General features: G+C 39.6%; 11 protein-coding genes across 11 annotated transcripts in view; 9 read left to right on the top strand and 2 right to left on the bottom strand.

Annotated features, from left to right (window-relative positions):
- Positions 1–71049, top strand: part of LOC129109628 (mannosyl-oligosaccharide 1,2-alpha-mannosidase IA) — a 173071-nt gene extending 102022 nt beyond the window's left edge. Inside the window, 9 exon segments of the mRNA XM_054621734.1 lie at positions 12948–13028; positions 52354–52448; positions 57017–57140; positions 57258–57351; positions 59114–59229; positions 61951–62170; positions 65934–66106; positions 67561–67676; positions 69509–71049. Coding sequence (XP_054477709.1) covers positions 12948–13028; positions 52354–52448; positions 57017–57140; positions 57258–57351; positions 59114–59229; positions 61951–62170; positions 65934–66106; positions 67561–67676; positions 69509–69650 — 1161 coding nt within the window. The 3' untranslated portion in view covers positions 69651–71049.
- Positions 71050–138651: 67602 nt separating this feature from the next.
- myom3 (myomesin 3) lies at positions 138652–189587 on the top strand. Its single transcript, XM_054621237.1, is given in 37 exon segments — positions 138652–138758; positions 143198–143302; positions 148410–148557; positions 149280–149437; positions 150422–150514; positions 151102–151190; positions 154214–154258; positions 157741–157881; positions 157965–158126; positions 160398–160555; positions 161831–162014; positions 164268–164321; positions 166339–166466; positions 169598–169781; positions 170634–170808; positions 170972–171093; positions 172202–172267; positions 172270–172388; positions 176008–176134; positions 177998–178179; positions 178411–178525; positions 179456–179612; positions 180636–180742; positions 181099–181143; positions 181366–181502; positions 183315–183459; positions 185039–185098; positions 185671–185738; positions 186225–186335; positions 186648–186735; positions 186984–187022; positions 187284–187389; positions 188477–188640; positions 188757–188793; positions 188974–188996; positions 189106–189161; positions 189307–189587. Coding segments are annotated over 37 exon segments (4278 nt in total). The 3' UTR covers positions 189580–189587.
- A 1014-nt stretch (positions 189588–190601) lies between these two features.
- fabp10a (fatty acid binding protein 10a, liver basic) lies at positions 190602–191603 on the top strand. The gene is made up of 4 exons (XM_054621913.1): positions 190602–190725; positions 190919–191091; positions 191284–191373; positions 191501–191603. The coding sequence occupies exons 1-4, from the start codon at positions 190659–190661 to the stop codon at positions 191549–191551; spliced, it is 381 nt and encodes a 126-aa protein (XP_054477888.1). The 5' UTR covers positions 190602–190658; the 3' UTR covers positions 191552–191603.
- Positions 191604–192793: 1190 nt separating this feature from the next.
- On the top strand, positions 192794–197672 carry srsf10a (serine and arginine rich splicing factor 10a). Its single transcript, XM_054621474.1, has 6 exons — positions 192794–192969; positions 195107–195211; positions 195976–196079; positions 196207–196375; positions 196585–196635; positions 196740–197672. Exons 1-6 carry the CDS (start codon positions 192905–192907, stop codon positions 197011–197013), a joined length of 768 nt encoding a protein of 255 aa, XP_054477449.1. The 5' UTR covers positions 192794–192904; the 3' UTR covers positions 197014–197672.
- A 748-nt stretch (positions 197673–198420) lies between these two features.
- On the bottom strand, positions 198421–202052 carry pnrc2 (proline-rich nuclear receptor coactivator 2). The gene is made up of 3 exons (XM_054621505.1): positions 201849–202052; positions 201249–201461; positions 198421–200651 (listed from the first exon to the last, which is right to left on the bottom strand). Exon 3 carries the CDS (start codon positions 200626–200628, stop codon positions 200155–200157), a length of 474 nt encoding a protein of 157 aa, XP_054477480.1. The 5' UTR covers positions 200629–200651; positions 201249–201461; positions 201849–202052; the 3' UTR covers positions 198421–200154.
- Positions 202053–206854: 4802 nt separating this feature from the next.
- cnr2 (cannabinoid receptor 2) lies at positions 206855–211803 on the top strand. The gene is made up of 4 exons (XM_054621857.1): positions 206855–206946; positions 209201–209235; positions 209546–209640; positions 209824–211803. Exons 3-4 carry the CDS (start codon positions 209571–209573, stop codon positions 210888–210890), a joined length of 1137 nt encoding a protein of 378 aa, XP_054477832.1. The 5' UTR covers positions 206855–206946; positions 209201–209235; positions 209546–209570; the 3' UTR covers positions 210891–211803.
- Positions 211804–213685: 1882 nt separating this feature from the next.
- akirin1 (akirin 1) lies at positions 213686–224078 on the top strand. The gene is given in 6 exon segments (XM_054621130.1): positions 213686–214062; positions 214065–214103; positions 220714–220860; positions 222538–222666; positions 223797–223868; positions 223990–224078. Coding segments are annotated over 6 exon segments (561 nt in total). The 5' UTR covers positions 213686–213899; the 3' UTR covers positions 224001–224078.
- A 3476-nt stretch (positions 224079–227554) lies between these two features.
- On the top strand, positions 227555–233975 carry rhbdl2 (rhomboid, veinlet-like 2 (Drosophila)). Its single transcript, XM_054622065.1, has 7 exons — positions 227555–227790; positions 229984–230132; positions 231159–231271; positions 231445–231545; positions 231894–231954; positions 232054–232115; positions 232711–233975. The coding sequence occupies exons 1-7, from the start codon at positions 227560–227562 to the stop codon at positions 232888–232890; spliced, it is 897 nt and encodes a 298-aa protein (XP_054478040.1). The 5' UTR covers positions 227555–227559; the 3' UTR covers positions 232891–233975.
- Positions 233976–235417: 1442 nt separating this feature from the next.
- Positions 235418–237538, top strand: gja9a (gap junction protein alpha 9a). Its single transcript, XM_054620995.1, has 2 exons — positions 235418–235470; positions 236020–237538. Exons 1-2 carry the CDS (start codon positions 235418–235420, stop codon positions 237536–237538), a joined length of 1572 nt encoding a protein of 523 aa, XP_054476970.1.
- An 884-nt stretch (positions 237539–238422) lies between these two features.
- LOC129109064 (c-Myc-binding protein-like) lies at positions 238423–240666 on the bottom strand. Its single transcript, XM_054620996.1, has 5 exons — positions 240462–240666; positions 240200–240272; positions 239339–239387; positions 239024–239153; positions 238423–238934 (listed from the first exon to the last, which is right to left on the bottom strand). Exons 1-5 carry the CDS (start codon positions 240474–240476, stop codon positions 238893–238895), a joined length of 309 nt encoding a protein of 102 aa, XP_054476971.1. The 5' UTR covers positions 240477–240666; the 3' UTR covers positions 238423–238892.
- Positions 240667–241014: 348 nt separating this feature from the next.
- Positions 241015–253541, top strand: rragca (Ras-related GTP binding Ca). Its single transcript, XM_054621492.1, has 7 exons — positions 241015–241580; positions 244367–244570; positions 245490–245689; positions 248433–248547; positions 249858–250000; positions 250288–250436; positions 251492–253541. The coding sequence occupies exons 1-7, from the start codon at positions 241395–241397 to the stop codon at positions 251644–251646; spliced, it is 1152 nt and encodes a 383-aa protein (XP_054477467.1). The 5' UTR covers positions 241015–241394; the 3' UTR covers positions 251647–253541.
- Positions 253542–288358: the final 34817 nt, after the last annotated feature.

The following is a 288358-nucleotide window of genomic DNA, read 5'->3' as shown; positions in this document are numbered from 1 at the left end:
AATCAAATTATGACATTTCTGAGCATTAGCAAAGGCTTCTCTGAAAATACATCAGCCAGTCTTATAGTAATTAAAGCATATTTATTCACATTTATGAATTTGATATGGCAGTTTTTTGGCCAACATGGTGAATGAAGTTGAGATTGATCTATGTAAAATTGGGAGAGACGGAGAGATGTCAGGCTTTTGTTATACACACACTCGTTGTACTCTTGAAGAATATTTGTGTCACAGGATATCATCATTTTGATCCGGAACTATCTCGTACAATTTGGACATCTACACGCCTGCCTCAGAAAAAACAAACATTACTCACTGGCTCAATATTCACACTGTCAGATGCACTTGGTTCACCAAGCTTGCCAAGAGCCTTAGGATATTTTCTGATGTCCTAATTTTATAGCAATACCACAGTATAAGAGCAGCTGCTAGGAAAATGTAGCACTTGTAGTCAATGGTATTCTTATTTATAAACCCACATTGATGGCATTTCTGCTTATTTTTAATTAAAAAAAGATGGGATTTTGACTTGTGACTGTGTCAAGGTCAAACTACGAAAAAAATACTGAATTAAATGTTTTCCAATTTACTAGGGTAACTTACTGATACAATTTGTTGGACCAGAGAAACCTTTTTGTGATTTTTCGTGGCATGCTAGAAAAAACATATTTGATTATATTGGTCCGTTATTTTGTAATAAATCTGGTGTTTGTGCCACAGGTCTTGTCCAAGAAAGGCACTGTTGGTGTGTTAATTGGTAGAGATGGACAAGGACAGACAGACAAACAGCATTACAGAAGTACAAATATGACAGCAAGTCTCAGTCTCACCATAACGTTCAGTTTTCACAGAACTCATTCTTTCGCAAATGCTGAATTCTCCACTTTTATTCAGATTTCAATGGCTTCACTAAAGCAACAGATTCTTAAAACTCTGTGCCAAATTGAACAAATGACATTCTTTGAAATGAGTCTTAAACATATGAGTTTAAAAACAAACACCAGCCTCCTGATGCAGATCCTGACGAGCTGCTCGGCAGACGGACCCGTCCGTTCAGGCGGCAGAGCCAATTACCGAGACAAAGGAAGCTCCAGAATGTTCAGTGATGGCTTTTGGCATATTTTTCCACAAGCTGTTGATTCATAAAAGCTTGAAGAAGTGTTTGGCATCGTCACAGCCAGTTAGCATTATGGGGGTTCTTCAGTGTGACATGCTATACAGTATGTTGCTGTATTATGAGGATCTTCTGTCAGCAGATTGGTCAGTGCTGTGTGACTTTTGAGTTATGGTCTAGTTACTTTTGAGTTATGGTCTAGTTATTTCTCTCCTGACCTTATCAGACCTTATCTCATTTAAGAAAGAGTAATGAAGAGGGTTTAATGAGGACTTTAATATAGGACTGTATTTCCCAAATCGGATTACTCCTCGAGACCCCCCTCCTCCTCTTCTTCTTCTACTCTTTCTCGCTGTTACTTCAACACTCTTTATATTAGTTATTGTCTGGCTCAGCATTTCATCATCAGGAAATTTATTAGATATGGTTGGGATAAAACGACACAATGGGAATAGATCACGCTGATCATTTTACTCAAACCATCTTCTAAGGCTTTCATCTGCTTTCTTTCATTCTTTTGTAGTTTGGAAACACACGTATAGACATACGGATCTCCTACCACAGTGTTTTGATTGGTTTGTTGATGGATTTGGGTTCTGCAAAGAGGAGTTTATATTTTCAATATTCATTATTTGTTCTCTACATTCGTGCTATGGGGGTTTTATAGGATTTGAAGAAGGAAAAATCGGTTTAAAGTAATAGTAGACAGTGGAAAAAAACATCCACTGTGGAGGGGGACAAAACACACATTACCTGAATTGATACAGGTCATGGACCTTTGATAAGACTCACTCAGGGGTCCATGGAGGACTGAATCCAGCGACACGCTGTACGGAGGAGAAGAAAAACAGGAAATAACAACACATAGGTACAAATAATACCAATCAGACAAATACTTTATTTCTTCCACAACACTACAAACTCCTGCTATGGGCTGGTACTCTCAAGCCTGTCATTTACTCATAGATGCAAGATGCAACTGACAGTCAGAAAGTCCACCAGCCTTATTGGTTAATCATAAGAAACATTTTAAGGAAGATCTGAAAGATTTTGATCCTTATAACAATATTGTCAGGGTCTGTTTTGTTTTGAAGTACTAAACCCACATGGGGTGTGATTATTAAATCGTTTGTTATGGTTTTTGTACTGAAACGATTAGTCAATAATCTATTAGACCAATTAGAATTGGCAGCTATTTTAATGAACAGTGGAACTGTCATCTTATAAGCAATGCCAAAAAATCTGACAAAACAACTTGAACTTTGAAATTGGATATTTGATATTTGATTTTAAATATTGAATATTTTTTAAAACAAATGTTTGATTGTTAAATCAAGAATTTAATTAACTGTCAGTTTCAGCCTTTACCAGTTTTGTATGAATATGGATTTAGAAGCTTTGTTGTTGTTTTATTTTCAGTAAGCAAAATCTTAGCATGAATTCTATTCATGTGTTAGTCTGCCATGTGTTATTACCCTGCAGGCTGACTTTTGGCTGTCGCTGCTGCCAACAGAACATTAAGGGACATTAATAGTATTTCAGGTAACTTAGTTGTATCCTCAGTGGTAACATGTATTTACTGTCACACTGAACTGCTTCAGAAGCTAAAGTGTGCACATCTTCCTCAGCAAAATTTGTTAATTTGTTGCTGTTTATAGATTAAACAGTCCACCTGCATGCTTGCTGATGATTCCCATGAAGCATCTTTAGAGTTAGTAGCAACATGCACTGGCAATAACTCCTGATACACCACTGTGAAAATCTCCTGAGCCAAACCGGGGTGGCACAGTGTCTGGGTAATTAGCACTATCAGGCCCATAATTCCACGTCTCAGGCGAGACTCAAGTGAGTAAAAAGTCTCATGGGTGTCACTGGGAGAGACTGAAAAAAAGGAGCCTCGTTTTTTCTGACATGGTTGTGCTGCATTTTTCTACCTGTGACCAATGCAGTAGTGTGGATCTGTAAGCAATCACTAAATTACAAAAAAAGACAGTTTGTTGGTTTTGATTGTGCAGAAATGTGATACAGACATTCATATACCCCTCTTTAGTGATCCCTTATTGTCCATATATTCTTTCCATCATCAGCAAAACTATTTACATCCCTTCATCTTCAGCCATACCTTTTATTATTAGCACTAAGACGGCAAAATTAGCACGCTTACATGCTACACGAAGCTGAAGAACATGGTCAACATTTTATGTGCTTAACATAGGCATGTTACCATTGTCAATATGACCATGTGCACAGCTAAGCCTTAGTACAGCCTCACAGAGCTGCTAGCATGGCTGTTTGTTTTGGGTTATTTATTTTCCGCCTGCAGTCATTTGGTGTTTCGGTTACTTGCTGTGAGCTTGACAGTGCTGAAATGTGAAGAGAAGCACAGCAGGGGCTGTGTTGGTAGTGGAATGAAGCAGAATATCGTAGTGTTTTCTTGAAACTTTGGTGGAAGTTGTTCACCTCTCTGTATCTCCCTGCAATATCCCAGAGTAGAAAAAAAAAAAACAATCCCACAAATCTTCCCAGTACAGCACATCTGTCAGCTTCAAGGAGTCTGTATGCAGAACAAAATGCCTACATTAGCCAGAAGGTCTCAATTTCATTACAATCAAATCAACTTTGCAACAAGATAAAGCATGTAGATGGGGAAAATAGCTCAAAACGTATTTATATCTGTCCTGTTATAATCCAGATGTAATTGACTTTTTGGTAGAATGATCGCGGATACATTGCTCATTCTTGTTGCTGTTAATCTGTTCAACCTCAGTAGGATGCTGAGCCCAGAGGCCAGACAGAGCTTTACAGACTTCCACACAAGACACACTCCTTTCACAGAGGAGATAAAGTTTGGTGAGAGAGCAGACTTGTGAGGGAGAAAAACTTCATCAAATCGTCTCAGAGATTGCCTTCAGCATCGCACCAACTATAAATAATACGCTGTGTGTACTGAACCGCAACACACATGCATAACACTGCTTGAAATGGAGATATTTCTAGAATAATTGTTGACTGAGTTTAACTTTGCACAAGCCTCAGGCAAATATCAAGTGCATGTGTTAGATTATTATCCTAAAATATTATGAGAAACCAAATATATTCCGATTTTTCCATCATATTCAAGCCATTCTCATTCATATTTTGTATCTCAAATCTTGTAAATCATTGCATGCATTGTTTACCTAAATGTACGCTCACGTTTGAGGACTGTATGGAAGTGGCGTCAGTTGGTAACAAGAGGACCGGGGGCAAGGTTGTTGATTACCTCCACGGAGCTGTTTCGTGACCCCTAATGACCTCCTGTCTGCGTTAAACGAGACCCAACTTGCTCCCAGTCATGCAGGCGTCTGAGGAAAGACTGTGTCATTTTTACTGTGCTGGGAGATGCTTCAGTGAAAATGCTGTGCCCCGGAGCCGAGGTCAAGCTGGGCTGACATTCTGTCTCAGGATGTAGAGGGCAGAGGACTTTTTTGCATGGGTGGTTCGTCCTTACGGGGATTTAACAGCACGTTTGTATATCATTCTGGCATTTCTTCCCAGTGTAACAAAGAAAAGCATCATCAGACATGCAAATATTGCTACTAGGATGAGGACAGAATTTGCAGATTGAAAAATATCAATGAGTGACTTCAAATGGGAAAATGCCTCAAGTCAAGAGTGTTGTTTGTTGACCTTGAGAAATAACTTTTTATGAAAGTGTTTTGTGGAAGTTGTCCTGTAGGGATGAATCTGCAGATTGTTATTACCTGAATCACCTCGGGCTCTGGGAAATAAGTTACGGGCATGTTTTTACTACTTTCTTTTTTGGACTAAAGTATGAAAAACGACTATTGGGGGAAAAAAACCCAACAGATTTATGCAACTCTAACACAGTTCCATAAAAACAGAACACAATAGGAACTTCCTAGATTCACCACAGAAACATCATGTTAAGAAAATTATGTGATTTGATTCTGGAGGAACTTTCTGCAAAAATCTGCAGATTAATGTTACATTTTCTTACCATTGAAGTTATATGGAGTACATTGCAACAGAAATGTTTATAATTGATGCATTAATTAGCTCCGTTAATGACCTTGATTACATAACAGAGCATTTAATACATCAACCTGAACACAGTGGGGCATCAGGCGGCTCAAGTGCCTCTCTTTTCTCGTCGGCAGTTTGGGAGCAAGCAGCTCAGACAAAGTGAAGGATGAGGCTCAGTCAGCGAGGCCAGATACAGTGGGAGGGCGTGTGATGAGAGACGGAGGCACAGAGTTACACTCAGAGTCAGGAAGAGGGAAGACGGGCTGCAGCGGGCTGAATAATAATGGCAGAGTGAGAGCGCAGCAAAGTCCCCCGAGAGCTGAGCATTATCATCATAGAGGACTCGGTGGGGAGCTGCTGCACACCCCCCCCCCCCCCCCCAGGAGAGCGCAAACAGAATGCTACCATCCTGATTTTGCATGTGTGTTTATTTGTGGATGCATGTGGAGAGAACATCAAAAGGAACGAATCTCTGAAAATAGACAGATGCAGATCGACACATTTTCTGGGTTGCGGAGGATGTGAAGGGAAAAGATGGAGGGGGTGATGGGCCGGGTTGTAATTCAGCTATAATTTATCACTCCTGCATATTTGATTAATTATTCACCAGGCTGTTAATCTACAATTTAATGCATTTAGTGAAGATGTTTACATTCTCTCCTTGGCGTGTACGTTATCTATTTGATGACGTTTAAGGAGACGTAGGCCTCTGATTAATTACCAGATTTTAAAAGACAAGTGTTATAAAAGAAATAAAATGTGAATCGTTACCTGATGAGATTCGAACCATTAGCCAGTGGTTTATCTTAATGCCTCTCTGCTCGGACCATTTATTACGGGTTTATTGGTCTGGGATGGGAATAGGTGTTCACTGAAGCGTTCACCCCCAGCTTGCAAAGATGCATCTTGGGAATGTAACAAGAGCGGCGCAGTCAACTAAAAGAGAAAGAATCTTGATGTATCGCGACTGATCACCATTAGCATTTAATGTCTGTCAGTTAAAATGCTATTTGAAAAATCAGAAACAATCACGTTGCATTTCAAATTACCGCCATGAATGAAGGCTTCAGAAAAAAGAGACATGACTCACTGATATTTTGATTGTTAAATTAAAGGGAGCTTCTCACTGACGGCAAAAGAAGCTCTTTTTGATTTCTTCAGTAATTTATTTTATTTGCCATTAGGGTGAAATGGAAACATCAGTCGCTTGGATAATGCTAATATACTGTCGTTACGAAACAAAATGAAAAAAACAAAACAATGTTAACTCTTTTGGATAAGCCTCTTTTAACAACTGTATACGTTTTTTTAAAGCAATCCTAAAAATGCAAATATCAATGAACACAATTATGTAATTAGTCATTACACTCTGTAGCTTTGTAGTCCTGTGTATTTGAACTCTGATCAAACAATAATATCTAATCACTCACTCTTTACACTGAGTTTAAATATTAAGCTGTGTGGGCTCATCATTTGTGAGGTTGCCCTTTTTTTTTTTTTTTTTTTTTTTTTTTATACATGCATGAAGTTATAAGCTCTCTTCTCCATCAGAGAAGGCTGTTCAACATGCTCCAGAGGTTAGTGGTCATTAACGCTAATGTCGGAGACTGCTCTCACGGCTTGGACGCTGATCAAGACCGTAATTAATGTACTAGGGGAAAAAAAGAAAAGAAAAGAAAAAACAGCCACAACATTCCGTCTTGGAAGTAGTTGGGCGGAGACGAGCTGCCTTTGGGAAACTCCTTTTGAGCGGATGCGGCAGCTTGGAGTGTGCTGCATGCTAGACTGACAGAGATTAGAGTGGCAGGATCTAATTGGTCCCTTTCATGATTTTTCCATGTTTAATTAGAGATGCTAAGTTAAATCACAGCCTTAAGTGTGAATCACCAGCTCTGGTCAGAGAGGCAATCATCTGCTTAATTTTATCAGTGGCTCATCGGATGATTTTTTTATTCTGTCACATCAGGCTAATTTGGCTTTTGAAATGCTGGAGCCATTTATAACCTGGACCGAGTCGTCTGCCCAGTGACAATGATGCCTCTTTATTAGCCATAAATCATTACATTAGCGTCCGAGTAGGACACACCACTGGGCAACGGTCCTCTCAGCTCCTTGGCACACAGCGGTACGACAGCCATGCCAATCAGGCTCACGTCCCAGGCAAATCTGGGCCGAGTCCGATGACAATCTTTGCCATGGCCGTCGATGGCTGTTGAATACTCATCAGCAGTGAAACAAGCATCAAACAGTGTCAGAAACATCACGTGGTGCTGATGAAGCAGAACACCTACAAGGTACGACGGCGATGTACCCAACGAGTCATTACACTCATTAATTAACTTTTCTTTTCTGCCGTGGCTCCTCCTGCACAGCAATTACATTATGTCGTACAATTAAAATGCTAATTCTTCTCCTAGTATCATATTTAAAATACACGAAGCCTTGTTAAACGCGGTATCCTGTTGCATGCTTAGTTTGAGACTATTTTCGTTCAGTTGAAAAGTTTTAACAGAGCTTTAATTATACATGGTTGTATGTTAGTTCTGGGTTAAGGTAACACAGATTTAACTGTTTTTGACTGTCTGAATATCATGTTTACTAAATGATTTACATAAATATACTGATTATTTATCACTTCCTGAACAGTCGAACAGAAAATGCATTTATCGTTAGCTTAGTCTGCTTGGATACTCTATGCTGCTATAATCCTGTACATTTCCCTGCTGTGGGACTAATAAAGGATTATCTTATCTTATCTTATCTTATCTTGGAAGTGATCTCAGTTGAATTGGTTGGTCTGCAGTGGACCAGGATTTGACAGCTTTAACACCACACTAAATAAACCGTACTTACTTGACAAACTCACCAAGGTCCGTTTAACCAAAATATACAGGTTAGGTGTAAAAGTGGCCACAATATATACAAGGCGACACGGGAGATATGCATTCAAATCTCTTACAAGTATTAAGAGTACACTTGTTTTCTATGGCGTCAGAGAGCTTCATTACTCACATATTTGTGCAAGTAAGAGGTTGTTTGTGCTCTTAAGGCTGCAAACTGCAATGCAGGTTTTGTCCTCGCTGTTAAGTAATCATCCTTCAGAAAAAGTCACATTTTCCTCTTAGTGGCAGAGGTGGTACAGCGCGCTTGTGTTTACTCTGACAACCTTGTGTTGCCTCCTAATTAGGTCCTCAGCTTGAGCGCGGTGAAGAGAGACAAGAAAAAAAAAAAGAGTAAAAAAACAGGTGTTATTCACTTTACCTGACTTCTTTGTCATGCTTGCTGCACCATGCTTAAACGTGCCTCGAGGACTCTTAGCACAGTCAGATTGAACTCTGTGCTGCAGCATATAGTGTCCTAGTGGGAGAGGATAACTTTCACTATTGCTTTTTGTGTATATAAGTGGTTTAAGGGAACCTCGTATGATTTCCTTCTGATTCCTTTTAAAAAATTAAATTAGAAGAAATCTGAAATTAGAAATCTGCATCAAACTGAGATGACACCAACAGTCACATTAAGACTTGAACTGGAGAAATGGCCAGTCGATAGCACAATGAATGAAACTGAATTATTCATGTTGACATTTCCCATAATTGTCTTTGATCTGCTCTATATTGATTTTTATTTATTTTTTCAGCATGAATATCCCTTTGTGCTTTCAGCTGGATAAAAACATACATTTGACCATGAATATTGACAAACTTAATTAATCATTGAAACTGAAATCAAATAATGCATTTTGGTTTTCGCCCTTTTTGTCATAACACTGTTGGAATTATGAATAGAAAATCATGTATTACCATATTCCAGTTATTCAAATGCGCCAGATGGGTTTTTCCAATTACCAGCTCAAGTGCACAGACCTAATAGCTTTGAAAAGTTGTATTTTGTAAATTAAACTTGGACAATGAAAAGAAACAAAGGAAAGTACTTTTGTTTTTGACAAATACACATTTCAAGCTGGATAACAACATACAACTCTAACCAGTTCTACAGTGAGCCTTAGTCAGAGCCAAATCCAATCTGCTGTGTAATTATTCAACCTCACTTTCTGTGCCGTTAAATGCACAATTTGTAAACAGCCTCGTGGAGAACTCTGACATTGTTTTTAATCTTCTGTCTTGCTATCTTGCTTGTGATGTGATGATTGAATCAATTTACGTCAGTGAGAGTTAGCGTTGTGTTGTTTTTGTGTGCCCCGGGGCTCGCTTTTTTAGTTGATTTAATGGCGATGCAAATCTGAAACAATGTGTTAGTTGTTCCTGAAAAAAATGAATCAGATTCAAAAATGCAAAAATCAACCAAACCGTTTATACAAAGTGTGCCTGATGTCCTGTTTTTATCTAAACGCACTTTGTGGGATCTTCAGTGCGTTGGTATGTCTTTAAAACAAAGCTTGCTGGGTGATTGATTGGGCCTGTATAGGGAAGTAAAAGTATGATTAGCAAAACCTTTGTCAGCATTACTTGTCCTCCCTCACTGTATCTCCTGCCTGTCTTGCTGAGTGCCACTGTCCCCGGGTGATAAATAGACACTCCATTCCTAATCACTGACATCGTATGGCCATTACTGAATGGGCCACTCATTTCAGGGTTGGCAAGACAGCTCAGCTCAGCCGGCCTGCCAGAAGCATCAGTGCTTTGTCTCGAGAAGTGTCACCAGTGTGCTGACTTCAGGGAAGGAGCCAGCACCTTGGTTGTAAAACACTCCTGCTGTTAGGGCCTGATTTATAAAGTTCCATAACACATAACAAGGACAATGCACATTAAAGGAACAGTTTGACATTTTGGGTGGAAAAAATATGCTTATTCTCATATTTTTCAAGAGTTACATGAGAAAATTGATACCACTGTCATGTCTGTACAATAGATATGGAGCTGGAGCCAGCAGGCGGTTAGCTTAGCTTAGCATAAAGACTGGAAAGAGGAGGAAACAGCTAGCCTGACTCTGTGCAAAGATAACAAAATCAACCTCTAAAGCTCACTAATTTCATATTTAATATCACAATAAACAAAGTGTTAATGTGATTGACTTATGCTCAGCTAACAGCTTTTTATTTACCAAACAGACATGAGAGAGGTATTGGTCCTCCCATCTAACTCCCAGCAACAAAGCGAATACATTTATTTTTAAAACTTTGGTGAAAAGTTGGTGAGATGTTGAGAAAACTTTTGCAGTAAAATGTAACTGACGTAAATTGGAATTAGATTAAAAGACAAACACATTTGATGATTTGTTGATGCCCAGTAATATATAAATATATATACAGACCCTGTAACTCCCCGTCTGTATGCTATTTTTCAGCGTGCAGCTAATTGCCCTCTCTGCCACCCAATTACAATTTCCTTATCATCCACACTTGAGATAGCAATTTCCTTCTCAATGGCTCCCCAAGAGTTCCAGACAGCTTCAACCTTGAGCTACCGTAAGAGGCAATAATCATGGTGATATTTTCAAACACATTCAGTGTTGCCTCTTATTTCATATTTCATGGAGAAAAGAAATAGACCAAATGTTGGCAACTTACTCAAGACAACTTTCATCCAAATGCAGCGCAAATTTTAACTGGCTTTTCATAAAATCAGGTGCCATTCAACCCCAAAAGAAGAGGGCGTAATATATATATCAACATACTTGAAAGAGCGGCAATCAAACCTCAAACTAACCAAAATATTTGGAAAACGTGATGGAAATTTGACTGTCTCATTTAGTATTTATTTATGCAACAACTTTCCCACCTCAGCCAAGCGTATAAACTGTTTCGACTTGAAAATATTAGTAACACAGGCGGCAGAAAATACACCTATGCTCACCAATATACTGCTTTGAGTTGCTCTTTTTATGTCAGTCATTTCCAATCACTTTTACTTCTACGCTATCCACAGTAAAGCACTTCAAACTCCTATCCAAAGAGAAAATAAAGGTGCTAGCCATTGTTTGAGAATTTAAGAAATAAGTAATCCGAAAATAATTTCTCTGTATTAATGACTATTATAATATTGCTGTTATTCAATTTGAAACTGTTTGTATCAAGAGAAGACAAGACAAAGACATAAAGACATTTCAAAAATGTACAACAAAGAGGTTGAAACTTGGAATACTTTTCTACTTGAGCCAGTAAACTTACTCTCCATTAATCAATATTGCCCTGCAGTTGTGAAGAGACACATCAGACAAAAGAGAGTTTTGAGGAAACAAACCACCAGGGAACACGATTACATGGCTTCGATTTTCTGACCTGACTTTTTGAGACTTGCCTGGCTCCTTGTTGTTGAATTCTTTGGAGAGGGAATCTCAATGATGGCTGGTGTACAGAGAGAGAGGAGGTTCACATTTTTCTGGCCATCCCTCTGGACTAAACTGTATTTTGTGGTTGGGATCTGGCACTGAAGATTGTGTTAATACATTGATATTGAACCTTTGTTGTTGGCAATTAATGTTGATTCTGAACTTGCACTACTTTATTGGCTTGCCATCATTATTGTATTATACTGTCACAGACTTAGGAATACACCACGATTTCCTAACGAGGGATAATGAGGTTAATCAATTAGTCAATCAGTGGAGGCTTTTGTTTTTTTTTCTGTCACATCATCTCCTAGCAACCACCTCTGCTGTTGTCATGGGGATTCACTGCAGGATTGCCTTTCTCAAAAAAAAAAAAACCATATTGTTTATGGCAACGATTTCAAAGATTGCACAATAAGAGATCTCTTTTTTAAAATGTGTAACTTTAGTGCGAAGAGTTGTTTGATGGGCTTGTTTTTTTCTTCCCAAATGTTTAACACATTAACTTAGTTAGAGGATAAGTATGGTGATATTCTTTATTTCTCTCATTAAACAAGGAGTCGCTGTAAATACTCATTAAAAAAGTACCAAACTTGTGACTTAAGTCCTTAACAAGTTATCACTAGTTACATTTTCCAGTTATGTTTGCTGATAACTATAATGCCCAGCTGTTAAAGGCAAAAAGAGTTTTGCCAACTGTATCCTTTAAATACTGCAAGCATACAGTACAAAAAGAAGAGAATTTAAATAGTTTGTAATGCAAAAGTCTATTGAGTCGTCATCTGAGGATGTTTCCTTCACAAAGTGTAGGTTGATGTTTCTCAGTTTAAGTACATGTTGAGTGGTTTGCATTCTGTGACATTTCTACTCATTACTAACACCAGTTTAAAAAAAACAAACACATTGTATGATAGTATAAAAGCTGCCATCATCCAAAGTGGTTGAAAACAATCAGTTGTGATTGACTATCAGTATCCAGTTGGCTGATCAATTTGACATCATTACACACCTCTGAGTCACCACCCTCCTCTCACAAGTCTGGTGTTGCCCTTTGAATGAACTTTTCCAATCAGCACCTTTTGTAGGTGGGACTGAGGTTACCAACCTTTTCCAGACTTTTCCAGAGTAGCTGTTGAGCCTTGTGTAAATCAGATGTCTTAAGTATAACAGCCCTTTAATCAGAACTACACCATGCAAAGGTTTTTCTTATGAGAAAGGGTTTTTTTTTCTTCTGTTCTCTCAGCAGATGTAATCAAATGTGTAATCTATCACTTGGCACCTCTGGTTCTTGTAGAAATAAGTATGAAATGAATGCCTAATATTTTTCATCAGCTATCCCTGTTATTTAAAACATTTATTCAAAAAAACACCTCACATTTCAGGTATCACAACTGTTTATGCAGAGTAATTAGTAAATAGTTATATCATTTCCATAGACACCACTGTGCTGCTTTTCCGCTGACTGAGGCCTTTGCCAAAAATGACATTTCACAATTTGATCTCTCTCTTGGTTCAACAGAACGGCGAGGCGTCCCTCTTTGAGGTGAACATCCGTTACGTTGGCGGCTTGCTGTCGGCGTACTACCTGACAGGAGAGGAGGTAAGATTAATAGATGTCTGTTATCCCTCTACTCTGGTGAGATCTGCTGCTTCCTTTATCCCCAACCAGCCCTGCAGATTGAATGATGAACAGCCTGCCTCGAAATGCATGTTCATTTTGTATAATTTTTCGTAAGCCAGTTTCCGGCTGCCTTCATTTTTTTCCAGGTAGAATTAAAATGAAACAAAAAAAGTAACACATCATTGCTAAGATAAATTATGTTACGTACTCGGCGGATGGAAGCAAAATATTACACTGTTGCGAAAATGGAGAATATAAGCAGCTCTTTAAAACAATTTTGTTTTGTTCCTAGGTTTATTTTAGCCGCGATTTGTCCCCATCTGCCAAAAAGAGGCTGTTGAAATACTCTACTGCTCTGATTCTGGTCTCTAAGAGGCTTCCTCTCCATAGCAACGGCGGCCGTGTCTCATTGGTAGTTAAATTATCCAGGAAGTTTATCGTGTTTCTATGTTAAGTAACATTGACAAAATTATTTAGAGCAAATAATTAGAAATGTGTATAAAGAATTGGGGAAAAACACTTTATTACTCTATTTATGTATAAAATGGGTGGGGGAGAAGAAGTGTCAGTAAATAGAAAATGGATGGCATATAAGTAATTTAAAGTATTAAAGCAAGGGTTTGCTAACTGTATTAAATTAACAGGGCTGTTACAGGACTATCCCGTGGGTTATTATTCTAAATCAACTTAAAACGTTCAAACTGAAAATGCTCCTAATAATCAGCCCTAAATTAACATTGCTTCAAATCTTCTTTCATTGGATTACCGTCGAATTATCAATCGAATTATGTGATAATACTCAGAGGCCAGCGAAGACAGCCCAGAACCGGAAGGTCATTGGGTTGAATCCTTTCTGAATACAAATGTGAATGAGAGTGGCTCTTCTCAGTTTGAAGAACCACCACCATTGTGTCCTTGAAGAAGCCTCAGCGGCTCAGGTGAAGCTGCTCTGCGGCCGAGTGTAAAAGCCTGTGGTTACAATTGACAGCGAGCAGGTGTGAAGCTGTGAAACTCTTATGAGCGTGAAGCTCGGCCTTGCCGGGAGAGAAGTATGAATACCCTGTAAACCTTGGCTGGATAAATAGAGGTTTAAAAAAAAACAATTGCCTGTGACAACCATGCAGCACAAAATAGTCCAGTTCATTATAAGAGCATTGTGGAGGTCGACGTGTCACCGTAATGAGCATCCGCCTGTAGCAGCCTCCCGGAGCGTACGCTCACCGTACACTGCAGCTGTAATGTATTGAACGGCCCTCAGTCCAAGAGGCTAAAATCTGTGCAGAAGCTGAATTAATGGCGAGAGGATCCAGTGACATATAAACACTCAAGTCGCTTTAATGGACATTGATTTGCAAGCCGAGCGAGTTGAGGAGGGAGAACAGCATTAAATTATCCGACAATGCTGTATGAGGGAAATGTGAATACATTGCTGGAGCAGAATATATTGTTGAATCCATTTTCCCACATTGGCTCGCCATTAATGCCATGCAGAAAATGTTCTTCTATTTTATTCACTTGTCCATGGAAGTTTCTATATATGGGGCCGATAATGACATTCTCTAATATGAATGTGTGTGTGTGTGCCAAGAAACAGTTTGCTCTAATCTAGCTGTCACACAGGGACATTTGTGCCATATAGTCTGTGTGAGGACAATCTGTTGAAAAGAAATCGCAGCTACCTTTTAACACCTTCACTTCTTTTAGCATGCTTTCTAACCTGTAGTTTTTTGTAGGAGTGGGAAGAATGGGCAGAAATGATGTTGCCTTTTAGTTTTGGTTCAGTTTATGTGCGTACCAAATTATTGCCAACAAATAAAAGAGTAATCATGAAGCCTTATAAACTAACAGGAAAAAGACAGAACATTTAATTACATAAGGTCTTTTTGTGTATATTAGCTTCTTTGGTTTCCACAAAGAGCTCACAAAGAAAAAGAACTGATTTAGAGCGTTGTTGGTTCTGACTGGAGCTGTTTTTTTGATGTCATAAATGGTGACAAACAGGTAGAAGGACGAAGGAAGACGGTTTTGTAAAGTAATATTACAGGGATTGTTCCGTGATTGCTGCTTCTCATTAAATATGTATTGGGGAAGAGCTAAAATATACAGAGTAGGACACAAGCTCATTACACCGCTATTTAAACTCACTTTGTGATGAATTAGGGAATCCCTGCACCTGATGACACACATGTTTACATAGTTACCAAATTAGCTCGTATAATATAAACATATATTTAGAGTTGGAGCCTAAAAAGATCAAACCAAACACGCAAACAGGGAAATGCACCAAATGGGTAAAAGCAGCCTCCATCATTCATTCTACCTCTCACAACACTGGAGACGTTATTGTGTTTGTTATTAGGGTTTCCATCATCTCTGCTTCTCACCAAGTCTGGGCTCAGACGACCGTAGTCCTCATCTTTGCGTTTGGACTTTCTTACCATTTACAGTACATTTCGCTCCATCTTCCTTATGACACGGAGCACAGCGTCTCAGCTTTGTGACGGATGTATCGATACCCTTTACCCCGGCTCAGTTATCCATCACAAGGCTCAGCTGTGTGATTTCTGCGAAGGGTCCCTGAGAGACAGATTTATAGCAACCTGACCCCCCCCCCCCTCCTCTCTCCCCTACGACTCCCCAATTAGGATCTTTTCCATGGGAGTCTGCTGCTCCATCCGAATGATAAAACCGACAGATTGAAGGTCTGTCGCTGCTGCAGAGACTTAAATCAACCGAGATACAGTGTTGGGAGACTATTACGAGATTGCGGATCCAGTTTGACCAGAGGACATTGGGCAGCTGGTGCCGCTGTAAATGATTACTGAGGAGCGAGTATGGCTCCTCGCGGGATGCAGTTTTACTGGTGGAGTGCTTGGAGCAGAACTGGAGCAACACCTGACCATTAATAACCTCCAGTTGTTTTGACCGTGTATGTGTGTGTGTGTGTGTGTGTGTGTACTATTTATATGTGTGTTTTCTTGGGACCCCAGGAGGATCATGGTTAGTCTTTATGTCCCCCAAGTTAAACGTCTTGTTCAATCGAGTCTGGCCGCCGCTCCTTTTGACGCTCTATCATCATTCACCGTCACAGACTCCTGGCCGGGCCAAATGGCCCTAACAGAAGAGGCAATAACAGCAGTGCAGGTGTTAGATGTGAGTGTCCTTCTGCGATGAGCCCACCTGTATGGCCATTTGTCGCTACCTGAGGGCTTCTTCACCGATTTCTCTGTTAATTGTCTTTTGATTAATTGTTTAATAGTTTAAAAAGGTCAGGAAATTTTGAAAAACGCTTATCAGACCCAACGGGACTATTCTGGCATATATACATATATTTACTTTTTTTCAGTGAAATGGACATTTCAGTACAGTTACAAGAGAGATTTAAATCAAACTCTTTTCATGCGATTGGACCCCAACAAATGGGCAGGCTTAGAGATGAGAGTAGTACTGAGCTACAGAGGACAGGAGGAGGTGAGATTAGTTGGAGGACAACGGAGAGAAGAAAGGGAAACTTTGCCGATATTCTGTGCACCCGTAGCTCCCCGCTCACCCGCCAGCAAAAGTCATCAGCATGTTCTGCCCACGCTGCTGTGACAAAAAGGCAGTTGAAAACCGACCAAGTTTCGGATTGAACACAAAGTTTTTGCCCACTGATATCCAAACACACATCTCTTCCCATCTCCCTACACACACATCTCTTCATATTGCTCTCTTAGCTAACACGTCTACAAACTATGTGCAGTTCTTTATGAGCGCTGTGTCTAGCCAGAGTCTCATTTGTTGAGATGGGTTTTTTTTGCAAAATCCCCTGAGTGCAGGATGAGCTATCAAACATCTAAAATCCGTTTTGCCAGAACAAAAAATATTGAATTTTGATATTAAAAATAATACATTTATTTTACTTTTATTTGTCATATAACGACAGACAGGTGCCCCGTCTTCGGATGCTGTGTGTTTATCATGGAAGCCTCTCTTCTATTTGAAATACTTTATGTGCATTTCTGTATTGGTCTCCATGTGCACATCAGCATGAGTGTGTCTTTTCAGGTGCTTTTGCAAATTCAATGAGCCCCTCTCTCTTCACCTCCACCAACATGCATGTTTGTACATGCATGTTTGTACAATATGTCAACTCGACCTAAATTCCTCAACTGCATGACTACGTGCAGTCCTGTGTGTGTGTGCGTGTGTTTCATTTGTAAGTGACCATTTATATGCATATAAATGTGTGTGGTGGTGAGACCTTCTTGTGTCATCTCCATCCCTAAGCAAGAACAGAGAACAGTGAAAGGGAGAAAGAAAAAAGGGAGTGGGGTGGGGGGGGTGAATTCAATCAGCCTTGTGTGAAAATTGCCCCGTGGGCTGAGCTGAAGCAGCAGAGAGAGAGAGAGAGAGAGAGAGAGAGCAGCCGGCGGAGGAGGAGAAGAAAGACGTGTGTTCGTAAGCTCATCAGCGAGAGGAAAGAGGAGATGAAGAGACACAGAGGTTGGGGGAGGGAGGGAGTGAGGAAGACGTGTGTTCATATGCTCATCAGCCGAATGTGAGAGTGCATGACGAGGTGATGGAGAGAAGGGGAATAGAGACAGAGTTAGAGAGTATAAAAGAGAGAAAGAAGTGGAAGATACCATAAGTAGTATTCCTGGAGGGGGGACAAAGGGTTCAAAGAAAACTAATTTATCTCCCTTTACACTGTGCTATTCACTCACAGCAGTATGACAATCCAGGGCTACTTTTCTGGAGACGGAGATGTTGAAAGTTTTATAGCACAGACAGAAGTAATTACTGTAGACTTTTCTATTAAATTAAGATATAATTATCTCTAATAAACAGCATTTTCCATTAGATTTATATTTGATTTCCACTGTAAAAGACACAAAATGATGCCCAATAAGAGGCTCATTGATTTTTTTTTTAAATAATGTTCTGTTGTCAAAAGTTCTGGTTAAAAACTTGCAAAAAGTTGACCTAATAAACTCTGCTGGCTGCTCGTAACAGTGTGGCTTTGTAGTTCTTATAAAACAAGGAATTCTCCCGGTGCTGCAGAGAATCCTTTAACCGGTCGGGACTGTATTTATGAGATATAATAACCCAACGTGCAGGTTTTGTCTTTGGATATTTTGGGGTCAGAGCCTCTTTCTGCCCCCCCCCCAAAGAATCATGTGTCATTGCCTGGGCTTTAACGCATGGTTTGCATTGTTAACATGATAATACTGTTTGATTGTTCCTCAGTTTTCCTGATAATGCTTCTGTTAGCTGTTTGGGTGCATGAAGAGGATTAATGGAAGTGTTGGTATTGAACTTTCAGAGTAGTGTAGACGGTTAACTGATATATATTGTCAGACACAAGTATGACGATACTTAAATATAGCCAAATGGAAATCAAACAAACTTGGTCACAAAGTACTGCAGGAATAAACTAATGCAACTATAGTTGGGCACCATCTCCCCAATCCATTCTGCTTAATATTTCTGTAGAAACAACTTTTTGTCAAACGCTGCAGTTTTTTGTTGATTGCATAGTACAAATATGGCATCTAAAGTACCAGCATGCACGGCATTGAAATTGATATTTAGCCAACAACTTGAATAATACGGGGCAGCTGTGGCTCAGCAGGTAGAGCGGATCGTCCATTAATCGCAAGATTGATGGTTAGATCCACGGCTTCTCGTGTCCATGTGTCAAAGCGTCCTTGGGCCAGACTCTAAACCTCGAATTGATGTGGAAGAGGAAGGTAAAAACAGAAAATACAGGGGGGGGGAACTCTGGATTTATAACATACTTTGTCAAAATTTGTGATTGGTCTTTTAAGGGTTTCCAGGTTCTGACTGCTGGTTGTTTTTATATATATTTTTTCTTCTCCCATCTCATGGAGTTTGGAAATGCAGTTCACCTGTTGTTTAGAGAAGAAGGATCCCACAGCAGGTGATGATAGACAGCTGTCCAACCCTCTGTATATAACAGACATGTTTTATTCATACATATAAACAGCCTGAGACTGACTCCATCTCAGGACATTTACAGAATATGGAGCAAGAGTTTGTTTTCGCATTATTTACTGTGGGATAACAGTGAGATTGTACATAAACAGGCTTCATTAACCTGTTAAAGCAAACAGCACAGAGCAGAAAAGCAAGAAACTCTAACGTTTTGGAATATGTTTCTTAAAAAAAACCATTTTTTTCTTGGGAAGGGCCCTTAAACTCCCCTTCTAATTCATCGTCTCCCATGTGTGACAGACTGTTTCTACCCATGAAAGATGCAGAGAGGCAGAGAAAAGGAACGACAGACAGATGGGGAGGAGAGTCAGGAGGAGCGAGTAGGGAGGCAAAGAGGCTGAGAGGGAAAGCATGCAAAGACAAAGCAAGGATAAAAAAGAGGAATGCAAAGCCAGAGAGGGAGACGAGGGGGAGAGAAATGAGAGAGGTAACATGAACGAGAGGGAGGAGAGAGGAAAAGGAGAAAGAGCTGTAGATGGATAGCAGGTATATTTATTATATATATCATTGGTAGCAGCCACATTATGAACCTCCTTTTTACCCTGCGAAATCTTGTCAAGCCAACAAAGAAAGGTCAAAGCGCTCATTCTAAAAATAAACTTCACACAGCTACGCAAAACAAGCCATATGTTATCTGAGAATTTAAATTCCGCTCTCGTTCTTTGGGAGGAAACAAACACACTTGTTACCTGCTCATTTATATTCTGGTTCGATCACATTCATGCTTATAACTGGTTGGTGGTCTTCAGTGAGGGACAAACTGTTTGTGAATGTTGGAAGAAAAAAACACAATCATGAGTCAAACCCTTCTACTAAGCTGTAAAGTAATGTGACATTCCAGGTTTGTTTGTTATTCTCTACTTAAGTTCATGAAGTTTAATCTTTGTTTATGTCCCGGTGGCGTCGTGAAAATACCATCATTTTAACGTTTCTTTGTGAGGGAATGTGGAGGGTGAGGGGTAGAGTGTTTTGCACTAGTCAATGTTGTTTTCCTTCTAATTTGGATGACCCATTTCCGTCTCCAAATATGGTTTTATTTTGGGTCATAACACAGGAGAGCGCTAACACACAGACGATATGAATATCACACATATCACATTGCAGTAAATTGTAGATGTTTTTTCTCTCTGTCACAGCATCATTAAGTGCCAAGGCAGATTCAGTTGTCATTGTTAGTTTGCAGTGTTTACTGCATAAATTATCCCTGGGACATATTTGTCCTTTAGTCTGAATGATTTGACCTTTACTCTGGTGCTTAAAACGACTGTGCAGAATAATTTGATATTCATAAAGCAGCTAATGTTGATCAGTATGTCTCAATCACAACATGATTTGCAGGAATAATAAAAAAAAAAAAAAACTTTCTCTCTGCGTCTCTCATTCCTGCAGCACCTCCAGAAAAATATCCAAGTCACCTGACCTTTTTTTGCAGTGATGCAGCTAAATTCAAAATGGGTTATATAGAGATTTATTTGTGTTATCTTTTATAATATATATTTATATTATGATAAATGCAACATGTTTTAAACATTTTTTCAATTTTATGAAATTGATATATTGAAATTTCAAATATATATTCGACCCTCCGGGCTGTATTTTCATTAAGGTGTATGGTGAGGCCTGTGTGGCAGGGAAGTTGCATTTTTGTTGGGTGCACCCAAGCTTCTTTTTCTTGCCCTTACTTGTTTGAAATTTTCTAACTTGCTAAAGACGGTAAGCTTGACTAGACTGAAGCAGGAGGAGTGGCACTGAGAGACTGCACTTCTGTTTTGGTGATAAGAATCAGTAGGATGTCTGTTTGTGCTGCAAACCTGCCGTGGTACAATCATCAATATTGATAGATCAAACAAACAGTGTGCCGTTGAGGATGTGTTGGACAATGACTTGGAGACAAGATCCTCATTAGACCCACCATTGTGGAGTTGTCACCTCTTCTATGGATGTTTAAGATGGACATCAGGTGATATTGGTTTTCAATTGTTCTTAGTTTAGACACAGGTGGTCATTTCAGTTGGTCCCCAATACAATGTATGTTTGACAAATTTGAATGTGAATGATATTTTATGGTTATAATTATGGATATAGTCTAAAAACTTAATTTACAAAACATTATAAAAATCAAATGATATATAATAAGAAACCAAAACATCACTAAACAATGGGCTATGTCTGAGCCTTTTCTTACAATACATTTCACTTTGTGCCAGAACAACATCACCTTAAAGCTAATTTCATTTATGTAACTCAATAGGGATTCTGCACCTCTGGCTCAGGGACATCAGAGTGCTGTGACATGATGCACTCAGCTTTAAAAATATATATATAATTTTGCTTAGTCATGACTGATGCCAGGTCCTGCCACACCTTCTGGTAATGTTCCATCCTAATTTGACCTCATTTCCAACTGCGCTGAAGTCACACTATTCGCCCCTGGCCTCAATATTAACCAAATGTCAGCTGCCAGGGCCATGTTATGCACCTGCGCCATCCTACATTGACTGTGTGCTTTGTGCTGTGTCCAGATGATTCACAAACATTATGTGATCTGAATAAATTATTTGCAGAAGCACCTGGGTGCAATTACCTCTTTTTCATCTGTTGTTATCAGCATGGTGGTACTGGATTTTTTTGGTTTGTGCCTCTTCTTTCGTGCAGATTTGTATCTTGGCCAAGTTGAAAGGCATTGTTTACTTTAATGGCGTCTCACATTATCCCCACCTCAATTTTGTCTCTGATTTCTGTAACAGGTCCTCAAAAGTGTTTCAGTTCTGGCATGCTCTGGTATCTCTTTAACATCCTCTTTAAAATAAAACATTGTTCAAAATCAATGGCCCTATTATGCTTTTCCACTTTTCCCCTCTCCTTTAGTCTGTTATATATTTTTTTGTCCATGTAAAATTTCCGTAGAGTGTAAAACCTGAAGTCCACGCCTAAAAGGAGTTACCCTCCCCCTCAGAAGCTCCTGAGCTGCCTGAAACGGCTCCATTGAATTCTCTCCTTCACTTCCGTAACTTTATGAGGTCATAATGTTACAGAAGTGACGTAAAACTCCTTCCGGCTAGTTTGGCCCTCAAACAACAAAAGTAAGGAGAAAGAGTTTTTTGAAATGTGAAACGTTTCACAAAAGAGCGGGCTGGCTGACCAATCAGAGAAGACTTTGCTTTCTGGAGGGAGGAGCAAGCACTACAACCGAGCGTTTCAGAGAGAGGGTGAGAAGAGGTGCTGCAGGACAGCCAGGATGAGAAAAACAAGGAGGATTATGAGCATTAACGCATGTAAAGATGTTGTAACTGTAACTTGAGATAAAAATATGCACCTGGAAAAAAAGCATAATAGGGCCTGTTTAAAAGTATTTAATACAGTTCAGCATTCATTCTGCACAGGTCTGATTATGGTTAACTTCCCCTGTGTTTGAGCTTCAGCAGCCAATGAAAGCCCACTGTGTCTTATCCGCTTCAACTCATCTCTCTCCTATCACCCACTGCAGCAGAGAAATGATATCCTCCCCGCTGTGACCGTGTGTCCCAGTGGACAGGGCTGTGTTATAGTGGAGATAAATTTATGCCAGGTGATTTATTCTTTTTCCCACAGTACAGTCAGTTACTATATGTGGTAAGCCAATTGAATAAATCTGAGCCTCAGTGGTCCAGCGGTGCGTTGATATTCATCAGAGTGGGAGAGGAGAGGATCGCTTTAATGACTGGGGTATATTCTCCTGCCAGTTGAAGGGTACACTGCCTTTTTCTAAATCCCCGTCCCCCATCACACTGGGCTGCCTCTTATATAAGCTGTGCTGAGAGGCAAAGAAAAATCAAAAAATAAAGTCTGTTTGAAATGGGAGTTATGTGGTAAAGCCGGTGCAGGTGGGGAAAGTTGTAGATGGAGATGATTTATTTTCTAGATGATGCATGAACATATAGTAGCTTACTTTGAATATGATAAAAAATAAGGATGGTTATACCTGCTAATCATTGTAGCGCTGTCTTTGGGAGCATGTTAGCATGCTGACATTAGCAGTTAGCTCCACCGAACGCTGTGCTAAAGTACAACTTAATTAAGCCTTTATTAGTCCCACAATGGGGAAATTATTTCTCTGCATTTAACCCATCCCAGAGGAGCAGTGGGCTGCAATGAAGCGCCCGGGGAGCAACTTGGGGTTAGGTGTCTTGCTCAAGGACACCTCGGCATGTTGCCGGTAGAGGGGTTTGAACCACCAACGGGACAACCGCTCTACCTCATGTGCCACAGCCGCCCCACTTCATAACACGGATGCACTGTAGACTGTTGGTCTTGTTTTATCTTGGTTCAGAGCTGGTTGCAACTGATCTAAAACACCTAAAATAAAAGAGTAGAAGGTGCAATATCCGATCTAGCTGTTGATGCACTATCAATTGAGTTATTTTGGTGTTATCAGGATCAGGCATTTCCTTTTAATTTCACTTCACGCTCATGTCAAATTCACTGATGTTTCTTTTAATACCACGAGGTTTGCCTTCTGCAAGTGTTAGCTAATTAAGAATTTTTTGCTTCGCAAAATGAAAACAGGAATCCATTTACACAAAGCCTGGTATTTCACACTGAATTACAATAGCTTTAACAGTGGAGTCGGGGAAAATAAATTAGTACAGTAAGTATAAATAAGCCTGAACTCGGATCTGTGTGCTTGTATCACCTTCATGTATGTGTGTTCTGCTGCCTGTGTGTGAGCAGCAGCTGCCTTTGCATTGTATCTGTTTGTTGTCCTTTTGCTGAAAAGCAGAAATAAAAAATTGTCTTGGAAGAAATTTCATTTCCTCAGATCAAACTGGATCATCATAATCGCAGGGTAACCTGCCTGTGTAGTCCCAGCCGCAGGCTTAACCGTGAAAGGAAAGCTCCCTATCCCAAACCCTCATTCTGCTCTGTGTACAAACACATAATCCCATTTGTGCAGAGTTAGAATAACTGTACTCCGCTCCACTCTTACACGTTTCGGTTTTATTATGGAATTAAAAGGCACCGGCTAAGAACAACATCTCGTACCCAGCAGCTCACACATCTTGCTTTATAGCTTGTTCAAATGTTGCACCAGAGCCATCCCGCCTATTTAATACTTCTATCTTGTACAGTCTTGTAATAATAACTCATTCACTGAGTAAATCTGTCACTCTAAAATAAACCAGCAGCTTCTTTGCCAGGACTGCAGCCACGCCGAGCTTCGTAGGATACGTTTCTGTGACTGCCTGGATTATTACATGATTAAGAAGAACATGAATAGTGTTTTTATGCTGCAAGAAAAACACAAAGCCTTTACTTTTCTGCATACTGATGCGTCCCCGCTTTCTCTCAATCAGTCCATTAGTTTTGTCCATGTATAAGCCCTTAAATTGGTCTTTATTTTTTAGCGGTATATAACATTCTTGCTGGAGTAATTGGACTCCGCCTGGAGGAGCTTTGGCACAGGCCCAAATGAGCCCAAACCTCAATAGAAGCCATGCAGAGAAACTGATGAAATTTGTGTCCTTTTTTCTTTCCACAAGTCACGCCAGTCAGTAAGGAGCAGGCCAAACAATCCAAATCCAGGGGATCATTAGTCTGTTCTTAATGATGTCAGCCTGGTGGCATCCAGGCCTTTTCATTTAGACTTTGCATAGCTCACAGTCCCAAGGCCTTATTTGTAAGCTTCACTGCTCCTCTCCATTTGCAATTAAAGGAGAGAAAGAGCCTTTTTTTTGTGCCTCTAAGAATGAATTGAAGACATTTGAACAAAATCCAAGAATTCAATATATTCTTTTGATTGACAGCTGACTCAAGAAATGTAGAGAAAAAAATAGTTTTTCAGCTTAGAAAATGTTTCTCTTTCACCCGAGGTAAGCATTGCTTTTGGATTTTTTTCCAGCCTCAAAAACACAAGAATTTGATTTCGTAAAAGGGGCCCCATTAGTGCATCAGTACACTTTACAGCATTTTTAAGGGGTCAACGAGCTGGCTTTTAACAGTGAGAGTATCGATCCCGGTGACTTTGCCTAAAATCAATGCCTTCCTGGAAATGGAGAGTCTGTGTGTGTGGTGGGACTGGTGGCTGACCTGTTAATGGAGTGGTTGAAAGACTTAGTGATGCATGCAGATCATGTAGTTTAAATACATATTTTGTAAAATATATAGAAAAAATAAGAAACTTTCTTGTTAGCAATGGCGAACGTAAAGGCTGCAGCATCTGAATGTGTTGAACCCTACACTGCTCGTCTCCTTTGATTTGTATAAGAAATGATTCGGTACCATTTTTTCCGATTCCAGTTTGTTAAAAAAATATATCTAGTTATTATTATTTCATAGCAGCTGTGTATTACTAACCCAGTATTGATGTAATATTGATGCTGTCATTGTTGTACGGTCTGGCTCAGGTTAAAGCCTTTGTAAAGCATGAACAAACACAGAAAACTAATACTTTAAAACTTCCTTTATTATCTAGTTTGACCGATTTTCCAATGTAAAACATTCCCATATTGCTGATATTTTGCTAGCTCTGGCTAAAGTTACGTTCCTCGCTAGCGCCTGCCCGATCGGGTCACTTATTGGCTACGTCATGCATCAATTTCATACGCAGTCCTTGTTTTTTCCTGTGCAGATCCTGTGTAGCGTAAAGCGGCTGATAATTAGTATGATTACTTGATGTCAGGTCGGTGCTTCAACTCAAGTACTCGCCGATGCCGGATCCAGCATTTTAGGCTGTATCTGAGGCATTTCCGATACCGGCATGAGTATCCTAACAACTTATATTTATATTGTATTGTATTTTCTGATATGTGTGTTCATATATTCATAATTCAGAGTGAATTGATGAGTTGTGCAGAAGCCAGCATAATATCAAGTGTGAAATTAGGATAGCACACATTGGATTAAAGTTTTTTTGCCAGGAGTCTTTCCTATTATTTTGTCGAAGCTGAATGGAAATCGAGAGACATGGCAATTTGAAATGATAGCGCTTGTTTTGCAAGCCTAAACAAACACCATAGTTCATGCTGCCAAGAGGGTATTTTGAATTCAGACAATGTTGGCCATAACAGCTTTTTATTCAAAACAACATCCCGTGGAATTGGTTTGGGTGGCGCCCTCTCTAAACATGAGCTGGAAAGATAAATGTGTGTGCCAGTGTGAGTTTGCACATCTTTGCGTGTGCACATGTATTGTTTGTATACAAAGACTCTTCACCAAATATGAAAGAAGCAGCACATTGAATATGATGTCCCACACCCCAAAAACATCGACACAGTGTCACAAAGAAGAGTCTGAACAGGAGACGGCACATTTCGCAGCCTCAGAACAATCTGGGGCTGATTGTTGACAGCCAAGTTGATTCAAAGTGGATTTTTCGGTCAAGAGGAAAACTTGAGCTGCAATATTGCCACAGATGCAGCATGTCAACAATATGAAAAATTGTCCAATTTTGTCTAGAGGACTAAGTCTGTCTTATTGAATTCCATTTGGGCTGAATAATGTCTCCGTGTCAACCCCAGCGCAGCAAATACGGCACAAACTGCCGCAGCTTTTTCAATTCCAGATGGAATTGAGTGTGTGTTTTTCATGAAGCTGCAGTGGCCATTAATTAAGCACGTAAAAAGCAGCACATTAATTGTGGGACAGGTTAGAAAGCCTACTTGCAGTAATCAATTAGATGATAAATAATGAATGAAATCTCCCCATTTGCAGCCTGGGGAAATTCAATTATTTATCATCCTCACTTGTTCCCCGGAGGAACCTCGTACGTCTGTGTAACAGCTCAGGTAAATTATTGGCTTAACATCTTCAACAAAAGACGACTGCAGGATTGTGTGTGGCGCATCGAACCACCACCGCCCACAATGCACACATCATCACATACACAGGTACATATAGAGAAACACCCATGCACACGCACAAACATTAAAACATCATCCTGATCCCGGGCGGAGGCGGAAATTGATCTGTTTCTTCATATTTAGTTTAACACAACTGGCTAACGCGCCGGGCCTCTTAGCAGTCATGCAAGCAGTGATTTGGAAGCACTCCCCTCGGAGCTGATGATTTGGGAGGATGAACGGCTGTCAGGGCCGAGGCCGACTGCTCCTCGCTCCTTCTCACCAACAAATAGCCCCTTCCCCCGACTTAAATGTATCATTACGGCAGCAGTGCATGTCCTTTTGCACGCTGTGCGAGTAATGGAGCCCGGTCTCGACGCTGCCGAGATGTCCTTCAGCCGTCAATCAGAAGGACGTGTCCTGATGCAATGATGATCTACTGTCTAGTGTAAAAAATGAGTTTGTTCCAAAGTTGCGGTCATGACTTGCAACATTAAGCCGTCTTTGCTCAAAGTCTATTTTCTCCCCCCTTAACTTTACATTACATTACAGTCATTTTAGCAGACGCTTTTATCCAAAGCGACTTACAATCAGTAGTATATTACATATCATTCACCCATTCACACACTGATGACAGGCTACCATGCAAGGTGCCACCATCAGACTCTAACTAACATTCATTCACATCCAGTCCACACCGATGGCAAGCCTTCAGGAGCAACTTGGGGTTAAGTGTCTTGCCCAAGGACACATCGACTGCCGAAGCCGGGTATCAAACCACTGACCCTCTGATTGGAAAACTACCTTGCTCTCCACTACGCCACAGCCGCCCGCTCTTCTCCCTTTTCATTTCTGACCATTTTCTCTCCTCGGCTTTATCTTCTTTTTTCTCGGGTTGTAGCATCACTCCATGTCTCTGCCAGTTGAATGCATGGCTTCTCTCTTTCTTCCCCTCCCTTTGTGTTCTCCTGGAGTGGTACAACTCTTAAGCTGCACAGAAAGTGAGGTTGCCCTGGGATAAAGGAGTCGGCTCACAAACTCCACCTGAGGTATTTACGCTTCACTGTGCGTCTGAGGAAAGAAGGGGGGGGGACGCAAACAGAGTGTCCCTTGGGGCCTGAGGGAGAGTCTGTGTTCACATGCTGTTAATATGTCTTAGTGTTTGGGTGACAGAGTTTTTTTCTTTTCTCCACCTCTGCAATAGAAGATCACATACTGTACACAACTAATCAAGACACGATGTCCAATGAACGGAGAAGGACAAACGTGTGTCCTCCACTTCAGTCTTGACAATGAGCCTTTTTGTTGGAAGTATTTCTTGAATCTGAGTTCACGGTCCCTCATGGCTGCATGAGTCAGAACCATTCACACAGATACTCTCCGGGGCTTTTTTTTCTTCAAAAGAAAGCTTCCATCTGTACGTTGACGATAAATTATAATCCTGTTTCCAGTATCCAAATGAAATATTGTTCCTCCCCAACTCTTTCTTTATCTGCGTCTATGAATCTCATTGGTATTTTCTCTTTCACCTCCGTTATCTGCTGCGGTGCTGCAGTCCATCGGGATGAAGGGATGAGATTAGAGAATAGTCTTTTCTATTGCCATTTCCCATGATTGATTGCTCTCAGGCACTTGGAAGTTGGAGTTATGGCTCCTACTGTGAATTCATTTATTTGATGTGATTCTCTGCTTTTAATACTCACAATCCCATGGTGCAGTTCGTGTCTTAGTGAGGCCGAGTTTGGCCATCGGTTGACTGATGGCTCGCTGCTGCTGCTGTTGACATGCAGCTCGTGTCATACGGCTCATGAGCGGCGGTGTTACTGCTCTACGGTCGGTATCGTCACTTGGTGGTCTGATTGAAGCCAGAGAACACACTTACTTCTTGCCAGCACAGATCACACTTTAATGATTGCAAAACAGCCCTCCCTAGGAAAAGCAAACGCTCAAGAAAATCAATCCTGAGTGTTTTACTACCGTAACCCTGCAACTGCCAGCGCTGGGGTTGTGAAAGCCATTCGCCTATCAGTCACAACCCACGGTCCGGGCTTACAGTCTGCCTGCCTAGTCATGCAGGAAATACAATATCTGTATGTTCACGCTGTGCTTTATAATTCCAGGGAAGGGCTGTAGTGGACCGTACATGTGTTCTTTTAAGGCAATTTGCAGCTTCACATTTACAGTTACACATACTCACACAAGCTGAGGCTCGTGGTATTACACATGCTGCACATACGGGTGTGAATAAGATAAAAATAACACCAGCAGAGTTATTATCAGTATAAAAAGTATGTATACATATGAGCCATACTGTCCTGCAATTGGGAGGATCTAGTTTGTATTGTTCTGACACTGTGTTGCAGTGTATTAAGGTAGAGCTAATACAATTGATTCATAATTTTTTATACAAAGTTTTTTGTGTTCATCTGTTTAAGTGTGACAATTTGCTACTTTTGTGATAATAACCTGAACATGTTTCAGTGTTTTTTATTATTATATAGACCAATTACATCAATTCATCAAGGAAATAATTGGCAGGTTAATAAATAACAAAAATAATCTTAAATTCAAGCCTAGTTTGAGCTATGTGCTGTGTTTCTGCTGTTAGTCCATGAAGGAGAAGGGTGTATGCAAATTACAACAAAATGCAAACTAACACAATTCAACCTACAGCCTCTATATCAACACCTCTCTGACACAATTTCAACCAAAATCAAACAATGCAACCCTTACTTAGATATGATTTATTGCTAGGCTGTCATATTTTAATGCTTTACATTTTTCCATTCAGTCATTATTCATAGTTTGTGTTTTCTTTTATATGAATCATCGTGCATTAAATGCTTTTTTTGGTCAATTCTACTGCGACTGCTGCCGTTTGCATACCTTATTGATGCACTAATACAAACATTAATCACGCTCAGCTCTTATATGTCAACAGTATTTAGTGCTCATGTGTAAATCGCTTGTTTAATGTTTATACAGCCCTCATTTGTCCTTTTCTTGTTTTCATTTGCAGAGTCTTTATTATTTGCTTCACAGCTGTCTTAATTCCCCCATGAAGGTCATTTGTTTAATCGTTTTCCCCTGGGAAGCCTTCCAGTATAACCTGCCTTTTTTCCATCTGGGAGTTATACACCTTGTACAAAAAATATTAGTGGTAGCTGCACAGGTAAAAATGTGCATCAGTCATTTACTTTCCATGTTCAGACTATTTTAAACCAGGCTAAAAAAACCTTCCTCCTCATACATTTAGAAAAAGTGCTGCTGTATTGCATGACATTCACATCAGGCTACATTCTGCTTCCTTCTGTCCGCGGTAATGTACAGGTGAAGATGAATGCTGACTTTACAAAAAAGGATTTTGTATTCATGCTCTCCGGTGGCTCGGGCACAGTGAACCCATCACTCTGAGTAGGTTAGAAATAGGATTATACTGCATTCTGACTGTCGGGGGTGAAAAGGAGTTTGATATATTGGTTAATATGCATGCAGGCTTAAGCTAACAGTTCTGGGCCTGTTCCCAAGTGGAGAGGTGTGTAGATCAGGTATTAACTCTGCTGAAATACCAGAACTGGTCTTTTCTGGAAAGTAGGACACACTTTTTTTAGCAGGAAAGTATTTTATCACCAGGTGACAGTATCCAGGTGGTAGACGTCACGCTTTGTGGGTACAAATGTGACACAAAAGAATTCAACCTGAATGTGTGAGGGCTCAGATTTATGCACATAGACTTTATAGACTAAATACACACTGGCAGAAATACACAAAGCATTCACACACACACCCATAAGCCAATAAAAAGACCATACGGGTGGGAAGAAAGACGAAAGTGAAAAATCCATTATTTGTGTCTCACCCGAAGCTGCTTCAGGACTCTGTGCATTCACACTTCTGCCTCAATTTAAGAGACAGGATACTGTTAAGAAACATGCCTTTGCTGTTCTGCTTATTCATTCTTAAAAGTTTTTACACATAACAAAAGGCCTTGTACCTTGCTGGTTTTGCATGTGTTAATGCATACATGAGGTGTTGATTATATGCTTAAAATGGTGCCCACAGCTTCACAATGAAATTGGATTACTTTGCAACAAACACAGTAAAGAAACGTGTGGATGTTTGTCCAAGCTGCGACTGAATGTCATCATGTACACCTCTTCTTTTACTCAGCTATGTTATTCTTTCGATTTTGTCCGTGCAAAACAGATCTGGTGTAAATAATACCAAAAAAAAGAAGAAAGAACGAAGGAAAAGTGCTTAAGATGTTTATTTCTTTAGATGTAGCCTTATTTTTAATCACTATTCTGTCATTAATGTGAAACTTTGGCGACAGGAAGTTGTAGATTTTTCACAAACAAATTCTTTAAGTGTGTTCAGACGGAAAGCAAAGTCGATTTTTTTATTTGACACGGAGGATGTCATAGCAAATTTGGGGGGAAGACAAGTTTCAAATATTTCTCAAATAAAAAGGAGAATAACGTAAGGTGAAAATTAACTTTACATTGTGTCGGTACACGTATATAGTAACAGAACTCAACAGCGCGTTGATTATGTGTCAGAGCAGAAAGTATTTTTGTTTACTTCCAGTTTAATATGGCTGCCTTGAATGGGTGGCAATTCTAAGGGTTTTGGCAGAGATACATAAGGAAACTGTAGAATCATAAAATATCTGGGATGCTGTTTATAGGTACCCAATCCTGCTGAAAATAAAGTTAGGTTTTGCCTTCAACTTATATTTTCTTCCCCCAATGATGTGCAAAATAATGTAACCAGGAATGAATAAGAATCAAAATCGATAAGCAGAATAGGAATTGATAAAATCTTAAGCAATAACTCTTATCGGTCTCTTCCTCCTCGTTTCTGTTGTGGAGCAGCGTCAGGCCGTTGGGCAGATTGCATGTGGTTTTGGTTTCCAGCCGGTCTGGGTCTGATTAACACGGGGAGATGGGCCATGGTATCGCTCCATCAGGGCCAGACAGAGGGGCAGCTGATCGTGGCCACTTTATTGTGGAGATGCAGTTGATTGGTCTGGCAGAAGCTTCGACCATCCTGCAGTCTTTCTTTCTCTCTCTCTCTCTCCTTCACAGACACACACACACACACATACAGAGCTAGAGCTAATGGTTGTTTTCAATTTATATATAGTTTTTATCATTTAATCTATACAATGTTACAAATAGTAAAAATTCCCCATCTCAATTTCCAATAACCCAAGATGATTTGTCCAACCAACAGCACAAAGCCCAAAAGATACCAAGTTTAAAAGGAGGAGAAAAGCAATAAATACAAAAACTTACATTTAAGAAACTGCAACCAGCAAACATTGTTCATTATTGGGGAACAAAAACCGTAATTGACTTTAAAACATGTTTTTTTTATATATTTTATGTTATTTAGCCTTATTCAACAATGTAAGTCCCATTGAGATTGTTTTTGCAAAGTGGACCCGAACAAGAGTGTAAAATAAAATAAAAAATCAAGGAATGGATAAAGAAAATACTAAAACAATATTTAACAATCCTAAAATAAAATAAAAGATTAGTTTGAGATGAAATGAAGTCAATGCTATTATGATGTGCGATTATCTTAATGGGAATTTTAGATTAAGATAAAAAAAATACAAAACTCTCAGGCTCCAGTTTCATTCATTTGCTGCTTTTCTTTGTCTCGTGTGACAATTTTCTTAAAACAGTTGGTATAATTTAAGTATTAAACAAAACAGGCAATCTGGTATCATCATCCTCTGCGTTGAAACATTTGTGATGGCCATTTTATAAACATATTTTCTTACATTTAATGACATAAAAGTAATCATTAGTTGCAGCACTACAAGTAACAGCACTTAAATTAAGATGAAGTACGCTAAGAACAGAGACAACTAACAATGTTATTTACCAAAAATCTACAATGAGGTCTTGAACTGTCCTTTTGCACACTTTTCCACGTGGCCGAAGCGGAACACATGAAGGTTTTCTTTCCTATCTTCTTCTGTATGTCAGGGACAGACAGGAAATACGTGTCTTCTGCTCTGAGATAATGGCTATTATAATAAATCATTCTAATTATTAACTTTGTTTGGTAAACTTTTCGACTAATGACCTACATAACCCAGACACAAAGTTTGTATTCTTTTCCATCACTCATTCGCCATCTTTCTCTGCCTCTTATAGACCTTCTGACACACACACACACACACACACACACACGCTGATGAACACTGTGGTGTTTTCTGACATGAGCCTGCGATGTGAGCTGGCAGGTGTCAGTCAAATGTTCCCATTAAGATGGAAATGATGGATTCACTAAACAGGAAGACGTGTTTGACAGGGCAGAAGCTGGATCTACTGCTAAACTCCGTCTCACACTGACATTTTCAATCAGTAAACAGCCTGCATCGTCCCACAGCATACAGCCAGACTCATCTTCTAGTTTGAGATGTAGTGCTACTGCAGTGAGAAGGATTCATTTCTGTACTTCATCTGCTTTGAAGCCGTAATTGGACAATTTGTTTTTGCAGCTGCAGTAAAAACAATAATTGCGAGTGTAGCCATTGTGACAGTCTACATTTCCATAATTACTGCAATAAAAGAGTGATTTCGGCCAAGAATTATCATAATGGTCGCTGCTATTCCCAAAACAACGGTACTTGTCTTTGAAATTTGAATCAGCTGATGATCAAAGTGACAAAAAAAGATCAGTGAAAGTGAGTTCACAGTCCTCTTGGTCTACCTGTATCCATGGCAACCTGAAGGCAGAACATTATACAAGATTAAGAGGAAGTGGATGACAATAGTCGGAGCATATATGTTTTGATGTCTTCACATTGCATAAAAACAAGGTGGCAGCCATTGAGTGTGTCTACCCATAATGCTCTTGGACACCTATCTGCCAGCGGCCGCTTCACTTTCCCTTTTTTCTTTTTTTTTTTTAGTGACATTTTTCAAAAACCATCTGACATCCCAAAGGAAAAAGCATCCACTTCATCCTTCATACCCTCCACTCAAGATCAAACTCTTCAAGCTTTTTGATGTCATGCTTTGTTTTGTTTTTTATTCCCTTGAAATATGAAACTTGCCAGCTTTTTTAAAAGATGTGTGTGACCTTAGTTCTCTGTGACAGTTACAGTCAGCAGAATCTCACTGTGATGGGTACAAAATTGTCTTGAAACAATAGTTTGTCTGAAGAAATGATTTAGACGATCTCACCTTTTGTTGAGCTGTGGTGGACATACTGTTTGTAATGTAGACGGCTTCATTTTAAGATCTCATGAGGTTAATAATAGTTGTGAAACTCTGGTCTTCTAAAGTGGTTCCAACCTTTTTGTCCTGCAACCCCTTAAACTGAAGCAAAAGTTTACTCGTAAACTCTTCATCAAAGATGGATATATGGCCGTTATACAGTTGTATTTCATCCAAATACTTTTTTCCGTCTACGTTTTTTTTTTTTTTTTTTTTAGAGGCCTGAGGAATTTAAAGCATCCACTATTTCACAAAAAAAAGCACCTGCACCCAATAATCCTTTATACTGTTAATCATGATAAATTCATAAACTTTGGTTCACGTAGAGTAGGGCTGTAAATAATGATTTCTCTATTGATTACTCAGCAGATTATTTTCTAGATTAATATATCAAATTGCATCACACCATCACAATCGTGGCCATCACAATGTCCCTGAACACAAGCTGATGTTGAAATAGTTGTGTTGTCCAACCAGCAGTCCAGAATCTAATTTGGTTTACTATCATTGAAAACAATCAATCTTCATTTTAGGAATTTGGACACATTTACGTCATTTTAGCTTGAAAAATGACTCAGCAATTAATCGGGTATCAAGATTGGGGCCATGTTATATTCAGTCAATCATTTAATCAACTAATCTTTTCAGCCCTGGTTCAGATCGGAATATTCAAATCTATTTATGTGATTTTATGGAGATCTTTGTTGAAGCTGTAAAAAAAAAAAAAAAAAAAAAAAAAAAGGCAAAGTTTTCCGTAACAGTTTTATCCCTTCTGATAATTTGTGTCCTATCAATTTCTCTTGAGACCCACTGTGGTGTCCTCAGGTCCAGGCTGTGAACCACTCATACAGCGTCTGTTCAAATTAAAGCTGAGATGTATGAGCATCCCCTCAGACATGATCTTTCCATTACCCTGTAATTACATCCCACGAGCCAACGGGAAAACATCGCCGCCGTTCTGCCCGGCTCCACCTGCTTCCTCCGCATCATTTACTCAGAGAATCAAGAACATGTCAATCCTCCGCTACCAATTCCACCACTGTTTCTGCTCCCCTTGAGCTCATTTGCCACCAATTCCTCTCCCATCATCCAAACTGTTTTTTGGAGGCCGAGATTGGACCTATTCCTTCCAGCACGACATTTCATTACATCCAAGAAATGAACACATGGTGACCTCGGCTCAGCTCCCAGAGCCCATATCAGGTCAAGGCTTCCTCTCTATTACTGAGGAAAATATATATTTTTTATTTCTCTAACAGCCAACTGACGGAGCTGTGGCTGCACAATCACCGCTCTCATAATGATATCAATCAGAGCCAATCAGGGCGCTTTCCTTTGAAGTTGCATGCTAATTTTGGGCCTTAATGAACCCCATCTTAGTATGATTTAGTCGCCAGCCCTGTGATTGCATTGATCAAGTTAACCTGCGTTGTAGCTCAGTGGGGGAAATATGTCTTGATTTGCCTGTCAGACGCTCATGGGTAGAAAATGTCCTCGCAGTGGAGAAGCTGGCTTCAACCGGCAAAGGCTAGCAGTGACTGGGCAGAGCGCCATCGTAGTGAGGCTGGGAAGTGCTTTCTTTTTGTGCCAAGCCATGTTTTGGCAACATCCATATCCTCACATTTGGCCCATGGAGCACGGACAGTCTGGGTCTGGCACTCACTCCAGGTATTGCACTGAATGAAGTAAAAAAAAAAATATTGACTCTCTCTCATGCTTCTTAAAATTTTGACCCCTCCCCTCAGTACTTCTCTAGCTTTCTCTATTGTGTTAGAGGAAGTGTTCAGATCATTTTTCAAGTAAAAGTAGCAGTTCAGCAATATAAAAATACAACAACAAAAGTCAGAATTGTTTAATGTACAGGTACACATATAAGGAATGGCCTCTTTCAGAGTGTTTCATTGTTATATGTGTTATACTATTGGATTAATACGCATCAACATGAAGGCGTTTTAATGTTTGAGCTTGTTGAGGTCAAGCCAATTTGAACTACATTATATACTGGAGGGTATTTCAGTCCACAATAATGTACTATAGCCAAGCGACTGAATCTCCATGGCAACTAAGCAAACTCCATTCATTGTTGAGGACTATAAAATGAGATTATACATTTCACTAGCTAATAAATGGGCCTTAAATTTAGATTATTGTTTTAAACCAATTTACTTGTTTCAAGAAATTTCACTAATTTACTGTCTTTATTTCAAAGGATAAAACAAGGCAGGTTACATAAGTAAAATAAAAATAAAAATATGAATATAAATGTGTAAACTCCACTGATGGATTATTTCATTCTTGTTTTAAGAGAATAAGACTTTTAAGTTTGAATGAACAAAAATGTATTGATAAGAAGACAGTTATATACAGTGTGTACACATTACAGTAAGACAATAATTAGTAACTATACATGTCACCTACTACACCAAAACATATTATATCATGGAAATACCATGATAACAAAGTCGAAGTACCTCAAAATTGCTGTCCGTATTTTCGAAAATGTACTTCGTTACTTTCTTACTCACATCCAGTTGTCAGGTTTTGTTATTTATACGATAACTAATTGAATTTAAAAGTGCTCTAATAGTTCCCAGGGGAATAGTTAACGTAAACTGATCTCGCTGTAAGAAGTAAAAAATTGAATAGTGGAAAAAACATCATGCAATGTGTATTGAACTGTTTACAACTACCTATTAACAATTTGTGAGAAAAGTGTGTAATATTCAGGACAGAGAGAGAGAGTGAGATGATATAACTAAGAAGACGAGAAAAAGCATACATTTTTATCTAATTAAGCTGTAGTTGTGGAGCTGTGCTCTCCGGTACAGCTACTGTCAGACACTCAGGCCACGTTAATTGCCTCCGCAGGTGAAAACAGATTCTCCTCTCTGCACACTCAACTGAATCCAAACCTCAAATGGCCTCTCCATTTTTTTAAGTTTGAGCGAGCAGTTAAGTTGTTTCGGTGTCCGTGTGCTAATTGGGATGTTTGAGACGAAGGCAAATTGGTGGATTTGTGGTCTAAGAAGTCTCACTGAGAGGGAAAAAAACCATAAAAGAGAAAAAGAGAATGTGGGTGACAAATAGAGCCGCGGTGAGACGGTTCGTAGCTGCCAAGCAGGTAGCTGCCCGCGCAATATGACACATCTGCCACCTCAAACTGGGAGCTCATGGGAGCCGCCAGCTCCCATTGCTACTTTTTCTTCTCTCACACATACTCCCACATAGACAGGTGAGCTCTTCGCACATGCCACTGCTGTTTGAAATAAGCCATAGCAGTGCCAGGTGCTGCTGGAAAGAAAGAAAGAAAAAAAAAAAAAAAAAAAAATGTTCAGCCTCCTGTGTGGACATTTCTGTGGCAGGAGTGACAGCATTTCTTCCCATGAGACACCTTGGCTCTGCTATTGTCACGACTGTGGACACGGGCAAGTCCCCGCAGCCCTCTGAAATTAATAGAAGCTGACCAGCAGCCTGCTCTCAGCGCCTCGGTGGGGACGGCAGGCTTATTCATGGCGACAGAACCTGTGACTTCTCCCAGCAAAGCCTGGGCGTCCCGACCGGAGCGGACCGGACCGGACCGGGCACATTAACCAACGCTACTCTGCATGAAGCGCTCTCTTGACTACTGCCGACTTTGGCTGAGATAAGCAAAATAACCACACAGAGGTGACTTTCACAAAGCTCCTACTTGTCTTTTTCTCAAAGAATATAAGCACATCTATTGACGAACGAACACTTTATTTATTCCCGGACACTTTTTAACAGCAGCTGCCCGCATTCAGAACTCGTCTGTGCAGGATTTTCTCTGTTGTAACCGAATAGCAAATAATTGTTAATGTAGCGCTGCGTTAAGCTGATTGTTTTCTACGCATCAGTAAATAACATTTAAACAACTCGACTCCCAAAGCAGGGACAACCACTGATCCACGTAACAGCACTCACTCAGTTGTGACAAATCCAACCGAAACACACACACACACACACTTTTATGAGGGCTAAAGTCAGACCCTTTTTGCAGCTCAGTGTTGTTCTCCTGGCTCATGGATTGAGGGCCTCCTGATGCGATCAACAGCTGTCTCTCAGCCGAGTGGCGAGCTGATGGCAGCCTGGTTGCCCGTCGTTCCCCATTACGATCCCTCTTTGTGTGCACATTTCTTCACTGCACTAAGTAACAGTAATGCTCCTCACAGACAGCGGGGCTGCCTGTGAATGGTGGTGTTAGCCTGTTAGCTCTGAGTCCATGGCCAAAAGACTCCAGTTCACACAGATTTTAAAAACGTTTTCGCTGTGTGATCAGGCTGCTCACCTTCTGGAAGAATAGGCGGTGTTGTTTATTTTATCTGACCTGGCTGACAAATGTGTTCTGCTCCGGAGAGAATATTGATTTAGTGCATCACGCTCAAATCTGGCTTTCTGAGCAATTTGGTATTCTTGCATTTGTTGTGCGGAACCATCCATCCACCTTTACGTCCCCCTCTTTCTTATAAAACCTAATGCAAAAAACTGCCTAGAATCACAACTAAAACTCTGAGTCGATTCATGATTAATCTCATAGTTAAGGCTGCTTTTGCACAGTCAAAAAACACAACACAAAGACATTAATTGGAATCCACAGTCTTTAAAAGACATTTACAAAGCTTTTTTAAACTCCCAAATATCATCATACTAACAAATCCAATATTGATTAGGCTTTACATTCTTATTTTTCAGTCCTTCTACTTTCTCCACTACTTGTTAGACCTGCCAGTGAAAATAAAAGCAAAGAAGAAGTGCAAGTGATTCTGCCACAACCGGAAGATTCTCCAACCATTTTCAGAATAGCTGTCCTTATGCACGGCTGTTACTACTTATATTTGTACTTCTTTTATCATTATTAAAGAGAGAAATATGATCTGTGATTTAGTTTCTGGAGACGATATCAAAGCGGACTTTCACAAAGTGCTTCACAATAGAGTATCAAATTAAAAGGTCATTGATACTCGGAAATAAAGTAAAAACATCTGGAAAATTGGCTGAATAGAGATTCCATTTCTCAATTTATTTTTTATTTATTAATCTCCACCCTCACATGTCACCTGCTGCAGTTTACTGTTATTGTTTGAAACGGTGTATCCATGTTTTTTATGCGTTCCATAGTTTCTACATGTGACCTTTTCTCTTCCTATCATGCAAACGTTTCTCGTTACATTTCCCGTTCCCCTCCATCTTCACCCTCCTCTCCTTCTTCTCCTCCTGCACTTCCTCTCTATCTTGGCGCTTGGAGAGCAGTAACATTTAATTAGCATCAAAAGACAGAGGCCCATGCAATATCTATGAGCTGTGACATTTGTGGCAGGACAGGGATCCCTCAGATGACCCCGGGGCCTCGCACATCAAGGGGTCTGGAGAATATCAGACACCATTACCACCATCTCTTAAGAATCTTCAGCCTGGCGTCCTGAGCCCAAAGATACCCCTGTTCTTGCGATAGGTCAAAACTCCAAGCAGTCCTCTCACAGAGAAGAGTGTCAGAATGACTCATGTTTATTTATGTTGTTGGTCATGCCTGTAGCTGTCTTTTTTTTTCCGGCCGGTGCACTGCAATTTATTTTTCTAGTTAGCGGTCCGACTGTATTTCTCTTGGGTTGTCCAACATGTGAATTCCAATGTGACACAAGTTACGTTTGTGCGAAATCAACAACACCCCGAGGGAAAACTTGACCGAACATCATTGGCTTGTTCCAGGAGGAATGGCGAAGGGCCAGTGAGCACAGTATTACGGCTGCTAATCTCAGGTGGAAAAGCTACAAGCCAGATTCCCTCAAGCATGGCTCTGCTCTGGTGTTGCCTCAGTGGGCACACAGTCAATACTGAGCCATTGTTACCAGGACTGTCCATGTCAAACCTGCTATTTTCTGATACAGTCAAACCTGAATTGTTCAGGCACTACATGTCCAGACTTTCGAATTTTACAGATAAAAATAATGTAGAAAGTACGAGGTGATGGAAAAATACAGAGGATACAAGAATACTGGAGTATGGAATGTGCAGCAGTAGTTTGATTATGAAATTTGAACCAGTTTAACATTTTGCTCATATGAGTGACCTCTTTTCTCTCTGGGCTTAGAATAGCTCCACAGTATTCATTTGTTTTTCTCACTCGCGGTGCCTGAATCCTGCACCTGGGTCTTTTGGCAGAAGCGAAGCAAGTCTGTTCAGCTTTCCTAACATTATTTTCCCTTCAGATTGATGAAGCATGTCCAACCGCCAAACAACAATCCTCTTTACTGTCGAGCAGTGTGTCTGAACTTGAGTCTGGAATTGTGTTGATGTGTGCCAGTGCGGAGACAGAGGAGTGGCAGCAGGATGGATGCCACCCCCCCCTGGTGAGAAAATGAGTGGAATCACGGCGTTTTCCATCGTGCTGACACCCAAGACAGATGGAGCTAGCGAAAACTGCAGCGCAGCTCCAGCCAAAACCATGGCAACAGCATGTACGCGGCAACAGGAAGCCTGCCAGGCCAATCAGAAAGGAGAATGCATTGCCATCTAAGTAGGTCCCCGAGGTAGACTCAGAAAGGATGATAGCCTAACCGTTGGAGGTTGGTGCTGAAGGAATCAAGAGGATACATCATAAATGCTCGTGGAGGATCGCAAGGAATATAATGCCATATGCCTCATATCCTAAGGGTATGATTTGATATCGGCAACAACAACTAGCATTTTAGATCACTGGCAAAATGGCATGTCATCCCTAATGCCTCTATGTAGTGCTGTTAAGCAGAAGCTGACAAAAGCCTGGAGGCATGTCTATGGTTGATGTGTTTTTAGAGAGTTTACGTACACAGTGTTTTTTTTTTATTTCTGGACTGTAGCCTGCAGGGATTTGGCATTTTGCTCCTCAGAGCAGAAGATCGGCCGCACAACAGCAACCTCACAGCTGATAGAGATTCATTGTCCCACTCAAGGACACTTGAGTACGCTTGACCTCAGCAGAATGACAGTCTTGAGTTTGCTGCACTCAGTAAATCACCTTGTTGACCAAGAGGCTTGTTGTGAAAATGTGATTTTTACAATAATTCATACGTCTGAATTCCCTAAAAGATGTACCCGCAGGCTTGTAGCAGGTGGACATGCAATTTCCTCTGCTGTGGTGGGAAAAAAAAACCCGCAGCGTTATCTCACCATCTACGTCAGATGTGAAAGCACGAGGTGTAATGTGGGAGGCCAAGGTAAATGTCATAAAACATGTTCTCATTGCACAGGCAGGGGAGAATGGGGGGAAACAAGGTCGCAATGATTGGACATCAAAACTGCTCTTTTATTAATGGAATTTGTGTTTGGTGCCTGTTTTTATATTAGTTTCGAGGTCAGATTGCTTGATATTTATGCCGAATGTGGCCCCCTTTCTTTTTTAACAGTTCTCAGATCAGTCCTCTTCTACCGTATTTTCTGACACTCATGTCGTCTCTGCAAGAGTGCAGGCAGAGCTTAATTTATGTGTGCCCAAAAAAAACACCATCGAACTCGAGATGAGCTCTGCAGCACTCTGACACCTTTGTTACGATTCCCACTCTCATATATGAGACAGATCAAACATGCAATGACAAAAGTACAGTATAATTGTATATATTACCATCTCATATAGTTCTTTTACTGAGGTAAGGCCTTTACCATATCCCCATTTTTAATTGAGAAGAATCCAGTTTGACCTTGTTCCCTTATCAAATAATTTCCTTCTTTTAACATATATTACATAACATGTCTATCATTGACATGTCTATCATTTTAACAAGTGAGCTGCTGCCTTTGCTCTCAACCCCCTTTTTGCAGAACTTATGAAATTGAGTTTTATTTCGGAGTGTCTTACTTGTTTCAATTTTCTAGGAAAAGCAGTGAAATTCGGTGGGTCTGAATGGCGGTTATCTACGCTACCCAGACTCTGCTCTGTGTTAAGCTGAATTGCCTTTTTCTTCCCACACTCTATGGAGGTTTGATGATTATGGAGGCTTTTTTAAGGAAGATAGATTACACAGAGTTTTTGTCATTCACGGCAGCAACTTTCCTCCAAAGACAGTGGAGTTAAATGACAGCATGTGCTGCTTTAGCTGACATATCTGACAGCACGTCTGCAGACTCCCAAGTGTACTCTGCTCACACCGCTGTAACCATAGACTATAAGTTATGGACATGGTTGAACAGAGGTTTCTGCAGAGCCGTTGTGAAGCTCTGAGTGGGTGGGTTCAGCCGTCGCCATCATAACAGCGAAGACGCAGCTTAACTTCCACCTAATCCAAGAAGGAGGTGGGCCTGGTCGACACAGCGGAGGAGACAGCACCCACCTGTCACTCAAACCCACCAGGCCTTTAATGATGCATAAGTTTAAGCCTTATTATAATTATAACCAGTGAGTTATATAAAGATTCACCCCCCGTACAGTTGTCATGAACTTACAGTTTGTTCAAGGGAAATTAGCTGTAGAAATAAAAAATAAAAATATTTGGCCCAGGTTGTATGTTTAGTTCTGCTGTAAAGTTGGCCATTTTAACATGAAGGTCTGTTGAGGTTGACTAGCTTTTGGATCCGTGTTGGCTTCGTTTTTTCAGCACCGTTTGACTTGGGTTGGTTGAGCCTCTTCTCCACCTTCCTCTTAGCCGCTGACGACACAAAAACCCTCCATTGAAGGATTCCTGCCATTAACATTATTCTCTGAAAGCATGTTATAAGGCGTCCTAATCTACAGATGAAGAGGACATAAACACATTCTCCGGCAAACATCTGTCTCTCCCTCTTCCACACAAACTCACTGTCGCTCCCCCGCTTGCATGGCGGCCATATCCTCCACTGAGTCTTTGATGAAGCAGGCGATGCTTTGAAGCCCAGCTCTGCCATCAGGAGCTTTTAAAGAAGAAGCCCCACTTCTCTCTCTCTCTCTCTCTCTCTCTCTCTCTCTCTCTCTCTCTCTCTCTCTCTCTCTCCTGCTCTTTCACTCCACAAACAACTTGCTCATATCGCACACTGAACCACAGATACATGCTAGGCCACACAGATAACCCAAATCTGATCTTCCCCATCTTTGCCTTGCCTCCTCTCATCCAAGTCAAAGATTCAGACATAAACCACCCTCTCTCTCTCTTTCTCTCCCCCTCCCCACAGCATTGTGTTCCTCCAATCTCATTACCAACAATCTGCTTGCCCTTTTCTCGCAGATCATGTTTATCTCTTATGGATAATGAACAACAGGTATTTGCAATTATGTTTATTGTCCAGCATTGGTGTGGACCTTTTCGTACGGATTAATTCAGAGAAATTCCTTTTCTGTACACTTGTTTGCACCTTGGTAACTAAGGATGGCTTTGTTCTTTGTAATCTCAGCCTCAGAATGATTATCTCGGGTGGCTGTCGTGAGTCCAGAGCAACATCTTGACATCTTAATTTCAAGCTCTACGAAAGGCAATGTTTGTCTTTGTTCGGTCCACCACTTTGGTCCGGACTAGAATAATTCTCTAAATATTGGATAAATCAAGTAGTCAAATAGTCTCAAGAGGATGAACCCTCCTGACTTTGACAATCATCTGACTTTTCTCTAGCGCCACTAGTTCCAGTTTTTTCACTTATTCTGTGAAATATTTCAACATCTACTTGATGGATTGGCACAAAATGTTCTACAGACTGACACTGTTCACTGTGAAAACATTGGGTTTAACTTCAACTTCAACTTCAACCATGACCTGCAAAATGAATGTAGCTCCAACAACCAGACACATTTACCATACAGTTTACCAACTTTTCCCAGCTTAAACATTGCAATGAGCTTTCCTCTTCGTCCAAATGTCTGTTTTGCACAGAAGATATCTCAACCATATGTGGATTTTCCATGGAATTTGCTGTTTACCATCATGTCCTCAAGCTGGTCAAACATATAGAGTTTAGTGACCTCATGTCCTGCCCTCTAGCACCTCCCTAAGGACAAACTTTTAATCCACTTCTTCTTTGCTCAGTTTCTGTTTTGAGGAGTATAATGAACAGTGGAGCATCTGGGTGAATCTAGCATAGGCTTCAAAGTTTTAGGTTTTGTTTATGATTGCAAGTTCCTGACAGGATATGAAAAAAGTATGTGTGAAAACTTAAATCCATCTCCCACACTGTCTTGCAATGTCTCAGCCATTTGCATGTAACAGACAGTCTCAGACTTTAACAAGATCTCTCAGATTTCCTCCAGTTTCTCGGGTAGTATTGTCTGCCTGTGCCCACACGGAAAGGAACCTCTTAGTCGTTCCGTCTGGCTGAGTGGGCCGCGAGGTGCCTGTTGTCCTCCTACACCGGGCCTGGGAGACTCTGTCATGGCACTAATGAGAACTGCACCTGACATCCAACCAATGCTCCACTTCTTCCCGTTCTCCGTCCCCAGTAATGATGGCGGAGAGGTTATGGCAGCAGGCAAATTGTAAGTTGAATTATTAATGGGTCACTAGGTCCGTCTGGTCTGTTGCTACGGAGATGGCTGATCTTGTATGACATCCATCAATGCAAACAAGTATAAGAGTGTAGTTATGTGACAGGAAATCTCTTTTATTTTGTCCTGTGTGGAGCGCTGAGAGTGTGTGGCTCAGGGAAAGCTGATGGGGTCCAGTGTGCCAACATTATTATCTCTCAAGGTGTGCAGAAAGACAATGGCTCACCGTGATTTGCTGTGACAGGCAGCTCAGAGATGGCTCCACAAATCCGACACGATTTTTGATTTAATAGAGTGTCCCTGTATTTTTCTAAACAGTCGAACATGGGTAGGATTAACTCTTCCCTCTGGATCCTCTCCCCCCCCCTATCTTACTTTAATTTTCATGCAGGCATGGTATTGCAATAACATTGCACATAACAACCAGCTTTGGATGAAAAAAAAAGCCTCTCCTGATTTCCCACAGAAAAAAATAAAATAAAAGAAGCATACAGTGCCACTCGGTGGCTACCCTGTAATATGGAAAGATTATATCGGAGTTGAAACATCCCAATAATGGCCAGTTATGTTTACGACAGCCAATCAACCGCATCTTCACAAGCATCCATAATCCTGTGCAGCAGGAAATGGGTTTTTTTCCGGGCGTTCACACACAAACACAGATCTAATGGTGTGTTTTCATACTCAGTAATTAGGCTCTGGGTAAGAAAGAGAGCTGGAGCACAAGGCACAGAGTATATATGCACTGTAATTGCATCATTGCATGGGAAGGAATAACAGCAACTGTGACTGCTGTATTATACAGTAGCAGCAGTCAGCAAACTGTGAAATGATTTGTATAAGCCCAGTTTAGTGGGTCAAAGGGAGGGGTAGAGAGAGAAAGTGGGGGGTCATGTGCTTGAGAGAAGAACGCTTAAGCTGATGAACATTGCTTAACAATATAGCTGTAATGTGGACTAATTTAGAGCTGCTCCTTTCCAGCGGGTGGGGGGGCTGGATTGAGCAGCCGCCACTTCTAATTTGGGCTTTGGTGGATACTCGCATTTTTACTGCTGCGTTTGTTTTCCCGAGAAGTCCTCATGTCTAATTTACTGGATCTGCTTTAGCACGTTCGCCTACTCGCTCTCAGGCAATGCCATGCTGCATAAATTATGCAGAGTACTTTTCGTCTCCGAGATCAGGCTGATGTGGGACTGCGTGCTGCAAGTTAGCTGACAGTGTTCAAGGCATCTATGTCACTCTGCAGGCTTTGCCGATTGAGATGTTGAAACATGTGTTGCAGGCACAGAATGACAGCTTAGTGGAATAAAATAGAATAAAATTCAGATCAGCAAAGAAATCAGTGACATGGATGGATTTTGGTTATAGTAATGGTGCGAGGAAAACCTGCTATCCTGACCTTGTTAATTTTGAATATTTAACATGAATTTAACACATCACTGATGCTGCTCAATACAGCAACAATCTGTAGCTGTAACATTCTGGGCGCAGGATAAAGCTTGCTCAAAGGCAAGTGTTGTTCATAGACTTGTTGAACCATAGTGGAGAAAGGGTGCGTCGACCTGTGGACTCCTGCTTCACAGTCAGCTCGCACCAGTAGCTTGTGAAATGAAGAACGAAATCAATGTGCAGGAAAAGGTTTCCTCCTGTCAGTCTTGTCACATCCTGCTGAAAGGGTAGAAACATCGGGGAGGATGATTGAAGCCGAGACTTGTAATATTCCTTCCAACCTCCGATGACTACACCCAGTAGTTTGAGTCACCAGAAGTGTATCTGTTTCTTTTATGAATATTCCCTTTCGTTCCCCCGGCAGGCTACAGAGAAAAGAATCCTAATAACAGTCAATGCCGCTGGGAGAGAAACTAAACAGACCAGCTGCAGCCGCTGCTTATGAGGAATCGACTTTTCGTTCCAGGTGCACTGAGAAAATGTCCTATTATGGCCTCAGCAGAATTAAACATCAGGTATCTTTCAGTCAGCAGCAGCCGTTAAACCGTGTTTGAGCATGAATGTGTGTGTTCGTGGGTGTGGGCACAGTTTAAACTCTTAACCACTGAAATCATGTTTTTCAGAAATAACAATGCACAAAACAAACACCCACAGAGTGCAGACATGCTCCCACAGGTGGACAGTTTAAGTTATGATGAGTGAAACACAAAGTTTTCTAAGCGCTTTCCTTTGAGAGCCTCTTTGGGTATGAGTTTGTGTTCACTGTAGCTGCATCTGTTACTTAAAGGGATAGTTTGGTTGTTATGAAGTAGGGGTTGTATGAGGTTCTTATCCATAGTCAGTGTATTCAATACAGTAAATGCCTGTCGGCGTACACGCAGTAAGGAAGACGTAGCAACACAGAAGGAAAGCCATGTACTGCTGTGGAAGTAGGAAGCAAAAAAGATTCAAAATCCGTGTAATTGTACGCTAAATTCCCCAAAAATTCCCTGCTTTACTTTGTCGTCTGACAGCCTTTTCTGAGAGGAGAATTAGTAAATAAGTAAAAGAATAAGTAAGCAATAAGTTAAGTAAAGGATAATTTATCTCCAACTCTTTGATTATTGATTCGTAGTTTAAGTCGTTTCCCAGCTGCTAAATTTCGAGGACGGTTGGTTTTTCTTTATCTTATGTGAAAGTAAACTGAATATTTTTAGGATTGATTGATGGACAGGAGAACACATTTGAAGACGTCACCTTTAGGAAGTTGTGATTGATATTTTGCCCTCGCCCACAGAATGATGGCACAAATATCAACAACGCACAAAAAGAGAGAGATAATCAGTCTTCTTAGTCTTTTTCTGTGTCTCATCCAGAGGTGATGGCTGTCGTCACAATCTTTCTATGGGTCTATTGTTTCTTCCTTTGTGGACTGAACCGCCAGACTCTGCTGCCTTTTAGCTGCTTTACAGATTGTTCAAGCTGTCCTAACTCTAAGGACAAAGGGAAAACGAGGATTAGCAAATTACTGTGGACTTGCATGTTGTTTTGAGATAATGATGGAGGCAGAAGAGCTGCCAAATAGGAATTATTTATCTGTGGTCTAAAGGAAAAAAAGCCTTTTTTTCTCAGCCAGGCGACATCAGAAGATTCTCAAAATGTCACCCGTTGAGTTTTTTAGATTTAGTCGTTATTTTTGGCGCACAGGAACCTGAAGTGATTTCAAATAAACTCTTTTCAGAGAGGCAACTGGTTGCTGCGACGGACTTGTAAAAAGAAGGCATTATGCATGCACTCTTCATTTGCTTTGGTCTCAGAAATAGAAACCACAAGCAGTCCCCAGAAGCTGAGATAAAATTTGTCTTAGAACTGGAGATACGTTTTCCACGACACTGCTGCTTACCATCCACGTCTCAGCTTCAGTAGATCAGCTTTTCAGCTTTCTTTTTCTCCTACATACATCTCAGCAACGTGAACAAAGAGGAGGTGATGGATGGAAGATAAGGCTTTGTTCTTGCATTTAATGCCCACGTTTTTACCTCAAATCAGTGACACAGTGAGTGAGAGATCTGTGCAGCTGATGAAACCCTACGCTGGCTGCTACAACACATCAGCAGCCAGTCGCACAGTTAACAATTTTAATGCCACATTATATATTCAACATGTCCGTCACCTGTCTAATCAGACTCGAGGATGTTTCCTTAATGTGAGGAAGAAAGGAAAGACTGGTGAGACATAGCAGATTGGTTGTCAAGACAAGAATCATGAGGAAAAGTCAAACAAAACCTTTGAGAGCAAGACGCTTTTTTTAAAGGGAGGTGACAGTGTATATGTTTCTAATTGACAAAAAACAACAATGGATCAATCAGTATTATTTAAGTATTGCCTGTGAAGCCAAAGCCTGATATATATTAATCTTATTCTGTGCCATAGACCTCTATTGTTGTCCAAAAACATATCACAACACATCAGCTACAGCAGTTTATTTTGTGTTGACCCCACATACACCATGCAGCTAACGTAAATACTCATTAGAACACTAGCTCTTAATAAACACAGTATTTATGCCCGTCTGAGGAATGTTGAGAGGTGTGTCTTTATACTGGTTTTTAATACTTACATTGAAACATCCTGGAGGTAAAAACACAGCAGACACTTTCTGTTTCAACTCAAATATTTCTATTTTTCAAAGTAAGGTGGTGTTAGTTTAAATATTTGGGGGAAGACGCACTGGGATATTTTTATGAATATTTAGAGCCGCCTGTCCTAAAGGAGTGGGATTCAAGCAGGGTGGTGGGCACACAGTCACTTGTTAATTCTGGTAGAATAATACAGAGCCGCCTCATCCTAGTGTGTGTGTGTGTGTGTGTGTGTGTGTGTGTGTGTGTGTGCGTCGTGCGTGTGTGTGTGTGCGTGCGTGCGTGCGTGCGTGTGTGTGTTCACTCCCTCTCGAGTCCCCTGGCTCTCTATTTTATCAAAAACAGCACTAATGACCTTACGCCTGGTCCCAACTCTCCTCATTGGTCCTTTCTACCACCGCCGCTGCTCAAGCAGACTAGAGGCCCACAGGTGTGCACACACACACACACACACACACACACACACACACACACACACACACACACACACACACACACACACACACACACACACACACACACACACACACACACAAATTCAAAACAAGCATTAAAACTTGCTTTCGCTTGTGCGCTGGGTTTGCATCATTTCAAATTTTGCTGCAGAAATGACCTTAATTTGTGTAATCCTGCACTCTTAAACGAAACAAACACTAAGCATACACACACACACACACGCACACACACACACACACACACACACACACACACACACACACACACACACACACACACACACACACACATTCTTACTCGGATATATAACAGCCAGACACTCCCGTCAAGAAGCAGGGGCAGCAGATTACATTGCAACTAATTTATTCTTGTTTGCTTGTTTATGAATTACTTGATTAATTATAGCAAAAGCCCTTTGGCTGGCATCTGCTCTGTGATTCACTGTACGCAGAGCACAAGCTAAATTAAAGGCCGTGTTCATAAATCTGTCTTCGCTGACACGCCGCTGCTCCACACTGAGAGCCTCCTCCGGAACGTGAGCTTCATTACTGAAGTGCTGCTGTAATTAAACTTTGTGTGTTTGCACCGCCTACCCATCCATCCAACTACACAAAGTTATCAACAACATTCAAGATGGGTTTTATTTATATATATTTATATATATATATATATATATATATATATATATATATTATTATTTTTACTTTGCTGCCTCTGTGATAAGATGCCAGAATGGTGGAACTCAGCAAAGAGAAAACATCGATGGGATGTGACAGCAGACAGGTCGCTTTCTTCCCCTTTCAGTTGAAATTCCCTGTCGGATGTCGTAAAGGAGGCTGGACACAAATGGTCTTTCCATCAGCTCTTAACTGCTGAAGACACGCATCGGGCATGCAGTCATCTCTCCCATGGCAAACATCGTCAGAGGCCAGTGGAGAAACACTCTGAGAAACATTTCTAGGTCTGCCACTTCTGTTTACCAGTAAAACCTCTCAATCCTCGCCTCAAGGAACAAACAAACCAGAGAAAATGGGCCCTATGCACTCTTCCATGTGGGGGATGTACCAAGATCAAAATGTGTTATTCAGGAAGGCACATATAATGTGAGATAATGGGAAACTGATATTTCTTCTGCCCAAACTTAACTATTATTATTCATGGGGGGAAAAAGCCATGATTGACATGTGTGCGTCAGTAGAGGTGGGTACCAAAATAAAACTATTACTTTGAAATTACTTCAAACCTTGGTTTGGATTTTTTTTAAATGATGTGAACTGTTTATACATACTATTATTATAAATACACTCAAAAACACACAAGCACCAACAGACAGGTTGTTTGTTGATGGTGGAAACAGAAAGCGTCTGCTGTGTTTTTACCATCAGGATGTTCCAGCATTAGTATTAAAACCAGTATACAGACGTTCCTCTCAACGTTCCTCACACAGGCATAAATACTGCATTTATTAACCAGTGCTCTAGTGAGTATTTACGGTGGCTGCATGCTGTATGTGGGTGCGACATATAATAAATAAACTGCAGCAGCTGTGTTCATGATGATGAAGGAACATGTCACCCAGTGCAAAGATGTGGCTCACTGATGTGTTTTTATATGTTTTTGGACAACAATGGAGGTTAATGGCACATAATAAGATTAATATATATCAGGCTTTGGCTGCAAAGGCAATAGTTAATTAATAGTGATGGATCAATTATTGTTTTTTGTTTGGAGAGGAACTATAAAGTGGACACATTACCCACTCAAATATATTTAATGCACTATAATGTAAATGGAGTGATTTCAGAAACAGCACATCAAACCCATTTGCCGGGTAAAACTGATTAATAAACACCCGAGATGTCTTTTCCAAACTTTGATTGTTGCTGCTTGAGTTAAGTATTTTCTGCTCTAAGTGAACAGTTTGAATATAATGGAAGATCTTGTTCAATACGTTGCTTTATTTGTCGGGTAGGTACTCGGCCTGTGCAACGGAAAACATCTTCTGACAGCATCTGTGAGAATATCTTATTCACCATCCGGCATGAAACCCCCGGCCCCTGTTTTGAAAAACGCAATTTGGAAACTGCAGTTGTCGATTCCACATCCAGTCTTGTTTGTTCGTTCATTCAATCGTCTGATTTATTTACTTTGAACTATTTTGCAACCTTTGGTCTTGACAGTGAGAGTATTTGATGCAGTGTTTTTTTTGTAAAGCTGTAAAGATCCCACGGGGCTCACTCTCAACGTGTGAAGGTTTCACGCAAAGGCTCATGGGTATGTTTAACGATGTGTTAAGCACAAGAGTGGGAGACTTCTGAATAGCCTACGTGCATGCTGTTTGAAAAGGTTTTGAAACGTCTGCAAATACTAGATATGTTAAGGTATGGAACGTTGAGAAAAAGACAATATTTGGAAACTATCTTCCCAAACTGCAGCAAAAGACACGTCACTATAAATATATATTCTAATGGTTAATGTACAGTTATACTTTACTTCTGGGAAAGAAAGTCTTTCTCTTTCAGACTACAGACTACCTGCACCATGATAAACATCTAAATAGTGAAAGCCAGGTGTTTCTACCTATCTGATTGCAATTTGTGTTTCTCTTCATCTTACTCAATATTTCTGCTGAGTCACTGCTCCGCTCTGCTGCAGCGCTCACAGACTCTCTCTTTCTGGCTGCCCTTTGTCTTGACACTGTTTTCCCTCCGTCTAACATGGCTGTCTCTTCTCAATCACTTTCTCCGCTTTCTCTCGTCTCCAAGGCTTTCTAGTCTCTTCTATGAATCCTCCCTTTTCCTCTCGCCTCTGCTCTCCTACCTTTGTCTCCTCAGACGCCTCTTTCTTTGTCAGGGGTTTCAATATCTTACTCAACTGTCTTCAATTTCTTCTTTTTTTCCTTTTCTTTCAAACATCAGTCCCACTGGCTAATGGAGAGTTGGTGACTGATAATGCAGCTCATAAGATGATACATTATCTTCGCCTCAGCCTCGGCCTCAGGGAGTCTGGCCCGGCTGAGCTAGAGATGGGGAGGAAGAGCGGTTCTAAATGGACTGTTGTAGATTGCATCGATGAGATTGCTTTTAATCCTGCTGGAGTTCTGTTGTAGCAGGCCTTATGTTTCACATTATTAGCTTTGGACGGGAAATGTGTGCAGGCCTGTGACTCCCAGCCTCTGACTGATTGTTTTAAGCTCGGCTGAGAGGACGATATAAATATATTTGTGTATGCACATGTCAAATGTTTGTCGTTTGTATATTAACCAGGTTGCCTTCTTCTGTATTTTCTCTCCAGATGTACAAAAGTAAAGTAATGGAGCTGGGAGAGAAGCTGCTGCCTGCCTTCAACACGCCAACAGGAATCCCCCGAGGAGTCATCAACCTGGGGAGGTGAGTCTCAGCACCAGCCTTCACCTCCAAGAGTCCTCCATCCCTGATAAAAGAGGACATCGGGTTATCACGCCGGCTGGCATTAATCAGCGAACGTGCACTTCATTCATCTTAACAACCAGAGCCAGGGCTTGATTCATAAAACGTGAGCCGCGTTTAAAGTGAGATTTGTTAACGACGACGACATAAGCAAATTTTGTATTCAATCTTTGTCTGAATCGTCAGTGAAGTTACATTCAGCAGCACTGAATTTCAACTTTCAGCTGTTGCAATGCCCCGGGGCATCATGATACATAAAAATAAAGTGTCACGTTCTGTAAGAAGAAAGCAGATTTACATTTCTAGTTTCAAAATGACGCAAAATTTTTCGGTCCTAATTACAAGAAGAAATGAGGAAAAGAAAATGATGAAACAATATGTCTAACAAACAGGCTCTGTTTATTGACAACGGAGCCGCTGCAGGCTGAGCTTTACAATGACGATAACATTTGGATAAGAATCAATCTGTGTTCATAAATACATTTGAGGATCATATGAATAATATTTGGTTGTATTTAAATGAGCTGTGTTCAATTTTTAATCCGTTCCACACCATTACCTTTCTAATCTAAGAATCTTCACTGACACGATCTTGTTAATGACACAGGCACGCAGCACAACATCAAGCTAAAGTCATTTTAGAACAATTTGACCATGAATCTCTCTGTGTTTGGATTTGGGTTTGATCCTTTTCAAACAAGAGTGGCGATGTTCAGCGTGCCTCTTGTTTTTAGATTTAACAGTTTTATAGTGAGACAGAAACACCTGACAAAGTGGCGCTGATAGCAGCACTGTGTCAGGGACTGTGACAGTCAAATTATCATCGCTAGCTGACAAACCCACAGCCTGACTTTACTGACTTTACCTCTGTTTCATACATCAACACCAGCGGAAAAAAGTTTACTTTATGATTCAGATTCATTAAGTGTCCTGTGAGTGGATCTAGACTATTACGCTCATACAGCAGTGTTTGATTTTTGAAAGTTAATTAGTCTGATTTAAACTGCTTTTTTTTGGGTCTGTTTTTAAGATTTTAGTAAATCCTCCAATCCTCTCACTGCCTAATCCTATTTTATAAAACACTTCCTGGCACCTCTGTCATCCACCTGCTACCATTTGCCAGCCAAGCTGGACAGCTGCTGGCAGATTTAATTACCTTCTTCTACAGTTCATTCCTGCTACATCACCATGATGGGCCTGTGGTACAGATGGGCAGGAGGCACCAGGCTGCCCTTACCACGGTCATGTGGGGTGAACGGAGCAACGTGTTGTGTAAATCCACTCTATACACACACGTGCACACACACACGTCCCTTGAATAGAACATATGCAACGTGTACCAGAACACAAGCAGTACGTCTGCACAAAGGGGAGCTCAGTTCTGCTGCACAGCCTGTGCTTTTGACTCCATATGGGAAGTGTTTCCGTATACAAGTGAAGGACTTATGAGTCATTTCCTGCATGTTTGTGTTATTGTGATCCGCAAAACATCTGCAGGTGATAGGTTGGTACACAACATCAGATGGCAACAAGATGAAAGTTCAGATCTCACCTCACACCAGATCTCTTTTTATTAAGTGCTGGGAAGGTTAATTGACTAAGTGATTAGTTAATAGACAGAAAAGCGACATTCTCTAGTTCCTGCTTGTCAATTATGAGGATTTCTGGGTTTATTTGTTTTATTGGACTGTAAACTGATTTTCTTAAATGTGCTTCCAACACCTTGTCAAAGTTTTTTATTTTTTATTTTTTGTGGGGAAAAAATATTAAACAAAATCGGAATCATAGCAGAGTATTTGTACAATTTTTAAAACGTGCCTGGAGGAGAAGTTCAAGGTTTTTGACTGTTGGTTAGAGAACAGCCATTTTGAAATCAAATCACAAGATTTATCAAGAAAATAATCAGCTGCTTAATCATTGATGAAACTATTTATTAGTACTAGCCCTACTTTTTTTTGCTTAAGGTAACAGAAAACTTTTTTGTAGTAGTAGTACTTTTCACAACCAGCTTCTTCATTATACTTCACTCTACCTGCGATGAAACCTTTTCAATGTGCGGTAATACATTAACACTTTATACTTTGGCAACATGTGTGTAGATACTATCATACACACTAAACTAAATTTTAAAAAAGAACAACGTAATGTCAACGTTTTCTAATGCTAAAAAGCCCTTTAAGATGCTGATGATGCTCCTGATAGCACTTTAAACCCTCATATTGAAAGGTCACAGTTGTGATGATGTGTGTTTGTGTTCCTAGTATCATCGAACACTAGAATTATTTCAGCTCTTCTGTAAAGATGCACAAAAATGTAAATTTCCGCAACATATTATGCGTGACATGCAATATTGATTTTTACATTTTTTATTATTTTCTACACCTCATCATATTGCTGATAGCGTTGGCAGAATGTGAGCGTGTGTTTGTTAAAAGGGGTGAAAAGATTAATGAGTCCTTCCATCTCCTCCACCTTTCCAAACACACTTAAACACACCACCCGCTGCCCTGCACCTCCGCCTTGATTCTTAGATTGATTCTTCTTAAAGGAGGAATCAGATGTGACTCGAGCCAGAGCTACTAATGATGTAGCCCCCAAACTTTTAATGGATGCATTCATCAGAGTAGCAAACTCTTTGACTCACACACCACCCACCTCCCACCTTTTTATGTCCCCTCCATCGTATTCCCTTCTTACAAATTCAGTTCAATTCATTACCGGATGTCTCCAGCATCTATTAGAGGATATGTAAAGTCATTCTACTGATACATTCTGCCTCAAGTAATCATAGCCGTGCATTAGTGCACCATTTCAGAGAGCACACATTAACTGAGAAATAGATTTGCAGAGTGATATTACCAACACTGAGTTGAGGTCATTAAACTGAATGGTCTTATGTGTTTCTGACCTTGATGTTCGTAGTTTCTAAGTAACTTTTTAAGCCGTCTTTACTCAGTGACATCAAAGAATTTGGCAAGATTCAAGATCAGGTCAATGCAGGCGGCAACCTCGGGGTCTGAAAAGTGAAGCTGATGCTGAATTGGCTTAAACGTGCATTCTTTCTAATGGCCAACAGGGGTCTATGAGAAAATGACTCTACTTCTCACTTGATTTATTACCTCAGTAAACATTCAATCTCTAGTTTTAAGTCTTCTTTAATACAGCATGATGTTCATTTAGTAAATGATGGTCCAATTTAGAGTAAAATAGACCATAAAGCAGGGTATGCTTTAGGGCGTGGCTACCTTGTGATTGACATGTTGCTACCACGGTGTTATTCGGTCTGGGAGATGTGTTTTGGTCTTACAGCTTTAACCCTTTCATAGTGTGTTTTCAGTTCATGAAAGTTAATTGTTACCTTTTTCTTCATCTAAAACTATTTTATTCAACAGTCGGTTGTACTGCTCCTGTCAAGCTAGCAGCTCTAATGTGCAATTTTTCTTTTTTTTTAGACCATGTGATTTAATGATTGCTGTCAATGTAAAGAGAATTTTAACAAATATGACAAAAAAAGGACTCTAAAATGCATTACACACCCTAGCTTCAATGGTGGGTAATCACTTATTCAATTTACTACTGCATCATACACAGAACATATTCTAAATTTAGAAGCTGGGACCATCAAAAATTGATGTAATTAATTCTGTCAAATGCTAAAGGTTTAATCGAATAATTGTTTCAGCTTTGGTGTTGCACACAGTTGAGAAAGAGTGAGTGTGGGAGGATGATACATGGTCCAACTCTGAAAACCATAAAATGACAACAGCTGAATGCTCAAATGGATCGATAAGCTCTTGGATGGAATGCATTATACACATCTCTGGAGACATGCAGTAGATTAGATTATTGATTTCCATCTGAAAATGGAATAAAAAACGAGAGGCGACTTTCTCTAACTTTGTTCAGTGTGATACTGAGAAAAAACCTTTTATGTTTTATTTTATTTTTTGGATAATATTAGAACATACCAGTATTTTACTACACAAAGCATGAGAGAAGCTTTTTTGTAGTTTTTGGTGTCAGTTCTTTTTGCATATTCCTTAAATTTCAGTTTACTGTTCTTGTCCTCTAGTAGATTTTAACATTTAATATTCTAATGAGTGAACATGGTTGCTTTCAAGAAGTAGCTGTGTTGCATTACTCAGCAGTAAAGAAAACAAAAGTGGTTGTGATCAATCTGTTGAAATAAAGAACTACCTGCTGTTTATGATATTAAATCTGACAAACAGTGAAATAAAGAAGCACACAAAACAAAAGGTCAGCTGTGCTCTTCACTAACAATCTTGTTGATCATCATTATGTAGCCTCAGGTTCCCCTTTCGCCCACCTAAAGAGAAAATAAACATACTTCGGCTTATCGTGTTTTTGACATGAACACAAAGTGTCAGGTGCACCTAAATTAAAACCTGGTGATTACTTTTCCTTAACACACTGCACATATGCAGTAATCTTAAGAAAGTGTTTGTCCTTGAAGACGCTGGTGTGTAACCACCATGAGACTTAGTCTACCTGTTTGGTTATTGTTGCAGTGGCACCAGTTGGAGTTGGGGCTGGGCCTCAGCCGGGAGCAGCATCCTGGCTGAGTTCGGGACTCTTCATCTCGAATTTGTCCATCTGTCGGAGCTCTCCAGGAATCCCATCTACACAGAGAAGGTTTGATATATGCAGTATATTTTCCCAGTTTTACTTTGCAGGACAATTCTACTGAAGTTTGACCATGGATCCGGAGTGTAGTATTCTGATATTCATGGTACCCTGGTGTCTTTGCAGGTGATGAACATCAGAAAACTACTGAACAAGATTGAAAAACCCCACGGCCTGTACCCCAACTTCCTCAGTCCAGTCAGCGGCAACTGGGTCCAACGTAAGTACTGTGTTAGCTGAATACGGAACCTTCATTCTGGATAAACTTCTTTGAGATTATTGTATGGGTACATTTGGGTTGGAGAGTTCAATTTGTAATGAAGGACAAGGTCAATGGCTTTCTTGCATTATTAGAAAAAAAAAACAAGGTTTACATGTGATCTTGGTGACAAATCACTCTCTGAGCTGCCCATGGAAAGGTCATTCTTGTTACCTAGTAAGTATTACAATGATTATGTTATCCCAGTGTTGCATTGAAGTAAAATACTTTGAGTTCATTGAATGTCATTTCTCATTTCTACCTTCCCCATTTCTGACTCTTTCATTTGGCTTTCACAACAGTGACAGACCTTGAGTCACCTCATGTGTCAAAGCTCTTATGGCTGCTCATCTATGTCACCCACCCATCCGTCTATTTCTTTTCATTTTTTAATATCAGGCTCATAGCAATGTCTATATACTCCCATTGCTCTGGGTTATTAAAATGATAATGAATTCAATTACTTCAGGAAATTGGATCTTTCCGATTTACCTGAAAGGAGACGTGGAAAAGAAAGAAATCATGGAATAAGACGACATTGGAAGTGAAACAGTGGTAATCTGTGAGATTACAGAGGCTAATTGTTGTGGGTGAGAGTATAGAGAAGCAAACCTGTATATATTTATTGCAACAAAGGGGGAAAAAATAAATCTTCACTTCTCAGCTCACCCTCTTCTGTCTATGTCAAGGACAATCACAGCAGCACTGTGATAACCTTGCGGGGGAGTCAGCAAACGTGTGTGTGCATTCAAAGAGCATGATGGGTGGATGGGTGAAGACTTGCAGGATGCATGCCTCCCACTGCAATATCATATTCATCTTTATGAGTTTGAACGTGGACTTACAGTTACCACTCACAAGCTTTAAGTGTTTTACATAATTAAAAAAATTCTACTATTAGTGAACAGAGAGCAGATGGGTTCATGAAACATGATCATGCATGCCACGAATTAACCAGAAAAGCCCTAAAAGAATGAGAAAATATAGAAAATGCAGTTTATTTGTGATATTCTAACACTGTGATTCCAGCAAACCAGACATGAGTTAGTCAGTTAGTTAGATGTCATGGTGAGCTTTAAGACTTAGTTTTTTAAATGTAATAACAGGGTTTCTTGTAGGATTTGCAAAGTTATATTTAGGACTTGTTGGGACCCTTTAATACCACATAGGGCCCATTTGAATACCTTTATCCCCATTATACCAGCAGTGTGAAAGTATTATCTCAAACCAAAACAAAAACAGTATGGCCTAGAATTATTTAATATTATATCATATTTAGGAGTGTTTGCCATCATTAAACAATAATTTATAATGGGATGATTCATTGAATTATTTTAACCTGGATGAGTTGCATTAGATGGATAGATGCATTAACCAATGAAAAGGATTTATTCATAGATTTAAGTGTCTGCTAAAATCAACACTTGCCCGTTATGCGGCGATTCACTTACTCATTACAGTAGCTAGCAGTAGTGACGGTATTTGCTACAGGTCTGATGGTGCTGATTTAAAGGATTGAACAACCTCATGTTCTCACAATCCATTGTGACAATAATCCCACTTTTAGTTTAATCCCAACAGCCTGATTGCACACAAAAACATTTGTTCTTTTTGAGGAAACTCAAAGCATATTCAATGCATTTTTAAGTATTTTCATGACCAGCAGATAACCTGAGTACAGACCTGTATGTGACCCTACTGAATATTTTTATTTATTTCCTAGATCACGTTTCCATCGGTGGCCTCGGGGATAGTTTCTACGAGTATCTGATCAAATCATACCTGATGTCAGACAAGACGGACGAAGACGCGAAGAAGATGTACTACGGTGCGATGGAGGTATGGAAATTAAAATCTTACATTTCACGCTTAGGCATGGCTCCATTAGATCAGATGATGATAGTTAGTGATTTGCATAAGCCTGCAATCAAAAAATGTGTACAAAGAGCTTCACACTCAAGACAAAGAGTGTTAGATTAAACAACGAAAACAGACATAAGGTACGTTGCTTAAAGTTATAGAGGAAAATCGAAGACTGAGTTCCTTTATCTGTTAAAGTGATTGTGTTTATTCATTCAGACAAAGATGTCAGTTACTGGAAATTTCTTGGTGCTCACACAGACTGCATTAAAGATGGATTTTTAACCAGTATTTTGCAGTTGAAGCCTTAATTAACGACCATTGTGAGCTCGACTGGAAACTTGATCGATGAGGGTCGCCCCCCCCTTCTCACTGAGTGAATCCCCTAATAAAATGTCTCATCAATTATATCATTTGACATTATTAGAGAGCTGCCTGTTTTATTAAACCTGACACACGCACAACCAATCAGTGGCACAACATTAAGTTGATTTATAGTTCCCGTTTTTTTTTTTCACGTACTGTACGTATAGAGTTCTGCTGATGTTTGCTCATCCATGGAAACGCATTGATGAATATAGATCGTTAATGTTGATCTTGTTCTTTTTTTTATATGACGGCATAAAACTCAGACGTAGTTTTACAACCCATTAACAGTGCTCTCATAGATGTTAAGTAAAAGTGATGTAGCAGATTGGACCTATGTTTTAAATTGCCATTACATCTACATACCAATAATGTGCATGTCTGAAAGTGTCTATACTGCACTTCAGTTAAATGTCCTCTTTTCACTCAAAACCAGAGGGCTTTCTTTTCATAGATGTATAGATGAGTCTCTCTCCTATTGACACTCAGTGGATCCTATTCAGTAGCGGATGTAGGGCTGTAATGGATGCGTTTATTCAAACCACCGTGATTATATACAGCCGGTGTACTTTTGTGACAGAGATGCTCTCAGTGGAACGGTCATAGGGCAAAGGAAGGAAGATGATATCGGAAAGGAAAGCTTCCTGGTACTGCATAATGTGATTAGACGGCCACTGACTCATGTATTTATAAACTGTCATGTAAAATTGGTAGCACTCCCACTGCCTGCAAAAAAAAAAAGTCTGTTCACATGAACCCACTGCACAGTATACAGATCCATAAAATAAAAACATCAGAATCCATCTGTTTTTCATCTTTAATGGAGATAATGTCGGAGTAAAGCACATTCCCTCCGGCAACAATTACTGTATCACAGACAATAACTTAATATTGCCATTGAGATTTCCTCAGTTCTCATTGGAGGGTCAAGCCAGAGGCATAACTGCTAATTACAGACTGTCCTTCTCTCCTGCGACTCGGTATTTAAATGGCCAGGGACCCCCGTGCTATCAGATTAAGTTATATACTGTGTGTTTGTACAGAGATCTAAGGTGAAGGCGCAGGACACCTCATTATCTTTGGCATTCAAATAGAAGTAGATTACTAATTAAAACACAGTGTTGAATGAGAGAACATTTTCCAATTAGTCTATGCCATGATTACTGCTAACAACAGCTAATTAGCAGGAAAATCATCAGCCCTCAAGAAAAAAGCCTTTTTTTTTTCTGAGAACATTGTATTTATAATCTTGCATAGTATACACATTAGAGTGTTTTGTCCGCAGCAGGTTTCATCTTTATCAACCCTCATTTAGCATAAAAGGTTTCTGTTGGACACCAGGGGTAGGAGGTAATCGGTACATGAAGGATACAAAAAAACTACATACCACAGTACTGATTATCACTGTCAACAAGTAAATTGAAATTCAAATATCCAAATCCACAAACCGAACGCCTTCACAAATAAATCTAAGAGATGATGTCTCATTTTGTTTTCCCAAGCAGATCCTAAAAGAGCTGTTACAAAAAAAAGAATGAATGATTGGACCTGAGATTGGAGAGGGAACTTACACTTTTAATTATCAGCACCTTGTCTGGTGTTGCTGCTGAATAACGAAATCCTGTATTCAAATGCAAAATGAGCGTAGAATAGATGAGAAGGAGATGAGAAAGAAAAAAAACACAATCTGTTAAAGACAGAATGATAAATTGTTCAGAAATTATCTTATAAGATTTCCTTCTAACGGTTATAATCTGTTTTATAAAAGATAAAGTGCTGACAGGAAACACGGCTGCAAAAAAAGGCATAAATGCACAAAAACTTTCTTTCTCAGAAAAAGAAAGTTGAGATTCATTTTTTCGATAAAAAAAACCTCCCTTTTGATTTTCTCTTCCTTGTCCATCCGTCTTTTGATCATTTATTGAAGAAAGAGTACTAGACTTCTTCAGGATATCAGATGAAATCCCTCAGAGGTTTGCCTTCCTGTTCACATACATCATTTAACATATAAAAGCAGACGTTTACAGTGTGGCAGCCATGTTGGACTCATCGCCCTGTTCGAAGATCGTCCACATATACAGACATTTATAGAAAACAATGTCTATAGGTACACTTTGCAGGTTGCATCTGTCAGATCAAAAGTGTTAATGGCATCATTGCAGCACAGTTAGGTCTTGGAGGGTGATGTTTTTTTTGTTGGGTTCACTTAGCACAAGCTACAACTGTTGCGTCATTAAAAAAGTACTACATAACGTACTCATACTCAGTAAAATACACGTACTGTAACCTTAAGGTAATGCTGGTTTAAATATTCCTGACCTTGTGTTGCTGCAGGCGATTGAAGCCAACCTGGTGCAAAAGTCCCCCGGTGGTCTCACCTACATGGCCGAGTGGAGGGGAGGGATCCTGGACCATAAGATGGGCCACCTGGCCTGCTTCTCCGGGGGCATGATCGGCATCGGGGCTGACGATGGAGCGCCGGAGAAGAGGCAACACTTCCTGGACCTGGCTGCTGAGATCACGCACACGTGCCACGAGAGCTACACTCGTTCAGGTGAGTGGAAATGTCAGGAACGCTGAAGAGGGATACTTATAGCTCTGAGAGGCCGGACAATAGTTCAGTTCAGGAGGATCAATGTCGTCCATGAGGAGGAATATTGCTGCACATTTTATTGTAGATTTAAATGTACCATGTCAAATAGAAAGATTTTTTTTTTACTCTTAAACATGGCCTGTATCAAAATTCAAAATAGAGTTCTGCACATGCTTAGGATTAAGGATTCAATACTTTATTTCCTGATCATTTAGTTGTGAGTGCTAGAAATTGAACCAAAATAAAATAAAAGACCTGATTCCATCCCGTACCTGCACCTTCCAGACCCAAACTTTTTTTTTCTCTGCAGAGACAAAGTTACATGCTTTCTTTTTAAGGCTTTCTCACTCGCAGAAAATAACTCATCTGACAACAGACCAACACATGTTTAGTGTAAATACAGACATCACAGTCAGCTCCCAACATGCAACATTATAGCATCTCAACATAATGCATTTTCCACCTTTCTGGTTGGTGGATCAACTTTGCATATCTACGTACAAAACATGACAGACATCAACATGGACAATTGGCAGAGTCAGAAAGACAGAGATCTTTTTTTTAAATTAAATTACATTTGAAAATAGTCTAGCCCAAAGCTTTAAGAAAAAAACATCCTGAACCCAACGAGACATGCAACCTGTTGACCTGCTGAATTCCAATGAGAGAGAATCTGGTTGAGTAGTAAATTATTTGTTTATTATTTGTTTAATCACATAAACACAATATACTGTTTATCTTTATTAAAACTTGTCATCTGAAATTTGAACTCATAAGTAATTTTCTACTTGGTGTTCATACTCTTTGGATCGATTTCATTGGCCATTATAAAGATAAAAGCTTAAGTTCGAGCTCGGTTGTGGTGCACGATATCTGTCTCTCTTAAGAGAGGTCATTCAGAGTAAGAAAATGACGGGTCTAGGAGATCTGTATCGTAAATTAAAAAGGCCTCAGGCATTTCAATTTTGCCCTGCCTCATAATGAGAATCTCTGTCGGTGGCTTCACCTCAACAGAGAGACAACAGGCCTAATAAGGAGCAGCAAAGAAGAATTAAAGTCCTTGATTGTTCTCTAACGTCTCACAGCTGTAGGCAGCAACAGCAGACATGGAGGTGTCTCTGAGTGTGTTAGATACTGATAATCACATTCTGTTATAATTCAGGAGAAAGAATGAAAAGAAAAGAAAAGAGACAAGGAGGGAAAAATGGAGATAACGTATTGAAGAGTAATAGAAACTGAGTCCACAGGCGAATCTACTGCGGCTCCAACCTGTAAATGAGGGAGAGGAGAGGAGTAAACACAGATATACCCAGGAGAAAAATGCAATAGAGAATGAAAAGAAGAGGAAGTTGCCAGCAACAAGCCTGCCTCCTTTTTTTGGAAAGGGCTGTTGTTTGATCTCTTCTCCTCCCTGGCATCTGTCTTGGCCCTGACAATAATCTCCTCTGCTAATTTCAAGCTTCTTTTTTTCTTCACCCCCTCCTCTGTTGGGAGGGCTGTAAGGATTCATCCTCAAGCGTTCACTCGCCTTCGCTTCTCCAGTCAGATAATGTGACTCATCACAGAGCAGGTTTGAATACTTTTGATCTGCAGGCCCAAAAGGCTTCCCTTTCATAGTCCTCCACCAGGTTTCTCTTAACTCATTAAATGGGACTGGATGGTGCTTAGCAGCTCTTGGATTAGCTGTCTGCAGAAAAGAAAGAGAGAGAGAGGGAATAGAGAGATTTGCTATTGCATGTGCGTAAAGTGGCTGCAATTTAGCTTTGTCTTAAGTAGGCATACCTTAAAGACTCTCCTCCTGCTGCTGCTCTTGATATCTGCCACCTTCACAGCAGCAGATTGATGCTGGAAAATGGAGGTCTCATGGGAAGCAGCAGGAAGAGGAAAATATTATTGGTTTCAGAGAAAATGGGTAATGGAATTTTTAATGCTTTTTGCTTCGTGCCTTAGATGGAGCAAATTCAAAAGACAGACAGCACATCACATCTTATTCTAACTACTGTTCAAATATAGGACGAAATTCATATTTGATCTGTAATCATTAATGTTCAACAGGGATTAACAGAACACAGTAGACTGGATTTCGCCTGAGGAAATATACTCTTGTACAAAAAGCAGGTGGGGGAGGAAACTGGTTGGTAAAACGATCCAATGATGAACATACATAACAAAATGTATTTTGGTGAAAAAGGTTGCTGTTCAGTTCCCATAGCGGGTCGAACAAATCCTGAGACAAACTTCTAAATTGTGTTTGACACAGGCGATCCATTCATCTGATGAACTTGTGGGGGAAAAAAATCGATTGTGTTTTGTCTGCGCTGTGAGCTACCGATGATCCTCCGTTGAATTAGCGTTAGCATTCCAATCACGAGCATCAACAGCACAGAGAATTACTAAAGTTCAAAAACAGGCTGTCAGGAGGAAGTAAACAGCCCAAAAGTGAAGTGTGATTCGGAAACAGATTTATGTAGTGAAAAGTGTTTCAGTTGGAGAGGAGAGGCTCTGAGCTGTGGAGGGACAGGTGTGGCATACTTATGGTGTTGTGCCGGCTGAGTTGGTGCAGTGAGGGTGTACATTTTGTTAGATTTCATCAAGATAATAGTTAAAGGTACCATGTGAGTTTTTTGACCACTAGTTGTGCTGTGGGCCAGTTTTTCATGAGTAGGACCCTGTTTTGTTTTCTCATGCGTATACACAATGGTGTAAATGTCAGCGTGCCAGCGTTCCTGCCAATGGTTTGCCACTATTCTATTGTTCTACATGTGACAGTAAATATAATGAGCCAAGAATAGTAGCAATGCACCAACAAAGGCAGAGAAGAAGAAAAGATAGGCTAGTAAACATAAATGTAAACAATGAGGGAAACAAATGAGGATGGGAGATTTCACTGTTTCACACTAATTTCTCCCAACTTTACATTTTTATACAGTAATATTTGTACAGTAAAGTCTGTTACAGTAAATATTTGATTGTCATATTTCTCCTCGTCTTGCTTGAACATTCTCATTCATCCACACTATAACAGACTAGTTTACCAGTCAGCTCTGCTGTCTCTCACACTGACCTCTTATTCAGGGTGAATGTCTGGTCCAATCAGATGAAGCTACTGGCAAACCATCGGTGACCTCAAATAACCTGCTTCCTCAAATACGGCCCAATTATTCCAAGCCTCTACACAGCTGTTGGCCAAAGTCACAAATGATAAACCAGAGGAAAAAAAATATATGTCCGAGCAAGAGCCCAGTAGGTAGAAAACAAAATGTCAGACTCGTCTTAAAACACCTTCCACTTCAAACATGTTTCTGAGACGTTTCTATGCCGATGCTCCTGTCCTGACCTTGGCAAGAGTAGATTCCTTTGTGCTGTATCATGAATAGAATCTCTTTGCCATGTGGTATTGAATTGTGATATAAATATATAAATATAATCGAAGAATGGGGAAGAATGAGGAGACAGAGAGAAAAATGAAAAGCCAACAGACCATCTGGACAGCTGCAGAGGTCTTCTTTGTTTAACCTTGAGCCCTCTCTTTGAAAGTAACAATAATTGGATGTTCTGTGTGCACTGTGATGTTTGTTTGTTCATTTGCAGAAAAGAAAGAACATTTTCAGTGTGCTATGATTTTTAGGTTTACAAAACTGATTGCCGATCTGTTAAAAAACATTTTATTTTTACCGAATAAAAATCTCTTCTGTTTTTATTTTATTTTTTTTATCTCCGTCAGCTACCAAACTGGGACCTGAGGCGTTCAGATTTGACGGCGGAGGAGAAGCAACAGCAACCAGGCTGAGCGACAGATATTACATCCTACGACCAGAAGTCATCGAGAGCTACATGTACATGTGGAGACTGACCCACGACCCCAAGTACAGAGAGTGGGGTTGGGAAGCTGTTGAGGTGAGATACTCCAACAGAGCTAAAAAATGCTATTTATAGCAAGATATTTAAAAAATGCATTAACATTTTTTTTTATCATTTGAACACAAACTTTTATCACACTAGAACTGTTGGCAAAGCTGCCCTGAGGTACTCTTAGTCGAAATATAAGAGTCTTCAGAAGACTGTTATCTTTACCTAAGACTTTTTTATTAGGGAAAAGGTTTTTTACAAGAAAACCGAATGTAAACCCCACATTCTTCTTGCTTAGTTATGCCAAATTCTCAATCTTATTTAACATGTCATATACCATCTTGGCTCAAATAAAAAAGTTTTTTTGTCTCTGGTTATTACATTTGATGAAGTGGATGTGATATTTTATTCAAAGACTAGAAATGTGCATACTAACAACATCAGAATAGTTTATATAGTTTAGTTATTTGTGCCTCAGTGCCCTTGGAGCTGTGTCTTCTGATGCAACAACCAGAAAGAAATATTGTCATATATTCAGAACAGTCTGGTAAAAAAAACTAATTTCACCCAATTTGTTAAGTGGGAGATTCAGTACAGTATAATTTGACACCCTAGACTTTTCTGTTTAAGAAGTAGCTTATACTCTGATTTTATAAATTGCACTCACCAACTATGTCAAGCCCCTTTAACACCCTCAATTAGCCTCAACCAGCTTCCTTGATATCGCACTATACATTAGCTTGTAGATCAAGCAGTCCCACTGGCAGGAAGGAGGTGAAGGTTGTGCAGGGAGCACCGTTATTAATGTGGCAATAGACAGGACATTAGTCGTAGTAAACTGTAGAGGACTGGCATGATAGATTTAGCATTCATTTAGTGCGTGCACGGAAGTGGAGAGATCAGGCTGACGACTTTGACGAGCCTTTTAATTATCGGGCACAAAGGTTGGAAGCGGTGCACAACGCTTCTCTTCGTGAACATCAAGTATGAACACAGCGGGGTCTTTGTTAATTAGCACACATAAGCCAGCCCTTTGTAGCAGGGGTGATAATGTGCTAATCCGCTTGGCTAGTTCAGCCACTCACCATTAGCCCTTGTCAGATTTAGCATTGCTTGGGCTTCGATTGTGCAGCCGGCTGAAGGCCTTGACATCTTTCTATCGCTTACTCTGTCTTTATATGTACATTGACCCACTGCTTTGGAGTGTTTTTTTCTTTCTTGATGCCTTATAATATATCAGAGGGACAGTCTTATGCTTGTATGATTGCCTCTCTACAGTCTGTAGAATAGATGTTCCCGCCATAGTGCAGAATAGAAAAGGGCAATTCTGTGAGCGCTGATTGAGTGGGTGAATAAATATCCATGAATAAATGGATGAAGTTGTATTGATTCAGTTTGTACAATCATGCTGGCAACTGCAAGTGGTGGTCTTTACCTTGTCCAGGGAAAAAAAATGTTTTTGTAGATGTTTGCATTTAAACCTGCCCTCTGCCTCCCATCAGGCCCTGGAGCAACACTGCAGAGTGGAGTCAGGCTTCTCCGGGATCCGAGACGTTTACACCATGACAGCCAGCCACGATAACATGCAGCAGAGCTTCTTCCTCTCAGAGACACTCAAGTAAGTCCTGTTTCCTCAACACATCTCCTGAGGCAAAGGGCTTTTTACAACCTGCATGCATAAACCATCACAGATATCGAAAGTATTACTAATGCTGGGGATTCTATCTGTACCTTTTTTATCTGTTCTGTGAATGAGACACTCTGCCTCAGTGTTATGGGAGTCATCCGTGGGGATTTCAATCACATACATTAATCGTAAATAGGCTTTTACTTTTGGTACTTTAAGTTAATTTTAATGCTCATACTTTTTTCTATTTTACTTGTAAACTTTTCTAAATTATTTATGGCAAAGACACCTGGATGGCTTTCCTGTAAGTCTACTTCTAGCAACAAATTAAGTGATTTATTCAGACCATCAGGGGAAAAACAAGAAATATATTCAAATAATTTATCTTGTGATTCATTGCCAGTGCTGCTCAGAGTATTCACAGTCCAAAGTTTACATTAACCAATGGGACCATATTAGAATCAGAGAAAACAGTGCAAGTGTTTCTTTTTTATCAAGCAGCAAAAAGTTGGAGCATGACAGGTTAGAGTTATTTTTCCTGTAAGTCTACTTCTAGCAACAAATTAAGTGATTTATTCAGACCATCAGGGAAAAAACAAGAAATATATTCAAATAATTTATCTTAGCACGTCCTGTGAAGATTTATCCTGCAGCCCTAGACATCACCAATATACAAATAAGCGTTTGGCGTCATCTGGTGACTTTTGGAGCTAGTAAAAGCTACTTTTCATTGGAAAAGAGTTAGAAACACTGCTCAGAACACAGGACAGAATTGCATAGTGAAAGCCAGACTTAGTTTTTTATCAAATGTTACTCAAACAGGCTTAAATTATGTATTTATAAACATTTGGTGCCGTGGTGTATATTTCTGGCATCTTTAAGCTAATGAAGCATCATGTCACCTAGTATATCAGGCTTAAGCTACACAGACAATACTTGTTTGTAGAATCTATTCATTATTGATTTTGTGTTGGAGTTTGGCTGCAAGAAAAATATAGGATGTGTCTACCTTTATTCTTTATCTTTAAAGATACGGACGTAATGGATAAGTAAGATGACTTTGTCTTGAGAATACTTCTAAGTTGAGAAAATACTCTCTTTTGTCTTTTCTACAAGAACACTCCTGTTGAGAAAGGTCGTATTTCAGGGGGCACTATGGTCAGAGTAATCAGGTTACACCAGAAAATGGTCGGCGTAATTACATGCACTGCAGTAACTGTCTGCTGCTGATCCACATATTCATGCAGCAGGACAGTAATTAGGTTTCCCCTCTACCTTAAACCATATGACTCACTTATTTTAACTCTATTAGTGCTGCAAGACACTGCTTCCTATAGTGAGAGGGCAGCTTATTCTCACAGCACTAATCTAATTCTTATTAATATTCAAAATGTTCACTGCCAGAAAACGCCTAATTTATACTTTAAGAGGATCTTAGTGTGAGTTTAATTTTAGTCCAATTTTGGATAAAATGATTTAGAACAGGAGGATGTACAGCTACATTTAGTTATCTCTCCTTTCATCCCACTGCTCTGCTGCCACAGCCATACTCTCTGATAAGAAACGTGGTTTTGAATATACACGGCAAAGACATTTACATGTACTTGACCCACATACTGAAGGTCCTGATTCCAAAAAATAAGGTTGATAAACTTAAAATGATTGATATTATATGATTGAAAGTTTAAATGAGGTATGCAATCCTCTAGAGTGAAGAGGTGTCACTCTGTTGGATTTGTTGGAAGCACAGAAAGCAAAAGTACAGTATTTAACAAGCCTAGTATTTGATTAAATTATAACCTTTGTTTTTCCTGTATTTCTAGGTATCTGTACCTGCTCTTCTCTGATGATGACCTTCTCCCTCTGGAGGACTGGGTCTTTAACACAGAAGCCCATCCGCTGCCCATCATCCGCAAGAGCTGCCAGCAGGACGAAGCGACACAGGACAAGACGGTCTCCGAATGAGACTGAACGCTACCAACAACTGAGACGGACACATTTGCACAGTTCATGTGTACACACAGAGTCACACAAATATGGCAAAACACCAATCCAATGCAGGTTCAGAGTCTTTTCAGGAGCGTGTTGTGGACTCTCGATTCCTTTCCAGTAAAGGACGCCATCGTTTTACGCTGTGATTGTATATCCTTGCGCCGGGGTTACTTCCTGCTGGCAATTCTTTTCTTTTTTTTGTGGACAATCAAGACAAACATGACTTTCATGAAAAGAGCACCTTTTTCTTTCCTTCTTTCCTCTGTGAGGAAACCAGTATAACTTGCAGACCCAAATGTAATGGGAGGAGGGTTGAACTATGGGCCATATTGTTAGAAAGAGAGAGAAACGTACAGAAGACAACTTGAGAGTTTTGCTCTTTGAGTTTGTTGTTTCGTTAATCTTAAGTGATGAATGATTTCCTTATATTGTCATTGCATTTTTTTTTTTCCTTTGTGAGTACACTCTTTGACCAAAGGTTTCTTTGCATTTCCCTCTTTCCAGTAATGTGTTTTTGGTGAGTTTTGACCGAAAGTTAAATTTACAAGGCTTGAATTGTAATGAATATTGATTAATGTACAGACAAACACGAAATGTGATTCTCAAATTCACCTCCAAACTAACGTTGATGTCATGTTTCTTACTGAAACAAGCTTGAATGAATTTCTTAAAAGTTCGGGGGTGTCAGGAACGTGGCAGTGTCTTATGCATCCAGGGACAATTAAAAAAATAATGATGTTGGGATGACTTTCCACTGTATGCTTGGGTTAATTTGTGTAAAGGGCAAAGCTTTCTCAGTCCTCTCAGCCTTTCAAATCAAAGTTACAAACGGAGTCGTGTCAGTTCTGTGGCTGTAATACATGCATAAAGGGAAAAGAACACATTTGCGCCAGCTCCAAATGAGTTTTCCTGTTTCTGTTGTAGTTTTTTCTGCTTCACCCTGCCTTTATATGTGAATCTATACAGCTGCCAATACTGACGTCAAAGGCTGTGAGCCAGAGAGCGGAGAGATTTCATTTTCATCACTGTTCTATTCATCACTGCTGTCCTGCACAGTTATGGAGCGAATGTGCTGTACATACAGATGAAGTGAATGACCCCTGTATGAGCTTGTCTTGATACTTAATTTGTGATCTTTTTTTTTTTTTTTTTTTTTTTTTCTAAACTTCAGTGGTTATTTTTTTTCTGGGTTCTCGTTTGATTTGCTTCCCTCAGGTGTTTCAGTAAAAAAAAAAAAAAACTAAAATGTTCTGACTTTAAGTCTAGTTATCGCTGATATTAATTATTATTACTTATTCTTACTGTTTGATTTAACTTTCATTGTTGGATATTTTCAAATACTGATAAAAAGACCTGTGCAACTTTGTACATTTAAAACAAGCCTGGTTGTTGTGTGTTTTCTTTCTTTTCTTCTTTTAATCAGCCTTATTTGCTTCGTAGATACAAAGTAAAAAAAACAAAAAAACAACAAGGCCCTACTTTCTGTACTATTTGTTTTCCACTAATTTTTGACTATTTTACAGCAGCAAGTTAGAAGAAAACAACATACAGTGACTAACAAAAAGGAAAGAAACTTCTACTCATTTGCTCCTTATATTTGTTAGGGTATTTGGATCCAGGAAGCTCATTACAGATTTAATTGAAGGGGGATGTCTCAGGGTTGTTGAAGGTTCCAGCAATCACGACGAGAAAATGACTAATGGGGTTTTGCCATGGCACCTCTCTCTCATGGTGTCAGGCCAACAAAGCAAAATCTAATACCTCCCTCCCCAAATGATTTGACTCTACCTGCTGTCATCTGAATCCTAATTTCGGTGCGTCGGCTTGAAGTGATTTTTCATTTGCTTTAAATAGAATCAGCATTCATTATCGACAGGATTGACATTTAATAGTCGTTTGAAAAATCGGGACTTAAATGTCATGGATCTAGTTCCATTAATCTTACCATCACCTTAAAAGAAGGACTAATATATAAGTGTTTGGGCTCAGATACTAAGGGCAAATGTTACCGTAATTGAGGCATGCAGCTCTCTGCTACAGGTCAGGATTATTCCTCCCCGTGAGAGAAGGTGTGATAATTAAAAGAAGGGCTAAAGTGAAGGGCACAGTTTGTACACGTGAGCTCGCCTGGAGACATACATGGGAGGATCACAGTCCATTTGAATGCACCTGAGACTGAGAGTGAAGGACAAACACTACAGATAATCCGACCCCCAACCCCCCTCTCCCTCCTTTTCCCTTAGCTGCTGCCACAGTCCCCAACAAGCTGAGCAGGGCGGCAGAAACACAGACGTTTCGGGGAATGCTGTCTGACTTGGCAAGACCTTCCGTCGATGTGTAACGGAGGGGGAAGAGCCCTCGCTATCTCGCCGCCACAGTCGTCCTCCAGCTGTCCCAACCAGGGCAGCAGCTTAACAGGGAATACTTGGCATGTCATGGGGATCTGGTTCAAGTACTACTTCATTTTAAAACACTTTCTACTCCACCCACTTATAATTCTATCTGCCCAGTAATGGAGGACAGAGGAAATACGTTTAAAACATTGTTTTCAAGCCAGTCATAAATACCAGATCTTATTAATAATAGGCATAAGATTTGTATTAAATACTATACTATGACTTTTATATGACATGCTGTTATTTTATTATACTATGATTTTTTTATAGTATGCTGTGACATTTAATGACTTTTGACTCAACATTCTATCATTGATTTTTTTCGACATACTATACTATGACTTATTTTGACATGCTATACTGACTTATTTCCTCAAAGAAAACTATGACTTTTTTAAAAATACTTTACTATGCCTTTTAATGATGTTTTATTAACATGCAATACTATGACTTTTTTTTTACTATACTGTGACTATTATAAACACACTACAATATGACTCTTTATGACTTTTTTTTTTACATCAATCTATACTATGATGTTTCTTGACTTCCTTTACTGTGACTTTTTATGACGGCAGATTGACATTCAATGCTATGACTTTTATTCAACATTCTAAACTATAACTTTTTTTTTGACATACTTTACTATGACATTTTCTCTACAAAATACACTGACTTTTTGTATATGCTAAACTATGTACACTATGAATCTTTGACTGTTTTTCACCATTATTTACTATGACTTTTTGACATGCCATATTATGACTTTTTTTTACAAATTACTACACAATGATTTTTATCCAAATATCATGCTATGACTTTGTATGACTTATTTTCAACATACTAAACCAATAATCTATACATATTATACGATGAGTTTAATTACTTTTTGGTCATACTATTCTTTCACTTTTTTTCGACATGCTATACTATGACTTTTTTCAACGAACTATAGCATGACTTTTTTTTACTATGTACACTATGAATCTTTGACTTTTTTTCACCATTATTAGCCGTGACTTTTTTTCGACATGCTATACTATGACATTTTTTTTTTCATCTTACAACACCAGGACTTTTTTGTATATGCTACACTATGTGCACTATACATCTTTAAACAATTTCCACCATTATTTACTATGACTTTTTGACATGCCATATTATGACTTTTTTCCGACATACTACACTATGACTTTTAAGGCCTTTTGGGTCATACTGTACTGTGACTTTTTCTTTTTGACATACGATACTATGACTTTTTTCAACATACTTTACTATGAGATTTTTTTGACAAACAACACTATGACTCTTTTGTATACTTCACTATGTACACTTTGAATCTTTGAGTTTTTTTACAATGATTTTTATCCAAATACTATACTATTTACAACATACTACACTAAGACTTTAACACATACTATTCTATGGATTTTTGGGACATTATACACTATGAGTTTAATGTTTGTTTTTTTGGTCATACTATACTATGACTTTTTTTCACTTATTATAGAATTACCTTTTTTCACATACTATACTATGATTTTATTTTAGCATACTGCAATGTGATTTTTTTCGACATACAATTATATTTCTATTTTCGAAATACTATACTTTGACTTTTAATTTACTTAAATTTATTTTCGAAATATTACACTGACTTCTTTCGACATACTATGTAATGAACAATATAATAAGTTTATTTATGACATACTGAACAATGAACTTCTATGACATACTATGACTTATCAATCACATACTTTACTATGGCTTATGATCATTCAAAATACTTTGACTTTGTGTATATACAATACCTTGACTTTCTTTAAGATAGTACAGTTTGACCTTTTAATGACAAACCGTACTTCGATTTTGTACAACATGTTATTCTATGATATTTTATGACATATTACATTATGACCTTTTATGCCATATAAACTATGACTTTTTAAAGACATTCTACAGGTATATGTATAAAGCAAATTACTTCACGGACCCCCTGACACTGCACCATGGATTCCTGGGGGTCCCCATAAGCCACAGTGAGAATCACTGCCTTTAGGGCTTTATTTACAATTATAGCAAAAATGCATCCACTCACTTATCAAACCATGCAGATGTTTTTTTATTGTTAAAGGTTTTGACCATTTAGAGTCTCTGCTGTCACCGCAGTACAATTGACAAGAATGGCAGTTCATTCATGAGGCTCAAAGGATCTAACATATATGATTGAAAAAAACAACTGTGCCTTACCAGAAACAATTTTCTCAGAAAATCCACAACCTCACTTTGGTTACTGTCAATTATATTAACCTCCTTACAATAAAGAAAGATATAAAAATGTCAATGTGTAAGATTGGTCAAACCAACAATACAAGTCTTTACTTAAGTTAATGCGGTACCTCAGTGAAAAGGTGAGATGTTTCACATACTGTACAAGTAAAGTAGAGCTCTTAACAATTCCTGGCATCTTCAAAGCTGTAAATTCCTGAGAGAGCAGTAAGTGGTGTGTCACAGACAAGGCAGTGTGACAAATTCATATTTATACATGACAATTAGTATTAGCTTTAATCATGATTCTGGGTTAAATTACTTCACTCATGAGGCTCCTTAATGCCTTTACACATTAAAACACTTAATTGACAAGGAGGATGGGCCACTACAGAACAATCACACTATTGAGACAGCAGATTCAGCATGGGTGCTTTAAAATACAGCTTAAAATACATTTATCACTCAGGAACACAAGTATTGTCAATTGTTATTGTCATAAACATTAAATACTTATTTGACTTCAAATAATAACAGTTTTAGGTAGACCTTTTTATAGACGGCTTTAAAGTACCAAGCCCATTCACATTACAGCATGTAATGTGAAGTGTACCGCTTTGGCAGTTACAAGAAATGATAATATTTTATTGTTTAATACTAACGGGATATGGTTTAAGGTATATTTCCAGAGTTCATACTACATCTTTGGAAAGGCGCTAGCAATTACATGTGACAGTGTGAAACATGTTTCACTTTTCCCAGCTATAAGTTGCTTTCTGTTGCCCTGCCTGTTGTTCATCGACAAACTAGGTTTTGTATGCAACAAAAATTTCAGTGGTAGGGGCCAAAATTTTGAAATAAAATACCAAACTTTACCATCACAAATGTTGTGGTTTTTCCTCTTATATTGCGAACAAACTTCATTTTGTTGCTCAACCCTGTTGAACAATGACAATAAATGAACCTCATACCAATAATGTAGCTCCATCAACTGTCGCTTGCTTTGTGTAAAAAAACCTCAAGCACGAAGCTGCCAAATACAAACCGACATTACAGTATAATGCATTAGTAGATACATGCATGCTTTCTACCTGTCAATTATCAGCTCTCCTACTTCTGACCCACAAGCTGTGTGTGTTATTTTTTGAAGTATTAGCAGCTGTTTATGCAGTTGTGTTGCGTTCTGGGTCCTAACAAGATGTTGGGGCAGCAGATGAGGACGGCTTGGCGAAGTGTTGGCAATGCAGAGTAGCACGGGATGTTCCGTGAAGGCTGAGGCATCTGTTCAGTGCACACATGGGTTCATCTTTGTTCAGAAACACACACACACACACTCCAAGGCTGTGGTTACACTTTTCAATGCAAATTTTGTAAACGGATTCGCCAGTTTGGAACTCAGCCGTGTTTGGAAATGTTGTCCACACTTGATGATCCAATGCAACCTGTCTCATCAGATATAGATCGGATATGTTTTGTGGTCAAAGGAGCAGCTGTAAAAAGGTGGATGAACATGTCATTTCCTATCAATTCTTCACAATTAAAGTCCCCTGTAATTTTTTGCTGTCTGCTCTTCCTCACTGCCGTGTTAGGAGACTTGTTATAGCCTTGTGTTATTGAAGAATATCTCTTAACAAAGTTCTGCTAATTCCGTAGCAGAAAAATCCGGACATGTTGGGTTTTCATCAGGAGTAGCTTAGTAACTGGCTGATCGGATCCCAATGCGAGCAAGTTCAAATCTCGGAGCGTATAGACTTGAGAGTTAATGCACCCTGGCATGATCGGATGACAAAAGTTCTATTGAAAAGACTTGAAAAGTGTAACCACAGCAAAAGACTTGACATAACAGCCAAAATCATTCTGAGGACTTGTTGTTTTCAATGCATGTATAGCAAGAAATTGATCAAAAGGTCCAATAAATGATTGACTGCAAAGATATGCTTCTAGCATCACTACTAGTTATCTTATTGGAATGTATAATTGATATATGAATATTAAATGACAGCATTTCCCTAAATCATAATCTTGTTAAGAATTATAATTATAATAATGAATAGCAGGGAACAAAGCAGCATGGGTTTCCATATTATCTGGATTATCAAATCATTAATCTTTTTGCTAATCAAATGCATTAAACACTACTTTCTCAAACAATCAAAAGAAAGAGAAGAATGTTACAGCTGACTCACTCACTAAAAAAGATATTAATGGAAATACCGTCTGTAAGTCTGTCATGCTGTAAACAGTATCTCTCCACTAACAAACAAATCATCTGTTCTGCTTTTCAGGATTTCTTCCCCCGAAACAATCTGTCCGCATGTAAGAGAGCTACTTAAGGTTGTTCCAAAGCAACCCCAGGCTTAGTCATTATGAAAGCATAAAAATATAATTAATGAGCCTCCGAATATTGAAAATAATTCAATATTCAACACATTATGAATAAATTCGTTCCCATCCCTCTATCCTTGGCCTACTGTGGAGTAAGTTCAATGTAAAGCTGTAGTTTTTGACAGAAGGCTCAAGTGGTGAAATCACAACGGGGGGGATGTAAAAATGATGCAGCTATAAACTCTTCTTACACAGCACAAGAGTCAGGTACTTCACCATCAGTATACAGAGTAACAAGACCTATCCTGCACAATATTCCTTATTGTCTTCCCTTCCTTCCTTTTTACCAGCGACCCTGAGAGAAAATAACTATGGTTAACAAACCATGAAATTGTGCTGACAAGACCCGAGAGGGAGGAAAAGAACAGAAGGAAGGGGGGGAACAGGAGTTTGAATTTAAAGGTTCATTTGAAAGGCCTCATTCCAATAAATGAAACGTTCACTACCTGAAATATTATCAAAATATAACGGCTGGCAAGAGATGTCCAACTCACTGAACAATTGTTTTTTAAAGTTATTCAGTAACTCTATATATTTCCCTTGTCAGAAGGTGACATTTCAGGTGAGATCTGTTCTTATTTGTTTTGAGCATGGCATGAGACGACATTGTTGTCCCAGAATACATCTAAGGGATTTTGAAGCAAGCTCTTTCATTTCATCCAAAGGTGGTGGTAGGTGGTTTTACAATAGAGGACAAGGAGACTGAACCTGTCACTTCGCTGTTTTTGTCACTGGAGAAGACAAAGAAAAGCTGGCTTGTATCTTTATTGTCTGCTATTTGTGCTCTGGCATTTTCCTTTCCTCGTGTCAGGAATATTGTTTGTCAAAGAACATCTATCTTCTTCTTGTTCTACTTAGTTATGTATTGGGTTTATCTGTAGTACCTTTACCTTGAAGTACCAAGAAAATGCTAAATCATAGCATGTTATCAGTGTAATTTAAATAGTTTAAATGAGTTTTTAAACATATTAAATCTTTGGTGGTTTTTAATCAATCTGACAATATAAATATGTTCCTCCTGTTGTGTCACTTTCATGTTCTTCACGTGCATTATCACCTTATCTTGCGTTCAATCTTTTTATCACCTTATGATCTTGTGAACATTACAAAGTTTACTATGTACGGCATTTGTGGCCATTGAGTTGAGCACATACAACTTGTTTTTTTTTGTATAATATATGAATATAAAATGTATATTGTATTTATTACTTTGACCATATTCATGTTGACCTATTTGGAATATGTACTATGTATACAAATTGAAAGAAATATATATCAAATGTTGAATATAAATTGAAAGAAATGTTTTTTAATGTGATGACCAAGTCATGCAACCTTCTGTCAATAGAGAAAAAAACTTTCCAATTTGCCTTGAAAACAAAAGGAAGGGTGGTCTATTGAAAATTGGAAATACTTTCTTCAGAGATGTTGTGAACGAGTAACAATTGAAGGGTATCAGTTGAAATGTTAGCATTGAAAGGAGTTGAAATGTAAGTTGAGATGACATTTCTGAAAACAGTTGTAGTATTTGACGATGGCTCATTTATGAGAAGAAAGTAGCTGAAATGTTATTTAAGAATAATCAAGGACATTTCAGCAGAGCTTTGAAAGTAGTTGAGAATTAAGTTGAATGAAATTTAAAAAAGGGTGTAAATTATCCTTTTAAGAGTTCTGGATAAATGCAGTTGAAATTTCAATTGCTTTGGGTGTGGTGGAAATAGTTGACACTACAGTTTAATTGAAAGCACTGGAGACAGTTGTGGTCACTGTGAGAAAATATATTCAGTATCTGTATCTCTTGTCGCACTCTGGAATTTTCTTTTCCTAATATCAGACATGTTTATAGTCAATTTAGAGAATGTATATTCTATTAAAGGAGGATTAAGCTATATTAGACATTTTGTCTCTACCTCTTCTGTCATCATTAGTAGCCTGTAATTAATGCAAATCATAGTCACATTTACTCAGTTTGCTAAATAATGGAGCCAACAGAGGTGTAGAGTGAAGATGTAATACATCACAGTAGATCTACCACTATGTCGGATTTTCACTATATGATTATCGTGGCCAAAAGAATCTTAAAAAAATCTATATAATAATAATAATAATAATAATAATAATAATAATAATAATAATAATAATAATAATAATAATAATGCTATGTCAAACTCATCTTTAATTTTGTTTATTTTGTTTTGGCTCCTTTTCTGGCTAATTCATTACACTCAAAATAGGATAAACAATATTGTCAGGTATTAAGATAAGATAGAACTTAATTAAGAAGCCGAATAACGTACACAGCATGCAGAAAAATACATAAAACTCTACATCCACATCTGCCTCACTGAACCCCATAACCACAAAAAATAGAATTTCTTCAAAGAATCGCCAAGACTACACTGTTTATCATATCCCGAAGCTGTAAAAATCGGAATTATGGTCAGATTTCCATGTTTCCGACGGTCCTCGAGTACATCATGTGTGGTGAACGCTTCCTTCAGAAAAAGCAACCAAAACTAATCTTGAAATTGGGATAATTCATCAAAAACATTTTATTCTACACATCTCATTTAAAATGTTGCCCAAAATAAACCGTTAACTCTAACCAGATACTGTCAAAAATATTAAATTCTACATTCTTCAGCGCAACTAGGAAGCCATGATTGATTCAACTAAGATTCAACAGTAATGTGACAAAAAATGTTGTCTGAACTGAAGGCTGCTGAACACAGTGCATTGTGGAGAGGGCAGAGGAGGTTGCAACAAGAGGTTGTACAAATGTAATAGCTTAATATATATATATAGCCATTGGAGACTCCTTTTTTTTCCAACATTGGTAACACTTGTGGGCTCTTGGAAAAAATGTCAGATGTATAGATTCAGTTGTGTTCAAATTTTTGTAAAACAAATTATCAAAGAAATTCAACTTTACGTTATTTCCTTTAATGATGTATTGCATTATAACTATGTTATATTGCACAAATACCTTTTTTGAGTCATTTCAACCAGCCATGGCTGTGCTCCTTCCATAGAGGTGCAAGACTCATATATTACAGTGAAAATCAAGGCCACAGAGAGAAAAATGTGAAAGCAGAAAAAACAAATACCTTAAAGTGCTTGGGGTTTAGAGGTTTGTATCAGACCATAACCATGCAGGAGTTCCCAAAACAATTCTACCATTTGTGTTTCTAAAACTAGACAGTCATCCATACTTTTCTCTTTTTTATTGCATTACTTTACAGTCAGACAAATTCACACCTGGGAGTTGCTCAAAACTACAGCGTTTTACAATTGGACACTAGAACAGCTGCATCCCCAATGGTGGTTCATAAACGCAGTTTTTAAGGACAGACTTTATGCACGCAAACTTCACCAAGTCTCTCCTTTTTTCCTCTTTACCACTACAGGGGGCCCAAATTCCTCCAGGAACCACAAGGCCTGGTTAGCAGGGCCAGGATCACACTGGGTATGCCCAGTGTGGGCCACAGGCAACGGGCAACGCGCCAACCCAAGCTGAGCCTCCAAGCTGCCTCTACTCCCTCACTGCTGTGGCGGTTTGATGAAAGAAATACATTTCCATTAATCATGTCGCCATGCTTTTCCAAGGACTCTCCCTTTCCGCTGTCTCTTTCTCCATAAAAAAAGGACACCCAAGATATCGTTAATTAGGCGTAGATTTTTTTCTTTACCCAGTGAACAGATTTGAGAAGAGCTATTTTGAAAAACAACAACTCTAGGGGATTAGTATGAGTCACCAAAGGATAGAGAAAAATAGTAGCTCCGGAGAGTGGTACTGTAGTAGTGCTACTGTATGTTGTTCTCAGGTCAGATGTTATGACAAAATATAGCCTAAAATGTAGTACTAGGGCTGGAACTGAATATTATTTCACTGATTATTATATCACTGATTACCTATCATATCATTTTCTGGATCAATTAATTATTTGTTTGGTTTACAAAACATCTGATTCAATTATAATGGATTCACATGGTGACCAATTCTTAAAGACGGCTCCTAAACTATCAGTTGTGTGCATGATCATTTATTTATTTAATCAAAACCTAAATCAATACAATCAATTTCCCAGAGGCCAAAGTGATATATTTTAATATTTTTTATTGTCCAACCAACAGTCCAAAACCCCAAAAACGTTAATTTTATGATAAATCAAGAAAAAGGAGCAAAGTCTGACATTTAATGTTTGGCATAGTTGCTTTTAAAATGACTTAAATTATTTATTGTCAAAAAAGTCATTGAGTTGAGTAATTTCTTCCAATTATTTCCTCTTTACACTCCAGCTGTTACAATATGTTTGGAGAGAAATCATATGTATTGGCAGTGGAGCAATACATTCAACCTGGATTGACTGCTTGTCTGCTTTGTTGCTTCAGCAATTGAATATACTGTATTAATTAGAGCTACCAAATGACTGGAGTGTGCTTCCATTTCACACTCAAACATTGTGAGCTGAGGATTCTCATAGGAACTATCAGCACCATAAAATACAGCAACACAATTAACTTATCTTGGGAATCCACGAAACAGGCATCATAGGTTTTTAATGTTAACATAATCATCTGGTCGTTATCATAACAGCCTGAGTGTAACAGGGAGTTTTATCCTACCCCAGAACTGAAATCACAGCTGCGGTTTGATTTCTTTCAATGATATTTAAACTTATTATGGCTGATCTGTGGATTTGCATGGCTGTGGCACACTATACAGCTGGTAACTAGTGGAGGATGGAGCTCATATTGCTTTGTTTTAGGTTTTACTTAACATATTTGGATTGTTTTGCTGTGAGAATTCATGCAGAAACTTCTAGGATTCAATTCAACATTTAAGGAATAATGCAAAAGTTATACCCCAAATATATCCTTTTGTTTGACACTCTCATTCCTTGCACTATATTTAATAATACATTTGCAAAATGACAATCGCTTGGAACATACTGGGTATATGGATGAACAGACATGTAAGGTAGATGATGTTGAAGAAGTGGTTTTAGATGTTGGACTTTTGGTTGGACACCTCATCACCTTGGATACAGGGCTTGTTCTGCCTTTTCTTTAGTTAGACTAAATTTATCATGAATATAATTGGCAGGTTAAACAACAATGAAAATAGTTCATTTTGATACTTTTTTGTCATAAAAACTGGTCATCACTTTAATCATTATAATTGACTGAATTCAAGAAGACCAAATCTGCTGTTTTCTGCCAAGGAAGAAACTACAGTTTAAAACTTTCAAGACAAGGAAAGGAGACACAAGGAGAGAGTCACACTGAATATATTTAAAACTGGAGGGTATGAAAGACCTTCAAATCAGGCAGTAAATTGCAAGTAGACATTTATAGCAGAATTGAAGTGGATTCCTAATCTTAGCCAAACTCCGTTTGCAAAAGCAGATGGTAATTATCAGAATCAGACTGCAGTTGAGTGACGACTTGGCTCCTGTCGTCTCCACACTAGATGCGATAGAAGACTTCGGTATGTTAAAAACATGTTCTCAATTAGAACGACAGGCTGCCAGCTGGCTGTTTCTTTTAAAACAAATGTTCTCCTTGCAAACAGGGTTTGAAACTCTACATGTATTTAATAATTAATCTGACCATTAGAGTCAGACGATTAATCATCTTTGTGTCCACTCTGACTTAAGCATTTAAAAATGAAATAACATGTTAGTGGAGGATTTCCCACCCTTTAGCCTACATTCTGTTGATTAGCTGTGAAGCACTTGATTCATATTCCTTTCATGTAGCTGAAAAATGGATGTGCAGTTGGATATAATATCTACAGAGACCTTTGAAATCATTTTCAAATATACGAGAAATAAACAATGCACATGTCTAATTATCCATGTGGTCTGCAGAGAGCCTGCAATGACACTTCAAGTTCATGTATTTTTTGGAGAAAGGCAAAAAAACATTATTGTTTACTCTGAATCCGAAAATAAAATTATTTCGATGACTATCAGCCCGCGCCCACATCTCGCTAATTGCCCATGAAGTCATTTCCATAAATAATAACTCCTGTTATTACAGAGGCCCCATCTGTCACACAGGAGTAATCAAATGAGCACAGTGACTTTGAGTAATGGCACTTATGGGCTTATATTGAAATACTCCACCACAAAGCAAATGAAGTGCAGTCCTGCAGCTCATAACACACTTATCATTTCAACAGTTGAAATATCCCCTTCAGCTCAGGCTCACAGTTATCAGGGTAGACAATACGACTTTTAGCCGTGCTATCAGTGCTTTAGGGATGGCAGTGTGGGTTTGTTGGTACCCTACTTTGGTCCAGACTAAAAGAACCTTTAACTATTTGATAAATTGCCATGAAAGGTTGAAGAGACATTCATGGTCTTCAGAAAAAGAAGTCTACTGACTTTGGTAATCCCCTGACTTTTCTCCTAGGGCTATCATCAGCAAAGGAGTAAACATGGTACATGAAGGGGGTCCAAATGAGATCCTTCCCCCAGGATTTAAAAAAAGAATATGTCCCACCATTTTATCATATTCATGTATGAAAATTCACACATTTAGAACATAGTTTTGAAGACTACATTGACCATTTGAATTGAAATTTGCTTTCTTATCACTGATTTTAAACACACCCACCAATTAGAATTATGCATTATTTACCAGAAGAGCAAACACTGACTTTAATGATCATTTTAATTTGATACTTTATTTTGCTTATATTACTAGTTCTAATTCCTTTAATGTCATCAGGTTGTTCAGTTAAGTGCATAAAGAACAGTGTACAGTTAAGAGTAGTCCAGTTACCTGAAACATTGCTATTGCTTTATCTACTTACATTCATGTAATAAATATAGAAATGTAAATGAGTTGGTAATCTGCTATCTTTTACCACAGTCCCCTCTATAGTACAGAGTTTTGCTGTTTATCAAAGTGGAAATTTGTGTGTGAATATGAGAAATTATTTTGGCGCGCCAATGAGCCAAAATACACAAACGCTAAATTCATACGCAAACTGTTGTGTGTCCAAAACATTCAAGTATCAGCCTTTCATGTTTATACAGAGCTAACTGTTTCTTTCACTGGTTGAAATAACAAACATTGTCACACCGTGCGTAACTGCTACTGTGAGTAGGCTACACCTGATATTTCCAGGTTTCAGATAGATATTTAATGTGGACTTAATTGAATACAAGAACCGGATTCGAGTCTGTATTGCTTAATCTTAATACCTGAGTACTCTGACAGGCTCAGTACCAAAAAGAATTGATCTGGACAGCCCTATTCTTGACAGATTCTGCTTTCTTTTATGGGTTGCTTGGAAGAAAAAGAATGAAAAGGTTTTTACAGAATGACTACGCTTCAGTTCCATTTCAAAACAAAGTGTCATACAATCAGATGCTAGCTGCTGCCCTGTTAAACGTGTCTGGTATCAGCTGACATGAACTAGCATAACTAACTAACATCCTAGATTTCAACTAGACGTGATTAAACAGACCCAGACCAACAAAGCAAGGGAGAATTCTTAGATAAATATGCCAATATTCTGCAGATGACCTGCAAACAGCCAATTAAGCAATTATATGCTCCATTTGACTGCTGATCACGATGTGCCCCGCTGTTTTCTGCTTCAGTACCCACTGTGTGGCTCTAATCTTTATAGAGCGTTTGATTTAATATCGGTGTTCCGGCAAATGGCTGTTCTCAATTTTGCAAAAAGGCCTCCATAAATGTTCAAGTTGAGATAATAGGCTCATAATTTGAACATCTTCAGGCTGAAAAAAAAACATTTATAATGACTGAAGTTAAGAAAAATCTCAAGTGTTCTGAGTGACTGAAGACATAATGAAGAGCTGTGATTACATTTAAACGCTGATTAAATTTAACTTCATTGTTCTATTTACAATAGCCGTTGATGTTATCCTTAAATTTAGTAGAATTAAAAAAATAACTGCATCCAAATTGAATAGATAAACTCAGAGAAGTGGCAGTGGTGTTCATTTATATTAACAGATTAGAATGTCAGCAAATGTTCTCCTCACTATTAGTCTTACATCTTGTGGTGGCCACAGCACCACAATGAAAGGTGTAACACACTCACTCACATCATAGTTATTTTAATTTGCAGTCACTTAAAAGTACATGAAAACACCATCAGTTTGTTTGGTTTAAAATAACTTTATTAGCACCTTGGACATTACATTGTTTTCTAGAGTATCACACACGTTTAGATTACTTTGGTTTGTCATCTTTCTACTTGGTTGATTAAGTTGTATTAATTAATTTCTCTTTGTCTTGAGTTACCTGGCTGCTGAGTTCTCCTTCCTGGTCTAACAAAAGGTGGGGCTGAGGGTGGAGCCTGGTTTTATGCAGAGGCCTGAGCCAAGGACCAGACCAAGAGCTCTGACATCATGGGGGGGATATGGGCATTTTTGTTACCTTTTTAGGTTTTTCCTCCCCTGTATGCTTTTGTTGGTTTGGTCAGCCAGTATATAACTTTCCCCAGTTTCATTCTGGGGGCCCGGTGAATGGAGTTAATGTCTTATTTTGTTAGGCTTAGTCCTTAATAAGTTATGTTTTGTTGTCTTCCTTTTTGGGGCCCTATAACTCTGTTAACTAATTTATTTGTATATGATTGTTTATGAATAATTTTTGGGAAAATAAACCCATTTTTGAATTGGAAACCTGTTTCCTTGTGTCTTGACTGCTTGGTCCACGACACATCTATTTACATAATGTTTACCATTTTAGCTGAGCTTGTGTTTTCATGTGTTACACTCTCGGATAGTCGGCTCACAATGTGCACAACTTTGATGCTGGTGGGGTCGACTTGGTTTCATGACATCCCGCTGTTAGCTTCCTAATGGAGCCAAAGATGCAAGACATGCCGTTTCGACTTTTGATGAGATGCTGCATTGGAGACACACAATTATATCTTGATAAACAAATTAAATTCTAAGAACTGTTCCCAGGTGATAAGAATCTAGCAGTTTAACTAATGAAGTGACTCAGTTGTGTGTTACTGAATAGTCAGTTAGATAACAAGAAGCTCTTAGGCACGTTTGGCTTTATCTGCGATGCATTTTGAAAGGTATGTTTAACTGTGCATCATCTTTGGTGATGAATAGTTCTTCTTCAGACTCACATGAATCAAGTGGATCAGAAGAACAGCGTGGAAAAGTCGGTATGCTTTTATCAGTTGGCAGAAGTCATTTTACTTTGGCTTAATGACTTACTTCTTACAGTTTTTTTTAAAGAATAAAACATGAAAATATCAGTAAAGGTTGTCATCAAAGCTATCATTGTAAATTTGAAAATCCTAAACAAGTTTTATTTGAATGAATCAGGTGTTTGAATAACAGCGCAAGAAAACTGATCAAATGATGAAGCTCAACTGCAAGACCAAACACTGTAACTGTTCAAAGGAGCAATAAGCATATTTCTCATAAGCAACCCTTAAGTGCAACTGATATGGCATTGTTTTTGGATTGCGGTGAAACATTACAATGACAAGATTAGTGTTCAAGTCAGATGTCTTTGTCTGCCGGTTAGGGTTAGTATTCACTTTGTCTTTTTCTATTGCACTAAGATGTATTTTGTAGTTATACAAACTTTTCCACCTCAGCCAAGAAAAAAAAATATATATATAATCTACAATATCTTTTTTCTCGAATTTTCAGTGTTTCCAGGGTTTTTTTATGCACACATTGAAAGTGTATATTAAAACAGGTGGCTGGAAATGCATTCATTGTGTCTACAAATAGCCAGCTAACACCGTTATAAGGACATAGAATTTTTTAAGTTTGATTTATATAGAACAAAAACTCCCACACACTGGCTTCTTCACTTGCATATAAATGTATTTTAGTCACGACGTTTCGGTACGTAGACCTTCATCAGGTTATTTTACGTTTTTTTTAAGTTTGATTTATATACAAAATGTTTTCTTTGACCATTTATCTTGCCTACGCTCACTTGTTACACAGAGTATTTCTTAATACCTCTGCTATTTGTCACAAGTCAATCAGGGTCATCTGATGAACAAAAGTGTGTGATGAACAGGATGCAGACGTACCTTTGTAGACAGAGTCCATTCTGAACATGTGGATCAACAGTGTTGCAGTTCGGTCAACTGGAAGACAAAACGATTGGGCAGTTGAGTTGAAAGTTAATGTTTTTGCTTGATAGTATTTTCTTCATGGCAGTTTTGACCTTGACATGTCATCAATCAACTGTGATACTGTGGAGATTGCTGGCTTGTGAGAGTACTGGCTCCGAAGAAAGAGTTAAGGCAACAACACTCCTTCAACACAATAATGATCGAGACCTAATTTACCGAGATGAAAAAAATGATCCTGAATGAAGGATTGAGTGTACGCTCCACTATAATCATCCCAGAGGGTGTTTACCTTCAGACCAAGGATCAATGCTTCAGTTCCCACAGGAGTTTGTAAAAAACATCAGTGCCCAGTGCAGGTAGACTGGGTTTCCTTCTTTGGTACATTCCTTAATTCAGTGTCTCTCATGTTTCCTTTGCTTTGTCACTGTCTTTATTTCACCAATTTGTCCCCTGTGACTTTTTGAATAACGGGATATTATTAATAGCTAGTAACTTGACCCATAACATTTCATGGGAATTCTTCCTAAAAGTGATCACAGAAAGAATTCAAGAAATTGTTTTTATTTAAGAACAGATGAGTCAAGAGTAATACTGGTGACCAAAAAGGGTTTTAATGAAAGTTTTCTAAAAATGTTTCTGCTTTGTGTCGTTGTTATTGTTTGTTGTTGCTGTTGTTGGTTCGTTCATTGTTGTTGTTTTAGGGCTGCAACTAATACCTAATCTAATTATCAATTAATCAGCCAATTATTTCATTGATCAATGGTTTAATTTATTAAAAATGTCTGATAACAATGGAAACATAAAAATGTACCCTTCGCTAAGCCAAAAGGTCAAAGACACAATTACAACAGCAATTTCTAAATATTTGAGCAGTTAGCTCGCAAAATGTAAGTGTCATACATACTGCAATAATAAGAATTTTAAAAAGTGAGCAATACCTTGGTCATCTACAATCAGATACTTATTACAAAGCTCTGATTTCCTCTGGACACTTCTATGAAAACATTAAGCTGAAAGAGAGAAGAGATATAGCCCACACCAAAACTTCAGCATCAAGGGAGGAGATGAAAAAGGCCGATGAGGAGCAGCTGGATCAGGTTTTTCCCTTTTTGATTTTTGCCTCCATCTCTTTCTGTTAGCCTTCCATTTCCTCTGTCTTGCTTCTTGTCATCTTGTTGCTCCCTCATACTGGTCTCCCTGTGTCTTCCTCATCATATGCCATAGGGGACTCTTACAATTTTGTTAAATCAAAGTGCTTAAATAAAATTAAAGCACTTTGTCCTCTATGGGTATTTTTCATATTCTGAACAATAATTAGGGGTGAAACTAACTAAATGTTTTTTTTGTAAATAATTGTGATGAATGCTAATCATAACTTCCTACAGCCCAATTTTATACCTTAACATTACTTGTTTTGTCCGAAAAACCATCCAGAACTCAATGTATAATGATTATAATTCATTTAAAAGTCTTCACATTTGAGAAGCAGGAATTTGCAAATGATGGCATCATTTATCAAAATAGTTTGACTGATTTTCTGTCGACTGACTAAGTGATTAATTGATTAAACAACTAATTATTGCAGCTTTAACAGAAGTAATAAAGACGGCCTTGAACCCACCTGAGGCTACAACAGCATGCTTTCACATTTGACAGAAAATAGGCGGTAACAGTCAAGTCACTGAAGAGATCAGGTGAACTCAGATTTTAGAGACAGTGCAGGTGCATTCTGTATAAAATCAAGCACTGTATGAGTATTACATCAAGCCAAGTGATCACCATGTGTCACACATTCAGGTGAAAACGTATCTACCAGATTTAACAAAAGAGTTTCTGGTCATTTTGAATTTGTCCAAGGCTGTCAGACTTACAGACTCATCAGACTATCAGCAATGACAAATACAGCAGTCAAAGCAAGTTGATAACTAGCTACTGCTGAGGTGTGCAGTTTGTGCTTTGACTGTTAATAGCAAATGTGTTTTGTGAATGACAGGCTAAGAAGAATGGCCGCGTTGACATTAAAATGCAATAGGCAGAAAGTCTGCTGGTGTAATTAGCAACGTAAGCTGTCATAACAGATGGATTGCGAATGCCTGCCGGGGACGATGTTCTGCAGATTAATGTATCTGCTCCTCTGATAGCTGATGGTTGTTTGCTTAGTGGGAACAGCCTCACAGCTTTAAGACAGCTGATAAGAACACGGATGGTACAAGCGCCTGTTGTTGTTGTTATACATATCTATATAGATATCTGAGAATACAATGTGTACGTCACCTTTTCTTCGCCTGGTATAAACAAATACAATCAATAAAGGTGGACGCAAATAAATTAAATGTGAATAAACTTTCAAAAAGTTTAAAGCACAAGAAATATGTTTTCCTAGCACTAATTCCAAAATAAGTAAACGTTGTTCAATATAAATTACCATTGTACTAATGGACATGGTAAAACTATGACTCATATGCTCATATACTTTAGCAATGCTAACGTATATTAAAGCTATTTCTTTGGCTTTGATTACACCTTCTTCTGTAAAAACAAGACAGATTTTCGAGATTTTAAAGTCAAGAAACATTTACACACCATCAATTATAATAAACAAGAGGGCATTTCTTTATTCGATCACTTTGAACAAAGTTCACTCATCTGTCTCTGCTAATCGGTACAACTTGTCTGCTGCTGTTACGTCTTATGACAGGAGAGCAGAAGCCGTACTTCAGCAGCAAGGGATTGGGAAACAGCAGATGAGCTGCCGGCTTCCATTAAAAAGCCGCATCACCAGGTGTTTGCAGTGTCATGCAGAATTTAGAGCGTACACAGTCAGCAGTGACATCTCAACAGAAGACAGCTTGTCAAATTAAAAACTGCATTCCTTTTAATTAAGAGGCGCATAAAGAATGAGGGATGGGGTGATGGAGTCTCTGTGAGTAATGTCCTGACATCCACTTGATGCACTACACAGGACTTAATCATATTTGTGCTTACCTCAGATATATCCTTCATTCTTGCCAGTGTTAATAAATAAAATAAAGGATGTTAGACTGTGTCTCTCAGCGAACTGGACACCTTAAGTCAGTTGAATGTTATACAACCTTATGAGATAAACAGTAGGTAAGGAAAACAATTTATGGCTGAAACCAGGGAATATTTCATCAGGGGGTCTCAATTGTAAAATAAAAAATATTATTATTATTAACAGTCACTTAGCATATTAACGTTTTACATTTTTTTCAAATAAATGCATTCATCAAATGATCAACATGGTATATTCGAAGCATTCCAGGAGTTATTGCATAATGAAGTGTTGTCATTTATTTTCTTGCTGACCCCATTTTTATCTCCGTCTGCCTTGCTGCATCTTCTCGAGTTTGTGATTAACTGCGTTTCACAGAGGGGACTTTCAACTATCCACATGAGAGGGGATACATCATAGGTGCATCTCGTTTTTCTTATTTCATATTTCCCACAACCTCCTATCTTGTGTGACCTGGAAATCGATTTAGGTCTTCCATCATTAAATTTAATTTCAGTTCTCCTAATGCTGCTTAAGGGAGCGAGGAGGAGATTCATGTCAGAGATATAAATAAGCAGGGCCGGGTAATACGGCTGGAATCAATGTCAAGGTATTAATAAGAGTGAGTTGCACTATACCAGGGGTATTCAATTAAAATGCAGCTAGATCCAGTTTAAGAGAATGTCCTCATGCAAAGGTCCAGAACATCACTTGCGCTTTGATTTAGTGCCATATATATTGAAGTGACCTAGCAGTTGTATCAAAGTCTGTATGAAGGCAAAAAGCCAAATAAAGTAAGAAAGTTCAATTGAATAATATCTCAAAACTCTGTATTGTCAGATTTTTTATTGAAGTATCTAAATTATAAATAATGCATATTTTAAAAAATAAATAAATGTTCTTCTGTCATTTCAAGTAAAATAAAATAAAAAAATGAAATACATAACAGAACTCTTTTGAAAGATGTGATTTAAAGTAAAGTACTTCATTTTAGAAAAATGTATTAACTGAATTGAACTTCAGCTTTAAATTCAGTTCATTCTTCTCTATTATGAGCACGCCATGTGAAATAACTTCTCTGACTCACATGCTATTCTGCGATGCTTATTGAAATACATATTTGATCGGTGAGTAGCATCATGTGACATGATTTAAAACACATGCAATTTGTCCGTCTGTTTCCTGGCCGCTGAACGAGTGCCATAAAGGCTAGAAAGCTGCGCCCTCAAACTATAATCATTCATTCATTCGCAATTATTACAGTGTAATTCATTCTATTTCATGAAGCAAAACTTTAAATTCAAAATTGCATGATTAACAGTAAACATTGGTGGAAGAGGGTCCTCAGATCTTTTACTTAAGTAAAATGAGCAATACCGTACAACTGTGTAAAAATACAGTGATACATTGCATTCTAAATTTGAATTCAAAACAAACCTAAAAATACCAAGAGAAAAAGTAAGTAATCCATTGTAAAATAATGTACATTATATTATTGTATTACAATTATTGATTCAATATTGTGTACAGCACTTCCATGTTGCAGCTGATAAAGGGTGATTTTTATTTACTTTATACTCTGCAAGCTTTTGAGTTTTCCTCTTCTTATATTAGCTTATCTAAATCTATAAATAATACATCAGATTGTATTTGTTGATTATATTTCTGAGTGAATTGTGTTAAAATCGAAGTCTAAAGCAGCAGACAATTTAAATAACTAGTAAAAGTAAAAAGTAAAAGTGCTAAGAGTAAATGTACTTTCCACCACTGCCGTTGAACATGTATCAGCGATAACTTTCCTGTCTCTGTGTGCAGCTGAAGTTCCGTTTGAAAATACATTTCAGAGGTGAGGTCATTATTTATTCAGGAGTTTCAGAGGATGAGATGATGTTTTCTCTTTTCACACTCTTTTCATGTAGTTTATACATCAACACACACTGTGAGTTTGCACATGCATGCGCACTAAAACGCATGTTGGAGAACTTTTTTTGTGCAAACACCTTTTTTTTTCTTTGCACATCAGAAATGAAAGGTAAAAGAACGTTGCCTATGTGGCCCGCAGAGCTCACTGGCAATTTTTCCCCATCATAAGCAGCTTCAAAGGCTGCTCACAGCCTTCCATACAAGCTCATGCAACAAAACCACTGCCTGTTCCTGAGGTCTCTCCGTTGGCGAAATCAAACCATCTAAGACCTCTTGGCAAGATAAAAAGAAAACTTTCTCTTCAGTGTCTCATTAATATTCATTTGTGCACCGTAGTTTGTAATTGGATACTGATTATTAATCAAGTCTGATACAGTTAAATATAAAAAATATATATAAAAACTATTATGCTTACCCGTCAAAGGTACAAAACAAAAACCCAAAACAGACACGGCAACCCCATGAGCTAATCAAGGACAGTTGATCAAGGTAAATTTAATCAACACCAGATTCAGAGTTAATACCACTCTTAATTAAAATTGATGCTCTTTCAATACAGCCTCGTTTAGGTCAACAAATGTGATCTTTAAAGCAATAACATGCTTAACATCAGTTGAGGAACCTCATGTCATCAGTCGAAGAAGTAGACTTGCGTCACAGAGAAACACACAATACCAGTTTGGCAGACTAGAATGTTTTGCAAACTAAGGAATGAACTGAGGAATAGGAAGGCAGAGAAGCACAATACAAACAGAGATTCTTCTCCTGTGTTGATGAGGATCCTGTTAAATGCCGGTAAATGAATTAAAGAATGAGAGTCTTGTAAGGGTGAGTCTTTTACAGGTTGGTTTCATGGAAGGAACTTCCAAAATCCTGACAGAGGTTTATGACTGAAGGTTTAAGTATTTATAGACTGCAAAGATCTAACAAGCTTCGCCCAATGTCAGCTGGGATTGGCTCCAGTTGCAGATAATGGATGGATGGAAGAAGTTATTAAAAAAGTTTGATGAGAGAAGCAATACTGAGAGGACTCACTTTACTGAGGCTTTTGGGTTTACAAATTCCTATATCAGAAACACAAAGACCTTTTTGTATACAAGCTCCATTACAAAAATCATCGCTAAAAATATATTTTGAGACAAAAATCCCTCTCCAAAAAAAAAAAAAAGACACAGACAGATTAACTATTTTTATCTCTCACAGCTCAGAAAAAAAACCACTGCAGTATCCAACTCATTTTGTTACTAATGCATTATTTATATAAAATGAATGAATCTTAATTTCATTTCATATGAAATGAAGATGCAGCAGCACTTGGAATTATTTAAAATGCATTGCAGCTGATATAGATGTATCTATAAATAATGTGCAATAGATATTTGGGGCATGCTTATACATATGAATTATTAATTTACTGAGGGATAAGTCTTATTTCTAGGTATTTATATAAGCAGCATCTGATATGTTCACATGCTGATCTATATGTGTGCCACATGCTTTCTAAGAAGCTGTAAACTATCTTAAATATTTACATTACATTACATTACAGTCATTTAGCAGACACTTTTATCCATTTATTTACTAGGTGTTATTTTCCCTTCAAAAAGAATGAAAGGTTTCTCAAAGTTTTTATTTATTTTTCATCGTAATGGAATAAAGACAATGCCCCCCCAAAAAATTAAATAAATAAAATAAATAAAATAAATAAAATAAATAAAATAAATAAAATAAATAAAATAAATAAATAAAAGCACCTCTTTTTAACCAAAAATAAACAAACATGAAATGAAACAAATGAAGCTCAATAGTTTCCTTTTTTTTTTTATAAAGCCTACTATGAAAAGAATTTGCACCCATTTAATTATCTCATTTAATTGGTGGTCCTGGTCTCTGATGTAAGTTTTATGGTTATTGTATTGGGAAAATATTATTAACTCAATCAATAATACAGTTATAGTGACGTGAATTCACTTTAAAACCAAAGTTAGATTTACCACATCAATAATTAGCAAGTACAGCTGTATAACTTCAGTATATAAATAAATGTTTATTCACATTTTTTTGTATTTAGAGAACAAAGCACGAGGTATTGGTGCACAACAATAATGCGAGAAGAATGTCAGTAAAGCAGAGAAATCCCTGTATTTTAATCTGATTGATTAGATTTGTCTGTTAGAAACAAATTTCCTCTGGGTATCTGAGTCCGTTAAAAAGGCTAGACAGCCCGTGTGGAATGGTGATATAGTAAGATGCAAAATGGACGCACTGACACATCTAAAGCCTGGCAAATATAAACTAATCACAGTGGCACGGCCCACAGCTCTATTCTTCATCCTATTACTCATAAAACTCTCACTTCCTCCCAGCTGTCACACTTTCCACAGATAATAAGGAAGCCAAACATTTTTCTCTCTGCTTTATGAGTCTCTCCTGTAAAGTAGATGCTGCTTTTCAGACGCCTTCTGCCGTTTCCTCCAAAAAAAAAGCAGCTCTGATTATCTTTTGGAAAAGATATGCATTTAATAAATAGGACCTTGCCAATGAGCTTTTGCTCAGACTGGAGGGCAAACATGCAAACATGGTTTATTACTTGTGCATAACTTTGATGAGCTGATTAAACTCTGTGGGCGATGGAGACAAATGTTAAAATACCAGTGACTGAAAGACGTTTTTATTCTTATTTTTTTAAATCTGAAATTGAAAACAGAAAATTGTCATATTCATAGTTTATGCTCTATTGATCAACTACATTAGTTGTTCCATGTGAGGGTGGTGTTAAGTAGGAGGTGAGTTAGGCTGTGAGAAACAGCAGGGTTTCTGGATGATATTCTGTCCCTGCCAGCGCCATCTGCACTGTTGGAACAGCTCTCCCTTTTTAAGCAGTCGGATCAGTCGCTACATCTGTTTGCGAATTCTCTCACACTGTTGACACAACTCACTTCATGTGTGTGTTGTGTGTGTGTGTGTTTCTCTTCTTCTATCTTTGCAATGACCATTGTGAGTTTTACATTACATTACATTACAGTCATTTAGCAGACGCTTTTATCCAAAGCGACTTACAATCAGTAGTATATTACATATCATTCACCCATTCACACACTGATGACAGGCTACCATGCAAGGTGCCACCATCAGACTCTAACTAACTAACATTCATACAACATCCAGTCCACACCGATGGCAAGCCTTCGGGAGCAACTTGGGGTTAAGTGTCTTGCCCAAGGACACATCGACTGCCGAAGCCGGGTATCGAACCACCGACCCTCTGAATGGAGAACTACCTTGCTCCACTACGCCACAGCCGCCCCTTACACTTCTAAGGTGAGGACATCTGTGTGAAATATGAGGTCAACATGAAGGTTCCTCACCGTTAGGGGATTTGGATTTATGATAAGGGCTGGAATGTAGTGCTGAGCCAATTTGTTAAAAATAAAAATATTTATTGCTTTATTAATCAAGGGCAAGCAGCTGCATGCACTGATGTTTGACTTGTTGAACTGCCTGAAGTGCTTTTATGAGACCTTCACAGGCCAGCTTGTAACCTTTTCTGTAGGTTACTATAAATTACGTGGAGGTATTTTTTGCTGAATTATAAAAGTATCCTCCTCACCGAGCAAAATGGCTTTTCATCTTTCTGTTGTGGTAACTCACTTGTCATTCATTTGATGTATTATTGTATTTTTTTACATCCTTTTATTACTCAGGATATTTATATCGTTGTTTTGACCGCCTGATCCTACAGTTGGGTTTATACTTGATTCTGATAATATAGTTTTATTTGTGTGTAGGTGTTTATGGGTATAGATTTCACTTTTATCTGGCCCTGACACTTTACGCCCCTGTGTGATCCAATCGCAAGATGGTTTCTAGCTGTGTTTACAATGTATTATTCACTTTAATATAGTCGCCATCACGGCATATCGAAGGTTTGCAGTGTCTATGACTTTTATAGAAAAGGTGAAGGAAAAAAGGAGAAGACTACTGTAACAGTCTGAACATTTTCTACCTACACTTGAAACTTGTAGAATAATACACAAGCAACCAAAGGTGATGAGCTACAGTTTCTTGCAGCCTTCACGTGTTACCTCCCTTGCTGCCGTAGTCATGGCGTGTCGATGCATTTCTGAGGCTATATGTGTAGGCTCCAAAGCTACGCCATAACACTTCAACGCCCAACTATAAATCCTTCCTAAGTGCTGAGGATGTATTAGTAAGAAACATATGTGTTAAATGTTGTTGTGTGTTCAGTATTATAGCTCTTAAAATAGCATAAGTTCTACTTGTGATTCAATCTGCAAGCCTGTTCCCAACACCAAGCTTATATTTTACATGTATTCAACGTGTGAATACTGGAAAAATATCCTCACATACATGTTTGTGAAAATGAACACACTGCACACTCTAGACTTCAAAGCAAAAGAGAAATCTGTTTTGGTCTTCGCATGGCAGTAAAAAGAGCGTATCTAGTGAGATAAACCATTTAGCAGATGAGCTCACAGCTAGGAGTAGCTCGATGTGGTTTGGTGGTCCCGAGCCAGATCAGGACACCATTTGGTCCACGGTTCACCCTGCTGAGTAATAATACTATTCACTCTCTCTGTTGCTCCTGTGCCCTCGCCATCTGGGGATTTAATGGGCCCAGAACGGCCTTGTTGATGCCAACCAATTGCGGAGCTCGCATCCAATCCTCCTGGTTAGTCAAACCCCAGCATGAGTCAGTAGCTTCATGGAAGCAGAGAAAAGTGTCCCATACAGTGAGTTTAAGTGAGTCCCTGCATGACGTGCATGCTGCTGGAGCCGTGTACACACACTACCACTCTCTGTTACACATTTACACCAATATATGCACTCTCTCCGTAGTCTGTACATCATTATATGAGTAGTTGTATCCATAATTACTTCAAAAGGATAAAGGAAATCCAATCTGACTGAAAACGCTCACACATGACTGAGCATCAGGATTAAACAGCGTTCCAATATCTTAGTGAAACATCTGTAATTAGCAGGTCGCATTGTTCGACATCTCATTAACCCCATAAAGTTCTCAGATGTCTAATACCAAACTCTCCGTAATTGAGAAAAAGTTTGTTTTTCTCAAAACTCCAATTCCTACACAAGGACATCTGATAAGACTAAGAGCAAGGTGGTGGTGGTGGTGGGGGGGATACAGGGATCCAAGTCTGGTTGAACTACTTTGTCTCGCAGTATGTGGCGAAAAAAAGATCAATACTGCGTGTTGCTCATGTTGTGCCCTGCAGTGCTCGGAGTGGTTTTGTCTTGACATAGTAGCGGCCCCAGCTGCTGATTCAGAGTGCACTGATGGTGGTGAAATCCTCCCTATGATGGAGGACTTTAAAGCAGCAGAGCTCTCCCAAAAGGCCTGAGTGGGGCTCTGTCAAAGCACTCTGATGCTGTTCTTCAGGGATTTAGAGCCGTATTCAGTTTTTAACGGAAAAAAACATATGCGTATATACATATGGCTCTTATTAAAATACAAACCCTGTTGACATTTTTTTGACGTTATTTCAGAATGTAGAATAGCCTATTGCCAAAGCAGAAATGTATTAGATTTTTTATTGATTTGCTTTTGTGCTCAAACATCAGCACATTAGTCATAATTTTGTTCATCTGGATGCCACAGAAATGTTGTTTCAATTGTTCAAGTGACAAAACAGAGTTAATTATTGTACTACAAATTATGTAAGTATTAGTTAATAGTGCATAAAGCTCGCAAATCATAGGAGATTTTTTTATTTTCTCCTGTTGAATACTATGCTAGTAGTAAATCATACAAGAAAACGTTGGTGCCAATACAACTGAACAAAATCCCCATCAAATTGTTAGCAGAGTGAAGCTTTGACGGGCTCTTAATCAAATTATGGAACCATCTGGTGCTCTCTTATTAATTTCTTTATGCTGATACTAGAAATTCATTCGGGGCCAAATTGATTTTATCGGATATCATCAAACACATATTAATGCAAGATTTCTTTTGAAGTCCGTCCAACACATCACACTGGGACTTGTCCTCAGAGGAAAGTGACAGAAGAAACACAGCAGACTTTTGTGCGTAGAGCAGCACGGTCAATTAAAAACAGACCTCAAATTTACTTGTTGGTAATTTTCCAAAATATCTTCACCCAAGTGGGAGTTTAAAGCCACGTTTCCACCAAGCAGTTCAGTTTAGTTCTTACAAATTAAACAGATATTTTCACAGCTCAATTAGTAAAATTTGTGGAATAGAACCACTCCATTCTTGGTTCCACCTTTTCGAGATCCCAAGCCAGCTGAGCCGATACTCCACGATGGAATCACTTGCGCAACACAGGACAGTCTGCACAAACCCACCGTGTTTAAATAGCAAAGCTACCGTAAATCACTACCACAATTTCTGACCCACTCGACTCAGATTTGAATATATGGCGTCTCGCGAAACTATGCCGTACACACCCTCGCACATGCCTCGCACAATTAGGTACAGAGGTTCGTCTATTTGGTTGTAGGTGAATTGACCCAGCAATTGTCCCATGGACGATGATGTCACAGTTTAACGTGTCGTTGCTACGGTGATCAGCTGAGAATCTGCCCTATACTAAGGGGGTACTATCTGCAGTGGAAACACGGCAGAGAGAAAATGACCGGGTACCAACAATGAGTCATACAGAGCAGAGCCGTACCTTTGATGCATTCAGGAACTATTTTGATACGGTTGATGTAACCCCTTTGAATTGTTTGTTTCAAACCTTTTATTTTTCACATGAGATGGTTCCTGCTCATTTGAGCCATGAACAAATATGAGAGGAGAATCAAAGACCTTTTTCCTTATGTGCAGCACAATGGCATAGCCAAAGAGGAACTAATTAACCTTTTTTCCCCCCCATGCCTTCTCTTAACTCACACCACACAGATAAAAGTGACTTTGCTGGCTTTTCAGTCGTCCCTTTGACCGGGCATACTTTGTCAACACAATTTAATTACTTCTTCACTGGTCACGCAGAGGGCTTGTTTATTGATGTTCCCCATTTCATGTGCTTTTGATTCTGTTCCTCCCTTTGTGAGACTTGCCAGTTATGCCTCACAGTTGCAAATAGCTAATGAAGAGCTTTGTTTGTGCCTGCTGCTTTTTTTTTTCCAACACCCCATCACTGCCCCAAAGTCTTGTTCCATTCTCCTTCTCTCAGCTCACATAATGTGCCCTTCAGGAGACCCTAAAAACTGTGCTCCACAATCTGCACTGAGTTGATTTTGTCTGTCTGCTCCTCTTCCCAACTGAGACTGTAATTAACTTGCACTGATTGAGCCATCAAGCCCACTCGACGTGTGCTCCCGCTCATTTGAATCCCACAGACGAATCAACGTGAACTACTAGGCGTGCTGCTGTTTGGTTGATTATAGTTGTGTGGTTTCCTTCTTCCTGTATTTCAAGATATATTGTGTTTCTATTTCGGTTGTTGTGCCTCCGTCTCGACAATTGTAGATTCCACCAGAGGTAAATCTAAAAGAATAAATCAAGCATTAGATGAGAGCTCAGTCTCACACACACACACACACACACACACACACACACACACACACACACACACACACACACACACACACACACACACACACACACACACACACACACACACACACACACACACACACTAACATGGTATAATCCAGAAAGCTTTATTAGCAACAATTCTGAGTTATCTCTCTAAAGCCTCATAGGCCCTGGCTCATTGTGAGGCATTCCACTCAATCCACACTGACACTTCCCTATTGGACCTGATTATTAGATCTCAAAAGACATTTTTCAAATTGCTTGCGACTTACTCTTACATCCCAAAAGAGCTCATTTCCAGCCATGGGGTTTGTCCGGGGTCAGACGGGGATCGTTAGAGTTGTTTTTGTGCCAAGTATGCAAAGAAAACAAGTTGTGTTTATAACCCTACAGGGGCTAAACTACAGCGCACTAATCTTATCATCAATTTTCGGCTCTAAGTTATTATTATTAAAGCAGTCACACTGGCTCAACTCTTTCAGAGAGGCATGATGTAGGAAAGGGATATTACTGTCTGAGATGTCAACTTAATGCTATTTATATAATGAATAGAATTACATTTCTAAATGTCTGAAAGTCACCATCACTGGACTTTAGTAGCAGACTGTTGTTGCTGTTAAATTGAAGTTATTTTAACTGATTTGATTCTTAGGGGTGGGTAACATAAACAATATAACAACTGATTGCAATTGAAACATTTCTTCAAATACCAAATCAGAAACTATGATATACTGTCAATAAACTGCAGTGCTTCACAATGTACTACAACCAATCTCTTCACAGGAACAAAGCTATTTCAAAACATACTTATGGCAGTCTTTTAGAAACAGGCAGCCCACTTTTTAAAATAGGCACAGCAGTATTGTTGCGAAACACAAAACAAAGAACATGCTTTTGTTTGGGTATCAAAAATCAAATAAACAGACATGTTAGAATTGCGATGTCTCTGAGAAAACTGTACTATGAACACGCAAGGGGGCTTAAAAGGGTAAAGAGCTGTTGCGAACAAGATGTTGGTTGTGTGGCAATACTTTGGCCACTTAAAGACTTGTTTGGTTACAAAGTAAATGATTCAGTCCCAAACAGGATAAGTTGCAAATAAAAAAAGAAATAGATATTGATGTACAGTGTCAACTATGCCAAACACCTGTGCCAACAAAGATTGGAAACACAACTAAGATTTAATTAATTACCTAAAGCATCACCACCCAGTTCAAGCATCCAGCACTTACAGTGTACATAATGACAGCAATAAAGTCCCGCCACAGGAACAAGCTCTGAATATCTTTTTTAATAGCAAAAGACAAGGTGTCAATATGCATAGAAATTTAGGGATCGAAACCGATAAACAATTGACATTTTATTTGCAAATATCACAAATCACAATTTTGCCTCAGAAGCCTCAACATTCTGTACAGACCACGACATCCTTGGCTGTTGGACCTTCACAATAGGGAAAGAAAAAAATCCCCCAAAAAATCCTTTGAAGGACAAAAGAAAATGCTCTCCCAGGATCCTAACTGGACCCAGAAATAAACTTGGCTGCAAAATCTTTGCAAGGTTTATAAGAATTCATACTAAGAATATTGAATATCTAAAAAAAATGTTGTCACCTTTAAGCTTAACGGAAATGGTAACTTCATTTCGTATTTTGATACATGAAATTGCAAAAACATTTCTTGCTGTATTGCCCAGTTAAAGTCTTGATTGATAACTTATTTATGTGACGAACTTGTCATATTTCCGCAGCTGGAAAAATATCTGAAAAAATAACACAAACAAATGACTCAAAAGGACATGTTGTGTAAAAAGTGATAAATTCCTAACTCACTATGTGCTCCTTGATGTTGTTCATAGTGAATGTCACATTGCCACAATAGTCAAAGACAATATTTCCCCTTTATGGCAGCACAGGTATCATTTAGTTGTATGAAGTCAACTGCCATATGTAGTCGCTGACAGCAGACGTTGAAGATACTGCATCTCATGCTTCTGTGTTGTTGTTACCAGGAGATATATGAGCAGAAGTTTAGGATTCAAGGCATTGTTTGGGAAACAGCCTGGAATGAAATTAGGAGAGACAGCAGTGAAATGAATCCTGGTTGGTCTCTCGCTCCAGCTAATCAGATAACAACAAAAGGCAGCAGAGCATGGGGGGGATCTGTCAGTGGGAAGTTAGGGACTTGAAGCTGCTGGAGAGGGGCAAATGTATTTGATTGGGGATGAAAGAGTGCCAGAGGTTCCTTGGAGGACTGTGCATCTAATTGCTTTTGTAACGGATGCACCAGCAGGTGTCAGCAAAGCAAATGCTAACTAGGACACACACCAAAAACGCCCCTTACATGAATTATTCAACCCCGAGTCTGATGATGGATTGTTGGGCCAAACTGGAGAACGAGGAATAGAAAGTTAGTGATGATGATTCATAAGAAGTTTTAGCTCTGTCATCTTTTTCTCTCTGCTCTTTCATATCCAGCCTGGCACAAAAACACTCACATGGACATGCTTACTGTACATCACAATCGGAGACGATAATGTCTTTTGCATTTTTGCTCAAGTTGAATGATCGGAGGATTTGGTGTTTGATCTTCCCGGAGAAAAATAAAACAAATAACACATTTGACCGTGTCGGAATTACTCACCGCCTCTCAGATATGTAACAGGGGGGGGGGTCCCGGCTCTAACACTGCCTTTGATATCTCTGTCTTACACAGGGAGGGCCACCAAAAGGCTCAGACAGCAGTTTGAACATAGCATCAACACGGCTTTCACTGTCTGAAAATACTGTGTAATAAACATGTCAATCAAATAGTGAGATATCAACTATGGAACTTGGTGTCATTGAAATAGGGATTCAGCATGTTTTATTGATGTTGATCAATCAGGAAATAATAAACAGGAAATAACTTAATGTACAAGTATTTTCTTCAAAACATCTCTGGTTCCAGCTTCTCAAATAATAAGATTTGCAACTCTTCTCTTGTTTTTTTAACATTATTTAAATGAAAATCTTTGGATTTCACATTCAGAAACGTATCTTTCACTGTTTTCTGATATTTTAGAGACTAAAAATTGACCAATTAATTGAGAATATGATCGGCTGGAAAAGCTGCTCTGACAGATGCTGAAACTGACTTCTAAAATGTATTTAGTGAAACAAAAGTTAGCTTCAGAAGAGGCATTGTTGAGGATGGAATGCATTGGAATGCACATTTATTTCTCTATTATACATGTGTAACAGTTATTTCATACTGCTACGTACTAGAGGAGGCCCTTTGTGTCACAGAATGATGTATCTGTAATACCACCTGACAAAAGTGACATTTTACAAGTTAATACCTGAGGCTACCTTCATGTACTGCCATCAATACTGTAAAAGCCTTATATGGACTAATTCATAATAGCTCGTGTAGATGCAGAAAGTGGTAATTATGATAGTATGTCATAAAGATGGAGACTGGAGGACATGTTTTGGTTGGATTGGCAGCCGTCTTCAGTGTACTGTCAAGTCTATTTGCATCTCCAGACGGCCTCAGCGCTGCTTTTAGCTAACAGCTGTCTGTCTCATGTCAGCTAGACGCTGCACTCTCTATTTCACTGCTGTTTTACAGTCTCACTCCCAGAGATGAGATTCATGCCTGAACGAATGACTGACACAAGTCACTATCCATAAATACACAGAAAAGTACGAAAATATTGTAGGAGTACAGACTTTGGTCCTCAGGCTCATTCATTTATGCCCAAAGCTGTTGCATAATTATTTTTGTCTACCGTCTCTACTTCCTTTTTTTTCCCTCATCCGTTGGTAAAGTGTATTTTTCATGGCCGGCAGATCGCGAAAGGGTCTCAAATCATTGTCAGCCCTGACCTTTCCTTAGCAAATTGGCCCGCATGCACGACATATATTGTTAGAGTTTGTGGCTGTGCATTTGTTTCCATGAGTATTTATGTGTGTGCATATGAGCAAGATCCATCACCACATATAATTTAAAAAAAACACTGTAATCAGAATGCCACGGTCATTACCCTTCATTTCTCCAGAAAGAAAAAAAACCGAGCGAGTTTACAAAAATCTATTTGCAAAAGGTCACACTAGACCGTCCAACACTTTGCTGTTTCATTTCATTTTGCAGTGCCCTCTCCCTCTCTCTCTTGTCTCGCTTTCTCTCCCCCCTTCACTGCCTCCCAGCCCCGTCTGTCTTCCTCCAGAGTATTTCTCATCAGACAAACAGAGCCTGTCTTGCTTTCCAAAGCAGCCGCAGCGAGCAGCTATCAGCCTGTCACATCTTATCTGAGTTTTCGCCTTCTTTCCAGGGAGAGGAGACAGAGCTCCAGAGGGATCATGGCCCCGTGGATTCTCAACCATTAAATAATAATAATAAAAAACAAGTCTGGCAAGTTCTCCTGCCAACCTGTTTACGCCGCTTTCCAAGTAGTTTGGGAGTATTTTGGTCCCTTTTGGAGTCCACAAATTTGTCACAGGGCCGTAGAGTATTTCTGGGTCACATAAGGAGAGAAAGTTGAATCTGGCAGAGTTTCAGATGCAGAAAACACAAATTTCTTCAGATGGCAGCCCTCATTCCGTCATCTCTAACTGAACTGCCAGTTGTAATTGTTTGTTTTACAAAACAGAAGCTGAAAACACTGACAGTGATCACAAAAATCCCCTTGGATTTATTTTTCTATGTTGCATATTTTGCTGGAGACTGTTTGTCAGACATTGTAGCTATCTAAATTGGCATATTTAACACAAATGCATATTTTAAACTGGATGCTGGATAAAAATGTATGAAAAACATCTGATTTTCTTCAGGGTTGCAGCAATTGTGCAGTGCTTTTTAATATAAATTATATATAATATACGTTTTTGTAAATCAACTAGAATCTGTTTGTCCTACAATTTGATGAATCATGAGCTGATTATGACATGAACACATTTCTTATTCATTGATACACTGGATGTTTTGCTTGTGTTTGAGAATACACTGAAAGAAAGATGTCTGTGACAGTTTATTCACAATGTTTTATCGCGTTAACCCTCAACATGTAATGTGATTGCTTTGCACAAGGTATGATTATTGAGCACAATCTGCTTTTAAAAGCAGAAATGGAGACGTGACAAAGATTACAGTGATGCCTCTTTGACATTCAGAAATGGGAACAGACATCCTTGCAAAAATTCTAAGGCAAGATGGATATTTAAGAACAGAGAATGAGAGGGAACGGCTGTGTGAAGAGTGGCAGATAACCTTGAGCACGTCATTTCACATTTGTATGGCTTTGAGCTCTTGTTGAAGATGAAATCGAAATTTACATTGAATTTTTTCAGCATTTAGCTGACACTTCTACAGTACTCTTGGTGACTTATTATGCGTCAACAACAGAAAAAAAATTATTCAAAACCAATTTGTGCCAAGGTCAGCCAGGAAAAAGAAGAAATCAATATTCACTTATTATCCCTAAAATGTTTATGAATAATGAATTGAATTATACAAAACCTTGGCGGTAAAAAGGGGACTAAAAAACAAAGTTGTTTTTTAAACCAAGAGACAGCTTGAAAAACTCTGCCCTTTGCTCTATCCACAAGGTTAATGGAATGGCATCTTATTTAGAGTCTTCTCATCAGAACTAGGAAATGGGGAAATGGCGACAGATACTGTAAATCTTTGATATCTGTGAGTCTCATTTATTATTATCCATCTCTCTCCATTAATTAGGTGATTAAAAGAGAGAATGTGAAGAAAAACTTCTAAGAGCTCATTTGAAATCTATATCCATTTCTATTCTTTTATTTTTTTTGGAGGGGGGGGGGTCTTCTGTATAATCACCAGCCTGACATGTTTTCAAATTGACGAGACCACAGTTGACTCAAATTATCACAATTAAGAAATACATTTTTGTTAAGAATATAGCTTCTCTATCATCTCGAACAGTAGAGTTGGTGTCAGACAGGAACATCCTGCATTCAACCGGTTTCCTCTATGATAAGAGTGTGATTATCTTAGATTAATTAAGGGGGTTGGGGGGGATTTTAAAAGTGTATCACGAGTGTGTATGGGAGAGCATTTACCTGCAGATTATACCTTTCTATTTTTTTGTTGCAGGATCATTTACCCTGCCATTTCTAGATTTATTTCTGAGCTGGTATTACTAATTATCCTCTGGTGAGGGAGCACTTTTCAATCAACAGCATCAAAAGGCACATTACCGAGTAAACATACTTTTTAATATCCGTCTAAATGTGGTGGTTATTTTGCTTCAAGTTGAAGAATCGACACTCATTAGAGAGGGGAAACAAAGAAACAACATGGTTCAATGGAGTGATACTTTGTTTTTATCTTTTAGTCATTTTGTACTGTATTTGTTTTTCTCCTTATAAACTGCTCTCTTACTTCTCTTTTGAAAAGTGTTATATTAATGGAGTTGACTTAATGACCTCTTCTGCAGAGGACAAAGCTCCCATATGGAGTTTGATCTAATTGTGCACAAAATATTTGAGTGACTTGCATTCAAGGGCATTTTAAATAACTTCTATGGAACTTTTATGGAGATGGTTTTCAAATATTGTTTTGCATAAGATTTCTTGATCAGACACTTAAAAATAAAACCCAAAGAAACCCTCATACAGATTTGTCCCAGCCATCTACATATGATGGCTGGAGGTCATGGATATGTGTCTTTCTTCTCTTTAGAGTGAACTCCCGGTGACTCCTTTGCTAATGTGTGCTCGGAGTCTCTCTTCTCATCCATGAATTGATCAAATCTTTAGAGAAGGGGAAGACAGGGTATAGGGGTAAAAGGGGGAGGGGTAAGCGAAGAGTAAACGGTGCCTAAAAAAAAAAAACCGATGTGTGTCTGTCAGTGTGTGCGTGATAAAGAGAGATTAAAGATGACAAAGGACGACAGGTGAAAGATAAAATAAAACAACACGAGATCAGAGGTCTGAAAGAAACAGAAGTAAGATATCACCTTAAATGTCAGATAATGCAAAATCACGGTACTGATGCTAACAAATGAATAGTGAGTGAAATCCCTGCAGTTGTGATTTGGAACAGTTTTGAAATAAAATCCTTAGTCCTTATTGTCTGAGACCGAGAAAACACCAAGTAAAAATGTGTTTGTTTCCGAGGGGAGATCAAGACCTTCAAAAAATGGTCTCCAGGCCGAGGCCGATCTCAGGTACTACAACACTGCTCTGCACTGCACGAAAGATTGATTGTTCCCCTGTGTAAACTGTATTCAAAGACAATGTACTGTGAGCTGACTCAATATTTTTTGCCCTTTACTATTTAAAGTCCATTGTCAACCGAACACTGCATTTTAGCATACAACACATTCGTCAAGCAGACAATAACAGCAGAGCAACACCAGGAACTTATTACACAACGATACAGACTTTGACATTTACTGTGTATTTATGGACCAGTGTATTACCATATGAGGAGTTCTCAAGAGGAATACAAATATTACACCCTAGGGGTGGTGGAGTAATGATTCATAACAATGCAGATTAAAAAAAAAAATGAAATGACTAATGAGAATGTTTATCTTCACTTTGTTGCGACTTTTTACATAATAATAAGTGCCATGTTCTTCACAGCTGTATGTTGTCACACATTCAAAACACACAGCTGCTCTTCTACCTAAGTTAATGTGTTTTGCTCAACATTTGTTTCCAAGTTATTGTTGCAATGTCGACCTGTTATTGTTGTTTTCCTGCCTTTCGACAAAGATTTTGAAATTTTGCATTTAATAAGTAAAATAGAAGAGAACTGCCAGAATATCTTCCACCATCACAATATGCCTCTTCACTTCACTGTGATGTCCATTGACGGTATAGAGCCAACGAACATGGCTCCTCATGTGCTTCACAAACACCGAGAGAGTTATGAATTATTAATATTACGGCTGTTATTTTGCATTTTTTATCCTTATTATAATGATAGTACTAGTGGTGCTACATACAAAACCAATATATTACATTTGCATTCTGGTTTTTATTTCCATTGTAACTGTTTTCTACAATTCTCATCCATCTATCTCACGGCCTTTCTGTCTGTCATCTCAGTGTCTCTTTCTTAATCCCAGTTTAAATGTACGGCCAATGTCGCTGGTTCAAACAAAAGTAATACTTTCAGTCAACCATCTTCTCTCAACAGCAAGTTAGCACCTTTTGTTCTATTATGTATTTTTCGTTTAATTTCATTTCAACGTTCACTGCTTTTGAAGGGTGGTGTTATGTGCTTTGGCTTAAAGTCTGCCATGCTGTCAGAATGGGTAAGCAGCTTTCTAAATGTGAGAGAAACCCACGGGAGTATGGCCACACACAAAATGTCACTACCATGCAGAATAATCCTGGTGCTGAACGGCTTAGTGAGTGTAGTTTAATTGAGGATAGGATGCTCTGCGAAACAAGGACATGGAAGCTTCTCTTCGAAAAACAACAAAAAGTTGAAATGAGGACTCACAGAGGAAACAAACCACAGGCTGCCTGGTCTGTGTGTCAACGATGTAAAAAACCTGCTAGAAATGTAGTAGACTCAAACAAACTACCCACAATCATCAAGCTGACGTTGTGGAAAAAAGGTCTGTGTAACCTTAGGGTTGTACAATTTGTTTTGGTCACAGTGGTAAACCTAGCTTGAAGATGGAAAATGGCAAAAGGAGACGCTGTAAAAGTCCATTCTTTTTGTTCAAGTAACTTTCCATTGTATTAACCACATGGTAAATAAAACATAAATGCATCACAGGTGGCTGTAACACTGACAGATGCAGACAGACTAACATTATGTTTATATTCTAGGCATGTCATTGATGCTTTTATTCACACTGATTTGCAGTGAGTAAGCAGGCTTAATGTAGTGAAAACAGATAAAGTTAGGATGTTTTTCTGCCATGTAGAAATACTCAGCATTGGATTGTGACGGTGATAAACTAAGCTTTTAGCTAGGGGTGGAAATCTTGTTGAGACTTGTTTCGATTTCCATCAAAATAGATTATTTATTCAATAAATAGAAAAGGGGCGCTCATTTCAGTCTCGTACTCTAATGCACTGTGACCCAGACCATTCTCTGATTTCAATTCACTGAATAAACAAAAAGAGAAAAGTATGTGGGAGTTTACAGCTTTTTTTCTTTTGAAAAGTTAATTTCAATAATCCTCACCTTGAATTATGCAATAAAAGTGTGATATACAACATAAACTACATAATGGCTAAATGTATTTTGTGGAAACACAAGTGTCTAAACAAGTTAAACAGTAGGGGAGGAGTGCTGGTGTTACTAATGTTATGTCACACTCTAGTAGTGCTGTATGCAGGTCTTTAGATATGCACGGGCTCTAGGCTATATGTATATTTTCTTCGCCTGAACAGAGTGTTGGTCAGCCAGCTTGTTTGGTAACCTTCATGCTAGAGTTTGGTGCTCAACCTCTCTAATGTTAGTATTTGAGTGATGACGAACAAAGCAACCTGGTCTCACTCCCAACAACCAATACTAATACCAACGACCATTGCACCTCGGCATCTGATACCAACTCACATCGCTCTTCTACGAACTAAAACCCACTTGCGTCTTTAATAGAGGGTCAACTGATGAACTGTAAAGAGCATGAAAGTCCACGCAGGAGGATGGGAGGGGAGGAGTACGTGTCAAATGAAACCAGGACCTTCTCCAGGAGAGCGCTGTTCATGCCTGGTGCACAACTAAAAGCAAACATTGACATTTTGTCACATCAGTCACCTGAGTGGCCGAGTCACGAGTCATTAGTGAAGTTAACGTCAACACAATCTTCGACTAAAACTATCTTCTTGTGAAGACTGAAGCAGGTCATGAGTGAAAACTGAAACGCTGTCCCTACAGCGTCCAAAACTGACACTAGCTGGGTACCTGGAGCGTCGTAGTTTGAAGCTTAGGGCCACTGACATAGCATTGGTATTTGCGGAGTTCAAAGTGAGAATGTGTTAAACTAAGTCAATTAATTCAGTATATTTTGTTACATTTCCCCAGCAGTGTTTGTTCAGAAGGATTGTGATTTAAAGAATGTTCTTTAGAGTAACGGTTCATAAAAAGGGTGTTATATAACTATATATTATTTATAGCCTTGCCAGATGTTTTGAGAAATAGGTAAATTTGCACTGCAAATCCAGATAAATATCGACCAATATGAGAAGAGACAACGTTGACTCTAGAGAAATAGAAAAAGTCAACCATGTGAATCCATAGTCCTCTCTGAAGACGAAATAATAAGGACAAATTGACCTATGACTTTGAGGACACAATATGACTTTTGGAGGACAAATTTATGCCTCCGTTATAATTCAATTCCCAAGGTGAAGCGCAGATGAGTATAATATTACACAGACTACAGGCTACAGGCTGGTTTGTGCCTTTAAAATTGTCACGTTTTGATTTGTGAATCCTCAGAGAAGCCCAGAGGGGACTTGCATTCATTTACGCATTATTCTGTTGTGATGTATTTTGTCTTTTATCCACGCATGAAACGTCCAATATGCCAGCTTCCCTGGGAAGAATGATGGATGGTGGTTGCCAGCCCGGGATGACGCATGGGGCCTGCGATAAACTCTGTCACCAGCCTGTATAGTCCCGAGCTCTCCAAGGTGGCTGCCGCAGATCCACATCCCTCACTTATGTTGAGTTTAAAAAATGACTGGAATTAAAACCCTCACAGCCAGCTAAGTTCACTGGATATTGGCTGTCTGTACTCTGATAATCAATGATTTACTCGAGGCCTTTATACATTAAATTTGGCTCTAGCATGGGCGCATAGATTGATGTTTATATTCAGCTGAGACAGAGAAATTTAGAGAAAACAGTTTTGGCCTCATTACAACAGGAGAGATTGTATTAACAAGCTACATGAAAAGGCTCATGCTGGCATCTATTGAGCCAGTAGAATCATTTGAATAAAGTTTCACCAACATTTACCTAATACATTGTTGCATTACCCTTTGACCAGTCAGTTTGAAGGATAATTACATTTGCATGGCCCTTTGAAATGTGTTTTCTATCTAGTTTCAGTCAATTTTCTTCAGTAATGCATCAACGTTGAAAAGACAGGTTGTCATGGAGACAGCTACTCTGTCCACCTTTCCTCCCTCCTCCTAAGCCCGTAGTTCCTCACAGTAATCCCAACCCCTTGTTATGCTTTAGACCTGCTATTCCTCACCTGTCCACCAGCCGTCATTAGTGAGTCCCTTTTCTTCTAGTCACCACTCCTAATCATAGGGGATAGCTTACAGTTGTTGCCTTAGTGCTACAGTCTTCATTGTGTCTTTTTTTATGACCATCTACTTGCTTTTTGACGACTACTTCTTGCCTGCCTTAGCCCTCTAAAATCGCCTGAACTGATATGTGATCCAGTGCTCCACAGGTCTTATTCTTCACCTTTGTTGGAAGTTAAATGGTTGTTGCTTTTGCAAAAAAACAAAAAAACAATTAAAGGCCTTCAGCATAACATCCGATGATTCTGGCACTGATGCATTAATGCTTTCATGCAATTGAATGGACAGGATGCACAGTGCCTTGCAAAAAGTTTTCACAACATCCATCCATCCATCTTCCATAACCGCTTATCCAGTGAAGGGTCGCGGGGGTGCTGGAGCCGATCCCAGCTGTCAATGGGCGAAGGCAGGGTACACCTGGACAGGTCGCCAGCCTATCACAGGGCGTTTTCACAACACTTAGCTTTTATTTTGCATTACAACCTGGAAATTAATTTGGTGTATTTTCATTTCACTTCTATTTTTCCTATTTTTGTGTAGCTCCTTTACATAAAATCCAAATAAAAATCCATTTTAATACCAGGTTGGTTATCTAGAGGCCCAGTTCCTCGGTGTCACACACCCTGCACTGTTGACAGTCACCCCAATGGGCTCATCCATTTCCTGTGAGCTGTTGTTTTCATCATTGTATAAGTGTTACAACAAATATCTAGCCACTTTGGCAAGCCAAGCACACACAGGGGAGGTCCTGTCAATTCATTGTTTACTTTTGGCATCAAGCTCCAGCGACAGGGACTTGCATTTGCAGTGCTCTGACCTCAGTGTTCCCTCTGTGAGACCAGTTCAACAACATTTTGCAAGATTGTATTTTCAATAGAATGTTTTTCTTTTTACCTTCTGACTAACATATTAAGTATCACTGGCTTAACTACGAGTGGTTTCCATCCGATGTGCTGGGCAATCGCAGGTTAACAGGATAGTAAAGCAGCAAAACTATGTTTCGGTTACCCAAAATAATGTGATTTTTTTAAGGACATCTCCCAATTTCAGGCCTTTTAGAAATTATTCAAATTTAACACGAAAAAAGAAATGTATCTTCAGTCGAACTGGTCTCACCTGGTAGACACACAATCTGTGAAAGGGGTTCGAAAGTAGACATTGCTTTGTTTTAAGGGGGCACAAGCTACAATGATTGGGAACCATAATGTTTCACGGCTTCCATCAGCAGCGACATAAAACTGATAAAGCTGTTAACCAGTGGTGTGTTCAATGTTTCTATTGCTTTTTAATATCCTTAATTGCAGAGCCAGTGTTGGACTATCTGACCCTTGTCATTCTAGATGTGTGGTATTAATGCATTATTCTATATAAGGAAAAAATGAATATGAAAAACTCAGGTATGCATCAACAGTCTCATGTTGGAGTCATAGCCTTTACATTTCACCGATGTATTCCTTCCTCATCCGAGTGTTATTGCTTTTCCAGTTTCCCCTTTTGACTCGCTGCCCTCACAAACACCTCCACCCCCTGCTAAAACTATAATGATCTAGCGTTAATTGATGGGTTTGGATAATGCCATGGCATGAGGCCAGGCATGCACAACACCAATCACATTACTGATTAGATCAAGGGTCTAAGCCTCAAGACACATTTTAGATGAGTTTAACATAGAAAAAAAAATCCATCCTCATTAATTTATGAAAAGGGCACATATCACAACACCATTATGTTGCATTAGTGAGCGTGCCGCTCAGAAGAATCCATCTATTTTGTACTATAGTTGTACATAACTTATACATTGTTGCCTCATCATAAATTCCCTCCTCATCTCTCTGTTGTGGTTAATTTAAATGTTTGGATTCTATGTAATATGTCTCCAATGAGCCATAAATACTGTAGGTGCTTTGTGTATTTAAAAAGGATGTTAATGCAGCAATAATAATGTAATGTTATTTAATTTTGTTTAAGGATAAGCTGTTTGTGCAGTCTCTGATGTGCTTTTAACTGGAGCATATTAATGTGTCGTCAAGGATTATCCCCTTGATTTAAATTCACTGGCTCGTCTAAAAGGGAGTGATCTGTTTACCTATCTGCTTAGGGTAGTTCGTGTGTTTTCAGCTTATCTGTAGAACTGTATTTTCATCTTGTTCTCATTCTGCCTGTCTGTAAACTTGGCAGCCCGTCTGTTTGCCCGTCTCTCTGTTTGCCTTCTTGTCTGTTTGTGACCCGTCAGACGCTCAGTGATAACGTACTAAACACTGCACGGAACAGACCTTTTCTTTGTTGCTCATCCGTCAGGTTTTCATGAACTTTTATGAATTTCACTTGGGGGGGACAGTTGAGAAAAAAAACAATATTTGTTTGTGGAGGAGGTGGCAAGGGGTGACAGGGCTTATGGCAGGCAGCAGAGGCTTTGTTATCACCATCGATCCCTCCAAACAATCCCTGATATGAGGAGGCCCCAGTTTCAAAAATCATACAAAATTGGACTCTGCTGTTTTTTGGTCCGTTTGTGTCCTCAATGCCTCCAGTAAATGTGCTACTGGGTTTCTCACACAATACAAAAAGGGCACTACTGATACAAAAAGATACCTCTGATGCTCAATGCATCATCATTTTCTACTCCATCTTTTTTTTAATCTTCATCTGTTGCCCCATTTTCCCTTTTAATTAAAAGTTTTTCTTTGGCTGTTATAGAGTAGATAACACTGTGAAAAAAATGTGTGTTCTGAAGAAGTTTGAACTGCTCCAAAATCAAACATCAGTTGTAAAAAATGGGAAGGAGGAATTCTTCAAAATGTTTCTGCTGAATAGAAATCTGTTCTCTCTTCACTTGATCTAGACCTGATCCAGAGCCAGGATTTTCCCGAGTCCAACCTGTGACTTACTGAATAAGATCAAAGGTGTCGCTCAGCCTTTGTGACTCAAAGCGGCTGGTGAGGTGAGAGACGCAAGATACATTTGATTTACCGCGACAGTGCAAAGGTTGATTCATTGATGATGTCCTTGAAGTGCAAGAGCCTACAGAGGCACAGCACATCTCCTCAGTTTGTGTCCAGCAACATCAAAGCCTTTCTTCCTACTCAGGAATGCCACCACTGTAAATTAATTTGGTGACAAGGGGAAAAGGAAAGGCTCTCTGGTAATAAATTCATGGAGATGGTATCAAACAGGCAGCAAATTATACATTTAATGGATTGTTGTGTTTTGCTTGCAACCAAAGTTATAATGTTTTCATGTGCTGGTTTTATGAAGACTGATGTTGCCTTCAAATGGAGTCATGATTACAGTGTTAATGAGTCCAAATTAATGCCCAACTGGGTATTTGTGAATATGGAATGAACTAAGCCAGATATTTTCTTGAAATGCAGAAAACCCCAAATCATTTCCTAATTTTTAAAAGACAGTAAAGGAGACTCACAGTGTCCATTTTGGGTTGTAGAAATTGATTCCCACAATTTTAGCCACTCGAAGGCAAAGCGCATCACATTCTCACATCACAAAAAACACCTCCTTTCATCTAAAAAACTAAATCCCTCTCCTCCTCAGCCACTGAAAAAACTTCTTCACGCCTTCATCACCCCAGTCCTTCAAAATCTCAACTAGCTCCCCATACAACAAAGAATACAGTCAAAATTCTCCTCATTACATACAAAGCCCTTCAAACCTGCAACCTCAGATCCACCGACACCGACCTCCTTAATCCACCTTCTCAGTTCTTGCAACGAACCTGGGGGGACACGGGCTCTCTCCATTGCTGCCCCCTCCCTCTGGAACTCTCACTTTCATAACTGCACTTTTAACTCACCTATTTAAATCTGCTTTTAACCTGTGATGCCACTTGAGTATGTTTTTGTTTTGTTTATAACTTTTATAATGTCATCTGTCTGCCTCGTTTCTACTGTTATTGCTTTTATTGCTTCTGTTTTCACCATGTAAAGTGCCTTTGAGCCTTTTAAAGCGCTATACTAATAAAATGTTTTATTATTATTAGTATTGAGTTCTTTATTATACTCAATTTCCCATGTATAAAACAAGTCAATGGGGTTCCATTTAAAGCCATCGTGATCTCTAAGGTTTACAAGTGAGGCAAGGACTTTATCATTGAGCAGCCAGGTGGCATATTGTGATGACAGGGGTTACAGGAGAGTAGTCAAACAACAGCCTAATTAAAATCAACCATTGGAGCAAATCACTGCCTGGATGTTGTGGCCTATAATCAGGTGTCACTGACCATAACCGACTGAGAACAGGCTGATGATGAGACAGATTGTATACACAAAGAGCTGTACATGCGATATTGGGAAAAGATTGAAATCAATAAGGATTTACACGAGATTAGTAAAGTAGACAGTAGATGTGCCTTTACAAGTCATTCTTGCAAATGCAAGTGACATATTTAACAAGAACTTCCTCAATTTTAAGTCTATCAGTCTGTTTGAGATTTGATTGTTCGCTTCTTTTGTGTTTTTAATGATTTGACTTGGATTTTGTTTTAAAAATCTGTCTGTAGAGGAGGAATTATGGCCACACTGTTCATCAACACTGGAATAGCAGCAACCTAATTATTACCATATCTCATTGCTTTACACCACGTTTCTTGAATTTAAAGTCAGCTAAATCAACTTCTACTCTGTAACATGTAGCTTCTCATTTAAGATGCAAGAATAAAAAAAAGTTTTGCTTGAACTGAACAACTTGTAAAACTTTTAGAGACAAGGAGTCACACAGGGAAATAAGCCAGTGGGGACAATCCCAGTTAAGGAAAATTAGGAACATATTTTTAACATTTCCATTTAATGTGTAAAAAAAAACATACATGCAAAGTAACTTTTGGCCACTTTCAAGGCTCAATATCATCTCACAAAGTCTGATATAAAGACCTGTACAGAAAAACAGGTAATGAGATCTTCTTAGACTCACCAGGCATAGGTTATTGTTAAAGAAAAGAACATTTAGGACTAGATTTTTAAATATGCCAAAACAGTATGTCAGTAAGAGAAGAATAATAGTATAATCATAAAAATAATTGTAATCACTTCTTCAAGTCTGATCTTACAGATTCCAAAGGCATGCATACATTCTGTGCAAACTGCTATCCTAATAAAATATAATTAATCAAATTGTATCAAAGCAGGGAAAGTATCAGGATCACGGAAAAAACTGTTTTCAAAGGAATCCTGACAATTAAAGGGCAAGCAGGGGTTTTAAACAGGCTTTCATTTTATTTTTAAACGCCCACAGAGTTCAGATTCTCCTACATCAAATCTTTATGAACCCGTAGATTTGTTCAATTAGATTTTGATTTGCTCTTTGCCACATGAGTAAAAAATGAATGATGATGTCTCGTGACTTCAAGGCTACAGTGTTTAGTAGTATCAATTTGAGAGATTTAGATTTACATGCTTATCCAAAACAATGTCCAACAGGTGAGCTGGTAGGTGTCTAATTCAAGATGTCACTCTCCCACCATGTCAGGAGATGCACACACTAGGGGTGAACCTGGTTACAAGAAGTAATGCTTTTTATTCATACATAATTGACATCTTTATGATATAAAACATACATGTCTGTAACCATTTCTGTGTAATGTATAAATGTTTTGGCGTCCACATACAAAACACCAAGTAGAATTTAAGTAAAGGCATTACCGAGAGTTCAAAGATCCCTAAACCTGTCACTTCATCAGGACATAAATCCACTCTTTAAACAGTGCATCTGTTCACACTTGACACTTTTCTCACGACAGTGTGAGGTGTTGACACCTGACAAAGGTGTATCCAATAACATTTATAATACCTGCATTCCATTCACAGTAGTTGTTCCAGTGACAGAGCTCGAAATGTATACTAGCCGATTTAGAAAATTAAATGAAACCGTCCTCATCATGTGTATAGGCCAAGTCAAATGTCTGTAATCATTTATAAGGCATTCTTCAGATGCCTCATGCTGACACTTGTTTTCATTGATAAACCTGTCCTATTTGTTTTGTTTAACACACATTGGAAATTCCAGTTGGTCACCTCAACATTGGTTAAGATCTTTTTGATGGAGAAATATCCTACCTCTACGACCAACCATACTGTGTTTTCTACTATTTCTTTTCTCTTTTTTTCAATGTTGCAATTGTTAAAAACATTTTATTAAACCTGTTTTGTTGTTGTTACTTGGCTTGACAAGCAGCATGACATTGAAAATGTTACTTGACATGTTATCATGGAGCTTTGTTTTACTAATGCAGCAATTGCACAACGCAGGTTTATTGTTTTTTACACACAGCAATTTTTTTATATCTGTTATTATACTGATCCTAAATAAACAGCATATATTGTTTTCATCTATTATTCATAACTGACAAGACACCCAGCAAGTGTTTTTTCAACCATTATTAAACTTTTTGTACAGTATATCAGCCAGCCACGCAACTATAAACTAGCATATTTCATTTTATGATTCTTACTAAACAAGCTTCTGAATTGACAATAACTTTGATTATGACTTTGTACTTAAGCAAAGTAGACACGTTGGGGTATGACACACAATGCTGACACCAATAAGACAGGCCTTTGATTTTGTTTGTGTGCACACAAGCCAATTAATAATTAGTGTTAAAATCTCACATTTAGTCTGCTCATGGGGTTTACATCAGGGCAAAACAAGGGCACAGCTCCTGGGCATTTATAGTCATTACTCTTAATTATTATAATTTCTGCAACACAGAAACCAAAATGACACGCCTTTTTATACATTTATTCATTCGGCTAGGCATATGATCATTACTATTACTGTTGAATAACAATGTCTATGAAGCAACATCAGGTTGTTTAAGTTTCTATGTGCACAATGGCCTCAAAACCAGATATGCAAATCTTAGTCATCATGGGTGCGTTCGTAAATCCAATCTGACGCTCTACGTTCGGTTTTAATATAAAAAAACAAACAAATGGGGACTAAAAACTTTCCTAATGTTTGGTTTTTCAAGTTTCTTGCAAAATTGGGAAAATGTAACATTAACCCAGTCAGCTTGCCTAATCGGTTTACTAACTAGCATGGCAAACAACTACCCAGTGCCACTCAGAGAGTGTGGTTCTCTGATTGGCTGAACGGTAAATACCAAGAGCGCCCCTGCTTTCCGAACGGTGTAGTTTGTCCCAGAAGGCACTCCGGTGCTTTGAAGGACAAATTACCAACGAAGAACATGTGTGTACAAACATGTTCTTTCACTTTCAGTCTTCTGCTGTTGAAAGTCTTGTTAGTTTCCAGTAAACTCTACACACCACAAACAACCTGAAAAACGAGCTAAGAGAGAGAGAGAGAGAGAGACGGAGAAACTCAATATGGAGAAGGTAGGAGGAGGAAGAGAGGAAAAGGGAAGTTGAGAGTCTAGAGACAGAATGCAAGTGGGCGGAACATACAGTAAGCTGAAAAACAGGAACAAAGTGATAACATGTGCCAAAGTACACCTGCACACCTGAGCAAAGCCACTCCTCTCCCAGGACGCAGTAGAGATGGTTGATAAGCGGAGGCCAGAAAAATGGACTTAAACCGTACACAGCTTTTTTATTTTTACAGCCATTTGACATTGACTCCGTTTTGTTTGAAGGGTTTTTGGAGATGAGAGTGTTTTTGTTTTAATTGAGCTATTAATTCTTGTTGTGTGTGTCATATGTTGCTTTTGCTTAGTACTTGCAACTTAGCGGCAGCAGCTTCAGAGCTTCAGACTTTGTTTTTCATTTTGTGATCTACATACCAAATGAAGATGTGGTCTATGAAGGTCATCATCCTCCTCCTGTTCTGCTATGGTGAGTACAGAGGAGCTGATATGGATTAATGTTTTGATTTACAAATGTTGATAACAGGCAGTCTCACATTTAACAGGACATTTTTTTGGGGACAGAGCAGCCCTAATAGGAGAAATAAATAATAACACCAATGTAATAAAGCCTAGTAATGTGAGTGATGCCCTCTCATTTGAAATGAAGGAGAGTACCAGAACACAATGAGGACTTGGGTCGTTTTAAATGATAGTGATCGATGAAAAATGCAATTTCATTTTAGAGTCTAGCTGATGTTATATTGTCTATCTCATTGTACGGCCTATAAGAATGCTAATTTTAGATGAACCACTGTGTGTAATTTTCAATTTTCACATCATCAATACACGGCATGGGCAATAACATTAAAATTGTAACATGCCCTGAATTTGGTTAATCACTAGCTCTGACAGTATATCACTTTTTTATCATGATAATGTGGCCTCAATATGAATAACTCAAGCTATTAAATACAGGATAATGTTCTGCATCCCTTTCCTGTATGCCAGCACAAGAATGGGGGCAATTGTTTTCTTGTATCAAAAAACAAAGCATATTTATTAGTTTTAGCCACCAAGCAGAAGCAAAGTCCATCTTACATAATCTCCTTGTGGTCCTGGCTCCAGTATATCGCCAAGGCCCTTTGCAGCTACGCTGTAAGACTTCATATATGGGGAGCTAAACTGCCTGAGGATTTTGCGGCATGACCTTTTTTTTTTACAGTATGCGCTGTGATTGAAAATTTTGGCTGCAAAAAACAGTAGATAAAAGCGGGATGTAAACCGAGTGCAAAGGCTGTCTACGGCTCTTGTTACAGTAAAGAATAGTATCCTTCCTTATTTGTAATTTAGCACAAAGTCTAAAAACTAAAACTATACTATATTATCAATTTGGATGTATGAATGTTACAGCTATTATGAAAATGAAACCAGGCTCCTGGGAACACAGACACCACGTTAGCATTCGCCATTAAATGATTTACAGACTTTGCTCTTGTGCCCTTTTTTTCCCAACAGCTTCTCTTTCAACTGGCAACAGGAGAGTGTATTTTGTCTCAAGGAACTTTTACAACGTACTCCACTGGGAACCCGTGAAGCCGGCCTTCCCTGGGGAAAAGGTCCTTTATAGCGTCCAGTACCGGAGGTAAGAGCGAAGATGACGGATGAGTGATTATAATTACACCTTTACCTCCATTGCTCTCTTGCACCTTGGTGCCTCCGTGAAGAGATCCATATGGAGAGGTGGGTTAAAGCAGGAAAAATGTGTTTGCAGGGTAAACACCCGGTTTGCTCAAAGTTTCAGTGTCCACGTCAAGGCACTGTAGTGTGAAATGAGCATTTTGTAGACTGGTAACAACACATTGGATCGAACTCAAATCACATATTGCATTTTACAGTTTTCGTCATTATAGTAACATCTCAAGCTGATTAAAACTTTTATTTTACTTAAAGGAGGTCTGGTGCGATTCAAAGCTAACAAAGACCAAAAGCAACAATGAATTGATTTGACTAACTAAGTACTAGCTTATTCTGTACCATAATTATCCCTTTTAAAACACATAAATAAGCAACATTGCCGTACTATTTGACCTGTTCCTTTATTAAAATGAACATGGGTAGTGAAGTTAATTTTGAACAGATCCCACATACACCGTCAAAATATTTAGCCATTTTTTACAGATGAATATGTCAACTTTTCATTTGTTGTTTGTTTAGACTGATGTCTACAGTAGGCACAATTCGATTTGGGTTTGAGAGCCACAGACTATTTGGTAAAATCTTTTGTTAATTTCGGTCTTTCCATGGGATTTGTTGAAAATAACAAAAAGTAGTCAGCCTTATCCTTTGAGATCTAGGAATTGTATCTTATATGGAGGCAACTACTAGGTTCATTTATGGCTTTCATTTGCAGCCTCTTATCCCTCCCCCTCTCTTATAGAACTGGATAGTGGTTCTATAAATGTATTGCTAGCACGCAGCTAAGTGTACCATGCTGTTGCTTAGATTCGAATCAACTGCCAACGGCTTAGACTCAACAATAAAGAGGAGCTATAGGGCCCGTTCTCAGTCATTAGCTCGGGCTGAACTGAGAAGATCTGGCTTCCAAGCAGACATTTTATTACTCCCCTCAAAACACTCAGTCTGTAAGAAAGATCTCAGCAAAGTGGAAATGTCATCTCGTTCTCCTCTAATTAGTAATGACATAGTCTCCAAGGCAAATGTCAAGTGACATCTCTGTGCTGTTGACTTTTCTCCCATCCACCGTCACCTGGAAATTCTAGAGTGACTTCCAGCATCAGATCAGCTAGAGAGGAAGAACATACTCCCTAAATATCGGTTCCTGGTTACAACAAGATACTGTCATTTGTCTCGCTTAAAAAGGAACCGTGTGTTACGCTGATGACCGGTTGATTTGGCATGGTCACGATGATCTTTATGTGTTTGTTTCACTGGAGCCATGTTCTGCCCAGAACTGCCTCATTTCGAGAATTCCATACCAAAGCATAATAAAAAATATATAATAAACTGTATTTTTCGGAACTCTGTGACTTACGTAACTAGTAAATAAAGAACTGTATCAAACAGTTTATTGAACTCCACACAGCACATGTTGTTTTTTTGGTTTGGTACCAGCAAACATTCAGTGATACTCTGCCTTGTTTATGTGGTTCCAGTATCACAGCTTGATCCAACTGCACTGCATTTTTTTTATAGTGATGCTACAGAGCAGCGATACCAGATAAAAGAGGAGTGTCAGAACATTACTGCTCTTTCCTGTGACCTGACTGCAGAAACCCCATCAGTTCATGATGTTCACTACCAGGCTCGGGTGTACTGTAACAGTCGCTGGTGTGGCAAAACGACAATGTTAAAACCTATAGCACAAAGTAAGAACCTCCACGCTGTTTTATGCATTTCTTCATTTCCTCCAAGCCAGATCTATTCTGTTGCAACATTGATTCATTAAACTTTTTTTCCCTCTATAGCTATTCTTGGTCCGCCCATCTTGTCCACGTACCCAACAGCGTGGTCCCTGCATGTTAATGTAACTCTGCCTTTGGGGCCAAACAAAATCTCCGTTGCCGACATCATCACAAGCAGCAAAAATGGGCCTACCAAAACTGGAACCGTTTATACCTTAAAAATCACCCACCCAACGTGGGCTGCACAGGTGAGTCTCCATTTAAACAATAGAATTTACTGAACAAATATTCAGTCATATAATCACAGTCACAAGTCATATGATCATACAAGCCATCACATATCATATGCTATAATACATCAATGCCCAAAGATAAAAAAAAAAATCCTCTACACACAAGTTAATATGTTCAGTTACTGTAGACTGTACGTTTACATAGCAGTAAGAACACGCCTATATTTTCAATTAACATGCCAATTTCGATATTTGAAATTATTTAAGACACACTAAATAATCTATGTGATTTAAGTAGCATATGATAAAAGGATTTGGTATTTAAATTGTGATGTTGCTGACCCAGGTTTTCCTGTCTTATAAAAGTGTTTTGTTTGTTCATATTGCGATGATATTTTTCAGGATTTTCCAGAGTTTCCTTGTTTATGTGACCCGCAAAACCAGCAATGGATTAAATCAGTTATCATACAAATGTCCCTTTCTGTCTTCAGGTTAATGAAACCACAACTGGCCAGTTCGTCATCAGCTTGAAGAACAATCAGACTGAGTACTGCGGCTACGTTGTGTACAAGCCTTCAACTGAATGGGGTCGCTCAGAGAGTGAGCCTGCCTCCTTCTGTGTCACACTGCCAGGTGAGGACAACGCTAAATATAGTTATCCTCTCACACACTCTTTGTCAAAGTGCACAATATACTTACCTGCACATAAATATTGTGCTTTAATTGCTAAGATACGTGTTTAGCTAATTATATTGCTGATATTTGATAGGAATATTTGGTGTGATGATTTCTTTGTTGATAAATGTGTGTTTTCATATATTTTATCCACAAAAGGCTCTCTCTATATCATTTGGAATGATAGTTTTGAATGGGTAAAGTTCATTTTTAATTTTATTTATATTACTTTAAGCTACCAGATTTACCCTTATCATATTTACTAAAACTTTATTTCATTAGAGGCAACAGTAAGGCACTTAGCATCTTATTGGGAAGCTATCAAGACCCACCTGCTGTGGAGAAAATGAAAGACTAATCCTTGAAAATGTTGTGTTTTCTATGTTTGACTTGAAGTACTTTGTGCTCATCTCCTCAAGTGATTGCGGACACTTGGAAACAAGTGGTTGGACATTTATCGTTTGTTATAAATCAGTACCCCCTTTTTTAGACGCCTGCATCGTCTCACTGTCACAGTATAAAAGATAAAATCACTAGTCAAACCAGACAGATTATGGTTTTGCAATGAAGCTGAAATTATTGATATTTACCACAATGGCGATGTTTTTCATACTGTGAATCCAAGCTTCTAAAAAATTGTGTTGTTAACTTTTGAATGATAGAAAAAAATAAATGGAGAGCTTTCTCAAGGAAAATGCCCCTTGGCAGAAAGCTCTCCCTCTTCTGTTGCTGTCGTACTGATGAGACAGGAGATCAGATAAGTCTGTTTGCAAAGGTGACGTTCTTCTCGCCACAGTTTGCCTTATTGCGTATTCTCTACTGCTAAAACTGACAATAACTAATTCAAACAACTACAGGGTAACATTATACTTTGATAATATTACACAGCAATTCTAACTTTTGAATCAATCGCTCTCATATTCATTCAGAGGAGGAATCCACATCTATATATATCTGTTGAGAAATCCCTGTTACGTATTAAAGTACTTCTGGGAAGTACTTATATATACTGGTATATCAACAAAGGCGTCACAAAGGAACATGCTTAAACTTGTCCGTCACAATTGGAATTTTTTTACTCGCCGTTTTAAAGCGCTTGAGGGTATCTGATTTTCCAGATGTGTTGTGTTTTTCCCGAATTGTTAAATGTTACCAACTCTCTTGTCCCTCAGGTGATCCTCTGATGCTTCTGCCATGGCTTCTTGTGAGTGCTGCTCTTCTGACGGCCATAATCACTACAACAATTGTGTGCATGTGCATCTATGTGAAGGGAGGAAAGGAAAAGAGCATGCCAGAGCTATTGGTAAGACTTTTTCCTTCTGTATTGTCCTTTGGTGTGTCGACAAGGAAATGCTGGCTTACTGGAAAAATAAGCCCTGTGGCACTTTAATTACCATACACATGTTCAGGGTACAGATGTGTCACAGCAACCTGAAAGTAATTAAAGACATTGAAACATTGAGGAAGTTGTTTCAGTGACTTGAAATGAAATGTAATGTGGTGATGAAGGCAAGTTTGTCTTCGAAACATTCTATGTATCTTGCACGTGTATTATTGGCTTTGCCCTTTTTAGCATAGTGGTGTAAAATGTTTAACCCATCATCATGTAGATCAACAGCATTATATACACACACTGACACTGATGAGCCTGTATTCCTTATCTTAGAAACAGGTAACCATCAGCATCCCAACCACACCACAGCAGTCTCCAGACAGGACTCTCCGCATTTCCAAAGCGGAGGTCTGCAATACAAGTGACGAAACAGTTTACGCAACGATCCGGATGAAGCCTAATATACCCTCAGGAGGTTATTCCCCACAGGACAACCCATGCTCAGCCTGGCAAGACGGCACTGGCTCCTCTGTTGGCACAGGTGAAGACAGCCTGACCACAAATCCAGAGGACACGAGTGCCCAGTCCTCCGAAATCTACAGTGTAGTAGCTGTCCAAGAACATATTGAAGACTTTCCCCAAGGTAGAGGAACCAGTAACCTACCACTGTCTTCCAGTGGAGAAAGCTGGGATAAAGCTGGAGCGGGTCCAAAGCTGTCTTCACATGAAGTAAAACCGTTACCAAATCCGGACCCTTGTGAGAGCAATCCAGCCGGGACACTGCGTTTGAAAACAGTGCGGGATAGCAATGGACAACTTGTGTTGCCTTCACTAAATCCCCAGTTGCCGAACAGCACAGATGACACAGTGCCACCCCTTATCACGGAGAGGATACCCCTTTTATGTGACCTCATAGACTCCAAGACGGAGAGGCCGTCATTGGCATCCTTGAAGAGCTTTGACGGCTCAGAGTGGTCAGACTCAGGGTGCGATGATAGCACTGTTACCACACCAACGCAGACCTACTGCAACACCCATTATTTACCATCGCAACCAGTTGAACAGGGATGTCAGAACACACCGAGTGATGCCATACTTGAATCAGGCTACAAACCAAACTGGTTGCCTGAGATCCTTCTTGAAACTAGATACAAAGACCATTGTGAATACAGGAAGACAGACTATCTGCGAACCTGGACTGCTCCCAAAGAGGAGGATGAAGGTGAGGAAGATGAAGACCAAACAAGGCAAATTCTTCTCGGAGGTTGGGTGGTGCAAATTCAAGAATAATTTGCAATGCAGGAAATTAATGAAAGCACTGATGGGTGCTTTAGTGACAATACAGAACTGAATGGTTGTGCTGTCTGCTGTATGATGCAGATGTTTGAACTCTCCTTAAACATAAATGTATTCTGCACTAAGAACATATTTCACAACCACATCATGAACTTTAAATATAAACCAAATCGAAGGACTACATTATGCTTTGTTGTTAACCTGTTTTTTATTTATTTATTAATTCACATTTTTTAAACATTAACAAAGAGTATGGAAAGTTGATAATTGTTTGTTTACATTTGAAGACATCAGTGAATATATAGTGTAAGTCTTTTTTGTTATAGGGCTGCAACTTTCAATAATTTTCATTATTGTATAATTTGTCAATTATTTTCTTTTTTCTATTTGGTTTATAAAATGTCTGAAAATAGTGAGAATTATCCCTCACAGTTTCTCAGTGTCCAAGGCTATGTATTTAAATGTCTTGTTTTGTAAATTCAAATCCCAAAGACATCCAATTTAATACTTTATGAAAAAAAGAAAAGCAGATAATCTCCACATTTGAGAGGCTGAAAACAGCATTTTCTGAGATTTCTGCATAAATATTTTCTTTTTTTCTTTTAACAACTAATGTTTGCAGCTATTTTTTGTTAAACAATTATTTGACCAACAGGATTTGTATTTTAAGAGACGTTGAATTGTCATATGTTTATTGTGTATAGGAGAGAGAGGAACATAACATCTACAATGTAAAGTTTGAAGTGTCCCATACTTTTAATATTTCTTTACAGTATATTTCATATCAACATTTACATTGTTATGGTAGTACAAAGCTGTGTTCAGATAGCGAATGTCTGTCTTGCTTGCATATTGATGAAAACATACCCGTCATGTTTGTATTGTAAGGGGTTTGAAATGCAGTTTGAATAATTTCTTACACTTCAACTCAGTCCGACCACTGCAATCAGTTTCAAAGTGCTTTCTTTTTCAACAGAGCTACAATCACACATAGTCAGGTTGTGCATTTGTGTGCCGTCACCATGGAGACAAGTTATTGCATCTTATTACACTCTCTAAATAGACAAACCCAATCTGGTCTCTATTAAATTACAATGTGGACAGTCAGCCTTAAAGATTAGATATGAAAACAAACCTGATTGCTTTGTGGCTGAACACAGTTATTGTCACCTTTTGAGCCGTTTAAAATGACTGATTCTTTACTGGAAATTAAAATATTCCTATTTTTAAACTCACCAAAATGTTTCAGTATTATCATTGTTTGGATCTGTGTCCTACATTCAAATAATATACATTTTATATTTTTCTGATCACAAAGTTCATGAACTCATTTTGTAATCGTCATTGTTTGCTGTTCCTTCAGAGGAAGAAAATGCAGTGAGTAAAATATAAATTAGAAGGAGTGGTCAAGGTGCAACCTCAGCCACGCTGATAACAGCAAGGTTTTTAATTGCCTGAACACAATCGTTTGCACACGGTCGTAAAGTAATAAAGTCAGGTGTGTTGAAACACATTGTAGATGTACAATAGAGATTGTACCGTCGACAAAAGTGTCCCGAATGAATGTATGTGAATGAATGTTATGTACCGTTACAACTTTGTTTTATTCTGTATATACAGATGGTGAATCACTTCTAAATGTATGTTGGAAAGTCTGCCTTGAATTATAAAAATTCTGAAAAATGTATAATAAAGAACCTATTTTTCTAAACAGACATTCTGTAACTACAACAATAGAAATGTGGGGCCCACAGTAATGTTGGACATGATAGTGGTAGCTGGACATGGACACCCCCATATTCTGATGTATTTATTATTTTTATTGTTTGCTGATTGATTTGTTGGTCATCACCTGGCATGTGTTCACCTGCATGGCAACTACAGTGATTAATGGGTTAATGTTGGGTTGCAGTGAGTGGAGCTCATTCTGGCGCTTCGGGCAGCTTGGGGGGTCCTTCGGGTGAGAAAAGAGAGCAATGTAACGCTTGCGTCAGATGACTAAAGCCACCTGCAGGGTGCAGTCACTGAAGTGAATGTGTTTCTGTACTTTCAGTAAAACTATTATTTAAAAACGTATGCACGCCTGGAAGTCCCTTTTTGTCTAAGTGTGCAACAGAAAGGATCAAAACATGTATTCACTGTTGGGTAATATTGAAAAAGTATTTTGAACTCTTTGTCTTTTGAGCAGCTTTTGCACTTTATTAAGACTGGATTTCACTGACAAACAATAGAAGTAGTCAGTCAGCTGGATTGCACAATGAATCCAAAGTTCAACTCAACAGCCTGTTGCCCAATTGTGTGTGTTTTCAAAAATCAGGGACGGTGGATTTCAGTTCAGAGTTGGGACTCCTAAGAGAGAGTCAGTCTATACAATGATGTCATACTGAATGCTGCTTTCTTTAAGTCATTTGAATGTCCAGGATCATACATGTAATAGCAATTTACAACATTTTACTCTAATTTATGTTCCCCATTGGTTATAGAGGACTATATGGTGCTGTAAAGCCCATGGAGAGTGGGGGGACTGGACCCCTAAGAACATTAGAAGGTTTTTGAACCTTCTAATTTTGAAGGCCTGAACATCCACACTGTGAACTGAACCAATAAGCTGTTTAAATGTTAAAAGCCCCAATGCACAACTGGCCAAATAGGAGATAGTAATTGTCTTTTGCATGTGGAAAACTGGATAGATGGATTAATGGTTGGAAAGAATATTAAAAAACTGTTTTAGCTTATGTTCTAAAATGTATGTTTGCAGAATCTCAAGGAAAGAAGTTGAATCTGGTTTGATCTGGAAAAAAAGAGCAGCTTTTGTAACCTTGAGGGGGATTTACCTAAAATTTTAAATGTAGGTGTTTTTCTTTTCGAACAATGAGAAAAGGAAGTGATCCTCCCATTTAACTGTCCGACACAGACAGATAAATGGTGCATCTATCAGCACACATGGACTTGTTCCAAGGGATAACATAAGCCTCGGGTGGATCTCTGGATTAATACCCATTGTGTGCTTGGTTATGCAACTGCTACCAGATACCCAAATGGAATATTTCACAATAAAAGCCTGACCTATATACACACACACAGGCAGGCAAGATAAGTAACAGATATTTATAATGTTAGAGGATCTACAATGAGGAACTAATCATAATTACAGTGAAAGCTACACATAGATAATCAATGATTACACTTAAATAGAGGTCTTATATTCATCATATTTTACTGTTCACTATAAATGCCAAAAGACGAGCCTAAGGATAGAACTTGGTATCTGCACACACAGAACCCTATAGTTTGAAGTTAAAAAAAAATACATATTTTATTTTTTTCTTTATTAAATAAGTGTTCAATGCAAAATTTTATCAGGTGCCTTAGTCACAAAAACCCCCAAAATAATTAACTATGTCAAAAGAAATTGATTCATCACTGAGTACGCATACTTTGCAGGATATTAGCTAAATGCTAACAAAACCTACACCATGACAATATGTCAAAAGCTCAGATTTATGGGCAGGTTGGTTCATGGAAATTACTTGTATCATAAGACCATCACACATGCATAACAAATCAGCACATAACTTCAATTGCTGCATGCATACAAAGAAGTAATACTGTCTGATGATTCATTCATTTTTATTCCTTCATAGGTTAATGATTGGATTAAAAACAAAGGAAACTTTTTATCCATGCAGTCTGCCGCCATGTTGTAGATAAAAGCCATGGCTAAAAGGTTTAGACAGCCACTTTACAAGAGCTTCTTTGTTCAGTTCAGCTCTGTGTCTTTAACAGGATCAGGGACACAGCAGAAAAGGTTTTACTCAATTGTAGGACAGTAGAAGTGTATGTTTTTGGGGGCTGCGAATACATTTTGCTATCTTGTTCTGTGCAAACAGAACAAAAAGAATGAACCAGTACGGTTGCACATTATATTTCAAAGCCCTTAGGCATTCTGTGACCCTCTCTACATCAAAGCCAAAGCATGTCAATGAACACGATGCATCTGTTCTACTATTTGAGATCAAGTCAGCTGTGGTGCCCTTGACATGTGAGTGGGCTCTGTGCTTGTAGTGAGAATAAGGCTGATAGAGAAGCAGCATTGTAAAGGCTGATTTAACATGAGCAGAGAGCTGGAACTGGCAACGCACCAGTGAAGTTCAATGTGGCAACTGACACAAAACACATTGTGATGAAATTAACATGTAGAAATGGCTACTGTGAGTGGGAGTAAGTGGGAGGTAGATAGACAAAGAAATTGGGTTAGATCCAGTCAAGAACATTTATGGGACATCTACCTCAAAGAGAATCAAATGGCGAAAAGGAGTGAACCAGGGAAAACACAAGAGGATTCCAACTCGTAGCTTTTTATCCTGACAACACACTGCAGAGAAAAAGGACATTAAGAGAGGGATTTTAGGTCTCTCGCTTGTTTGGAAAATACATGGCACAGGGCATGTTGTCCAGCTTTTCATCATGTTGTTTTCCTCTATCTTGCTATCTTTCTGTTCTTTGGACACATGTCTAAAAAATAAAAAATAAATCATTCTTTACTTTGCTGGCAGCTCTGACAGGTTCTTTGCTTTCTGTCTGCCAGAAGGCTGTTTCTCTCGTCTTTCAACTCTCTTAGTCCCAAGAAGATCATATGGGAGATTGCAGGGCCTTCTTGAGTACCACAGGCATGATCAAACTTTGAATGGGGGAATAGTAGTTCAGACGAACCGAATGCTTCTGCACAAATAGAATTTCGATCACAGCTGAGGGTTTGTGTGTCTGGCGTGGATCAATTGATATAATAATGGCCACTCCCTCACAATAAAAAAGGGACACACTGAAATGTGTCCTTGAAGTTTGATATTTGCCCTTGAATTTTATTGACACAGTGTAATGGTAGAGATTGCCATTTAGGTTTAATGGCTCCTTTGAGGTTTGAGCCTTTCAGAAGACTATTTTCGGGTACAAGCAGTTATAAATGCCTAATTTATTACATTCACTATCCACATTCGAGGCAAAGTTCCAGCATTGTGACAAATTGAAAAGAAATAAACTCCTTTGAAGAAAGGATATCCCCTCAGAAAATGTTTGAAGATGCTGAGTGAACTGAACAAGGATAAGTTTGGGTGTCTTTATCATAAAACTATCATCCAAAACTCCCCCTATCTGGGCACTAGCACATTTTTTTTCTACATTTATCTTTTCTGATAACGTGCATCGAGTTGATTGGGTCCAGTGAAATGTATTCATGACTCACTGCTAATGATTTTGTACTCTGATCTCTAAGTTTGATATGGCACCATGAAGTTGCTCTATGACTGTTTCTCTTTTAGTCTCATGAGATAATGTGAAAAAAGTGTGTTTTAAGCTGAGCTGGACTATAGAATATTCAGTTAAAACTGATTATTTTTCTCCATGAAGTTTGCTGGAAGTGATGTCATGTAGCCCCCTTTGCATCTTGTGTGGAGTGAGCACTATGCCTCACTCCATTTAAAAAATAGCCCGTTAAATGCTTTGTCACATTGCTTGTCAGCAACCAAACATAAGTTAACCAAGGGGCAATTTGGCCTTATGTGCTCTGATCAAATAGGTATCCAGTTAAAGTTATACTATGCATGATCTTCCATAAAAACAATGGACAAACAATACATTCTTACAAAAGTAATCTCTCTAAATCGTCACTTATGATCCACTAGAAGGGTGTTATATTGTCTGTGGCTGCAGAAACCTCGACTTCTGGCCATGGTTTCTTATTTCCTTCTTATTTTGCCGTGTTCAGGACATTTCTGGGCGACGGCCTTTGGGCTCTGGGTGTGGAGCCCCCGGCACACATACAAGATTTTGAAAAGTAACTGATAAATATTTAAACAAACTTTAGAGTGTTGAATTTAAGAATGGAATTTGGTGTGGTGGTGGTACGTTTTACATGGGCATAGTCAGGGTCATCCTGAGCAAGATGACAATGAAAGAAAATTATACATTTAAGAGTTCTGTATGTGGACTTGTACAGCTGTGTCAATCTCGGTCAGTCACTATGCATCATGGATGTATATATTTATATATTCCAAAAACTCAATGTTGCTAAAAAGGGCTTTACAATCTGTACAGCAGCCAGTCGGACAATAATGTGCCCATGCTTAATCTCATCAACATAAAATTTGATTGGTCATCTGTTTCTCCAACTGGTGGAAAATTAGCATATTAACAGACCTATTTAAATCCATAAACGAATCTTAGATAGAAGCGACTATTCAAACGGTGGAACCAGACAACTGACTAATAAAAGCTTAATTAAGCATCATTCATCTATCTATCTATATATCTATCTAGAGAGAGATAGAGAGAGATATATAGAGATATAGAGAGATAGAGAGAGATAGATATAAAACTCATTGTACTTTTCCAGTTTGATGTGACATAAGTGAATCACATCAACCAACCCCTTTCCTGTCATCCCCATTGAAAAGGCGCCTTCCTCTCTCCAGACCAAATCACTTGATGAATTGAAGTCTGCATATAATCGGATGCAATCGCGTCGTCCCCTCCCTCTACTCGCTTGCATTCTAATGAGCTCTTAATGGGTCCTTGATTAGAAAAAGGCACGAAAACAGCTGTCAAGGGCTGGCCGGGAAATGATGGATCATCCAGGAGACTTTGCTGTCCATTAAGGTCTATTCTGGGCACCATCACGGGAAGGGGAGAAGATAAAAAGCAAGATTTGTAATATTTAGTTTCCACCGCGACAATTCCCCGTGGAACAATGACTGTTTCAGATTTAAAACTGACAGATGGCTGTTGAACACTGAGATGAGTGTCCAGCCGGAGCTTGCCAATAGTGTTAGAGTGAGAAGTAGAGTAGAGAACTAATAGCTGCTAAGAGTAACTAAAGGAGGATATGCTTTACAGAAAGGGCAGATTCATTCTAACAAAAAATATTATATTATTATATTATTTCTTATCAAAACACGCTAAAGAAACCTCACATCAAAAACAGTCATTCCATGTGTACAATATAAAATAAATGATATCCCTTTATATCCTGGCCTCTGGCTCATGTCATGCCACATTTACTGTTAATATGAGCCGCAAATTGAAGAAAAAGAAAAACATTAAAACTAGCCTCAAAGTTGTTATTACACATAGAGTGTGTGGGGATTTTCATCACTATGAGAGCTCAGACTATATCACAGCTTGCATAAAAGAAATTTTAAAAAAGAAGCTTCCAAAGTTCTTTTGGTTGATTATTTAAAAAAGCCATAAATAAAATATTTCAGATGTGAGCTTTCCAACATGATGTCAACATGAAAGTGATGTGAATGTGGAATCAAATACAGCTGGCATAATATCACAGTCTGTTCCCTCCACAGTGACCCATACATTAAGCGTATGGTATCCTTGGCATCTGTCAGGTGCAGATAAAATGCAAGAACACCCATCAGGGACTAAATGTTTGCCACACAGTCACTCTGACTCTGGCTTTTATTCATAATTTATGCACGTAAAAAGCAGAGAGCGCACATGAATTGTGAATAAGCATTAATGATTGATAAAACACTACAAGACAATCTCAGTGTGCAGCAAATATTTATTCCCTGTTGGCTTGCTATTCGTTTCACCTTCCACAAATTCATTACATATTTCTGTGCTTCATGCGCTGTGGGAAAGTGCAACCAAATTGAACCAGCTGCACTGGTTGAGTTTGTTTAGGCATTGCAGTACTTAAAAAAACTTCTTAGTTAAAGTGTTAAAAATCTGCACTTTCAATAAAACACAGCAGCAATCCCACTTTCTACTATAAACACTGTAAGAAATAGAAGATTGCACTGACGTGAGATATTCATGGAGGACTTGGAAGCTGAATCGAAGCAATAAAAATGAAATAAAAAGTTCTACAATCAGATTTTCAACCCAAGGCTGCAAAGATAAAACAACTTGGAGGAAAATAAACTTGTTCTGAACGTGTGACTTTTACGGCCGTCTCTCCAGCAACAAACATACCATGTGACTGTAGGCAGAGGCAAAGTGTGAGAATGGATGTCACAACAGCCAGTGAGCGACCTGTCACCGACACTTAAAGAAGTAAATTAGAGTTAGCCATCGGCAAGTCCAGAACTAATGTTAGCCTCGCCGCTGCAGAATTATGAGCACCGCTGCTAGGATTTCACACATCATTAATATCTTCTGCTCTGCATTTTACAGAGTGCGGTTGGAGCTGCCACACACACACACACACACACAAATACACACACACACACACACATACACATACACTAAGCGGAGCAGAGTAGAGACACACTAACGTGATGACAGATTCTGTTGCTGTTTTGCCCTCATTGTTCTCCGTGAAGTTTGCTTGAAGTGATGTTATGTAGCCCCACAGTGGGTGTTTATGTGGAGAAAGCACTGAGCTGGAAAAACTAGCCTTTTCAATGCTACATTGCTTCTCACCAATCGGTCACACGTGGCCTTGTGTACTCTTATTAATTTGGCATGCAGATATTGAAATGATAACTAAACTCTTGGCATTTGCTCCGGGTGTTCTTCACAACTGGTGTGGAAGAAGGTACCATCACTGTGTGGGTTGTTCATTTCAAAATAGAAACAAATTATCCTTTTTCTTTTTGCCATGGTTATAAAAGAGGAACCCAGTATATTTTGTAATACTAGTATTGAATCCCAGTGATAACCTTACCCTGTAGTTATTCTTAGTCTGACAGTCACGGCTGATGTATGATGAGAAGAGAAGGCCTGGCAATCGTAGCTTGTATTGTGTGCTGATATTCCAGAGGCAGGTGTGGCCACCAAAGGCTTATAAATAACCCCCCATCCTTCCATACAATGTTGTTGCCTTGAGTGAGGCCTTATTTCCTTTTAGTTCCCGTCGGTCAGCTCCACTGGACACACAAACACACACTAAACCATACAACCGTGACAACACAGATAATTCTAATGTCCGTTATTGGAGGCAAAGGATCTGAGCTTGTGCTAACCAGGTTTTTATAAAAACATGATAACATTTGTAATTCTTCCAGCACACAGACTGATATTACTCAACTGGAGTTAAGCAAAGGCTCAACTCCAATCTGTTGTTATGAAAAATGTCATGCAGTACCTGAATTTGTAAATAAAAATAATTCTCAATGAGAGGGAGTGAGGACCAATTCCAGATCTGGCAACCCTTTATCTACCACTTCAATAACTTCCCCCACAAACGAACCTGGATTATGATTCACAAAAACACTATTGATTTATCAGAAATCCACTGAAATTTTTTCCTCCTTTTCTTCACTCCAATATTCCCATTTAATATGTTTGTAATGCAAATTGTTTAATACCTTTTCCTTTATTTGAACTGAACTAAACGTATTTGCAATAGTGCCTCATACATGTATGCTAATAGAATGAACGGTATAACGGTTGTCTTAATTATGCTATTATGGTCTGTTTTTATATTTTAATATATTTATTTTTTACATTGTCTAAAACATGTGCTTAAAATACTTCCTCACTGTTCAACTTTGTGTTTCGCTCTGAAAGCTGAAAAAAAGAGGTGAAGAAGAACATTTTGACTTCCTTCAAATAACTTATAGAGAAAGAAAGAATAACAAAATCAATCTTTTCAGCACACACACTCACACACAATCATACAGCATGAACAAAACAAATAATTTCAAGTAAAACAACTGGGCTTTCTTCAAGTTTTTGTTAGCAGAGCAAACAAAAGAAAACTTCTCAGAGCCACTGGATATCACCCAAACGGACACAGTTCTAATAAACGCTAATGAACTCTGCCAATCAGAGTACCCTGTTTTATTAGTTCCTGGACAAGTTCCAGGAACTAATAAAAGATTACCGTAAAAGGAGACGTGAGGCAAGAACAAGAACAAGGAGAAATAAGGATACCAATACTGGTCACGGAGAATCACCGTCAATGTACAATGTATAGTAAAGCATATAATGTATACTTTATAAGGTATTTTATCTTGCATGCTTGTATATGTTATTCAGCACTACAAGGTAGGGATGAAGCTGATGGGAATGTCATTAGTTTGGTCAGAAAATATTGGACAAATTAAAAATTTGACCCAACGATGGGGCTAGATGAAAAGACCGGGGATCAGGAAAGTCAGAGTGATTTATCCTCTGGGAACCATGAATATATTTACACAATTTCAACTTCTGACCAGAACTGCCATCCCCAGAGCTATACTGCTAGCCAGACAAAGAAGTTACATCCAAAATGTGTTTATACTCCCAAAAAATGGTATTATATGATATGAAGGAGCAATGCAGGAAATATAGGAGAACTGGAAGAGTGAGAGGAAGAGGTAAGTGAATAAAAGAAGTAGAATGAAAGATGGAGTATAACAGGATCAGGTGTCTCAGGTGTTTCCTCTGGCATTGTTAACCTCTCGCTTTTTACAGAGGTCAAGGTCAGATTTTTAATGAGGAGGAATAAAAATGGTCAGAGTTCCTCTCTCAGACTCGTCTCTTAATTAACAGCTGATCTTTTGTTTCCATTCAGATCTTTCCCACTCTTTCTCCTTTTTCTCTCTGACGTCTTCCCTGTCTCTCCACAGCCCTCCGTCTTCTCTCTCGCCCCGCTTGGCATTTCCTAGCTTTTAATTTCGGATTCCTTCTTCCCAGGTGGGACGGTGCTGAGAGGGTTGAAATGAATATATATTTATTTTAGTGACATTTATGAAGCAGGCATTCGTAGTTCCACCGCAGCTAGTTGTTCTCCTGTGGCCGTTCCAGCTGTGCCTTTCAGCTGCTCAGGTCACTTGGTACAGCCTCTCTTAATTGCACATGGAGCTATTGTGGCATCTCTTAGCCACTTGTCCTCAGCGCTGCCTGTAAAGTGTGTGTGTGTGTGTGTGTGTGTGTGTGTGTGTGTGTGTGTGTGTGTGTGTGTGTGTGTGTGTGTGTGTGTGTGTGTGTGTGTGTGTGTGTCATTGGTCTATATTTACCAACTTAAGAATGAGGGGGCATTGTGTCGTCCACATACTTGGCACTGGAGGACACTTTGTATACAGGGTCACCCTCACCGCTTCATCAAGAGAGGCATAGCGACAGGAGACAGTGAGGTGGATGCAGACAGACGGACAGACGGAGAGAGGTGATACTGAGAGGTGAGACAGCAAGACTAAACAAGATCTTCAAGGAGAGAGAGCCAGACAGGCAGACGGAAAAGGAAGTGGGATATATCCGTCCTACAGATCTTTGACGCTCAGAGGACTTCTTTAGAGAAAGCGTGAGTGGGATTTCCTTTATCTATATAGAGCACAAATGGCAACCGGCTTTTCTTGCCTTTTATCAGATAAGGCGGGTTACTGACGCATTAGAGTACGTGATAACCCTCAAGGAATTATAAAACCACAACACACATTCACACACTATGCCTCTATCTGTATGATGCTGCTAATTTTTCTTCTTTCTCTGTATTGTCGGAAAGGATTCTATATTCTCTGGTTGTTTCTCTTGAGTCTTTGCTTGCCTCTCCAGCTAGTTGAACTTCTAAATGTTCTCGTCTTTTGATGGCCTCGGTGGATGAAACTTTTATTTACTCTCTGGGGATGGCAAACAGCACGCTTCTGTTGTTTTTGAGACAACACCTTCCCCTTCAACGAGTAGAATAGTAAATCATTTGTCTTCTTGTTCAGCTGTTGATACAGATTTGCTTTTTTTACTTTTATTATCAGAGACCTGGAAACCGAGCTCTCAAATCACTCCAGAGACTGAAAACTGCTCTGCGTGTAGAAAAGAGCACTGCTTTGCTTTTTCGCTTTTGCTCCCTCCAGGGGCCCAGGATTCAGAACTCACCCGCGGAGACTGATCAATTTTAATGTGCCAGAGGTCGAGCCTCCATTAACAGTGTTCAAACAAACCTATTTTCTTGCACTACAGTGAACCACAAAAAAAAGGCAACATGGGAATCAGCAGCCCCGCTAGTCTGTTAGCCTGTTAGCTAGCTCGCTGCAGTTTTAGTTATGATGCAATTGAGGGAGATGAAAAAATGAACACATTACGCTTGTTTATGGCGCTAACACAGGTGGTTGCATTACATTACATTACATTACATTACATTACAGTCATTTAGCAGACGCTTTTATCCAAAGCGACTTACAGGAAGTGTATTCAACATAGGTATTCAAGAGAACTACTAGTCACCAGAAGTCATAAGTGCATCTCCTTTCTTAAACAAGCATCTTAAAGCATAAGCCAGAGCAAAAGTACAGTGCAGAGGCAAATTACTACGAAAACAATAATTGCAACAGACTAATACGAATACAATAAGTGCTACAAACTACTACGAATAGGATAAGTGCAGTAAACGAATACGAATTCAATAACTGCAGCGAACTGATACGAATACAGTAAGTGCAACAACTAATACGAATACAATAAGTGCTACGAGGAAGGCTCAGGGTAGTACTTCATGAAGAGGTGAGTTTTCAGCCTGCGCCGAAGGATGGGCAGCGACTCTGCTGTCCTGACGTCAGTGGGGAGTTCATTCCACAATGGGGAACTGGGTGAATGAAGCTATCACTCAGGCACGACCTGATTCTGTTTGTTGGGTGCGTTCTGCATTCACTTCCCCAGAGCAGCGGCATGATTAATGATGGGCAGGGTTAGGGCAGCAGCATGGCGGACCTCAGCTGATGAATTATTAGTGGCTCAGCGGCGCACAAAGGGGTGATTCATGTAACATGGGACTAAAACACACCTTTTTCTCCACACCTAATACCACACTGGAGTCCAATGAAAAAACTAAATATGGCATGCATGTATTTCATTTCAAAATAGCTACAACAAAGGCATTTTTCACATCTTTAAATGTGAAAACAAAAAGACCTCTGTGCATAAAATGTGTCTGCTGTCATTAAAGTAAATCACATTATGGGTTATTTCGAAAGCTGAGTCAATAAGTCAATTGATTCGAAAACATACACTGAATTCTCCAGCAAAAATATTACTGATGTTACCTTCTCAAAAATATTTGCTGTTTTCCGTGGTGTTCTTTAAAAGTAAACTCAATTTCTTTGAGTTTTGGACAGGGGGTCTGATGGAACAAGACTTCACTTGGGGCTCAGGGAAAATAGGGCTGCATTTTTCATTATTTTCTGACATTTTATGGTCCGACACATCAATCAATAAATGGAGGAGATAAACTGCAGGATAATCAATAATGAAAACAATCCAAATATGCTGATTTTTGAGTATTGAATTTCAGGCACCAGTTTTCTGCATTTCTTGCTCTTTGCTAATGGAAGTCAGGAGGGTGGCATACGTTTGATGCATGATCCAGGATGTAATTGCAGCAGATATTGATTCAAAAACATTACGTTATTAGTAGCAGCCTGCTCTGTCTGGTCTTTGGGTTGCTTGTCCCACGACACTTCATGATATCAGAAGACTTATGCCTCTTTTGATGGAGCTAACTTATTCAAGAGATGGCGAGGTGAATATTTTGCTTTCACTTAGCCCACCCTTTGGACTCAATTATAATTCTCATGAGGCTGGAGACAAATAAACAATCCGGCACGGACATAATGTGATATAGTCATAACTCTACCACCCCAAATGAGAAAAGTAGTAAAATGGCCCCATAGGAATGCAAAGCACAATAAAGATAGTTGTCTCTTGCCAAGGCTAAAGTGACTACACCGTAAAGTGGCCATTCATTTGGCAAATCATCTGCACTCATGAAACTTACAGCTTTGTGTTGGCTACAGTGCCTTTAGTTTTGACTGACTCCCATTGACCCTCATCCCACTGCCTCCTCTGCATCCTCACTGCTAGGCTCCCCTCTCTCCACAGGTGCCAGTTGGTTACCATGGAAACCAAGATGGTAATGCAGCGAGAGCAGGAGGAGCAGTCGTCCCAGATGTCTCACAGCATGCAGCTGTCGTCCGAGATCAAGAAGAGGACCTTCACTTCCAGGTGCAAACATAGTCTCTTTACTTAAACAGTGGCAGAGGTTTTCCTGCATTAAAGTCCTGCATTAAAAAGAAAACCTTACTTAAGTAAAAGTATAGAAGTATTATCAGCAAAATGTATTAAAGAATCAAAGTAAAAGTAATAATTTTGTCACTAGCTAATATATTAAGACATTATCAGATGTTTATTACCTACTGAACAGAAACTCTGCTTCTGTATTTCCTGAATAAAAAGAAACGGTATCATCAGTATTATTTATTAATAGGTTGAGAGGTTCCACCTGTAACATTATAACACTGAAAAATGTCATCAAGTCTCATATTCAGCCCTTACCCTGATTGTAATTCTTAAAACGAGTTGAAATAATTCAGTTTCCCCGTGCAGCATCTCTTTTCTCATGCATTCTTCAGAAATTAGATAAAATAATGAGAAATCACTGCACAAAAATCTGAAAAATGGCACCAAAGGCTACAGTACACAAATCAAGAAAAACGCTTAACTCTGGAATCAAACTATTCCACCCTGCATAGGCAGATGTATTCATTTGTTTTAAACAAACTGTGATGTAGGATTTACAGATTAAATTACTTGTTAAAACTGAGATAGTTTTGAAATAAAACCGCATTTCACAAATAGCAAAGAACATTTCTATTTGAAAAAAATATTCTTCTGTGCGGTTAGTATCTGCCCTAAATGTACACTTATATAAACATTAAAGTAAGGACATTTTATTTGTATTATGTTGCTTAAAGTTGTCCTGATTGATCACAGCTGATCTGTTTATTATATACAGTCAGGGATGACAGAGTATTTATTACAAAGAAACATTCACTCAAACATACCGTGTGAGCCACTGGTGGTAGCTGCTAGCACAACACATTCACGCATTCACTACCTCAAGCTCACACTTCTACACAGCGTTTCTCAATACGTCAATAATGTTATATTTCAGTGTTTCTCTGTAATTAATCTGACATAATATCAGGAGTTTTCAGCATGTTTAATGAGTGAAGATACACACACACTACTAGGTGGAGCTGGCCATTGAATAAATGAAGACAACTATGTGTACAGTTGCAGTTCAGTGACTGTGTGGATAGTAGCGTAACTGTACCATGGATAGTAGCCGAGGTGTCAATTCCAGTAAAAAGGGAGGTGTTCCAGTCAACCAGTGAGGCTTGAAAGACAAACATGAACAGCAGTAACTGGGACTGCAAACATCTTGAGACACAACAGTGATAAAACAATGGCTTGACAGATTAAAATAAGAAACAGGCAGCTGCCTTAGCTTACTTCCATTGTGTAAGTATGATTCATGAACTGGCTCCATTGAGTCCTGGAGTGACGTCTGAGATGTGACGCTCAAAGTTGAATTCCTTACCTTGGCAAGGAACAACAGTTGACAAAACAATTTCAAGCTGAAGAATGATCTTTGAACCTTAACTTTTAATAGACAACACATCTTTAAAGGTGTCAATGACAATTCAATGACGATTGAGCTGCTGATGAAGATATTGTGGTGTCATTGAAAGCTCCTGGACAGCGACTATGTGTTGAGATGAGTTTCACCCAAAAGGCATTCTGTTTCTTGTAATGTCACATTGTGGGTCAAAATGTGTCGATAAGTTGAGCCACTTGCTGCTGTTCAAGCCACTGACTTTACCAGTCAATAATGATGATGCCAGTGAGGTGTAATAGGAATCACTTCTCAACCTGCCCAATAGACCCCAAGTCAAATTTGCCTTCATGTTCAAAGCCCCCCCTGCTGCAGAGCGTTAGCAATCTTTGCTAACCTGTTGGTCCGTAATCTCCATTGCAGAATAAAATGAATTGGAGCCATTTTTTATCAACATTTTATCAATGTATCATCATGTTAGTTTGAACAAAGCTGGCCTCTGGGTTAGTCTTACAAACAAAAACTACCAAAGAAGACCGTAGTTTTGCCCAAAGAGTTTAATTATTAGGTACAAGACTATTCATAGTACCGGTTGTTGACGTGCAAACAACAATGAGGGTAGATCATCCAGTGCCTCTCAGAGCTTTTCCCCTTTTTAATTCCTAGTTAATATTTTGAGGAAGTGTGTTGTTAATAAAACACTTACACCAACTTCCATTCCCCTGCACACAGTAAACGGTATCAGCTCTACCATAAATGTTTGTTTGCGTGGGAGCACATGTGTGTGCATGTTCCTGTTTATGTCCATGCCGTGGGTGTATGTGTCCCTGTGTATATGTATCTGTAGGCTGTACTTGAGCGATACTGTCCAGCCGTAGGCTCGGCACTAATTTATTCAACAGCCCTAGCCTCTCAGAAACACTCAAAGGGAACTTAAACAAAGGAAAAAAGAAAAATAAGAAGCCAAAAGCAGAAGTTGTCCGCTGGATGCCGTGAAATGGGGAAATATCCAAGCTAACAAACAAAAGAAAAAGAGAAGTCACATCAATTTGCATTGCCATTTGTAAGATGGATGGTTGAAAGTAATGCCTGAGGCTAGAGGTTAGCAGCAACGGTAGTTGGGGTTTTGTTGTAGTACACACCTAGGTAAATATACAGTTCTGACACACAAACTTTGAGATTTTTTATTTCTGTATTTATCCTTTTCAATGGAGCTGTGTTGTACTTTACCTCAACATTAGGCCTTTAAGCATGCTGTAAATATAGATATATTAGTAACACGTGAAAGCATGCGAAGTAAAAATATCCTCTCACTGTGGTTGTAATAACTATTGTTAAAGGAGCAACAGTCATCTGTGGATTAAGAGAGAGCTGAAATGAATACCTCTCTTGTTACAAAAATGCCTTTCATTGCCTCAAGTGACCTTGTCGCTAATAAACAAATTCCCCTTTCCTGTTTATAGGGGAGCACATAGATAAGGTCAGCTCACTTTATTCTTTGTGCTTTAAAAATGGAGGGCTCATGCTTCAGTGTAGTCTTACACACATGGGCCTGTTGTCTGTATGTGTGCGTCGGCATGACTATGATGAAGAGACTCATTTAAAGGTCCTACAGAACGAGGTAGCAGCTGTCAGCGCTTTAGATTTAGAACCACTTTACCGTACGTGTCCATCGACTGCCTCGTGTGTTTGGTTCATCATGTTTGGTTTGTGTTACAGTTCATCAGCTGGAATACAGCCAGCTCTACCACCCGTTGACACAGACACATTGTGGGTCAAAAAACTGAACATTGCAGATAATTGCATGATGCCGCAGAACAGTTACAATTGCTATTGTACCATACTATTGGTTTAGATCCAAAACCCTTTGGCTCATAAACACCTCATTGTCCTCATTTGCCTATGTGTTCACATCAGCAGCCCCCTGTTCCTCCTGATTTTATAAGATCCCTGTAGACAATAGCATGTGTGTTTGTACACCAGTGAGTGAAAGAGGAACAATAAGCGGAGCAGAAGCAGCTGATGGTGGTCATAACATTTTCTCGCTTGAGAGAAAACAGCTCATACGTTGCCGTGCTTGCGTAGCTGGATTAGGCTGTTCCACCCCCACCCATGGGAGGCAACTAGTAGATCAATCAGATAAAATACTTTAAAGGTTTTAAAAACATTGCACCATGCACTCCTGATAGAAAATAGACAGAAGAAACTGCACACACAGTCAATGCCCAGCAGCTGTGTAACACAAATCTGTACCCAGCACTGCCATTGTAACCGATGTCTTCTTAGCGCTTTCATCTCCTGTTTGTCAAGAGAAGATGGTTGAAATTAGAATACATTCAAGTCTTCAAATTCCATTTGTAATATTTTTGGAAACACCGTTGTGTGTTATACTGAGCAGTGACAAATCTGCTGTGTCACACAATAAACCACACATGGTGGCTTACCCCTCAGCTGCACAGACGGTCGAGGGTATTAGTGCGAGACACTATGTTGACATTGTATTTTAAAGAGGGTTATGACTTTCATGGATTCTCACTTCTTTACAGTTTATGTTGTTCTCTTTGGTTTTGGTTTGTCAATGTTTACCTCCCTTCACAACCGAAAGAGAGCAGACAAAAGAAAATATAAATTAAAGCTGTTTTCAGGCTGTAGATAAGATAAGTTTCCCTGGAGTGCTCAATTAAATGAAACCCTGTGTTTATAATGTTTGCCTACATTAACCGGAGCTCGCTCTGATGTTTGGCCACCTCTGCTGTTCACACAGAGAAAAATGAGAACCACTGCTGCTTTCTAGTGGCGGAGGAGAATAATGGTCTGATGAACTTGAGATTGGATAATGTGCCGTAAACCATGACCAAATGAATGGGCATGCTAATGTGAACACTCAATCCTTCCATCAAAAGAATAAATAGCTGTGAAGGATGAAAAGAGATAAAAATCAATTTTGTCAGTCTTTCACCTGTGTCATTTGATGATGTGCAAGATATATTGTGTTAATCAGGCTTTGCTTTGTTTTCCATTATCCAACCTTCTCTGAATGTAACAGTGATGAGGACGCCTCCTACTCTGATTTCTATCCCATCATCCCCGCTGACCTGATGTCCGTCAAGGAGATCCTGAACATGGACAACTTTCCCCGCCACAGGACATGGTGAGATATAAGATCCGGAAAATGACATAGCAGATGTTTTTGTTGATTATCAACAAGACTTGAGGGGTGGATGATATGAATAAAAGCCTCGACCATAGAGTGGGCAATTATACTGGAGCATCAATTAAGAAATCATTCAAGCGTAAAACAATCAGGCATGGGTGTCTGATTAACATCACATTGATGCATAAATCATAAAAATGTTTATGTTGCCATAAAGCAGTCCTGCTCACTGATTTGTAACATTGCCATGGAAAGTTAAAGGGGTAGATAGTAGAAGCAGTATGAAAAAAATCTCTGAGGGGTTGACAAATGTTTTATGTCTCACAGTATCGTTCACGATATCTAAAAGGGGCAAGATCTGAGATTAAGAGCAGTTTTTATTGCTTCTCAGCGGTTTTCGACATGTCCGCATCGGCTCATAGCTAATGAAAGCTAACAGCGCTAACAGTGCAAACACTGCAAAAGTGCTGACAGAGCTAACAGTGTTTCCCTGAGGGTGCTGTCGATCGGGTCGGCGTTATCGGCATTGTTATAGGCTGTGTCACAAAGCAGGGAGAAGCTATGATAACAACACACACAGAGGGAGAGCAACTTCACTCTCTGTTCAAGTAGACATTACTGCACTACATATTTACATATATATTATTGTTCAGAGCTTTAAATACGGTTCCTTTAACGAGACTAATTTGCTGGTAATGTAGGGTATCTGGCAATACTGGGCCCGATCCAATACTTGTATTTATAATGCAGTAGAAGTTTTCTAGCAGGCTGAGGTGGATGAAAAATAAAGAAAAGATCAGCATTTAATCTAATTTATTTTAAACAATACACAATCCTGATCCTTTGGATCCGCTCAAGACATCTCTAGGTGGCTTTTTTCTCCAACTAGGCAAAACATTTGCATACTAAAGAGCCATTTGTATCTAATAAATACAACTAATAAGCTCTACACCCCTGCTAGAAACTTATAATAATGCAATAAAATGTGTTAGTATAATGAAAAAATATACATATATTATAGGCAATATTTACAATAAAAATAATCGTTACTTGCAGTCTTATTGTAATAGCCTCCATCTGCAGCTCTAAGCTTGGGCACATTATCTCCATCTTCATAGTGGATTGAAATTTTTTGTTGGTACAAAATGGGCAACAACTGTAGATGAGTCTCTTCCTCTCATCCTGATCCAAAGATCTGTAAGCAAGCTTCCATTTTTCTCCAGCAGATTTCCTTCTTGAATGATGGGATATGCTTGTAATAAAACCCTGCCTCTCCATCAGTAGCCACCACCACATCCTCCCTCTCCACTTTATTTGAGAAAGTGGAGTGGGTGAAGTTTCACTGGTGCTTTGCCCTGCAAGCCATTGATTGCATACGACCGCCTATTCCAACAGAGGGTCTATATAAACGTCGGATATCCGGGTTGTTTCTTCACTCTAATTCATCTGTAAAAGGCCAGCTGGGGTCTTCTCCCATCAGATAAGCCTTGACAATTGAGTCATACAGTGGGAACCTTTGTTTTTGTTTTTTGTATTGATGGGGAAAAGAAAGGAGCCTCACATCCTATTGCAGGGAAGTCGATTAGCTTAATTGATGAACAGATAATCAATCTGCAACTATACGATAATATACTGTACTTTTAAGTCATTCTTTGAGCAAAAAATGCCAAATATTTTCATGTTCTAGTTTCTCAAACGTGAGAATTTGCTGCTCATAAGGGTAAACTGAATATCTTCGAGTTTTGGACTGTTGGTCAGGTAAAAGAAACGTTATTTGAAAGATTTTCACTATAAATAAACAACTAGCAGATTAATTAAATTATAATTAGTGGTAGCACTTAAAGAAAATTGTAAAGAGTATCAACTCTAACGTCAAACATCAAACTCTCAAAACAATTTGATAATCCAGGAAATATAATTATATGTTAAGTAACGGGTTGTGGATAAATGTACCAGACACTAGAGAGAAGTTAGCGTGTGGCTGGAAGCTAGACCTAATTTAGTCTAAAGCTTATTAGTGAATCAGAATCTGAGAGGATTTTGTTGATGACATGTATGAGCCATCTTTTACTATTCAAGTGTCTTATGATCATTACATTACATTACATTACAGTCATTTAGCAGATGCTTTTATCCAAAGCGACTTACAATCAGTAGTATATTACATATCATTCACCCATTCACACACTGATGACAGGCTACCATGCAAGGTGCCACCATCAGACTCTAACTAACATTCATGCAACATCCAGTCCACACCGATGGCAAGCCTTCGGGAGCAATTTGGGGTTAAGTGTCTTGCCCAAGGACACATCGACTGCCGAAGCCGGGTATCGAACCACCGACCCCTCTGATTGGAGAACTACCTTGCTCTCCACTACGCCACAGCCGCCCGATCATGTTGCGAGGTCAGGATTACTGCTCATCTGCCATGGAGAGGATGTAATGTATCTAAAAATAGGTCCCAGAATAGGGAGGTGCAGGTCACCGAGAACAGGAAGCGAAGAGATTGTTGCCTCTTGTGACAGGATTTGCTTTACCTAAATCCTCTTTTCTTCTGTAGAGGGGCACTTTGTCCTGTCTGGGTCACATAGTCTATCTGTGTTGTTACTCTCAACAGCACTTTCACATTTGGAGGCTTAGTGGCAGCCTCTTTCCTGTTCTCTAATCCGTCCAGAAAGTAATTTGGACTTGCTGTGTCAAAAATAATTTGACATCTCTAATGTATGTAGACTTCTTCATCGATGCTAAAAATAACCAACCAATAGTAATTTAGCCATGAAAGGAAGCTTTGGCTGGCAACAGTAATTAGATGGACGGACAAAGGTCCCAATTAGTATGGAAGGAGAAGATGGGTAATGCTAGACTATAGAGCTGGCAAGGAGGGAGAGTGAAAAGGGAGGGAAGTCATTGAGGGTGCGATCTTATCACACCCTCTTGAAAGACAAAACACATCTGACAGTGATGAGCCTCAGCTGCAGCGATGTGGCCCTGCCAGCTTGGCATCTCCTTAGGTGCCCTCTCCCATGCCACCACCACAACCCCTCCATCTCATCATCAATCTTTTCTCCCTCAGAAGCGCTAAGACAAAGATTGGTGAGGATGGATATTTTAGGATGGAGGCTGGAAATCTAGTAATGCTGGAGATGATTGACTCCTCCCAGGATAAGCGAGGAAGGACGGAAGGATGAAGTTGAAAGCTTTCGGGGATTGGAGCACAATTTCTTGAAGGGCCCCGAGTGTTGAAAGATGCCGGAGCATGACATTTGTTTTGATTTGTGTGGAAATGAATGCGCTATATCTTTTTTGTGTGTTGGCAAGTGTGGATCGGATTGCACAATTCCATGTGAGTCACATAACGGTTTCTCCACTAGCTTCTCTTCGTGGTGAGGCGGTAACATGTAAATTATGCCGCTGACTGAAACATGCCTGGTTTGTCTTGGCAGGATGGGTTTGCTGTTGTTCGCATCAATAAGTAATATTCAAATTCCCATTTGGAGCAATAATTAAGCCAAAGACCTTTCATACCCACTGACTCTGTGAGTTGCAGTGGTTAATTCCCTCAAGGCTTAACATCTCTGAGCCCGCAGAGATTAGAAATACTGTCAGGCTCACACTTTACTAAACGAGCTTGCGGCAGAAAAGGTCAAAGCCATGTTCCTGAGCGAGTGTGTGTGTGTGTTGTCCGCATATGCATCTATGCATACACATATTTATTTGCATATTTATTCATGCCGTTCGTGCATTTCACTGAATTATGGCAAGCACTTGTTGGGTCATTCTTGCTCTAGTGGCCATCAAAGCTCAGAGAAGTGTTTGTGAATACTTAAGACTCTGTCTCTCTGTTTGTTGTGGCAATGAGTGTGTGAAGTACGTGTTCAAATAATTAAGCCCTGGGGACCATCAATCAAAAGATGGTTCAGGATACCCCACCCCCCTCTGGCGATGAGAGAGTGTTAAAACGCCGCGTTTAAAAAGCAGGCAAAATTCATGATTGTGCGTATTAAGAGTGCGTATAATCTTCCATGCATAAGGATGAACTGCTGCATGTACACAAGAGAATATGCAATGCCATGTAAGCTACATTGAATGCACAGCTATAGCATATTGTTCAGGTGTGTATATACTATAGACTACCAGAGGGCCTTCTGGCTTTGTTTGACAGCCTTTACAATGAGCTCAGTGCAGGTTCAACAGCCAGAGAGCTGGTGGGGATTTACTGCGTTGCATAACGACCCCTATATAATGAAGACATAAATCAAAAGTAGGGCTTAAACCGCAGTCCCCAGTTACCACAGTTGCCACACTACTTTCCTGAGTGAATAGATCACAACCACACGCCATCTCCATGACAACCAACCTGATGAAAGGCAAGTAAAGGAGGTCACACAGGCGGCGACACAGCAACATGTGAGCTGTCCACACCTGAAGGAGTCCTGGAGAGGCACACATCATCATTTGAGAGATTTTTAGAGTGCCAGCTACGCATCTCTTCACAGTGATGTGAATCATCGGTGGCAGCGGGGCTCATAAAAGGCTGACTTCTGCAACCCTTTAAAACGAGTGTGAGAATGGTGCTCATGTGAAATGACACGTAAGTTTAAATGGAGCAGCAAACCACCGACCCCATCACTGAGGCTTTTAAATGCCAAGCTGCCAAATATCATAAAACTGGCGTTTGTCTGAAAATGCACAGGGACAAAAAAGAAACGTTTACGTGCCAAAAGAAATCAATGTGAAATTGCTGTTTTCTTTCTCTCGGAGGTTGATCCGCGTTCAAGCCTTTGTCTGAATTGTTGTTTCTACTCTTGTCACCTCCTCTGATTGAGGTCTGAATTGCTTTGACAGCCTACTCAAAATGTTCAGATGAGGCAAATTACTCCCCGTATAGTCTTGGTTGAAAATCTTTCGTGCAAATTAAACTGCAAACGTGCATATTAACATAGTTGCTACAACTGTTCATCAGTATTATGTATGAAGTTAAATGTTGCTGTGTTGTAAACTTTACAACAAGTCTGCAACAACACATGTTTTCTGCATTCACCACCCTTATTAGCTAATTAGTCCTGAATATAATAAAGAAATATGTGCTGTGCTCCACCAGGGAAATCCTGGAGGACACTCTGGCTGGAGAGTATCACAGAGACAAGTGGACCATGTTTGGGAACGAGGCTGAGAAGGTGGAGCTGGACGTGATCAGGAACCAGCAGGCGTTACGCACACGCGTCGACACAATGGCCCTTCGCAAGCAGGTGAACGTCAAGTTTTGGTCTCAGGAGTGACAAGGACTGCCTCGTACTCAGCTTTGTCAACACACTATACTATTATAGTATTCATCATGTTCTTAAACATGCAACAACAAAGTTTAATAGTTAGCTGGTTTCGACGAAAATGTTTTATTAGAAAGAAATATTGCAGATCTCAGTGATATGTAGCTGAGAACCACTGATTATAAAAATATATAAATTGTCTCTCTTTGCAAGAGTAGTGCATGCACTAATCAGTGTTACAACTTAACCACAAACTCGGACAGTGTTATGTCATGCTCTAAACACCAAATCACTCATGATGTCCTTGCAATTCTATTAGCTTCTGTTTCTGTCGAATTAATGCTAATAAACCAGATTAAAGTCTGGTTTATCATAAGTGAGCTAACGGGTACTTTATGTGCTGTTTGGTAAACTATTTATATATATATTATTTCATATCTTCAAAAAACTAGAAACAATGTGTATTTTGACATTTGAATGAAATACATAAAAAAGTGAGTCTTTCTGCAATTCCTTTAAGGTGGGATGCAAAGTGGATGTTAAAAAACATTCACATTATCCAAACGATTTAGAGTTGTTTAATTTGTGTTTCTTAAGTTTTTTAGTGGTGAACGCTTGCAGTAAAAAAGAAAAAAAAAGTTTACTTAAGAGATACATAATACAGATCAGTATATTACAGTACTTTTCCTGCAACTGTGCTGCAGGCACAAAAAAAGGCATCTGCCCACATGAAGTACCTGGAGCATCTGAGTCAGAAGGCCCCAGACTTTCCAATCCCCCTGAGGGCTCACACTGTCTGGGAGGGCATGACAGTCACACTCTCCTGTACCGTCCAGGGCTCTCCACCCCCAAAGGTCACATGGTAAGAACTTATGTCTCTGCTGCACTCCATTCTTTTGGCCTCCATTGGCCTCCGGTGATTCTTTTCCTAGCAGTTTCTATTAAAGTCTATTACTCGGGTCGTACTGCAAACCGGTGTCATTTCATTTCAAGTTTCACTTGGTTGGAAAGGCTTAGAGGAGAAAAAGTGTCATGGCCCAAAGTTAAAGCTTCCAGTGGACCACTACATAATATTTGTATGGATGTGCACTCCTGATATATCTTACTTTAACATTGTATTTGAGCTGACACAATAAGTCGATTAATCGCTCGGTGAATTTACAAAAATCTAACTGACAACAAATCTGATTAATGACCATTTGTGTAATTTATCACTTCTTGATTGGGAAATGTTGCTGTTTTTTCAGTTCTAAACACTACAAATGTAATATATCTCTATGTTGGACTAGTAAGATGAATAAAAACAAACAACTGGAAGATGCCACTTTTGTGTATGGGAAATTCCAAAACCATTTTCTGACCTTTTATAGACTTTATTCGTAAAAAAAAAAGAAAAGAAATAGTCCTGACTTGAATATGGCCCTCTGTATTAATATGAAATTACCTGTGTTAATTCAGGCAACGTTCCAAACTGCCAACCTTGATACTTGAGCTGCTGTAAGACTAGCTGATGAATAGATTGTGTGTGCTCAGTATTCATGAACTTAGATCCAGATGACTAGAAGCTTGTGGGTTTCACCCTCCCATATGGGACCCATCGAGCCCAATGAGCTGCAAGAGGCTATCCTCAACCGTGCCCAGCACAAGACAGCATGAGAGATCAAAAGGGTCCTCTTGGCTGTTATGGACTCAGCCAAACTAACATCTGATTAGTAAAAGACATGCATAAGTAATCACAGGGCAGGATCATGTGAAAGTGAAGGCCATTGTTCACTTTTCCTATGATATAAAGAAAAAACACGAAACTTTTCACACACTTAGATCTATTTCTTTACTCCTACCTCAGGTTTAAGGATGGTGTGCCACTGAGAATGTCTGACCAGCCATGGAATTACAGTCTTAAAGAAAAATTTTGTCTCAACTCACTGGAGATCAGAAGGTAGGTCACTAGCTCAAATCTCTACTTAAGGATGCAAAGCTCAGTGCAGGAAGAGAATGAGGCAGGGGGTGAGTAAGATGCACAACCTTGCTATTGATTAATTTAAAACATAATTAATAATTAAAAAGGTGCAAGATCCGGGAGTGGGAGCATTTTGATTTCTTCTCACAACTCTGAATATGTCGACGGCGATCCGACAGCTCATAGTTAACGGTGCTAAGGGCATCATTCTCTGATCAGGTAGACATTACTCCACTACGTCTGTTGTTTGCTGCTTTATTATGTTCAGAGTGTTAAATGCAACTCCTTAAAGAAACCAAGGTTTGTGTTATGAGATATAATGTGGCTGTTAAACTGAGAAATGAATGCTGGTGCTAATCTTCTCCATTAACTAACTTCAAAGAATCAGGAGAGCCAATTAAGTCCAGTGGTCTAATTGTAAGGCATCATGTTTCGATTTTGGGATTAATTTAACAGCAATCACAATACTGCTAGTGCTTAAAGATGTGCAACGAAAGCACAGACTTTTAACACTACAGATGCAAGTTGTATTTCAGCTCTGGGTTCATACGTTTCTTTATCCTCAGGTGCTCTCCCGATGATGCTGGCAAGTATAAAGTGATAGCCAAGAGTCCCCTGGGTGAAGCTACGACTTTTGCAACACTTGTGGTGAACTGTGAGTAGTTTCCTGTTTCATATCAGCTCCACCCTGCTGGAAAATACAAAAATGGGTTACAACACAATGACTGAAATACAAGAGTTCTGTCGCAGGTTCTAACCTGGTTATGGGTCATGGAGACAATGGGAGTGAATATCAGTGATATTAAAGGCCATGAAACCAGTCCAAAGAGTAAAGTGTAGGGATATGAAGGTTTTACAAAAGTGGTGCACACAACTTTAAAAACATACACTGGTCAGCTTTAGCATTGAGCAACTGCATTTGGCTCAACTGGTCCATTAAAACTCCATACAAACTACTCAAAAACTTCATACATTGATGACACTGCCCCCTAGTGTCTTTGTCATATAGGCATGACAAATCTTCATGAGTAATCAGACAACAAAGGATACTTTTACATAAAACAGTAATATGTTGCATTTGCTGCCATTAGGAATATCTTTTTGTATTCATAAATTCATCAATGGATAATTAGTTGAAAAAAACTGCAACTAGGAGTTAACTGTAAAGACAATTTAAACACCATTCAGCTTTTGGGCCAAGTATTGGCCACGTTTTATGCAAATATATATATATATATTTTTAAATCAAAAACACCTGGATAACATTATAAGAAATTGTGTGTTATTCAAGAATATCAACACATATTGATATTTGTAGATCTACGTAATACAATCTAAAAAAACTAAACAAAACAGTTTTTACAAGGTTTGATTTGATGTCACTTACTTCATTTCAAACAAAATGTTGATTTACACATGCAACCATAACATTGCATTATAGCCTATTTGAATATCATTTGTCTAACTCAGTGAGAAGACAGTAAAATATCAGAAAATGATTAAGCCAGACCAAAATAAGATTTACAGAAAAGGTTTAAAGCAAAAAAACACACGCCCTATGTGTTCACTACTACTCACTGTCGTTTACAATTCAACACCACCGAAGACAACAATGTTGACAAAAAATCCAACAGCCAAGAGAAGCAGCTGCGTGCGATCCTACAAAAATCTGGTTGAAAAATAAAAAAATAATGAAGCTTACTCACAAGTTGAAGTCAGCCAGTGTTGGAGTTGAACCTTCGCAGGATACCCGTCAGTGATTTCTGCCCTTGCAGGTAATGAGGTCTCTCACCAAGGCCCTTAATTGGCTGAGCTGTCTGTTCCTGAAGCTCCTGGATGTTGAGACAGAAAACCGTAGAAACCATGTCTTGACAGTACATCCTAACCAGTCTTTGTCCCAGTACCATCACAAGTGAGCGCTTTTATCTTGTGAATTAAGAGTCTGGGATAAGATTTAAACACAATAAATCAAAGCACGTGACCAATGTTAGCGAGCTCTGCTGGGCGGCAACTTCACCGCTTTTTTTGCGCAGCGCTCGGGCCGAATTGGTCCCAAATTGTTGCCTCCATATCCGGCTTTCCTACTGCTAGGGACGACCTTGAGTAATGAGAAGAAATTAAACCAAATAAGAAGTTAGTAAGTTAGTTAGTTAGCTAGATAACAGTTTTTTAATTAGTCGCTTCCTGATACCGCGTTTTCCAGCGTGTGAACTTAACCTAAGCCCCGCCCCCAGCTTGACAGGTGGGTTATCTGTTACTAGGCAACTCACGGAAAACATGTTGTTCCATTTTTTTAAAAAGGGGAACGATTTTGTGTTTTTACTGCAGGCAAGGAATGGCTTTAAAAAGTCATCAAATTAGCATATGTCACAAACCCTAATCACAAAATATGAGAATAAATCTACTTATTTATATGTAAGCTATTTCACCACACCAGATGCCTTATATTCAATGAGTGTGTCCATTGTTCAGGCTGTCAAAACTAACAATTTCCAAATATTGTACTACAGAAATGAATGTGAATATTACTTCTACTACTTATATTTTGTCATCTTTTAACAAGACCAATACTCATGATAGAGCCCAAATTGATAAATTCTCCAAATACATTTATATTTCATATACTAACCAATTGATTGAATTGCAGTACAGAAATGTCAAAGATAGGTAACTGAGGTAATTTAAAAACGGTGTTGTCTGTCCACCAAGGGGGGAACTGACTTTTTTCTCAATTTTAAAATCTGCTCATTAGGCTACATATCTAGTTCACAGTTTTCAAATCTCATAATCAAATTTAATTATCAGGGAAGTTTGATGTAATGGGCCTAAGTTTGAAATTTAATTAAATTAGCCAGTAGGCTATTGTAATCAGATTTTTAATCTTTAGAATATCAATATTTAACAACCTCAGAACTCCAATATTCGTCGAGCTATTAAATGAGCATTTACATTTTTCACTTGATTTTGCAGGGGCACAGACATTCATTAATGCCCCCAGGGTGCTGACACCGTCTTTGCCAAATTTTACCATATGTCCCCATCCTCCTAATACCTCCAATCTTCTCACTCCCCGAATCAGATATAAGTCCTTTTTTTCTAAATAAGCCCAAAGGGAATGATTTCTATTTTCAATGCTTTTCTATCCCCATTACCCTTGTTTCTATATAAATTTGATATTTTAATGAGAATCCGCTGCAGACTAAAATGATGAGAAAAACAGATCTCATTGCAGCACTCATGCATTATGAATTATAAAGAGGACAGTGGGTATAGTGGTGACTGATGGGCAAACATCTACAGTGATCATCGTGGCCTTACAGCATTGTGGCAGAAACATTTACAATAATGGTTTCTCTTTACATCTTATAAATGACCCCGCTCGGTGCCTGGCAGTAAAGCTCCCTAATGTTGTGTAGATCATTTAGATGGTCAGGGCGTTAATGATGCACTTCAAGGCTTTTCCTTGTCATCTATATTTCAGCCGCTTTCTTCGGTTGTTAAAAATAGGTTAAAGGGAATATTAGATGTGACTTGCATAAATGTGGGGTTGCCAGGTTTGATATATCTGCTGTATCTCATTTCACAACATCTGACTCTGTCTCTGTCTCCATCTCTGACCCTCGCTGCCATTCTCCAATCTGTCCTGCTCTGCCGCTCTGCTGCTGCCCTGCAATTCAGCATATCGAGGAGCCGTGGCTGGTTCAGAGAGCTCGCAGACCCCCGGTAAGTTTCACGCCAGGGCCCTAATGAAAAGTGTCCCCTTTCATTTTCTCTGCCACCCTTTGAAGTTCTTCCCCTACACCAGTGAACGAGGCGAGGGAGGGCTCGGTTAGCTTTGAAGACTGTGACGCAAAACTCTGCTCTGCTCTCGGTGCTGCACCTCATGAAGAAAGATATGGATGCATTGAAAGGGAGCACTGTGGGGACTTTGTTTGTTTGTCATGGGAGTTTATGTTTCTGTATGGGTGTGCGTGTGCGTGCCATGGGACATGTATAGGACTATATGAAAAGCCGCTGCAGGGATAGAAAGACCTGCCTCCAAATGAGCAAAAACAGAAGTGTATTTCATTTCAGCGACAGCCGGTGATTTTTTCAGTTTTGCTCTAAGTTGTGGAGCATCTTATATTGGCTTGTGGCCTAGATTAGTCTCCACCATGTGTGGGGATCACAACAGTTTTAGCATGTACCTGCACATATGCTCAGTATCTGATCGGTTCATGAGAGCTATGCTGGTATTTTTTGCCCTAAATCGAGAGACTATCACCAGTAAAACATCTGCACTGTCACATGACTAAAAATAATCTGTTTACCTCAAAAGGGCCTCTTGTTGGCAATGTGACTTCTGATTGTTGTCTATTAGAAGCAAAGGCAGAAGTTGTAGGAAGTCGTGGTTCTTTTCACCTTGATCACAATGATTCCCTAGTTTTTCCCTAGTTTTTACCTAAATTATCTTTACCAAACCACAACCAAGTAGTTTCAGAGCCCAAATTAAACCAAACCTTAACCATAGCATTGGCAGGAAGAAAAGCATATGAATCAGTTTTGTAAATGTCATATCCATTTTGGACAGCATCAAAGGATGTTGTCCTACTGATATCAGCACAAGAACAGTAAATGCTAAGGAAGGCTGACATAATTTGTTGCATGGAGGTCTTGATGAAAATGAGACAAAATTATTATAATTACCTATTCACGCTCATCATATCACTTACTTCTGTGAGATTTCCCAAGTCCGAGAATGAAAGTCCAAATGTTCTTGTGTTTGTCGGTTCGGATTATGTAAAAACAACGGTATTGCTTTGATGTGGGAAATCAGAGACCCAGCTAGAGGATTCTTTACAACTTGCAAAACACACACACTGAAATAATATTTTAATCCAAACCACTCACTGTAAAAAAAAAAAATGAAGGTTATTTTATTTTCTAATCTGCATTCCTGTTCATCTTGGATCTACAGTTCTAATTGTTGGCCTAGCTTTAAAAAGGAAATGCCTGTTTCAAAACACATTTTGGGTGCATTGTCTCATTTTCACATCTAGTAGTGGCTTTAATAACTGGATTAAAGTAGGGAAATGTTTGTCTGATCCTTGACAAGATCTGAGCTGTGACATTGGTGAGTAAATCACCCTTCAAGAAAGTACAAAGATATTTTAACAGTTAATTATGATTATATAACCCTTAGCTTCGACCTTAAATCGTGAGTAAATTGTTAACAAGAAATTGTTAAATAGGGATTGGCAATATGGCTAAAATCTATTTTTCCCAATTTAGATCATTTCATATCTTGTTAACAATATATCTTATTTTTCTATACTCCTGTTTGGATTAAAAACTTTACAAATGAAACGTTCTGGGCATTGCCTAATTTAATTAAGAACTTTGTTGCAGGATGATTAGATTTTCTGTAAATTTCAGTTAATATATTCTTGTTATTATCAATTTAGACAATGTAATTGTTTATCACGATATATTAATCAGCACAATGTGATTAAATGTGAAACCTGCTTAGCCACAGTGCAAAGAGACAGAGGACATTGAGGAGAGGCATCCTCCTGGAGGAGACAACAGACGACAGGAGAGAAAAAGCTAAAGATGTGACATTTTTTTAAAGTGAACAATTCCTGACAAGTTATTACTTCAGCTGCCATTCTCTCCCTTGTCAAAGAACTGAAGCAATACAATCTTGAAGTGAGAGCTACTATGTGTGCCAGGAGGTCTTGTCAAATCCTATTCTCAGGGATGCATCTGAGAGACTGTGACATGTTTCTTATAATGATCTAGTTCTGCTTAGTAGTCCAGAATATCACAGGAATGTGCGTCAAAAACCCACCGCTTCGATCTTTATTTCCTATCATTCAAACCTTCCCTCAGCGCAATGGTGATGATTATGATAAATTCACCACAGTTGCGCTTTTGTTTATTAAGTGATTCATGTTGTAAAATGTGATCTGCTTCATATGAGATAATCAAGTATCAGTTATATAAAACAGGCTGCATGCAATTCTTCAGCGTAGCATTCACGTAGCACGAAAGGCCCACGGCCATTACAAGCTGATGAAGCTTCATTCAGAATGATTGCCACTTCATTTCTGAGTGTGTGGGGAATGTATTGCACACACCTACATATTTATTCTGCAGAGCCAATGGTGTATTTAAAAGATAGCTAGAAAAAAACCCATTCATGCACAAGGAATGATGCTGTGTAGCCTTTATAGTATTTGTCCTGATTAGATGTGTGTGTTGGTTGACTTTACTTTGGCAGTTTTTCCCCCCTAATTTCAAAGACAAATGGCTCACATAGGTCATTCTCTTATCTCCTTAGATCATAGACTGTATATAAAAAGTGGACGTAGTCATCTGACGTCACCCATTGGTTTGTGAGTAGTGGTTTTAAAGCCTCTAGTTTGACTATTTGGCCATTACCAGTTTGTTTTTTTACAACCAGTGAACCATAAATGACCATATTTGGACTGCTGAGGATTGATGCCGTGGTATACGGCTCAAGGTAGCCACGCCCTAAAGCATACCCTGCTTTATCGTTTATTTTCCTCTATATGGGACCATAATTTACTATATGAACATCATGCTGTATTAAAGAAGACTTGAAACTCGTGATTGCGATCATAAACTCATGTTTACAATGTTTACTGAGGGAATAAATCAAGTGAGAACTAGTGCAATTTTCTTAAAGACTTCCATACAATCTGACTTTTGGTTCCAACCAGAAGATTCGCTCCTGATGGCCATTAGAGAGAATGCAAGTTTAGGGCTCTTCTGCATGACTTCACTTTTCAGAACCATAGATATAGCCGCCTGCTATAGGTTGCTTTGTTTAGTTTCATTTTCTGACACTAGTGAGAAAAACTGAGGAAGATAGAGTTTCTTTCTGCTAGCTTGTGGAGAATAATGAAAAACTGAGCACAAACCATGGAACAGAGACATGAAAGCTTTTTTAGACCAGGTTTGGTAAAACAGCTGGAATGGAATGATCTTTTATTTGTTATTTTCTTGAAAAAGCATCTTTATTCCTGCTCACAACTCCTGCACATCCTCTGCTCCCTGATTCCTCTCCTACTTACCTGTCCCGGTTCTTTCCTTTGTGGGGTCCCAAAGGAAGTCTTTGTACTTTTTACTCTTCTTGTCTTTCTTCTTTTACACTTTAATCTTTCCTTTAATCTCTTACCCTGTCATCCTCTCTCCCCTAGCCTTCAAGCGTGAGCAAGAAGCCCAGTTTGGCAACTCCTTCCCCCCGACATGGGTGACAGAGGGTGACAGCCTCACCCTGCAATGTACCTTCACCTCAGCTCTTCTGCCCTTCCAGCAGGACGTCTCCTGGTTCAGAGATGGTAAGTACTATTAAAGATGAGTCATATTCAGATGTTTAATAACTTAGATGCGTGCTAAAAGATTTGTTTTTTACATTCTTTAGGCATCCAGCTGCATCCGTCTAGCAATGTGGACATCAAGTCAGTTGACGACAAGGCCTCCATCACTTTAAAGGCTGCATACAAGGAACATGAAGGTGTTTACACAGCCCGACTGAGGACCTGGGATGACATGCTGGAACACAGTGCTTTTGTCTACGTCGAAGGTGAGAAACCAACAAGAAAGTGGTTTTGATGTAAATGCTGTTCCTGATTCTTTGATCCTTTACCAACCATGTAGTTAGTTTAAAATTAGTAATTATAATGTTGTTTCTCAAACATCAGGTTTTGAAATATGTTGCTATTCATTGCGTTTCACAATGAAATGTTGAGGACGTTGAGGGTAAAGTTTCAATCTTTAACCTTAATAATAGTTTGGCAAAATAATTGGAACACAAGGTCTCCTCACAAGCTTTTTAATGAAGACAGTGAGGTGGTTGACAGCCCTGGAGGAGGCTGGAAGTGGATATTTTGCTGTTTTGTCAACATTAAAGGAAATATTCATCATTTAGCTAAATATTCTTATCTACTTCCTTCGGAAGAATTAGATAAGAAGAGGTTATCACTTTCTAAATATCATCATCAACCTTAGTTTATTCTGGCAAAATTAACTGAACATTAAGCTCTTTTACAGCAATGCCCTGAAACCATGTTCATACAGCCTATAGGGCTATCCAGTATGTAAGAAATAGGATATACAACAACAACAGCAATGAAAACAGTATTTTTTAAATGCAAAAATAAATTTAAACAATGTAAATAAGCTTTAATACTAAGTAACTGACAGTTAGGTTAGCGTAGCAAAAATACTGGAGACGGGGAAAAACTTGTCTGGCTCGGTACAAATGTAACAGAAGTTGCCTACCAGGTCCTATAATGCCCACTAATTAACATTATTATAAGCAACAGTGCATCTAATTTATATCTCATCTGTACAAATGTAACGTGTAACGTGTAAGTGTAAAAAAAGTTGTGGTTAAACATCTGGTTTTGGAGTCGTGTCATCACTGAAATGTCAAACAACTCCTTTGAAGATGTTCTGTATAAAGGTTACATCTGTCCCAGGCAGGCATTTAAATAGCTGTCACGCAAGATCACATCAGAAACCCCTCAAATACTGAATGGTGTCTCTAAACAGACTGCCAACCTGCAATTTCAAATGATATGCTTCATTCTGAAGTGATCCATTTGCTGAGTGACCTCGAGACCCTTGCATACCAAAAAAAACTTGTTTTTTAGAGGATAGAATCATCATTTGTTGTCCCAAACTGGATAAATGGTGTTTTGATTGTAACCTTCACTCAAAACACTATTTGCATTCACCAGATTTTGGGTCCTCTTTCATTTCCTGTCAGCAAACTACCCTGATTCATACAGGGGAATTGCACCATCAATCAAGCTGCTCTGCTGTAGAGGGCTTGTTAACTTTGTTCGGTGAAACTATATTTTCTTCACAGGCTGCTATTTTCTCTCGTACATTGTTTTGCCGCATGCAAATAAACCAGAGAACCAGCCCCCACTTGACTCATCAAACATTTTGAAAAGTATCTGGGCAGCTCTGCAAGGAGGCTTGGCGTCTTTCAATATAATACCAGTGCTTACTCATGTGTGTACTGCACCTTAACAGCCACAGTCATAGGATAATGTGCTCTGAATCATTCATGAACTTGGTGTGCACGTACATACAAATTGTAATAGTCCAGCCCCACCTTAATGTAACATTAGTCTTCATTTAAAGCTCCCTTAACATCTTGTCTCAGGCCTCTCTTTCTTATTAAGGAGCTTCTTTATCAAAGCTGGAGGTACTAATTAGAGAATCAACGAACTTCCCTGCTTGTGGATTTTCTCCTTCATTCAGCCATCATATTTGCATCACAAATAGGCAGTACAGAACAAATGAGAGAGAGAAGCAGGAGGGGGGGGGATGCAAATTAAAAACAGGAAAGAGATGAGCTTGATGTTGGCTTGAGTCTTTTGTTGAAAAAGGCATCAATTCCCAGCCTCGGGAAAAGGAACACATCCAGGCTCTTCAATCCACTTAGCATAATTTTCTAATTTATTTTTTCTGCCTCCTCTCTCATGGCCTCACATCTACTGGTTGTGTTTCTATAGAATATGTTGAATAACATATGTTGATAAAACATATGTTAATATGTTACTTCCTCCGGCCTTAGCCAACATTAAAATAAACAGCGGAAGCCATAAGCTACAACTCCTTAATACTAAGTTGGCATTTTTCTCCCTTCCATGTTTCACATCACTTTTCTCTGCAACTCGTTTCTTTTTTGCCAATTTTCAATTACAGACTCATATCAATCTCCTATTTGCTTAATTCCTCACTATTTCTTTGCAAAGTATTTCTTCTATTGCTTCAGTCTCTCGATCTCCTTCCTTTGTTGTTTTCTCCTCTAACTGACGGTCTTCCCCTCATGCTGCAGATGCATCGGCTACGGTGCTGGGAGGCCCCGCCTCTCCTCTGGATGTCCAGGTATCTGATGTCAACAAGGACTACGTCTTCCTTACCTGGCAGCCACCCAGTGCTGATGGAACCTCACCTGTGGAGGGTTATTATGTGGAAAGGGGAGTTAGCGTGAATGTTCTGAACTTTCTTTACCTCTTTTCTTCACTTCTCTGGCAATCAAGTTTCATTATCGAGGTAGTTGTGAAGCGTTCAAATGTTCATGTGATTTTGAACACATTCAAAAATCCATTCATTACTGGTTTATTGATTTGTAAATTAATTTGATCAGTTAGTTAATAATAATAAACTTAAGAAAAAAATCTGCTTTTCATTACATTAATACACTTACTGATTTTAAATGTATTTAATTTGCATCTGTGCTTTAGTAGAAACAAATATTTAGAGTACTGATGAAAAGTTATTTGACTGCATTTGACTTTCCATTGCCAGGAATATTCAACACAAATAATAGATCTCTCCCAGTGAACTCACATTGATTTAATCTCCTTTAAAAGTCTTATTTTAGGTCGAATTGCATGTCAACAAAAGAGATACATTAAGACTATCCTGCTGAACCTCTTCGTGCTCTGCATGCTCCTGTTGAGTAAATTCGATTAGGGCGGATAAAGATGGCGGTGGTTGTGGCCAGCAGTGGTGTTGTATCCATTTGGCAGTGTTCACATGAGATGGATGGTACACATGGTAATTATCAGAACTCAACACTATGTTAACAGCAGAGTCAAAGACTCCCGCAGGAGAACAGGTGCTGCACTTATCACCAACTCCAATCAATCAGGATACGTGTGTGATTGTCCTGTGTGTGTGTGTGTATTGTGTGTGTGTGTGTGTGTGTGTGTGTGTGTGTGTGTGTGTGAGTGAAAACTTGTTCATTTGTGAAGTTTTATGTGTGTGTCTGTGCTAAATGGAAGTCAAGTATGTATATTTGTGTATGTGTTTTTGTGTTCCTGCATACATTTCTTTGTTCAATGTAGAAGACTTCTGAATGTTTTGGGGGTTTTGGGTGAGGAGAGGACAACGTAAGATACCTAGTTCCCTAGCAACGTACTTATGGTTAGAAAAACTGCACTCTTTCCTGTCTTTGTTTTTTGGCAAGTGGCAACAGTTTGTTATGGATGTTATATAATCTGAGCTTGCGTTCTACTTTAAAAGTCCGTTTTTACTGTGTTTGGAGGCCCATTATTTTTCCATATCGGTGTCTGGTCACAATTGTGGGTCTAGGTGGGATATTTACTGACCTAGATGTGTTGTTGTGCAGCCTAAAATGCTTAAAAACTGTTTCCATAATGTAACACCCTGCATACTGAACATCACATAATGTGTTTTTGTTCTTTGTTTACCTCTTATTCAAATGTATTTCTCTCTCCATCTCTCAGAAATGACCTCCGTCAGGGTGAGTGGGTGCGCTGTAATGTGCATATTCAGAAAATGTGCTACTACCCGATGTTTGGGCTGAAGGAAGGAAGTCTGTACCAGTTCAGAGTTCGTGCTGTAAACCAGGCCGGAGTAGGGCGCCCCTCCAAGGCTACAGAGCCCGTCCTCACTGCAGACCCCCTGGAACACACCAGGACCATGGGTAACACATTACACACTCTGACAGTCAAATAGCCATATAAAACAACTGTAAAATGACAAATCATCACAGGTAGAGAAACACAAATTGGTGACAAATTTAAAGAAAAAGCAACATAACCTGTTTGGTTTAAACAGCTTAATTTGTGGTGTGAAAGCAAATCAGAAACAACCACAAGATTTGGTGGTTGTAGTTATGTGATTTTAGCATAAATAGAAAAGATGAATCCTTATTAAATCAGTATGCTGCTCATGAGCTGTCAAGAACGTAATGCATCATCGTCTAGTAACCACGTCGGCTTTTCAATCAGACAAGCTATTAAAAACTGAGCCGTGCTGAGCTTATATCCCACACCGTGTGCCAGTCCCCTTATAAAAAGTGAGTTAAATAAGTAGCGGTCACACAACTGTCCCCGCTGATAGGTTACATTACAAGATGCTCTTTTTTTGTCTCAATCCTACCTGTTTCTAATGATAGACACGTTTCAGTTATTATTATAAATGCCTGTACTCAGTTCTTTATTCCTGAGCTCATTTGAGAAGATAAACAAATACGCGGTGCAGCTAAAGTGCAGCATGGCCTGCTGTTAATCCTAAAAATTTGATTCCCCACATGGGTTCATGTAGTGCTGATGATGAAGGATGCTATCACAGAAAAATGTCCAATCAGTACCTGTCAGTCCACATGACTTCAGGTTCTCCTTGGTCTGGACCAGGTGGCAACCTCCGTTTCTGAAAGTGAAGATAGTGAGGAAGTAACTTATACTTGCATTTACAACTCTAATGGCCATCAGGGATCAAGTCCTCTAGTTGGAAAAATAAATCAGCATGTATGTGTTCTCTATAAGAAAATTTTACTACTTCTCACTTGGTTTATTACCTCAGTAAACCTTGTACACATGAGTTTATGGTCTCAATAGCTAATTTCAAGTGTTCTTCAATACAACACAAAATCCATTTTGTAAATGATGGACCCATTAAGAGTTAAATAGACAATAAAGCAGGGTGTGGCTATCTCGTAATTTAAAGGTCGCTACCAGAGCCGTATCATAAGTACTATACACAGTCCTTATATAGTCACAAAAGCCAAGATGGCAACAAAAGAAATCCAAGATGGCGAAGGCCGAAATGATGAACGCTAGGCTTCAAAACCGCAGTCCACAAATCAATGGACGACATCACGATGACTACTTCCAATTCTTATATATACAGTCTGGATAAAATGAACTGAACTACATGTAAGGTGATCCTTGGCGTACGTTTACAAAGTCTTGCAAAAGATATCCCATCATTTGGTGTTTTTATGATGGTTGTGTCTAACACGGCGCTCCAATACCTTCCATAAGTAGGGGTGAGATCTGTGACTGTGAGGGTCATAGCACATGATTCACATCATTTTCACACTCATCAAACTATTCAGTGACGCCTCGCACCCCTTATTTATTCCCTGTTTTTCCCTTTTATTTGTCACCCATTTGCATCTGCTTCTACAAAGAGCATCGGCAATGTGTTAACCACTCATTCCTGCTGTCAAAATCGCCTCATCTGCCTCAGTTGCTGTGTTTACACCTGCAAACTATCAGCACCACCAGAGAAAACAGATGTATGCAGACGTGGATCACATTTTATTTTAAGCTGGAAGGTTCCTGCAGATGTTACTGCGACAGCTTATTCGTTGCATCCTGTAACATTTTGTTTCTTAAAATGTTACTTTTAAGGTGTTTAAGGTTGTGTTAAATACTTTAAACAGAAGATGTCGTTTAGATCACTGAGTGTGTGTGAATGTGAGTGTGTGTGAACGAGAGTGTGTGTGTGTGTGTGTGTGTGTGTGTGTGTGTGTGTGTGTGTGTGTGTGTGTGTGTGTGTGTGTGTGTGTGTGTGTGTGTGTGTGTGTGTGTGTGTGTGTTGGAGGGAGGACAGATGGGCTCCGGTCCGATGCTGTGGATCATTAACCACAGATGAAGGACAGACAGAAGGTTGACTTGCCTCCAGCCTGCTGTCCATCCTTCCATGTCGCTCTCTCTCTCTCTCTCTCTCTCTCTCTCTCTCTCTCTCTCTCTCTCTCTCTCTCTCTCTCATCTCTTTGTGTCTGTCTTGGGCTCTCTCACCGGTGGCTGCTCCTCTAACATTAACACTAATAGTGTTATCACGGGTTGCTCATATAACTTCATTACACTGTTATGAGTTCCCTCATGATTCCCTCTGCCCTCAACCTGTCTCCCTCTCTGTCTCCCCCTCCTCCCCTCCCATCTCCCAGTGGTCAAAGTAGACAGAGGGAGGAAGGTCATCATTACCAAAGATGAACTTGAAGGTGAGAATGCCGTGTTTTTATTTCACCGTGTATAATTTTGTCGTAAAAAGATGCCATTTGAAAATGTTTTGCCTGTTATTTGAAATAGCATCTATGTTTTACTGGCACACGGTGTGCCGCCTCCTCGCCTTTAGTCCGCCTCGGGCTCGTGGTTTATAATGCATCTTCATATTATATTAAACAACGAGCTGCAGTAATTGTATGCAATAAGCGTTTCCCCCATTTGTAGAAGTGAAAAGAATGAACAGTCACCGGTGGTGTTCTGGTAAATGCACATAGTGGCCCGAGGTGGTGTGAATGCCTGTGAAGAGGGCTGCTAACCTTGGCAATGGAACTCAAAGACGGAGATAAAGGGAGAGGAGGAGGAAGATGTGTTTCACAAGGCAACCAGAAAATAGATGTAGCAAAGACTTCATTTAAAGGAGCAGAAAGTATGTATGCATGTGTGGAAAAAAAGAAAGAGAGATTATGGTTATGACTGACACTCAATCAAATAAAAAATGTAAATGCCTTTTTAAAATCTATAAAAATACCAGAGGCGTTGACTCGAGTTACTAGATTTAGCCTCGAGATGTGTACAAGTATAACAGATTTTATGAATTTGGACTTTATCAAAAAAGGCTCACAACTCGACTTGGATTGTAACGCCAATAACTCATGACTTCACTTGAACTTGAGCGTTTTGACTTGCAAATACTTGATACATTTCCCCAAGCCCAAAGATTAAAAAGTATCTTATTTAAAAAGTGTGCCACAAGGCAATTGATTTCTTGAATCCTTTAATGTTAACGCTATTTATTCCCAAGAAACAACTAGCTTGACTCCGTCCAAAGTTTAAGATTACACCTGAAGCTAAAACGTTATACCTTAAATCAGTAGACAAACAGGAATGTAAAAATGACAAGTTGTGGTTTTACGGGGAGTTGTTTGCTGGAACTATTTATTCATGCAAAGCTAAGCTAATCATGTTCTAGCTCCAGCTTCATACTTAACATACAGACACAAGAGTGGTAGAAAGAGGATACCCAAAGTTTTAAACTACTCCTTTGAATAAATTATTTTGTAAAATATTAAGTACAACTTAAAGTGGTCAAAAAGAAACATTATGTCAAAACAATGTTCTAATACTGACTGGTTTTACAATTACATCTTGCATGCTTCATAGACTTTATTGTGTTATTTCAGGTTATATTCCAGGTTACATTCCAGGCAACTATCTTGACTTATCATGAACCATTTCCCCCTATTTGACCCTATATATCTCTTTATATATAATTTTTTTACATACAAGTTTAGGATCATTGCCCTGCTATGTGTCCTTAAATTAAAAAAAGGGCTATGAGTCCTACATTGTTCACCCAATGTGGATGTGAACCACCACCTCACCCTCAAAATGAAACACCAGCACTTTTACCTCATAGTCATGATTTCATTTCAAATCCAATGTGATTGAGTGCACAGCTGCTACAAAGAAAAAATATTACAGACTGCACACCCACACACACACACACACATAAACACATATACACACAGGCTTGCTACTTATACCCCTTCTTATATACAGTCTTTGCTTCTACCAGATCAGCTTCTTTCATTTCACTGCACTCTCTTTGCTCTGGAGTTCCTCTCTGATCCACACAGCAGCTCTGTAACTCTTGAGGGGATACAAACAAAGACTTACAGAGAGACAGACGGGCAAGACTTTTGAATAAATCTGAACGCTTCTATCAACCTTGAATCATTTGGAGAGGCATTGAAAGTGTGCTGACTCAAGCCATTTGACTTTATGTTATCCAGTATACTTATATATATTAGAAATGGAGGTGACATTTGGGGCAGTAAGGTAAATATCATCCATTGTGTGCTTGCCTGATTTAAATCCAAACGAGAGAGCATTTCATTACCTGATGCTTTTTGGACTCCACATTCTCACTGACCTTGTTCTAACTTTTTTCTTTGTCCACCTCTTCCTCCTCCTCCTCCTCCTGCTCCTCTTCCTCAACTCTTTGCTCTGCAGGTGATGTCAAAGTTCCTTTCCCTCCCACCAATGTCCACGCCTGCGAGGTGAGCGACACCTACGTGGTGCTGAGCTGGACCGAGCCTGAACCCAGAGGCAGGGAGCCGCTCACCTTCTACGTGGAGCGGGTCAGTCTGTGCGCACACACACACACACACACACACACACACACACACACACACACACACACACACACACACACACACACACACACACACACACACACACACACACACACTGTCTTCCTAAAAGGACAACTTGCAGAAACTGACTTACTGACAGAAAGTCGCTGAAAAAAGGTTTCCTCCAAAGCTCAGATCCTGCTGCTTAATTGGGCCGAATAGATTTTTTTTAATTAAACATTCCCATACAAGTGTCAGGCTCTCTTTGCCAAACTGTGCAGCAATATGTCTGTGAAGGTTCATCTCAGTCATGGAGGTGATGCAATTTCTGGGGAAAGGGATGATGAAAACCACAAGTCTGGAGTGTTGATTGAAGACGTTTTATTGTTCATTAAAAAAGCTTCTTCAGTTTCTTTTCAGGTCTGAAAAAGCCTCAAAGGTTAAACTTTCTAAATCCACTGATGTCATTTTTGACTGCAAGACATCACACAATCACACTAGCTGAATGACTGAGGTGAATCTTTAAACAGTCCCTGCTCACAGCTGCATTACTGCAAAGTTCTAACCAAAAGCAGACTACTTGGTCATCCCTCTTAAGCTTGTTTTGGGTCTCAGCGAGCTCATCTTCATACCATATTTACATAAACAGAGCGTTGCCTTGAAGATGGGAAATTAGTCTAAGAATGTATTATAACTTTGGAAAAATGGGCAGTAGTTATCTAATACATACATGATTTTTAATAAATTTGAATAGAAAATAGGGCAGATTGTTTTGTGTACTGTAGAAAGAGGTCGCTTGTTGTGATAAAACCAACAGATTTTTCCCCGAATCTGTATTTCCTCTCAGCTGTAGGAAGTGTTTTTAGCATCTTTCTGCCCATTGTTTCAGTTTTAAACTTTTCTTTTATTCAGTCTCGCTGCTCTCATCATTATCTTTTCCAGCAGCAGGTAGGTAACAGCAGACAGTTGTTAACTACCTGCCCGATATCAAACCAAAGACAGACACAGTTAGAGACTAGCTGGTGAATATAATGGAGCATTTAGGCTCTAAAAAGCCAGATATTTCCCATTTGACTTACCAGACACATGTCTTAAAATGAATGTTAGTGTTGCTCTGTATATGCTGGATGTCAGCTGGCTATTTGCCCCATAGAAGACCTCTTAAAGGTAGAGTGTTTAGCATTTAGGGGAATCTGTTGGCATATATATGTAATATAATAATATTAAGTCTGTTTCCTTTACTGTATAATTAACTAAAATAAGAATTGTTGTGATGAGCAGGGAAATGGAGCTTTTTTGTCTTCATTTATATAGAAAACAAGTGAGCATACACACACCTACAAAGAAGTATTAAAGCAGTCAGATACAGACATCTCTTACACACAAGAACACGTGTACAAGTAGGAATATATTCAAACTCTAACCACCATTGTAATTAGTAATATGCATCCACTGAGCACAAGGATCAATGTTCTTGCATCATCAGTTCCTCCAGTAGCTTGCTGGGTTTGGACAGTCCGTTGCTGGAGCGTGAGCCAAATTAACAGCAGGCGCCTGACCGCAGCACTAATTAAGGAGACAAAAAGAGAAAACACGCACACTTCCACCACTGTGCCAGTTTAAGTGGGAATTGGTGGACTCATTAAAAGCGAGCAGACCTTGATGTTGTTCTTTTGTGCCCCGCACTTTGCCTTTGGTTTGGTTTTCTTGCTTGCATACGTTCTAACTGGTTATTTAAAACTACCCAGGATCTAAAAGTTTGGTTTCAAATAAGTCGAAAAAGTTAATTCTAGTTTAAATGTATGCAGCACTGTTTTAATCTTTATGATGCAAGTCTATAAAAGAAACAGCTTAAATAATCAGATTTTTCTTAATTCAGTGTTCAAAAGGAAGCCAAAATAAGAAAGGTTTTCTTCCAACATATCAAAGTGTGAGGACTGACCTTCATTACAACTATAAAAGGCTTCAACTCTCCAATATCAACCCTTACACCCAACAGCTTCTATAGCTCCAATAATCAGAAAACTGCCACAGGAAATAGATTTATATTGGACTTTTGTAAGTGGCCGTGGTAATAAAACTGTCAAATCTGTCAAAGGCACCTGAAATTACCAAAAGCTGCTGCTTCACTTCTGCTTATATAATGAGGTGAACATTCAAATATCCCCTTCGCCCTTAAGCAAGCACTTTATAATCCCTGATCTCTTTAATGTGCCCTTTTGTTAGCTTTTCTTCTTCAAACAGGGAGCTAGAGAAGGAAATAATGGTAACTGTGAGGAGGATAATAGAAAAGTAAACGCAGAATATGAAATAGAGAAGGTTAATGTCATAAAGCATCATTACTTGAAGCGATTAATTGACAAAGATGAAGAAAGATGTTAATATGAGCCAGTGGTTGTCCACAATTTACCTGCATGTCCATCTGTCTTTTTGGCTCCATCTTGAGATATGTTTTGGGTTTTTTTGCCTTTCTAAAACTGAAAATGCATTTCTCTGCCAACCACACCAGACTGCTGATCTTTATTTCTTTTTGCCCTTGTGTGCATGTTAAGTGGTTTACTCCAAAATGAAATAATCGCCAGTTAAAGGTTCAATAATTTTGTTGCCTCCAAACAGCTCTCAACATGGTGTCGGCAGAGCCGGCTGAAATAACAGTGGGGTACCAAAGGGTTGGGGCAACGCTACGCTTCCTCTGCAACGTTATTAACTGTTACGGCTTTATGAGAGAAGTGTAGAGCGACGGCAGTGAGCTAATGTTAGTGCCGGGCATGCTCACAGGCACGAACATGCACTGAAAGCATGTGTGGCCTGTCCTGCTGTGTCAACAAAGCAAGGAGAAGCTCAGATAAAAACACACACAAAGAGAGAGCTGTTCTCTGCAAAGTTAGAGATTACTCCTCTAGGAAATAGTTGTTTGTTCCTATATTAATGCTTTAAATCCAGATTATTGCAACCACAGAGTCACTGATTTTACAAAAACCTGAATGAATAATGAGACTTTTTAAAGCGTATTTGGCACTCCTAGCAGGTTGAATCCTCCAGCATGTCTGAAGGAGACTGAATAATGAACATATCCTTGAGATAGATGCAGATAGTGCTTTGAAATGACCTTTGTGTCTTTTATTTGTTTGGATCAGTCCCTGGCAGGGAAGAGCAGCTGGGGGCTGGCCAGTCTGGACATGGAGGTAAACTCTCCCAGGTTCCCAGTGTTTGACCTGGCCAAGGGCAAGCAGTACTGCTTCAGAGTGCGCTCCATCAACAAGTACGGAGTCAGTGACCCATCTGAACCGAGTGAACCGATCTCCTTGGGAAAGCCACAAGGTGAGAAATGTTCATTGTACGGCACTGTATCCATCAATTACTCTGTCTGTTGTGAAGGTGAACTGGATTTTGTTGTAGTAAGCTACTGTAGTTGTGTGAATATAAATCATCAAAACAGATAACATTCACCTGTTTTTATGTGTCAGGATCCTAATTTGCACAGTTATACCTCAGGTTTGATATTAATAATAGGGATTTGTGCAGTGATAATGTATGTTTCATAGCCTGCAACTCAATGGAAGCTGGAAGAAGTCAAATCCCATACTAAAGTGAAAGAAGCAATACTGCAGGGTAAAAATACCTGCCTCAAAACTTTACTTACAGAAATATTATTAGTGAGATTTGCTTGAAGGAAATTGACTCATGATAAAGCACCTTTTAGATCGTTACAATATTACATACTAGATCATAATGATGTATTTCTGAACATATAAGCAGCAATCTAATGTTGTAGCTGTGTTGTTGGTGCTCATTTTAACTACTATATATACTGATGGCAAGTTTTCTCTTTAACAATACATCATATTCTGTTTGATGATCATATTTTTTAGATGTTAAATATGAATTTGAAAAGTAGCTGCTAACTAGTTGTCAAATCGGGTGTAAAATGTTATCTGTAAAATGTTATGGATAGAAGTATAAAGTATCATAAAATGGAAATACTTAATTACAAGTACCTTAAAGTTGTACTTTAGTGCAGAACTTTAGTAAATAACTTTCCACACAGGTTACATTTCCGTGCATCTCTGGATGAGAAGTTCTCTATGAATTTTCCCAAATCAAAGGAAGTGTTGATTGAATTCTCTTTTATTGAATTTCCATTTGATGATTTGAGTTTCTGATACCCATCAGCGGTGCCGGCTCCACCTCACTCCGTCATGGCCATGAGAGACACGGACACCTCGGTGCTGCTCCAGTGGAAGGAGCCCGAAGAAAAAGACGACATCCTGGGTTACTACCTGTACTACAGTGAGAGTGGAAAACAAGACTGGAAGACTGTCAACAACAAGCCCGTTACCAAAACCAGGTAGTAGGGACAGAGAAGTTAAAACATTGTCTCAGAATGTTTTGTTGAATAGAAGAATAAAGAAAAGTTACAGCTTAAAAAAAACTGTATCAATACAGCCAGGGAATTGAATTAATATATGGTGTTTGATTCACCCTGCCTGAACTTTGTCTCATCTCCTCAGATTTACAGTTCATGGTCTCAAGAACCGAAAGGAATATGTCTTCAGGGTGAAGGCGGTGAGCCGAGCGGGAAACAGCATCTATTCAAATGAGTCCTCCCCCATCCTCGTCAAATCAGCCATTTGTAAGTGCACCCCCGACGTCTTAAATTAGTGGACATGAAATTTCTTTCAGGACACAACTCAAGGAAAATCTAAGACTTTTTTATAATGCTTTTACTAATCAAGCAACTCTTGCAGAGGTTTATTTGACAGCAGGTAAATGTAGCATTTAAATGTTTTTGTTAAATGTTTTGTGCAGATTTGTTATCCTTAGAGCTACCCAACACCAACACAGAAGGTAGATACAGGTTTTATTTCACATTTGAGACATTTTCTGTGTAATTTCAGGTCAGATTTTAGACCAAAACAGATCTTTTCTTGGCATGTGGGATCAAATAATTTTACCTTTCCGCACTGAATGCCTACTGTTGAACTATTGATTTTAACTCGATCTTAAAGTATATTCACAGGAGCTTTCCAAACTGACTTATTCATGCTTTGTTTTCTTTCATTGCCTCAGGAGCCTTGCATGCATGTGTTGTCTCCGAAGCTAAAAAATGTGTTCGTGTTATAGAATACTTTTTGCATTCACCTTTTATTATAGCTTTTCAGTTAAGACATGTATTTTTGTTTATCCTTCATTCAAGTTATACAGCTTACAATGTTCAATGCTACTTGTACCAGAGCCAACTGAGATTGTGCTCCTTCAACATGTCATGCTTGCTCTTATTGTGGTTGGTTTGTACTGTAGCTTTGTGGAGACGTACCTGTTGAAGAGCTGTACTGACCCTTCATACTTCCTGTGTTGCAGTCTCAGATAATGGGCTCTCTGCAGCTTGCATTAAAGTGCAACGATGACTCATTTTGCTTGCCACTCACTCACCAGAATATCTTCACATCTGCTCTGCCACTCAGCCATTACCTGAGGATAAATGGCTGCAGTCCAATTCTTTGGGAGGAATACACTTTTATCAAATAGAGTATGAGATGAATATTTCGTTCCTTCTCATACAGAAATGCTCAATATCTGCCTTTAGTTATGGATTTGCAACTCTAGGCTGGAGTTGTATTCGGCCAGGGAGTTATTGGCATTTCTCGGTCCATTTAGCAAGAATAGGTGTCTTATGAGATTCCCTCTTCTGTCACTTATAATGCTTTTTTCCCCGATTTTATCCACTCTGCTTGATCCAGCCGTTCCCTCCGCTCCCTCTGCCATCGCTCTGCTGCTGTGCACCGGCTCAGAGATGGTGTTGGGCTGGAGGGCCCCGCCTGTAACGGGGGAGACCCTGTGCGTGGATACTACCTGGACCAGAGGGAAGAGGGCATGAAAACGTGGAGAGAGGTCAACGTGAAGCCGAGCAAAGAGAGGCAGTTTAAGGTCAGTGATGCTCCAGCATTATGGTGCAGTGTGATGATCGCAGCAAATCAGTCAGTCAGTCCAGTTGCTCCAGACTGAATCTCAACAACTGTTGGATGGATTGACATGAAATTTTAATGATCCTCTCACTTTTCCTGTAGCGCCAGCAACAGGTTGACATTTTTTGGCTTTTTTGAAATATCTTGGCAACTATTTGATGGTTCGTCCTCGTTATACAACCTTGAGATGGAACATTGTACACATAAGGCCTGCATAAGGCCATATTACACAGACTGCCTTCTTATCTATGTTCTTTACTGATGCCAAAAAACATTAGTATCTACAAGAGCTACGGAGACATTTTGTTGTTGTCTGCTATTTGTCTTTTTTATATAGTGCAACTGTTACGCTTCCATCTTTACAAGATCCCCTTGTCAAGTGATTCAAAATCTCAATGGGAGTATCTTGGCTAAATGAAATAAAGATTAATTTAAGTAGAATAATAAATAAAAAGGATTGGCACAATATATATAATTTGGTTTATGACCAAATACCTGCAAAGCTAATGTCATTTCCATCATCCTCAGCTGTACTTTTCTTGCAACATTAAGCATGCAAACACGCTAAACTAAAGAGTTTGCTATTGTGAACATGATAAGAATTATTCCTGCTAAACATCAGCGTGTTAGTAATGTCATTGTAAGCCTGTTAGCATGCCAACTTTAGCATTTAGGTCACAGCGTGTAAAGAACAGTCTCACAGAGACTCTTGTTTCTAAGTGTGGACTTTTTTCCTTTCACATCATATGCATGAAGCAATCTAGAAAGATGTTTTACATAATGCACATGTGGACTTGTGATATCCATAATGCACAACAATGTCTATCCTGTTCACTGACAGTATGAGGACAAATAATTCATATTTTAACGTTTGATGAAGGAGAAGAAGAAGGAACAATCATTAAAACTCCCCCCAAGAAAGAACAACAAAGATATTTACTGTCACTGCTACCAATAAGGGCTTACTTTTAATATAATTATACAAACACAAGTTACCTCTCCATTAAGCAGTGGCCTCAAAGTAATGGAAGTATTGGCTAAAGCTCCCTCATCCACATTTGCTGTGTCACTAGGCAACAAGCAGTGTCCATGGAGACCTGGAGCAAAGTTAAATCTTTAACCTGTCTGAGGGAGATTACAGGTGCTCTGTAATTAGACATTGTGCAAATGTGTTGTATGTGAGTGGTTATTTTTTGCTTCTGGGAAAAACAAAGACAAAGCCAATTAGAAAGAAAATGACTGTATAGGAAGATTAGCCGTACACGTTGTGAAGTGCAGAGTGTTGAGGATTGGAGAACCTTTTTCACAGAAGGAGCTCTCTGGTGAGAACATGCAGCTCCACCTTTCGGGGTAAACAGGAAATTTCAACACCCTCACGACGAGCAGTCTCCACATCCCACTTGCTAGCTGTTTTATGTTGTTATTTAAAACAGGATGCTGACCTTTTCGATGCAATTTAGATAATCATTTGAATGTTGATTATTTTTCAGGTTGAAGGTGTGCAATTTTAATTTTGAAATAACTTTCCCATGAAAGCTCACACAACTAGATGTCAGGACGTCAGTGATTCTGCTTCATTAGTACCAAAAATGAATTTATTTTTTTCTCTCCTTGGATTTAAATTCCACCACAAACCCTCCAGTAGTACACAGATTATTCCCTTAAGTCAAATACCAACACAACAGTGTATAAATACTTTATTGCAAGTAAAAGTCCTTCATTTAAAAACCTACTTGGGGAAAGCACAGAAGTATTATCAGCAGAATTTACTTTAAAGGGACAGTTCACCCAAAATCTAAAATGCATGTTTTTTCTCTTACCCATAGTGCTATTTATCAATCTAGTTTGTTTTGGTGTGAGTTGCCTAGTTTTGGTGGTATCATCCGTAGAGATGTTGGCCTTCTCTCCAATGTAATGGGACTAAATGGCACTCGGCTTTTGGAGCTTAGAGCAACAACAACAACAAAGGACTTCCAGAAATCATGACCTTGATGTAAGCACTTTAGATCGCTAATAACTCATCTGAATACATCTGAAACATGACATGGGCCCAACTACAAGCCCAAAATGTTTGGAACCACTGTTTTATTTTCTACGCGTATTAATGCTTTTTAATGTTAAATATTTTGATTTTTGAATGTAAAACCTGCATGTTGCTAGTAGCTATGTAGCTGTCAGATTAGCATAGTGGAATAAAATTGTACAATATTTCCCTCTGGCCTCAAATGCAAGTAAAGTTAGCAGATGAGAACAGTACTTGGGTAAATGTACTTAGTTTCTTTCAATCACTCCTAAAAGTAAATGTGTATTGTGAGTAAGTTTGTCATGATGAAGCACAGTTCGTGGTTTCAGACTCCCAACAGCCAAACCTGCTGATGTTTCCCCAAGAAGAACACCGTGAACACCAAACAAAGTCAGATTTCACACAGGAAGATGAAGAGAAAAAAACACTGGAAGATGAAAAAAATATGTCATATTAATCAAGTGGAGCCTGTTCGCCATCTGGTGGATGAAAGCTCTCCTCTCCTCCACTTATTTTGGCAGACATCCTCTGCATTCCTCAGGGTGTACTGTATATCGATCTGATAAGAAGGGTGTCGTTCTATCTAAATGTGCTTGGAGAAGGATCTATAGATAATGAAGGGAGTGGTATAGGTGGTGGGGGACGATTGTTTTTTTCGATAGCGATTGCCATTACTGTGATATAACCCCCCCGGTTGTGTCAATTAGTTGCCGGGAGCAGCAGCAAGTTCACAACCATTCACCGAGGCGATAAGCGCCTTAAAGTCTAAGTGGCTGTGAATAGGAAGATCAATGGACGGATCAATACGGCTGAATCCCTTCTCCTCCCAAAGCCAAAGTGTCCCGGGGGCTCAGCAAAAAAATGCAGTGGCAGCAGCAGCAGAGCTAATACCTTGTTAAACGCCTGCTTGAGTCTGGAGGGGTGGCACTGTACAACCAGGGAACTTTGGTCCTGTGTTATGAGCAAACTGATCCGTGTTTTCTTTAAAAAAACAGTGTGGGACATTTTTATTTCATATGTAGGAATGAAGTTTTTCTACTGCACAAACATTTTTTAACAATGCAACAAAAACAATGTGACCAGTTTAAGTTAGATGTCTATTATCTACAACAAAATCCATAAATCTCTGATAAAACATGTTCCTTATTATACCGGAGAAAACAGAATAATTACAAAATATAGTTCATTTCATCTTTAAGTTTAACATACTTAAAAACATCATAATTAAATTGCCATTTCATGTGTGATCATAAGTCCACCAGGACATTTCAGGTTTTTGTCAAATCATTTAATGGAAAATTGACATTCTTCAATCTCAGAAACTGTTTTCCTTCTGAATACTTTTGAATCTGACAACTTCAAGAGTGAGAGGAAAATAAACAGTTCTCAACTAAAGATATTTTGCATAAAAGAGATGAGATATTTAACATATGTGGTTTAGACAACATATTTTCAAACCTGTTGTCTTATTTCAATGTGATTAAAAGTAAGGTTGACTGATGGATACTACCATCATTCAGAGTTAATCCGTTTTTCGATGCCCGATGTGAATCCGTAGGTTTGCAACCTGACAAGCGGACACTTCTACCAATTCCGTGTGTTTGCTGCCAACATGGCCGGCGTCGGGAAGCCGTCTGAGGCCAGTGAAGCTTTCCTGTGTGAGGAGTGGACCATGCCACAGCCAGGTGAGAAGAAAATGTCACCTAAGAAATTACTGAGAAGATATCTGTGCACACCTGAATGTGTGACAGATGCATTGGAGGGCATACAAGTGAAAAATCTTCCTGCACAATATCTCCTCCTAACATGTTTTAAGACACATAAAATACTCTTCCTTGAATCATTTTTGTATCTTTTAAGGTTATTCCACAGAAAAAAAAAACTTAAATTCCCACGCTACAAAGAACATTTATTCCTACCTTATTAAGAAATCTAAAATCTCTAAAAATGCAAATATTTTTCCTTTAAAAACCTGAACTACTCACCTCAAGATGTTCTTCTCTGACAGCTACATTCTCAGTGTAGGTGCACTGAAGGTTCTGTGGGTTGCATGTTTGAACAGGATTAGCTTCCAAACTTGCTCCTACATGCACATGTTGAACAGAGATTATAAACGAGCACAGACAAAGTTTCCTCCTAGATGGATATGAGATGCACCATCCTGACCTGCAGTATCTTCTAAAGGCTGTAATTCCACAGAACTAAAGGTTTATTGACCTCGGCTTGGAAAAGGGAGATTAGATAGATACAAAGACCATCCATCAACTGGAGGACCCATTACCACTCTCTAACGTTTTCTTTTTATTTAATTACGCCATTAAAAGAGCTAACAGTCTTCTCAACACAAAATAAACAAAAAAAAAACTGTCTATTTGCATATTATGCTATTAAAGTGCAAAATGCAATAATTATAAAAAGCTGAAGTGATAACAACGAGTTAAAGGTGGATATTGAAATTGATTATGTGTTGCTATTTATGGCATGACCTTTAATATTGCATCTGTCTGCTCTGCTTCAGTGCCTTTGAGCAAGACGCTGACTGATTACCATCAGTTGCTCTGAAAAGTGGCGACCAAAAATAGATATTTAAATATTTCTTTATGTAGTTACTTTTTATTAATGGTATATATTTAGTTCTTTTTTTGTCACAGATACACTTAAATAGATCTGGTGCTTAAGAGTTGATAATGATTTTTTTCCATTCCAAAATTTGTAAACATTAAAAATAGAAAATTCTCTGTTAATCTCTGCTGTATCTTTGATGTAGTAACAATACTCAAAATGGTTTCCTTGATATAAAATATTTATTTGCACTTTTGCAACAAGGAACCCTGTCGTTCACTGCCTTATCTTTGATAGATGTTTTATTCATGGGTCTTTATAGGAGAATATTAAGTGTAATAAAAATATAGATCACATGAAAAAACATCCACCAGGAAAAAAGCCCATAAAAGATGGAAATCTGAGTGAGACTCAGATGTAAAAAAAACATTTCTATCAACTCCTCTCCTCTCTCATTTGGACTGTCTTGGCTGGACAGTAAGAAAACAATGTTACGAGAGATTTGAATCAGAGACAATAAAAGTGGGATTGGTGGTTAAGCAGTTATGGCCCCGCTCCTATCAGCTTCTTGTAACATTAATATTGAAAATGGAGAGAGGCTTTCTCACACATGCCACTTTTCAAAGCGCAGCTCATTAATCTCAGCAAATGGGCTTTCCTCAGTGCCATTAATAATTTAAAAGTGACCGAAAATCATTAAGCAAATTAACTACCAAGTGCCGGTGTGGAGTCAGTGGGGGTAGATTAAGGAAAGTCACTGTACTCATTTTGACTTTACTGTTGTTTCTGATTTGTTTGGCTATGACTTTCCAAGGAATCCACTTTGGTTGCACTTTATATGGTCACCAAGAGAATATATATCCTCAATTTTTATTTCAGTGATATTACAGTTTTTTTGGGCACACAAATAACTTTTCCTTTTGCACTTGAAGTTTCCTTGCACCAAAGCATGGACCCTGATATACAGCCTGCCTCCTCTCCCTCAGGTTGTCCCTATGACGCGGAGGTCAGGGAGGTGAGAAACGACTCCCTGGTGCTGCTGTGGGCGGCGCCGTTGTACGAGGGACGGAGCCCCGTCACTGGCTATTTCCTAGAAATCAGCCAGGGTGACCAATCAGACGACTGGACTGCTTTGAATGAAAAGCCGATCTCTGACACACATTACAAGGTGAGTGAAGTGTTAACAAGCTTCAGTACAAGATAACAGAAATGTATATTTAGGATTTATCCATTATCTGATCGGGCAAACTATTGAATAAAGTATATATATAAAGTTATTATTACTCTACTTTCCACCCCCATATTTCTTTTCTCCTGTGTTTCTGTGGGTCCAAATGTTTAAATAGTCTTTACACAATCTGACACTGTAAATATTTGATGTGTTTCTTATGACATCCAGGTGTCTGGTCTTCAGGCGGGTCAGACCTACCGTCTCCGTGTGTCGGCTGTCAATGAGGCCGGAGTGGGCTCTGCCTCTCTGCCCACTGAGCCAGTCACAGCACAGACCCGACCAGGTCAGCCAGCACGGCTCCACAAAATACAAACATTGCAATAAAAAAAAAATCCTCTTTCTAGACCTAAGATATTGTATATGATCATAGGAAAAAGCCTCCACACAGTCCAGTCTGTGTAACAGTTATTTATTGAGTCAAGCATTCAGGGACCTTCATGGATATACAAATAAAACATGGCAAATGCCTTTCAAAGGATCAGTTAACGCTTATTTGGTTTCTCACTGAGAGCTAAATGAGAAGATCGATACCACTCTCACACTGTCTATTAAGTATGAAGCTTGAGCCAGTTACCTGGAAGACTGGAAACAGGGGGAACCAGCTAGCTATGGCAACTTCATATTCAACAGACAAACATTAGAGAGATATTTGTTTGTTTGTTACTGTCTTTATCATGTAAAGTGCTTTTGAGTACCTTTTAAAGCGCTATACAAATAAAATGCATTATTATTATTATTATCATTATATCAATCTTTTCATTTTGCTCTCTGCAAGAAAGCAAATTTCCCAAAAGTTTGAAATATTCCTTTAAATGCATCTTTTCATGCCTAAACAGACACATGGGTTCTCTTTAAAGGAAGGGACATATATTGCAAAAAGACAGTGACATCATCAGGGTTTTAAACAAAATGTTTTAACTATATTATTTATTATGTGGCTTTCAAGCATTTGAAGGGAAATAAATGAAGTGGAGAAAAAGGCTATAAATCTAATAGAAATAAAAAAAATTGCACATATTCAGGATAAAAATAAGTGAAAGTATAGAGTACAATGAAATAGGCAGTATGTGCACCATGTGTAGGGGATAAATCGAATTAATTCTCGTAGCATTTTTTCACGCTCTGTGTTCTCTTTCTACATTATAATGCTATGAATCTGCTGATAGTATCTGCAGCACGTTGCAGACGCACTAAACAACTCTTTCACCTTCAGGTACCAAAAACATTGAGATCGGAGTCGACAACGATGGCTTCATATTTCTGGGCTACAATGTTGATGAGATGGACGAGGACAGCCAGGTTCTGTGGAATAAGAACTACACAGAGCCCATCGATGCCACTAGGGCTCAGGCAGAAACCAAGAAGGACGGGTGAGGCTTGTTCATGTGCAAAGGTCCAAGAAGTCTGAGGCAGTCTGCTGGAAAAAGACTTCAGATATTCAGACATTATTCAATTTGTAAGGAATGCTGTTAACCCTGCAACTTTGGATGGATAGTATAATATAATAATAACAGGATTTAAATACAGAGAGAGAGATTACACATTAACATTAAGTGTGGTCCAGACCAATGCATCAATAATAACATTAATAAATAAATAAATAATAATGTATATAATAATAACAGGTTTCAATACAGAGAGTGAGATTACACACTAGCATTAGGTGTGGTCCAGGCCAGCTAATTAATAATTATGATAATAAACAAATAAAAATGAATTTAATAATAACAGGATTTAAACACAGAGCGAGAGATTACACATTAATGTTAAGTATGGTCCAGGCCAATTAATTAATGATAATAATAATAATAAATAATAATTAATATAATACAAACTGGATTCACATTAACATTAGGGTAATCAGGCCAATTAATAATAATAATAATAATAATAAATAATAAAAATGTCATAAATAATAACAGGATTTAAATATAGAGAGAGATTAAACATTAACATTACGTTCATTTAATAATAATAATAATAATAATAATAATAATAATAATAATAAATTAATAATATTAAATGTAATAATACCAGGAATTACATACAGAGAGGGAGAACACATTAACATTAAGTGTGGTCCAGGCCAATTAAATTTGCTGTGTAGAGCGAATTGTTTTAAAGCTTTTCTCAGTGGGATTCCCACTAAAGGCCAGTCTCTTTTAATTATCTTTTCTCTTAGCTTCAGGGAAGTCTGTGTGCTCACTGTTCCACTCACTGATATCATGTAAAACAAAAAAAAGAAAAGACATTTGGATTACACTATTGGGACAAAAAGCACTGTGAAGTCTGATGGCTGACGGCACAAAACAGCACCTCCATCACCCGACGCTGCAGGGCGGACAGATAAAACAAGAAGGTGCATGTCTGACTGCCTTTTTTTCAAATTTCAGGTCGGCCCTCACCTTCACAGACCCCTCTGAGGAGGATCTGGGTCTCTACACAGTTGAGATGAGCGACAACCCAAACCTGTCGTCCAGCTACGACTTCACTGCTGAAGGTAAACTGATGGAGAGTAGAAGGTTAGGAAACTTTCTTGTCCAATTCACAGCTTCGCCTCAGGCACATCAACAGGAACGGTTAATTCAACATCAGTTGAAAAAGCTGATGGCGGCATGAAAAGCATGACTTTCAATTTAAAGGGTTGTCAAGCTTTTCTCTCAAGCAAATAATTATGCAACTAAAAACCTATTCCACAAGGTCAAGCATCTAATTAAGCATATGTTCTCAATCAGCTTTCAGTTTGAAAATAGAGCCATGCGACCCATTGTTCTCTGACAAAATGTAAGTGTTAGGAAATGTAAGTCCTCTTCAGAGTTGAATTTAACCTCCAGCTACTGTTGTACTTCTTTGCAGACCTTGAACGACTCAAAGAACTCAGCTGGCAAGTCAGAAATCCACGTATGTACTAAATACATTGCACTATTTTATAAAGGAATGGGAGATCTTACTTTGAAAAAAGTTATTCTCATCATTAAATGATTTTTTGGTATTGGTGCACTGTTAATGTGACTTGAAAATACAATATATTCATTCATATGGTGAAAAGACAAAGCAAAACACACACATTATGTATTCTACATTGATTTAATGCTAATGTTGTCTGTGTCTGTTTCTTGGCAGTGATAGCTCTGAAGTCGGGCTGGCAGGTGGAGGTTTCTGAGCAAGGTGACGTACGTCTTTGGCTTCAGACTGAGAGTCTGAGTGACGACGCTGAGCTCCGTCTCATCTTCAATGACCGAGAAATCACCAGCACGCCGGTAAGAACCACTGGGAAACTGCAGCTCAGACACTAACCTCGTCAGGGTTTGTAGATTCGATATCCATCCATTCATTCATCATCTGTAAACGCTTATCCTATTCAGGGTCGCAGAGATTTTTTATCAACAGAATCCCCAGGCATGTGTTACGCCTTTATATTCTCGAAAGGATTCTAATTGTGACTCTACTTTGATATGCACATGGCTTACTTGTCACCCCTTGCAACTTCATGGTTGCCAGGTTTGGATATGATGGATATTTACCCCTACAGACCTCTGTATCCAGTTTGTTCAGGGATTCTGTGTTGAGCATTTTTTCTAGGTTAAAGACACAGTTTAGATGTCTATGAGTTGTGAGTAGTTCCACCAAAGAGACATTTCCTTTAAACTTCTCAGATGGTCTCATTTAAATATGGGTTTGAGGCCCAAAGGGGTCAAACTCTCCAAAATATGTAAAAAGTAAAACAAAGATGGAAAAGAAGAAATATATACATACACAGATTTGTGTCACAGATTACACATGATTAACCTCTACATGATGAATCATGTCACAACCCTCAGGTTTATCTTTTGACCCTTTTCAGGGGCCCTGAGCCCCGGGGTTAGGAACCATGCCTGGACTAACAAACTAACTGTGTATAAAGTACCTCATGCAGCTACAATAGTTAAAAGCTACTTGGAGTGATTCTTCTGAAAAGAAAAGACCACTCTGTCTGATTCAGTCTGAAGAGAGCTGTTGTCTTTTGTAGAAAACTGCCTGCCCTGGGGTTCTATTTGAATTACAATATGCTGAAAGGTGATAATGGAAGTTTTTGCCCAATGACGCCACAATAATATACTGCCTACTCCAGCTTTAATATGTATTCCACATATCTCAACAATGACCTCCAGATTCATTTGCTTTCATAGAACGACTTTCATAGAGCTATTTGCAACAAAATTCATAAACACTCACGTTGTTATTGACAAGATAATGTAATACAGCAAGGACGAATGTAGAAAATAGCGACAGAGTCATTTCACTTTAAAGTACAATTGGAATGAGATATGACCTAAAATGAAACAGTATAATCATCAAGGAACAATAACTGAATGTGAAAAAACCTCCTCAGCGCTTCTATGTGTTATGACACCAAGTTAAAAATAATCAGAGCTGCCTTCAGGGTTACTGAACCGTGTACTGACGTGTCCACAGACGGGAAAGCAAATACAGCGCAGTGTATTTATTGTGCTTTCACAACTCTGTCAGATGCATTTTGTGTGTCTGTGTCTGTGCGAGTCGGGCGACTGCTTCGTATTCAGCAGCTTGCATTCATGGCTTCTATTGCATTTTCATTTTATTCCATTATTTCTCAATATCAGAGCTCCATCAGAACAGTACTGATTACATGTTATTTCTAAATGATCACAGCTGAGGTTTGCGAATTCAAAAGCCATTTGGCTGATTAGGGCCCTCAGGCTTGCCATACATCACAAATCACAGCCGCCGCCGAGGCCTAACAACATGCAAGGCATGCACTTATCACCATGAACATGAAAGTCATGAAAACGAGGCTGGTTCCTGTTTGTTTGTGTTTGTTTTTGTGTTTTGAGCGTGAGTGTTAGAAAAAAGAAATATTTCATCTAAACTGTGTATTTTGTCGTTTCAGTCCCTTTTCATGCACCGATTCACACCATATTCTCTCTGCATGACTAACCATCTATACAATAGATTGCAAGTTGCTTGTCTACCTGCCATCTGGGATCATCTGTCTGCACATAATCCGACGTGTACTGTATGTGTGTGGCAATGCTTTGTTTGCTCTTCTGCAGCACCGTAAGATCAACTTCGACAAGGCCAAAGGTCTGGTGGAGATACTCCTTGACCAGCTCTCTCAGGAGGACGAGGGCTCGTACACGGCTCAGCTGAAGGACGGCCGCGCCAAGAACCAATTCACTTTGGTCTTTGTGGATCAGAGTGAGTCTTTTTACTCATGTGTCGCTAAGCTGTCATATTGGGGTTTTTCTTACACACCAGGATGAAAAATGTAGAGGCACAATAGAACAGAACAGATATGACTTCCTCAGAGTGACAAAGACTAAAGAGACCAAAACTGTTTTTTTGTACCAGGCTGTGATATGTTTATTTCTGCAGTTAAGTTGGGCATTTTAACATGGTGGGCTATGGAGATTGCTCGCGTTTGGAGCCATCCTCAAGTGGCCATTTGAAGAACTGCAGCTGTTGGCACTTCAGCGTTGGCTTAATTACTTAGGACCGTAGGATGCTGCTTGATTTTCAAAGTCTTGGACTGTGGACTGTGGACCTCCCCTCAAACAAAGCTTAGTTTTGTTCAAATAACATCTGGGATCATAAATATATTATTGAATCCCATAGATACTCAATAATTGACATCAAACACATCTGTCCTAAAGCATTTATTAGCTTCTGACTCTGAGAAAGTATAAGAAAACAGGGGAATTCCCCCGAACTACTGTATCTCTTCAAGCAGATCACACACATTTAGTCTTCTTTTGATAATTAATGTAATTTTTTCCCACTTCTATTCACTGAGCCTCTCCTGAAACAGTTTGGAGCCCCGCTGGGGAGGCCCTTTGAAACCCTCTGCTTTAGGACATAGGAATAAATAATTCAGATTTTCCCGAACATATTTTATTCCTGGCAGAGATGAGAAGCAGGTCTTAAATAAATAGCATTTACAAAAGATAGAATTTAATGAAATATGGAAAACCACAATCATCAAGGCTTCATCCAAGTTATGGTTCTGGGAGAGACATGTAGAGCTCAGGTACCTCAGTAAAATGTGGGAAAAGTGTTTCTCAGTGTATTTTTATCAAATAAATTATTGGAAAAAAATCCAGTGTATTGGTGAAAATAGTTCTCATGATTACTGTGAACTGTGGCGGTCAATGTCTTCTTGAAAAGGGCAAATGCAATAACTTTTGTGTCTGTCTGTTTTTAAACTGATCTGTTCCTGTTCTGGGTATTTATTGATTGAAGAGCAGACTAGTAATGTTGCAATTACATGTAATGCATCTTAATCACTTGACCACAAGGAACAGATTATTTTTCAATATGAATCAAAGGGGTTTCAGTTATGGGAAAAAAATGTATTTAATGAATAATGATTGAATGGAAAATATCTGATCTTTTTAATTACCTGCTTCTTTTAACAACAATTAGAGGACCTGATTTGTGCCACAATGACTTCAGGAAATAATCTATTAATAATTGATCCTATAGTTATCTTCACTTGTGTTGCTTTATGAATGTTGTTGTATGGCACGTGAACGACCCGTTCTCAATTCATATGATTATTTTTATCAGTTATTATTCTGATTTATTTCATTCAAAAGTACACTTCCTCACCCACTCATAAAAACCCTCCTACTATTGACCAAACAGTTCAAAACAAAGATTAAATCACTTAAGAAATAAGAACCTTTTGGAGCATCAGATCATCATCACTTCTCCCCGTAAGACCTCCCATGATTCTACTGTTTTGTACTCAGCCTGACATTGTTTGTGTCTCTGTCAGAGTTTCGTCAGACGCTGGCCTTGGCTGATAAAAACCGGCGTGACCACAAGAGGAAATCTGGTAAGAAGTCTCCAAACAATCATTAACATACTGTATAGTAAATACAATTACATCTAATAGATTCAATACCTTTTCGATTATGTTTTTCTGTAGTGGCTCAACTGCTCCATCTTGAGACTTAAGAGTCTCACACAGAGAGAAAGGAAGCCTGTTGTGCTATTGAACTCTGTGTTTTTATCACCTGATCTCTCAGATGTGATAAGGAGAAGCTATACAACTCTTTTGCGTGTAGAGGCCAATGCCCCAGTGCCGGCTTGTGCAAACAGACTGCCTCACAAATTGTCTACTGTTCAAAGTACTCGTGACACTCAGAGTCCACATCGCACAGTTTGACTATTACGTGCAGAATAACATGATGCACAAACAGATAAAGAGGGACGCATTTATCACCTGCATGCTGTTATGAATTGTCTCACCGCTCTTATTTACAGGCAGCTGTCACTGTCAGTAATTGCAGTAAATTGCCATATAATGATGCATTTGTGTTTCAGTGGTTGTTCTGAATAAATTATTGTCTGGTGGTCACTGTTTGTAGCGGGATAATTATGTGTTCTGTTCTCTCTGTTCCCAAGGACCGTATTTCCAGGAATATTTGTCGTGGAGTGTAAATGGGGATTGTGAACTGATTATTAAGTGCAAGGTAATTTATTTTTAAATAATAAATTTGATAATGGTAATAAGAGAATTAGCCTAACATTACATTAAGAGCCTAGACGTGTTTCATCTTTTGTTATTACTTATTAATTAATTTATATACTTAAATGTGCTTAGTGTGTTGATAAGTTGATAAGTGTTTAGTGTGTTGATAAGTTCCCACATCATTCAGAGCAAAGACAATGTTTTCTACTTTTATTATTATTTATCAAAGGAATATTTTTTCTGCTCAATTTTGTACTTTTCTGGCTGGATGTTGAGTAAACAGACGTAAGAATCATGTAAATCTTCTCCTTTACTTTTTGCAAGAAAGCCAAGTTAAATTCTGTAACACTATATTTGTTAAACCAGTGATTACTGTGATACTGATTCTTTTAATGAAAAAAAAAACGGGTTGAATTTATTACAAAGATTTCACTACTTCAATGATAAACAAATCAATTTTTGAGGACTTTTTTTTCTCCTTACATAGGTGACAAATACAAACAAGGACACGTCACTCAAGTGGTCTAAAGAAGGCGTGGCGGTGACCAGAGTCGTGTATGACCAGTCATCGGGGGTCAGCTCGCTCACCATCCCGCAGGTAACCAAAACCATTCTGCTCTATTTTCAGACTACTAGAGGTGGGGAGGAGAGTTAAGCACTACATGTGAACCAGCTTTTATAAATGGTAGCTGTGTAGGGAGACAAAACAAGACAAGTAAGCAGTCAGTTAATGTTTATATGATTTCTCTTATTCTGTATTATTGTGTGAAATGTTGCCTGGTTCACCTTGGAGTGTATTTTAAGGTTAAATAAAAGATGAATTAAAGTGTTTGGTTGTTCTCTAGAGTCATCAATATTTCATCAGAGAAACTATAAATAACTTTAATACGGTCGATGTAATTTCCTTCAGGTTACCAAGAAAGAGGCAGGCTCATTCAGAGCTGTGGTGTCTGATGGGAGAGGAGAAGACGTCAGCACTCTGGAGTTACTGGATGACGGTGAGACGGCGTGACGTTGTGACCAGCGAGCAAGTATCAACAAACAACAGTCCACATTTGTTCCTGTGTGCATTTCATACCATCCATAATGGAAGTGAGGGAATTAATATATTTTTTTCTTCCCCTACTTAACTCTTTATGTGTCCTCAGTATTCAGCTACCGACCACTAATCTTGCCTTTAGTATATATTGAGGTACAAAAGCAATATAAAAAGACTGAAAGCGTCATTGTTCTTTTTTATTTACAGAGTATGATAAGCTCCTCCAGCAGCTGAGTAAACAGTGCGGTGAGTTATTCACAGTAGGAAGCTCTACCTTTGTGAAATGTGCTGATGTATTTACAGCTGGTGTTCTGTGTTTGGGATGAGGCTGATACAACTTAAAAGCCTTGTTAATTATTTGTCGTGTGTGTTGTTCTAGAATATTAATGCGTTCAAATAAAAAAAAATTGCCAAGGAAACTGAAATGTATGCAAACAGTGGTATTAAATAACCAGGAGCTCTGCCGTCTCTCTCTCTCTCTCTCTCTCTCTCTCTCCGTCTCTGCAGCATTGTCTGCCAGCCCGCTGAAGATTGAGGGCACCGCTTTGGGTTTCAAGCTCTACTGCTCCCTCAAATACTACATAAGCTACCTGAAGACCAGCTGGCTCTTCAAGTGAGTCCACATGCAGAGCTCCTCTCTGACCTAACGACCTATGTGCATATTCTACCCGGCCTACCAATGAGGAAGTATTCCAAACTTACCTTAAATTCTGTAAGAGACCTGAATAGAATTATTGAAAATCATCATGTGCAGAAACACCTGCACAGAAAAGCAAATGAATGGTAGCTTAAAGTTGATTTTGTCTTCAGAACCATCTAGCGGTGTGGTCACATTGTTTACTGCAAGCCACAGAAGTGGACTGTTACTGGGGGTGATCATCACAACCACAGAAGCAGACCAGAGACCGTAAAAAAGCCACACATACTGGCTGGACTGCTGCACGTGAACATGAACATGCACACAAACACAACCCAATTAAGTTCAGAGGTCGAATAATGTACTGTGACATTTATCTTCACAGTGTCATCGTCAAGGGCTGCTTTACTAAAGATCATTCTCTAAAATGCATATCAAAATTCAACTACTGACAGATTTAAAGTTAAGGATTTAGTTGTGAAAGTAGAGCTGGATCTTGATGTCTGCCTGGTCCATCCTACTTATGATGTTTAATAATCAATCAGAACAAATTACACTGTGCAGCCAAACATTTTTGAAAACCCCAGAACTTCTAGAGGAGGCTTACAGTTTCAAAACGTGCCAAATATATCAGTTAGAGTTTTGCAAAGATATATATAAATGATGAACAATCCATAAAGTGACTGAGAAGGCTGTTCCACTGGACTGATTGTTAAAGGACTGTGTTTCTCAACTGGCCTGTTGTGCATGAGCATTTAATCTAATTGAACGATTCTATGACATTAGATTTAATACAGTTTTAATTATTTAAAGGGAGAACTGAAACATGATTATGACATGTTGAGGGTGAAAAATGTAATACTATTTCAATAGTAAGGCTTCTAGCACCGCCTGCTGGGGGCTTTCGGGATAGCCTTTACAAAAGGAGAACAAACAGCTGAAGAAAATCTGACCAATGTAATGTAGACTGACACATTTTTTAAATCCTGAATGAAATTACTTTTGGATGATTCCTCTGTGTAAAGCCTACGCAAATGAAATGTGTTTGCTACCTCCTGTTCAGGGAGAAGAGGATTGACCAGGAAGCCAGGATAAAGCCTGGCAGCAATGTGGAGAAAGTCTGGATTGAAATCTGTAACCCAACAGAGAGCGATAAAGGCAAATACACTTTGGAGATGTTTGACGGCAAAGACACACACAAACGGTATCTCGACCTGTCGGGACAAGGTGGGTGGAAATGACAAGTTTGCTCTGATGGATCTAAAAGACTATTTCAGAATGAGAAAAATGTATTCAGAGCAGATAAAACAGATAATAATCTTGATTGTTTCTATTTTCATCAGTGTTTGCCGATGCTTTGCTTGAGCACCAGAAGTTGAAGTAAGTGCTGCACTACATGCAGTAGATGACGTGTCTAGCATGGCTTGCAGTGGCACTAACAAAAAACACTGAGCAGTCAGAGGTAACCAACTACTAGTTGAAAACATCTCTGCACAGAATACCGCTGCCTTAAGCTGTGCAGTGTCATATTGATTTGACCCTTTGTGTTCGTCCCCTCAGGCAAGCAGCCATTGCAGAGAAACGTGAGTCACAGGTTATGTGTGAATCCTGAGATATTTCTGTCCACCACAAAGGTTAAAAGTTATATAATGCATGTCAGCAGGGAGTTTATTGTCACTTGTTTTGTTTCAGATCGGGCCAAAGTGATAAAGGGCCTTCCTGATGTGGTAGCCATCATGGAAGGCAAGGTACGACATTTTCAGGGAAACAGTACTACTTAGAGACGCATTCATACTTAATAATACTATGTTGTAGTATTATCGTCATTCTTTTGTGTGGTTGAAGGCCTACCAGTTTCATATTTTACTTGACTGCTCCTCATCCTCTCTTCAGTCTCTGTGTCTGACGTGCTTCATCGACGGCGATCCAGCCCCAGAGATCATCTGGCTTCGGAACGACAAGGAGATCGTTCAACATGCCCAGTTTGCCATCGCCAAGGAGCCCAAGTGCAGCACCATCACCATCAACAACGTCAACGCGGCGGATTCTGGGAAATACAGCGTCTTTGTGTGCAACCAGTATGGCTCTGAGACGGTTGATGTGACCGTGAGCGTTTACAAGCACGGCGAGAATCCTCCATCCAACGCTGTGGAGATGGGTTTTTAAGATAGAGATGGAGAGGAAAATGAATTGAGAGAGAGAAGAAATTGAAAGTTGATGGATTGATAGAAGATGAGATGGAATGATGCTGGATTGTTCATGCATTAGGAAACTTTATGAGCATGAGTGAACTTTATTTGGATTTGAAAAAAAATGTCCAGTAAGGTTTAATCAGTTATGTTATCACCTATAATCTGCAAACTGTCTATTTAATTTGAATTCTTAACAGCGTATGCCATAAAAATGTCAGGCTTCTTCTGTGATGGAGATACAGAATTGCAAAGTTCTGTTTATCAAAATGATTTAGCTGACTTATTATGATGATTATTTTGAAAGAGGAAATGGCACCGATTCCCCTGAATAACACGTTGTGGTCTGTAGAGCTGTTGGTAAATCAGATGTGTCGTTTGTTTCTGTGTGTGTTGAGAATAAAGAGATTTTAAGTGATTAACTAAATCAGTAAACTCCCGAATTTTTTTTATTATTAAGTATTCCAGAAAATGTGGTCTGCAAATATATGCACGACTTTGCAAGCAGAGATTATGTTTTGTTAAAAGCAAACAGTCCGTAGTGTCATTAACCTACTGGGCCTCAGTCAGGTGGACTCACAGAGGTCACAATGAGGAAAAGCTGCAGACATGCATGTAGTTCATCTAATGTTCAGTGAATGAGTCATAAAATAAAAATATGTCTGTTAGTGTATTAAATAAATCATTTTCATCCTGCAGGTCAGCATCCTCAAACTCCACTCGGGGCTCTGTGAACTATACAGTAAACGAAGATCATGTGAATAATTGTCATTTTAATTCTGAAATACAAAACAAAAAGTCTGTACATATTTCTTATTAATGAGACTTTTGATCACATGACAAAAATGTCCATCTAAATTCATCTTTGGTGGAAGCCAAGGTTTGTCCTAACAGGAGTAAGTGAACTCCAGGTTGTTCAAACAGCAGGGATTACTCCAGAGGGGTTTGTTACTCATTAGACACTTTTTCCTGTATAAGTAGATGCAGCACAACAGTCACATCCTCCACATTGTGTTGAGCTTCACACACAGCTGTCTCCCAGATCTTCTAGAAAACATGGACTTCAATGGAACATGGCAGGTCTACTCCCAGGAGAACTACGAGGAGTTCCTCAGGGCCATGGGTGAGAAAAACAAACCAGTGACTTTGGTTGTCATTTCAGAATATAAATACATCTATTATCTTGGGAAGTTAAAAGACAAAGTTGATAATTTGATGCATTGCCATCCTTCTAATGTTAAATATAACCACTCAGACAACATTTGTAAATTGTACTGTGCAGGAATTAACAAAAACACATGTGCTTTGCTTGCCAGAACTCCCAGAGGAGGTCATAAAGATGGCCAAGGACATCAAGCCAATTACTGAGATCAAGCAGAAAGGTAATGACTTTGTTGTCACCTCAAAGACCCCTGGAAAGACTGTGACCAACACCTTCACCATCGGCAAGGAGGCTGAAATTAACACCATGGACGGCAAGAAGCTCAAGGTTTGTACTTCCAGTTTACCGTTCATTTTGATGTCACGTTTTTTTCTCTATAATCCGTGTGTGTAATTCTTTCCCTCAAAAAATGTTAAAGTACAGTGCCTACGAGTGAACAGTGTCTCATGAACTCCTGTTCAGGTTGGTGGGTTTAGGAGTTTTTTTGTGATATGAATTGTCTCCTCCTCTGACCCGCAGTGCGTTGTCAATCTGGAGGGCGGCAAACTGGTCTGCAACACCGGCAAGTTCTGCCACATTCAAGAGCTCAAGGGAGGAGAGATGGTTGAGGTGCGGTATATCCCACAAGAACACACACTCATTCTGTTTCACCTTAATGCACCGTGAGCTAATATGTAACGTAATGTGTCTCCTGGCCACAAATGAAATGTTTCCTTTTTCCTGTGTCCCCTTTTAGAACTTAACCATGGGCTCAACAACTCTCATCAGGAGGAGCAAAAAGATGTAAACTTGGCCGTGAATGAACCAATTTCTATTTAAATAAAAATGTTACTTAATAAGTGTGGTTTTTTTGCACCATTTTTTTTTGGGGGGGGAGCAAATGGAATTCTTTGCCTGCATCCTTACTGGTTTAAGTCTCACACATAAGCAGTGACCACACAGTACCATTACATTACATTACATTACAGTCATTTAGCAGACGCTTTTATCCAAAGCGACTTACAGGAAGTGTATTCAACATAGGTATTCAAGAGAACTACTAGTCACCAGAAGTGCATCTCCTTTCTTAAACAAGCATCTAAGAGCATAAACCAGAGCAAAAGTATAGTGCAGAGGCAAATTACTACGAAAACAATAATTGCAACAGACTAATACGAATATAATAAGTGCTACAAACTACTACGAATAGGAACAAACTACTACAGTCAAAAGTTTGGACACACCTTCTCATTCAACTACTTTGAAGAATCTAAAATATAAAACATATTCTGGTTTGTTGAGCATTTGTTTGTTTACCACATAATTGTGTTCCTTCATAGTTTGGATGTCTTCAATATTAATCTACAATGTAGAAAAAAATAAAAATAAAGAAAAACCTTAGAATGAGAAGGTGTGTCCAAACTTTTGACTGATACTGTATATAAAGTTGTCTTCGGTTGTATTTAATGGAACAACTCAGTAGAAAATCAACATAGTTGTTCATTGTCTTTTACAGCTTTGAAGCAGAGATGCTAAAATTATACTTTAAATGATAATGTGAACTTCCTAGCAGTTCTGTTTAATGATGAAAGCTAAAATAAATACTGCATAACATTATCCAGGCTGCATGTTTAGTTCTTTGCATAGGTTATATGATGATAATAATAATGACTGCATAATTGCATTTGTTTTGTTTTTATTAACCTACATTAATTTATTATGCATTAAAAGTCAGCATACTGAAAACAAGTGAAAATACAATGTGAAGAAGGTATGTTGTTGGCTGAACTTCCTAGCAGTTCTGTTTAAGATACTATAGATGCAAGCTAAAATAAATACTGCATAACATCATCCAGGCTGCATGAAAAACCATTGAATGAGAAGGTGTGTCCAAACTTCTGACTGGTACTGTATCTGCCTGCTATGCAAGCAAACAATTAAATAATGTGACCACTGGATAGGTTAGGTTGTGTTTGTGTGTGTGTGCGCGCGCAGGTGCTTTCGTGGCCTATACATCTGTGCACATGCGCAGTGCGAACAGAACGCTCAGACCACGCAGCCCCCCTCTGTCGCTGTAACGGTGAAGCGTCGTTTGTGAATACGCTGCCGTAGTAAACAACAAATTCACGGCCTCAGATATTAAATCAACAAGCCGTAGAAAATGGCGAGGTACCTGAGGCCGCCTAACTCGTCTCTGTTCGTTAGAAACATCGCCGACGACTCCAGGTATGTTGTGTTTTTTCAACCTCTCCTTGCGTGTGTGTGTGCACTCATGGTCAAGCTAACAATGCTAGTTTTGTTAGCAAACATTAACCAAAATGGCTAACGGGCGTCATCGTTACGAGTGATACCAAATAAGGAGTGGACACAGAAGGTGTTGTAGTAATGTTTTAAGCCTGGTATTGTTCCATATAACCTGCTAACAACATATAATTGGACGTATTTTTCCACGCATAAGGTTTTATTTGAGACCTAGCAAACACGTAGCGTTAGCCTGGAGGATGTGTTTTTGCGACACTCATTTACGGCACTCGTTACGTTACGTAAGGTTGAAGAGCACGTTTTTTCTTTTTTTTCTTCCACCAGTCTATTTTTAATTTCCTTCCATTTTAAAGGAAAACGAAACAAAGAGAAGTCAAAAATGCTTTCACATTAAAACAATACAAAAATAAACAAATTAAGCATGTAATCATTCAGAACTTACGTAGTTACTTGTTGCCTGGTAACCATGTCGAAAACGTTCTATTGCCGAACTTACTTACGTAGTTACTTGTTGCTTGGTAACCAGGTCGAAAACGTTCTATTGCCTTGACAGGAACGTTTTTTGAAAGTTACATTCAATTGAAATATTGCATATATTTTTTATGTATATATACATTTAATTTTTTACATTAAACATAATTACTTTTTTATTCTTTAGATTTTTTTAAAAATGGACATAATTTGTTTGCTGTTATTAATGAAAATAAAATTATACAATGTTAGTTAAGTTCACCCAAATCACAAAAGGACTCATACAAAATCATGCCAATACAACAAATGTACAAAAATAAACAAATTAAGCATGTAATCATTCAGAACTTACGTAGTTACTTGTTGCCTGGTAACCATGTCGAAAACGTTCTATTGCCTTGACAGGAACGTAAAAACATTTTTTTTTTTTTTTAAAGTTACATGCAATTTAAATATTGCATATATTTGTTATGTATACATACATTTAATTTTTTACTCTTTAGATTTTTTTAAAAAGGGACATAATTTGTTTGCTGTTATTAATGGGGGAAAAAAATATACAATGTTAGTTAAGTTCACCCAAATCACAAAAGGACTCATACAAAATCATGCCAATACAACAAATGTACAAAAATAAACAAATTAAGAATGTAATCATTCAGAATTGTCAACTTACCTTCTTGGATTTAGAATTTACTAACTTGGTTACTTGTTGCCTGGTAACCATGTTGAAAAGGTTATATTGCCTTGACAGGAACGTAAAAAAAAAATGTTTCTTGAAAGTTACATGCAATCGAAATATTGACCCATTTAAATGTTTACATTAAACATATTAATTACTTTTTTATTCTTTAGATTTTTTTAAAAAGGGACATCATTTGTTTGCTGTTTATTAATGAAACAAAAAATTATACAATATTAGTAAAGTTCACCCAAATCACAAAATGACACACTCTCACTTGATCAAAGAGAGTCTGATCTTTTATGTTCCATTTGGTTTTGAGATATTGATCCCTGAAAATCATACTAACACGCCAATACAACAAATGTGAATGGAATTTTGTGCTCAAAAAATAATACATGTGGAATACTCAAAAGCATAAAAAGCAGTTGCATAGACTTGGCTTTGCACAGATTTCAGTCACTTTTCTGCGGAAGAAATAGTTCAGTTGCACTGAAAGTTTAAGCAATGTGCTACTGTTATTTGGTGCTGACCTCAGTATGTATAGTATCAATATCCAAAATACTTGAATTGCTAATGATGAGATAGAGTAGGCATAACACATTTATTTCTGTTACATTATAATCACTTTTGAAATGTTACTGTTATAAATTCAGCCAAGTGGTCGTTATTTTCTAACCCCTGCAACTTTGCCACCTCTGTAACAGATAATCAATGCTGTTATGACTGTTATGAATGTATGACGTTGTCTACTATGTGTGTGTGTTTTTTTTTTTACTTGTGCAATTACACCTTTTTAAAGAGGGGAGAGTAATTTGATTAGTCTGCAAATACATTTTGTCATATGCTATGCTGGCACCAGCTCTTGTGTATACTTCATACACTGAGCTCCAGCTAAAGTCATATAACAGCCAGCAGAATAAATGTGCTTATTTCATGACACTTTAGGCCAGAGGATTTACGACGTGAATTTGGTCGTTATGGGCCTATAGTAGATGTCTACATTCCACTTGACTTCTATACACGACGAGGAAGAGGATTTGCTTACATTCAATATCCTTTATTCTTTCATTTTGAAAAATGGTGTTTTACCCGAGAGATTGTAAAACACTGAATCTGACTTTTTGGTTGCAGTTGATTCAGTGGCAATGTGTGTTTTTCATGAAATGTTATTTTCTAAGAATATATATATATTTTTGATAATGAATGTATTCAGATTTAAACTTATTCCTAACCAATATTTCTCCTGTTGTTGCCTTAGAATGGTAAAGATACAGTTCTGGAGATCCCGCACCAAAGAAAGTTGAAAGGCGGTTGTAGAGTAGATTCAAGCACAAGAGAAACCCAGGCGACAAGCAATAGTGGAATTCGGAAAAATAAAGAGAGAGCAAAAGCATGAAGATACAAAGAGGAGAAAAGAGAGCACCCAGGCTTCCATTTGTCTACCAAAGGGAGGAAAAGCAAAGAGTTTATTGGGCAAAGACAAGCAGGAAACCTCAAGTTCTTCTGCCAAGACAATAAAGATCAAGCTGAAGGTTAAAGGTAACAAGCCAAATGTTTTGTATCCTACCGAATCTGATCACCATCAATATTTGTCTTGTCTTCACAATTTGAGATCACAAATGGGCCCATTGATTCAGTTTTATGTTGTTTAATGATCTAAGTCCAGGAGCTGTGTTTCATAGACTGGAGCTGTCAACCTGTGTTGCAGCCTTCTTTTTTTTCTTTTCTTTTTTTGAAATTGTTGTGCATGTGTGCAGCCTTCTCTGTCCCAACTTTCCAAAAATTCAAAATAAAAGGCCTTAACAATACAGTACGTTTGAAGACGTCCGTGATGCAGAGGACGCTCTTCACAACCTGGACCACAAATGGGTTTGTGGGCGTCAGATCGAGATCCAGTTCGCCCAGGGGGACAGAAAGAGTATGAACCTTTTTAATTCCTGTCTAAGCAGCATACATTAAACGTCTGGAAAGCCTCATTCAGCGTTTCATGGAAATTATTGAGTTTATAAGTAACGATACTTCTGCTGTTTATTTTTCCAATCAAGCTCCTAACCAGATGAAGACCAAGGAGCGCCATTCCCCTCGCAGTTCCTCCCGCCACGACGACGATCGGGATAGCCGCCGGAGACGGTCCAGGAGCCGCAGCTATGAGCGCCGCAGGTCACGGAGCCCCTCCAACGGGCGCCGCCCACGGAGGTCTGAAAGCCCCAGAGAGTGAGTTCTGGAAACTTTTATCTTTTAACTTAAATCACTTTGATTGTTATAGCCTACGAGTTTGGAGTAAAACAGTTGGGTCAGTCACAATAAGAGGAAGTCAAACCGCCTCATTGCATTTACCCATTGTTGCATTTACCTATTGTTCTCTTATGCTGTATAAAAGGCAATGCACACCTGAAGAACTGGTTTCTGTGTTCTCTCTACAGATCTCGGTCCTACAGTCGACACAGACGGAGCAGAAGCCATGAAAATGAAAAGTAGTCAAGTTTCTCATCTTGTAGTATGTAAAATATGGAAGGGCAATTTTACTGCATTTTTACAATCCACAGTTATCACTGATAAGTGCTGTTCATCCCACCAGGTACAGAGGTCCTCCTCGGGACCACCACAGGCCACACCGTGAACCAGGCCCACGTAACCACTCTGCGTCCCGCTCCCCTTCACCCTCCAGACCCGTGCCCAAAGGTAAAAAGAGCCAGTCCAGGTCCCACAGCCCGGGCGAAGCTTACCACCCAGCCTCCAGTTCCCAGAAACCGCCCGTTGGACGATCCCCATCCCGCTCCTACTCTAGATCCATGTCCCGGTCACGATCCCGCTCCAGGTCCTGGGCTGGACGCAAGTCTGGAGGCCACTGACTGACTGTCCCCCCAAGGCCCCGTTAATCTATCTCCGAGGAAGTTTCCGTTCAGTTATGACTAGAGCATTAGGCTCTATGCTAGCATTTGTTTATCATCACATTATGGAGTCTGTTGCCAAAAGGGGGCATGAGCAGCAGAGAGGCGAGACGTTTTCTTTTAAAGAAAAAGGGTTTTGTTCCAAATTGATTCATGAAGGCACGGTTGATACCTGGTACATTTTTTTTTTGGGACTTGTGTATTGTAAGTTGCTGTAGGAGGAAAAATGTTAGTTTTCAGCCAGTAATATTTTTGTACTTTTGATTTATCCATATTTACGTGCATACGTTTATTCATTTGATGCCTGTCTCAGTTTGGCGCTATTATTTTTTGTAATAAAAACATGAATACAAATTGCGTTTAACTTCAGGCCAAGACTCAAAAGTATTTACTAACATCGCTGCAGGAAAACTGTGAACTGCAGTAACTGTAATTAGTATTGTAACGGCTGATGTATTGATAGCAGTTAGTTGCTACCTAATGTTGTCCAGTATGCTATGTGGCAACATCTTTCATGTTCTTTGTTCAGTGAGTGAAACAGTCAGTTGAATATTTCAAGTGTTTTAGTACTGTTGTCCTAGCTTTACTTGGTATGCTTTGAAAATAAATAAACTTTTTTTAGCAAAAATATTCTGTGTCAGTATTGAAAATGGATTGCAAGGAATGCCATAATAGATAATGTCAATTAACACCAGAAGGTTTACCTGGGCTATAACTATTATAAACAAACAGAAGATACTCAAGCACAGACAGAAATAGGGGGGAGGGAAAGGGATTTATTTCTTTTTTGGTAAAATTTAGTAATTGTTTTCACAGAGTGCATTTTTTAACATTTGCTTTTTCTAAACCAATTGATACAAATTGTAAACAGGGCATTATCTTTTCATATTCAGTGACATTTCTTCAGGGGGACAAATTAACAGCCAATTGATTACACATTTCAAATTTAGAATGAGGAGACTGCCATGCACAACTCAATAAGGGCAAGAAAGAAAATGTTTACATGAACAACCAATAGTAAGTAGAACTTAAAACAGCATAAGGCCAAATTCAATTGTCAGCTGGCGGAAGAACAGCGGAGAATTAAAGATGGTTCTGATGAGAAACATTGGTCAACCAAATGAAAACAGGCAAGTTTCAGCATGGATTTCAACTTAGGCACAAACAGGTCAACTCGAGATTAAAAGCATCACACTTACAAAATGTAAGCACATTCTGAACTCGAACTGATACATGGGCAAGTCTCCTCTAGGGTCTAATTGATGTTTTGTAGTTTTACTTAATTCGCACTAAGCACATTTCACCCTACACTGCATAATACAAAACAATAAAAAAAACATGTGCAAGATCTCTGGAAAGATAACAGTGCAGGGGTTCTGAGAAATGCTATTTGCAGCTTTTTTTTTTTTAACAAAAATATTCTTCAGTATTGAAGTCAAGACATTGAAGTCAAGACATGTCCTTAGCATGTCTTATACATTCAGTGTTATTACTAAAAATACTTTTGTCCAACAGGCCTCAAACTAGGCCTGCAAATGTACATATGCTACAAGTACTTTATACATTTCATTATTTACATGGCTCTCAAAACACATTTAACAAGCTCTCATACTTTGTTTTGTCATCTTTAGGCTGGCAATAAACGGCTCCAATTCTGCAAGGGGAAAGCAAAAAGAGCCTCAATAGAGGATTGAGTCACAAAAATAGAGATTCCATAGGGATAGTCAATTACGCCTCCATCATTTCAATAGCATCCTGGCCTGTAACTTATCAAAAAAAACTAGTCTGATTGCAGTGCAAGAGGGTAAACAAGAGGCAGAGAGTGTCTGTCGATTATGGGATGGTCAACTTCTGAAACCTATTTTGTAAACATAAACACCAACCTCCTGCCTGATGTTGAGTCCTCCAGGCCACTTCACTTCAGAAAACCTTCCTCCGCTTGGCTTTACCTTGCTTACGAGTGCGTGCAGCCAACAGGACCATGTCACATGACTTAGGAAGTGATACTCAACGGCACCACAACTAAGCCTGGCCCTCTTCCGCATGTTAAAGCTGCAGCACTCTACTGAAAAGGCCAAGACGGAAGAGCTATAACAGTGCTGATTGAACCAGTTAGAAGTGACCTTGGGGGACTCTCACTCATTCACCACACGGGCTGGAAAGGTTTAAGTGGCAACGGCAACAATGCCCACCACATAGAGGATGTCCAAAAAAAAAGAGAAGGAAAAAACAAATACAGCAAAAACATTGCTTTGGTTACAAACAGCTCTTCTTATATCTTTCAACCATAACAATAAAAGGACTTGTACAAAATAATGCTATGATAGAGTGTTAAGGGCCTCAGACACGATCAACTCCTATAGTGCATTTGCGCACAGCGCAATAAAAAAGGTACAGGAGTCGACAGTCCGAGGCCTGTGTGCCATGGTCTCTTATTACCCTTCAGGTTGAGGTTATACTTATGACCTGTACTATACAGTCTATTACCTCCAGTAAGAAAGCTTTTTTTCCCTGCAGAATTGCAGTTTGAGTGTCCTTTCCATCCCAAACAAGGATTGTTATACATAAAAGAAAAAAGGTGGGCCCTAGTCAAAAAAATGCTACAAATGTGAGTTTGCTTTAGCACCTGAAGCTTTAGAAGTCACCCTAAAGGCTCATCATAAAACTTATGTAAATGAAAAAGCATGTCTGTCCACAGAAATGGACTGTAAAAGTGATGGGAGTTTACCTGACCTATACTATAACCGTTGTTTGGGGGGGACGCAGCACACTCAAACTGCTTTTGATAGCCAACATTAAAAAGAACAAAACAAAGACAAAAGTAGAAGGGATATCCAGTTTGTCATAAGTCACAGAAACCGACTCCACTAGAAGGCCTTACCGACCAGCAAGGCTCCAAGGCTGTAATATCTAGAAACGTGGGCTTAAAAATTTTGTGTTGAATCAACATCCACAGCAAACATTGCTGCAAACGCCTAACACGGAGGTCAATCTTAAAAACAGCTAAAAGTATTACAGCAGTGAGGTGTTCCTGGTGGGTAGGTGCTCTCAAGAGAGTCCAAGTTCATACATGGGCTTTTCGATCAGGTGTGGGTACCCCTCTCAGGCCTGCACTTTGAGCAGGCTTTTGAGCTGGAAGGCCATCATCTCCCGGTTGTCACAGGAGCCCATTGGGAAGGACACCCAGTGGCTGGGGGGCTTAGGCAACACGCTTGGTGAGGGCGGCTCGCTGAACTTGGGCCCCGCGTAGCTCGGACTCCCCTGTGTGGCCAGGAGCGTGTTCAGGTGAGACACCGCACCCTCCCAGTTGTGATCGTAGTTGGTGGCAAAGCGGACTGAAACGCCTTTCTCTGCAGACGCGGCCTGCCGCGTCTCTGGAGACCTGTGGTAGGCTACGCCTTTGTCGCCCCGGCGGTGGCCATGGTGGTGAAGGCCGCCGGCCCCTCCGGCAGATGCTGCTGCTGCTCCGTTCTGGTCACGGCTCCTCTGCTTAGCCCGGCCAAGTTGATGGTTCTTCTTGGGCAAAGGGCGCTCGGGGTGGGAAACTGGAATGTTGTATCTCTCTCCGCCTCCCATACTGCTTCTGCACTACGTGTCACCTATGGGAAGAATGTATTCACATATTAGTTCACTGTATTCATAGTCATTTGCTTCTGCACTGTACTTTTGCTCTGGTTTATGCTTTTAGATGCTTGTATAAGAAAAGGAGATGCATGGTTATCCACTCAATATCACTCTTAGTTGCAAGGTACATTTTTGTAATGTAATGTATTCGTATCAGTTCGCTGCACTTATTGAATTCGTATTCGTTTACTGCACTTATTATATTCGTATTAGTCTGTTGCAATTATTGTTTTCGTAGTAATTTGCTTCTGCACTGTACTTTTGCTCTGGTTTATGCTTTTAGATGCTCGTTTAAGAAAAGGAGATGCACTTATGACTCCTGGTGACTAGTAGTTCTCTTGAATACCTATGTTGAATACACTTATTATAAGTCACTTTGGATAAAAGCGTCTGCTAAATGACTGTAATGTAAAAGAAAACATACTGTTACTATATATATTATAGTGCATGGGTTATCCACTCAATATCACTACATTTTTGTAATGCCTGATCCGTCCACACAGAGCACGTCTCAACGAAAACAAGCACAGAGGGTGACGCCAGCCTCTGTCGCCCCTCCCCCACCTTCTCACCTCTTTGTTGTCAGAAAGTTGATGCACCAGAGATCTCTCTTCAATCGTTCACCTCCAACCGGGCCCCAGGTCCTCGAAGTAGTCCTCTGTCTACTCCTCGCTGTACGTGTGTGTCCAGCTGGGTCTGAAGTTTGCATGTGCCACTGAGCGTTGTTTTCCCGTGGAGCCGAGCTGAACATCAACTCACCTCGACGCGAGATGCTCCAAGAAGACCTTATATGGGAGGAGAAGAAAAAAGGGGGTTGATGCAACAAAAACAACCAAAAAAACAATATATTTATATATATCATTTTTTATTTTATTTTTGCTTTATAACAACAAAACATCATGATAATCGTGTTCAGATAATATTACATGTTATTAATAACCCTAATTATGAGTTAAAGGGGGTTCAGGAGTGCGTCATTGCAACAAAAAAAACAATAATATACATTATACATATATATATATTTTTTGCTTTATAACAACAAAACATTATGATAATCGTGTTCAGATAATATTACATGTTATTAATAACCCTAATTATGAGTTAAATGAGGATTTGTAGCGGACCAAAACAAAGAGACTTGGAGCTCAATATGGCGACGGTCCGTCACTTACCGACTTCTTCAGACTTGGTTGATGAAGAGCCCTTCGTCCCAAGGAAATATAAGCCTTTATTTAATCGTGATCTCCCTCCCAACTCTTTGCAAAAAAAAAAAAGGAAGCACAGCGAGCTATATCTCCCCCGTTTTTTACAAATCCCGTCACCGTCGATTGTTGTTGACCAGCGGCCGTCTCTCTCTCTCTCTCTCTCTCTCTCTCTCTCTCTCCCGACTCCGTCTGAATTGCAACAAAATGGAATCCACAGCGCAGATATGTAGCTCGCTCGGACTCGGATCCGACCAATCAGGTGCCGAGTTCCAACCGAGCGACCAATCAGCGAAGAGACGACCAGACGCATTCACGCCTGTTGCCAGATGGGTGACGTCAATGCCCCCGATACTCCTCTCCTTTGTTGGACCTCGGGTATTTCCTGAGAGAAGTGAGAGAAAAACAACCAGGAAACAACCGTTTTTAAAGCACCATAACCTTACATTATACATTACTACAGTTACATTAAGCATTATAATAATGTTTGGGGTAGAAATATATACATATACTATCGAATTGTGTCATGTAAATGTTAGAATAACAAGGTAAACACGTCCAGAGTTTAGATTTATTGATGTAGGTTACTTCATTTTTTTTTTTTCTGCTGTGTGAAATTGGGTTTGTTGTTACACACTTCCTGTTAACTGCTTTGCTGTGGAACAGCTGCAACAGGCTGTAATGATAGTCTACAAAACAGCTCTAGTCTGTGAGCTGCCCATCCCCCCACGTCTCAGACAAAACCAGGACCATTTTTATTCAAACAAATCCCCTTTTATCAATGTCCAAATGCTACAAAAAGTATATGACAACAAGGATATCCCTGTTTTGACCCCTTCCCCTGTTATGCTTTTCATTTAATAGACAAGGTACATTATGTTGTTCCAACTTTTGTGCCATAATACAGTGTGAGATTTACAAAGGCCCGGAGTTAAGCTACTAGTATGCAAAATGAGTATCGTATAAAAGTCACACTGTCATAAATCTGGCATCATGTGAGCCACAACACCTCAAATGGTAACAAATGGTAACAATAAAGGGGCTCCAGTATCCTGCAGATGTGTGTGTGGGGGGTTGCTAAAAAAAGATGACTGGAGCCTTAGAGCGTATAAGGCTGTACTGGTTTACCCCCTGAATCATTTTTATGTTATTGGTTTCAAATCATTGTTTAAAGCTCAATATGGCCTCAGTGTCATTTGACTTGATTTCCGTGTAATTACTTGTATTGCCATTCAGCTGTAAGCCTTCATATACAGTACCAGTCAAAAGTTTGGACACACCTTCTCATTCAACTACTTTGAAGAATCTAAAATATAAAACATATTCTGGTTTGTTGAGCATTTGTTTGTTTACCACATAATTCCATATGTGTTCCTTCATAGTTTGGATGTCTTCAATATTAATCTACAATGTAGAAAAAAAAAATAAAGAAAAACCATAGAATGAGAAGGTGTGTCCAAACTTTTGACTGGTACTGTATATTTTTATATATACTGTATAGCCTGTATAGTCATTTAAAGTTTGCTTTTGAAAAATGCTGTCCTTACACTTCTCTTAGTCTTTACAAGGACAATGTTCTTACAGCTGGTTTTATGGGAGTCCAAGTTTGAAGAAATCAGAACAACTTCCGTGATAGATTAAACCCTTTAAAGTTACTTCCCCCTCTACCTTGTTCAAAGCCTCATAACAGTTGCGCAACACATTCAGCGTCAGCCTGTGCTCACAGCTGCAGGCCATGGAAGGACACTCCCCAAAGTAAAGTAACCTTTGTCAGGGGGGCTGTTCCCATCAACAGTCAACTATGTATGGAAAGTAGGTCACAGAGAGCCTTCTGTAGGTCGTAGAGATCATAGGAGGTGGTGGACGTATCTCCACATTTAACTTGTTGTACAGGCTTCTTCACTAACACCCCTTGTCGCATGAACACGTCATAGACATAGTGAACGTGCGGTAGGCCATGCTGGGAAGTGGAATGGAAGACATTTTTAAAACAACAGTGGTGTAAAGAGGCTGTTGTTGACGTCTCACACACCGTAGATAGGCTGCATATATACAGACTCTCAGTCCCTTTATCTCTTCCTTGGATGTTTACAATAGTAATTGAGTGTAAACGGGCTCACATGAATCTGAAAGTTTAAAAAGGAGTTGTGAAACCCGCCCACACAAAGTAACTTGCGGGAAAAGAAGCAGTTTCACACTTATCAGCACTGAGTTTTTCCCATATCCAAGATCCTTTGTAATAGCAGCAGCAAATCAATTCATGTGAAATCCCCTTTCTTTGTCTCTTATTCTATTTTGATTTATTTTTCCAATCTAGTTCAGTGGAGATAGAGACACAAAGCAGCCTGAATGCACTCATTCAAAGAACTACACAACATGTATTTACATCTCTGTCTCTACAGCATAGAAAGAAAAAAAGAAAAACTTAGATTAGATAGACTATACAGATATTAGAGCCAAAACCCACCTAAACCTTATTCCCTATGGATATGACCCCATGGCTTCTGAAAAGAAAGAATGATACAAACAAACAATACAATTAAGAGTTATGTGAGTTTATTATCATGCGTTTATTTTACGTTCCACCCTCCTTCAAGCAGGCCATTCATTCATGGAGATTTAAGCGTTTTACAGGCCCACATCTCATTGATAATGTGCCTTTACAGGAAAATAAATATTTATTTTCCTGTAAAGACACAGTTATTTTAATGACACTTCACTTTATATATGTGTTCATTTTCAAAGGAATGACGTTGAAAGAACTGCTTCACTTAATTTTATTCTTGCAGAAAACATAATGGAACTGCTAACTAACAAATTAGAATAGGACTAATCCAAATAATTGAACCGTAATCGGGAACTTGGACCCATAGCCTCAGATTTACTTTTTTAATCCTACGCCCTGAGTTGTATGTTTCTTACATGAGTATTGTTAATGTCAAATGGGAAAAGGCAAATAGTAAAAGGTATATGTAGGAAGTATTTTAAATGTTATAGTAAATGTTAACTTTCTATCAGGTCACTTTTGAAAGTCTTGTTTTTTGATGTATCGATTTACATTTGTAGTTATCAATACCCCTTTTCATTTCCAAATTCAAGCATTTTACAATTTCATTATATCATTGCAAGAACCAAATGAAATAATGAAGTATTATTAAAGCATTTACCGTGAAGTAATTAGATTCTTGTTTGATCTGTTCATTTTTTTTCTTGTGTTTTTCACATCAGTTAACTGTCTGAACATCTGGCAATCTGGAAATGAGGAGAAGAAATTTGATTATTCGATTAAACCCAATTCAATCTGAAACAGCAAAGCGAGCCCTGATGTTTGTGTCCAAGGTGATTTCTGAAAAAAACAAGATTGTACAACGGAATCATGTTATACAACTGATAATTGAATATTTTCAGGCTTTCTTCTCTCCCATGCTTTGTGCTTTTGAGCTGCACCTGGCCCCGACAGTGGCTGAGAAAAGATCTTATTGAAGCTGTGCTGTCTGCTCCTAATCACATTTCCTGCCTTCTGGCCTGCTGAACAGTTCAGAGGAGGAGAGGACACAGTGCACCAGATATCACCGCCTTATTGTTCATCATCATTTACTTGAATGCTGTCTATATATATAACCCATGACATCAAAAACAAATCTCTTTCTGACCTATTTTCTTGATTTGTCTTTTGTTAGTCCCAGTTTCTGTTTCCTTTAATATACTTTTTCTCTCAAATAGGATGCTAAATCATTTCAGTTTGCCTCAGGTTTGTGATCTGATTTAATTGTTATTGAGCTACCATTATACTTTATTTTTTACCAGAGGGGTGTAAGCCAAATTAAATGGCGTTAATTGGTGAGGGAATTGCTTTTTGAGTTTAAATTTTGTATGTATGCAGAATGATAAAGATTAAAAACTGAGCAACTTTTCATTATGTCCACTAGTTCATGGTTGCTTAGCATTCACCCCCTGCTGTACTGCGAGCAGTATTACACCCGGATCCACACTGACTTCACTGGGCATTAGTCAGTAAGGTAAGGTAAAAGAAAAATCTAAATCTTCACAAATTTGCAATGAAGGATGGTTTTCACACCTCAGCACTCACTACAGATTAGATATGAACAAGAAACAAACAACTGAAGCAGACAAATGTTTGCAAAGGAAGTCTTCATTGTGTCACCAAGAACAAAACAATTGTTTAAAACATATTTTCGAATGCACACACTTGCACACAATTAAATTAATGAAGCAGACATAATTCAAATCTCTTTTTTTTTTTATTATGTTGTTTGTGCTTTCCTTCAATGAAATATAAAAATATCATAAACCATCATGTGATGGAGTGTGTGCGTGCATGTGTGGTGCTAGATACTGTCTGTCAAATGAAGATGAGTGGAAGGTAATTAGCGAAAGAGGAGGAAGGAAAAGCATTTGCTGCATAAATGGAAATAATTCAACAGTATTTGAGCATGAAAATGATTTCTGGACCTTGCAGATAGTAGTTGCTACAATATACAAAAGTCTTAACTCAAGGTGAGTAGTGGATTCACTTTATTCGATTTTTCTTTTTTAAAGGGTGTATGATGTGTTTTCTTTTTCTTTTTTATCGACATGTCTTTCACACCTGCTTAAGTGCTCCCCTCCCCTGCGTCCATCCTGACCCTGTCTGCTGGAAACACATCACTCAAGAAGTGTGTGATAGCTACAGTTGTTCTCTATTACTGTGCAAACGTTTTATCTTGTCCTTTTCACCTTTATTTCATTTAATCAGACGTATAAAAATTGGACTTTACTGCCATTCTCAGCTTTCATCACAGACTCAAGCTGTACTTCTAATATGTCATTTGGGCTCTTTCATGTCTTTCCATCTGGTCCTTTCTGTCTGTCTCTCTCTCTCTCTCTCTCTCTCTCTCTCTCTCTCTCCCTCTCTCTCACCCTTGTGTCATCACAGCCTCCCTCCTTTTCTTCTTCCCTCACTCATGCACTTTGCCACCGGTCTGTGCGATCATGCTGTGGTGGTTGTGCTGCTGAGGGACATAAGTCAGATCCCCTAAAACAGGAAAAAAAAAAAAGTCCACACCAGGTAAGCTCTCCAAAGGATTATTTTATTACAGGTTCCAGACATTTTCCAGACATCCAGACATTAAGTAGTAAGTAATAATTTCCTTGTATGCATTTAAACTGGCGTTGTGATGAAATCTATGTAATATCAAGTTTATTTAAAACAAATAGGTTGTGTGTTTTTATTGTCCGCTATTCAATATGTGTATTTGTGCAGCAGATCTGTTACTTTTGCCCTATTTTACAATGCTTATTTCTTTCTGCTGCTACAACAACAAAACTAGACGTTTCTTTTAGTTCTGCTTGTGGCAGAATGACTGGTTATATTTTGAAACAATATGGCATGGTGCAATAGTGACTCAACACATTGCTACACATTATTTCAGTGTTAATTTCCCCAGTGATGCTTCTAAAATGGAAGTCTGCGTGTTTAAAAAAATAAATTAAGTTTCCTGTACATGGCAGTTGCTGCCTTCTATGATGATTCATAACAGTCTAACCACAGCACTCTGTCAATCTAGACTCACATCAAGGGAGAATAAGAGCCTGAGGTGGGGTAATAAGTGCTTGCACCCATATGGGATTGTGAAAGATGGTCCCTCGAGTCAATAAAGGTCTTTCTGTAATTTACTTTCACCACTTCTGCTCATTTATCTTGTCTATGCTTTCATGAGGAAGTGTCATATTTGTGATGAAAAACAGAAATAATGGTCACTGGAAATGGAATAAAGGGAAGACAATATATTGAAGGGCACCCTGACCTGATTGGGTAAAAGTGTTCCCTTTAGTCCATAATCACTTATACTGCATTAAATAAAACTACTTACTTTGAACAATTTTATGTTTCTTTTTGTGTTATTAACTTATTGTTTCACAGCTTTTTCTTCAAGTTTACTGTCATTTACATTCATGTGATTGGGTCATGTTCTTTCCGATAAAACATATTCTCTATAATCTAAGTTTAAATGGAATATTATAATTTAATTTAAGCCTCTCTGGGTAAGCAGTTATTGGTGTCCACTCTCTGCTTATCACAGCATTATTTACTTTGATGAAATCCTCTTACATCGGCTTCCCACACTTAGTTTAATCTATTGATTGCACACAGGTGATGCACTTAACAATAGATTGTTCATCTCTGTGGTGACCTTCACCCTCCGTTTTACTGTTTGGTTACAATACAATCCCCTCTTATTCCAAAAGGGGGCATGCTTCATCCTGTTAGATGTGATAATAGACAAACAACATGTGTTTGCTATTGTGTTTGTCTCTGCAGATAACTGAATGCAGTCACAGTTAAATCCCTGCTGAGTGATTGTAGAAATATGGATTAAATTTTAATTCTCTGCTCTAGCTCAGTTCATAAAAAATATCTTAAAGGGACAGTTCACATCTAAAAAAAAATAAGAAATACATATTTTTCTCTTACTTGTTGTGCTATTTATCAATCTAGATTGTTTTGGTGTGAGTGGCCTTGTTTTGGATATATCATCCGTAGAGATGTCTGTTTTTTCTCAATTATAATGAGATTATGTGAGCTAAAAAAAATACATATGAATAACTCAACAGCAATGTCCCTTTACAGAAATTGTTACTTGTTACTCAAGATAATCCATAGACCTTGTTGTGAGGAGTTTCATGTAGAATGTAACTACAATAACAACAATATAGATTGATAAATTGAGATACAGGTAAGAGGAAAAATATGTCTTTTTGATTTTGGGGTGGACTGCCCCTTTAAATGACAGAGGATGTTTTGCGGGGACAGGTTTATCAAAGTTTAATTGGAGACATTGGTCAAAGACAACGGCATCATACCATGGGTGGCAGGTTATCACTGTAGTTGCCTAAACATTTGTGAGATATGTGCATAAAGTTCTTTAAAAAAGTTGCCATGTTTTAGGGTACAGCTAAAGCTACAGCTGGTAAAAGTGATACGATCACACTCAACACACCATGAGCACACTAGTTGTATTAAATGTTTCTATATATCATGGACAAAGGTGAAACCATTTCGTTGTTTTGGATTTTCAAACAAAATCAATTCTTTATTTCTTCAGTAAGAAGTGGTTTATGACTTGTGATTTAAACCCTGGTTCCTTGCAGCTATCTCTTCAATATCAGCACCATCAGATACTGTAATGGTCATTGTCTGTTTACCCTGACCTTACATTCTGTCTTGCCTCACAAATGTTAATGTTCCCTTTAAGCACCAAGTTCCATATTGACAAAGAGAGAAAAAGGTTACATGTTCTACTTTATCTGTTTCTCCACAGGAAGTTGCCTGCTTCAGTCACTTCATGTAAATAAGGTTTGCTATCAATCAACTAATGACACTTCAACCACGTTTATCTTATATTATTTTTCCTGTAGATGTGTGGATCTTGCTTTATGTGTCTGGTTAAAAAAATAAATCTAATTTAAGTTCAATGATCAAAACAGTTGTTTTCATGTGCCTTAGAAGTTAAGATAATACTGGAAAAAGGGTAAAAATGCTGTACTTTAAAATGAATTCCTGTTAGTTATTCTTAAATATATCTACAGGTATGGTAATTATGTATATTAATCCATAAAGAATAACACATTTAACTGACTTACATTATTTTTTAACTGCAATCTAGTTATTGCCCTCCAGTAACAGTTGAAATGGAGCTATGGGAGGTTGCCTCTTCTTTAGAAACCACAGAAGCCAAAGAGATCAACTCTTCACAGATAGGTAAGTAGCCTCGATAAAAAAAACCGCATTGCCTTTCTTCTTTAAAATCTTAAATGCTTCAAGATAATGTTCGATTTTTTTCTGCAAATGTAATTCAAGAGTGCATTTGTAATGAACATTGTAGTTTCAGTTCCCTTGCCCGATAAAAATCTATCCTACTACAAACCTGTGATTTTCTCACAGTTGTTAGTCCTCCTGAGGGTCTGGAAAGCTACATGGTTCTCACCGAGATCGAGAAGACCGCCATCGGTTCCATCTGTTTCCTGGCAGGTCCTATCACACTACTGGAAAACGCTCTTGTGTTGGTGGTGATCGCTGCAACGGCCTCCCTGCGGCGGCGGCCCTCATATCTGTTCATTGCCAGCCTTGCTTTGGCTGATGTCTTCGCCAGCTGCTTCTTCACCACCAGCTTCCTGGCCTTTCACCTCTTTCACCGCAACGACGGCCCCACGGCCTACCTCTTCAAATTAGGCGGCGTCACCATGGCCTTCACCAGTTCGGTGGGGAGTTTGCTGCTGACCGCTCTGGACCGCTACCTTTGCATCCAGCAGCCCTCCCGCTATAAGGTGCTGCTGACCCGCCGGCGGGCCCTGCAGAGCCTGCTGATCCTCTGGAGCGTCACCATTATCATCTCCTTCCTGCCACTGATGGGCTGGAGGTGTCTCACAGGGCTTACTCCTCCACCCTGCTCACGCCTGTTTCCCTACATCAACCGTGTCTACCTGGCCTTCTGGACCAGCTTCATACTGGTCATTCTGGCTCTCATTCTGTGTGCTTATGCTCTCATCCTGTGGAAGGCCCACCGCCATGAGTCCTCTATGACCAGCCTCCATGGATCAGCAGGGACTCGACAGGCCCGCATGAGGATGGATATCCGGCTGGCGCGAACTTTTGGATTGATCCTAATCATACTGGTGAGCTGCTGGCTTCCTGCCCTCTCCTTCATGTTAGCTGATGTCTCTATGATCCTGACTCTCAACCAACAGAGAGCGTTCGCCTTTTGCAGCACCCTGTGCCTGCTCTACTCTACAGTCAACCCGCTGCTTTATGCACTGCGCTGTCGAGAGCTAAGAGTCGCCCTGCTGGAGTTGCTGCAAAGGCTGTGCGTGATGGGAAGGTGTAAAAAATCTACAGAGGCTTTAACCCCCAAATTACCCTCCACAGAAGACAATACGGCCATCTCTGTGGATGAGAGGACCGAGACCAGAACCCCACAACCTAACTCCACCTCAGAGGTGGTGGACAATTAGCAGCCGAACATCAGAAATTGAGTTGAAATGAAGGATGAGTTGTACAGATAGATAAGTAAAATATGAGCAGGATTAATTTCAATAAAATGATTAGTGCTGGTATTTACTTTAAGGTTATTGTGTTCAAGGCTATTAAACCATAACTCTTGAATATTGCTAGTAGGCCTAATAGGTGATCCGACAAATCAGAAAGCTTATCAAATGTGGGAAACATGCTACGTAATGTGTTTTAGTTCCAGTTATGAGATACGCTGGGCCGACAGCTTGTAAGGAGAAACCATTAACCTTTTCACATACAGTTAGAACCATTCTAGTATCAGATTCCAGTGGAAATAAAGCTTCTCATCTCTGGGCATTGGTTCAGGTCGGACAAAAGATTTTTGTGTATGTTGGACTGGAAGTGAGATGATGTCATGTGGCCAGCTAACCTTTAACCTTTGCCCTCTGGGTCTCCAATGTCAGTGCTTTAAACGCTCTCACTCCTTTGACATACCTTGTCCTGTGAACTGAAGTGCTGACTTCACTTTTGTGTTCAACACGTGGTAGAAAGGTGGATTTGTTGTTGGTATGCTTGTTTATTTTTTGAGTATTTGTCCCTGAGGGGGCAGGAACAGAGGACGCTGTGGGCCCGCCTATCCCGTATGCACATGAATGCCAGGCCTCCACAAAAGCCCCATGCACAGGAGGATTTCACACAATGTCCGCACACGTGAATCCAAGCAGTGTGCCGACGCAAACGGAGCACATGCCAGGAGGAGACCGCGCACAAACACTAGAACACTCTTTGCAATTGTGACAACTGGCAGCTGCAGTCAAGCATATACTGTATGACATTACACTTAAAATCACAGGTGTACATACTAGACCGAACACGTGTTTCAATCACTATGGCAACTGATTAAAGATAATATTTTACCACACTCTGTTTTGACTCTCATCTGTCATCCTAAATCATTGCCAGGTGGCAAACAGTCAGCAGTCTTGTGTTTGCAATGATTTATAAGTGTCCCTGTCGCTGTATCAATCTCCTGGGTGGGTCTTTGCTGCCAGAGGTGACTTGCTGAATGCTGGGAGTCTGCCAAGCCAGAAAATCTATTTTTTTAGGTGCAAGAGTGGTGGGAAGTGGGAACAAAATAAGTGGGAACAAAATAAATACAAAGCATTTTTTTTTTTCAACAGTGCTGATCATCAAAGGTTATAAACATTCAGTTTCTAGTAAATCATTGGGTTTACTACCACAGACCTGTAATAAATTTTACCTTCATAAAAGTAAAAATGTTTTTTTTGTTAAAACAGTTTAAGATATGCGTGATAATATGTGTTATAGGCCACTTTGAGGTAGCATTTGTATTATTTTGTATCGGCCTAGCCCATGTATACAGATGAAGTTATAGACCAAATATATGAAACATCTCTCAGTATACAATTCAAGAGCATTTCAAACTACAGACTCCAAAATGATCATGAATTTGGTATTTGGGTGGATGTTATTCTTTAAAACCCTACACATAATAACAAGACATAACTAAAGAAAACAATAGTACAGTACCAGTCAAAAGTTTGGACACACCTTCTCATTCAACTACTTTGAAGAATCTAAAATATAAAACATATTCTGGTTTGTTGAGCATTTGTTTGTTTACCAAATAATTCCATTTGTGTTCCTTCATAGTTTGGATGTCTTCAATATTAATATACAATGTAGAAAAAAATAAAAATAAAGAAAAACCATTGAATGAGAAGGTGTGTCCAAACTTTTGACTGGTACTGTATATAAAGTTGTCTTCGGTTGTATTAATGGAACAACTCAGTAGAAAATCAACATAGTTGTTCATTGTCTTTTACAGCTTTGAAGCGGAGATGCTAAAATTATACTTTAAATGATAATAATAATAACTTCCTAGCAGTTCTGTTTAATGATGAAAGCTAAAATAAATACTGCATAACATTATCCAGGCTGCATGTTTAGTTCTTTGCATAGGTTATATGATAACAATAATGACTGCATAATTGCATTTGTTTTGTTTTTATTAACCTACATTAATTTATTATGCATTAAAAAAATCAGGATACTGAAAAAAAGTGAAAATACAATGTGAAGAAGGTATGTTGTTGGCTGAACTTCCTAGCAGTTCTGTTTAAGATACTATAGATGCAAGCTAAAATAAATACTGCATAACATCATCCAGGCTGCATGTTTAGTTCTTTGCATAGGTTGTATGATAATAATAATAATAATAATAATAATAATAATAATAATAATAATAATAATGACTGCATAATTGCATTTGTTTTGTTTTTATTAACCTACATTCATTTATTATGCATTAAAAAAATCTGGATACTGAAAAAAAAAGTGAAAATACAATGTGAAGAAGGTATGTTGTTGGCAAATAAATAAATACAATCTGCCTGTTTATGAAGGAGATTGAATAGTTTCACTCTGGAGCTCATTTGTAATCTACCTGATTTACCTGACCTCCACCACCAGACGTCTCGTGAACCTTCAATTTGAGTTCAACGGAAACCAAAGCGACCAACAACAACAATAGGGATGTGCGGAAAAACCCCTCCGCGTAAATACACTCAAACACAAAAACCCCCCCACATTTATTAAAGCATTTATTACAAGCATGCTTTAAAAATAAACATCAGTAAGAATTACAACTCAAATCAGTGATAAATATCGTGAAATGCGTCGTTGGGTGTTGGAGAACCCCCCTCTTTACATTAATGGTACGGTCGGCTATTGTGACGTTTTTAAAAAATCCAGCATTCAGCCCCGGCGGTTGGCTCGCCGCTCAGAGCAGAAGACTCGTTGTTGTGGAGAGGAAGAAAAGCTCCAGAAACCCGAGACGCGTTCACGAACACCCCGCCAGCGTCAGAAACCCCAGCTCTGCGTGTCCTTTATCTTTTTTTTTTTTTTTTTTTTTTTTTTTTTTTTTTTTTTTTTTTTTTTATATATATATATAAATTAAAAATATATATTCTTTTCTTGTAAAGCTCAACATGGCTTGCGGGGCGACATTAAAGCGGTCGATGGAGTTCGAGGCCCTCCTCAGTCCCCAGTCTCCCAAGCGGAGGAGGTGCAACCCGCTCCCGGGGACTTCTGGCTCTCCGTCCCCGCAAAGGTGCAACCTGCGTCCGGCCGTCGAGAGCCCGACGCACCCGATGTCCCCCAGGCCATGGGAGGCGAACACAGGCTCACTCCAGGTATGTATCACCCCTCTGCGTTCCAGGGTGGGTGTCATGGAGGAGGGGAGGAGGGGGGAGGGTTGGGTGGAGTGGAAGAGAGCTAAGCTAAGCTAAGCTAGGCTAAGCTAACGTCATTAGAGAGGATCTGCATGGTGTTGGAGGCTAATGCTAGCTGTTAGCTTAGCCAGGCTAACCTCATCTTTTTACATAATTAATTACTAATAAATCAAGCTGTTTGCACACAGGTGGAGGTGGTGGTGGCTTGTTTTGTTGCACAGTGGGATGTGTTAGCATACAGAGCTGTCCGTGTGTGTGTGTGTGTGTGTGTGTGTGTGTGTGTGTGTGTGTGTGTTAGCTTCAAACTTTGCATTGCTAGCTTTAAATCAAATATCTTCTATCAATGGGATCCAGTGTATGTAGCTGACATTGCTAACCCTTTTTGCAGATGTGGGTGCACAATCTGCACCCATAGTATTGGATTATTGTGGTTTATTGAATCTGTGTTATATATATATATATGTATATATATATATATATTGGATTAAATATCTGGAAGGATTCAAACAAAAGAGCCATGCTTGTGCTTTAACACATGGGTGACAATGTAGCCTGTTGGCTCTCCTGAGGAGACAAATGGCATCACAGCAGTTCATTAGAAGATGTCTGGGTGATGTTCCTTGGGTTTAGTGCCACAATTGTCTTGCATTGTGTGTGTGTGTGTGTGTGTGTGTGTGTGTGTGTGTGTGTGTGTGTGTGTGTGTGTGTGTGTGTGTGTGTGTGTGTGTGTGTGTGTGTGTGTGTGTGTGTGTGTGTGTGTGTACCATTATGCACCAAGGCAGAATTTCTATTCCTCCTTCAGGCCTGCAGGACATTGTTCATTTTCCTTTTTATGTCTGTCATCTACTCTCTCTCCCCTTTTGACTTGAAAAGCTCCGCTGTGAGCATTCGGACGGGATGTATGTGTGTGTGTGTGTGTGTGTGTGGGGGGGTGTTATTCAAACCACACCACACTAGTAGACACAAGATAATTACCTAGATGTCTGCACTGCGATCCACTGGGGTTTATTGCATGTGCCAGTCACTCAGATTGGGCAGCATGATACCATTGAGGCCCTAATCCTGACGCTTTTTGAAAATGTTTTTTCTTCATTGGCTGTGATATGTGAAAGGATTACAAGATGGAGTACTACCTTCGCTAAAGCAATGCTGTTAGCTCCTAGATGTCGTCATGTGCTCCCCAGTTGTTAGGAAATCCATTAACCAATAGCCACACGTGTTGGGATAAGCGCAGGGATACTTGTGGTGCTATTTACCTATTCCTGTTGCGATGAAGTGTACCGCCTTCCATCTTGCCTCTAAGCATTGAAGGTGAAGAAATTTGAAATGCACGGATGCATTCCTCATAACCAGTTTTTATTGGCAAGGCCCTGCTAGGAGAAGAGTTGTCTTTTTTCTTTTTCTTTTGATAGAGCGTGATCCAGTGATTCATGTTTAACCCTCTGTTAAACATGAATCAACTGGAGGTTAAAGCTCCTCATTTCTTCCTCTTTCAATGTCATAGATTGTCGAGTCCTTCGCTTATCATAATCAACTAAGGCTGGGCAAATAAAAATGTTATCCCTCTATAGTTCTGTGCATCAGGACTGAGCTTTCACTTGACGTTTCTTTGTGGACGAATTACCTGTGAGGGAGGTGAATATTAACTTACCCGAAAAGAGAAAGTGAAATGTGAGCTGTGATGATTTAAAAAAAAAAAAAAGAAAAAAATGGCATGCAGAGACAATTTTGCACAATGTGCCATCTGCGTCATTTATTAAGACAAAGGCCGAATCATGGTCTCTCTGTTGTTCCTGTATTTTGCAATGTGCGAATCCTTTTTGCTTCATGGTGCATATCATTGTAAGATGAAGCTGGCAGGCGGTGCACACATCACTCTTAGCAAAAGCCAGGGAGGGTCTGCTGAGAGCATTGACACACACTCACACTCACACACACACACACACACACACACACACACACACACACACACACACACACACACACACACACACACACACACAGATGTAGGTGCGGATGGAGATGGCTTCACAGCTGGCTTCCTGTGAAAGGCATGCTTTTCTGCTTCTGGTTAACTGTGTAATTGTCTTTCTGCTAGGCAAGAGATTTATAGTGATTAAGAGGTGTTTAGTTTCTGAGAAGGGAGTAGGCAGTTGCAGATGCCTGGATGTGAAGACGCATTTTCATGCCCCTGTTATTGCTCACATCATTTTATACAGTCTGACTTGCTTATTATGGTTGCCTTTCCACCGCCGTATTCATAGTGGAGCTATGTTTATGTTAGTACAAAAAAAAATGAATCATATCAGTTTTTTGTTTTTTTTCCAGGTTGTCTGTTCTGTCGTTGCTTATTTAGCTTGAACCTTTATGTTAAGAATCCAACAGGCCTCTTGTGTCTGGCAGTACTTTCAGAGTTTTGCCTGCCAAGCTGAATTACAGAGCTGCAGCTGCAACGGTGAAGAAATGTGGATTTGTCTGCTGCAGTCATGAGCTCCAGATACCAGGTTTTATACCCGCCATCACCCAGAACAAGGCCCCTTATGGGACCGGTGTCGCAAGCATGCCTCTCTGCTGCGGGGTTTGCCAAGTGAAAGCAGATTTGTATTTAGCGAAAGGTCAGCTGTCATCCCTCCCACCCATCTCTGCCCACACGTAGCTTGTGGTGAACAAGGCTGTGTGTTAGCAGGGATCCGACTCCGTCAAGGTATCTTTAGGTAATAATTCAATAATGTAGATAGGATCACTCACTCCGGCTCATTCTTGTGCTGCTAGTCTGGTCTTGTGCGTTGCTAAATTTCCCCCCAGATGACAGATGGGGGTTGGCGTTTCGTCTGGAACATGTTGTGATCGAAAAAGGCTGGACTCGACTACCCATCTACAGTTTGGGTAGGATAAGCGGGCAGGTCATAGTTCAGGCCTGAAACCTTGGGTCAGACTTTATCCTGGGCTAAAGATGGCCTGCTGTCTGGTCGGGAAGCCCATTGTTCTGAGGATTTTATTTTTAAAACTTTGTTTTTTTTTAAAGTGTTATGTTCCAATTGCGAGCATGCCGTACATTTTGTCATTGTGTGTGTGTGTGTGTGCATGCCATACATTTTGTGTCAGAGTGTGTGTGCATGCATGTGTGTGTGTGCATGTGTAGGCTTTGTGCGGACACCAAGTACTGGCAATGAGTTGTGACCTCGCTGATCTGTCCCAACTTGTCCAGGCAGGGGAGCGGTACACTGCGCATCGAGCTTGCTATCGTTTTAAAATGTAATGTGAGATTTATTTCTTTTTTAAAAACATTTTATTAATATAAGAAGCTTTACCATTTAAATTCAGGGTAAGGACGGTGACTATTGTCCCTGCCCGGTTTGATCGGTCAAAATCAAATCTGTCTGGAAATAATTTAATCTCCAGTAACAACATTTTGAATACTCGCTCGTTAAGTTGCGATTTCCCATGACTGCTTTTTTATTTTCTATTTTTTTTTTAAACTCTCAGCGGTCACTTAAATTCTTTACAGCAGAAGGGCAACTTCATCTGACCCATAATACATCACAAGCTACTTCCTGGCAGTTGGGACATTTGAGACCCACCTCTCCTCCCCCCGCAATTCTTTAGCAGTGGAGGGTGAAATGAAACGAGTCAGCTTTGTTGTCTCTCCACCAACCACGTCCAATCTATCTGGCCGATCTCATGTCGTATTCACTGTTTTGGCCTGTGCCTAAGCCTTTTAGCCGAGGCTTTCTCCACTGTGTTCCCCCTGGCTCCCGGAAGTCTCTGTGATTGATTGCTTGGCCTGGTTGTGGCAGGGTCATTGTTGCCAAGCAACGCCCACAGTTGAGCCACTAGTAGTTGGCAGAGCTGGAGGTGACGGGCAGAAGGAGAGGCTTTTTTTACTTGTTAGGCTGATGTACCAAAGAGTGGGGATGTATAACTGGACCCGAGCATTTGAGACTTCTGTCACAGCTTAATCCCAGCAGCATGTTGCTGACTGCAGAGAGACTTAAAACCATGTTTCAGCTGGTGTGGTTAGGCTCTAAAAATACATCTATTGTTTGCCAGTTACTTGATTAATTATAAAAATCTGTAGGATACTCTATTTGTTTTTTTCAAATCTAAATAAATGAAGCTATGTGTTCAACTGTCTTTCTTGTAATTTTTTAATAATCTGCTTATTTTTTTACCGTCATAGTTTAGTTTCTTTATGCTTTCAGACTTTCAATTTCCCACAGCAAGTCTTCACGTCACCAGGCCTACATTCAGAAACCCAATTTCATGTGTAATGATGTAAAACAGCAAATCATGTGTTGTGAAACTGCGATCTGGGAATATGTGGCATTTGTCCTCAAGAAATGACATACATTTTAAAACAATTAGCAAAATGACATAAATCGGTTTTCTGTCTACTAATAGTTTAAGTCATTATTACAGCCCCATTGTGGGTTGGGTACACGTGGAAATGCCCTGTGGTATTTTAATAAACAGCCTGTCAGATTAGGGTCCTGTATTGTTAATTCTGGAAGGTTTCAGAGGCCACGTTCTGCAAGAGGAGGAGGGGGGGTCTCTGCACAAAGGCACCAGTTCAAGGGTGTATGACTACATATGACGTGGCTTTTCCCCCCCTCACCATCCAAACAAGCCAACTGATGAGCAGGCTGAAGTGGCGACATGGCTTCTAGTCTTCCCCACCCAAGATAAATGAGGCACGGTGCCCCAGATAGAGGCGCAACATGTATGGAGACTTCCCCTCCGGTATGAATTGAGTGAGATAAAGTCCCGTCTAAACACTGGGTTATCAGCTCTACTTGAGGCCATGGTGTTTTTCTCATTTTTTTTTTTTTTTTTCCCATGACTTTTTTTTAACTTTAAGCTTATAATTAGATACGTGTGTGTGTGTGTGCTGGCTGTGACCCATGTTAAGCTGTTACAGCAGCTGCAGCGTAGGCTTTATCCTCAGGAGGACATATTTGAGACGATAAAGGGCTAACATGCCTACCTAGTACCTGTATTTCCTGTCACTTTTCAGGACATACTGTATGCTCAATGTGGAAATGGTTTGAGTCCGTCAACATAACATACACTGTGAATTGCAGACACTCGTCAACACACAAATCTTCCATGAAAGCCCCAGCAGTCAGCCTGCGGTACACTGAAAGTGAAATTGAGATTAGTGTGTCATCACAGGCAATATGGCAGCTTTACAGAATGCATTCAGAGAGCCTCTACGCTGCCCCCACCATACTGAGACCTGATCTAGGTTAACCGTGTCATGTTGTTGCTGCTGTTGTGTCTTTTTAGATGTGGGCTCAGGTGCCATTTTCCAGTTTGCTTTCTGTCTGTGTTTCCAGCTTGTTTAGACTAAATGATTGTTACAATGCGGGCAATTTGGAAAGAAAGCCGGCCTTAATTACGTCCCTGCATGCACAACGATCTACTTGAACAACTGCTATTGTTTTTTTTAATATTGTAAAAAAACTAAAGGATATGGTATTATTAGTTTTTTCTACATACTACTTGTAATTGCAGATGATCTTGTGTACTTTGTATTTACTTCTCAAGGAAAACTTGAATTGGTGATTATCATATGATTTGGCTGATACAGTACGTAGCTGGCCAGTATCATGTTTAGCTTTATAGTTAGAGAAGCTATGTCCTGTTTTACATCATTTGCATTGCAGTCTTGTATCACACAGATCTTTCACACGCAATTTTTTTTTTTCTTCCCCATCCACCAAAACCTCAAGCATCTATACAACCGCTAAATAGGCCTCGGAAGAATGAGAGGCTTTTCCTTTGTTACAGCTTAGTAAAGAACACAGATTTGTGTTGAGGCCTTAACGGAAGCCTTCTCACCAGCTGTGGCAATGTCGACATCATTAAAAAAAATAAAAAAAACTTTTGGAAGAGAAGTGAAAGTGATGTAGTCACAAGGTCAGAAAGTGTGTCTTTAAGTCAGGTCTGTGTGTCTGTGTGTCACTAATGTCAGTCTGTGACGCCTCTACTTCCTGTCGATGATTTGTTTTTTTTTGGAACCCATGTTGTGTGAGAAACAGTCACAGAGGAAGTGAGCACAGCTCTAGTGTCTCTAAAGAGCCCTGTAGATGATTACACCTTCCTGTAACGGCCCTTATTAATGCTGGAATACATTCAACATTGTTTGAATTGTTTGCTTGTGGTGGGCGCAGTATTGACAAGAGCACACATTAAAGACCAAACTAATGAAAGTACTGAATCATTCAGTGTCCTTCCAGTAATGAATCACTGTTCAACTAGATCAATTGGGACAACTTGTGTTATCGGATAAATCACAATTCTTTTTCATGTTCTAAATGGAGACTAAAACTACATTTAAAACCTGTAATTTTGCATTTTTATGGGCATTTCATAACAAGAAGCAAAAGTCTCAGTAATGTGACTGGTTGTGACATCCAAACCACAAAGTGAGAAAGTTTGGATCGCATTTGCTTTGGAAGCACCCAACCGCCAAAGGGTTGGAAAAATGTGTGCAACCTTCACTTTTGGGGGCGTCCTCTGTCCCGGTTTCAACAGTTTGTGACCTTGTTTTTTGTTTTTCTCCCTACAGAGCAGATCTTCCAGAACCTCCGTCAGGAGTACAGCCGGATCCAGAGGCGGCGGCAGCTGGAAGGGGCCTTCAACCAGACTGAGGCCTGTAGCTCCAGTGACTCCCCCAGCCCCAGTTCCTCCCTCAACGCTCCCAGCTCCCCACCAGGTAAGAGAATTTAGGGTTGACCGTGCACACACACACACACACACACACACACACACGCACACGCTATATGGCTTTTACTCTGAAGGTCATGGGTACAGCATGGCGCTATTTGTGCCAGTTTAGGGGTGTTTTCCCCATTCAAACATGTGTGCGTTTATCCCGGTCTGACTGTCCAATTATAGAAACTGCTCTCTTTTGCTGTTCAGTGCCACAACATTTTAGTCACTGTAAAGAACATTTTGGATTTGTTGAGAGCTGAAGGAGGGTATTGTACTTTTGCCACACGGCTGATTTTAAATAACATGTCTGCTTTGTTTTGTTCTGGTTAGCAAGTCCTTGAAGTGACAGCCAACTCAGAAAAACCATCAGAACAGAAAGACAACCTTTTTTTTAAGCCCTAATCTTTGTAACCGTTAAGAATGATAAAGTCATTCGTTCTGCAAGGCCTGCCAAAAAGACCATTGGCTGGACCTGCATGACCAACTCAAGTCTAAAGAGGCAGGCTACTGCTGCTCATCAAAACAATCACAAGGGCAGAGGGATTGTGATTCCAGATGTGAGTTTGTGAAAGATTTATAGTTGTTTGTGCCAAATCCAACCCACTCCTGAAATGGAGATGTCTCTCTCAACTGAGTTCAGTCATATCCTGTTGAAATTCCTGAAAAGTCTGCTTTCATTCTCTCAGGACACTGTGATGTTTTATGGATGTGTTTCAGATGGAACTACAACAAATTGTACTTTCATGCTTCATCATATCAACAAAGATAACAAGTTTAACTGATAAAAAGTGTCACGGATAACATACTGTGAGGAGCTCAAAACTAAAGATACGATCAATCGTTTCTTTGTGAAAACGTTAGCCAATCCAGTCGGTTTATGGGTAAACGTTTCCAAAAATCCCCATCTATATATAGGCCTTACTTTATGCTCTACTCGTGTAATATACTGAATACAACTTTGATAATTCAGTTGCTACACTGGCACCTGAAATGCGTGTCGATTGTGGTGGATTCAGTTTATTTCGGACTTTCTTTTGTTTACATGTGTTCCCATCGTACAAAAAAAAATGTTTTGCTCTTCTTTGAAGCACTTTTTTTCCTGCAGCAGTCGTGTTGCAGTTTGACGCTTTCAGGCACAATTTGCCAGTTTGGGTGTGAGATGTAATCTAAGCCCCGGGCCTTCTGTCTCCAGTGTGTTTTTTTTTTTTTTCTAATCACTCTGCAGGATGGTCTCATAGATCACACCGACTGCACTGTTACTAACCCGGGCCATTAAACCTTCACCCTCGCTCTGCCATCCTCTCCTGTGATTTACAAACATCTTAGTCTAAAGACCTCAAAGACCGCTGGGTAAAGGATCAGCTAGCTAAAGCCGGCTCCAGTTGCACTGTGACAGAGACACTGGGGGGAGGGAGAGAGAGAGAGAGAGGGGAGAGAGAGAGGGCCCACATTAGTGCTGCATGACCCTGTTGTCTGGCAGAGGTGAGGGGACGACGGAGAGCAAAGCTGTACATTTTGCACCTGGCAGAGCACCTATTTCTGGAGAGAGGACATTTCTGTCCGAATGACTTATCGCTGCGCCACAGATGCGAGTGAATCAGCCCTTTTTTTTTCTCCCCCCCCCCTTTTTTTTTTTTTTTTCTTTCATCGCCTATGTGATCTTGTGTTTTTCTCTCAGGTGCCTCAAGGAAGGACCAGCCCTCGTTTACACTGAAGCAGGTGAGCTACCTGTGTGAGCGGCTGCTTAAAGACCACGAGGAGAAGATCCGGGAGGAGTACGAACAGATTCTTAACACAAAACTCGCAGGTAATAAACACAACCGCTCTCTTAACGATGAATACAACAAAAATAAAAAATAAAAAACCTGCAGCACTCACTATTCATCCAGACAGAACATTTTACAGTCTGGCAGTGAAGAACAGTTAAAGTGTCGCTGTGTAATGAAAAAGACATCCTGCCTACTCCCTTGTGCGTATATTTTCTTATCATAACTGATAACGTCTGCAGTGATGGCCTCCATGGTTCCCTCGAACAGAGTTTATAAATACTTTTCGAGATGCCAAGATTGTTAACAGGAAACAAGCGTAATAAAGATGGTCGAGTTTTGGCAGCTGAATCCATATTGTGTTTACCTAAAGTTTGTCCACAGTAAGTCTGGTTTACTTTAGAATTGAAACCATGCCGCCTGAATAAGTCGGCTTGCTTAGTGACGGTTGTGGCGGTTAATGGGAGTATGCTGAAGTTCAGAGGACAACCTTTTAGTTGCCGCTTAGGTCTTTTGGATTAATTGTTTTAAATGTCAATATAGGTAATCACACTGTAGAGTTGTTGTCATTAAGCATTATTTATGTTGATTTATGTCAGGTTATATTCATTAGCCACAATCGTCATGTTTTCTGTCGACAGAAAACAGAAAGCTACGTGAATAAGAACGACTATATTGTGTTTTTGGCTGTATTCAAACACGGTGTAGGTGATCACTGCGAGCAGCCCGAACAGAAGTTTTAACAACCTGGGACTCAGCGGTCTTAATAGATGTTTGCTGTGATGCACAGTTGTGTTGTTTGCGACCTTAAAAGAGGACAAAGAAGACGAGAGTTAGCAGTTTTTCTGTTCAGGTGTTTGAGTGCAAGCACAGATACAGTACCAGTCAAAAGTTTGGACACGCCTTCTCATTCAACTACTTTGAAGAATCTAAAATATAAAACATATTCTGGTTTGTTGAGCATTTGTTTGTTTACCACATAATTCCATATGTGTTCCTTCATAGTTTGGATGTCTTCAATATTAATCTACAATGTAGAAAAAAATAAATAAAGAAAAACCATTGAATGAGAAGGTGTGTCCAAACTTTTGACTGGTACTGTATTCATAAAAAAAAAAAAAAAGACTTTCACAACACAGACATCCTCACCTTAATCTTCTTCTCTTTCCAGAACAATATGAATCTTTTGTGAAATTCACACAAGACCAGATCATGCGAAGATACGGAGCCCGGCCTGCTAGTTGTAAGTATCCTAAACCGCCATTTTCCCTTCTCCGTCAACGTAAACATTTCTTTTGTTTCATAAAAACAGTTGGACTGATTATCGTCTCTGACTTTAACTATCATTCATTTTTGTGTTTCAGACGTCTCTTGAGCTCACCGTGATGAGATCCCGGCTTCCCCTCTCACTAGACGGCTGCTCTGCTACTGCCCCACCCCACCCCACCCCCTCCCCTCCCCCTTCCAGTTGATTTTCATTTTATTTCCCTATCCAAACACCCCCCATCCCCCCCCCAATCTCAAACTGTCTGGGTGCCATGGTTTATCCTCTTTTTAATCCACATGTTGATTTCTTACTTCAAAACTATTGCTGCTGGCCAAAAGTTAGAAGAATCAGAAAGATAAACCAAGTATGAAGCCCCTCCCTTTTTAAAAAAACATTTTTTTCTTTGTTCATATGCTCTCTCTATCTCGAAAATCCTGACTAAAGCAGATCTGTGTCAAATCTCCTTTCCGGCGCTGTAGAAAAAAAGCTTTTTGGCTCATGTGATCATTCTGTATAATCTTCCAGCAGCTGTATTTAATGGCTCCTGCTTCTCACATTGCCCCCCCCCCCCCTCCACTCTTTTCATGCCCCCATCCCCTCCCCCCCCCTCCCTCCCTCCTCCTCACAACTCTTTACCTGAGAATGTGGATTTTTCTCCCTTTTGAAAAAAATAAAAGTTCTGTGATTAAAATCTGTTTGACTGGGCTGATTTCTTGAAGCAAGGATGTGTTTTTTTGTGTTTTGGGTAGTCCTGTAGTCCTATCACATGGTCTTCTCAGCAGATTACTTTTGTTTTTTCAGATGAATTGAGGATGTTATGTAGGTTTAAAAGTTGAATTAAATCAAGCTAATCTCCCCTGGAGCTGAAGCAGGTGCTTTATTGAGACACTTTTTTAGTAAATAATCTGTAAATGTAGTTTATTTTTTTCCTGTTTAAATCATTGTAAATGTAGGATCTTTTTAGTTTGAATTAAGTTGGCCTTAAAAAAAAAAATAATATATATATTATATATATATATATTAGATAAAATAAGATAATCCTTTATTAGTCCCGCAGTGGGGAAATTTACAGGATTACAGCAGCATAGAGGATAGTGCAAAACAAGAGACATAGTAAAAATAACAAGATCAAAAATAAGTATTATAAATGAGCAATAAAAAAAACAGTAAAGAATCCACAGTAACTGAAATATTATATATACAGACAGAAACTATTATAACTATTGTATTGCACAGTGTATTAGTATTGCGGAGGTTTTTAGTGTCATATTATCTAAGTAACTGAGAATATTTGTTAAACAGAAGGTCCATGAGGTAGTAGTTCTGGACGGGTAATGATCATAAGTAAGTTGTTTTGAATACAAAATGGTTGTTTTCTCAAGGGGATTCTGGCCCAAGTTCCTAGTTATATCTTTTTTTATTATAATATATAATACACTAATATTTTAATCAAATTGTAAATTGTGTATTCAAAAAATGGCTGTAACCTGATGATTAAAAAGCAATCTTAGGGTAAGAAATGCTGTCAGATCACCTGCTGATGATATTAGAGAGGAGAAAAAAAAGCACATTTTATTCATAAATAAATGGGAAGCTGCATATAAAAAGTGCAGCATTTATTAAAATCAACCTCCAGTTCAAACCTTTAACTCCATCCCTTTGTTCTTTGTTGTGGACTCTACTTCCACCTTGTGGTTCATTGAAGTCAAAGCAACAATTATATTAAACTTTAACCTCAATGTCATTTAGTGAATTAAGCTCTGTGTAATATTTGAATATATGACTGTGGATCAAAGATGGTCTCCTTTTTTTTTTTTTTTTATTATTTTGCTGTTCTTTGTGAGTGGAGATGAGGAAGAGCTGATCTGGATAAGGTGTCTGTGACGTCACCGACCCCAGGTGTGGCACTGGGAAGCAGGTAGGGCTTGTTGTCGCACGCAGGTGACCTACAACAGTTCATTTCTGTGAAACTGCCCTGAAGTAGAGCTGAAGAGAGAGAGAGAGGGGGGAGGATCACGAGTGGGTTTGTTTGTACCGAGGAAGGAAGTTTCCTGCAGGAAAAAGCAATGAAAGGTCTATAATTATCTCCTTCTGCTTCTTCTTCTTCACTGTGACTGTCGGGCTGCAGGAGAAGGGAGTCCCCCGGATGTCTGGAAACATGGAGGAATAGTGCTCAACGCGTTATTGTTCACTATTGTTTGTTTTTTTAAACTCTTGTACTGTGTATGAACTTCTGCACTCTTCAACTCACCAATTGAGCTGTTTGAATTAGTTTAGCCGGATCGATATTGATGCGTTTGGGGACCGCTCGGAGCCATCTGCACTCTTCCTGTTGAATTTTTTTTTTTTTTTTTTTTTTTTTTTTTTTTTAAGGTGAGTAAAAGCTCAATTAAAGTGGAATTAATTCAAACCAAATGAAAGGTAACATGTGGTAGCCCTGACTACAGTTTACATTTTGTTGTCTAGGAATATGTTTTTTGTTTTGACCCACAAAATCTGAGTATTTTCATCAACAACGCCCAGTAAACAGGAAACGCTAATTGACTGAATGTCGCTCACTATAAAAGGCTACTGTACTGTACTGTCACTGTACTGTACTGTACTGTACTGTCACTGTCACTGTACTGTACTGTCACTGTACTGTACTGTGTCACTGTACTGTCACTGTACTGTACTGTACTGTCACTGTACTGTACTGTCACTGTGTTCTCTATCAGAGTCTGTACAGTCACATGTCTGTGATATAGAAGGAAAAGTATTAAAAAAAAAATAGTCAAGGGGAAGTAATACTATTTAATTTTTATTGTATGTGTTTTGTGCAAAACTTCTGCTTCTGTCAGTTGTATTTGAGCAATGTCTTACTAAAGGAGTGTATTTAATCACACATTTGAGGGGGTCATTTAGTGAGCGTTCAGTGACAGTATTTGAAATTCCTCTAAACCTTGAAGTACACTGTTTACATTCTAGTACTTAAGGTCTGTGAGTTACAATTGAAGAGAATTATGCATGTTTTTAAAATACAAGTACAGTTGTGTAAATGTGTTTTATTTTTTTTTTTTTTTTGTCAGTGGAGCTGCAACAATTCGTCAATTATTCCATCAGTCAATCAGCAGAGAATTATTATAAGTCATAGTACTAACAGTAGTATTTTCATACTAGAATAATGGAGTTAAGATGCCAAATGTTTGCTGTTTGCTTTGTTTTTGTCATGCATGATTGAAAACTGCAGGAATTTTAAATGACATTCTTTAGTTGCTGCTTGTTTATCAGTTATGTTTATTTGTAGGACAGAAGTTCCCAACAGATTAGCCAGGGATAGATTTGTATACATTTCTCTTGACTTCGAGGCACTTTAAATCATGAGAGAAGTCATTGGTGTGTTATAATAGGGGATAATAATAATAATATACATAAATCCTCTGTCACAATAAATGTTACTTTATACCTCAATAGTTTATAAGCCAGTTTATTAGGTACACTTGATAAAAACTGATTCAGTTCAACACGACTGGCCTTGTAATAAATCCCAACTCCATGAAGGTTATATTGTTGAGTTTTTGTTGGAGCTGTATGAGAGCATTGTTGATTCATCTTTTGTGGTTAATTTGAAGGCTGTCATCTCACCCAACCTTAACTGTTTGATCTTCTGTGTAGGGCTCGATCAGTGATGGAGGCCATCGACCTCGAGGAGCAGGAGCCGTTCCCGGTGGACCGAGACGGGCGGCGGCTCAGGGTCGTGGGAGACCAGCCCGACGGTGACAGAAAGATAGGGTGTTGTGAGAAGTTCCAGCTGTCCGTCTCCAAATGGATGCTTCCGGAAGACTCCCGCAGCAAGTACCTGGAACGGGCCAACTGCTGCCCGCCCCCCATCTTCATCATCCTCATCAGTATTGCAGAGGTAGCTGTTGTTCTGAATGTACACCACACACATGTATCGCATGACCACTGGGACGACCAGTATGGATTCTATGATCTAATTATACATGCAGCCTACATTTGTGTTATATGCTGCCAGGGTGTTAATTACTGTATAGATCTGCTGTGACTGTATGTAGCGGAGCAGATATTGAGATGAAGTTGTCGAAGCTTGGGTGGGATATTTTTGAAGTGTGACAATTGACTTTTGAGGGAAATTTGTGGTTTTTACATACACGCTCTAAACTTAGAAAGAACTTGTACGGCTACAAAGTAGGGCTGGACGATATGTAGATAATCAAATATCACAATATTTATGACCAAATACATCAATATCGATGGTGTGACAATATTGTAGGGTTGATTATTGGTGCTTTTACAAAATATGTACACAATGAGATATTTGATAAATGATCATCAGTAATGTGGATCTAAAGACTAAGTGGTAGGCTCATATTAGAACAGACACAATAGTCTGGTAAATTCAGAAAATTACATCATTTTTACAGTAATGCAACCCTTAAAACCTGAAAAAGACGACACCTTTGCCATATTACGATATATACAAAAAACAAGACAATATCTATATAATATCTAAATATTGCCAAACCCTAGCAATGAATGGTCATTTTCCTCTTCTAAATGTCCTGCTTCATAACGTGCAGTGCTCACTAGCAGGCAGTAGGCACGGTGTCAATGAAAACAGTAGTTTCCATGAGTCGTAGCTTTCAGTAAGTCCTGGTGCAGTTTAATCCTCACTGCTGTGATTCAGAGATGCTTTTTCCTGGACGTGCAAACAGAAAGCCACTGTGTCATTTTGGACTTTTTAGATTCCGGTAAATAAAGAGTGGAATGTGGAGGATCAGTGGGTGATTTGTTGAAATAGTGGTGGGGGGGGGGTGTTGTGAACTCATTTTGGCCCCAAATCTATGGATTTAAATGGAGGTATACTCTTTTAAAAAAAGCTATAACTTGAAGCTAAAGCCACCAGATGTGCGTTTTAAGATGCTTCAATGTGAAACAAACAAAGAGAAGTTTGGTTTTAGTGCAGAAGCTATAAGACTAGTGAGAGATGGTCAGTTGACTTTACATTAAGATCAACAAATGCAGTTTTTACCATAATGTGCCGTCTTTTGTTGGGTATTTTTGAGCAGCTGTCGATTGGCCACTGTCGTTTACCCTTTAGTATTGAAACTTTTTTCTTTACTCTAAGTCCCCTTTTCAGTATTTATTAGCAGTAACTTTAAGAGTAATAAATGGTGGTTGTTTTAAGCAGATATACTGTATGTGTTTATTAATGTATTTGTCACATATAGATAATGAATGACGATAGTAAAGCTCTATTGAAGTCATATAAAACCTTTTTTTACAATAAAGACTTACAAATGTCCTTATAGCTGCTAACAACTAAATTATAGTGTTTTATAAATCATTTATTAAATGTTTATGTAGTTCTTATGTATTTTAAGTAATGTGACTTGAAGTAAATCGTTACATATATTTTTGTATATTTTTAATAGCTTTTGTGCACATGATAAAAGTGTGTGTGTTTTTATGTTTGTTATCCCACTTGCTTCAAATTTAATATATTGAATTGAATTGAATTTATTTGTATATTTCCCTTTCATTACTCTACTAGGGGATGCATCTGTACACATCAATAATTTAAAATCCTGCTACAAAACTCCTGGTAAAGTCAGTTTGGCTGTTGCATTGCTCTTCTTCCTAACACTGAGTGTTTTGCATACTTGCCTATTCATCCTTTGGGATTAACAGCTCATTTATTAGCTCACAGATGTCCAATGTCACTGCATTTGAATGTCTATGAATACTTTCCTTTCTGCGGGGAGGAGGCACTTTATTTACCCAGAGAGGATCAACTGAGCTGCAGTGTTCTTTCTCAGCGTGCCATCGCGTTTCATTCCCACCAATGTTGGCAGATTAAGACTTTTGAGCTGCTATGAGCGATCACACTTGGGGATTTTCTGCGGTCGGTTAAACACACTTCAACATCTGTATTTCTTGATCGTCCTTCCCATCTTTATTATCTCAGCTGTTTGGGATTTAGTTTTGACCCCCCCATCCTCCTGCTGCGGCCAACTTTACTAACCCTTTTTTCTTTAAATCTCGTTCTTTAGGACTAACTTGTGTGTCTATTTTCTGCTCTCTTCGTCAGCTGGCAGTGTTTATCTACTACGCTGTGTGGAAGCCTCAGAAGCAGTGGGTGACCCTGGATGAAGGCATCTGGAGAAGCCCCCTAACATACAAGCCTGAGGAGAGGCAGGAAGCATGGCGCTTTATCTCCTACATGTTTGTCCACGCCGGGTAAGCACGGCCAGTCCCTTATTTAGATACCTTAATAACACCATGAAAGCTTGAGTCACATTGGGGTGTGGACAAAAAAAACCCACAGACACTTTACAGTATCACTTTACCATGAAGCTCATAATCTCTTCTGGGTTTTTTTTTTTCTATGCTGTCCGGTGATGATTCAATTCTGTTGTCATGTTTGAGACTGTAGGTTGCAACCATTGCACCTCTTTATTTATTACAGCGTTCCTGTGTTTGGTAAACGTCGTCATGATTGTGACACTGTGTCCGCATTACCTCATATTCGCAGTTACTAAAGCGAGAAGCAGAGTACCATTAGCTTTATACAGAGGTGCACGGTGGCCAGGCAGTCGTTGCCCGAGCTGCCGGCACATCTGTTAAAACACAGCTAAAGTCATGTGACGTGGCAAGTAAACAGTCAGAAAATAAATCATGTGTACATAAGCCACAGGACGACAGGAAAACCAAAAATCATGACTGCACAGAAGCACATGGAAAAACTAGATTAGCAGAGAGGAACAGTGGTCACAGTCACTCGCCAACTGGATGACGTCTAACAGGATATTTGCTCAGAGGATACGGCTGGTGATGTATTCTATATTTTCAACAAATCCCATGAAAAGAACCAACAATTAATTTGTTATTCATCTGTGCTGTGGACCCTCATTTTTGTCCAAAAAACTATTAAAAACACAAGAATGAGCCACGATGTTGCACAAGATGACCTGTTCCTTTATTAAACACATCATCCAGCTGCTAGAAATACTCACTAATGCAGGAAATGTGTTTTTAATTCCCTGATATTGCCCCCTGTCTGAGTTACATTTGTACAAACCAACAGTGCCCAGCTTTTTTAGAATTTTTCCATTAATAAAATGATGTATTTAAGATCTGTTTTGGGACCTGTGGGGATTTGTTCACAATACCAAAACTATAGAAAAACACCTGGTATTTACTGCAGGGCTACGGGTGTTTCTGATATTCTGTCCACCTCCCCCCTGTATGACATTTCCCCTCCAGTGTGGAGCACATCATAGGGAACCTGGTGATGCAGCTGCTGCTGGGCATCCCGCTGGAACTGGTCCACAAAGGATTTGAAGTGGGAATGGTTTATATGGCAGGCGTCCTGGCAGGTGAGCGTCACCTGTTGTTTTTCTTAAATGTGGACTTCATCTGAGTTTGTCGATGCGTCCCGCCGTCTCACACTAACTCGTCTTGAAGTTGTTTTATCCCGTTTGTGTCGGAGCAAGTCTGGCGGTCAGAAATGCCACTGATGTTATCACTGCTCATTTCTGTTTCCCTTCAGGCTCGTTGGCCAGCTCCATCTTTGATCCTCTCAGTGCTTTGGTGGGAGCTTCTGGGGGTGTCTATGCCCTCATAGGAGGCTATTTTATGAACGCAGTGGTGGTGAGTTTGCCGATACGTTGCAAGTTTAAGAGTTGAACATCAGCATTTCAGTATCGAGTGTTAACTTTGTTGTTTATGTGTGAGAAAAGACCGTCCACTCTAAGTTTTCGAAAGCTCAATGTTTTAGATAATATAAAACAGACATATTAAGAGAATTTGATAGTTTTTAATGCATATTTTGAAACTAAACTTTTACAAAGAACAGACAAGACTACAGATTTTGTCACATGTACAGAATTATTTCCTGTGGGGCTCAAATTAGTTGTCTAAAGGTTAGCTGGTGGCATAATGTGTTTACAGTTCCAGTTAACTCAACTTTCCTAAATAAATGTCACATTCATTCCTCAGAATTTCCGAGAGATGATTCCTCTTCTTGGAGTATTTCGTATCCTCGCCATAGTGATATTCGGTATGTTCTCCTGCGTGTTTTCAACCTGTTTGGTTAGTTTTCTAACTGCTTTTATCACACTTTAAAAAAACATAATTTAAAACTGGTTTCTTTCTCCAGTTGGGACAGATTTTGGATTTGCCTTCTACAGAAGATTTATGTCAGACGAGGCTGGTTTGAAGGTATGATTATGTTCTCCCCCTTTACAGTAGAGGACTTAAGCAGAATGAAAAAAAAAAGATCAGATCAGCTAACCTCCCCTCAGCTGACAGTGTGTGGTGATGGATGTAATTTGCCTTTGGCTACAGGCAACAATAGTAGCTCTTGCTGGGACTTGATTATTCTTAAAGATAAATACCTCTCTGAGTTGGCTCTAACTTATGAACAAAGACTAAAAACCCAAACACTTTTCACAAAAAAAGCCTCTTTATTTTGAATCAGTTATCCACATTGATAAATGGTGACCCTTGTCCTTTTACTCCATAGTTTCAGTTTTGAATAAAACAACTGAAAGCTTTGAGTATCTTCTTCCTGTTTGATGAGGCTTGTTTGTCTTTCTAACTGACTCTAAAAACCTGATACTTTATTCCCTCCTCCATCTTCTTATCTCCCTTCCTTTTTCCCCCGACTCTTTGTTTCGGCTGTTAAACTGGTTCTGCAAGTCATTTTGGGTGTGAGGTCGGATGACAGTAGTTGAGGGTATTTGTTCTATTTCATTTGGGTAATTAGTTCCTCCAGGCTAACTCTGAAAGCTCACTTGATCTTCTCCCCTCCTAGGTGTCTTTTGTGGCTCATTTTGGAGGGATCGCGGCCGGGATGACCATCGGCTACGTCTTCTTCAGCGCTTACAATAAGAAGCTGCTCAAAGACCCTCGTTTCTGGCTGTGTATAGTGGGATATGTGTTGTTTGTGATCTTTGCCGTGGTCTTTAACATCTGGCTGAGCCCAGCATCGTAGGAACATAAAGCTGCACTCACCAACTTTGTTTTTTAAAGTTAACACTAAAAGCCTTAATGTCACACTCTCAGGAAGCTGAATTTTTTCAGTGAAAAGTTGCTTTTCACTGACTTTTGTGAAAGTGCACAGGGTATTTTTGTTATTTTACTATCTGATTGTCTTATTTTTTTAAGAGCTGAGTTTGTGAGTTCAAGGGAAAGTGCGCCCCCTGCTGTTTATGTGTAACACTGCAGAATGCATATTTTGTATTTTTAGAAGATGTGGAGCAAAACGTGCCTTTACTAAGAGAGTAATTTAGAACTGAATCAAATGTTATTTGTACATTATAATGTGTTGCAATTGATATTTTATTTCCGTGTTAGAGTGTTTTATATGTGAGCTTTTATTGTACCTTTTTGATTATCAGGAAATGAATGAACACACTGGTCAGATTTCATGTTATTGTTCTTTAATAGAACTGTTAAATTTATTAATTTTTATACTGCTCTACGCTTATTTTCTGTCAAATCATCAATGACTCTTCTGGACTTTCAGTATTCATGAAATTTGCCTTAAATGTGGTGAAATATTCACCATGTGAAACACAGAGGAAAGAGATGACAGAGTTTATTAGGAAGTCTCAGGCCATGGCTTAATGCCACCTTATTGTTTCAGACACATCCTGTTGACAAGACGTGACATGTCGTTTGGTAAAACCGTTGATTCATTTTCCCATCATGCTATTGTTTTGCAAACTTGGAAGTACAAAACTTTGGCTTTTGCTTTACTGCAGTCTACTCTAATGAAATCAAACAGTGGTTGATATTGTACAAATTTACTGTAAAGAAACTTTTGAATATTAAGTGGATTTTTTTTAGTTTAGTGTTTACATTTTCTGTTTAATTCATACAAGTCTATAAATGAAAACTTTAATATTACTGGTGTGAGAAGAGCATTTGGTGCAGACTGTAATTCAGAAATAGAGCTCATGTTAGAAAATGTACTTCATTCATTAAAAATCACAGGTAAAATATGACCAAAGATCAAACAGAGACCTCTTACACTTGGTTTTGCATTTCCACATTTCAATGTCTTAAAAAAATAATAAATACATTTTTAAATATATTTGTTGTCGAATTAAATCCGAACTTTGGCAGAAATTAATGATTAATTGTATCTGATGAATATATACATAATTAACAGTGAAGACTACATTTCCAATGGTCATCCAGTGAGCTGATAACACAGTGTGTGTATACAGCAGCCTGCTGGTTGATGCTGCATGGACTCCCTTACATGTTGTGATTGTACCTGAGTGTTGGCGCCTGCTTTCTACTGCATGTGGAAAGTTCTATAGTTTCCAAACACAGCGCATCAATATAACTTAGTTCATCAATATCCAATTATCATGAACTTGTTTGCACAGTGGGTTGAAGTACAAGAAAAAATTGATTTTCTGATTGAAAGAGGGGGAAATAACATTACATGCAACATGTTACTGACCTCCTGCACCCTTAATGTGTTTGTACCAGACTGGTTTGAATCAATCCTCATCTGCTGGGCAGAGTCAAAAAAAGGGGAAAAGTTCAGCTTCTTGAATCCGGTCAATCAAATATTAGCACTAGTGTTGATAGTTTCTCTTGCTCTGTAAAGCTACGGCATAATTACCGAACCTTTTTACATCGTGGGGTGCGAAGTCGTCATATCCCGACTGACCTCAGCTAATCACGCAGAGGCATTTAAAAGGTATTTAGAATTGGACGGTGTGTGCAGTTGGCAACCGGCAGTTGGCAAGGACACTAATCTATTGTGATAGATTACTTGTAAATGGGATAAAATAAGGTGTAAAGTACACAAGAACGTAATTACATCCAGAGAGGAGCAGCAGGGTATGAAATCAAACATGGTGACTCATTGATTACTTTGCTATAGTAGAACACTATTGAGTGTACCAGGCCTGGTTGGATAACTGACTGGTATTGATAATGTTGGGATCCCAACCACAGGGACTGTTCCTTTTTCTGTGTTTGCACATGTAAGTGCAAACAATACAATTAGACTGTGCTAAAAAAAATCCTAAACATGCAGTCTGGACTTGCAAAGTGTCTATTTGGAAACAGCTTGTTTTTTTTTTTGTACTCCTAATCTACACTCCCACATGAGCCATAATACATTATATTCAGTAAGTTATGATTTCTGCTGTTGAATGCATGCCGTATTTCTGTTGGAAAGGAAAAAAAACTGTCTGAAGAACAGACGAAAAAACAAAACAGCCCTGACCTGCAAATATTGAGGTCAATATCAGTGTTACAACCGGTTGAAGCCCATCATTGTGAGGCCATGATCTAAATGCATCGGTGAAGCTGTTTGGTATTGACTTTCTCTGGTCAGTGTTGGCAACCCTCCCTCCACAGCTCAGTTGTTTCCCACTTTGTTTCTGGCAACACTGAGGGAGCGGCGGGTCACTTAGGTTTGGGCGATGTACGGGGAGTCGTGTGGAGGGTACAAACGATTTTTTAAAACTTTTTGGTGACAGCGTCGGGGCTGCATGACCCGAGGAGATTTAAGTCACCACCGGCAGTCTGTCCACGCCGTTGCAAGGTAAACGGAAACGGCGAGTGCACAGATCTCTGCCATTGGTTTATATGAAGCCACAGATGGGAATGGTTTATTTTGAGACGCAACTGGAAAGCTGATCAGCCAAGAGAACGTATAACTGGATGAACACGTCTACTTTAAATAGACCTTTTTAAATATTTTACAAATATGTGACATTTTGCATTTTTACTTCACAAGCTTTTTCCTATAACTAATGTTTATTTTTTTCCAGTTGAGAGGTACTGTTATTTCTTCTTTCTTTCCATTTTACTGGGAAATCTAAATGTATATTTTCACTAATATTTCTGGTTTCTTTTTTTGGGTGGTTTACAACAAATTTAGTTCTTTATATTGTGTTAATCTGAAAATATTGCTTAAATTTTCAACATGCTTTTGCTGTCTGTCTTAAAATCCATGTTATTTCCTCGAAGGTGTTCTGTACTTCTTGTCACTGTATTTTCGTCATATTATTACCTTTAAATGAGAATTTAAAACTGTTTCAGCAGATTTTCCTAATAATTGAATCTCTCTCCGTCTCTGACTTTCTACCAGTCATAATGGCAGAGTGAAGATGGGGGACTGGAACTTCCTCGGGGGGATTTTGGAGGAGGTGCACATCCATTCCACCATGGTGGGCAAGATCTGGCTCACCATCCTGTTCATCTTCCGCATGCTGGTCCTCGGCGTGGCGGCCGAGGATGTGTGGAACGACGAGCAGGCTGACTTCATATGCAACACTGAGCAGCCCGGATGCAGGAACGTGTGCTACGACCACGCTTTCCCCATCTCCCTCATCCGCTACTGGGTGCTGCAGGTCATCTTTGTGTCTTCCCCCTCGCTGGTTTACATGGGCCACGCTCTCTACAGGCTGCGGGCGCTGGAGAAGGCCCGGCAGAAGAAGAAAGCTCTGCTGCGGAAGGAGCTGGAGATGGTGGACGTGGAGTTGGCAGAAGCCAGGAAGAGGATCGAGCGGGAAATGAAACAGCTCGATCATGGGAAGCTGAACAAAGCTCCCCTGAGGGGCTCTCTGCTGCGTACCTACGTGGCTCACATCGTCACTCGCTCCGTCGTTGAGGTGGCCTTCATGACGGGCCAGTACTTCCTTTATGGCTTTCACCTCTACCCGCTCTTCAAGTGTGAGCGGGAACCTTGTCCCAACGCTGTGGACTGTTATGTTTCCAGACCGACGGAGAAAAGTGTCTTCATGGTGTTCATGCAGTGCATCGCTGCGATATCCGTCTTCCTGAACATCTTGGAGATCACGCACCTGAGTTACAAGAGGATCAAAAAGGGCATCTTGGACTTCTACCCTCACGAGAGGGACGAGAAAGATGAACTGGACGACTACTATGCCAACAAGTATAAAAAGGAATCTGTGGTGCAAATTTGCTCCAGTGTGGCCCGAAGGTCAACAATTGCCTCTGCACCCTGTGACTACAACCTCTTGATGGAGAGGGTGCAGGGCCCAATAATGTACCCGAACCTTATCAAACCTTCAACTTCTCAACCTCCTCAGAGCCAGCTGACCACTCAGCACAATTTGGATGATTGCAGATGTTTGGCTCTGAGCCCTCAACGTTGTAACTGCGCCTTGACTACCAACAAACCCTGCTCTCAGTGCTCGGACTCTCTGATTCATCCAAAACAGGAGGCTGAAGACTTTTTGCACCTTTTCCCACACAGTAAAGAGGATGGTGGCAGTGAAAAGGGGAGTCCGGACTCTCCGAGATGCACACAGAAGGCAGCTGACGCTTCCTCCGTCGCCACGCTGCCGGTAGGTGCATCGAGGAAGTCGTTGGGGGCTCCTGGCTCTTTCAGGTGCTCCACAGTGTCGGAGGGTAAAAGCTCCGACACTGATTCACATGGGGGTCCAAAAGCCAGCCGTGGACATCCCCCCTCTCGAACAAACTCAAAATCAGATAGCAAACATCAGAGCCGGCCCTCCTCACCGGAGTCACTGGATGACTCCAGCTCAGGATCCAGGCACAACGCCAGACCCTCTTCATCCAACTGCAAAACATCAATGGCAAGTAATGCAAGCAGCAGACGAGCGGCGGACCTGCAAATCTAAACGTGCAAACTGTTCCCTTACAGCAATCCGTGTTACAGATGTATTGACTCGACCCTCATATCTACGTTAAGGATTTTACACTGAGCTGCCTGCAATCTGGTGAGAGTTTGCTCATAATTATGTTTTTCTGTGAGTCTAAATAATGTGGCACGCTAAATACAACTAATAAAACTGAAATGTAGAATCTCTTGTAATAAACAACAGGACTTTGTATAGTATGTTTTGTATAGTATGTTTTGTATATTATAAAACTGTTTTTTGAATAAACCGGAATTATTTTGTGACTGACTGCATGCACTGCTATCCAATTAGCATAAAATCAAGATTGAACCATACGTCTTAGTGGTCTAATACATGATAAGGTAGACCTTAACTTGGTCAAACATAGATGAGATGTGTCTCAAGTGGCGTTTTTTTCCCCAACTTAACAAGAACATCCAGATATGTTTGGAGAAAATATTATTTTGTCTGAAGTTTGCAGTTAAATTGAATCTCTGTATGTTTTGGGGCATTATGAGGGGATTAAGCATTCACTCGTGAAGTTTCCCAAGCATATCAATAAGTAGACAACATTAGCAGCACTGACCTCAACAAGAAAACTATTGGATTACTGTTGATAGTTTTGACACTAAAATGATAAAATCTGATTAAACCTGGTAGAAAACTGGATGTGCTCTGGTCCCCAATGTCTTCATTTGTCTTTGTAATATTATCACTCTACTTGATGTTTGTTTCCTCAAAAGATTTTATATAAGATTTAATGGATAATATAAACATACACAGATTTATCTGACAACAGTATCAAAATCCCATTATATTATAATAAAAGGCCTGGCTGATACATTGATTTGTAGAAATGAGTTCAATCAGTGATACAACAATGATTACAAACAAGAAGTGCTTTATTTTACTGGTGACCAGCTCCTTGGAAATAAAGTACAAGTGTGTTGGTGTCACACACTGTCATGTGGCTCTGAGCATGTTTACAACTATGCCAGAAAAATAAAATGATTAGCACATCTATAATTTTTTCATAGACCCCTCAAACAATGACATGCCCCATGCCTTAAAGGAATACTATTAAGGGTGAAGTATTTCTTTACGATCTGACTTTTTCAGTCATAAATAAAGGCAATTTCTAAATAAAGCTAAGCTAAAGATTGATCAAAACAAGGAACGTACTTATATACATGTACAGAATAAGTTAAATTCTAAGAAACAGTAGAAAACAAGTTTTACAAAAAACAGGTGCCTAAAAAAATTCTCTGCCTTCACTTAATAGTGTTGCCGTGTCCTGAAAGCCAAAGCAAAATAAACAAAATCTACACTGATTACGCCAAAGCGCTGCGGTGCTCTATTCAGCTGGGGCTCCATCGTCAGGTTCATAACGCTGCAGCTGGAGAGATGGAGGAGAAAAGTGCATCGACATTAGGGGTGTTGCCTGAAATGACACATCATTTACCATAAGAACCTGCCTAAACTTACCTTTGATTTGAGGTCTTTGTTTTCGTCTGCCAGACGAGCACACCTCTGCCTCAAGTCGATCACCTCCTGCTGCAGAGCCTCCGTGTCTGTCGAGGGCTGACCGCCAGAATTGAGATGCTGCTTCACAAATCTGGGAAGAAGTCTGTTAAAGAATCTACAGCAAGCAGTGAACTCCTTTAATTAACATTCCTCTTGATTTTTTATTTGCAGTTATGGGTGCAGGAATGAACTCACTACCACCTAGACCCAAGAGACAATTTCTGCAACCACCAAACCCAACGGTTCAGCTCTTGTGTGTGTGTGTGTGTAGGATACTCCAGAGCATTGTTGGGCTTTTCCGGTTGTTCATACAAAGCCACTAGAACTGAAATACAAAAAAAAACAAGGAGTTAAATAAACTTGCATAAATAGGGGTGGATATTAAAAGTCAATTGAAGTCAAGTGAGTATCAAAAAAGTATTGTTTTGTTATCAGCACTGTGACTTGTGAGCACTGTGTTTTTCTTTATTTTTATTTTTTTCTACATTGTAGATTAATATTGAAGACATCCAAACTATGAAGGAACACATATGGAATTATGTGGTAAACAAAGAAATGCTCAACAAACCAGAATATGTTTTATATTTTAGATTCTTCAAAGTAGTTGAATGAGAAGGTGTGTCCAAACTTTTGACTGGTACTGTAGTCGAATCTTAAAATCAATACTTTGCCCTTATTACTGAAACCAAAAATCTGTTATTTGATGTCGATTAATAATCACAGCAGTTCAATATGTTTGTGTTTTCGGTCCAGCACAGTCAGATGAGGATCTGTGTGTTTCTAGTTTCAGTAGTAACATCTCCTGGGTTGCCTCATTTGTTTTTTTCCATTACAAAGTGAAGTTTGTGAATATTGCTCAAGCCCAAAGAAAGAAGAATTAGTTTTTCTGTCTGTACATATAATATTTCAGTTATTGTGGATTTTGTTACTGCTTTTTATTGCTTATTTATAAATATTATTTTATTTCATTTTGTCTTTCTTTTACTATGTCTCTTGTGTGCACTTTACCCTATGCTGCTGTAATCCTGCAAATCTCCCCCCTGTGGGACTAATAAAGGATTATTTTATCTTATCTTATCTTATCTTTCTTAAGAAGAAGAAGAAGAAGAAGAAGAAGAAGAAGAAGAAGAGTCATACCACTGGTCAGACTGTCCACAACACCAGCCTTCTCCAGGTACCTCCTGAACTGTTCCCTTTTGGGGTCTGGAGCCTGTAGGAAGACACAAAGTCATTCATTTCATCACCAACCCATCTGTCCACTGCCAGGTGTCAAACATGAGCTGTCACAGGTGCTGCATGGACTCCCTGATTAGCACCTTGACTCCCAGTTAGCTTTGTGCTAAACAGTTTCTACTCAGCATTAGTGTAAGACAAAGAGACAGCAGGAGACATAACTTACTCTGTAATGTGCCATAGTGGTGCAGTCTTTAAAGTTGACTTTCTTCTTGTAGTTACAGTTTTTTTGGGGGGTCCTGCTTGATCAAGCCCTAGATTTTGAAACGCAGGTAAACTCTCTGGGCCGGAAAATTAAGTTTCGTTTATGCAACGCGTCTGCGAGATGCTGCCTTCAGGTGTCCCTCGTAAATGATGATTGGATGGAGCAGAAACCGTAATTTGCAGTTTTTTTTTTTTTTTGCTGAGAGCGCTGGACTCAAATCTAAAAGTGCTGGCTATACTTTGATAGAATAATCCAAGCTCTAACTCAAGTGTGTTTTTGTTAATTACATGCTATCTTCTACTGAAAATCATATATAAAAACGTGGACACGATTAATTCCGACATTGTGGAAAGACATTGAAAGTCTCAAGTTTAGTTGATTTCTGCCGCCACCTGCTGGTCACATTGCAGAACACCAGCGCTGCCCACTTTTCTATTCAAACTCATTTTCAGCAACCTTCTTCAAATTATTAAAAGCAAATAAAAATGTTAAAATGCAATTATTAATGTAACAAACTAAAATGGCGTCAAAATGTTTTGTTTAAGAGTGTATATCTTGGTCATATTCGGGTGATAAAGTCACAAAACAGAGAGTCTGAGTACTAGTCAGGTGACAGCGATGAACTGAATTGAGTGACAGGAGCGGCCGACCAATCGTTATTCGTTCTGGAATCCGGACAGCGAATCAGAATCAAAAGGGGGCGGGGACAAAAGGAGAGAGGAAATCCTAGGGAAATGTGTGAGATCACGCTCGGTGTTTCCGAGTAGCCTGGGCTTTATTGACAAACTACACTCATTGTGTCACGGTAGTTTGTGGCGCACACCGAACACGGGTGTGGTGACCGACAAGTGACGGGGGTAGGGGGGGTAATAAAGAAGGGGGGAAGCTGTCAAAATGTCGATCCAGTACGAGGTGGAACAGCTGGCGGACAGCTACGGGGTGGCCGACTCCTTCCCCAAAGACTTCGGCTACGGAGAGGAGGAGGAGGCCGACATCGAGGACAGCCCGGCGGCGTCCGACAGCAAGCCGAGGATCCTGCTCATGGGTCTGAGGAGAAGTGGGAAGTCCTCCATACAGAAGGTAAAGAAAGGAAGCATGATCTAGCTCTCTTGTTAGCTCCCTCCCCCAGCCCAAAAAAGCTAAGTGTAGTAGCATGTTGAGCTGCACAGGAGAGAGACAGGAATGCAATTATGCAATTAATAAAAACACATTAATGAGTAGTTAGCCTGCAGTGTTAGCAGTGGGTTGTTAACCAGGTGGGGGGACACAGGTGCACATCTTCACCCCCCAAAACATGGACACAGAGCACGTGACTGGTCTGGTTTTAACAACTTGGACGTGTGTGTGTGTGTGTGTGTGTGTGTGTGTGTGTGTGTGTGTGTGTGTGTGTGTGTGTGTGCAGCTCTCACATGACTGCAAGCCGACCACACCTTCTCTTCTGCAAGTCATAACACTTTGTTTGTAAAAAAATAAAATAATCAGTGCATCAGTCATAGTACCTGCAGTTTGGCCTACATGGTATTTCACATTTATTTCATAATGTTGTTTTGAAGCTGGGTTCATGAGTTAAAGGGCCCAACACCAGCTGCAATATGTACCCAAGGGGGGGGGGGGGCATCCAAGTCCAGAGCAACCAGCACTCTGTTGGGAAATGTTTGAGCTGTGGTGGTAAGACACCCAGATCCTGACGCAGTTTGCCCTGTGATCAATTTACATATTGGATGAAGGCCTCAATAATAGGCACACTTATTACATATAAGGCGTATCATATTTTTTCCCCCCTATAGCTTCATATGTTGGCCTTATTCGTAAACTATTGGCCGAATATTTGCGTAGTCATGGTCTTTGTTTCAGGTGAGCTGGTGCACCGGAGATGATCCACCTCTGCTATAAACAAACATCAGTCATAGTACCTGCAGTTTGGCCGACATGGTATTTCAGATTTATGAAGCTGGATTCATGAGTTAAAGGGGGGGGCCCCCCAATGACCCAACACCAGCTGCAATATGTACCCGGGGGGGAGGGGGTCGGCCTCCGAGTCCAGAGCAACCAGCACTCTGTTGGGAAATGTTTGAGCTGTGGTGGTAAGACACCCAGATCCTGACGCAGCTTGTCCTGTGATCAATTTGCATATTGGATGAAGGCCTCAATAATAGGCACACTTATTACATATGAGGCATATCAGCACCTCTGTTTTTTCCCCCCCTATAGATTCATATGTCGGCCTTATTCGTAAACTATTGGTTGAATATTTGCGTAGTCATGATCTTTGTTTCAGGTGAGCTGGTGCACCGGAGATGATCCACATCTGCTCTAAACAAACGGCAGGAAAACCCTGACTTCTATACTGGAATTGTATTTAAATGGTGTTTGTGTTTAAGTAAAACACAAAAGCTTTTAAAGTGAGATTTTGACACGGGTTCCCTCTAGAAGACATGCTGTCGTCAATATTGCATTTTAGTGGTATAACTTCCCTACCAAATGTTTTCAATAAATCAATTATTACAACCAATAGACGTGAAATGAGCCCGATGCTTTGATGTCCCATCTAGATGTGGCCCACGTTGGTAATCCCTCTTTTGATTTGAAAGCATTTAATTTTGTGTCATACAACATACGGAAAGGTTAGCTGTCTCACTTATAGTCTTCAAGTCTACCGCTTACAGATGGGCACGGTGGTTGAATAAGAAATGAGATGCACATTTCATTATTCATGCTAAAATCCAAGGGGGGGGAGTAGAATCAGGCCTGATGTAGCGTGACTCGCCAGGAGCCGTTCCTGCAGCCGTTACTGCCTGAAGGAACAAATGTAAAGAACAGAAGTTTTCTCTACTGAAGTGAACAGTTTTGCGTTAATCCACTCTCACCGCCCCGTCTTAGATTAATGTTCTCCTGTGAGCCTCCAGTATGGGCTGAAGAACATGTGATTCGGCTTCATGCTGGTTCGTTGGCCTGTGACCTCAGTGGCCCACACGCTGATTCAAGATGGCAGTGGTGGAGAGGGCACTCCCAGGTCCTCCACCTCCACCATCACAAACTGCAACTTTTGTTCTACCTGTAACTGTATTCAGTAGAGCAAGACCTCCGATCAAACTTTAAACACACTTCACTTCACACAGCTGCAGTCTTACTGTCAGCTGTTTGACAGCAGGCAGCTGAAAAAAGCGTGACATCAAAGTGTTACATCAGAGTGAGTCTGCAACGTTTTGCCCTTTTCCCTCTTTCTCTTCATGTGACGTCATGTGCTTGCATCCTAGCATAAGCCAAAATACAACCCTGTCTGGATAATCTCTCCCATGAAACAATTTCATTTTGATAGAGGCAGTTTTTGCAAGACGCAACATATTGTGAAACAATAAATTACGACACATTACTGTCTGTGTAACTAATGAATAAAGCACTAAAAAGTCTGCACATGAAGTTACATTCAATATGTATTTGATGTATTATTCATTCTTGTCATTTTTATTGGTAAATGAAATTAAAGAATGTTTAACATTTCAGCCATTTAACACATGTTAAACAGTAATTTAACAAACATTAAAAGTAAGCAAAATATACTGAAGGCTCTGCACAGTATGTCTGAAAAAGAAAAGATCTGTCATTTTTTTCTTATTTATCTGTATGAAGAAAAACATTACAACCATCCACCTAAGAAAGCATGGTAATGAGGAGGTCCATTAAAATATATTGGCTGTGTTCAATTTGGGCACCAGGGTTTGTTGTCTTTACATAAATGACAAATACGTTTTGTAACCAATCTCACAGTGGCACATTCTGAAAACGCAAATGTTAAAGCAATATGTAAATTCGACACAAAATCATCTGCATTTATTCAACTTAAACGTTAACCCTTCTGATTTCAGGTGGTGTTCCACAAAATGTCTCCCAATGAGACGTTGTTCCTGGAGAGCACCAACAAGATCTACAAGGACGACATCTCCAGCAGCTCCTTTGTCAACTTCCAGATTTGGGACTTCCCGGGTCAGGTGGACTTCTTCGACCCCACCTTCGACTACGAGATGATCTTCAGAGGAACCGGGGCTTTGATATTTGTCATCGATGCTCAGGTGAGGAACAGAAAAAAAAAAAAGTGCTTCATGTTACATGGTTGTGGAAACAGTGTCACGTGTCCAATTTCCAAAATATATATACTCACTTTCACACATATTTTCAATTTTGTCAATTTGGAAATGCACACGTACAGAAAACTGACTCGTGTCTGTGCTGTAAGGTTCGAGTCGAAGCCCTCGAGAATAAACTCATTGATGGACAGCATGAATAGCCAGGATGAAATACAATTACACGCCCTGTCTTTAATGTCAGTGCTCTAAGTGCTTTTCAAGAAGTAATCTCAGCTGCGATGTTGGCCACGGCTGATCTGATTGCAGGGTTTATTTGTACTCGAGGAGATGCATCAGGTTCAATTAGTTTCAGCTGTTGGTCACACGTTGATATCTGGGGCGAGACTTGTTTTTGTCTCGAAGACAATGCAGCGGTACAATTCCTCATACCTGTTCTACAGCCGATCACAATGTACGCCTGCAACGGACTTTCATGTGTCATCCCTGTGACACATTTCTGCAGAGCGCGTGTTGATTTTCCTGCTGATATTTACTGAATGGAATTGGCTGTGGCATTGATGTAATTGCAATTAATTATCAATCTTTTTCTGCCCTAAAATATTTTCAATGGCTATTTTCAAGGTTCATCCCAAGCAGAAAGATAGCTGCGTGCAATTCTGAGATACTTCATTGTACATTTTGAGGTATCTAAACATTTAAAGAAGCTTAATTGTGTTGTTCTCAAATGCTTTAACTCATCAGACAGTACAGCAGAAATAATGGTGACTCATTTTATGGTTGTGTGCATAAATGTATTCGTAGAACATAACTGTGATCCCACAAAATTGGAATTGTTAATATTGTTTTAAACCCAGTTTTATGATTCATTTTCTGAAAGGAATATTTGTTACTTTCTTCCTCCTAGGATGACTATGTGGAGGCCCTGGGCAGGCTTCACCTCACTGTGTCTCGGGCCTACCGAGTCAATCCAGAGATCAACTTCGAGGTGTTCATCCACAAAGTGGACGGCCTCTCAGACGATCACAAGATAGAAACCCAGAGAGACATCCATCAGAGGGCCAACGACGATCTGGCAGACGCCAGCTTAGAAAAGCTGCATCTCAGGTAACATTTTATTATTTTACTTCTACATCTGAAGACATCATTCACATCATTCACCGCTGCCGTCTATGCAATCACATGTTGGTATACAGTCAATGTATGGTGTCTCACACACACTAATGGACACTGTCACACCTGTTATCTGTGCATGTTTGCTTTTGGTTTCCCTATCAGTTCTCATTACTGCACGGCTGTAAAAGTGATGAAACAGGCCCTGGTCTTTCTCTTAGTAACACCAGAGGCCTCTCAATATAAAACTATGATAACATTTTATTTTTACAAGTGGGATAGAACACCTGTAATACACAGTGGCTTTATCCAATATGAAAATACACCAAAGCATATATTTGCACATTTGCCATCAGGTTGTCCTACCTGCGTATTAATATTCCTTTTAAAACGGTGCCTGAAACAGACGCACTGCAACAAAGAGGATGATCTAACAAACACTGTGTCAGAGTCGAGGGGTTATTCCAAATTTTGAATGCATGAATCAACACTGCGTCGTTGTCCTATGATCACCACATATCTCTCCAACATTTCATGTTTTAATTTTCCCATTTTACTTCCCTTTTTTATCCTTTTTTCTTTTTTTTTTTAGCTTTGTTTTTTTTTTTTTAGCTTTGTGATGATTAATTTTTCAGATAACCCAGATGGGGTTTTAATGGGTTATTTATCTAAAGAAATAGCATCTTTTTTCTCAACTCATTTAGGAACTTTCAATACTTCAGTTGATCTAAATATATATCTATATCTCCAAAATATGAAACACGTGGTTTTGTTTGGAGAGTGACGAGAGTGACGAACAGCCACTGTCACAAATTGAAATCAACAACCAACCTTACATACCTAATTCTTACCCACACATTATTAAGGTTATTCAAACCAAATCACACATTGTATTAAATGTTTACAGTAGGACTGTGTTCTGCAGAGCGGATTTACCAAACATAGCAGTTTAGTAAAGAGCCTTAACAGGTTGGTTCTGGCTATAATCAGAAACATCAAATCCCCTTCAAAAAAAACATCTCCATAACAACACACTCATGCCGTCCAAATGTGAACCCATGCAAGGATTCTTCATACTTACAGGCTGTTTTGTTAAGTCAGTGGTGAATTTGTGCAAGATGTTCTATCGGCATGTTACAACAGTGCCTAATCATAACTTCTTCAATACAGTATTTCCTCATTTTTGAGAAGTTATTTCTCTAATGAAGCTCATCTTATGATGTTTTGTTTTGTGTAACTGTAGTTTCTATATTAAAAGTATTACTTTTTAGCAATGTGTTGCTAAAACAACAACTTTGTGCTACAACAACACATGCAGGTGTTAACAGCCGCTCGGTCGTACCTCCCACTGCATTAAATGTGTGATAAGTTTGTAAAGTGAAATAAGGCTGAGTCTGCACTTGTAATTCAAAAATCAGCATTATCGGAGGCATATGACTTGTAATATAATCCTAGCGTAGTGTTTTTGTAATCACGATGTTTCTGACATGATGTGAAACTGTGTGAAAAGTTATTTGTGTGTGTGGTTCGTTCTGCGATTTCAGTAGTGTTGATGTCGAGCAGCTGATGTCTGCAAACGTTTGAGTGTTACTGTGAGATTCCTCTTTGACCTCCTAATGAAGAAACAACGGCCCAATGCTTCAGATACCAGAGCTGTTACGATTCAAGTTCCCTAGGTCTGAGGAAATGATTACTTGATTGAATGCTTTCTTTATAGACAGGAAGTTAATTCATGGCAGTATTCTTAATTGATTTAAAGAAGTCATTTCAGTAAAACACAATGGTAATCTTTGCTTGTTGAATTGGAGGATTTGTAGAGCATAGAGCTGAAAGAATTATGGATTAGTTGATGAAATATGATATATTTTTTCCTTTTCTCTGGTTTGTCAATGTAAATTAAATATTTTAGTTTTTTCAATGAATGGTCAAACAAAACCAACATGTCTTTTTGTCACAGTTTTATGACAACTTTCTAAGACCAAACGATTTATTGAATGTTTGATAAATCAACAGATTTTTGAATTAAATGAGAATATTTGTTTGTGGCAAACATTAAAAAAAACATAAAAGTACTCATTAACTGCAGCCTTTACACTGACATACTGTGTAGAAAAACTTGTCGTGTTCAACCTCAAACAGGCCGTCCTGGCTGATCCCGGGTCATCTCTGCAGCAGCTTTACTGTTGATGTTTGGTGTGTGTTGGCACACGCTGCACTCTGTTTTATGTGGGGTGAGATTGTTGTTTATTCCGGTTCGACAGCCGGAGCGGTCCCAGATATATGGCGACGCTGAGTAGGCTTTTTCCTTTTTCTTTTTTTTGTGCTCTGCCTTGTGGCTCTCCGGTGCGTGCTTCACTGTAATGTATTGTAAAGTTTAGCGTCTGCTAAATGAATGCAGACCGCTCCATTTGGCTCAAGTCGCTGGCTTCCTCAGAGTCTGACTTCTTTGTTTTCATATCTCGGTAACAAAAAAAAATCTGCAAGTCATGTTTGTCTAGTTTGGCGTATGCAGACAGTTTTTTTTTTTTTTTTTTTGGCAAACGTTTAGTTTTTATTCATGCTTTTATGTCTGAATCAGCTTTATTTAACAGCTCTTTTCTACCATCCAGCGTCATGTGATCTCATCGTGACTGTCTCTATTTTAACCTGCTATTATATGTGTTCTAAGGAAGTGAGAAGTGTTTCCTACTAGTAAGTGCTTTTTCACTTCCTTTTTTTTTTGTTTTTTTTCATTCAGCTTTTACTTGACGAGTATTTATGACCACTCCATCTTTGAGGCCTTCAGCAAAGTGGTGCAGAAGCTCATCCCTCAGCTTCCCACGCTGGAGAACCTCCTAAACATCTTCATTTCGGTAAGTAAACGGAGAACAGTCAACGCTTTGTAAATCAAGCTTCTTGGGAGTTTTTGTCATTGACCAGCGTGATTAATGTGTGACAGCCTGCACTATGTGAGTCACTGCCAGCTCTGATGGCCACTTTATGGTGAGCACTTCCTCCAATGCCCTTTATAGTGGGTGACTGTGTTGCTGGTCTGTGGATGTTGCACAGGTTTTCTGCACACATGCTCATAAAACATTTTTGATTTATATTGCTGTTGATAACACTCAACAAGCAGGCCTGCCGCACATGATAATTACAATTTTTTTTTATGTTACATTTCATAAGTACTGAAAAAACAAAGAGCATTTCATTGAACCCTGTCTTTGGAATTACTTCCAAGTTTCAGCTTTGAAACTTGGAAGTAATGTTGTTTCCCCGTTGCGGGACTAATAAAGGATCATCTTATCTTATCTTATCTTATCTTGTATATGTCGTCTGTTAGCTCACATCCTGTCATGAGTGAACGACTAAAGTTGCATTTAAAACATAAAGGAAAACCCTGTTTTTTGAAGCTTTATGGAATGAACTGAATGAAAGTGAAGCCCGGTTCTTTTTGGTTACACTTTTTTTTCTTTTTGGCTTTCTAATGGGAGTGGGTGATATAGATAACATTCACTGTCATGGTATCTGGACATTTTAAATGATTGTACCAGTGTATTAACATTTCAATATGCGTGTTGAATGTTACTGGTAAATCATTAATAGATGAACATATGCACGGTACTTTATCACGTTGATGCAAAATCAATAAAAAAATCTTAACCTCAATACTGAACATCTAGAAATATCAAAGTGTACCTACCACAGTATAAACGGATACATATCTAGGACTGAAACATTTCAGCCCTAGAGATTTGTTTCTATCTTTATACTAATTATCAATTTATTTGTTATATGTTCTCTTTAAAAAAACACTGAAAATTCACCAGATTCTGAGATGTAAACATTTGCTGGTTGATTTTGAGCTCTATGATTGGAAATCTTTTGAGTTTTGGATTGTTGACTGGAATTTCTTTTTAAATTATGTGAACAATTTTATTATGTTTATGTTTGATTTTACTTTTGTCTCACATTTCAAATGAACCAAATGATTAATGAAGAAAAAATGTTAGTTGCTGCCCGTGTAAAACATCTTAAAGCATTTCGTCATCATATCGCCCTCCTCTTCTGTCTAAATATCAACAAATGTCCAATGTCTAAACCGTTTATAATAATTTCCTAACGACCTTTTTCCCCCTTTGTCTCTTCATCCCTCCTTTCCCTTCCTCTTCGTCAATGACAGAATTCAGGGATAGAGAAGGCCTTTCTGTTCGATGTGGTCAGTAAGATCTACATCGCCACAGACAGCTCTCCTGTGGACATGCAGTCCTATGAACTGTGCTGTGATATGATCGACGTGGTCATTGACGTCTCCTGCATCTACGGGTGAGTGAGATGTTTCAACTTTAGAATAAATCAGTTTAAAACATAGGGTGGAGTATCTATAGAGTAGTTTGAATAATAACTCTCTGCATTAATATACATAATAAATACAGAAAAAAAGCATTTCTTAATGTTTATGGATATAGAGTTCATTTTCTGCGGATACTTTCATCGAAGCAGAACTTAATTTATGCGTTTATTTGCTTAATTAATCCACATGCACAAACAAGCAATGTATTCCACATTTTCCCCTGAACATTGTTGTGTTGTGTTGTGTTGTGCCACATCAGTCTGAGGGAGGACGGCAGTGGCAGCGCCTACGACAAGGAGTCCATGGCCATCATTAAGCTCAACAACACGACTGTGCTGTACCTGAAGGAGGTCACCAAGTTCCTGGCCCTTGTCTGCATCCTGAGAGAAGAGAGCTTTGAGCGCAAAGGTAAACTGTCACCAGAAATCTGTGATCCCCCTGCAGCTTGTCTGGCTTAATTAAGCTAATGGTGATGTGGCTTTGAGTCAAGTGTGAGGGTGTGAAGTCAAACAAGGAAGCCTATACAGTCTAAGGTGTCGTTAGTACATTTAAGGGAAAATCCAGCAATTTAGTAAAGCACTAAAGGGTGGGGACTTAAAAGATACAGATTTTTGAAAAGAATCGTTAAAAAACGAATGCAGCAGTTGAGGAAATATCCTGACTTTTATCCCCTAGTTTTTGTTTAACACTCCTGCTGCGAGACTCTGATGACATAGTCGGGTTTCTCCTTCAGAAGCCACAGAAGAAATGACACAATCTTAGTATTTTCGTGATGAGTCAACTGATCTTCATCTGTTAAATCGGTGGAGTGCCTTTTTTTGCAAACACTGGATGTGTTAAAATATTCCGTTTTTATTTGACACTGTCTGGCAGATGTTCAGCTTTTGGTATTTTTTTTATTTTTTTATTTTTGTTTTATGACTTTTTATAAGCTGTTCCTGTAACAATGCAATACAAGACCAGACCTCTGACTATAGCTCAACAGCTCAACATCTCAAAAGTGACCATAAAGTGAAATCAACACCTTTCAGTCTTCACATGGAGTAAACATCTTCAGCTTTAGAAATGTTTTGGATAGGTATCACATTGGGTTACATTAATATTCCTTTTTTTTATTTTTTTATTTTTAAACCTGTGGATGCTAGATGTATGAAAATAATTACTAAGTGAATAGTTATTGAGAGTATTTTATCTCTTTACCTCTCATCGCAAAATAATAGCCAAACATGACACAACGTATTGACACTGAAAATACACCAAATAATCAAAAGTTTTTTTGTAATAATCAGGACCCTTTGATCTCTGTGCTGAACCAACATTACTTTATTTACATCCCATACAAAGACTGCAAAACACAAGAACACCCAGACTTTTCACTGACTTTCTTTGTGCAGCCATTGTTACAATACAATCCTCATATATGTCATAACAACATCTGCGTGTCTTTTATTGCCTCCTTTTAGGATTAATAGACTACAATTTCCACTGTTTCCGGAAGGCCATCCATGAAGTATTTGAGGTGGGCGTTTCCACCCCGCGTCCAACTGGCACCCAGGCGGTGGGCTCGCCCTGCACCAAGGCCGTGGCCCTGAACGGCACGCCACGCAACACTGTCTAAACACTGATGTTTAGTAAAGCGAAACAAAAAAAAAGCAAAAAGACCGGAGAGGGAAGGACAGACGGAGAAGGGCCAGAGAGCCTGTAGAGGAGAGACTACTAAACCGGGGCTCACCGGCACACCAATCCCAATCCCTTTGCCCCCCCCCCACCACCACCCCCACCCCCAGCACCCAGTAACACCAAGTACTGTGAGACAGCACTGGAGCACACAGCGGGGTCAGGCTTCCCAAGCTGTGATGGAAGGGAAAAATTCAAGCATTCGTTTCAAGTGAATGCAAAGCACTGTGTTGGCTGTGAGGAAGTCAAAGAGAGTAGAACTGCACCTGGACAGGACAAAGGTTCAGGAGCTTTCTTTTTTGGATTTCCTATAGCGGTCAAAGGCTGCGACAATAAGCTGCTGGTCTCTCTTAATGAACAATGTGAGGAGGGAAAAACAAACCCTTGTCGTCGACTCTTGCTCGCGGACAAACGGTGATGTCAGTGTGCAGGAATCTGTCTCGTGAAGAACCCCACCCGCGACCACTTCTGTGCTGATTTAAAAAGATGGTGGATGTGAACTGCTAGTCCTAACCCACACATGTTCAGAGATGGCCTTATGTAGATAAAGCTTGTCTGCAATGCAAGCTTTTCTCTCACCACCACTCACCTCACGCTACCTGAATGCTGCCCAAAACTCGCTTTTTGGTTTCACTCGAGAAGGGAAAACAAGGTTTTGTGAGCAGACTGAAAAGGGATTGTGCTGTCCATCTGACTTGGTCTTTTGTGTGTGAATGCAGGTATATATATATATATATGTATGTGTGTGTGTGTGTGTGTCAATGAAAGGTTTTAATTAGATTCGGGACCTTTTTACAGAAAGAGTTTATGTTTCCTTCTCAATAACAGCAGCTTAGCATATTTAAATCTTTTCAATCGGTGAAAGTAACGTTTCTGTGTGTGCTCCACTGAAAATCAAACTTTTGATTAAGTTTGTGATAGTTTGTTTAGAAAAAACTAAATTGTTTGGAAATTGTCTTTGCAAAAGCACTGCCAAAATGATTTAGTGGCTCAGTCAAAAGTAAAACAATTAAAGTATGTCATGATGAAAACCTTGGTTTTTTTTCACCATGTAAGAAAGAAAAGTAGTCGGTCGAGATGCAGGACTGATGCAGGGTTTCACACTCAACATTGTCCGTCTGAGACATTTTGGGATGATGATGATGATATGAACCGGTTGAAACGTGCATGTTTTTTGTTTTTTTGTTTTTTTTCACCTACAAGATCCAGCCCTGCCCAAAAAATAATGAACCCATGTTGTGTATTTAGTTTGGCTCTGTTCAGCTGGATCCACAGAGGACAAAATGTACCCATTCCAAGCATGCATCCGTCGGTGTGTTGTCAACCTGTATCCTGCTCAACCGTAACACTGCTCATTGCATTCAAAGGCGAGAGAGTGAAAAATGAAGCTAACCAAGACAATTAAACGCATAAACAAGAAGGGTGGGCGGGAAAAGACCAAAATTCTTTACTTTTGCCATTACAGTGACACACGATATGTTCATGCCTGCGTGTTTATTTCAGGGGTGAGATGTGGGAACTCTGGCTGCATCTAAAGAAACAGGAACCTGAGTCACGAAGCACGACGTACAAGTCATCTTTATACATTTGCTGAGTAAAACTCCCGTTAGACGTTTGCTTTGCCAGATTTTAAGGTGTTTGGGGGATTTTACTTAGCAGAAGTTATTTTGATAACTCCGTGATTTCGCTTCTTGAAAACGGAGCTCTGAATCTCCTCAACCTAGTCGTAATCAGCCAGCAGAAAATACACACTTGCACATCGGAACTGTGATGGATGATTGATTTCATGTATTGTAATGCTATACTTATGTGAAATAAATGAACATTTAAATTTTAGTTTTGTTAATGTTATTATTGGCCCAGTAGTATACAAATTGTCTAACCAGTAACTGCATGTATTTTATTAAACATCTCAAAAAAAATCTGTTCTGTACTAAATTACGAGGCAAAAAAAGAAATAGTGTGCTCCTTAACGGCCCTTAATCTTATGCAAACATACAAGCAAACACAAGATGGCGTTGTAGGATTACTCCATTGTTCCCCCCATGATGAATTGTCATACATTTAGGTCCCTTCTGCATGCCCAATAACTGTTTTCATACTTGTTAAATTTACAGTGAGCATGCACCAATGTCTGAGCCTCCATGGTGAATTATACAGCCTGTTAAAGTGCGACTATAAATGTCTGCAGCTTCTATAACCACAGCGAGCACTGCAGAGAACCCATTTCATTTACTGGCCCTGCAGCGAGACCGTAGCAATAGAGTGAATTGGCTTATTCAGTATTGATGAAACATCGGCTGTAGCTCACATATAAATTTGTTAAGAGGAGAAGGTCATGTTTCCTGGATATCTTCTGTAAGTTAACAGTCTTAAAAAACCTTTTTAAACATTTGCTGAAATGCTTAAAATAGGAAACACAATATCTAATTGTCAGTTTTCTTGAGTTGGCTGATGTTCTCGTGGCATTATGGATGAAAGAAAAATCCCCTTACTGGTTTAGTGGATATAAAAACAAGTTTCTGAATAGCTTCAGCATGCAAGTTATTCACCAGTTAAGTTAAATAAGCCTCACAGCTACTGTCACGAGCCATTATGTGGGGAGTAGGCGAGACAGCTAAACACCACTTCCACACAATTTAGATGCAATAAAACACTGACAGCTTTTTTATCCACTTCATTAAGCCAGTAATTTCTTATAAAAATCTCCCGCATTAATCCTGGCCACGGTTTCCCTGCGGTTTCCTAAAGCTCTCCTCCAACCTTAGCCGCCTTGCTTTGATGCTTACTCAAATAGGCGCTAATTTGAGATAAATTATGCATCCGCATGTAGACTTCCCATGCCAAGGAATATAAAGTGTGACACTCGGAAAGATGGTGAATTAAAGCAAAGTGTGATATCTTGACGGCCTAATGGCAGATAGGTTAGACCTGTCAGCCTGACGGTTTGTTGATCCGCGAGTCACTTCGTGTTTCGGGGAAGAGGAGAGAGGTCGTGTTTGTGATGTTGTGAAGGTCATTTGGACTCCGTCGGACGCGATGGATGAAGAGCCGATGCACTGGGCCTTTAATGGAGTCACTCTGTTCAAATCTTAATTGCCCTTTTAATGTTGATGAAATAAGATAAAGAAGACAAGATCAACTGTTACAGCAGCAGAAGTTAAAGAACAGATGCAGACATTTTGTTTAAAAGATATTACAGAGAAATAGGAATATTAAATGTTCATAATTACATAGTATTCTGTTTGAAATAGCAGTATATTCTACTACATACAAGTGAAGCATAACAAATGAAAATATAATGTGCCAAATATATACAGCAACATAAATAGTAACTGTTAGGTGTATTGAGACAAAAAAGTCACTGAAATTGCATGAAAAAGTAAATCAGAAATTACAATGTGTTTTTTAAGCATTGCCTTGCACTAATACCAACAAAATCAAAGTGTGCAAAAAAAGGGGTGTTTTATAATGCAAGATAGAAGTGCTAAGATTACAGATGGCATTGTATTTCTAATCTAGATTAACTAATGCTGGATTAAATATAGAATTTGGTGGACGGCTGTATCCTGAGCATCTTTTGCCATCGTCCTATCAGTGTTAATTCTTTATATAAGGGTTTAATTAATGGCCACGATAAAATTAAATCAAAAACCCTCACTGAATTGAAAGTTATTTAAATAAACAAACTCATTAGAGAAGTCAAAAGTTCCAACGTGACTCGAGGTCAAATTCTTATTATGATTTTTTTTTTTTAAATTCATGACTCATTGCAAACTATATGAGCACCTGGATCACCTGATATCCTCTGAAGGAAACAGTGACTTCATACCCTCTCTAGATGGGGCTGTTGTCTGCTGGTTCAGCGGCTGGCCCTCACTCTTCCCTCAGCCTTTTCTGCTTGGCAGTGCGGGCAACATGGAGATCAACATCACATACAGACACACAGAGAGCTGGAGAGAAGCAAGACTGAGGAGAAGTTTAGGGAAGCCAGTGTAGAGAGAGAGAGCTGCAATGATGTACAACTGTAATTTGGCACCGTAGCAGCTGCTGAAATTGCTTTGCTTTATCAAAGGCAACGCTGCTTCCCCCCACCACCACCACCCCACCACCACCCCTCCTGTCCCTAATAAGGAAGCTTAACCAATAATGAAATAAAGCCAGCAGAACATACTTCTGCCTGTGATGTCACGCTCACTTCCGCTCGCTCAGCCCGCCCTTCATCTTAGATGTCTCGGTATCATTACAACAATGATATTGCCGTTACGTTCTTAATAAAACTCAGTCAGCCGAGTATTATCTCCCATCTTTACATTTTATTAGCCATGCTTATGAGAGACGAGGGGGAAAATGATGAGACTAAGTGAGACGTCTCAGATAGGTGACGGATGTAATACGGGCTTCATTTGTTATATCGTAAGGTAACGCAGCTTCAGTGAGTGTAATTATGTGGCATGGACGTGGCTCTCAGCAGCAAGTCTCTGACAAGTACATGTGATGTTTTTATACTTCTTTACATCTGGACGAAATGAGAAAGTATCAAGTTTTACAGTTGTTAACGAAGGGACATAATGCAATAATAACATACTTTGAATATAAGTCTGTTGCTGTGATATTTACAAAAGTCACTTTTTCATATGTAATATGCCCAAGGGTAAAGATATGGGATGTGAATCTTACATAATAGTAGATATTATAATAACAGTTCAGATGTTCAGTTTTAGCTGTTTTCTTTTAAAGTAGAAACTTAAATAATGGGACATTATGTGCCACACATCTTTGAGTTTCTCATGTTTTTTTGATGTTATTCTATTTCCATCGGGTATAAGGGGAATTTCCGAGACACATTTCTTCTTACTAACCTTCTCCTGTAAAACACTGCTAGTTTTTTTAACAGATTTTTTTTGTTGCAGATTAATTAAAGTCCGTTAGAGTTGATGGGATAAGATGATTCACAGAAAAGTATCCCTCAACTACAAATCATTGAAGTTATTTCTCAAGGATAAATACCACACATTCGTCTGTCCAAGGCCTCATGATTAATCGATTAATTGAGAAATTAATTGATATCGACAATGAAAATAACTTTTAGTTGAAGCTCTAAAGACTTATTTGGTTCATTAATTTGCAACATTTAAATACCTGTGTTGGAAAATACCAGATCTTAAAAGTAGTGGGTTTCAAGGGATATTGAGGTATAAAACAATGTGTTAATTGCTGCTTTTCAAAGACTCGTTCTATTTCCATTCAACTGATACACAAACCAACTGCGTGTCTTCTGTTTCAATTAAGTGCTAAATGAAACCAAAACACACCCGCCTTTAGACGTTCTCCTTTTTATTCCCACCTTTCCAGTTTACCAAACTACCTGACTGCTCTTAATCTGCAGCAGAGGGAGGAGCTGGAGACGGTGAAGGATAAACGAAAAAGTGGGAGTTAGAGGAAAAGGACAGGCATCTCCTGCATTTTTCTCGGTCAGGCAGCAGAGCGTGGCGCGGAGAGGCCAGCGGGCCAGCAGCCAGCTAATGGGGACCAGCAGTGAGCAGAGGCCGGGGACAGGGCTGACAAAAGGAGCAGCGACAGATGCCATTATCTCAGCCTCATGCAGATACAATGGAGCTGGACGGCACAGGCCCCCCCTGACACTGACAGACGTGCACGATCGTGTGTGTGTGTGTGCGCGTGTGTGTGTGTGTATGTGGAGGGCCTGTGTGTGCTAAGAGAGGGAACATGTGTGTGTACACTGTGAGGTTAATGGAACACGATAGAGGAGAAGTGGATTATCGTGGAGACTACAATTCCTTGGTAACACTTGTCTGAGCTCCTCGGCGCCCCATGCATGCATGCATGCGTGTATATGCGCGTATGCAATTGGAAGTGTGTATTGGAGTACAGCCTACATGACCCTGCCTTGTTACAGTCAGACAGCCAGATCAGTCACCCATCACTTGCTTAGAATTCAGGGGCAATCGTGAAAAGCGCATCACATTTGGTAGCAAATTTCACCGGCTGCTTCTTTTTGACCTTAAAATATGCAGCGTTCACTTCACCCAAGGATGTTCTGGTCATTTGGAGAACCCCAAAAAAATGTGTCAGGGGTGGGGTTTTGGAGGAGGGGGTGTGTGTGTGTGTGTGTGTGTGTGTGTGTGAGGGGGGGATATGGTGATGCGTTTAGCAGGATTGGCAAAGGCAGAGAAGGGGGCTGTTAAGCAGCAGCATTTTTTTTTTTGGTTTTTTTTGGGAGGGATAAGAAATGTGAGCTTTAGCCAGTGTAGTGCGGTGACATGGGACAGCGTTATTGACTGTGGCGGCGAATGCTGACAGTGGATTGTCAGCCCCTGCAGTCATTTGCCAGACTGAGCGAATGCAGGGATCAGAGTTTTTGGAGCTTAGAGAATGAGAGAGAGAGAGAGGGAGAGGGAGAGAGAAAAAGGCGAAAGAAAGTGAGAAAGAGAGGAATGGCAAGAGGGGTAAAAAAAAAAAAAAAAAAAAAAAAAAAGAAAAGGAGAGAGCAAAGTCTGGCAGTCATACAAATGCTTGAGTATACACATAACACACACACACACACACACACACAGGACACACACACTGCGCTGTGGATGCCCCGCTGAGTGTCTGACACTGATGCTGCCAGACTAATCAGGATACTCTCTCTCTCTCTCTCTCACTTGCTCATTAGTGTTAGAGAATAAAACCAGACAGTTGTGACGTTGTGGTGACGTTGTGTCTTCCTGTTGTACCCGTGTCGGTGTGAGAGGCTCGAGTTTTGAGTTGAAGTGTGAAGTCCTAGTTTTGCCGTGCTCAAAACAGGTCAATGTCCTACTTCTGATGGCACCCCACATGACACAAGTAGCAATGTTTTATCTTCTTTCTTAGTGGTGGTATAAATTCAGTTTACTTTCTTAGATCACGCCTAATGAGCTTACTTTAACAAATACACACACACATAAAATGCTTGAATAAGGATTTTTAAAGATTGACAAAAAAAAAAGTAGGCTAATAAAATCCTCACTTTCAAAGAAAGGTTGCCTGTCACAGAATAAAAAGTCCAATGGTGTTAATTGGACATATGCATATTTACATAAAACTTTCCTTAATTACTCTGTGTTAGTTTGGAGGCAGGGCCTGTAGTTTACTGTCAACACTACCTGAAGAAAAGAGTGAGGAGGAACATTTTTAAAACTGGAAGGAAAACTATCATTTGAGAGTTATAGATAGTGCATAAACGCTTGTATTGATTGCATATTCAAAGGACTAGAATACTAAAGGTGAGACGGGATCACAGGTAAACTTTGAAAGAGCGTCATTGCTGAATCACAGTGAAAAATGTATTTATGACAAATTAAAGAACCAACATGAAGTGCTTTACTAGCAGTAAGTCATTTAATTCAATCTGATGAAGAGTGAATAATGAACAGTAACAAACAACTGCCCCTTTAAGACCGTTTGATCCGCTGGAAATCAGATTACAGATACATTCGATTTTCCGAACTCTGTACTGAAACCTTATGATCACATGAATACCTGATATTTACCATGGACCATTTCACTAATCATGGTAAACAAATCTTTAGCTTTAATCCCAATAACTGTCTGCAGATTGGCCATGACGGCGGGGATACCTGGATACAGAGAGAACTAAGCTGTCCTCCATCTTGTTTTGGCGGTCCCTGCAAATTCTGATAAGCGAAGACCTCCGCCATAAGGTTTTGGTCAACCACGAGCCATCAGTGCTAATTGTCATAGATGTCCAGAAGTCTCTGGAACTCTACTAGAAAGGTGAACACCGTTCTTTGAAGAGATATTTCCTCATTTGGTGCTTAGACGAGGTGAGCGCTGAGGGGTTTGGTTGAGATCTGGTGACCTCAAAGGCCACAGCAGATTCACATCATTCCCATTCTCATCAAACCATTCAGCGACCCATTACTCCCTGTATGGAAGCATGTGCATGTGTTGGTTCTTTACTAATTTATTCAATGTTTTTTTCCTATGGCTTATTACCTGTCTGTACTGTACGTCCCTGTCAGAAACTGAGATCTGTAGTTGTACTTTTTTTGGTCAAATAACAGAGAAAAATCTTCACAATCTTTTCAAGGGACGCTTTAATTCCATGAGCAGAAGAGGGGTCAACAACCGAGTCAATATCACAGAAAAGGAGACGGTTCTTCAAAATGAAATTTGAGAATAACACTCTCCGTAACCAGTACGTGATATTTCAGCAATAAGTCCTTCACAACACTCTAGGTCACGCAGACTTTATTAGCCTTTCCATTGATGTTTGGCTTTTTTTAATGTTTTCTCTTTATAGCCTAGGCATGTCCTTTGGCCAATCCGAGTTTTATTTTTCTTGATTTGTTGTTCCTAAAGGGAGCAACTATAGCACAAAGAATACTGAAAGTGATGTTATTAAAACAATAAACAGGCTGGTGTTGAACAGCGCACGGCAGGAGAATAGTGTTGTAATGGCTGTCCAAAAAGGCCTCTGAGAATATTTTGGGCACAAGTGGACTTAAAGATGATGGAGTGGACTCGTGTATAGAGACTGAGGGGGAGATTGTAATGCAACAGAACATTAGAGACAATGATCCCCAGGTCCCCTAAAGATAAAAAAAAAAGGTTTGTGTTTTAGATTTAATACACTCACTACAAAAAAGGATACAATCAGGTGTAATACCACTGGACAGCTGTGGTAGAATAAGTTCTCAGGTCCTTTAAGTAACAGTAGAAAAACAAAATGTCAAAAGTCAAAGTATTCATTATACAGAAAAGTGGCAGCTGTGACTGATATGTTAGAAATAACACATGAATAAGCATGAAGCAATTTACTGTTGTAGTTGGCTGAAGGGGAGTTAGTTTTAACTGCTTTATATACTGTTCATAGTTAATGGTAATTAAGTCATGTGGTTCCCAAACTAGGGGGCAGGTTCCTTCAAAGGGTCACAAGATAAACAGAGGGACGAAAAAAGTTCTGCTACAGAAAAATGTATTATTTTTTTATTTTTTTACTTTTTGTAGTCATTGATCTTGTGGGAGAATATTGGATACTTTTACACGTTGTTAGTTTAGATGAAGATATGGCAAAAGGTTTGGGTTACTATAAGCACCTCGTTAAGGTTAGGTGGTGGTCAATGCAACCAACTTTTACTGTTAGTCGCAAAGGGAAAACATAATAATTGTGAAAGTGTTAGAAATGTGGTGGGGTAAAAGTATAAAATAGCTGGAAGGAGATGTATATAATCAAGTAAAGAACTTTCAAATTATAGTACCATTGTTGGACAGGCAATTGAGACGAATACTAAAATGAAAAGAAAGTTTACTTTTATCCATATCAGGTAATCAGTGAACCTCGGAGGTGGCAGATGATGAACATAGTTAGACTGCAGAGGTGCCACTCATCAAGTGTGGAAGTGGCTGAAGTGTAGGGTTGTAAAGTTCATGTTTGTCTTTGGATGATCTGTACACTTATGTCTGCATACTTGCTTGTTTCCCCAGAAAACTTTGGAAACTTTGGGTGTAATTTCTCTCTTTCTGTCCTCCCTTCCTTCCATGCCTCCTTCTTCTCTACCTCTCAATCCCGCAGTCATGCTAATGACCCTGCTGTCTGCCCGGGGCAGTTTCCCATAACACAACTTATCAGCACCGAACAGGAGTATGGGCATTTTTAAACTCTGCCACAGCCCCCCCTCTCTCTCCTTCTTGAACAGACATACACACACACACACACACACACACACACACACACACACACACACACACACTTGCATGCATACACTCTGTTACTATTCAGTAGACTTGCTGGGAACCTGTGCAGAGGTCCAGATTGAAAATGTGATGTGTGCTAATGCATTCAGAACAGAGGTGAGGCCGGTCCTCTCCTTTTCTGTAAGCCAACAGTGGGAACACCAGCCCCAATATGGTAAGCTAGAAAGGAGAGCACATTACAGTGGCTGAGTAATGAGAACCATGGAGCTCCAAGTCATTCCCACATTCATGCACACACACACACACACACACACACACACACACACACACACACACACACACACACACACACACACACACACACACACACACACACACACACACACACACACACACACACATGCTCGCACACACAGAGGCTGGTCTGTGGGAGTGTGTGAAGCAGCGTAAGACTCCAGCAGAGTACTACCAGCGCTATGCTCTCCTGATGCTGATGCTGTGTGAAGTGCAGAGCTGTTCGACACAGTCTCCAGCTGCTGCTGCCCTGTATTCAAATGGCACCACAAGACATCAGCACGCCGTCTCTTGGTTCTTATTAGACTCAGCCTCTCACTCTTTTTGTCTCCGTCTTTTTTTTTTTTTCTTCTTCCCCGAAAGTCTCTCACAACTCTCTACACCCGCGGCATCCCACTTATACTTTGCTTCCCTCCCCTCTTTACTTCCCTCATCTACTTGTCTCGTGTGCTGTGCTCTTGTGACTGTTGGGCATCAATTTGTGGCACATCACAAGAGGAATAAAAGAAGATGCATGTGGAGATAAGTTTATAAGTATTCTTAATTTATTTGCTGAAAGCCTTCAAAGGGACATCTGAGAAAATGTAGTGCTTTATCTTTGTATCTTTTATTTCACAGGGACTTAGACTTGAAACAATCTGAATGGGATCAGTCAGCGTGTGTGCATATGCTCATAAATGCACAATATAGTATGTAAGCTTGTGTATTTCTGTGTTTGCGTAATGCCAGTGAGTAGGTGTTCTGTGACAGGCAACATTTTTTTCAGAAGTGTAACAGAGAGGTGATGAGAAAGACACTGCAACCCTGCAGCTGTGTATCTGTTTGAGTGTGCTTGTGGGCCAGGGATGTGTTAGATGGATGGAAGTGGGTGAAAAGTGGATGGAAAGACGCTGATTGGAACCAAGCTGTTGCCTAGCAATGCAATTCCAGAAAGGTCTCAATAGGCATTCTAGTATATATTAGAAAATTGTTGACCATCTAGCTGTCATTTGAGTCCTTCATTCTGCATTAAATTAACGAAACACTCACAATTAATGGATATCTGCCTACCCTAATGTTTTTGTCTCTTTGAATGCTAAATGAACTAGTAGTGATGTAGGTTAAGTGCTATTTTTATTATTCATTTGAATGTTCACATTTTACTAATAATTAGGCCTGCAATAATAGGAAATCACCAGGATGAGCATGTTTGAACTCAGAAAAGAAGCTTTAAGAAAAGCCACCAGTTGATGCACTTTACCAAAAGTAAGAAAAAAACTTCTTGGACGCCATCTTGGACACGGGTTGTCACCGTCACGTTAATTAGGGAGTGGATAAACTCAGAGTTAAAGTGACAACTTGGTAGTTAGCTGAATAAACGCTAAGAGTTACCATGGAGACGTCTTTATCTAACGCTAACGTTATCCATCACTCAGGTCGACAGAAAATGCTAAAAAACACCACTGCCACTTGAAGAAGAGATGGGCCATATTCATCTTCAAAGAGGCGACATGATGCATTTTGGTAAGTACCCTCAAATAGGTTTAGACTTTTGTATCATTGTTGTGTGTGGGCGGCTGTGGTGTAGTGGAGAGCAAGGTAGTTCTCCAGTCAGAGGGTCGGTGGTTTGATACCCGGCTTCGGCAGTCAATGTGTCCTTGGGCAAGACACTTAACCCCAAGTTGCTCCTGAAGGCTTGCCATCGGTGTGGACTGGATGTGAATGAATGTTAGTTAGAGTCTGATGGTGGCACCTTGCATGGTAGCCTGTCATCAGTGTGTGAATGGGTGAATGATATGTAATATACTACTGACTGTAAGTCGCTTTGGATAAAAGCGTCTGCTAAATGACTGTAATGTAATGTAATGTAATGTGTTGGTGTTGTATCAATTTCAGTGCGTATCAATGTGTAGGATGGCTGCAGCCTGTTAATACTGTCATGTAGTTAATGAGGCGTCAGTGAAGTCCACTGTGTTTTGACATGTCACAGTAGGAGAAACACAGCTTTAAGTAATGATTATAGCTGCTTTAGTCTCAGTGTATTGTATTGTGCATGCTAGCTTAATGGGAATAGAACTTGAATAGAATGATGACATTGTAAATGCCATAAGAAAACCTGTGGTCAGGTCCAACTGTCTGCTGTGAAAAAGTCCTTTTGTAAATGCTAAATTGGTGCTTATGGATGTGCATAATCTACTTTTGAATATTGGGTTATCGTAGGTCTGCTTTTTTAATATATATATATATTGAAACTGATTATAATTCAATTCAGTAATATTAGATGTTAGTTTCACCAGCTGCCTTGTTGAGGCCTTTTTGTATGGAGTTGTAAGTTCTGCTTGTGTCTGCATGGTGTGGTCTGGTTTCTTCCCACAATCCAAAAAGGTTTTAGGTTAAGTTTAGGTTAAGCTCTAAGTTTCCAGTATAAGTGTGAATGTAATACTGAATGGTTGTTCGTATACTGGAGATATGCATTGCCCAATGTGAGCTGGAATCGTGTCTTGCCCCTGCTGCACAGGACGAGCAGGTATTGAAAATAGATAAATAAATGCATGGATTTGTTTGTTGCGGTGAAGTTATGAACTGGGCTGCTTGTTTGAAGTGTTTCGTTAGGACTTAAATAACATGTGATATTCCCATGCCTTGACATCGTCTCTGATATTGCATTTGTGTGAGCTCACTGCATATATGTTGGTGTGCTTGGTGATGATCATGATGTGCCGTCCAAATGATTTTATAATGACAGAAATGCTGAGTGAAAGTTCTGCTGTCACTTGCTGTGCCTGTAATAGCGCCTCTATAATGGCTTTAATGAAGCAACAATAAGAGGAAAACTTGAAATGTGTGTTATTTCTGAGGTGGAAAATAAGACTGAAACCTTACCGTCAGTATTCTGCCCATCTCTGGCCCAGTGCCATATTTAATTTAAAAGACAGGTAGCTCGTCCACTGAGGGATCAAGGGCCACCAGTGCATGCTAATGGCCAAGCTCCATGAACCTGCAGTTTCTCATCACACAACCTATCTGCACAACACAGTGACTATGTGTATTTCACACACTCCTGCTTTCCTCTCTCTCTCTCTTGCTCTCCTTCCTGTCTCTCTTACTATCTTTTTCTCAGACTCATATGTATGTGGATGTTTGAGCACAAGTGCACCTAAACACACACATACACAAACGTGCGCATACACATTACACATTACACACAGACACACACACACAGACACACACACACACACACACACACACACACACACACACACACACACACACACACACACACACACACACACACACACACACACACACACACACAGACACACGCACAGCGGGAGTGGGGCCTGCAGCTCCTGGGTGTTTTGCGGGTTGGATTCACACCGATGCTTTCTCTGACTGCACTATTGTTATTTAAATGTGGGAGGGCGATCAGCAGCAAGCATTAATGGCATCCTCAGCACTGTGGATGAAGCACAAGACACACACACCTACACACACACAAAAGCAGACACGCATAGACATCCACACATGCACATGCAGACACACACTTTCACGCAAGCCTTGTGGATGCACCTTGAGGGCCATATGAATAACAAATACCTCTGCCATCTGCAATACCACAGAGTATTTCCAGCCATTTCGGCACATTAGTCAGCAGTCCTTTGACTTAGGCTCTCCACGCACCACTTGGTGTATTAGCAACGCTCTCCTCGGCTACAATACACTCCGTTTAAGGGTGCAGTTTGAAAATAAGTTTGTTTTCTAAGATTAAACTTTATGTTGCTCCTGATCTGACCTTGTCCTCTTGAGTCTGATGTAGTGGGAGGCGCTTGAGTCGTTTGCTGCGGCGATGTTTTGTTCTGTCAAGGCCAATCAGAGCTTAGCTGGAATACCTGTGGTGATGGTATCGTTTTAAACTGGTGAAGACCTCCCCCACTTTCCCGACACTGCCCGACCAAATGGGATTAGACAGGCACCCCTGGCCATTAACACTTGATCCTTACCTGCTTTCTCTCTCCCTAGAAAAACCATGGCTGAAATAGTTGGACATGTTGCCTTCCAATCCCACTTGAATTTTCTAGTTTTTAATTAAGTCAGATATAATTCACGGACAAAATAAAGGTGTTTCATATTGTTGCTTGGTGGCTATTATGGAAAAGTGATTCCTGGTGCAAAATAATTTTGCTTTTGAGGCATCGCACACTTAAAAGCACATAAGGACAGAAAGCAAATTTGATCATGTTTCCCCAGTCATATTTGATAAGAATATTACAATGAGGATTTTTTTTAATCCAATGTTTCCAAAGCCTGTTTATAAAGTGTTTCTACTGATTTTAAATGTGGTTCTACCTTTCTCTGTCCATCTGGTAACACAGTGGTTCATCTGTGAGAGAATCATGGCATTGATGTTCAACTCAGTGGTTTTAATTGTTTTATAAAAAAAATATATTTTACTTGTGTTTTGAATATTTGTTTCGAATCTATTATTATGCCATAAAATATAAACTCTTCACTACTTCTTCCTGCTACATTAACATCTGGGTCTGACCCTCTACTTGCAAACTTTAAGTCCCAACTTTATACTCAAAAATTAGATCCTTGTTTTGAGAAATCCTCATTGGGACTATTTTTCAGGAAGTTCATAAATGGTCCCCCATCTTTTTTATCCCCCAAGTTTTTCATAGATTGCGAGCGTGAAAGTATTTTTTTCCATTTTGCTAAGATCTTTGTTGTGTCTGGATTTTCAGAAATTCTGCAGCAATGTGATTAAATGTGTGGATAGAAATACCCATCAGGTTATTTTATTTAGACACAAGTTCAGATCACAACTAGCTCTCTTTCTCACAGTTTTCAGCTTGTGTGCCTATCTTCTCTGTGTAATTAAAGTTGGTAATTAAACAGTTAATTAGCTGCTCAAACTAATCAATTTACTACAAAGCAACTGTTTTCACTTCAATTTATCAAATACAAAGAATCTAATATATTAAATAATAGAAAAAAACGGGCATCTCATTAGAAATAGCCAAGTCATGTGAAAGAGATACTGTGTGTGCTCATAAGCACTAAGGTCTGGTTATTTTGGGGTGTTTAAGGTTGCATTGGTGCGTTTTGTGTTCGCAGGAGTGCATTTGTGTGAGTCTTTGTGTGTGTTGCAGAGTGTTGTCAGAACTGATCCTATTTTCATTACTCACTGGCTCAAAGAAGGAGGTGAGGCCCTGGCTTGCAGCAGTGATAAATGCATTACCCCAATAAACCCTGTCTCCACTGAGGTGCTGAATGCTGACACACACACACACACACACACACACACACACACACACACACACACACACACACACACACACACACACACACACACACACACACACACACACACACACACACAAAACACAAACACACACACATTGAGGAAGGTAGAGAAAGGAGGTTGGTGACACAGAGAGAGAGTGAGAGAGAGAGAGGCACGGATAGATGAAGGGAGTAAAGAGACAATCAGATGGGATGAGAAAGACAGTGACAGGTAAGAGGAGATGAGAAAGAGGAGATGGAGAAAGAGAGCGACAAAAAAAGAAACAACAGCGATGGGAAGACAGGAAGAAAGTCAAAGGAAAAGTGACAGGTGCAGAGGAAAAGAGAGCGACAGGAAAGAGGGGAGACTGAAGAAAAGAGGCAGACAGGGAGGTGGGAGGAGGTGGTGGGTGGAGAGACAGACGGTTAGGGGTAGAGGGGTGCTAATGGCTGTATGCAGAGCAGGACTGTGGGGCATGCAGGGGTTTTTAGGGGGCAGAGAGATTGTGTGTATGTCTGTGTGTGGGTGGATGGATGGATGAATGGAGAGAGGTAAAGATGGAGTGATGGAGGGAGGTAAAGAATCAGTGGTGTCCAGCTGGCCTCTTCCTCGGCCGCTCATTAGAGCAGCACAGGTCTGTCGTGACTCACAAATAGTAATCCTGGAAGAGACAGCGGAGAAGATATATATATAGTGTGTGTGTGTGTGTGTGTGTGTGTGTGTGTGTGTGTGTGTGTGTGTGTGTGTGTGTGTGTGTTATAAGCTGAGTGGGTACACCTCATATCATTCACACGTGTGTTTGTGTACATTTTCAAATGGGTGTAAGTAAGTGAATGTTCGTGTGTGTGTGTGTAACTGTGGCTCGTGAAACATGAGGGCGCATGTGTTATATAGTACATGTTTCTTATTACGTGTGTGTTAATCAGCAGGTGTGTGATAAGAGATTTAGAGACACTTTATGTGTGTTTACATATTCATGTGTGAAAATGCTTGCGTGGCATATAATAATATTAATCTATATTTTTCTACGCATACAGTATGGTGGAAGGTGTTGTGTGTGTGTGTGTGTGTGTGAGTGTGTTTAATGATGTGTGTATAGCACTGTGAGTCAGTGCATGCATTAATGTTAGCGCAGATAGCATGGCAATATTTAGATGCGGGCCTGTGTGCAAGCAGTGTGTTTTCTTGAATATATATGAATGACAATGTGTGTGTGTGTGTGTGTGTGTGTGTGTGTGCGCCCTAACTCCTAATCACCAACTATATATCGCTCTCTCTCCCTCCCTCTCTCTTTCTCTCTTCTTTTCCTCCCAGCCCACCACCTTTGGTAATGAGGTGAGGGTGAGGCTGGATCAGAACCCTTAGCAGAGTGGACTGGCCCCCGTTCTCAGTCGCAACTACATGCGGGTCAGGCCTCCCTCATTAGCCGCCATCACAGTGACATCACAGCCGAAAGCTCAGGTGTGCAAATTGAAAACACCAAGTTCACCAAATCAAATCAGAACCTGAGCATATAGACCCTCTGAGTCTTGAGCTTAAAAAAAAAAAAGGATAAAGAAGACTAGCGGGTCTTTTTAATGTCTTTTGGGCATTCTTGAGGAATTAGAGGAGTTTGACGTGGTGTATTGGGGGGGGTCAGATGGGGAGAATGAGAGGCTGAGAGGGGTGGAGGGCAGAATACAATTAAAAAGGAGCAGAGAGTCAAGGGGACTGACCTGGTGATGGGAGGGGAGGGGAGAGGGGGCAGTTCTTAGTGCACGTGCACCACATAATGAAAGGTTGAACTTTTTGTGGCCGGGGTGGCATACCAAATCAAGTCACCCTTGGAGTGTTGAGAGAGAGAGAGAGAGAGAGAGAGAGAGAGCAGAGAGAGAGAGAGGGGACGGCGGGGTGAGAGAGGGAGGAAGTTGAAATGGAAACAACAGGCGACCCGAAACGAAAGCGGCAAAGGCGAAGGAGAGGCAGAGACTTTAACGAGGGACGAGGGAGGTGGAGAGGGACCGAACTCGGGAGGGACGGGGATGCGGGCCGACTAGCTGAATGAGCGGGTAGGAGGAGGAGGATGGAGGAGGATGGAGAAGGAGGGAGAGACAGCGAGTGAGAGGCCCCCGTTACGTGGCTGCCACGGGGGCCCTGAGTGACAGAAATTAATAATTAGTGACAATGATTGACAGCGCTCCCTCCATCTGCGGCTCACTGCCGCCTCACAACGCCTGCCTCCGCCAGCGACCGCGGGCACAATGAGCTCCAGAGGGATTGTGGGAGACGCGCTTGATTGACAACTGCCTCCTGGAGAGACAAGGGGGGGGGGTGGAGGGTAGGTGGATGCAGAGGGGAGAGAGAGAGAGAGGAGAGAGTGAAAGAGAGGAGGGGTGGTGTACAAGAGGGAAGGAGGTGGGTGACGGGGGCAAAGGGGGACAGAACAAGAGAGGGGGTTGTGGGTTTTAGGAAGATGGTCAGAGATTTTTATTTTTTTCCCTCCTCCTCGGCGATTGAGGAAGGAATTGCAGCCATCAACCCCTCGGTCCTCTCTTCCATTACCGTCCCCACTTTCTCCATCACACCTCGGGGCTGCCTCATCTTGCCATCTCACTTCCACCCGCGCCTCACAACAGTCCACACCAGTGTGCAGCACCATTATGCAAAAGTGACAAATTTACCACTGAGGAAAGGGAGAGGGATAAATAAAGAGGAGGAAATGAGAAAAAGGGGGTTGAGGCCTCTGGTTTTCTGCTGCGAGGGGGAATAGCCTGTAAATATCCATCAGATGGGAATTTGTCACTCTCTCCACCCCTGTCCTGTCTCGGTTTCCCCCTCTTTATCCAAGCTCCACCCTTTCCGTCGCTGCTGCTAGCCATCCCCGCTGTCTTTCTCTGTACTGTCAGCAGTGACTCCATGTAGTGTCTCGGTTTTGCAGTACGTCTCGTCTTACTCCGGACATGAAAATGCGTCTTGTATGACGATGCAGTCACACAAACGTCATGTCTCTGTCACACTTTTTTTCTCTCTGTCATGTTTTCTTTCTTTTCTTGTTTTATCTCTGTTCATTTTTTTTTGAACTCCCTCATCGCATTTCTCTTCTGTCCCTATTTTATTCTCCTCTGATCCCATTTTTTTCCCTCTCCGGTCCCTCCGGTGTTCCCACTGTCTTCATCCTTTTCCCCTTCCATGCCAGGCTTGTTTCAGCCTGCCATGACATGGCCTGGGCTAATGTGCTCCAATACGGCTTAATCGCTGCACAGGTCTCCAAGGCTTACTGCTACACACTGTAACAAAGTACACTATTTACCTCAGGGCCACACAGAGAATAGGCTTGCACAGAGCACAGCGAAATCCAGTGGGGAATCAGTTTCACATCACAACACATTATTGATTTACCCCCACCCCCCCAAAACAGACATGTTATTCATTGTTGCCTGAGCTTGGTTTCCTATCTCTCTGTCCCTTACAGAGGTGGTGGCGGTGTGGTGGTGGTGGTGGTGGTGGTGGGGGGACTCAGGATTAAGGTCATGCCCTAGAGGTAAACACTGTAATGCGTCTTGTATTTTTCCACCAAAACTATCCATTTCACTGATTAATGGTTCTTTCTGCTGCCACCGTTACCGGGTGCATCACTTTTTAATTTGCACTTTCACAGCTGGGGTGATTTTTCTTACAATGATGCAGGGCTTCAACTTCAACTGACTAATTAATCAATTAAGTATCTAGTCTCCTAAAATGCCTGGAAAAGTTTTTAAAAAAAAAGGCACATCACAATAATCCAAAAAAACATATATTTTTAATTTACAATACTTTTAAGAATCAGCCAGTGTTTGACATGCTTGGTAAATAACTTAAACAACCAATCAATTATCAGTATTGTTGACAATTGTCTGTTGATCTGATTGACTAATTAATGAAGCGACTAATTGATGTATCAGTATGTGAAGGGCTGATTTGGGGGAAGTGGCAGTTTAATGCTGTTTAGCCCTGCTCTTTGGGAACTTTCCTTTTTATGTTACTGTCTCAAAACCATTCATCTCCACGGCTCAGCCTCGATTAAAGGGTTCAGCGCTAGTGGGTTTTAGAAAATGTCTAATCTAATTAATTAATTGTTATTTAAAAACATGCAAATGTTTGTAGTTCCTTTTTGTTGGAACAATTGTTGAATGCAGGTAAATGTCCTTGAAGGTCCCTCATCACTTTCTTCCTCTCTGTCCATGGCCCAGCTGAGGCATGTAACTTTGCTGCAACCCCTTTACTCTTTTCACACACACACACACACACACACACACACACACACACACACACACACACACACACACACACACACACACACACACACACACACACACACACACACACACTAAACAGACGGCACAGAGCACGTGGATTTGACAGCTGGTAACTGCAGGGCCCAGCAGGTGCAGTGTGTGTGTGTGTGTGTGTGTGTGTGTGTGTGTGTGTGCGCTTGGCCCCAGAGGGCCCCTGACTCATGGCCAGAGAGGCAGGCAGAAGTGTGTGTGTGTGTGTGTGTGTGTGTTTGTGTGTGTGTATGTATATATGTGGATGCAATAGGGGCCTGGCTGACTGACTAGCCTGGAGTTGACTTCACTTCAGCTCCGGTGATTGATTGGAATAGGCCTGGACGTGGGCGATGTATTGCCTTCGGTCACTACCTTTGACTACCTTCATTACATCAATATCCCTCTCTTTTCCTCTTTCCTGATTTTGTTTTCGTTATTTTGTGTGTTCTTGTGGCCTTGTACTGAACTTTGAAGAGTTCACTTTATTATGATAATCAGCACAAGACATGTTTTTCCTGGTCCGGCAACTTCATGGAAAGATGTTGCGCTCTGATGTTGCTTTATGAAACGGATCATTGCTTGGCAGGATAGAAGGATAATCTTGCCTTGAACACACTGCAGATGGGAAGTTTGGAGGATTTACTAAAACACTGAAAAACTCTTTATCTTTCTGTTTGACTCTGTCCCTCTTTATTTCTCTCTCTTTCTCTCTCTCTCTCTCTCTCTCTCTCTCTCTCTCTCATCAGAACCAGCTTGTTCTTGGTCAGTACACCATTTGATGGAGGGTGCTTGCCAGCCCGCCTGCCTTTGGCTATGGTGCCATCTTGAAAGGCGCCGCGGCACACACACCTGGCCCGCCGGCTGCCTCTTTGGTCTGCCTCACCTTTTGTCAGCACCATGTTAATGAAGGCCCTGTCAGTGTCCACCGCTCGCACACCGGGGCGCCTTTTAATGAGTTCGCTATTTGATCGCCATAGACACCAGGCATGAACGACGCTTGTGCCTTTTTTTTTTTCATCCCTCATGAACGTTGCTCCTTCGCTCTTGTATATGTATGCATGTTCACAGAAGTGTGTGTGTGTGTGTGTGTGTGTGTGTGTGTGTGTGGGGGCTAAAGGGGAGGGAGACAAGAAGGAGGGGGCCGGTCAGCTGATTAGGACTAGTTTATAATAAAAGGGGGAGGGTGGTTGTCTTTAAAAAAAAAAAAAAAAGGGAAAGAAAAGAAAATTATTATTTTTATTCCCCCCTCCCTCTGTACCCAAGTGAGCCATTGCTCTCCCTTTTCAGGGGTAGATGAAAGCAGCTGGGCGCAGGGCTTCCAACAAAAAGTGCCAAGCGATCACAAACAAACCTTCAGATGAATCACATCAAAGGCGCTGCCCCAATTGTTAGCCCTCTCGTATCTGCGGAAAATTGGCTCATTAAGGGCAAAAAATGACATTGTTTACATTAGCCGGGGCCCTGATTAGTGCCAGCCATGTTTGTTGTGTTGCTCTGCTGTCCGCTTACCAACAGACCACTTCAGCCGCTCTGCACAATCGCTCCTTTGAAGGCTTTCTTTCTCTGGGAAAAAAAAAAAAAAAAAAAAAAGAGATAGAAAGAGTGAGGACAACAACAACAAACAAAAAGAAAGGGAAAAAAACACAGAGAGGGGAGAAAATACATCCGTACACAGACGCACACAAAAACGTACAATTGCTGTTCCAAACCCACACAAATGGACATGATAGCTGGTCCTTTCTCTCTCTGCCTCTCCACTCTACCTCTGCTCATCTGCTTTTCTCTCTCTCTCTTTAGGACTAATTAGGTTGCTTGTGGAAATGGAGGCGATGGGAGAGGACAGTTGGGCCAATGATGAGTCTGTTTGTGCTGTAATTGCGCTGATAAAGAGGACGGTGTTGTTGGGCGGCAAAGAAAAGAAAAGAAAAGAGCTTGACAATGAAAGGGCCCTGGGCTCTTCTTTGCGCCGACGGCCTCGTCTCTGTGAAAAGAACGCCTTTTGTGCAGCGAGGCTTTTGTAAACTGAGATGATTTCTAATCTGTAGAAAGTGCCATGTGTTTTAGACAGGCATTTGTGTGTGTGCGTGTGTTTTTGATCTCTTACATCTAAAGGTGTAAGGGTCCTTCTACCTTCTCATCTCCCACTTGAACTCATTTCTCCACTCTTTTCTGCTCCATTTTTTTTTTTTTAAGCTGTTATAAAATCTCTAGGATCATTTAGTACTAGAAAACCTAGATGAGGTGTAATAAAATGACACCAAAATGACAAAGTTTTATCTTTAAATCATTTCAGCAGTAATACTAAGCTGCTGCAGGAAGAAAAAGACATAGGACACTTTATATGCTCTGTCCACAGACAAAACTGTACTGCATTCATATAGGCCTGTTCTCGTTATTGTAGACATGTTTAGATGCAGAGACGCATAAATTAACATGAATAGCATTGCCCCTCCAAATTAATCTATTTAAGAATTCTTTAGAAAAGAACATTTCTATGTTTTTAATTATATTTGAGACTTTTTTTTTGTCAAACTTCCCTCAGCAAGTTCCCTCAATAAAACATTTGGCCTATTAAGATTCAGAAGGGGACGTTTCATCTATCCCAGCTTGGTCTGGCAGCGGTGAGAGAACGAGACAGTGGGTGACAAAAAAAAAAAAAAACACACACAAGAAAAACTTGCGGAGTAAAACTTGAAGTTGTAGGTGAGCAGGTCAAGCTGCAGCACTAACGACAGCCGCTGACCCCGTGCTCGCCCTGCGTTACCCTTCACCTTCCGCCGCTCCCCAGGCCACCTCACCTTTGCCCTGGGAGAGAAATGGAGTCCGAGATAGAAGGGGGGGGGGATGGAGAGAAGGACGGTGAACAACTCCCCCTCAACATAATGATAACCACTGAGATCTGGCCACCGTCCCCCCACTGGCCCCTGGACACTCAGCCTCGCGGCCCCCAGGTCAACTCAGCACATTATACCTCCTCTCTCCTCCTGAACTCTCTGACTCCACATTTACATACCCGCCACTTTTTCCCCTACAATTTCTCTTTTTTTCTGTTTTTAAATTGCTACACTTCCTCCATTTTTTTTTTTCTTACTACACCTCATTTTCTCTTCTGTCTCTCCCTGAACTCCTCCCTTTCTCCTCTTTGTCTTTTGCATTTCATCTGTACAGTCCAGGTAGTGTTTATGCACGCCTGCGTGTGTGTGTGTGTGTGTGTGTGTGTGTGTGTGTGTGTGTGTGTGTGTGTGTGTGTGTGTGTGTGTGTGTGTGTGTGTGTGTGTGTGTGTGTGTGTGATAATTACCATTTAGAATACTAGCAGATCTCTGAGGGAGGGAACCCAAGTTTGCCGACAGCGAGGCATTGTGGGAGCTGTTTGGTTTGTGTTTAGGTGCCCTTGGTGTGCTATGCTGAGGAATCAGAATTTCCTTGACTTTTGACCGCCTTTGTCCCCAGGGGGGAGGCAAGGAGGGATAGAAGGGCACAGACTGACTTCCATTTGCCGTTTAAGGACCCATATGGAAAATATAAATTGGTAGCAGCAGGGAAGACTGAAACCATTGGCATTCCGGGCATCGCCCATTTGAATTCATGAGGTTGCGTTGCGTCTCTGCCCACTTCTCGATTGGAATATTTAAGAACGTGTCACACGAAGACAGATAGATAGAGATGTCGACAGAGCTTGTTTCTGTCTTTGTTTTCTGTATGAAATCTTTCAAAAGTCCCTTTTTGGGTTTTTTTGCTAATTTTTTTGGTAACATTTGATATATATATTTAAATCAACTAAAGAATGTTGACAGCTATAATGAATTGATTTAGGGCCAACAGGTTTTTTTTGTTTTGATTTACTTTTCCTGGGGAAAAGCTTGTACATCCACTATCTTGCTAATAATTGTATTCACATTTATGACATCGGGTAGATGCTCTCATCCAGAGAAAACTTCCATAATGAATCATATTCATGATAAAGGCAGCACTATAAGATAAGGTCAAAATAGACAGTCAGCTGCAATGAAATCATCTCAGTGAACAGCTTACAGTATGTGCAGTTGGTACCAACAAAATATTTAACTTTTCAACTGTATTTACTAGCTTTAACTCTTTAATATACTTCTGTTTAAAAGTAAAAAGGAGCTTCTCTTACCTTTTACTTACCCCGCAGTGGTTCCCAGACTTTTTGGCTTTTTATCCTAAGGTTGTGAGGGTCAATGTGTTGTGAGCAGTTTAAGCGAAGAGTGACTTCCCCTTTTCCGACTGTTTCACTTTCAAAAAATGTGATGCCTAAAATGAAAACACCATCCTGCATTTCAGAAGAAAAAAATAGGCAAATGTTATAAAAAAGTATGTATTTCTTCTTTTCTTATCCCACTAATAATCATGTGGCCTCCCATAAAATGTTTTTCATGCCCATGTTGAAACAGCTCCTATTTATAACGAGCTGCTAACTGTACTACGAATACTTTAGATTTATTGTATTAAGTACGTAAGTAGCTTTAAGTATTTAGTAGTAACTAAGCCATTTCAATATGTTTCAATATGTAACAGTCAAACACTCCAAAACTATTCATTGTTCAGTTATCGAAAACCTATAAAAACAGCAAATATAAGAATATAAGAAGCTGGGACCAAAGAAATGTTTGTCATTTTTGTGCAATAAATAAGGCTACAAAAATAATAAATGTATTATCGAAATGGGTTAATCAATTTTCCATGCCGATTGATTGTCTAATTCTATTCCATGTTGAAATGACCTCAAAGTTAAAAAAAAAAGTATAATGTCTTATGTCATGAATCAGTATTATACTGACAACATAATAGACCTACCGCCTTACATCACATCTTCTCCTGCCTGCAGGAAGCACAGTTGACTAGCACAAGGCCGTGGTAGAAGAGACTAAAGCTTCCTAGATGGATGGGCAGGGTGTACTGTGTGTGTGTGTGTGTGTGTGTGTGTGTGTGTGTGTGTGTGTGTGTGTGTGTGTGTGTGTGTGTGTGTGTGTGTGTGTGTGTGTGTGTGTGCACTAAAGAGGAGGAGTGCCGTTGTGAGTATATGGCTTCACAGGAGCATGCTGGAGGACTACATTAGGAAGGGGTTGTGTCCTGCTCATGGGACGAGGGACCAACTGCGACCTTGTGGATAATAACTGCCACCAGGGGTCACAGCCAGCCGCAAAGGGAGAGAGGTAGAGAGTTAGAAAGAGTGGGGACAAAGCTTCATCACTTTCCCCTTTTCTCTCCATCTCACTCCGAGTGCCCTCCCGCTCATGTCACCGCTATCAGTTTAAATGGAGCATTATGCAAAACGGAGATGATTTTGGCTTCAGGGGGTGTGATAGGGAGAATTGCGGGTTAATGTAGGGGAGAAAAGAAAGGAAAGATGGGGATTTTGTTGGGTTGGAAGAGCGGGTTAGACTGATGGTAGGAGGTTGTAGGTGAGGGGAGGGGGTGGGGGGTGGGGGGGGTAGGTTGGAGGAAAAAGGGGAAATAAGAGGGTTAATAAAAGTGACAAGTGAGTGTTTCATTCTATCTAAGCCCCCCTCCTAGACAGGTAACTCACTTAGAGGATTCGCTGAGTGAGGGAGTCAGGCTATTGGGGGAGATCGTCACTTTGGTGTCTGTCGCAATATAAGCCAGAGGCGACACAGGACCCCAGGGTCCGGCCTTCCCATATAACAGCCCACCCGAGAGCCAGCACAATAAAGGCCACTCAGCCAGATGCAATATACCACAAAGAGGATTTCCTGAAAAAACTTAATTTAAGCCGGAGAGGAATTGAAAGTTATTTGCAAAAGAGCGATATCCAAAAATGATATACCCCAGGTTGACTTAGGAGAGTCATTCATATGAGATTGACTGTTATCTACAAGCTAAATGGATTTGGTTTTACCTGACTCAAAAGAAAAAGTTATTGAAAAACACACTTAACCAAGTCTGTTGTCTCTTCATGTGGACTGTTGAGTTGAAGTGAAGCGCTGGATGTGTCCTCAGAGGATTTTCCATTTCCTCCGCTCACACTGGTTTGAAAGGGAATCAACTTTTAAAGATGCTGCCAAAACTCAGACTTCCAACAAGTTTATTGGACTTGCCACGAATCAAAGATGGGATTGTTTTAATAAGATTTAGATTCAGTCCAATCTGAAGTTTACCTTAGTCATGTGTTCAGCAATATTGGATTCCCAATCCAAAAAGTTGATTTGATCTCCTTTGTTATCGACAATATGTCTCTCTAAATTCTGTCAGATTAAGGGCTGAATGCAACTTTTTTATTGTGGGATGTAATTTCCTCTTTGGTGGCAATTTTGTCAATTACAGTATCAATTAATTAGCCTTACACCAACTCCATTCTTCTATTGACAATACAGCTCACATCGGCACAATCTGATAAGCATTTAAATCTCTAGTAGATGTTTGTGAAAGTAAAAAAAAGTAACTAAGCCAGAAAAAAAATAGTTTTTTTTCGTGAAAAGGTTTTATTGCAATTTTTGAGAGGGAAATATAATAATAGGTGGGCAGAGCAGTTAGAAACAGAAGTGCAGTTTCATGAAGAAATGAGTACCAGAAGCATGACATCTTGGCTGGCCACTAATGATTATTTTTATTATAGATTAATCCATTGAAAACATTTTTTTAAGTAAATTTTATGATTCGGTCTATACAATCTCAGTTTCCTTTAGTCTAAAGTTTCTTCTTCAAATGTCTTTTTTTTGTCCTACCAACTGTGTAAAACCTGAAAATATTAAATTTATAATGTATAAAACAGAAAATCTGAAACTCCTCACGTTGGAGAAGATGTACGCTGAGACTGTTCGGCATTTATGCTTAATAAATAACTTGAACTATGAAACCATTATCAAACTTCTGCAAGGATTATTATTATAAAATTCTTGACTCATATCTGTGTTGATTGACTAATCAATCATTACACCTACAGTGGTGTAAGTGGATTTGTTCAAAACCCACATATGTACCAAAAAGGTGATATCTCAAAGGAATTGACTGAAATGCAATTGCGACCCTGGTGGAAAAGCTAAAAATAGCTTTCACTGAATTCCACAGGCCAAAAATACAGTGTGGTGGCCGAGACTTTAATGACATTAAACATCTATAAGGCTACATACACAACTAAATATGTTTTTTCATCACAGCCGGCTTGACGGAAGATAAGGGACACTTCTGGTCACACACTAATGCGTCTGATCTGTTGGATAAATCAAAGGTGAAACTTTGCAGCAGCTTGGAAGTGCAGCGTTTTTTTGTAGAAAAATCATTTGAACTTCTGTCCAATGCGCTGACACAGTTTGTGTGTGCGAGGTGTGAGAGAAACCCCTGGGGTGTGTTAAACAGTTTCTGTGTATCGCTATTACAGAGGTTAACAATTATTTTCTCCCTTGAAATGAGGGGCGCTGACCCTAATATGAGGCCACTTAACACCCATAATAAGATGATAATTGGCCAATGATGATGGTCTTGCCCCTCCCCCCAAAACAGTTATTAGTAATAGATTATCGGTGTATTAGTTACATTTATCATTTCTGAAATGAAGCACATGGAGATTTTGCATGTGTATGTGGGTGATTATCAGTGGGGGAGAGGCAGCTGAGACTTGAGATAATAATACTTCATATCATTTCCTCCTCTTCCATCCTGTTATTTTCCTTTTACGCTCGACGCCCGACTTCCTCACGTGCGCGCTTCACTGATGGCTGTCGTAATTGTGTGTTCACGGGCTCGATTTCCCCCGAGGGGTTCCCCAAATTAAAAGAAGTCATCCCACTCTACCCTCATCTCCCTTTTCCTCCAGCACCCTGTTTTACACACACACACACACACACACACACACACACACACACACACACACACACACACACACACACACACACACACACACACACACACACACACACACACACACACACACACACACACACACACACACACACACACACACACACACACACACACACACTTTATCTCACCCCCCCTTGTTTCTCTCTTTCTTACAATGCCGCTCCAGGGATGCCATGCTTATTTGAATGGAACTTTCTTGTCTTTTTTTTCTTCTTCCTTTTCAAGCCGCGTGTCACTAATGAATAAATAAAACACACACAAGCAGTGGATTGACTTTCATGCATGGGTGCACTGGCTTTGATGAGACCCCCCTCCCCTCCAATCTTATAGACAAGCTGCTGAGGACAGTCACTCTCTGCTCTGCTAGGCTACTGTTAAACATTTGTTCTGTATGCAGATGGTGCACATTTTGAATTTTACAAGGCCTCTGCTGGGGGTCAAATAACTGTAAAGACAAAGGAATCCAGCTTTAAATTCAGTCTTGTAAAGGGTAGATATAAATAACAGTCCTATAAAGCATTTTTAATAATTTGGTACTCTCACAATCACTGATTAACAATGATTAAACCTGTAACAAGCTAAAAAAAAAGCTTATGGCAAATGTACACCTGCAGCAGCAGTGGTTTGTTTAATATAAACTTAGATGGGCAGTGATCACACTCAAAACTTATAAACAGAAAATCTGAGGTATAAATCATTTTTGAACCCACATTTTGCTCATGAAATGATAACTAGGAGGTGCAAGCATATAATAAAATTAAAATAGTTTAAAACAGATTGTCGCTTTAGATGTACCACCCTGAAATAATGCCCTGAATTGTGGCTGTGTAATCATATTGTGTATTGCTTAAAAAGCTCTGAGCATTTATGCAAATGTAAATATAATTTCACAAGCGATCAAAGTGTAACAGTACCAGTAGATGAGTATATAATACTTCTATTACTACTTATGTAATGTTTCTGACGTGGCAGTTTACTGTATTTACCGACCTTTACAACCACAGTTTAAAAGGAAAATGAAGCCCAGACTGTTGAGAGTAGCCTTTGGTAGTACTTGTTCAGCTAAAGCCAGCAGTGTGTGCCCTCTCCTAACTGCCAAGGGCCTGGCATGCCGAGCAGGGCAGAGGGATCCTGGCACTAATTAGCTTGTAATGACATCATAAATTATGGACAAATCAAGGCGCTACATCGGACAGACGTTTTAATGAAAAGTTGTAATGGGTCACCCGTGGAGGCCTGAACGCTGAGGTCGTCTCACCTGCCAGGGTTATCCATCACATCAAAGCCAGCAACAGGGTCGGGGGGATTTTTAGTCTGGAGTCTCCATTCTCTTCACCACCGCTACCTGTTTGATTGTTTTGTAGTTTTTTGAGATTCTCTACCTGGCAGAGCTGATCGTAGATATTCCAATGAAGCAATCTTTTACCGTATTCAGCTACATTACACCACCTTGCATCACACCTAAATAGATGTGTATCCATAGAGCTTCGCACACATGCCCACACGCCACACGTGCATCAATTTCCCCACTTGTGATGCAGCACAGATGATGAGATCTTGATTTTTTTCCCCCCAGACAGAGGTGCCTCTCTTTCACCTAGAAATCTTTAAGAAAATGGACATCAATCCCTGGAACGGATGGTCAAATAAAATCATTCTGGGACTTATTGATGTATCTTTTGTCCCTCCGTGCAAAGACCCGATAGGGTTCTGGCCGCGGCTGCCAGATGAGCGTCTGAGAATCATTAGCGGAGCTGATTTGATTTACGTCCTGTGTAGATGGGGCCACCCAAATGATCTGCCTCGCCATGGCCGTCATCAATCACCGCCAACCAGAGGGCACAGCAAGCACGCATGGGAAAGAGAGCGGGGTGGCACAGCCAAAGCACCCACAGGGCTGTTTATGTGCGGGCACGTGTGCACATACGTTGTACAAATGTATACTCTGGACATGTTTCTGTGTGTATGAATGTGTGTACCATATGTGAGTGTGTTTGTGTGATGAAATGTGTGCGTGTTTGGTAAAGTGTCCATGTAGGGGGGTGTGCATGCTTGTTGATTTTTGTGTGTCACTATTGGAGCATATGAGATTATAAATCTGGATTTGTAATAATTCATATCTACTATTTTAAATGTAAATATAGGTAACATTAACTTTACTTAAATTCAAGCAATGCCTTTTTGGTTGACATTCAGTACTTTTATGATATTTTATGTTTTCTTCATGTTTCTTTATTACTTAAGTCAGTGGTTCCCATTCGGTCTAGCCTCAGTTTTCTCATTTCTCTGTAATTATTAAGTCATAGTTGACACACAGTAACTATCATTCAGTAAGTTTTATTTTACAAAATAAACGACATAGATAAGATGCATTTTGCCCGTAAGACCGAACAAAATGAAAATGAATGTGCAGTTAGGCATTGAAAGTATAGAAATAAAACAAACTCAGACTAAATCCATATTTTACAGCATAACATCTTAATAGGTCTAAAGATGGCAAAAACAGGGCAATGAAACCGTTGCTTTTGCTGGAATTTATGATGGGTCCATATTAGACAAAGAACAGAAAAGTACAATTTGTCATACTTGTCGATTTATGTTTTGCCTCTGCTACTAATAAAAAAGAAGTTAGTCACTCTGCAGTTCAAATGGTACTTTTGAAAAAATAAATAATAATAAAGAATAATAATAAAGAATAAAGAGTTTTAGTTGAAAACATGACTTATAGAACCAGAAAGGATAACATATTTATATACCTAGTATAGAGATACAATGCACATTTAACTCTGAAGTTTAGTCTGTCTTAAGCAAATCACTGTGACCTACAGAAGATGGTTTTACATGGTTGTACAGCATGTGTTGCACATACCAACTCTATATATTTAGAATTCTGTCCAGTGAGTAAAATGATATTTTAACCCGATCGTTTCTGACCTGAGGCTGAGCTGCTGAAATTCCCATTCTGTTCATGATGTCTTGAAATCACAGTTAGATTTCGTGCAGCTGCTCAGGGGCATTAATCTAGATATATTCTGGGAGCTGATCAAACTTTCCCCCTGAAAGTACTGACCCTTTTCTTTTTTCTTCACTTTTACTGCCCCTTTGTGTCCGTGTGTTTGCTAGTGTTTGCATGTGTATGAATATCTGTGCGTCTGTCTGACAAACTGAGTGAAGCTAGTGAGAAATGGGTGCGTTTCCATTTGAGGGCTCATGATTGACGGCCAACTTCGGCTTCCCCGGGAGTATGTTGTTGCTGGCAAGAATCCACGGTGCCTTGTTCACTTACAGAGAGTTGGCACAGGTTCCACTCCACAGCAGCGCACAATTCGCATGCCACTGCACTGTTGCATCAGCAATAATCTCTTAAATCCAACAGAGACAGGGAAACGGATCAACATTTCGTTAATCGAAATGCCTTTATCCGAACCTCCTCCCATCGTAACCACCTCCACGCTTAAACACCATGGCACTTGTATTATTGGAACATGCATGCTCAAATATTTCCCTCTGATATGGTAATGAAACACTAATCCTTTATAGTGTCGGTCTATTTGCACTTTTATAGCGTTTCGGGATCCAGTGATTCCATTGGATTCAGGTTTAAGGAATATAAGAATTAGATATGCAGTATCAAATCCGGAATTTATGACTCAAATGTAGGCCTATTTGTTTTGTTTTTGCTAATACGCCGGAGCAAAAGTGACGATGTTCAAACATTCAATACTGTAAAATACTCACCCACATAGAGCACACGCATACTGGGGATTATATTAGCAACATGAATATCACACATTGGGGAGAGGAGGGTTGTGTGTGTAAGTGTGCATGTGTGCAGGGGGGTGAAGGCCAAATTAGCCAGGTTGTATAAGCAATTATTGGGGCACACTATGTACCTAAGCACCCTAATAGGTATGTAGAGGAGGCATTATTCAATTAGAGTGGCAGTTTGCTGTAGCGAGGAGCAGAGCAGTGGTGACAGCGCTGGTGTCTTCTCCTTATGAAACAACCTATTTAAGCTAAATCAACTCCCACTTAAGAGCTGCGGTAATAAGCGCGCGGCGACGCTCACCGGCCCGCGGGGGCCCATCCGTCATGCTGTAATACGGAATCAGAATGAGTGATAACACCTAGTCCTGCTACAGCGCCTTAGCTGCTGCCGCAGGAATGGCTCAAAAGCACACATACACACACACGGGATTACATACACACCTGCACAGACACACACATTGCTAGCAGCAGCAATACTGCTGGATGGCTCTGCTCATTTCCCTCTCCCACCCACCTCCTGCTCTAGCAACTTGCATATGCGGAAATAAATTGTGTTTCTATGGATTTGCAAGTATGAGCCTCTTTGTTTTTTTGTCCTCATGCTCGTGTGAGCACACTGAATAGTGTTGTGTTGCAGCACGTATGTGCAACATGTATTTAGTTCAAATGATTAATTATCTTCAAGAATATTATAGGGCTGCAACTAACAATTATTTTCATCATCAATTCATATATTTTTTGATTTCTTTTCCTTTTTCCTGAAAAGCGCACATTTTCAGAGCTCAAGCTAATATCTTTAACTGCTTTTGGACAGTTAACCCCCCCCCCCCCCCCCATTTTTAATTTACAATAATAAAAAATTTAAAAAAGCAACAAATCTTGCATAGGAGATATTAGATCACTTTTCCCTTTTCTTTTTTTTTAATGTTGCTGTTTTAAAGACTTTAAGGACTAATTGCTTATCCACAGTTGTTACTGATTAATTAATCTGTCGATGTGACTAATGTACTAGTTATTTCATCACTTAGTAACCATGTCCTGTTTAACAGTAAATATAAATATATATACACAAAAAGAGAAGTAAAAGAAGAAGCAGCCACAGTGAACTGGTTACATAAGGAGCTGTCGGCGACAGGCTAGCGCTGTAGTTTGAGTGAACCTCAAAGCTCCAACATGTCATCATGAAGGTATTACACTTTTACCCTCTTATGGAAAACACAATGACACAGTTATTCCAGCTGTATACAAATTGGGCATCAGCCAATTTGAAACACCTATATGGTTGTAAGTGATGTCTTGGTGAAGGTAAATAATCTGTCAAATGTGACATTGCCGGTAGATGTATTCTTGATCAAAGAATTGATCACATTCTTAAAGCTTTTTTAACCAATCATTAATACCTCTGTTATCTAGTGGATGCTTTGCCTCAGACTGTATAGACACACCAGTTTGTGCCACAGTATTTAAAGTTTTACTGTACATTTACTCTACATAAAACTTATTACAAAGAACCAAGGCAGCAAATACAAACAAACTGGGGAAAAAAGATGTCGAGTATTTCCCAGATTTGAATTATGAATAGATGAATGAACAGATGAAAACAACAACAAAACATCTACAGAGTGATGAAAACAGAGGAGGGAAAAACACTCAATAAGCGGCATGCTTGAAATGTTTGGGAAGCCTGGTTTCATGGGCATCCTTCTTTCTTTTTTTATATCTTGTTTGTTTTTCTCCTCCACTCATTTCACATCTCTCTTTCTCCATCTCTCCCTCTCTCTCTCTCTCTCTCTCTCTCCGTGGCTCATCAGTGTGGTTGTTCATCGGTAATGACTCCCACTGTGGCAGGGCCCCTTTAAGGTTGAAGCCCCCTTCCCCATCCACCCCTCCATCCTTCCCCCTCCTTTAGTCCCATCCGCTATGCATTATTCATGGCTTCACAATCAAATGAGGGAACTACGGTTGGTAGCAGGAGACATGGTGCATGGCTCTTCCTCCCCAAAAGTCCCCCGAGGTGCCCCAGTCTGGTACCCACCATCGCCCTCTCCCCCTAACCCCCGCCACCTCCCACTCACCCCTCCCAACACGGTGACAGATTTTTAATTTTTTAATTTTTTTATGATTGGGGTGGGGGTCCAGACACATTGACTCCATTCCAGCCTTCCCTGGGGTCATTGGCAGTCACGCTGGTCAGCGGTGACCTCCGTTGCCCTTTGGGGATCTCACCGCTTCCACTTCCTCTCCACAGGGATGCACCAAAGTGTCTGGCACCTTTTTTTGGAGGGCGGCTAAGGATGGGTGGGTTGTGCTTAGGATCGGTTGCCCATTCTTTGAAGGCTTTTCTACAAGAGCTAAGACACTGGTTTGACATCCCTGACAAGCTGTTAAACTTGTAAAGAGATTATTTTGTCCAAACTGTTGTTGCCAAATGTTAGAGCTGCCCCCCCCCCCCCCTCCCTATTTCCCCCTTTGAACTGTGTGCTGTGTAGCAACAAGAAACCATTCATTTGCCAGGACATCATCATCATACAGCGTCCACCGACTTCAATTCAACATAATACATAATTCATTGCTCTGAAGTGCATGTCACCTTTCCCACACCTGCTAGTGCCCTTTCAACACCAGGAGGATGGAAGATAGTGGGGAAAAAATGCAGCACAAATCCTCTCAGAACAGCAGACAAGCTCATGATTTTGACTCTCTCTCACACACCACATCTAGGGCATTTTGACTTGAATGGTACAAATGCATATACAGTCAATGGAAAGACACAAATGGTGGCAAACTCCTCTGCTGTTTCAACCTCAGCAAATAACTTAGTGCTGGTTGGTAGGATCTTTTCGCCCGGATGAGCACTGGTAAAGGACAGCAACCAAGTAGCACTGTCTTTAACAGTGATGGAGATGATGATGATGATGATGATGATGATGATGATGATGATGATGATGATGATGATGATACCTAACAATGTTAACGTACACCTGTGCCCATGCATGTGGCTCTTTGTGAGCCGTTCATATGAACTGCAAAAACACTTGGGAGTAGACATATAGTATATTGAGGTTTAAATGCATGATCTACCATTGTTTTTTTCCTACGCTGACTTTAAGGTGATTTTAACTAACTCTCTATTAGAACTGAGATTTCATAAAAAAAAAAACTCTCTAGAATTTTAAATCCTTAATAACAAACCAGTTTGCCATCACTTTTCAGCCTAAAAAAAATATGATTTGTCTTATTTTGGTTATATAAATGTAGTTTATGGTGCCATTAGATTGCTAGACAGCCCTGTTAATTAAGGTGCGTACCTCGCTGACAATTTTTGACCGCAGCGAAAATGTTGTTTTTGACAGTTTTAATGACAACACATATTGATTGAAGCAGAATACTTGGTTCAATAAAAACATGTTGTTAGTTTTGGAAATGGTTAGATCTCTAATTTTTTACAATACATTTTGACTTTTGGACTGAGACACAGTGACGAGGAACAAAGTCGCTCGCTGTCTGTGTGTTTGAGAAAGAGAGAGAGAGTGTCAGAGACAGTGAGGAGAGTTTCTCAATATATTGATGATAATCTCATCTATAAATGTTTATTCATGTAACTTCAACTGTATTGCTGGCAAAAGGCTTAAAGGTTCGATTTCAAAGCTCCTTAAGAGGCGCCCCCTTGCGAGTGGACGACCAAGAGGGAGAGCAGAAACTTTATTTTTGTTTCCTTGTTTCATTGCAGTTTCCACACTCAGGTCTACTAGGATGTTTAAATGACTTATTGTTTAAAAACCCCGACCTTTAGTTCCCAGCATTCAACCAGTGTTTGTAGGCAGTGTGAAGTGTCAAAATTAGAGTACTGGAGAGAAAATACAGAAAAGGAGAAACATTTCCTCTATGCGGTGCCTGTAGTAAAATAGTTGAATGAAGAGGAAGATTACAGATTAACATATTAAATGCCAAGATGGGCCCACCTGGTGTGTGACAGATCTTTTACACAGCGCAGCCAGTGGAAATGGAAATGTATCATAACTGGGTCTCTTGTGAGTCATTTTATTCTGATCACTCCTGGTTTACTCGTTTGCTGCTTCTTTTATCACCGGCTCTTTATAGGGAGGATTAAGTCCTGTAATGATGTTGGTAATTGAAATTGCAGGCTGTGATATTGTACATTGCTCAAAGCAATACGGTCTCATACAGTCACCTGTCTCTGAATCAGAGCCCCCCCCCCCCCCTTCCTTTCTCTGCCATTCTGAATAACCCAAAACTCTTCAGCCAGTCTCTTCTCTTCCTAGCCAGCCCATAAATATGCCATTATGGTACTCTTATTATCCTCATTATTGGGGTGGCTGGAGTGGCGCCTGCGTCTATCATGGCCCTCTAATGTGGGTCTAATGGTTCTGACCTGTACGGGACACAGGTGGTCCCCCGAACAGCCTTGATTGGGCCCATTTATTAAGCTGCTCTGGCGCCAGAGACGGTCCGGTTAGTCATTTGCGTGCGGGGCAGGTTACATTCCCAAGGCTGATGATGGGCTGGAACCCCCCCACACACACACACACACACACACACACACACACACACACACACACACACACACACACACACACACACACACACACACACACACACACACACACACTCTCTCTGTACCCCGTCTCGCCTCATAGCCCCAGCTTTGTTCTTTCCTAATGGCTCAATTAAATGGGTTAATTCAGAATGGGGACCCTCTTCAAATCTGTGATTATCACCTAGCCCCCTACCCTGCCACATCACCACCACCACATCACACACACACACACACACACACACACACACACACACACACACACACACACACACACACAGTGCGATTGCTCCATTGCTAACCCCCCCCTGCAAGCCCACACATTTATTATTCATCGCAATCAAATAAGTGAGGTGGTTGAAGAAAGTTGCTTTTCTCTCTCTCTCTCTCTCACTTTCTTTCTTACCTCTCCCTCATTCTCTCTACCTCCATATCCCCTCCCTGCGCCTCTTCTCCTCCTCGCCACTCGTCACCTCTCCTCTCCCAAGCGAAGAATTTCCTTTATTGCGACAAACACTCTGCGGAGCCCTCGGCTTTTCGGCAGCCCCAGCCAGTCATTCATGCAGGCAGTCAGGGGGAAGCAGGCCGCCCAAGCAGTCAGGCAGCCCTCCCCGTCAGGAAAATGAGCAATTCTCTCATTGTAATAATGCGCCTCTGTCATCTTCCCATTATCGGCATGATAAAAGATGAAATATTCAGGGAGGCTGGCCTCCTAACCTGATCTGGGCGCGATATTGGGCCTGTGGAAAATGAGTTTTATCAGCTTTAATATACTCCTTGGCAGACTGACCCTTGAAATTAAACATTATTACAGAGCGGATATTTAAAAAACCGGGGCCACAAATTACATCAAAATGAAAATATTAAGGAACATTACGAATATATCAAGTGGCGCTTCTCTCCCTCTCTTCTCACGCTCACACACCGGCTCCCCTCATT

Source organism: Anoplopoma fimbria, chromosome 20, assembly GCF_027596085.1.
Source record: "Anoplopoma fimbria isolate UVic2021 breed Golden Eagle Sablefish chromosome 20, Afim_UVic_2022, whole genome shotgun sequence".
NCBI lineage: Eukaryota > Metazoa > Chordata > Actinopteri > Perciformes > Anoplopomatidae > Anoplopoma > Anoplopoma fimbria.
Note: the sequence above shows the minus strand (reverse complement) of the source record. Positions and strands in the feature narration are given on the sequence as shown.

Excerpts from the sequence above, each read along its gene's own strand:
- fabp10a (XM_054621913.1), top strand. The coding sequence starts at position 190,659 with ATGGACTTCAATGGAACATGGCAGGTCTACTCCCAGGAGAACTACGAG. Across the intron at positions 190,726-190,918 it reads GGAGTTCCTCAGGGCCATGG|AACTCCCAGAGGAGGTCATA; the intron begins GTGAGAAAAACA and ends TTTGCTTGCCAG. Across the intron at positions 191,374-191,500 it reads AGGGAGGAGAGATGGTTGAG|AACTTAACCATGGGCTCAAC; the intron begins GTGCGGTATATC and ends GTCCCCTTTTAG.
- srsf10a (XM_054621474.1), top strand. The coding sequence starts at position 192,905 with ATGGCGAGGTACCTGAGGCCGCCTAACTCGTCTCTGTTCGTTAGAAAC. Across the intron at positions 195,212-195,975 it reads AGAGGATTTGCTTACATTCA|GTTTGAAGACGTCCGTGATG; the intron begins ATATCCTTTATT and ends ACAATACAGTAC. Across the intron at positions 196,376-196,584 it reads AGGTCTGAAAGCCCCAGAGA|ATCTCGGTCCTACAGTCGAC; the intron begins GTGAGTTCTGGA and ends TTCTCTCTACAG.
- pnrc2 (XM_054621505.1), bottom strand. The coding sequence starts at position 200,628 with ATGGGAGGCGGAGAGAGATACAACATTCCAGTTTCCCACCCCGAGCGC.
- cnr2 (XM_054621857.1), top strand. The coding sequence starts at position 209,571 with ATGGAGCTATGGGAGGTTGCCTCTTCTTTAGAAACCACAGAAGCCAAA. Across the intron at positions 209,641-209,823 it reads GATCAACTCTTCACAGATAG|TTGTTAGTCCTCCTGAGGGT; the intron begins GTAAGTAGCCTC and ends ATTTTCTCACAG.
- rhbdl2 (XM_054622065.1), top strand. The coding sequence starts at position 227,560 with ATGGAGGCCATCGACCTCGAGGAGCAGGAGCCGTTCCCGGTGGACCGA. Across the intron at positions 230,133-231,158 it reads TACATGTTTGTCCACGCCGG|TGTGGAGCACATCATAGGGA; the intron begins GTAAGCACGGCC and ends TTTCCCCTCCAG. Across the intron at positions 231,546-231,893 it reads ATTTTATGAACGCAGTGGTG|AATTTCCGAGAGATGATTCC; the intron begins GTGAGTTTGCCG and ends TTCATTCCTCAG.
- gja9a (XM_054620995.1), top strand. The coding sequence starts at position 235,418 with ATGACCCGAGGAGATTTAAGTCACCACCGGCAGTCTGTCCACGCCGTT. Across the intron at positions 235,471-236,019 it reads TCTGTCCACGCCGTTGCAAG|TCATAATGGCAGAGTGAAGA; the intron begins GTAAACGGAAAC and ends ACTTTCTACCAG.
- LOC129109064 (XM_054620996.1), bottom strand. Across the intron at positions 239,388-240,199 it reads TGTGGACAGTCTGACCAGTG|TTCTAGTGGCTTTGTATGAA; the intron begins GTATGACTCTTC and ends TTTGTATTTCAG. Across the intron at positions 239,154-239,338 it reads AAGCCCAACAATGCTCTGGA|ATTTGTGAAGCAGCATCTCA; the intron begins GTATCCTACACA and ends ACTTCTTCCCAG.
- rragca (XM_054621492.1), top strand. The coding sequence starts at position 241,395 with ATGTCGATCCAGTACGAGGTGGAACAGCTGGCGGACAGCTACGGGGTG. Across the intron at positions 244,571-245,489 it reads TATTTGTCATCGATGCTCAG|GATGACTATGTGGAGGCCCT; the intron begins GTGAGGAACAGA and ends TCTTCCTCCTAG. Across the intron at positions 245,690-248,432 it reads TTAGAAAAGCTGCATCTCAG|CTTTTACTTGACGAGTATTT; the intron begins GTAACATTTTAT and ends TTTTTCATTCAG.